The sequence below is a fragment of the Ammodytes marinus genome, assembly GCF_949987685.1.
Source record: "Ammodytes marinus genome assembly, chromosome: 2".
NCBI classification, from domain to species: domain Eukaryota; kingdom Metazoa; phylum Chordata; class Actinopteri; order Uranoscopiformes; family Ammodytidae; genus Ammodytes; species Ammodytes marinus.
Window position 1 is genome coordinate 21602364 of NC_137231.1, and position 284115 is coordinate 21886478.

Here is a 284115-nt window from a genome sequence, read left to right on the forward strand (position 1 = left end):
ATAGATAGATAGATAGATAGATAGATAGATAGATAGATAGATAGATAGATAGATAGATAGATAGATAGATAGATAGATAGATAGATAGATAGATAGATAGATAGATAGATAGAATCCCCCCCAAAAGGAGGGCTGATGTGATTTGCAAAGATATGCTAATTTTTTCGATGCATTTCTCCTCCTGCACTTGCTTTCATTCAAATGGCCTTCATAATAACGATATTCATCAACAACACTCAGGCCTTTCTTTGCTCAGCTTGCTTGTTCTCTGAAGCAGAGCTGGCTGCATAGGCGGGGGGCGGCAGCAGGACCGACCGAGTGACGCAAAACGAGAGGCCATTACATTTGCTTCCTGGGGGGGAAATTATACCCTGCTGGGAGTTTATTATAGCAGCTGGGGGTGGGTTTTAAAACAGACATATACACATCTAAGAATGGACTTGTATGGGAAGGTAAGATGCAATTGTTTTTTATTAAGGCTATGGAGAGAGAGAGAGAGAGAGAGAGAGAGAGAGAGAGAGAGAGAGAGAGAGAGAGAGAGAGAGCATCTAAGGTTGAGACAGTCATTCAGCACGAGCAATGAGCAACTGAACAAAGGTCCACTTTTATTGCAATTGTTGTCTTGCTCGCGCGTGACGAAGATCGTCCGTAGACTATCCGAAAAATGTCGGACGCTCATTTAAAAAAAGAAAAACGAATAGTTTTTCCTGTGCTTTCACCATCAGACAGCCACACAGATGTTGGCAGCGGTGGCGCGAAGCATCCTGAGTAATGTAGTCGAATATCATACTTTAAAAGCCCTCTCCCGGACACTCGTCGATAACGTGAAAGAACTACAAAGCCCATCTTAACCACCACACCACCATCGGTGACGTCAAAGACACGCACAAAACGCACTTTCGTTTGCTCGTGCTCGTCATCTATCACGCGAGCCAGCCTCGTCAGCACAGGGCGCGTGCCACATCCGAAGCGGAGGGGACAGCTCCCAGGTGCTGAAACTGGTCGGCGGCGCTCCACAGAGAAAGAGAGACAGACTCAGAGGGGGAAGGAAAATCAACGCCTGCGTTACACACACATCGAGCAAACAAAAAAAACGTATTCTGCAACACACGGGCAGATAGAGATAGAGCCGAGGCCTTCGAAACAGGTTTGTTAACACAATGTCATTAACGCGTAGGCTATAGTCGGTAGTTTCATTTATCGATACGAAGCATTTCATTTACGGTTAAAAAATGACCTCCTGCCCAGAATAGCTCGTCTTACATTAGCTGACATGCGGCTCCCTGCTCAACCCCATCGTGTACTTTTGTTTCAAAAAATGGTTTTATCGTGTTTCCCGCAATGATATTTTAAACGCGATGTGCTTGCAAATGATGCCTCAGTGGTGGTGTTTATTTTCATTTTAATATTACAGTAACCCGCTGCAGGATATGCTGACTCGAGGTCCTGCATATATTGTATAACCCGATAGGCTACACGGAGAGCTACTGTATAGCCTATAACTGTAGAGCTTTGTCAAAACATTCACCTTGGAGCAAAGATGACTGTGCTCTTCATCTCTTCATCGTGCTCGTAGTATCTAGTCGTGTCCTTTTTAGATCGTCGACTGCTGACCATTTGTAGAGAAATGCTCGGTGTAGCTGCTCGTTCCTATTACAGGCGATATCGTTTACAGTAGGCCGGAGTAGCTCAAATATGGAAGATTTAATGTCAGTAGAAATTTGATGCTATTTTGGTTTGGAATGTTTTTTCAAATATAAAGGCAAAACATCGCACACTAAAATTTAAACTTGGATGTAGTATCATGAAACGGCAGATATCTTTATATTTTGTTCCACCAGGTTTACAACATTGGTCAATTGTGGACATTTAAACAGTATTGTGCCCAGTAGGCTTAGGCCTATAGATACATAACAAGTACTTAATCTGAATAGTGTTTATGAGCTGCTCCTAAATATGATATGAACTAATGATAACAAATGATTTAGTTTGATTTAAAAGAATGATTTTGAAATAAAACATCGCTTGAGAGCGGACACATTCAGCTTTTTTCCTTCAAATCCTGCTAATGTAACGCTCATCAATACAACAGCTTGCTGTGTTGCTCATGCTGGTTTGCCTGACACAGCCTTCTGTCACCTCTGATTGGTGGTCTGTACAACAAGCTTGTGCTGCTCTCTGTGGGCAAAATCCATCTCTTCCCCCCCTCTTGTTGGCTCCCTGCTGGCCTGTGCACATGAACTAGAAGTTGCTTTTGTATAATAATTGTGCGTCAACTCAAGAGTAAATAAATTGTTCCTTATTGGTCGGTGTGAGTCACAGCTGTGAAATTCTGATCTTTACATTAACTCAAGGTAAAGAAGCTTTTGAAGGCAAATCTTTTCTTTTGTCTTCACAGATGGCTGCCACTCAGGATGCGAAAGGGAAGGGAGAGGGAGGGGACCAAAACTTTGACTACATGTTCAAGCTGCTGATCATCGGCAACAGCAGCGTGGGCAAAACCTCTTTCCTGTTCCGCTACGCTGATGACGCCTTCACCTCGGCCTTCGTCAGCACAGTGGGCATCGACTTTAAAGTGAAGACCGTGTACAAGAATGACAAGAGGATAAAACTGCAGATCTGGGTATGAAATATTAACGTCCCAAGCATTAAACATTTAAGAAGTGAGGCGCAAAATGTGATCTCCCACCAAACCAAATGAAGCTAGAAGTATAGAGCTATCAAACCTTTGCTCGTCCTGCACTGATAACGTACTTGTTTGCTGTCAAATTTTCAGGAGACGTTTTTTTTTTCACCGATAAATCCTCCCATTTAGAAAGACGAACCCTTTGTGGCATATGTATATGAGCTAAGAATGTTTATTTATAGAAGAAAGGAAATGCATCTCAGGACTACAAAGCAACAATGTGCAGCACGTGACAGCAACATGGCATGTCTTTCATGTCATAGTTTCCTCTCTCAATGAACCACACTTTTGCCTACATTTCCATCTAATTCAGTTAAATGTAAAGCTTTTGTAAGTTCAAACACGGTTAATGTCCGAGAGAAATCTATTTTCTGTTGTCCTCCAAGGTCTCCTGGAGGACTACGTAAGCCCCAAGGGGGAAGGGGCTATTTAGTGATGCCCAGCCCCCCTGCTTTCTCTCTCTCTGTGTCTCTGTGTTCCTGCAGAGTGACTGCTGTCTGTAAAAAGGCTGTCAATCTATGCCCAGAGCCTGCTTCTTTCTGACCTCTGCCTGTATCTCTCTCTCTCTGTTGATCAATACATTCCATGGAATCTGGCAGGTTGTGACTGTATACTGGGCCGTAAAAAAACAATTAAAAAAACCTAAATACACAGGATCACCTATGCATTCATTTAATTTAAGTCAGGGTTTTGGGTATTTAGGGAAGATGGCGCTTGCTTGGTAAGCTTGGACACACTTCCCTTTTCATGTTTTGTAACAGAAAGGTTTTGCCTTATGTTATAGAATACTTCAGTCAAAGTATAGAATGTATATTTGCAGCTAATCCTACTTTTTCTTTTTGTAGGTATTGGGTATATAAGCGATAATGGTGGACTTTGATGTCATCACAAGTCATACTGACATTACAAAGCTAAACATGGAGGGCCATTTTATGTACCCACAAGTGGTATTTTCACCAACCTGACTAATCCATTTTGTAATTATAAGTGATTGAAGTTCAGTGTTTCAATTCACAAAAAAAAATAAAAATATGTTCTTTGCTCTTTCGTCTCAAAAACACACGGCGCATCAGCTGTGTGCTTAATTAACTGAAGAAAGCTTTATGAAAGGCTGTATTGTGTTGTCTTTGTTTAACAGTAGCATGTAAGTACGGAGACAGATGGAGGTCTCAACATTACTGACAGGAGACTAGTAAGTGTTAGTTTGGCACACAGTGGGGTAGAACACAGAAGCAACACCTTCTTCAGAATGTGTTGGAAATTGAAGAATGTCTGCTGTTTAATTAATAGTTCATCTGAGCTGTCGAAGCAGATTGTCACACATTATTATCTCAGAGATACTGGGAGGAAAGATATGTAAGAGTGTGTCTCTTTCTCCATATTTCCTTTGCCTGCTTTCCTGGCAGTCTCCCTTTCCTTCTGTACTACATCAAATGTCGGCTTTCCTTCAGGGGTTTTGCTGTCTCTCTTGCCATAATAAGGGCCTTTTGCAGCAATTAGCCACCCCCGGCCCAGACATTGGTGGTTGCCAATCACTTACAAAGACAAATAAAGGGCGTTCCAGCACAATGTTGAAACTCGATTTGAACAGTCAAATTATGTGATCATTTTCTTTTTTAATCATTAGCGAAGACAAGCATATTCAGAGGGATAAAGGATTGTACTTATGCATCCACATAATTTGCCTGCCTTTTTAAACTTGACTCAGACAGAGCTGGGAAGAACAGTAAGGTGATCACTATTGGCTAATGTCATTGTGGTAGTCGTACCATTAATCTGAGATAAAGGAGCAACATGCATGTAGGAGTCATCCATGTTTTTGTAACACATTCCTGAGCTTTGGCCAGATGAACCTTGTTAAAAACTGATTTATTTGAACGACCGCGGGCTGGAATCGAACCCGGGTCCGCTGCTGGCCGAGGCCCATGGGGGGGACGCCCTACCAACTGAGCTAAGGGCGCCCCCTGAAATTATTTTATTGAATGAAGAATAGTTCAGTCGAATGTCCGCCTTCGCTCTCTACCTCTCAACCTGAGGCAGACGGCTTGTTGGATTGATTTTTTAGACTACAGGCAAAGCTTTTCATGGTGCTCAAATTCACTGGACTCAGCATTTTTTTCCCCCGCTGCCTTTTTAACTAAGAACAAGCGAACTGGCTCACTAAAATAGGATTAAATTCAGAGGTCATTTTCAAGCACTCAGACAAGAGATAGGCTACTCAAATGTCTTCGACTTGCACATACTGTTTCATGACTAAATAAATTATATTATATTATTATATGATAACATTTTCATCATCCTCTTTAATGTTGATACAGAGGATGCTATTCATGCAACACATTCTAGCCGATGAGATTAAAAAAGGAAAACATTCGCATGCATTTCTGGAGTTATCGTGAACTGATAAAAGGTCCTAGACTCCTAGCTGTGTTGTGTATGGAAGCTTGGCAAGCTGCGAGCTTCATCTCTGGAGTGAAGGTCATAGCTGTCCTCTGGCTATAACAGGCACACTGTTGCAGCCATGTGCAGACTGACAGCGAGCACTGTGGCAAATACAAACCAGTGCTGCCTGTCAGGCTTCTGTTTAACAAGAGCCAAACGCAGCAGCCAGAAGATTCTTGAATCATGATTCACAGGGACCTGTAAACACACTTGTTGTGGATGGAACAACAGTGCAGTAACCATACAGTATAAACAAGAGAGATGCCTGCCGGATTTATTATCATCGTAAAAAAAAACTGGAAATCCACACACCTGGGAACAATTTCTGGCAAGTGATTTGAGGATAGAGATCAAACAAACAAAGATATGCCACTTTTCTCTTCCTCCTCGGTTGTGGACACAGTCACTAGAGAGAGGCTTCATCTGCCTGTGTTTGGATTAATTAGCATTTTCATTGACATCTCGTAGCAAAAGGCTGCAGTGGGCGCTTCTTTCCAGGGCAATCTGTGCACAATGTACAAGTCCCCGAAGGCTGTGTAATCGCTTGCTCACTTTGCCTTTCAGCAATGGGTTCATTTCCTTATACTTTTTCAATGTGTATATCATTAAACCTATATTTCTCGCCTTTATTTCTAATAAATACGTGCCTTTGTATTAGCGATGTGACAATAACCGCAATACCGCCATCCTGCGGGTATGGTGTCATAACCGCGATCACCGTGTTTTTTGGTTTCTTTACTAATGCATGTAGCTGTAGTGCATCGGCCTATGGTTTGTATGAAATGTATACATAGAAAAAAAACGTATTTGTCATTTACTGCTTTCCATTATATGTTCATTGCTTTCATTAGCCTATATTTTCAGTAATTGTTAGGCTCACCATTTCAACTGCGCCCTCTCATGCATGTTGAAACACAGTTTCAAATGAGGTGGAGGAGGGGGTTCTTTTATAATAATAATTAGCTTATTCCTAGGCTTCGCACTTGTCATATTTAAAGATGACGTATATAACATTTTTAGAACGTTCCAGTTAAAAACTTCCGATTGATTTAGTATGGAGCAAGCAACGTTGAGTCATATTAGTGAAAATAATGAACATTTTAAGGATAACCGCAATACCACAATGATATGCTGAGTGATAACCACCGGAAGAAAAAGTATATCCCGTCACAGACCTATTTATGACATATTTTTAGTAAATAGAAGGAAAGGGACTCCATGTCATCACTTCAAAGCATTTGTATGTACTAAGCCCCCCCGCCCCCCCCATATCACTGCAATACAGTGGTGATTTGAGTGATTACCACAGGGATTCAAAGTATATCCTGTCACAGCCCTACTTTGAATACTGCCCCAAGCGCAGAGAATGTTTAACACAGCTGAGCGATTGTTTTATTGAGAGAAAAGAATCAATCACATCAGCCAAAACGAAATTTCCTGTTTTTGGCATCTTATCAATGGGAAGCCAGTGAAGCAATTAGCTTAACGATTACTTCCATATCAGGAAGCAACAAACGTAGCCATGTATGAATAAATGCAGAAATGTGAATTTCATCCTTAATTGTGCTTCTATGTTTATTTGGTTGAAATAATCTTTTCATATGTATAGATAGCTGTAGATTAATTATGATAATAATAATTATGCTTATTTACCAATGCTTATTTGCCATTATGGAGTTGCATATATGTGTTGTACAGGCTGACACAGTGTCTGGTAACAGCCATGCTATATCACGTTGTCTCTGTGTAGGACACAGCGGGCCAGGAGCGCTACAGGACCATCACCACCGCCTACTACCGCGGGGCCATGGGCTTCATCCTCATGTATGACATCACTAACGAAGAGTCCTTTGGTTGCGTGCAGGACTGGTGAGTCAATTGAAGGCTTTTTCAAGTTAGCGTCGGCCTGTTTGTGACAGTGTTTGTATGCAGACAACGTCATTGTTTATCCCATTTTCTTTCTGTGGACTGTGTTGTTACGAGCATCAGATCATATCATTAGGGATTTCTGTTTGTCGCTGCAATACAATCCTGCATGCTTGATATATTGCCAATGTTTTTTTTGATTATTATGTGGCCAATCTGCAATCTTGACCAGTTCACCACCCTTATTGCCTAAAAGTGACAGTACATTTTTCTCTCTCTCTCTCTCTCTCTCTCTCTCTCTCTCTCTCTCTCTCTCTCTCTCTCTCTCTCTCTCTCTCTCTCTCTCTCTCTCTATCACTCTCTCTCTCTCTATCTTTCTCTCATAGTGGAAAGTCTAGTTATGTAGTCTGTATGCATGCATCTTTGTCCGGCTGGCAGATCAAGAGGGAAACTTGTCAAGGTCATGGCCGTAGCCCACTCCATGAGTCACACACAAGCGTCTGCATGCTGAACAGAAACTCGAAGCCAAGCCCCCAAATGTCAGGGATTTATGATGATGGCGCATTTGTGGTCTAAAACGGGACTTGGAAGAAGACGTTCATTCGTCTGTAGAAACCAGGTTTCTGGGTTAGAAACAAGCAGGGAAACGCAAACAGCCTGGGAAGCTTTAGGTGAAACATGGGAGAATTCAGAATTCAGCAGTCAAAGATAATGTGTGTGGTTGATTGGCATTTTGCTGATCTTTCGTACACGCTGACTCTCCCCAGGTGTTGCGGTGAGAATACTGTCATCTTCCATTTTGTGTGCACCCTGCTGTCCCACAGTTATATTGCTCCGTCAGCCCAGAGAGATTAAGGGAGCACAGTTATCACGTTTGAGAGGAAAGATGTTTGAATGTGGATAATTCTCTAATGATGTTACTGTTGCGCCAGCTGAAAGAATATGGTACTAAGACACACACGGACTTGATGTAGAGTGTGGTATTCTTGCTGACACCTGCATGCCGCGTGGCTTCAACCCTTTGTAGGACTATGACAATTGCTATTAAGGTCATTGTCTACATGGCCCTCATTGGCGTGCCAGCAGCCATGACATAGGATGCAGCTGTCATGACTAAAGCATCAGAGTTGTCACACAGGTATTATTTGAAAAAATAACATGCATTGTGTTAATATGCTCCACATTATCAGCCATATTTGTTTTGAAATAAATGTCCCTGTAATTTAAAACTATAAAAACAAGGCTTTCCTGCAAATAGAGGTAAGAGCCGGACACACCTATTATTCTTTAAAGGCCTGTCTGACACGTTGATGAAATGCTGCAGTCTGAGCGCTGTCTGTGATGGGTATCTTAATTACCGGAGCCAAGTGTGTCACCGGCTTACCTACCAGTGCACAAATCAGTCCACTGTACACAAGAGAAGAGCCCTTCACATAACCAGAATTCTTCCGCTCTGACTTTGCCACAGGCTTATATTTCACTCTCTCTTTCCCTTGTTCCTTGTGACAAGGTTGTGGAGAAAAAAAGAGGTTGCCATGGCAACGGCTCCTTTCCCCCGACTGTGGCTGCATTAGGCTTGTGACGTGTTCATTTCCTGTCTGTGACAGAGACTAAACTGGGAAACGTTGTCATGCTGATATGAAAATGTAGGACTTTGAAGAAATCGTGCAAATTAATTAGATTCTCCAAAGCGAATTTTACTTTCCATTTTTTCATCTTTCCTCTCCTCTCCTGAGGCCACATTGTTCAAAATGACTGTGGATTTACAGATCCCCTTCATGGCCTGCATATGTGGCTCTGTTACAATAATTTTGATTGGTCAGTGAACATCGTCAGCAGTTCAAAATGACCCACATCTGAACCTCTACAACAAGTCAGAAGTGGACAGAGGGAGGGAGGAGTGCCAACATCATGTTGCTGCTCTCTCTCTTTCTTTCTCTCTCTCTCTCTCTCTCTCTCTCTCTCTCTCTATCTCGTCGTTTCTTCATGGCTTGTAGGCTGCCCTACTTTTAGTCAAACTGCAACACGGCGGGAGGTATTTGTTCCCTAAAATTATTCTCAAAACATGAACATTACAAACATCGCCTTCTGCGACTGACGGTACATTTCCTGAAAATGTGAATGGTGAAATTGTATTGTATTTCTTTTTAGCACATTTGTCACACAGGATTTGTATTATCGGTGGTGTAACAAATGATTAACCCATCAGGATTTTTCTTTCCTTCTAGCCCCTAAATAAAGGTTATAAGTAATTATTAAATAAATAATAAATAAATAATAAGTTTGTAACAAAGGGGTTGTAATAGTCATCTCTGTGTTCTCCAGCCTTATATTTTAATATATTGATATTAAAAATGCACTTTATGGGGACTGTGGGTTCCCTCCTCACTTCTTCTGTTGATACAGTATGGCACGTTCAAGGAACAAAGAACCCTGGGAACATAGGGACACTCTCGTTAAATGCTAGTTAGCCTAATTAATAGTTTAAAGACTAAGAGCTCAAATAAAGATCTACTGGTCACTATGCACGTTGTGAGCATTGGCTAACCCACCAGTGCTTCCAATACGTCTTGTCAGCGAGCATAATAAATAGCTTGTGTAAGCTGCAGTATCTAGCAGGCTGTTTGCCGCCTGTACAATGAACAGCTTACCAATCAGAAGTAAGCAGGTGCAAAACACTAATTTAAAGGAAAGGATTGAAAGGGACAAACTTCACATATTAATATCAAGTAGCTAGAAAACAGCAAATAATAACCTACATCTGATCAGATTGATAGTGCTTCCATATTTTCAGTATAGAGCGTCAGTTAACCCACTTTTCCACTGCTCCAATCAGTGACTCAAATATTACATGATGCCAAACGCAAGATGATGTAATGACTCTTGACCGTTCCAAATGGTGTTCAATCTTCACATCATGTTTTTTTCGCTCTGCCATCTTTCCATGTCCATTTCTTTCGGATCCTGTCCAATGAAAAGTGGCACAAAAACAATTCTAACGATAGCAAATCAATTAATGTGTGTTTTTTTTTAATTTGTTTACGTTCAGGTCAACCCAGATCAAAACCTACTCGTGGGATAATGCACAGGTGGTGCTTGCTGGAAATAAGTGTGATATGGACGAGGAGAGAGTGGTCTCTGTGGATAGTGGCAGACTGCTGGCAGAACAGTTGGGTAAGTCTTAGAGCAACATTCAACCCCATTATGCCACTGAAATTGGGTTGCGTCATCGTAACATTGTTGTCATGACATTTTTGGTCTTTTGTTGCCTTTTTTTTTTGGATATCGCCAAAAGCAGCTTTGCTTTCAACCGTCAGGAACGACGATTAACGTCAAAGCTTTCCCTAAAACTCAATCCATGAATATTTATGAAATGAGCGTCGTCTTACTCAGCTCTGTCTCTACATCTTCTCCTGTTACTCCTAGGGATGGGGCCAATCCGATCCAATATCGGTATCAGGTCCTATAATGGCTGCAATCTATGTATCGGATATCGGACTGACAACTCCGATTTAAAAATAAATATATAGGGGAAGGTGGGGTGATTTGTGCAACTTTTTACTCAAAGTGATTTTAAAGTGAGGCCTTGACAGTTATGTCTCCAACTCAAATATGTACATATATTTCAGGATGTTGTGCATCCCTGGCAATAAAAACTTTGGATCTGGAATAAACTGTTTAAGAAATATAGCTTTCGGAAAAAAAGTTGTCTTGTCGCACAAATCACCCCACGTAGTGGGGTGATTTGTTCGTCATTGTGTCACAATGACAAAGTCACCATCATCATCTTTCTGGCCATCTGAACTCTCATCAGTGGTGTCGTTAAGTGGAATTGAGATGTCACTCTCTCCTGAGCTACTGTAGACTATCACTTTCTTTTGGTGACCAGCGTATACAGCCATGCCACTGGCACAACTCTCAGAAATGTACTTTGCACTAGTTGCTCCGTGCTTGTGGAACCAACTGCCACCTGACAAATGTGATTCCCCCTACATTTCTGCCTTTAAATCAAGGCTCAAAACCCGTATGTACACCCTGGTGTTTCCTCCCCATTAACCTCTGCACTACTTACTTACCTCTGCACTACTATCTGTGTTTATGTGGATGTATGGGCTTTACGTCTTTTATTTTGGTTATTGTTATTTTACCTTCATTGTTTACCTACTGAATGCACTATGTACAGCACTTTGGACAGTGCAAACTGTCATAAATGTGCTTTTATAAATACATTTTACTTACTTACTTACTTATAACTCACCCAGGCCCTTGCGCACAAATCACCCCATCCCCAGAATTTTGGATAATAGGCATGATGCAGCAATTTAGGGTTGACATTGTGCTAACTATATAGACTCAAAGTGTAGCATACCAAAGCACTAAAACATGTGTCAAATGTTTTCAAACGTGTCTATAATTGTTCAGACACAATAATCAAAAAACCTTGATCATGGAAATTTTACTTTGAAAGGCAAAACACAGTTTTTTGAGCTTAAATGTGCTTATATCTTATTCCTTGTGTCTCCCTTCTTTACAGGATGAGTCAAATAGATGGCTCTTCTTAAATATGTGGTCACATTTCCAATTTCTTCCACGGTTTTCTAGAAACAAGGGGTTTTGCAACTTCCAAAATGCACAAATCACCCCACCTTCCCCTACAGTATATTATGTATATATATTTTTAAAAAATCTAAATTATTTTAACTATGAAATAAATTTTAATTTTAAGACCATAGCTATGTGGTATGGCACACATTAATTTTAGGATAAGCATATCAAAAGTTGAGTTCTGATGTTCTTCTGCATTCAAACAGTTCAAAGCAGTTAAGAAAACCCTTTATGCATTTGTGTATATTCGTTTCCCTTTTAAATTAGAATCTCTGTGTTGCTTAAGATTTCCTAACCTTGCACAGAACATCACCTACAAAAATAGAAATGTACAATAATAAGTATGATATCGGACGGTATCGTGTCGGCCGATATCCAAAACCCAGATATCTGAATCGGGTCGTGACCGAAAAAAAAAGAATGGAATCGGTGCATCTCTAGTTATTCCCTCTCTCCCTCTTTCCAAAGGTTTTGAATTCTTTGAGACCAGCGCCAAGGACAACATCAACGTCAAGCAGACCTTCGAACGTCTCGTCGACCTCATATGCGACAAGATGTCCGAGAGCTTGGACACTGATCCGGCCGTCACCACGGGAGCGCCCACTGCCAAACTCACAGACAGCGCTCCGCCCCTCCAGCAGCCCGGATGCAACTGTTAGTGAGCGAGTGAGAGGGAGAGCAGAGGAGACGGGCAGCGGCAAAGGTGGTGGTAGAGTTTTGCAAGAGTTTTAGTTCTCCCTCAGCGTTATCACTCCTTCTCGTGCTGCTTTCTCTGGACTATACAGCTCAAAACCCTGTTTAGTGGTAGAAGTACAAAAACAAGCTGTTATATTATCTCTCAACTTTATCACCTTATATCAAGAGCAAAATAACCAGACAACAAGACATGGCTATTGTAAAAAAAAATAAAAAGAAATCGTTTAACATTACAGGATATCTAAAAATATAGACACACACCATATTCTCATTCTTCAGCTAGTTAGTAGGATTGATAAGGCTGAAAATAGTCCACAGTCATGATGTACAGTTAATCCTTTAAGATCGTTTAATTATTTAAGACCTAGAATAAATATAAAGCAGTCGTTGAGTGCTTTGATGATTATTTGACTTTTATTTTTTGTACAGTACGTATTTTCCTTTTATAGAATTATTTTGTCTCCTTAAGCTGCCAATGATCTATGATTTAGTGCACTATAGGATGTAGCGGCTTTCTTCTGTGTAATGAGTGCGTGGCTGTTGTGTGACTGTACAGTTAGTGAGTGTGGGTTTGCATGAGTCTGGAGAGTTTTACGTGTGAGTCACAAATGAGTGCAACCTTGTCACCTAAAAGAATCATCTACCTTGGATATAAAAAGTGGCCTTTTTAGCATCTCCAACTCGGCCTCTGTAAGTTTCTCTGTCATGCCTACTTTGGGAATGAATCTAGTACGTATAATGTCGATGTGAGTACTATTCCACGTTTTGCTGTCCGTAGATGTGTGATTTCTCTGATAAGTATATCTGTAAGTCTTAAAAGCAACTATTTCTGTATGCTTAGTCTCTACAATGACCCTTTATAGTTTGATGCGATGAGCATGCAGCCAAAAAGTCAATCATATGTACTGTTTTATTGAAAGACAGAACTTGGTATGATGGCGAGGATCCAGCATTTTATTGAATAATTTAAAAAAACACACTGACTAGGCACAGCACAGTGTATAATAGAACCAATCAGCTTTGGCATGGAATAAACAGCCATATATTAAGTAAAATAATTGTAATGTTTGAGTTAGCATGATAAAATTCCTTGTTTGTGCTATAAAATTAAATCCCTCCTGAAAGACAAAATCTCAGTAAGCTGCTTGGAAAGCCTCTTAGAAATACAGTAGTTTAAAATGACAGGCACCTACAGTACTGTAGTGGTCTTAATGATCACGAAAGTCCATATAGTAAAAAAGATGTGGCTTATTTTAAAATCCAGAAAGCCTTTCTGTTCTGCAATTAATAGATAGAGAAAAAAAGAAAAACATTTGTGCCAAAACATTACAATTCCTTTAGCATCGTCAGTTGTTTGTTGCATAGTTGAATAAAAGATCCAAAAAATTGCATGAAGTCAGTCCTGACTTATCTATGTAGATTTATATATTAAGATAGTGTATATATATATCACTCTGTGTTACAGATTTAGGAGCATTGTCATAGCACTTGCTGTGAGATGCGATGGGCCAATAAGTGCAATATTTTATGAATGAAACCCTGTACATAGTTTCTCCTGTCCTCGAGTATGACAACTCTATCTGCAGTATGTGAGTGACAGTTTGGGCGGAATGGCTCCGAAACTGATGTACTATCTTAAAAATAAAGGAGTGTGTGTGCTTCGTTCAGTAGCTGCAGCCACAGAATGTGTGACTTGGTGTGAGTGCATGTGTGTGTGTGTGTGTGTGTGTGTAAGTGGGTGTGTACCTGCCATATTGAACAGACAATTTACGTAATCTAGTGTATTGTTTGTGTATACCTTTTGTACAAATGTATTCACGTACTATATGCCGTTCCTGCTAACTGTTGGATGTTGATTGAACTTGTGTTATCATGTCGAAAAATGCAGTGTTATTGTGAAAGGTAGTCAGGGAGATAACTTAGTCCAAACCATATGCCATATTGAGAAGGGATACTCATAAATTTGTTTAAAAGATCCTGTGCATATGTGTGTACACGTCCTTCGTGCGTGTGCATTTGTGTATGTGTGTGATATTATAGCCATGAAATAAATTATTGTATAGATCTCCTGTCAAGATTAATTTAATAGAGGAATAGTTATGTGGCAATTGGGGTGCCCCGAACAGTTGCTCTTGTCAAATCTCATTTTAGAACAGTATGACTTACATGTAACTGAATCTATTTGTTTCTCGGAGTGCAAGCAAAGTAAGAAATATGTTTTTGAGATTATAGGAAATAAATCAAATTCTATCAGTGGGTCTCTGTGTTCTCTCTCTTTCTCGGCTGACTACATGGAGTTGTAATGGAGGGGCTGGGCGGCTGCTGCCCTCTAACCCGGACCTGCTGTCTCAATAGCTTTTGGTCTGTTCAGTTAATGCAGCAGACTGCCTGGTTTCATTTCTAGGCCCTGTGCACCACCTAGTGTTGGAGCGTTGAGCCTGCACCACGATGTAGCCAATGAGGAATGTGTTACATTTGATATGACATTTTATGTGCCTACATTTTCGTCTGTCCAAATGCAGCAGTGAAAAGTAGCCTACAGTCACTTGAATAAAATTGGTGGGATCTTATTTACTTCATTTTATACACATATTTTGTCGAATATTGGCCCCTGCATTTCAGGGGCCAATATTCAACCTATTACTGCACTTGTTTGTATTTATTTTGTGTACAGCTACTGTCTTCTACTTTTAACTAATCCGTATTCATTAAACTACCAATCAATACCTGAATAATAATTGCAATTCGCCTGAACCCAACAGCCACACCATTAATATTACAATAATAGATTTATAAAGCGCCATTCATGAAACCGACAGTTTACAGTAATATTAGGGAAGTAAAGGAAGAGGACAGAGTTAAAGGTGCTTTAAGCGGAATGGTTATTTTAGATAACTTCCTGTCAGTTACACAAAGCCGATCTCTAAGTCACTCACTCTGCATGTAATCGTCAAATAAACTTTTCGGGGATCCAGAAACTGGTATCCAATCACAAAAGAGAACGCTACAAACCAGCACCCATCTCAATGACGGTGCACGTGCAGAGCAACAGATGGGTTAATGTGTATGCGCCTACAATGGCTGAGCAGGTAAAAAATCCTTCCCAATGTCTGTTTTAATGGTTTTTATCATGTTTTATCACACTGAAGGATCTGAGATGATGCTAGATAACTCGCTGCTTGAAGACCGCATTGCATTAATGTGGTGACGTAGGGACGAGGGAGGGGACTGCTAACTGCAGTAACTGACAGGAAGTTAGCGAAACTGACCATTCCGCTTACTGAACCTTTAACATAAATAAACCGCTTACTTCACTTTTAACTGAAATGTCTTGTAATACTGCTTGAAGTAACAGTATAGTCTTCATTGTAGAAAATGTCTTATATTGTCGTTTTTATTTTCATTGAAGCAAATGCACGGTGCATCCATCCCTCACAACAATAAAAAATTATAAGAGAAACCAGTGAATAGGCAGAATCAACCCATGCTTTTATTTAATCCATTGCATATAAAAACTTTTTTTCATCATTTTTATTTGTTTTTTTACATAAAGTTGTATGATCTACAGTGCTATCCAATAGACTGCAATTAACAAGGAATCCATTAAAATAACATTTGAATTGTCTTGTGAAACTTCCAGACAAGTTGGCATTCTAAAGACATAACCCAAAAAATAATTGTCCTGAAGACCTTTTTTTAAGTTACAGTTTGTGTTTTCCTTTCATACCATAAAAAATAGAACACATAATGAGAAAAGAACCCACTGTTTCCATTGGTCCAGGGCTGTTTAGAATCTACAGTATGTGTGTCAAAATAAGAGTCCCTTTTTCGGGACAATGATGCACTTACCCTCAACCCCTATCCCCCCCAACCCCTCCCCTTCACTACAGAAATATACTACACCCTTCTCCCGTCCAGGCAGAAAAATGTCAGTGGTTTTGGATATTGCAAGTCATGTGAGTGGAAGTGTGGGCCGAGCATAGATAAGCAACACACTGTCAGTGTTTCAGCCATAATTAATGCAGCAGTGGCTGAACATGCAGATGTGTCTCAAAGCCTCTGGGCTTAGCAGGCCACGATCGAGCAGAACCTACACACTCCTGTAGCACCCATTCAGTGTTTGTAGCTGTGACACAGCCACGTGGATGTAAACAACACAGCAGTAAGTCTGAACCGACACGGCAAAGTTACTGCCATATTGTTCACATCCGACCGTCAGCATCACATCTGAGTTTAGCGGCAGGGCGTAAGGAAGGTGCGAGTTGGTCAGACCAGGTCTACAGCAAATACAACTCTTGGACATCCGGCTATAGGCCACAGATCACTCACGTAGTAAATCTATGACTTGTGGTTGACCTGAATCTCTGCAAGCTTCTGCACTGATGACATATTCTTCCAGTGCCACATTTTTTTTATAAAGCAATTTGTGTTTGGCTGTGATAGTAAAAAGGCAACATTTTCAAATTCACAATAAGAAGATCAGGCCAACCCAAGTCAAAATATTCACTAGCCTACTGCAGCAAAAAGAGAACTAGAAAAATAATAGGAAAAATAGGAAAAAAAGGCTAAGGTAAATGACATGCGTTGAATTTAAGGCACAGCCCATGGGCCAAGGAACAGTTTCTTTTTAAAAAACAATTTGGCTTTCCCCCTCTCTTCACTGAGCTAGTTCTCAGATAAGCGACATGTCGATGGATCATTTATACACTGAAGCTCATGTGCAATTAACATTCTCTCAACAAGAGGTACGTAATACAGCCACACCATCACCAAAAGGGATGATAAGAATCAACCATTTTACGACAAACGGCATTATGATAGTAATAACATTAATAATTATATATTATATACAGCACAATAAATATGTTTGTAAACAGCGATAAAACCAGAAAATCTTATTACAGGTAAGGGCGTCGGGTGAGGATGAAAAAAAGAGAGAGAGAAAAAAATCTTGGCACAAAATGAAAGACCGAATAAAAACTTTTTGGAAATTACACGATTAAAACGAGCACTCTTAAAAAAACAGTGTGCAATATTTCAAGTTTTTTTTCTCCTTTTTTTAAATTATGAATTTTTTACATTTGTTAATTTTTCATATTTTATGTACACAGAGAAGTGGGGCAAAAAGTATATATGGGTATTGTAACTGGCAAACCTGCACTGTGGTGTATGCTACAGTGAAATATTTACTGTACCACCTTTATATTGCAAAAAAAAAGACTATAAATAATATAGTAAGAAAAATAGACAATAAATAATAGCATCAGGTGTTGAGTGAAAAATGATAGAAAACATGGAGAAAGGAAGAGACCCTTTGCTGACATGTAGGTCAGCACTTGAAGCCTAAGTATTAATGGGTGAGTGTTTTGGCGAGTTATACATATTCAAAATAGTAGGTGGTGATATATGAATATATCAGTGCATTAGTATCTATGTAGAGGATAGTCTCATCTGATGACTACGCAACAGAGCTGATTGTCGAAAAACAAAGACAGCAACTGGGTTTGATGTTGCAATGGCAGAATTAAATGGTATTTCGACTAATAAATAGATTGATACACCTTCACAGAAAAGTGTCTGAAAAAGCGCAGGTGTGCAGTTGTTGGTGACGTGTACATAAAACAGAATGTTAAAGAAATAGAACATCAAAATCACCCCCAGTAGTTTTTAACACCGTTACTATTTCTGTATACTCCCTAATCAAGCTTCTACAAAAAGGTGCTGTTTGTATCAACTACAAAGCATTGCATTGTCTCAGGATGTGTTCAAAAGAACTGCAGGCAACAATAATAAAATTCAAAGGCTTCATCACACATCACAAACAATTTCAGTGAAATGAAAGCATAAGACTTCAGGCTCCTGCTTCCTTTATCAGTGGAAACTCTCACCAAAATAAAATATATTATGGATACATTTCCGAATTTCAAACTCAAAAGGTCTGATCAAATATGAATAAAGTGGCATGGGAGTAGTAGTATAAATGCTATTGGAGCAAGTGCAAACACCTCAGAACACTCCTAAAGTAATCCAGCCGTGAAGATACCCCAATCAAAAACACTGAATATCTGTGACACATTTTCACCCCATTGGTTTTTCCAAAAAGCTCTCCAATCTTCTTTGCTAACAAAAGAAAGCCTAGGATTGCAAAAGTAAATTCTAGAAAATATCTGAATCTTACATACAGTACAATACAAAAATTAAAGAGGTCTAAGACAGCATCGTGGCTGTTTAGATTTGAGCTTTGTATCAGTCAGGTATTTATTTATTTTTTCAAGGAAGACTTCCACATGAGAAATGTGTCTCGGAAAGCTCCCCAGTGCGCTGCAGCTTTCATCTCTGCGGCGTCCCCTTCAGGTTTGTCAGTAGAACGGCAGCATAAGACCCACCCCTTTTATTTTCGTAGTTGAGAGGAAATGACCTTACCGAGAGACAGAGATTCTCCATGAATACACAAAGATTAACGTCTCTGTAGAGTATGGGCACTTGATAAAAACACAGAAAAAAACACTGTAAAACGTTCAGGCAAGGCTGAGATGAAGGGGGGAAGGGAAGAGTAGTGGGACATTATGTGTTGTTGTGACCAGCGCTGAGCGGACTGTGCTCGTGTCCTAAACGTAAGCTCGTAAAGGAGGGAGTGGAGTAAAAAAAGGGAAATGAAGACGCACCATTTCATTACAAACGGGAACGGAAAAAGGAGTTTTTCCTGAGTGCAAATAAACTTGAAGAAGTACCGGGTGGCGTGTGTGTCTGAAAAACAGAGCTGACAGGGTGGGGTGGAGAGAGAGAGAGAGAGAGAGAGAGAGAGAGAGGGAGAGAGAGAGAGAGAGAGAACAGTGCACGCTTTGGAACCATACACATAGATGTATAAAAAAACACAAACGGACTCCACAAAAAAAAAATCAGGAAAAAATATTCTATAAATAATCATCTGTCATTACTAAGAAGAACAGTTAATCAGGTCCATGAACTGCTGCTATGTGATGGGGCTTTTCTCTTTCTCCTCCTCTTGCTCTGCTACCTCCTCGTCCTCCACTACACAGGGTTGTGAGGAGGGCGTGTCCCCTTCCTCTTCCGTCACCTCCTCCTCCCCGTCATCCCCCACCTGTTCGTCTAAAGGAATCTCTGTTGATTCTGAGTCCTGTGTGCAGAGCGTTTTAGAGTCCGTACAGCTGTTTTCCTCTTCCTCTTCCTCTTCCTCGTCCTCCTCTTCCTCCGGCTGGCTGCCGCTGTCTTTCTCAGTGTCCGACTCCCCGTCCTCCTCCAGCGTGAGCTCAAACTGGAACTTGTCCCCTCCTGGGGGGCGCGTGCCGTCCTCGGGCTCGTCCAGGGCAGGAGAGGGGCTCTGGGGGATGGTGCTCTGGTACCACTCCCTGTTGTCTTCCAACGTGTCCAGGATGTCCTGGGCGTCAGGGTGCACCAGGTCGGCCCACGTCTCCCACAGAGGGTGAACGATATAGTCTATGAAACCAACCTGCAGCCGGATGAATGGAGGGGTGAAAACATGGGTCAGACAAACAGGTTGTTCAATGTGTGTGTGTGTGCAGTGTTTTTACGCTATATCTGTTTACATCAAGGTAAAGCCGAGCTGCTGAATTAACAAATTACGAATAAACACACCTACAACTCGAAAAGGGAGATGAGAGGACTAGTCTTGAGAAAATAACCTTTATCAAGGTTTTTTACCCGCTGTCACACACGTGTCAATACGCCATTTTAATCTAGAGGCTGACGCTACAATGCACACAGAGTAGGTGAGATTGGAGGGGACTATTTTGGCAGACCTTTAGGAGTATTTAATATTGTAAATGTAATTTATTCAATTTGTCAAAGGCTATATTTACAGCTATGTATTTATGGTCAATAAAACAAGCCCCATATGTAAACTAGACAGGCATTTTCCCCTGTTCATCGCTGTGTGCAACTGTGAATTTTCATTAAGTCTTTGTGCCTCCGAAAGCCCCGTGTCCATCCCAGCAGGCCACAGTTGCAAATGCAAAAAACATCCCTGGGAACCCAAGTGCCCCCGCTGATACGTTTCAATCCTAGGGTGGACACTGATGTGAACAGACAGTACATATATGTGCGTGTATGACTGTACCTGGGTCTTTTCTACCGAGGCGTTGTGTTTGTCACACATGGGGCTGATCTCCATGCCCCTCTCTCTCTCTCTGTCACCCTGGCTGAAGAACTCTTCCATGATGCGGTCCGTCCACTGGCGGTACAGCTGGAGAGGTTTGGTGGGGTTGCTCAGGTCTGCACAGTGCACCATGTTCTGGAGAACCTGAATATAATAAATAAGAACAATGTCTAAAACATGGTGCCAACCTTTGCCACATGTTTAACATATGGGTAATGTAAAGTAGGCTGAAGCATAACGGTCGGGGAGACAGTGAGGCTTTATTCCAACCTGTATCCTGTCAGAGTAGTTGTCCAGCAGCAAGACACCAGAGCTGGTCACCTTCTTGGTTTCCACCATAGTTTTCAGATCTGCCAGTAGATTCATGTGCTTGGACATGTCTGTTGCTAACACCTGGGGGAACCCGAAAAAAGCTCTTAGTGTTGAATACAGGAAACAGTTATAAAATTAATGTATAATGCAGTGCACATAATGATTTCTGACTTTTTCGAGCTAGCCCAGTTGGAATGGACTTTAATCGAAGAGATGGAAATCTTTTCACTTACTATGTCAATGACCATCTTTCGCAGTGATTGTCTTTGTTTTTTGGTCAAGTTTTGGAAGATGTCACAGTTCTCCTCTTGTAGAAGCTTGAAACCAACTGCTAGATGGTGGTTCTCCAACACCGACGAGTCATTGTACATCAACGCAAGCTCCGAATCTGCACCGAGGAAACGGTTGATTTTAGTTTGTGGAATTGTGCTTTTTCCAAGTTTCAAAACAGTTCACCGGGAGCCAAAGGTATAACATTACAAATACCAAGAAAAAATACTTGAGAAAAGATAAAACAATACAGTATGCCACCAGAAATGTGGCTATTTTGTAATATGATTCATGCGCATTAAAGTATATGAAACAGTTTGAGGTGCTAATTAAAGCTACATTATAGCTGCTAACAGGTATGTCCAACTTGTATAAGTGCTGAGGTAAGCAGTAGAAAGCACCAGCATGTTTTCTTCTCGGAGGTTTCCCCGTGTCATCTGAAGGTCCTCTATCTGTATTTAGATTTTCCATTAAGATGCATTAGTCTTGGCCACAACCGAGCAGAGCAGCAGAAAAGGAGAAAGGGGATCCTGCTCTGTTGCTCTGTGGCTGACAGACGTATCATTCTGGTGACTCCTGACTAGGATGACTCACACAGCCTTTACTGCAGGGATTCCCCAATTTTGGCTTATGGCAAGCACAAGACAGTTTGTGTGTAAAGTGTGTGGGACCGGGCAATGTCTTTTTTCTTTTGACAAGGCCTTATTAATATTTAAATGCAATACACATATCTGTAATGGTCTGGAAACAATCCACATGCACTTATTTATCAAGTCATTTATGAAAATAAAGAAAATTGTTGAGTGTGGTCTGTGGCTAATTCAGGGATTCAGGCAGGAACACTGAGTCTGGAAAGAGATATTGGAGTGGATTTTCTTTTTTTTTTTATGTCTCGCTCCTGATTTGTCGGGCAAAAATAACACATAATCCAAAGATAATTGTATTGAGGTGGAGGCAGAAATGGCTACAGTGGATACTTCACAACCAAAACAATCAACTGCTATCTGCATGCTTACATACCAAAAGTGGTAAATTAGTTATTTATTATTTAATTCATTCATTTATTTAGAATTGTAGTTGTTTGTGTTTAATTGTTTGCTTGTTACTCCAACAACAAGGATGTCCTGTTAACCACAGTGTGCACTGTGAACAATGATGTATTACAAGGAAAGGTTATTCTTGAGGACAATATTGATCTCCTCTTTGAACTCCTCTGCCTTTGAATCACACATGAAAGTCCTTACACGTGACTAAAAAAAAACACATGCTGGTGAAGCGGTACACGTGTGCTAACCTGGCGTTAACAACCTGTTCTCGCGCAAGCTTCACTTTAGTTCATTGAGAAAAGGAAGCTCTGATTGGTTCTTGTAGTCAACATCGCGCAACCAAAAAGCTTGTGAGATATGGCTGGTCACACAAGACTAGATTGGCGATTTCATGAACCAATCAGAAGCTGCCTTCCACTATAAGGGATGAACGTTTGGTCAGAACGTGGGTACTAATTGGCCCGGTCATTTTTTTTGACCGGTTCCTCCCCACTGATATTGTAGGAAGGACAGACTGATCTGAGGGAGAGAAGTGAATGTGAAGCTCGCACGAGATCAGGCTGGTCTAGCCAGGCTACACGTGTGCCTCTACAAAATGCCTGTGTACGTGCATGTGGGTTCTGTTTAGAATTATTTTAGGCACCAATGTACACTAAATGTAGTCAAAAGTTGTATTTATATGTAATATTTGATTGATTGATTGAGGCTCATTGTCTGCAATATGCTAGTATGTGTATATATGTGTGTGTGTGTGTGTGTGTGTGTGTGTGTGTGTGTGTGTGTGTGTGTGTGTGTGTGTGTGTGTGTGTGTGTGTGTGAGCTAGCAAGGCACAGTCCAGAGTATGCACGTTCCAACCATGGTAATAGACTGCAAGTGAGTGTGTGCTTGTACTGTATGCGAAAGCACACAAATGACACTGATGAGCAAGTGACGTAGCTGCTAACACAATGATATATTTAGACTCACTGGTGTTGATGAGGAACTGGTTGGAGACTCCAGGATGGTCCACGTCGTGAATTGCACTGGCAAAGATGGCAGCTAGGATCTCAAGGTCGGTGAAGACGGCCTGGAAGAAAGAAAACCAAGCACAGAGAGGGGAGGGAGGCGGAGAGGGCAGGGCATTGATTAGGGAATCAAATCGTTGGACAAAAATATCCTTGCAAATAAGAGCCATTGATTGGACTTTGAGCTGCAGTTTGATTGAAGCTGATTGTGAAAACGTGGGTTAGTGCACATGTGTTTATGTCCATGCACGGGTGTGTGTGTGTGTGTGTGTGTGTGCGCGCACATGCACCTCACCTCCAGGGCGGGGGTGGATAGCAGCACGTGAGTTGACTGGGTGACGTCAGCAGCATGGATGTTGTTATGGTAGGCCACATCGCCATGGTAATGGTCTTCTAAGGTCATCAGGTATGTAATAAAGGTGTCAAGTGGAATTTTAAAAGTTTTTAACAAGTCTCTCTCCTACAAACCAGAAAGAAAGGAAGGGGAGAAAGAGAGAGTTAATGGTGACATTTCTTTTAAGATTCAACAATCATTCCTTTTTTCAATGTAATATGAAGACAAAAAGAAGTAGTAATAGATGTAACCTGGAATATCGTGTGCATCATGACTGTCAGTGGCCGATTCCCAGAGAACTCTGAGATTTTAAAAACATTAAGGCCCCATTTATTCACATGCTCAATCTCCTGAAAAAGGAAAGAGAAGCACAATTATTACCTTAGCCTCAGCCTCAAAGTACGCTTCAGAAAAGTGTACACTTTATTTGATTTTTAAATTGCAACACGGTCTTTGTGTGTTTGTGTACACAATTTGTCAGGACACACAAAAAACGCACCTTAGCGAGTTCATCCTCGGTCTCCGTCTTGACTCCGAAGCGAGGGATATTAGAGTTTGTGAGGCTGGAGGAGTGTTGCAGTTTTTTCACCCCGCTGATCTGAGACATGGGTTTGTTCTTCTTCTCCTTCTCCTTCTGAGTCTGAGGGGTGGGCATCTCTACTTCATGTTGCTTGTCTGGAGAGACGCAATGGAAGACAATTGGAAGGTTGAACAACATAAGGATGATCAAGTGGTTTCAAACAGCAAAATGATCTGAGTTTCCTTCCCCAAAAAAATAGTGGATGGATTTCATCTGATGTCATATCCTGGTGTAATTAAAACACGTTTAGGAGATGTATAGTTCCGGGAGTGTATACAGGGTTTTAGAAAAATAAAATTGTATGCATTTGTTTGGCCATAAACAAAATACAACATCACACTTTGTTCTGCTACTTTGCAGGCAAGATGGATATATTCTATTTTATGTATTTATTCCAAACCAGTGAGTCCATCTACATGTGTCATCACTCACCAAGGAAGGTGCTGGAGATGAACTCAGACACCTGGTTTCCAGAGCGGCTCATCTCTGATAGGTGAGTGAGCTCCCTGTTCAACATCCTCTTGAACTGAAAGAGGGACACACACACAAACATACAGATCAGTGGTTAGGCAAAATGACAATTTTTCTTCTTTTTTTTCATACATTCGTTTTGAACTTTATGTCACCAAAATAATGCACAGAGATAATTTATATACTGTATATCCACAGCCGTTGATGAGGCAACAAAAAAAAAATTAGGCCCCCAATAGAAAACTTCCTATTGTACTAAAAATACATTTTCAGGTACCACCATATATTGTCTGACAATTGCATACGATTCTGGATCTTAATACAGGGGAGATGTCTAAAGAGAGAGTAAATAGGGAGGGAGGGGGGATTGTGTTAACATCTGTCAGGGATAATAGTACACTAAAATGCTGAAGTTTGTAAGGACAACTCAATAAAGATAGTGTTATTAATAACAAACATGTCAGTTAGGAAATGTAAGGATTTTTTCAACACAGACTGTTCTGTTGTCTGAGAACCTTTTTACTAACAGATGATTTCACCATCAAGTGTAGAACACAAACAGATACAAAGACAAATCGTGGGTAACAGGGCTGGTGGCAAGGATGAACGTTATTGGTTACCCATATTTCCACGTTCCTTTCTTTCCATTTCATTTTGTTTCTGTAACACCCCTTCCTCCTCACTGCCTCCCCTTCCCCCGTTCTCTATTTCTATGTCTCTGGGGACTAATTGGAGTGGCAGATCCAAATTGTGTCCCTGCCTTTGATTTGAAGACCACAACTGATTGATGTGAATGAAAAAAACACTTGAAATCAGGTATTTTTCCAGAGTGGTTGCAGAACAACAGAGTTAGGAAACGCATTGCAAAAAAAACAACCTCAGGGACACTGCATTGTCTAAATCATTCTGGCCTAAGTCCAAATGCATAATGTATTACTATTGATTAAATACATAAATCTATATTGATTACTTAATAGACCATTACAGCACTGCAGAGTGCTTACTGCGCAATTGTGTACCGACATCCCTTTGAATAACACCTATTGGCATTTATGGGGCTGGCTTTTTAAAATGGACACGCAGGAGGCAAAGAACCATCTGTAGTGTGCTTGAGTCAGGTAATAAGAGTCATTAGAGCAAAACAAATGGCAAATACACGCCAGGTAGAGCTGTATTTGCATGCCACATAACAAATAGATAGTAAGATGGGGTCACTGCAAAAAAAATTTAAGATTTTTGTTTTTTAAATTAAAAACCCCTTCTTCATTACATCAGAAATAAAGAGCAAACTATATTTCCATGAGATGTTAATGACAAAAGTCATCACATAGGTTTGACCATAAAAAATGGCCTTTGAAGCATTCAATAAAACAAATGTAACAATTTACAACGTAGGGAAACTGTCTATGCTTATACATCCAAACTCACTTATAAATGTTGAATTTTCTTCTCTTGATTTTATTAGCTGTTTTCTTTTTGTATTTTTCTGCAATATAAATAAAAATTGATTGATTGATTGAACTGCGTATGTTCTTCTTTTGGGCTACATTCAGAGTACAGTGCCACCACCATAAGCTCTCCCAATTACACACATATCACAAATAAATTATGAACTTATGAAGCCTTGTTCCATGGGCAACATGTTGGTGAGGAGCTATATACACTATATGATTTATATCTGTGGCAATATAACCCAACATCCAAATCAGGGGAACGGTCAAACTTCAGTTACAAAAAACACTTCCATTGGAAATCAATTTAAACAATAACATTGAAAAAGGGGTTGAGAAAAACAAGACTAATTGATTATAGGTGACTTCACTAAGCCGAGACCACATCTTACCTTTATATATCCCCAGGACACAGAGAGTAGATAATTTGCTTCAGGCATTTTGATAAATCAACACAGTAGATCCAGACACAGAGAGGTGTGGGTTTCTAGCCCCAAAATACAGTTCGGATGATGAAATCTCTAGACAGCTAGCGAAACAAAAACAGTCCGCAGCTTAGGCCAGTCAAAGACCACAACCTGAACAGGTTCAATGTAAAACTGCCGTACAGAGTCCAGAAATGGGGCGGAATGTTCCTGCCCTGCGAATGTCCATAAAAAATAGCCCATCTTCTGGGAAGCGGAGAGGAAAAGAAAGATTCTGAGAGAGGTGTGGTGGGACCGTGGCTCCCCAAAGATCCAATGAGAACATATCGTGACCATACACACTGTGATACACACTGACATATGCACATGCACGCACACACACATGGAGACAGGGACACACTGCTGAGGTTTGTGAATAATTGATGATGGTGCGGATGCTTGGTAGATGCCAAAGCACCGGGACATCAAAAATGTTTTCTGTCAACAGCTTGCAATCAGGGCCCGCTGCCTGACTGCCCTGCTTCTGTGTGAATGACACAAGCTCCCATGTGAAGAGCACAGGCTGCTTCTCTCACTGTGTCACACCACAGCAGCGAATCAGGGCCCAGATATGTGAGAAGTGTGAGCTCGTCATCACCTCTGATTGGCTCGGATTGGAACAGAGTTGAGGTCACCCGCTGTGTGATTGGCTGGGACTGAAATCAGTGGACCATCTACCCCTTCCCCTTTCCTTTCATTCCTGCAGTGCAGTGGGATGTGATTTTGAGTGTGCACTTATGTGCGTACAATAATACATACAGTATATGTCCATTTGTGACATATAGGTGTATGTGTGTGTGTGTGTGTGTGTGTGTGTGTGTGTGTGTGTGTGTGTGTGTGTGTGTGTGTGTGTGTGTGTACTGTATGTGTTTGTGTTTTGAGTGACCTAACCTTCTGTACAAGCCCAGGTTACCTCATCCAACGTGACACAACATTGAATAGCGGAGGTCAGTTCTTTTGCCAGTATTCATGGAAGCTGAGTCACAGTAACATCACTGTTCGGATGATGTAAATACACGGAAAAACAATTAATATTACGAAAAGAATCAGCGTCACCGTTATCCGAAGTGAGCTCAGTCGGACAGAAAGTGAAAGTAATGTGTTCACACGACAGTCTATGGTTTACACAGGCTGCTGTGGGTGTCGCTGAGCTCAAGAGGTTGTCACTTTAGTACAAAACGAGGATCAAGCATTATTGATGGACTCCATCATGGAAGACTTTGATTATGATTATTATTATAATAATGTTATGAGATAACTTGTGTAAATAAAAAATAACACTTCATAAACATATTTCATGTAGCCATTTCTATTTTTATGTAATTCCATAGCACTAAATAATCTGCTGTTCGAATGGTATTTAATGTGTAGTCTCATAGAGATATTTTTATCAAGGGAGAAATTATTTTGTTCTATTGAAAAAATTGATCTCTATGAGATTTAAAGTCAGACCTTACATACACCCATGAAAACAGACAAGAAACCGTGACTAAAATATCAAGTAAGATGACTAAAAATCTCAACCAACTCCTGAGGGAATATGGGCTCTTTAACTTCTATGCTCCAGTCTCCGTTTGCTGTTAGTAGCAGGTAGTGGGAGTAGGAGCCTATAACTGCTGCCTGCTGTGGCTGAAAATGACACTATCAGAACAGTGAGAGTGAAGCCAAAACAGTAAAGTTGTGGGCCACACAGCAACAACTCACTATAAACATCCGTAAGGCCAAAGGCAAATGCAGATCCAGGTGATACTTATCTGTAGGTTCATTATTACTGGCAACCCCTTTTACATTGTCACACTGTTTTCATATTGTGCTTAGATACATTGCTACTACTGTATAACACATGTACAAACATGGCAGCATGACAATGCATTACCGGTATACAGAATCGAGTGCAGGCATAGAAGTTGACCAATACAATAGATTTATGATTTGGGATTTTTTATTTTTTTTCTAAAGAGAGCATAGTTTAATCTTGTTTTCTGAGATTTGTTTATCACAGACAACTTATACAGTGTGTAAACCTGGGATTCTGAGAAGGGGAGCTCTCCTCTGAGTTTCTCTCTGTGTTTGTGTGTGAGCACAAATTTGCATATACATGTGTTGTGTGTCTTATGGACCAGTGGCTACACGGATTGAGAAGGGACCTAGCGTGTCTCTGCTTACTTTACACCCCACCTCTACAGCCAGCCTGGCACTGGGAGTAATTTACAGCTACGCTGGAGCAGATGAGACAACTGGCTAGCAGAGATCCAGCAGCTTGATTGACTCTGAGCCACACACACATATTAATAGCATAGCCAAGAGGTGTGAACACAACTATTGGGTAAAAATTGGAAAGTGTCACACCAAGCTTAGCTGTGACTTGTGTGTAATTAGTTCTTCGGCTGAGTGACCATAAAAATATCCACTCCTTGCTGTATATAGCCTACGACACCCACAGATCTCTGTTGAATTTGTCATTTTGTCACATTCCATGTTTACACATTCCCCCACAATACAGAGAGAACAGAAACACTGTCATTGCAGCTACTTTTTTCAATAAATGTACCACTGACTGTGAGGATTTAAGTCTGCTGTCCATTCATGTTCTTAACAAAAAGCATGAAGAGCTGAACAGTAATGGAAGGGGGTTAGACATTATATTCTTATAAACTCAGAGAGACGGCACTTGTTGATCAGCACTTGTAAGACTAACTAGTGTGACGGACACAGGGTGGCCTGAATGTGTGTGTGTTGCCCCTAGTGTGTGGCTGTGCTGCAGGGAGCTTGTGGGCGGAGCCCAACAATCAGGGAGAGGCAGATGCCCTGGAAAGCAGCAGTGGCAGTTTGGCTCCCTCTCTTCCCCGGCCTGCAGCCTGACCTTTTGCTTCATTTGTGTTTGGTTGTTCACCTTATTCTTTATTAAATTATGTATGTTGCTCAAGACCATGCGTGGCCTCCCCTTATTGTTGCACACCATTGAGCCAGGTTGTAACACTAGTTACAAACGCAAACATGACACAACTTTTAATGATGTATAAGCATTATCCATACTGATCAGGAGTTGTTCATATGTCTTCTCAACATAAAGATTGTCAAAATTGGAATGTCCACTGCCAGTAAAGGCTTGGTTCATGAGTAGCCTGGCACTGCCTGCCTACATAATTCCGCTTAATTTTCATTTCCCTTCAGTGGTCAGTCTGGGCCTGCAGTATATTCTTACGCCCTCCACACACATCCTGCGTCTACCTCTGGAGCGCGTCGCGTCGCGTTCCATTACTGCTGCCTCTTTTCTAAAAGCCCTATCTTTCTACATATAGTTTTCATAGATAATTCCCATTAAAAATTAAGTTCTTTCGTGCCATTTATGATCCATATGATTTATATTGAGTCTAATATTGAGTTTCAACAGTAATCCGTGTGCCCCATTGCCTTTTTTTTTGCCACATTTTCGCTTGTTGGAAGTTTTATTTTGAAAGGGACACACCAGGAAATGGTGAAACTACAGCGAAAGCTGCCGGTATGAAGTCAATATGACTCCCAGCAGAGTATTTCTCTATCAGTTAAAGCAGAGAGACCCGAGAGAGACGCGCGGCTCTCAGAAAAAAATGGGCGAGCCTCCTGAGGTAAAGGGGAGCGTCGCTGCGGACGTGCCTCCGACGGGCATCGGCAGTGCGTCTGAGGTTGGATGTGTGGCCGCTCTAGGTTGATTACACGGTCGGTGAAAAAAAGTCAGACGCGCAGTAGAGGTAGGATGTGTGTGGAGGCCGGTTTTCTCCGGCCAGATTTTTGATGGTCCAATCAGCGAACAGAGGGAGTGGCTCAGAAGCCGGCGCATGACATACGTCACAACCAAACGTATGCGATTGGTTGGCAGATCCAGAGTGGCATCGGGCAAATCCAATAGTTTTAAACTTCAACAGACACCCGCCTTGAAGTGAGTTAACGTTTGTCAATTGAGCAATTCCAGACCTTCTGTACAAATGAAATGAAGTACGATGGTCTGGTAGGACCAGGCTAGGTCATGAGTACAACATTGTGTATAGCCAGGCAAACAACTTCCAGACACTGGACTGCAAAATACATGTTGGTATGAGCATGTCCTTAAGGGTTAGGGAAATCAAACTGAATACAAATTCAATCTTCACCATCAATGAAAGAGGGAATTTATTGAGAGAGAATATGTTGCGACACACAGGCATCTCCAGCATTAAGGTTGTATGCAGGCTGTACAGGTATGTTTTATGGTAAAGAAAACACTGCAAGTGTTCACCAAGAAAATACCCCAAGGATCCACCACTGACTCACAGGCCTTTAACATATGTCACTCTAAATGGCTTGACATTTACCTTACCAAGGCTGCAACACGTGATACCACTATTGAGAAACTACTTCGATCTTTCAGTGGTTTTGCTTTGTTTTGTATGGTCCATGTTTCATAAGCACAACATTTAAGCCAATTATAAGTAATTATATTCCCTGTGTGAGAGCTGCGTCACTTCACATAGTGAATAAGAAGTGACACTTTCCAGGGAAAACAATAGGCCTACAGATTCCTGCTCAGCTATCGCATCAGGGCCCGTGTCCACCTAACGCCTTTTTCCAGCGTTAAACGCTGGCTGTGCGCTCGGGAGTGTGTCTACTGAGCGTTTTTTTCGACCGCACTTTTCAAGCGTTTTATGAGCTGGGAGAGAGAGCGCTGTGATTGGGGGACCTATGATCAACACTGGTTTAAGGCTGTTTAGGCTTGCTGTTTTCTATTTAAATCGTTACATTTTAATATGAGTAGTCTTATGAAACAGAGAATACTTTCCACCATCCTCTGTTTGGATGAGGAGTTATCGCGGCTCCTGCAAACACACACGGAGCAAGTTGTAGGCTGACGTGTGCGCATGAAACGATCCGTAGGAGATAAAAAATACAGCGAATCAAGTGTTCGCCTAATCTGATAATAGAAAAGTAGGCTATCGATAAAGATTTGGATTGCGGAGTCTTTATAATGGTATCAATATGAATAGAAATTAATGATCCCCTCCCTACTTACAGTGTAACTGGGCAATAGCTTTAACATGGTGGACTTTAATCATTGTATGGCCCACGATCACTTTTTGGCACAATGTGACTTTTTTAAATAAGTAAAAATGTTCTGAACATTTGTGTGGAAGCTAACATTCAGCTTGACTCTGAGCTAGACTGAGTTTTCTGAGCCCCCCAAAACCAGGCCAGGTGCATGGCAAAAAGAAGCCCTTTCACGATGCTGCAGCAGGACCAAGCATGAATTGTTGTTGGTTGTTTGTGTTCAGGATGAGACAAGTAAGCAGTGTTTGCATTTAAGAGATACGGTTAGCTAAAATGTATAATTTAATTAGCCTTGGGCAAGTGAGCACGACATTCGGGCAAGTAAAACATTACCTGTACTTGCCCTATGGGCAAGTGCTTTGGAAACCTTAGTGTCAACCCCTGGACCGGGATCTACATTTTGACGTATCGCTGCATAATGCCGGAGCTAAAGTTCACCAGTGGCTGCAAAGAATCTGGATCGTGAAACAACCAAAAATGCAAAGAGTTTTTGCTCCGAAACTCTTTATCTTCACTAGAAACTACTTTTTTGACCCGGAAGGCCAGAGGCATGCTGATCCAACTAGACCAACAGTACATACTGAGCCAGAGGAAAACACCAGAAACACCTACACCCACACAAAGGCTGAAGAGAATGTAACCACAGGAGCCTTCTAAACTACGTAGACAACAGACCAGTAGAATTAATCCTATTACTTTTGAACCAGGATACATACAGATACATACAACCATACATACAAATGTATGGTAATGTAGTGAATTGCATACATTAATTTCCCAGGTTGTGTCCTGATTAGGGTCACTGTATTGCTTTCCCAAAAAGCTAACTGAAAACATCAGCAGCTTTTCAATGTGACACAAAGGACACAACTAAAGCACTGGTATGGGGTGGTGATTCTCACAGGAATGTCACTGTGAATGACATCACACATTTCCTGCTGCAATTTAACTCAATTTCACGGCAGGGGAATTCCATTGTATTGTTTCTTCTTATTCTCATAATTTCCATCATTGATAATTCACGGCTTATGTTGATAAATGAGAGTCTACAGGATACAGAAAGAAGTGGAGGCTATGTGTGAGAGATGTAGCGGTGACTTTGTTACCAATGATGCGTGTGTGCATCGCTGGAGTGAGGCTGGCCAGGGCCTGTGGCTGTTGCCATGACAACCAGAGATAGCTGTGCTGGTGAGCAATGGTGAGGTAGTGTATGTTTTTTTTTCTTTAAAGGGCCGTAGATATTTCCTGGTCATGTATGTGATCATGATAACACACCAGCAGTGAGCCCGTGCCTTTGTGTAATTTCTTTGTCTGTCAGTCCGTCCCCCCTGCCTCTCCTCTTGCCCCCCCCCCTCATTCCCCCTCGTGTGACATCACAGTGTATGACATCACCAGAGCCAGGAGCTGATCAGCATTCAGAGCGGCACAGCAGCCTCGCTCCTCACTAACACACACCGGCGGCAACTGAGCATGCTCGCAGCACAACTCCCTGCTTGCATGACGCTATCACTAACACACCTATAGACAATACAGCACAAACAGTCCACGGTGTGCACTTTTATTGCAGAGTACCGAAAAAAGGTATCGTAATATATAAACAGTTCAAATGAATACCAAACCATTCTTGTAGAAGTAGTGAGCTCCTCTAGCACGGAAAGAAACTACTCTGGGTTGACAAATGAACAGAGGTTTGATGGCACAGGAGCAGGTTACAAATGGATGAGGTAATATTAATTTAATGTTATACTGCCTACATTAAAACAACTGAAATCAACAACCTATAATGTATTGAATCTATTTGCCCTTGTGCTGCATGTCAGCTTGGCCTGCCATTTATCGATACACACAAATTCACAGCTCTGATCAATAGACAACAATAATATCGATAATGATGAGTTCCAAAATTGATTATGTGACAATTTCATAGTCAGATGTTCAAATAACCACAGATGAATGATATAACATTCAACTAACATTGGATATGTGATTTTCAGTATATAAGTGTGTCATCTTGGATGAATATCAGCGTACGTAGCATTCTTAACAAAAAACACACCACTGTGAATCGTGGGTGGCAGCTTCAGAACATGTTCCATTGATCACATTGTGCATTCATACAAAAGGGGCACGTGAAGTCTGAGATAAAACAAAGAGGCAATATCAATAGTTGAAACAGTTGGATGTTTGCCTTCAGGATCAAACTATTGTAAGACGAAAAAAGCTTTCCCTCTACAAGTTTGTGTTAAACTTTTTGTTATTTAATTCTTACCTTGTTGGAGGCCATCTCGCTGACTGAGTGTCTTGTCTGCAACGTCTCCAGCTGGTCCATACACCAGTCCAACTCCTCCAGGGTCTCGGTGGCCAGTTTCTGGTAGGCCTCCTCTGCAGGGGCAAGACAGGAGGAGGGCAAGGGGTCAGTAAGGGCCCGCTTCAGAGGGCTAATGGACGGTCCAGATGCGGGGTCTCCCACCCCACACACAGTTAAGCAGGGATACCCCGAGAAGACACATGGGTGACTCTTCATTCTGGACAGGTGCAGCCAGATGTGCAGGGCCTGACAGTGGGGCCCTGTTGTTCTCCTGTATCCTAACCCCGCAGAGTGAGCAGTCACAAGTCAGCTGTGGCAAAAAGCTAGAGATTCCCTTTGGAGAAAGACAAACCCCACAGTGCAATCCTATAGTATAAAATCCTGGGTTCTTCCTTTTAAGAGTTAGTCAGATACAATCCCGGGGAGTACAGATGCAGATCGCGGATGGCAAACAAGTCACCCAAGACAGTTCTGGGTGTCCAAATGAATGTCAACAGTAAGAAATACAGAGGTTACTCACTGAGCAAAAGCAAAAAAACAAAAAAACAACAACAGTCCAACACAGACAGACACACTCACTCACTCAGTATCTCCCATTTACAGCACCCACATCACAGTTAGCGATCTAGGTGTGTAAGGTTTACACTATCAGTCATGAGAGGGATGTAATTCCAGTCATGTAGCAGGATGAACAGCAGTCTGCTTAGCAGGCCCATGTTTGCCAGAGGAGGGATGGAGGGAAGACAGAGTCAGGGGGGAAAGAGGATCCAGCCAGAGGCTCAGAACCAGTCAAGATCCATGTTAATGCCGTCCAGCACGAAACAAACACCAGATGGTTCACAGCATCCTGACATGGTTAACAAATGCAAAGAAATCACACACGCACACACACGCAAACAGAGACACACATGCACACACACACTCAAACCAGACAAAATGCTAACCATAACACATCATGATTTTCTCTCCTAAGTCTCTATGCCAATAAAAACATCCATGGTATCCGAGAGGAAAAGGTATATTCCGGCGGTGTGTGTGTGCGTGTGTCGGATAGTGTTTCCAATAGATGCTGTGGTGTATTAGGGGGGTGGGCTGCTGTTGCTCCGGCGTCCCTGGTAGCCAAACGTGCTGCTCTCCCCAAGCTGTACCTAAAGCCTGAGAGGACTGCACTGTGGATGGGGAAGGGAGAGTGGCAAAACATGGACCGGAGTATGAAAGAGGAGAGGAGCCAGAGCCGGCAGCTCCCTATACCGTGTGTGCATGCATGCTAATATGTGATCAGCATACAAATGCACCGACACACAGAAGAGGTAAACAAATAGATGGGATGACGATATAGAAAAAAGAGATGGAGGTGCATTGGGCGTCACTAGCCACACATAAGAGTACCCTTCAGTTCCCTTTCATTTGAGATTGAAGACCCTGCCCCACATAAAGTCAGCCCTGTATGTTCACAGCAAATGTCACCTTGTCAGAAGCCAATTAATATTGATGCCTCCTTTGACTAATCTGGGTGAGGAACAGGCTTTTATGTGAGCTGTGATCTGGTAGAAAACAGTGGCAGCTTAAATACGCAAGGAACAAATTAAATAGCATCATGCCACATATTCAGTCAGCATTTAGATTGTATAAAGACCCCAGGGAAAATAAAGTGCTGTCTTATTTAAGCTTGGAAGCTTAACTTTTATTTGTATTCATTTTAAAGCAAAGGATGCAACGTTAACGGCACGTGGGGTTGCACTGTAGTTCTGTAGCTAATAAATATTTCACAGGGCTATCACAGATGAATAATAAGAACATTATAGTCTATGCTATTATTGGAAACATGTATGGCACGTTTGTTTCCATGCTGAACTCTTTAGTGTATAAGCATGACCACTGACCCATCTCATGCACTGCTCAACCTTTTGTCACCTCCTATTCTGAACATTACCCCCCCCCCATTCTCCTGCTTCATTGTCTTTGACAAATCTCTCCCTCCCTCCTTACGTTAGTCCCCTTCCTCTCCCACACTCTTGGTTTCCTCTGCTGATCTCTGAACATCCTTCCTCCTCCCTCTTTTGTCTCTCCCCTCTTCTCTTTCTCTATTCTTCTTTTCTCTCTCTCTCTTCCTCTCTCTCTCTCTCTCTCTCTCTGGTGTGGTATCAGTGGGGTGCTACTCTTTCTGACAGAGACTGCACTGACGTCAATGACATTCTTCTCATGCTTAGTGCGACATCAGACACCGGTGCTCGGAGAGGCCACTCTTGCTGCACAGACGCAGGGCTGCAGCCAAACTATGTACCGGAACAGCTCGCCCAGTGAAGTTGGACTACGAGAGGGAGAAGCTGAAGGGAGGAGGAGGAGGAGAAGCAGGAGAGAGGTGGCGACAAAGGGAAAGAAAGAGAAGAAAAATGTACAGCAAAATGACACAATGAAAGAGCAAAGGCTGAACCACTAAGGGAATTGCAAAGAGGTGATATCCAATCATTTAGATAGTTCATGTGTTGTACTTTTATCATGCATCATTCATTAGCCCAAATGTTTGGATGGTCAGAGGCTTAAGCGGCATTAGTTTCATCAAATACTATGTGCTAATAACTAGCACTTTAACAAAATGATCCGATATAATTCGATGTACTGCATGTATAATTTGATTGATATGTTTCTTTTTAAATGTTTCATATTTAATGGCAAACAGTTTAATTTTAATTCCTTTTCTAGGAAAATATATTTTCTGTCCTGCCACACAGAGCTTGGCCTCAGCCATTTAAATAAAATATAAATTTTATTTAAAAAATATAAATTGAAGGAAAAAAATCTATTTTATTTGGGACATGATATTCTCCACATGTGCCTTAAAATGTGTTGTTTCCATATACAGTAATGTACAAGAAGCAATATGAAGAAGTTGGAAAGGTAAGAGTCATTTAAACCGAATGTTTGAAACACTCCTAACATTTTTAATTAAGTTTATGATTTTTTTTAAATGTCAAAAAATATTGTCTGCACACATTGATGGAGTTTTTGGAGCATTACCTAGCATCTATTCCCATCAACAACAAGTAAAAGGTTCAATAATTATGATTAAACATTGATTTAAAAAATAAATCTTGAAAGAAAGAAAAATGCATTGACAAGCAGAATTGGGACGAGGACAGATGGGAAAGTACAGAAAGAGCAAAGAAGCCTTCACATAATCCTTCTTTTACTGACCAGCATCATATCCCAGACCGATTTACTGAGTTACTATAAATGACAATACCTTTATTGTCGTAGTCGCCTCAGCAGGCCTTTGCATTACACGTAATCAATATTCAACAATCATGCTCATGACTAACAGCTGTTACCCAGATTATAGCAGGGCCCATAATGGCTGTGGACCAGTATAGTGTTACAAATATAGCACAATGTCACAAGGTCCTCATATATGAGCCCCCTCTAAAAGACAGACAGTGAAAGTCTTTATTAATGGTGGAGGTTATATGGGGTCTTCTGCAAACAGCAGCTAGGCCACAGCCATTTATACTGATAAAAAGCCATCTATCACTGTCTGTGCCATGTCCTCCTTACAACAAAAAAAAAAAAAATCTCGGTAGACACTGTCTGTCTGGTGGTGACATCACATCAGCTTATTCAAGTCAGGTAGGACTATGAATAGGACCCACCAATCCATTATGGAGGCATTGATAAGTCTATGGTTATGGATGAAATGCAAAACCCATGGCAGCAAATCGCACTGAACTGGCACCCTATTGTATAAACCAAAACTAAACAGTTGTTTTCTATCCTAAAACACATACAGAGGTATGAATAATAATTCAAGAAAAAAAGAACTTGCCAAATCAAGTTGATGAAAAAGGTAAATTTTTGAAGACTCATTAAGACAAAGTTAACATCAACTGCAAACCTGTTCCACTAACTGTCTGTAATGGTCCATTTGCATAGGATGGATGTGACATGCCACCTTGCAAAATCATTAGCTTGCAGTCATTAGCTTTTCCAGCATTGACTGAAGATCCATTCATCGTGCGTTCTTTTGCTCCAGTGAACCAATTATCTGTAAAATATGTTGTCCATATTTGTATTATGACTGTGTTGGATAATATGTTCATGTTGTTTGGCTCCCTACACAGCATGTCTGTGTTTGCCAGCCCCTCAACACCACCATGCTGAGAACTTACAACAGACAAAAACATCAATAGAACAACATCAATCTCCTTTATTTCAGTTTCAATTTAGACTCAAGTTTTAGGTAAAAGAGCACATACAGCTGTGTATTAATAATCCCCACAGGAGCAGTTATGTAGTAGTTGTTGAGTATTACACAATTAAGCACATACATCTAGATGATAGTGTGTTATGAACACTTCTACTGCTTATAATTATACACTTGGGGAGCTTAAGTAGAATATTACTACTACTTATTATACTATACTACTCTCTACTGCAAAAAGAAATATTCTTGATTCCCAGACAACACTACTAAATTACAAACATGCACACACACACACACACACACACACACACACACACACACGCTCCATCATGCTGCTTTTTCTGTCCACATACCTGTGAAGGTGGTCTTGGTGATAGGTGGTGGTGGTGGACACATGGGTGATCTCCTGTCATGGGGGGAAAATAAACACACACTGAGACATTTTCTTTCAAAAACAATGTGATCAGTAACTTAGCCCAAATGTTTTATTCAAAACTCTCTACATGACTAGATAGTAGTAATGGAGCCCCCACAAAAAGGTAGATAACCTATAAGAATTGGGTACCCTTACACACTATTGCTACTATTGTTGTAGTACTCAATATGAACAGCAGACGGCAATAAAGACCTGACTGTGAGTGAGCACTGGACACAGAATGGGCAGGTGCAGCATGTAGTGACTTCAAATCACTGCCCATCTTTTAGAAGAACATCTTATTCATTAAGTGATCAAGTATTGTGATATGCTGGCATGATAACCATTGCTGTCAGTAACAGAGTAACTCCTCCCACTGGGACAGATTTAACTTCCGTGTGAGAAAAACAAGCAAACAAACATAAAAGAAAACAGTAAAGCTCTGCAACTTTGACAACTTACTTATTTGATGCTCTCTCTTGCTGTAGATTAGTTAATGCACCAAAGTTGGTTCGTACAGTTCGCAAGCTGGCAAGAACCTACAAGGGAACATCATGGATTAGGACTGAATCAAACAGGATTAATCAATTTTATGATTTATGTTGGAGACATTTGAAAACAATTAGGCGCTCACCTGTGCAAACGGCGTTACAATCATATCATCGCCATGACTGAAAGACACAAAGAATGGGGCTTTAATGTTCGATGCTGGTAAACAGAATATTGACAATGACATATTGAGATTGTGTACTCGTGTACTGAAAAGGTCAAGGGGGTGAAGGAAAGAGGGATTGTCATCACATTGGATTACTTTCAGCGCCTCTGATGATAATGTGAGATAGTTTCAGAACAGCTTAACCCTTTAACTGGCACCATAACTGTGCGGTTTCCCTTTTTTCTGCGCCATATTGCTATATTTTACACTCTGAAAACCTATCTTTGGCTGTTTATCCTGATTCACCTCATATAATAGAGTATGTAACACCGATTATATCCACCGAAAATCATAAAATCATAAAAAATCATAACATTTGATGCAGAAATGAAAGAAATCCATTCATGCCTAGAATAACCCTAAATGGGCAAGTCAACCAGCTGGTTGTCCTTTATATCTGCTTCCTGATTGGATAATATGAAAAATAAAACCTTAAATGTTGCTTAATGAAGAGGCAGGAAACCCAATTTTCCCAACAAATATTTCTGTATGCCATCTCTTAGTGTGGAAGTTAAAGGGTTGCTCTCAGTAGAATAATTGAAGGGATTTCTCTCTGTACACATAAGGTAGTTAAAGGTTCAGTAAGCGGAATGGTCAGTTTATCTAACTTCCTGTCACTGACTGCAGTTAGCAGTCACCTCCTTCGTCCCCACATTAATGCACTGCTGTCTTCAAACAGCGAGTTATCTAGCATCATCTCAGATAAGTAAGTGTGATAAAACATGATAAAAACCATCAAAACAGACATTGGGAAGGATTTTTACCTGCTCCGCCATTGTAGGCACATAAACATTCACCCATTGGTCGCTCTGCGCGTGCACCGGCAGTGAGACGGGTGCCGGTTTGAAGCGTTCTCTCTTGTGATTGGATATCAGTTTCGGGATCCCCGAAAAGTTTATTTGCCGATTATATGCAGAGCGGGTGACTGAGAGATCGGCTTTATGAAACGTGCACACTATGTAAGTGATCACTGTATGAATAAAGAGCGATTTAACACTTATATTAACATAAATAAATCGCTTGCTTCACCTTTAAGTGAGTGCCATTTCTAGCATTTACCAAGATATTCTCACAGCAAGGACCATGTAAAACCTGCAAGCTGTCTTGGCACTTGCTATAAATACATGACCCTCACACCCTCTCTCCACGTCTTTTCAATTCCTCCCCTTCTCTGCCCTGAACTGTTTCACAGGCAATCACTATTTTCATAGTTATCCAAGGGAAAAACTCAGCTGAGAATTTTTTCCAACTTAGCTCTATTGATTGATTTCAAGCAGTTACAAAGCTCAAGGGCACCTCCGTGGGAATTTTCAAGGGAGCGGAGAGAGAGCATTACTCATTCGATTCCAAGCTAAAGGAAACTTATCCAATCAACTTTGAGTCAGAATCCTGATGACCTCCAGGCTACGCTACTATTGTGATCACTGTCAACATTTGTTCAGGTGACAGGAGTAAGTGTGTGTGTGAGTGTCACGGAGCTTTCACGGCTCAGTTCGTCAAGACAACGTCATACACCCACCCACCCACAGGCACGTGAGCTGACATGTCTGACATGAGAGTCAAAAGAGACGCAGGCTAGTCATGTGCTATTCAAGTGTTATATAGTAACAACGTCTGTCCAGCGTCTGGAAAATTGGTTTTACTCATCTTTGACAGCATTCCTTGGGAACAAAACAGGCTGTCAATGCTCTGTTTGAGGAATTCCCTTGACAATTTTTCTGAAGATGTCTCTTTGTTAAGTGCAAGAAATCCACTAAGAGAACTATAAAGACATGTTTCCTTGGATACGTAAAAAAACCTCTAAAAAGGGATGAGGAATTAAGCATTTTTGACATGGTAACCAGATAGCTGGCATGGGTCAAGGTGGGGTCACTGGTTTAATACTACAGAGCAAAAAGCAGCAGTAAGGACTGGAGGAGGAAGTCTAAGGTTACCGCAGGACGTTATTTTTCATCTAATCTATTTGTCTTTCCTTCACGCTGGATCGAACATGCCGTGTTTTCAGTCAATATTTTTATTTCCTGTAGCACTATTAAGTGTACTGTACATGTAATTGAATAACCTCCGTTGAAAGGAAGGAATGTGCTATCAACATATACAATGACCCAGAAGACGCAAGCTAGTTTTGTGTAGGGAGTGCTCTACTACAGATTATACGAAATGAGGGGGAATTAGTATGATAAAACACAGGTGATCTCAAAAATGTGGAACATTAGTGAAAAAAGAATCCCATTGTCCTTATGAGTTAAACAGACAAAATTGAATATTTGGCAAAACATCAGTCTCATATAGTGTGCGCTTGTGGATATTTTTTGCGATCGACCCCCTTGTTTCTGCTACTGGATAATATGGCTAAGAATAGATGTGACAACACACAATCAGCTGCTGGTCATGCTCACTTCCCACCAGTGGCCAAACGCTAGCAGCAGCATGGCAGGATTTAGGATCTGGTCTAATAATAAGGATCCAATCGTGACACAGATTCACAGAGGCTGAAAAAAAAATTGGACACATCCTCCACAATCCGTAGGGTGTCCTTTATGAAGGTTCAGGTGGAAGCAAAAGAAAGACTCACATGTCACTGGCAATGGAGGAGTTTCGGGACATGGACTTGGGCGAGAGGTCATAGTCACTGTCGGACCGGTAGAGGAAAGACTCTCTCCGTTGGCTGTGGACAAAATTGGCCTGCAGGATGAGGCCTGAGCCCGGGCTGGCCATGGGGTCCAGGGGGCTGCGGCCTGATGACGTGCCATTGTCCACGTCGAAACTGCAATAGGGATAGGAAGAGAGAGAGGGAGACAAGGAAACAAGGATCAGAATCGGATTATATTGTATACACGATAAATGGAAATAATTGCAGAATTTAAAAATTATTTTGACAGGCAACATTTGTTATCACGTTGATTATGACAAAAACATAGTAATAAGCTATATCCAGCCAAGAATCACAGTCCAGCATATCGGATGTTCTTTCACCAGTCAAAAGGATGAGGTGAGGGGTGCAGAGATAAAGAGTTTCCTCAAAAGCATAATTTTTAGACAATCAGACTGCCATCTGAAATGATGCAACTTCTCCAGTCTTTTTAAACACCAATTCTCATCAAAGAAGAGCACTCCATGCATGACTTAATTATTTCTAATGCAGCACTCTGTCACAGATGGCACTCATGGCTGCATTTCACTCAACTATCCATGTAAATCACCAGCTTTATGCAAACACAACTTGCATGTTAGTGTTGATGACTTCTGAGCTTACTCATACATTGACGAAATGCAGATGAATATTTATTTCCGTTGCAGCAGCATAGGCTCTGCTATGCTTTTCCATATGTTGCTCTTAATTGGCTCCATTCTCATGAGTTGTGAAATTCAAAGTATAACACATGTAGATGACGTGCAGTGTAGGCATGTTAGCCCTATTCTAGGGCTAGCATCACTGCTGGCTGACAAAAAAAAAATTGCTCAAGAGTTTTTAAATTACAACCAGTCAGCCCCCAATTATCTGTCTGACGATTTAATGATTATTATTGGTGGCAAGTCACTAATAGTTAGAACTAATTTGGCAATATGCAAAGCCATCTACATACAACCAGAATGTGCATTTTCTTTAAACTTGGCACAGATAAATAAGATAGATACGTAAAGGCATAAATGCCTTTGATAAATAATCAGCTCAGAACAGAATAGTCAGGCCCTGTTTTCCAACAAGCCATCACACCTGAAAATGCTCAATAAGGCGAGAGACAATACATTTAAAAAAACTTGCCATCGAAGCAACCTATGTTTCTCCAGAAGAGTTTTGTTCTGAAAAGTTTTCTTTTTCCACTAAAAGTAGGTCACAAACCTGGAAATAATTATAAAAAAAATTCAGTGTCTTTCTCACGTTAAAGTATGGAGGAGTGTTGATCAGAACAGAGCTGTGTGTGGAAGACGACACTAGCGCTTTGAGGACAAATAGCGGAGCAGGCAGTGGAGAAAGGACAAGGTGAGAAATGTACAGATCCATAGGGACATCCTCTCCTCTAACAACAACACCACTGACTCAGAGTTGAAAAGGCCCAGCTCTCCTAACAAGTGACACCGTCTCTCACTGGGATGTCATGCCATGAGCTCCTTATGTCTCCTAGGCGATTGTTGGCCCAGGTGATGACTTATGCCTGTCACCTGGGATATCTGCCTCATCATTAAGGCCATCTAGCAATCCCATAATCCCATGTGGTGTGGATGCTGAGGTCAAGAGGGGGGCATCCCCGTAGCGCGACATAGTACGCACGGTAGATTAAATCCCTAGTTGCCATCATCAAGAGTCTCACTACGGAAACAACCACCAATGTAATCCACTATCGTCTACCAACTAAGCCAGTACAGTACAGAACACCCTGCTGTTTGGTGTGTTAACGCAGCATGCATATGCCTGTGGAAGAGTAGAGGATGTCCCAAGAACAGAGTGAACCTGTTTGTTTGCAATATGTAGAGAAAACTTTCCAAAATTGCACTATAAACACCCCAACTAATAACTAAAATATTCCTTGTCGTCACACAATGAGAAAATTACTAACATTGCCATCAGTGCCCTTCCTGTTTTCCATCCTCAGCTTAAACCTTTTTTCTTCAGGGTATATCACCTCCTGAACGAACGGAGGATGATTCACTGACCTGACGGGGCCAAGTTATTGCGACTTTGAATTGCGTTTAGTGAGTTTGAGTTTTCGTAGGTTGTGAAAATAGGGGATTGTATTTGTGGGGCTGTGAAGGTTTTGTGAGAGATAAAAAAATAAAAATAAAATAGGAATAGGTCGGATCAGGAAAAATCGGTCATCTTTGTGTATCGGAACACGCTCGACATAGCCACAGCAACGCAGGACATGCCAGGCATATTTTCCCTCCACTAAAGGAATATACACTGTGCTATCTCTCTGTGATCTCTTTCAGTGGCAGCAGCTAAGTGAGCGCGAGCTTTGGTTGTGGAATGTGATAGTTTTGGACATCTGCCTGATGAGGTAAAAAGGGCAACCATATTGTCTTTCTCCCAGTTTCCAACTAGCTCTTAGACACATACGTAGACACACACACACACACACACACACACACACACACACACACACACACACACACACACACACACACACACACACACACACACACACACACACACACACATACACACACACACACACTAGGGGTGGGAATATCTTGGCACCTCTTCAGCTCTCACACAAAAACATAAAAAAAAAAAAGGCCGGTGCAGGTCGTATGGGTTTGCTGCTCTCAGCCATTTTGTCGCCATTTTTGTAAACAACGCATGTGTGTTTGCCGCAGGAAGTACTAGTGGTAATTTCTAAGTTCCAATTACCCTAGCAACATTTCTCCGACGTTGTGTTTGTCTTATCGTACAAACATCCTCCTATTCTCCGCCCATTAGTCCTCCCACTCTGTCTATATGTATTATTAGATCAAAAGCATGTCCCTTTAAACCAGTTTTATCCTCACACACACACAAACACAACCTACAATCCACACCCTCTTATCACACCAAGTGAGCCGTACGTTTTCTGAAACTGCAGGTGTGAAACAACAGACTCCGACAAGTGACTTATAAAATGGACATTCCTGGCGCAGGGTCAGTTCAGACTCCAGCTGTTTTATCACGTTTGCGAACAAGGGCTGAGACAAAAAAGAACTGATAATAGAGAGATAGCGACAGTGTCGAAACATACCACCCGGCATATGTTTAACAACTGATTCATTATTACTCTTGACGTCACTCACAGCCGACACAGATCCTCAGCCAAACCCCACGTACACACGTAGCTCTACTCACAGAGTGTGTGTGTGTGTGTGTGTGTGTGTGTGTGTGTGTGTGTGTGTGTGTGTGTGTGTGTGTGTGTGTGTGTGTGTGTGTGTGTGTGTGTGTGTGTGTGTGTGTGTGTGTGTGTATGTATGTGTGTGTACAGAGTGACTCCACAGACACATCTTAGGTGTCTGGCCTTTCAACCTGTTTTCTGACACAAGGAAGCAGCCTTTGATGAGTAAGCGTGAGTTGGAGAGAAAAAGGATATGTCAGTGCCCCTATGACTGTGTTGTGAGAATCAACACAAAAGCACGAGGAAAACTCACAGGGGTATCACTGCGGCGAAAAGTAAAGTAAACGCAGCATTACTAAGATGGCTGAGACAATAGGAAACCACTGTTCACCCCAAAATGAGAGCGATCCACAACTAAGATATGAAGGCCAGGAAGGAAATAGGAAGGGAGGGGGATAGGGAGATAGAGAGAGAATGAAAGACAGGAAAAAAGACTTATGACCAGAGGTTAAATTAACACACTTTTAATTTACAAGTCACTTCCACTAACATTTTACCCAGGTTTAGTTAAATACACCACATTAGTCTCTATAGCGTGTTAGAAATAAAAAAAGGATATAATGAATATTTTATATTTATAATATATTTCATTTTAGTGGTGTGTATACACTCACTCTGGCATCAAAACCACAAACGTACACATACAGTAAGATTCGAGTTATTATGGTTATAATGTTCTAGCAATCTCTAACATCAAAACATAACCATGCCCAACACAGTGCAAACAATATAGGTGTGTCTAGCTCCCACCAAGCTGGCTCTTAACTTGATAATGCTACCCATAACAATTCATTATTTGAGCCCATTGAAATGTCATAGTGGTTTAAAGTTGAAGGACAGAGGGTGTTGTTATCTGTATAGACTGTTAAACCCCCTAGCAAAAAAGCTTTTGGGGATATGAACTTTGGGGGTATGAAATAATAAATTATATCACATGCCTATAATAATTCCTGAAAACTAAACAAGGTCGTGTTAAAGAATAATTTTTCCTGAATAATATGTGCAACAAAGTTACTTTTCTGTTTAATCCAGTTGTGCAATACAACAACATGTTGGGTTGATACTGAGCTCATGTTTGTTGTAATTCTGAGCCTGACATCTGTGTGGTGTCTACAGATGGTTTACTGGTAAACGAAGAACGAAACCGTTACAAAGAGATAAAAGTATTACAGCACCATGAATGGCCTACTGTGATAAGTCATTTGGCTACAATATAGTCCACAGCTACATGAGTAGACAAAGCAGCATGTAGGGACAACATTTCACACAAGAGTAGAGTTTCATGCTCCAATTCAGGTTGCAGGAATGAAAGGAGAAAAAAAAGCAATTGTTCTGTCGCTCGGAAACCTTTCATACGCACTGTAACAGCATTGTTTGGTTAAAAAAAAACAAGAATTGTTTGTGGTTGTGACGGAACTGGTGGAAAGATGAGTAGAGTTTAAAGTTTAAAAAAAGGTTCAAAGCAATGATTTCAAAAGGTACAGGGATGAGGGAGAGAAGTAAGAAGGAAATTATAAATAAATAAATAATAATAATAATATAAATATATAATATATATATATATATATATATATATATATATATATGTATATATATATATGGGTTGTATTGATATATATGGATATATATACTGATTGTATAGATAGGTATGTAGATATGGATATATTGATTGTATATAAATATAGATATATGCATTGTATAAATATATAAATATATAAAATATAAAAAATCATAGTAGGGGAGAGTGGCCTAAGTTGTGCATTTTGGAAGTTGTTCCACCCCTTGTTTCTAGAAAACCGTGGAAGAAATTGGAAATGTGACCACATATTTAAGAAGAGCCATCCATTTGACTCATCCTGTAAAGAAGGGAGACACAAGGAATAAGATATAAGCACATTTAAGCTCAAAAAACTGTGTTTTGCCTTTCAAAGTAAAATTTCCATGATCAAGGTTGTTTGATTATTGTGTCTGAACAATTATAGACAAGTTTGAAAACATTTGACACATGTTTTAGTGCTTTGGTATGCTACATTTTGAGTCTATACAGTTAGCACGATGTCAGCCCTAAATTGCTGCATCATGCTTATTATCCAAAATTCTGGGGATGGGGTGGTTTGTGCCAAAGGGCCTGGGTGAGTTATAAGTAAGTAAGTAAGTAAGTAAGTAAAATGTATTTATAAAAGCACATTTATGACAGTTTGCACTGTCCAAAGTGCTGTACATAGTGCATTCAGTAGGTAAACAATGAAGGTAAAATAACAATAACCAAAATAAAAGACGTAAAGCCCATACATCCACATAAACACAGATAGTAGTGCAGAGGTAAGATAGTTAATGGGGAGGAAACACCAGGGTGTACATGTGGGTTTTGAGCCTTGATTTAAAGGCAAAAATGTAGGGGAATCACATTTGTCAGGTGGCAGTTGGTTCCACAAGCACGGAGCAACTAGTGCAAAGTACATTTCTGAGAGTTGTGCCAGTGGCATGGCTGTATACGCTGGTCACCAAAAGAAAGTGATTGTCTACAGTAGCTCAGAAGAGAGTGACATCTCAATTCCACTTAACGACACCACTGATGAGAGTTCAGATGGCCAGAAAGATGATGATGGTGACTTTGTCATTGTGAGCTTTGCAGGTAAAACCATTAGATCTGCTAGGCCTTGTTTAAGAAAATTGTCCTTCAATCTTTGTCAACTATTTACTTTATTTACTTTAAATACACCTTAAATAAGTAATTGTCTAATGGATTTGTCTTGCATTACAGTTTATGAGATATATATCAATGGCACAATTCACCCCATGGTATTCTCTCCAACCGCACAACTTACACCACACCGGGGGCAAGTTGTGCATCAAGACAACTTTTTTTCCGAAAGCTATATTTCTTCAACAGTTTATTCCAGATCCAAAGTTTTTATTGCCAGGGATGCACAACACCCTGAAATATATGTACATATTTGAGTTGGAGACTTTACTGTCAAGGCCTTACTTTAAAGTCACTTTGAGTGAAAAGTTGCACAACTTAGGCCACTCTCCCCTATATTAAGTTGTATGTATGTATAGATCGTAAATGTCAAATATAGTATCGCCAATTGTATAGATAGATTGTATAGAGATTATATGGAATACAAGAAGCGAATATAATAAAGATTTTTATTTTTATTTTACTATGGAAAAGGGGTAGGATTAAATAAGTGTATACCTTCCTGCTCCTTTTCAGGCATATCACATCAATACAGATAATTTGTTTTCTTTTTTTTCTTTTTGTGAAGTCATTTAAACATACATTTTGTTTATTGTATTTTTATGCTTTTGATTTGTTTTGTATTGTTTTTGATATGTCTGAAATAAAATAAAAAATTCAAAATTCAAATTCAAAATTCAGAGGCTCTTGTGACTTTACACTCTTGGTGACTACTGAGTCACCTATAAACTTAACAACTCTTTTGTCCTGTCTCTCCATCTTGGCTCCCCATCCCTTTTCCCTCCCTATCTCTTTTACACACACACACACACACACACACACACACACACACACACACACACACACACACACACACACACACACACACACACACACACACACACACACACACACACACACACACACACACACACACACACACACACACACACACACACACACACACACACACACACACACACACACACACACACACTTAATGGCACAGATCAATGATTCGTTTTTCAGCCCTGGGTCACTTGGGCAATTATAAACACCACAGGAGTTGACGATGTGAACTGGAACGAGAGGTCGGGGCATAAATGCTTTTGATAAATAATCACCTCAGAACAGAATAGTCAGGCCCTGTTTTCCAACAAGCCATCACAAGTGAAAATGCTCAATAAGGCGAGAGACAATACATTTAAAAAAACTTGCTATCGAAGCACACGCAAGCACACGCAGCAAACCTATCTTTCTCCAGAAGAGTTATGTTCTGAAAAGTTTTCTTTTTCCACTAAAAGTAGGTCACACACCTGGAAAGAATTATAAAAAAAAATCAGTATCTGTCTGACATGTTTGGAAAGTATGGAGAAGTGTTGATCAGAACAGAGCTGTGTGTGGAAGACGACACTAACGCTTTGAGGACAAATAGAGGAACAGGCAGTGGAGAAAGGACAAGGTGAGAAATGTCAGAGCTGTGATCGTGTGTTTGTGTGTGACACGTGTGTGTATCTGACTGATTTTATGCATATTGAAAGGAGTTCGTTCCCCTGCTGCATGTGGGAGTGCCGATACGTGATCCTGAACTGGTGTGTGTATATGTGTGTGTGGTAACCTTGACCATGTTATTGGTGCAAAACAGCGACCCATGACACAGGGAGACCAAAAGGTGACACACACAGAGGACCGAGTTGAGAGTGTTGGTTTGTTGACAAGCAACAGCACCTCTTAAAAGTGTTTACCTTTGATAACTATCGTATAACATTACACCACTCAGAAAAAAACAATTAAAGACATTATTAAATTATTAATTAAAGAGTATCAATATTTATATTTAGGGAACTAGACCGACTGTGACTTGTTATTTCTCTAGGATATACAATTCTCAAAATCAGAAATTGTATTGAGAAGTCTCAGATATTTTACTTAGTAAAAAAAAGGGGTTTCTACAAAAACAGGATGACTTCCTTGATCTCAGGTATTGAAAAAAGAATAATTGGGTATCAGTGTTTGAATTCAGGGGCCATATATCGAAATATTTCAAATTATATCTAGCTCCAGAGAAAAAAATAGCACTGCGCCACTTAAGAGAAAACCAACCTTCAAGCTCATGTGACCATTTGTGTGATCTTAACGTAGGCAAAGCAGCTCATTCAGTACATCTGTTTAACAGTTTCAGGAAGGTCTTTACCGTCCTTAAGAAACATTTAATCCACACGCGGCAGGAGACAGAGGCAACAGAAATTTGAAGAGGCCTAGCACCCACAGGGCAGTAAAGCCAAGCAGATGGCCTTTCACTGATAACAGAGAAAAGTTTTCTCTATCCGGCCCACACTTACACACACACACCCTTCTTTCTTATTTGCTTTTATAGACAGTTTGGAGGAGAAGAAATGGGGCCGAGAGGGGAATGACATGCAGAGAACGATGCGGGCCGGATTCTAACCGGGTCTGCTGCGACGAGGACCCAGCTTCAGACTCCCTTCTCAATCACATGTTCAGACATGAGCATAGGCACCCATGCACAAAGTGATTTTACCACCCACAAGCTTGCAAATTAATTATTTAATGTGCCGCCTAACTAAAATGCAGTCCTGGGACTAGACTCTGGAATGTTCTTTTTTGCATGAAAGTTAGAGAATAGTAAAATGTGTTTTTTTTTCTCTATCAAAAATGATCTTTAAAAAGGGCATGTACTCTCTGTTCCTTCATCTTTCTCTCTCCCTCCTTCCGTTTTTTCTTTCCCAGTCAGATATAAGTAAAGTCCATCGCTTTTGTCGTCACACTTTGCTGTAGTGCTTGCCGTCACTGCGCCATTCAGAAAACTCAGTCAATCATGAGGGACATACAAAGAGGTCTCCATGGCGATGCAGCGTCATCTCAGGTCAGATGGTTCAAAGTGAAGCAAAGCAAAAGCAGTTCCGCTACTATAGCCATAGAGAGGACCACTTAACTAAGGACCTATTCTCAGTACTATTCATCATCTCGGGACTGGATTACTAAAGGTCACATGTGGAAAATATGTTACATAAGGTCAGATAACCTTTAGAGTTTTACAGCCCTGCCTGAGACTGACAAAGACCAGATCCAAACACTTAAGTTTAAAGTCACACATGCCCCTAATTTGATCGCTCCCAAATCCTCAACTTTAACCTTTTACTAAACAAACTCATGGATACTGGATGGATACTCCATACATTCTCAATAAACAAACATGCTGTTTTCATGACTGGGTGGAGTCAATGGGGTCCGTTTGAGTGTGCTCAAGGCCAGGGGGCACGTCACTCACCAGGACCACGTCACTGTCTTAAATACTCACTCACTCACACACGTAGACACACGCACGTAAATACTTGAGCACACAAGCGCTCTGGTGAGCACACAAAGACACCCACAGTGTCACAAATACACAGTTAGGAACAAACACAAGCACAGAAATGTGAGAATTAGCAGACTTAGGGTGATAACCTTCCCCCTTTTCCTGGATAACACATGCTCGGATTGCGCAAGCACACACACCTAACACAAAAATTTGAATAATCCCCTCCAATTCACGTCGTTTAAGTGATAGTTATAGACACACATATACTGTGTACATCTTCATAGCATAGTGATAACAATTAAAAAAGCGAAGCCTTCATAGGTATCCTTGCCTTTGTCCAACAAAGTACTGCTTCGGTAGTCATTCAAGAAGATGGCTCATATAAAAAAAAAACAATTACGTCACGTATACTGTCTGCTCTACTACCCTCAAAGACCTAATTAACATGTGCATTTCACACAAGTGCCGTCTCCTGCTGGGGAGGTTGTAGAGCAGATGAATAAACTGACAATGTGGCAACACTGTGGAGCCTGCAGGGAGGTACGATTGGGTTCTCAAACACATGCTGCTGCTGCTGCCGTGCACCCAAACACCACCCCGCCATGCCATCACCACACAAACCGACACTGTTATTGTCCAGTGTCCTTCTCATCCATCTAGAGGTCCGCCTCAATCTATCACAATAGGAAAACTGTGAATAGCTTCCACTGTTAAAGCTACAGGGCAGTTTTTTCTTGGCTGGAAAATGAGTGCTGAGTCTGACAGGCAAGGACAAGTTGAGACAGGAGGGGGGAGGAGAGATTTGTGCGTCTGGCATTGCAGCTCTCCGTCCTGCATTTATCTGGAGCCCATGCGCCGACAGGAGAACGTATTGTGTGACGCCACACGTTCCACGATGTGAGATGTTTTAGCTGTTTTGAAAAACCTTGTGTTTCTAGACAATTTCACAGGCCGAAGAGACAGTGAGTTCTAAAAAAGCATGTTAAGGCTGAGACACCAGGGTCATCATGGCAACCGCAGCAACTGTCATACTGTTTGTAGTCAGATAAAGTCCACCGGGAGCTAAAGGGACGGTTCTAATCTAATCTGACCTATGACACAGAACATGTCATACGAGTGAGAAGAGTTATGGCATGCAGAAGGCTGTCAAAAAGAACCAACGAACCCCAACAACAAAGCAAACAAACCAGGACAACAAATGAAAAGGAAAGGACTTAAAGGGTAAGAGCAGGTGAGGCAGGTGAAAATGTTTTCTTAGAGATATAAACAAGCAGATGGAGAACAATGGCATGACACAAACACAAACACATGCACGCACACACACACACAGACACACACACACACACACACACACACACACACACAAATGTTGCCTGCAGAGACAAAGTCGACCCCAGTCTATTTACCATATTCCCTCTGCGTTCTTCAATGAGCTGGTGGAGCGTGAACGCGGCTTCAGAATGATACTCATGGTCTTCCACATCCACACACATTACATCTACAAACACACACACATTTAGCAACATGCACACACACACACACAGACACCTGGTCTGACAAAAGTCCTCACTGGCCTACAGTGGAAGCTTCCTTTCCGTTCGGTGGAGTTCTAAGAGTTTCTTGAGACCGAACCTGGGTTCAGTCACATCAAATTCCTTCCGTCCAAGATTATTCCACACTGCTGCTGCTGCTCCTTCAGCGCCGATCGTTTGCCAGTAGGTGTTACTTCAGCCCGCTGTTCCTACCTCTCTCTCTCTCACTCTAACTTGCACTTATGTTCCTTGCCAGATCAGCGTGTGATCATCCCCTTTCCTAATCCTGCTATGCACTCACTCTTTTATTCCTTCACAATTTGCCTCTCTCTTTCAAGTCCCCTCTGTTCTTTTTTTCCGCCCGACTAGCGGAAATAAGATCTCCTCTTTCCTCCCACGTTCTCTCTTTCTTTCTCTCCCTCCTTACCTCCGACTGACTCTCTCGCTGCCTATTTCAGACTGTGTCCCAGTCTTTGAGTTGAGTTGACATTCTCTCTCTCTCTCTCTCTCTCTCTCTCTCTCTCTCTGAGCTGCAGCCTGGCTATGTCTTGAGTGGGAGGGGTTGTTATGATAGTAGTAATTCCTTGAAGGCGGGACTTGTATCCCTCAGCAATCGTAACAAGCGTCTTAAGTGTCAATCACTTGGCTGCCACAGTAACCTTAAACCAACAGCTCAAGTATGCCAGTGAGCCGGAAAGAGATTGTACAGAGACATTTAGGCACATGGTAGAAATATGAAAACTGAGAACAAAATGTAAATAGAAATTAAGGTAAATAAGGAAAATAGATATTTTCGTCTAACACATACTTCTTACTGCATGCAGTTATGAGTGTTGTGAACCGTCTGAACCTATTTTAGCACCACCATTCAACCCTAACACAAAAGTTTCGCCTTATGGCTGTCAACGTAAGTGTGTTCCTGTGTATGAAGTAAGTTTGCGTGTGGAGCAGGAGTCAGATATCATCATCTTTTGTCAGAGTTGGGGCTAACTTTAGCACTCCAACAGGCAGACAAGTGTGTCAAGTGTCTGGCATATCAATCACATGTGAACTAAGTCAAGCACGCTACACTGCCTTTGTATGCGTTCCACCATTCAATGGAGCAAGTCAAACATGAAAAAAAGGAAAAAGTACTATGGGATGTGTTTCTAGACAATTTCACCATAGTGTGCATGTGCCATTTCAGCCTGACATACAGTATAAACATTCACATGCATGCATAGGTAGATATAAGGATTATTTGTTAAAGGGGGGTCACCATGGCTAGAAACATGGTTGTTTAAACAGCCCAGGCTGTGTATTAACACTGGTTTGCACACACAGTACACACAGTACAGACAGAAAGTGGAACATGAGTAGACATTCACTAATTTGGACGAAAAGTGATTTTGACTCCAACTTTTAACCGAGATCTCTCTGACAGTGCAGCTGATTTCATGTCGGCAGGGTTGACGGTTGGTGTTTTTAACATTATTATACAGTTACAGCTCAAAAATGTGACCACATGTGTTAAGCACTTGAAGTGAGTTACAGTAAGTGGAATGGGCACATCTAATGCTTTCAGTGTAGCGTGGCAGAACGGTGTAGTTTATGGCTTGGTCAAAGTGGTGAAACTAATCCCATTACTGCGGTCCGCACATTCCGTGCGGTCCAGGAAAGAACAACAAAGCAGAACAGTTTCCTTGAGAAAAGTGGGGAATCTGGCAGTTTTTCCTCTGCCTTGAAACCACATGAATCCCAGATGAAAACAAAACAGGCAACACAATGACAAAAGCTGCGCAAAGCATACATGACCCCTCTGAGTGCAATATTTAGGCACACAATTAGATCACATCATTTTGCTCTAAATAGACAAATATGTTTCCACAGAAGTAGTCAGCACTCCACACACTATTTCAGTAACCGAGCGTTCAGACTTAATTAGTAAGAAACTGTCTCTTCTGAGCATAACCAATTTCTAACTTAGTATGGTAGTCAGTCACAGTATAGGTTATACATTCTCTTGTGAAAAGTATAATCATTCACAGAAATACTCACTCACACATAATGAGTTTTATTTTTAGGCTGTCCTGTTGCTGACCCATAGCAAACAGATGTGTGACACACCAACAGGGGTTATATTTGCTCGCTCAACAGGGTTTATAAGAAGCAAGAATGCTGATATGCCCCAAAGTCAGAATCAAACGATATCCTCAGTGTCAAATCGATCGCATTCAAGCAGCTCTAAAATATGGAACTCCCTGTATGCCATACATCAAGATCAACACCTCAGCCCAAAGGAAAATATATTTGATTTTCTCATCAAAACAAACATGATACGGTGTCTTGAAATGAAAAAACTTGCAATGATCTCGTTGATACATTTTTTCCACTATTATAGAAAAAAGTGTGTGGCCACTGTAATCTTATTTATTCTCCCAATAAAATGTTTTCAGCCGTTGTTTTTATATACAGTATTTACATATAAATTGCATGTATGGTAATAGCAATCTAAATGCAAGTGGTACAGTTACTGTACATTACCATATCCAATGGTCTTCAAATGACTTCTAATTAATTTTCTCTTTTGGTCTTATCGGTTCAATTCTTTATTTTGAATGAAATAAGGGCTCAATAAAACTGAGTTGATTAACAATTGAATGAATGAACAGACATTTGGTCTGTATTTAGGCAAACTAGAGGCTTTAATACAATCTAACTGCTATTCAATAAATAGTATGCAAACTGAATTTTGTCAATAATGACTTAAAACCACTTCTGTGTCAATCATAGACTGTATATCAAAGACAATCTAATAATGAGCACTTATTGAGGGTGTAAAACACATTAGTAAACTGTTTGGCTTTGCAATAACATGAAACTCAGGGAGACACCCCTGCCACCTAGTGGTAAAAATAAGTATAGTTTCTATGCCACTGGTCATAAAAACCAGTGGCATAGATTGTGACCTGATAATTGACCAAATTATTGATTTAAAAAAAAAAAGACCTCTTCCATGAACTAGGTTCAGTATATGGTGCAAATAAACACCCTCAGTAAATGCTGATATAAATAGTACTTAACTAAGGAGCAGGCAGTGAGCACAGATGGCTGGTCCACAGTATTGACAGGTCTCCATCCATATCCATAAGTCTACAAATAAGGCAAAAATACACGTACACAGTTGTACTCCATGTTTATGCTTACACGCTTCCAGACAAAGCAGACACAAGGCGCAGTGCATCACATAATTGTGCATCTTATTTACGGCTGGGGTCGCTGATTACATATTAGTCAGAGAAAATGCAACATGAAAATTGGCCTAACAAGGCCTTACAATTTTCTGTGTGAGCTTTAATAGACAGAGAGTGCTCTGATGATGAGCTGACGCTGTGCTATGGTTAGTGAACGGACCCTGTCCTCCTGAATACATTAATGCTTTAGATGATGACTGTTCTTTCATCGTTCAACCTCGCTCTTAACCATGTTTAGTAAAAGCAGAATAGCTACATCTCATGGAACACAGAGAGACACAAACACACACACACACACACACACACACACTATAGGTTTAGCAGAGCAAACAGCAGAACTACGGCTTCAACAGAGCTCCAAAAACACAACCAGCCGCCAAGCAACGGCCATTTACACAACGCTCGGTTGTGAAAACAGTTCCAGTTCTGTGTTGTCCAGGTGGAGCTATTTATCAGCTAATGTTCTGATAAGAGAAAATGCACGCGCACTCACACACACACACACACACAGTGTACATTCATACAAGTACAAACAAATACATCCATACACATTACATAATTATTGCTCCGTCCACACAAAGAGCAATAACAAAGGCAGATTTTAAGCTCAGCTGACTTTCAGTTTCAGCAATCAAGCGTTGTCATAATACCTTTACCCCTTTATTTTTCTCCATCTCAATTTCCCGCATGCAAGTAAAGTTTAGATGCTAACTATAAAGAAAGAGCAACGCAAGCAAGAGCTGACTTCAAGTACCAATATTGTAGTTTCTAACCATTTCTTGAATGAAGATGAAATTGAAAAGTCCCACATAACAAAATACAACAAATCTTCAGAACCAGACAGAAGATTTAGGCTAAGGTCCCATCATGGACACACTGTCACTCTTCCCCTACCACAAACAGTTTGAGTCCCAGTGAGCAATCCTACCCTCTCCTGCCACGAGGTTTGATGTCGATGGGATTGTTGGTGGCGTAGGGTGAGCCGTTGGAGCAGGCGTGGCGGTAGCGGGCTATCTTCTCCAAAGAAAGAAAATCTGAATTTACAGGTAAACTCATTTTGGCAAGGCTCTTAACCACGGCCACACTCGTGTCGAGACGGATGAAAAGAGAGAAAGAGGGAAAATAGATGGAGTGACCAGCCTGATAAAGCTACTTCGCTAGGAGGGATGGAGGGAGGGGTTTGCGAGAAGAGGTGGGTGCAGAGAGGAGAGGGTTCAGCATGGGTGTGGACTTGAACAGGGAGAAAGATGGATAGAGGGATGGAGAGAGTTAGGTGCAGGAGAGGGAGGAGCAAAGTGCAGAGGTAGAGCAAACTAATATGTCTTTTCTCTCATCAGGAGTCAGTATTGACATTCGCAAGAATCACAATGTGGACTTGCTGCAAGTTACATAAGAGTAGTGTGATCATTTCAATAACATGATGACCAACAGAAGACCAGATCTAAACTGAAACACATCAGTTCTGGACAATCAAGTTGCTCCCACTACAGGTAATGCTGCAGTTTTACCACACTGCCTCCCATCTCCATGCACTCTGACAGAAGGTAAAATTGTCCTAAGAGCCACAACTCAATCACATTACACTGGAAAGCACAAATCCATCTATCTTTGGACTCCATACCATGTAAGACCTTCTTATTTTTAAGTTGAAGAGATATGAGAGTCCAGTAAGGAAGAGCATGTTCACAGCAGGTAATAATATTCCAATTTTAAGTTTGACAGAGATATGGTGAAGAAAAAATAGGCAAGCCTCCTGAGGTAAAGGGGAGCGTTGCTGCAGACGTGCCTCCGACGGGCATTGGCAGTGCGTCTGAGGTTGGATGTGTGGCCGCTCTAGGTTGATTACACGGTCGGTGAAAAAAAGTCAGATGCAGACGCGCAGTAGACGCGCAGCAGAGGTTAGGATGTGTGTGGAGGCCGTAAGGCATGTCAAACATACTGAATTCTTAAGTGTATTCTCCCAATACAAAACAAGCATAATAACAACAATAAGAAAAAAACAGAACCTATGGAACTTTGCTTCGTGTAGCTAAAATATAATATAATTGTCATGTCAAACTAACAGTGGGATTAAGAAATACACACACAAATATAACTTTGCAAATTTGGACAAAGAATACTAAACCAACCTGAGTGCACCAGCCTCACGCCCGGTCTCACTGCCCCAACCGTGGTTATAGTTTATTATCACCACGAGGGGGCATCAGAGTACTAATAATCTAAATCCGAGAGTGCAAAACCTTTAAGTGCAAACAAAAATAAAAGATAAATTAACAGAAGCAGCTGCCATATTCAGAACCGTTTCCAAGAATTAATAGAGCAGATATACATTTTGTATTCATTTTTGAAAACATAAAGCATACAGCTGCGTTGTTAGATATGGTGTCTAAGAGCTGTAAGTGGAACAGGATCAACTGAGCATAAAGCTTCACGGTCTTTGAAATTAGATCACTATCAATTGTTATCTTGAAGCATCATTTTCAGACACTTCCCCCACTATCCAGATACAATCTTAAATCACTCTAACTGATAAATCTCTCAGCAGCCAGCAGGGGGCAGTCTGCTCTGCAGGGAAAAATCAAGGTACATGAGCGGAACCATCAGCAGCACAATCACACAACAGAGGGATGAATACCCTGTGGAGTTACAGCCTCGGTACTGACAGAGGCAGCCAGCATGTAACAACAGTTCCTGGGTGGACAGGTACGCTGTCAAAGCCGACACTCAAACGCAACATCTGAACAGCACCACATCAGGACACCCCACTCCTATGCACACGCACGCACGCATGCACGCGCACGCACACAAACAAACACACACACACACACACACACACACGCCTCCTATAACTATATACAGATACATTTCAAATTCACACAAATCGATACAACAACGTAACACAGATCTCTACCTCTCACATAAAAAAACAACCTGTAACAGGAGCATATGTTTGCTTGTGCGCTGAGTCGGCCACACACTGTCAGTGGCGGCGACGTGCTGTGACCGAGCGCCAGGTGACAGTGCCACTGTCGTCACTCTGTGTCCCTACGGGGCCAACAGACCAGAACAACTGTATCACATAACACGTACATGAAAGCTGTGTTACCTTCTCAAAGAGTTGGTGGGTTATACAGTTCAATTAAATGAAACCATGTTTTTGAAGCTATTCTGCATGACTTTTTCATATAAATGAATGTTGGTTACATTCAAGCAATCACCAAACGAGTTGACACAAAGTTGACTAAGCTCACATCAACTCTACAGTACAAAACTCTCCCTGCATTTCTCAGTATGGCAGCATTACGAATGCTCCCCGACACTGCCGCAGGACCTCAGAAAAAAATCCCAAGAAGCACCCACGTAATGTTGATTGTACTGCTAAGAAACAACCTGGATGTGCAGCAGAAGGAATACAATTCATGAGCGCTCACCGAAGGCTTACCTCATGTAGACAGTGTTGTTGTAACTCCTCATGTGGGCAACAGACGTAACGCTCTATAGCTTTAAGGGATTTAGGTCCTGAAATATTTCATGTTTCAAACCGAGGGAGAAAAAAGCCCCCCCCACCCCCCCAAAAAAAAAGTACTTCCTAATAACCGACAGATTGATTAGACAAAGAACCACAGAGAAGCAACTAAGAGAGACTGTGTTTGGCATCAGCGATAGAGCTGAGCAGGCAGATAAGCACACTCTACAGGTTAAGTACAAAAGTGCATAAATAGATAATTGACTGGTTGTGAGCCAGAAAGACAGGGCAAGCTTTGTGAAGCGCTCTCCTCTCATGACTGGCAGGGTCAGTGGCCGCGTTAGGGGCTTAGGGATGATGTAGCCTGGCAGACTGTACCTGTGACAGAGGGAGGATGAAACCATGAGTGTTATGTCATTCACAGTAAAGAAATATGAGAGACCAGTTGAACGGCAAGCTGAATGTTCCAATACTAGCGGGCTATAGAATTCCTATCCATTAAAGAGGACCTATGATACTTTTCGACTTCTATGACCTATAAACGTTGTTATAATGATTTATAGTCATGTTTAACCATACTAGCGTATCAAATAATTACGTACATGCATTTAGACGTATTCCCTGCTTACCGTCTGGGGTGGCTATGCAGAGCACTAAACACTAGGGCAGCCGGTCGAGAATTCACTTGTTCAAATTTCCGGGTATCGTGTTGTCACGTTCCCGGATGTTTCCATGTATGGCAATGCTGCTCAGGCAAGCTTCGGCCATGCCCCCACCTTCCTCTCTCAGAAATCTCCCCGCGCGCTGCTGGAAATGTTCCGGAAGGAAGGTAACCAATCACAACGGAGTGGGGTTTGCAGGAGAGGGGGGGAGGGGCGGAGAAGATCAAAGCAGTGTGTGGAGCAGACTGCTGTGCTCGCTAGGGTGAGAGGAAGTGAGAGGAGTGTCCCGAAAATCTACATGGTTTTTTTGTGATTCGTGTCAGGTTGCTCTATAGCAGTTTTTAACAAGAAATTAAGACCAGAAAAGTAGTACAGGTATAATAGGAGATCTTTAACCAAACAAGAACAGAGATTTCTGGAACACTTTACAATAAGGGTACATTAATTAAAGGCCTACTTCACCGGTTTGAATATGAAGGTGTATTGAATTCTGAGATCCTATGTAGTATAAATTTGCAAAAAAATAAATAAATCGGTTCATCTCAGGCTAGGATGAACCGATTTAATTTTTTTTTGCACATTTATACTACATAGGATCTCAGAATTCAATACACCTTCATATTCAAACCGGTGAAGTAGGCCTTTAACTGTTAGTTAATGCAGCTGACCTGTCCATCAAGAAAGCAGCTCTATGTGAGCTAATTAAATTGTGTATGAAAGCAATGGAGTGATACAGCATGATGTAAATGAAGACTGACTTTGCCTTTGCAGGTGAGTGCCATGGCAACCGCACCTCCACTGCTGTTCCAAGAAAAATATAATAATTTCAATGATTTAATTTTTGTTTTAAAGCAAATCAGCATAGGGTAAAGTGATTTAGAGCCAATAGAATGGAGATAGTGATGTGTACACCCTCAACTGTGTCAACTCTGTGCCCTGTCACACTGCTTGGAAAGAGCCGTCATTATGTGTGTCCAGGAGCAATTCCTTCGCCTCAGCTAGACGTGCACTTCCTGCCTGCCTTTATAGTCCCGGATTCATGTTTATAAAGTGGTTGCCATGGGGAACTGACGGAACTGACAGGTAGGTCCCAACCACCAATCAGCCTTCAGTTGCTAAGGACACAACAGCAGACTGTGTAAAGAGGTAATGAGAATGACAGTGGGCTTCCCAGAGGGTCAAGGATAGAAAGATTGAGCGGAAGCGAAATTAATACATTGATTGTTTTATTTAAGGTTGAAGGACTTGCGGGACAGCACACTCTTGAAATGACACACCCAAACACATCTAGGATTTGACCTCAATTTATGCTAAGAAATTACCTCAGCCATTTAATATGTAACCGCAGCCATGCATGTCTTACTTGTGCTCAATTTGGGGGCGGATTAAATTGGAAAAAATTTAAATTCTTACGGACTTATCAGAGCACCATGGAGAATAGAAAAGTCAAAATGAAGAAAAATGAAAGTCAGGAGAAGCTTGAGAATATAAGACCAAGCAAAAGCTCTAAAGCTCTTGTGCTGTGCATGTGTGTGTGTGTGTGTGAGTGTGTGTGTGTGTGCGTGTGTGTGTGTGTGTGTGTGTGTGTGCCTGCGAATGTGTGTGCTTTTTGCAGCATACAATGACAGCACTGTGTGTCGTGATGGGGTCAGGATGAAGTGATGCTGGACTGAATGAAAGTGAAAACCGTGTGAGTGAGACCAGCATGAGCAAATGTGGCTCAGAGGCAAATAAACACTTGTGTCAGCCAAACCAGCCTTGCAGTATTCAAAAGGGCTGACAATATTTATTTCACTGCTGATTGATCTATCGTTTCTTTCATTTGACTAATCTATTATTCTTGCATTTTAGTTCAATCATTTGTGGAAAATGGCCATCAAATGATCCTGAGTGTTATCGCTAAAAAAAAAGGATTCTTAAGGTTTGAAATAAGGAGAAAGCCCCCTGCTTCGATATGTGGCTCATGGAGTTCTCCAGCACTCCATATATGCAGACAATCCGTTATGAAATCTCATGAAAAGTAGAAAAATGTAAACAGATATGGCAGCCTTTCCTTAACCATATAGCAGCACTGAAATGACACCTTTTTGACTGTTTATTATTGCTTACCATTTACCTTTCATTTAAACAATGTCTTAGAACCTTCTTTTAAGTAGAGTACGCCATGTTAGTTGTTTATTTTGTTTTGTCTTGTGTTTGTGTGTTCACCTTTTCGGTTGTGTGTTTGTGTTCTGTAAAAAAAAATCAAAAATCATGTTTTTAAAAGAAAATGTTCCCCAGGGTTATGTTTTTTTTCTGACCAATTATTCCAGTATTATCAATGTTATTTGACAAGCACTACAAAAGCAAACGTAAAAGTTAGGGGGAGAAAAATTCTGTTCATTCAATGAAAAGCAATACTGTTTAAGTGCTGCTTCCAGTCCTTGAGCTGTCATTGATGTGTGAACAGGGGTTTTGATATCCCACATATTGTCACAAGCAGGCAACCGCAGTACACATTCAAAGTCAGCAGACCCCTGGCTCAAACGCCGACAAAAGCAATTGTTTTCACAGCCTCAGCCATTAATCTCAAAAGCAATTTTCTAAATGGAATCCGTTGTGCCAAGTTGGACAGAGAACAGCACAACAAACACTCACATGAAAAGCCATTATTTGGTATCCCTCCATGTGCCTGTGTGATGTGCCTAGGAAGATTACACAGCTTGGTGTGTGTACTTGCAGCACATGTGGAGTATTGATATAATTATATGGGAGTTTGTAACTGCTCCTCGGTATCTGGGCTGCAATCCAGTCCTGCTAAGGTCTTTGAAGTTCTAGTGTTAACTCATGACGACACACTATGCCCTCAGTTGTGGACATCATAGACACCGTCTTGGCCGGCAAACTGAGATAGAATTATTTCTTCTGATGGACACATTAATGGAGAGATGAATGAACGGGTGATAACTGGATGCAGACACCCATAAACTGCACACTTTCCTCAATAGGCTCTTGCACATCACACATGGGCACACACACACACACACACACACACAGTTCGAGCTGTGGTGCACCGCGAGCACACGGTGAAGCTAATAGGTTTAACTTGGCAGCAGTCCCGATGATGTCAGAGTAATCCCTCATTAAAACCCTGATGACATCACTGCACTGGGGAGTGTGTGAGAGCACAGTGTGCATCTACGTCCGTACAATGTGCACATGCTTGTGTGTGCATGCGCAGGAGGGAAACCCTGCCAGTGAGAGCCAAGGTTCGCCTCGTCGCAGTCCAGGTAATCCAGGATAAGATGTTCCTCAAAACACAAACAGGTAACACCACCGTCACCGTGGCTCTTAATCACAGTTTGTCTTCGTATGCAGTTTATTAAGACCACAACAACAACTTGAACCTCTAGACGGAAGGTTAAGAAGATTGCTGAAAGGCTTCATAGAAACCTGTTAACCCTACTTGTAGAGATTTGAAGGCTGCAAACTACAACTGCAAACTACAATTCCCAGCTATTATGAACCATCAGCCAAAACTATATTTTTATATAGTTGTTATTAATGCCTCTGCACAGGTCCGATTTCAAAAAAAAAAAAAGATTTACAGCAGACAGACAAGAACACCCAGTGTTCTTTGCTTCACCATCATCATATAACCAATATTAATCATATGTGGTCACATATAAATACATTATCTCATTGCGACCCTCATCTGTGGTTCTCTCTTAATTAATGGACATATTCACCCATTCCAGAAACATTTGCAGCCTTGAGATTTTGCTGGACTACGGTGTCTAGTAGATACACCAAAGAGAAAACAACGCAAACTTAAATGGTGGTGCTGATGTAGTATATAGTCTTAAAGTTTATATTAGAAAATTGAGGTTGACTGTAGCTTTTCTCAGTCCCATCAAGTCCCTTAATAACCCAATAAAGGCACATGATGGAAGACATGAAATGTGCTGCTGGTAAAAAAAACAAGATTGCCTTTGGGACAGTCAGCAAAAGGTGGTTAGTGCTGGTGTACCAAATGAAGTGAATGCTAGGTGCAGATATTCAGTGTTGTCACAAATGGTCTGTCATTGTACATGTTCATTCCTGTCCTGCTGAGAGAGTGCTATTCTACACCCTGCAATGTGAGAGTCCATCTTACCGGATGGATGAGATGCGTAACAGTCAGGGTTATGCAAGTGGGAGTGTATTTCCTCGAAAGGAAGCACACTGTACAATGGCATTCATATAATGCCAGTGCATGTAAAAATACAGAGGAAGGCAAAATATGTAGACTAAACATTGGTTTAAAAAAGAGCTTGGATTTGTAGAGTTTGGAAAAGGAAGTCTGACACAAAGCAAAAATAAATCCAGGCAAAAGAGAGCAGAAAGAGAACAATCAAAGAAAATGTTCAAGTCATACACGCAGGGGTTTTGGGAGAATTTGAACTATTCAGCACAACTTTGTAATGCAGAATAGTTTTTGCTAAAATAAAACAATAATTAAACACAACTCAGGAACTTTACCCCCGTAAAAGTTTTGTAGTAAGCATTAGGTGGATTTATTATACTGTAATAAGTCTTCAATATATTTCTTAATCCAGCCAGGTATGTGCGTACATATGTGCCTGTGAGTGAGAGGGGAGTCCCTCGCTCAGCCTAAGCCTCCCTAATCTGTTTGTATGGTTTCTTATAATCATTGTCGTCATCATGGCAATCCTAAGAACCATTCTCGTCACCAGCAATTCCCTCCTGAGATGAACATTGTCATCATCACATATTTCTGCTAATAATGATAATCCCATAGGGTTTGTGAGGTTCCACATCGTCTCGTGTCTGAAACACAGGCCACATGGGAGGTGGATCAAGTGCAAACAGCTGAAGGAATCCGAGATCTCCTGAGAATGAGTGTTATTTTTTGGGGATTTATCTTGGAAGTCAACCCACGTTTGGAAATTAAACCTAAAAAAGGTTTACCGATTAAGTTGCGACATCTCACAAAAGCAGCAGCCGAGACATCAATGCCAGATGACCCCCCCCCCCCCCTCCACACACACACACACACACACACACACACACACACACACACACACACACACACAGGCCTCCATATTGTTTCCCTTGACATACTATTCAATACATGTTTTTGTTTCATTAAACCTGTTTGTTTTTAGCCGTGGTTGTAGAGTATATAACAAGCTGCTCTCAGAGGGCTGCTTTGTTCATACAGGAAAGGGCCTGGGCATGATAACATCTGTTGGCTTACCGCACGTTTTGTTTGGGTCAAATAGTGACGTACACAGCTGCTCTCCAACTCACCACAGACTGAGATGAGGTTTCCTAAGTTCTTTGTATTTTGCCACTGAATCAGCAGTGATTTTTGTGCTCACGGAAAATACGAAAGACGATCCGGGTTTGTATCAACAATTCTATACGCTATATAGGTGAAAGGGCCTTTCATTGTAGTATGGTGGACCGCTCACTGAGGATGAACCTTTAATTCATCAAAGATCAAAGATAACTCAATATACAAAAATACAAAAAAATATCACAATGCACTCTTGTAAGTAAATATATCAAAGTAGGACCACAGTCCTTCAGAACAGCGAGACAGCTGACGACACTGACCTTCTATTCATTTCACAATTAAGTATCACAAAAAAAGGCAATCACCATCTGCCACTGCACTGGCAGACCCAGCTCCCTAAGCCCCCAGCTTCAGCTTGTAACATTTCTATTTTTTATTTCGGCTGAGCTCATGGAAGCAACTCAACAGTTATCCCCCGCCTCCAATGGGTCTGGCTGGCATGCTGTATTCTTATTGATCGGTCCATCTTCTTGCCTCTGTCCGGGGGAGATGAGCGCAAGATTGAATGCCCTTTCTAGCAGCTGCTGTGTTGACAGCATAGAGACACAGAGCAGGCAGAGAGGAATAAAATTGAAATGAAATGGATCTTCAAAATGAATGTGATGTCGAAGGTGCCTGCAGGCTTTTTCAGCACTGTGGCACTTGTATGTCTTCGTCTTCTTTCATATGTGCTCCAGTGAACAAGTTATGTAACTGTGGTGTCATGTGGCAACACCATAATATAGTAGGTGGCAAGACAGCAAAGAGCATTCCTCTGTATTATTGCTCTGTATTTATCTATCAGTACAATGCATAAAGGTTAAGGGGGGATTGTAAATACATCAGTCATTAGCTGTGTTTAAAATTTGCTCCTAGTTGGCTGAAAGCACAATCTAGAAGACCTTAAATAAAGACAGTAGGTGATTTTAGACATGGTGATATGCAGCCAGTCCGACTCATTTGCCTGGATGAGGAAAAGAAAGTGATTGTTTTAAGGTGCCACTAGATAAATGTGATTCTAATTGGTGTTAGCCCATTAGTGTCAGCCAATGTGAAAGTGTGCTTTTGGCTTTGAGAAGCTGTAAAAACGAATGGTGTGAGTGCCTGTGTGTGTGGCTGTGTGTGTGTGTGTGGCTGTGTGTGTGTGTGTGTGTGTGTTCTCGTGCGTGGGTGTCTTCGAAAACACATTAGGTGTTATGGCAGAATAACTGGATAGGATATCCAAAAGCTGCAATGTGTGAAAGAGAAATTGGATGATGAAGCAAGCGGAGGGCTGGGGAAAAAAAGAGAACAGCCCAACTTGGGCACAAATTGTCTAAGGAATAAGGATTGCCAATAGTTACTGACTCAGCGTGTGTCAGACAAACAAACCCTAAACAGAAAGATGTCCTGCAAAATATGCTGTAATAGAATGAACTGATAGTGCAGCATTTCACAAGAGCTGCTAAATGACTTCCACTAACACAGAGGAGGTGAAACAGCAGAGTATTTGTGAGCAAAAGCAGTGTGCCCTGCTACACTCTATGCAGATTAAACTGACAGCCGAACACACATCAGTAAGAAAGTGTCTGCCATGCTTCAACTAAATTCGGAATCAATTTTACACTGCAGTGCCTCGTGGGGAGTGATGGAGTAACCAGAGATTCCAATTCCCGATATGAATCACTCACACACTGCAGACCTGACTGACATTATCTGAAACTGAAACTAGTGTGGAAACAGTAATAAGTCAAGCCTCTCAAGAGGTGTGTGTCACAGGATCTGCTATTCCACTGCACAAGATTAGTCACAGATCCTGTGGACAGACTGTCACAGCATGATTTTTTCGACAGGTTTTATGACTAATGGTGGTGTAGAAATCCAAACAGATTTAACTAAAATCATCAACTAACAATCATTTTGAATTATCAAACTGTGGAAATGGCACCTTTTTATTGTATTAACGTTGCACAAATCAATAGTGTATTACAATGACGGGTCAAATAATTCGTAATGTAGTGAAATACTCAACGTCTTTATGTCTTCAACTTTACTTTTTTTAGCTCACTCTCACCGCTTCCTACGACTTCATTTTCAAGCAGGCATAGCAATCTGGGTATTTTTTAAGTTTCTTTTTTTAAGGTCTGAGAAAGTTGGCAAACAGCTGGATAAGCTGAAACGCAAAGTATTTTCATGAAATGTTTTTGGAGCCTGAAACAAAGAGTATGAGTGGACTGGAGATACCCTTTATTAGGAGCACATCAACATAAACCTGCACACTAGACTGACATAAATTGATGCAGTAGGTGAGACGTGGCTGTGCATTACACATGCACACATGCACACACACATGCACACGAAGTACTGGTAGTCTTGTGGGACTACAGTGAATGATGACTTTGTCTCCTCAAAACTGACAGCAGGGCTCGGCTGTCTATACAAAAAAAGCCCATTTAGAAAGCTTTGCCTCAGTCCCAACAAATTGGGAGTGATTGTAATCTAAAGCTTGGCAGAGATTGTCCCAGCCAATGGAATCAATGACAATGTGCAGAGGAAGAAAGCCTCAAAGAAATGAGATAACAATACCTTGTGTCTTGTTATCTCAAAAGACAAAATGTGCTATGTCTGAGGTAGCCACCCTAGGGGCCACTGAGGAAGAGAAAGGGGGGGTTCCACATTGCATACTCTTTTTTTTACTGTACTAGATCCTGCAGCTGACCATAAAAAAATTGCATGCAATAGGCATACAATTGGGACATACTTGTACTTATTTTGTCAAAACGAACTTGTGTCTCGAACTTGCCTCTCTAATATATCCTAATACTAATATATCCCTCTTATCCTAGTTGTTTGGATAGGATATTGGCTCAGACAATGTGACGTAACTTCTGCTGCTGAGGATTGTGGGTCAAAATCGCCAAAAAGCATACAGTTTCCACAATAAAAATTACGACCGGATGTAGTAGGACCTTCAGGTATTTTTCATCATGCTGCATTTGACCACATGTAATGGGACGTACTAAATGTTTAACTGTCATACAAAATAGCAGGGAGGTATGGGTAATGGAACACAGCCTTGATGTCCTTTAACACAGAGCAAAAGTAAATTAAAAATCAAAAGGAAAATCACAAAAATTAAATGTTGAAACAATTTATCATATTCTGGCTATAAACACAGGGAGAAAGAAGTGATGCATTTTCAGTCCTTGTTTCTCTAAATATAGCCTCGCCTACCATCTCTTCCTTGTCTCTGAGGTGCTGGATTCACGTAATTGGATTACTACACACACATTTCATCCCCTTTCTGGTTAGTTTTCGATGAACTTTAGATGATCATACATTCTCGGTTTATTCGTCGCCCTGGCCTGCACATTTAAAAAATATGGGATGTAAACAATGTGTCGATGATTACATCATTGTGGAGGGACCATATATTAACCGTTGTGTAGGAGAAGCATAGTGTTCCATAAAGATGCTGACTGCTACAATAATAAGCCTATATTGAACCAAAGGCCTCAGAGAGAGAGAAATAGAATTTGTCAATATTGTTCCTCAATGGCCTTGGTGCACCCTGGCCTGGAGTGAGATGCATGTGGAATGTTCAACAGATTGTTGTTGTTTTCTTGTTCATGTGTGATTCAGTACCCAGATCCATGCCTTTGTGTCATTACTTGAAGCTCTGTTCTCTCAGTAGGCCTACTACGGTTACTGTACACCACAGGTCAGACACCGCAGGAAGGGGGTCAGGTCCATTATCACGCTACAATGAATAATACAGATCCTCCTGAAAGCTCCTCTGGACTTGTACACACACACACACACACACACACACACACACACACACACACACACACACACACACACACACACACACACACACACACACACACACACACACACACACACACACACACACACACACACACACACACACACACACACACACACACACACACACACACACACACACACACACACACTCACATATACACTATGACGGTTACGGTTCATGGCTTTACTGCCAAGATAAGGGGGGAAAAAATCTCTGCTGGAGGTTTAAATGGAGTCTGACAGGCTCATCCCCCATTTTCAGAGACTAATGCTTGACTCTGACAACCATGTCAGCCCAACATTTTCTGAATTGTTTCGACACAATTGCTACATCCATCCAATTCAGTGACACAATACATTCCAGCAGACTGTGAATCACATCTGTTAAATTAATAAAAATAATTACAGCAACAAGGGGGAGCTGCATCGTGTTAAAAGAAACATGATTTTCTCTTAACTGGTCTGAAATTTTTGATAGCATCAACTATTATTTACCTTTCATTATTCATGGGTTAGGAATTTCAATTACAGCAACAAGGGGAGGAAATTAAGTGAGTGTGAGTTAGACAAAGATATTTCACTGTAAACACTCACTTATCTAAACTCACTCCACTCCGGTCACCCCAGCAGCCTGCATCTGACTTTCTGCTTATGCAGTCTGACTGTGTGCATGTGGGATAATCCTTACCAGTGTGTGTAAGCAGAAAGGAAAAAGAACAAGGATGTTTTGCTGTGTTTCTGTTTACGGTGTGTGCATGGATTATTGAGGAATATGTGACGTTGCTTCCTTCCCTCTTTTGTGTAAGTGTGTGTGTGTGTACACAAGTGCGTGTGAGTAGCTGGGTGGACACGCATATTATGTTTTTTTGCAATGTGTGCACAGAGTTCATCTGTTTCTTCGCATTCATTCTTCTGTGTTCCATAAGCTCCTCTGCAGGTCTCTTTCACCTTCTCTGCTTCAAAAGGTCAGTGAGTGGCCTTAAATTTATTCAAAACAAAAACTCTACCCAATTCATTACGGGATGTTGAATTGAACTCAAAAACCCTTAAATGGTGTCACCGGGAACATCTCATTCTCTGCAACGTGCACATAGGTGTCAGTTGGATGAAAAGCCGTGAGGACAGTTTGTGCCACATACAGTTGACTGCATTGACATCCGATCTATGGCTCATCGTTTGACATCCTACATGCCTACATGCATTATCCAGCAATGTAACAAGAGCGAAAGAAAGAAAAGAGTAACTTGTTTTTTTTGTCTTCTCTATTCTACATCTGTATTAGTTTTCATTTGTCTTGCTTAAATATATTTGTTTTACTTGCATACTTTTCATTGCAGTGTAATAGGTTTCTGTTTGTTTTTGCAATTACCTCTTTTTGTTTTTACTCTGTAAAGCACTTTGAATGCATCCGTGTATGAATTGTGCTAAACAAATACATTGTCTTGCCTTGGTTTTAAAACACAGCATAGAAAGGAAACCAATGGCACAGGGCTATTTTTTTTTACCAAAAAGTGTACAGACAAGACGATGATGAGGTGTAGCAAGTGTAGCATGTGTATGCAAGTGTTATTGTCACAACACAAAGACAGCATTATACCACAGAAAAGCAGTTGACAGGTTTGTGATGGCAATAAAACTGGCCCTACTCGACTGTCTTACAATCACTTTCCTGTTTAGCATGAAAAACACAAACATTGGAAATATGAGCATTGTTTATATTCCAACAGCCCACAACATCCCAACAGTGTCCCTCCCGGCGTATAACGTAGCTGTGACAACAATTCCCACTGGATACCCAGCCTAAGTGTGACTAATCAAAGCAATACAGTGAAGTAACTCAACAACTCAGCACTTTAACATCAAGATGTCTTTTTCAGATATTAAAGCATTCTCTATCTCAACATTACAATACCTACGTATGTGACATGCTATATCTGACTTGCCCTTCCATTTATGGATTGGATCAGCTTGAGCATTTAGTGTAGGAGAAAATAACAGGAAACGTCTGACCCATTTAACAATAAATTCCCTTGAACCCATCTGAGCTGGAAAGAATAACAACTACACTGGGCTAGGCTAACCTTTAGGGAGCTGTAACCATACCACAAGAACAACACATACGTCAATGAATGATTTTGCAGTGCACACCAATTCACATTTTGAATACACCAAAGCACATATGCCTTTAAAGGCACAGTGGTAAACCCATAAATTGTGTAGCCTATAAAACACATTTAAATATCCACCACTACCAATACTCACCATATCCAAGAGTGTCTTCTAAAAGGAAAATGGCTGAGGTGCATCATGGCTCTGTCACTGGAGACACCTGGACATTGTCCAGGCTTCATATTGAGGTTATGTCAGGGCTGATTCTCATTTCACCCTTGGAGCCCCTCTATCTATCTTCCTATCTATCTACAGACACTGCCCAACAGTATCCACAGGCCCAGGCAGCACAACATGTAGTGTCCCATTCTGCAGTCCACTGCTGGGATGCACCCATTCAGACCAGTGTTCAAGTAAAGAGCCTTCCAACCTGACTGCTTTGGTCCTAGTGCATCACTGCAAAAATGTCTGGATAACATCTGAAGGCAATCTTAAGTTAACAATCAAACTACATATCGTCGTAAAATCCACTGGGTTCCAGAAGAGAAATAAAAGTCGACAATAAATGTGGTAATGAAAAAAGAAAAAAGAAAACATGGAGTTGGGAGGAAGACTTAAGCCCAGTGTGAACTCAGCAGTGAAAGCATACAGGCGGCCATCCGGCAGGACCCGCTAAGCTCCCTGGCCGCTGCTCTTTTTTTCGTGGGATTCTTCCGGCAAAGGTTTGGAAATTACTGTCCCACATCCACATGGTGAACCGGTTCATGGACTCATTCCTCCGGAAAACATTCCATTTCATGACAGCCAACGACTCCGGTTGAAAGAGGCAGCTGTAGTCACACCAGCATGACAGTGCATGTTACACAGAGTCAGTCACACACTCGCGTCCGTTTCTCATCCTCATAGCGATGCCCCCCTTTTGTCTCTCCTTTCTTTGTGCTACCCCTCTGTTCTGCCCTTTTCACAACATCCCAGGGAGGGGATGTGAGCAAATGGGGGGGAGAGAGAGAGAAAAAGAGAGAAAAAAAGCCCAGCAAAGTCTATTCAGGATCTCCCCTTCTCTCTGTGTCTCTGTCTCGCTCTCTCTCGCTGGTCTCTTTCCCCCCTCTGCCTCCTCCTCCCACTCTGTCAGTGGGATGTCCTGACCCTGTGCAAGAGGTGTGCCTGCTCTTCCAGTATGCAGTCAGCTAAAGCTATTGATCCTCTTACAACACGCTGCTGCACTTCATTCAGTGAGGAACACGTCTGCACATGCTCACTTTGCATGCTGCACAGAAGGGCACATATTCACACATAAAGCCTTGTTACTGTAAAAAGTAATATGGGCATAGTGTTGATAGAAGTATTTTTCCTCATTTCATCCCTTCAATCCACTTTTTCCGCTCTACTTTTTCCTTTTAACGTAATGTGTGTTCCTCTATCATAGCCCCTCCTTGGTCATAACAATACGAACGCTGCTGTTGCCCTGTCAGTTTTTTTTGTTTTGTTGTTTTGCTACGCTAAGCACACCCTCATGTCTTTTTCTATGGTGTCTGCATGTATGACAGCGATGCATGAAATTCCGCACAACAAATGCATTTTCTTTTTCACTGCACGCCTGTGTGTGTATGTGTGACATATAGTTTGTGCGTGGGTTACCGTTAAAGCATGCAGGGGGCCCTCTGAAGGCATGTTTGTTTCAAGAAACTTTTTCTACAGGATGTCAATCCCTTTACTTATAGTATAATACATTCCTCTGTTCTTACAACAGCGGCTTTGGGCTCCAGATGGAGTCTGTAATCTCACCTATAGGCCAACCAGAAATCAAAAAAGGTAAATGTCATATTTTATTTTATATCTACTCAATTGTGAGGATAAATCAGAGCAAATCTACGATTCATAATATTCATTGTTATTTAGAGTGCATGTGTGTCTGTCTGTGTCTGTGTAACAGTCTGTGTATGAGGTGACGGTGTGAGCATATCAATTCACACACATGTGTTCAAGTGGTGTTGACAAGAAAGTTACGAGTCGAGGTTGGGGTTAGCACACTAAGGTTGTGTGTGTGTGTGTGTGTGTGTGTGTGTGTGTGTGTGTGTGTGTGTGTGTGTGCGTGCGTGCGTGTGCTTATGCGTATGTGTATGCGTGTGTGTGTTTGTGTGTGTGTGTGTGTATGTGTTTTGCATTACAAGCAATAGCTGTGGCTAAGCTCCAGTTGCCGCGGTCTTAAAAACAGGATCCAGCACTACTTGTTACACACATCCTGCCCAACACACACGTCAGCAGCCTCTCAACTCTTGCCAAAAGTCAAACCACCTCGCCGCCTCTGTAAGCCTGCACCTCCAGCCACAACAGCCACTCATGAACAGGGCGGAGGAGCGCTGAATGTTGAGGAATCTGAAAATGAAGACAGAAATGCAGTTCTAAAATGGGGTGGGGGGGGGGATAATTTGTGTGCGCAGCAGAGGGGCAGGGTTGTCAGTTTAGGCAGCAACAGGGAGCGACATTTCAATTTAAGAGGCTTTAAAAATGTTAAACCAGAAAGCAGCTAGAAATGACTGAAGCACCTGTTATTCATTATATCCAGAATACAGAAACAAATTCACTCTACATCTGTCTTTATTCTTAGAAACGACTCCTCTATTACACAGATGGAAACTGTAGGCAGCACTTGAATAATATACACTGTACGTCTCTGTGTCTCTGTGTGTGTGCAGTATTGCATAATCTCAGTCCCTGCTCTACTAAAAACTGGGGAGCTGTCACGACTCCTCCTGCAGCCTGAAAGAGAGAGAGACCAGAGCAGAGAGGGAAAGAGTATAAAGGCAGAGACAAATAAATAAAGTAAGCTAGAGGAGCAAAGGTAGGATACAGGGTCCAGTGTTGGACGTACTCATGAGGTTTTTCTCATCATTTTCTCTACCATGAGACAATGAAAGGTAAAAGTGCAGCAGCAACCGAACGCGTTAAATTAAGACTGATGGCGATTTAACTAAAGAGCAAAGGCAGCCATGATGCAGGGATATAGAAACCTTGAAACAATGTTATGTGCCTCAAATAAAGCTAACACAATCAAATTACAGCCATAAAGTACTGGCACATTATTAACCCGTCATCATCTCTGACCTCTGCTTCTGAGAAAAACAATGAATTTTCAATCTACAAAATATATCAGATCATATTTGAATCAACAGGCCTTTTTCCATTACATTAGTGGTCTGACATGGCTCGCTGTAACCGGGCACCAGGGGGGGAAAGAGGCCGGATTTCATAGCAGAACATGTACATATCGATTTCACTTGTACTGACATTTAGCAAAGTACTTTTCTTCATTTATCTGCAGCTCCATGTTTAGTTAGCGCAGGCCGAACAACCTCTAAAGTAAATGACAGAGCTGCTCCAACAGCATGGCCTGCCTGCTTGACTGCTTTGGCTTCAGGTGTTTTGCGAAACAAAAACAGACATGATGTAACTCCTCAGGTGATACAACCTGAAATGCAATGTAAGGTAAGCTTTGTAACAACAAAGCTAATACGTTTATCGTCTGTGCTGTGAATATACTCAGTCATCATATCATCTTCAAATACATGTCCTGAGAGATTGAGAGAAAACTGGGCCCTCGTGCACACTTTGTTTTCCTTTGAGGTGGGCCAGCTGTCCATCACTCTGTGTGTCGCTTTGCCGTGAAAATGCTTGGGGCCCGGTCCGCCTCCTTGCCACTCAGATGGTTATGCAGTGGCATTTGAGCAAAGGTTAACTCATTCCTCCTTCGAATCAGATATTTGTAATTAGATTCCCACATCTAATGGGTACATGGCGGCTTCAAGGGCCATTTGCAGAAATGTGAAGAATGTTTAAGTGACCAAAAAATTGCTCACTTGTGGAGTGGAGAGGTTGTTTTTTCTTTCAACTCTTTGATTTTAGAGCAGACCAAAAGATGAAAGAGAGAGACTGTGTACATCTGCTGTGCACTGTAAATTACACATATTACTATTGATATTAGTTTGGAGGATGCACATATGTGGTATTCAGTTTAACATAAGTGAAAATAAACAAAAAAGCAGAAATAATTCTGAAAACAAACAAACTAAACGATCTTGAGTTTAAATGATGACGGAGATGTCATCACAGTAAATATTGTCCTTGAATGTGGTAGATTTATAGGTGGAGTCAGCAATTCTGGAGAAAGCTTCTTGTCAAAATCACTTTTTGTATAAATCAGTGAATATCTCTTCACGATCTGCTACCCATCTGTACTTAGTGTGTGCGCTGAAAAAAACAACAGCGTTACACAGCCTAGGCTCTGTAAACGGGTATGTAAACAATCTGTATGTAAACAAAGGGGGCCCACCGTAGATAACAACATGCCAGTTAACAGAGCGTAGGCTGTGTATCAACCAACACCAGTATTTTCCAGTACCAACACAGTATGTACAGTTAGCAGATCGTGAGGAGATATTAACTGATTTTGAGACACAAAGCCATTTTGACAACAACCATTCACTAGTATCACTGACTCCACCTGTTTATCGTCAAATGTTCGTCAGTACATAAAACACTTTGAGGAGAAGTACAATAAATCTGTAATCGTTTATAAATCTGCTCAATCAGATGGTGGGCCAGGATACATGGTTAAAAGCATCATGAATATGTGGTTAAATATCTACTTTGACGGCTTCAAGAGGTTATTTTCCGAGAGCAGGTGGGAGTGTACTGACATATCAATGGTCCATAACCTGGGGCCACCTCCACTACAACACCATCTGGTGAGGATTGGTCTCACTAACAGTTGGTGCAATCAACTGCGCTCTTCCCTCCGTTACCTTCATTATCCCATTACATTGACAGAGAAAAAAATCACTTTTGCTAGGCTATAGGGGAGAACGGGGTAATCTGAGCCACTTTTTACATTTGCTTCCCTCTAAGCAAGCTAAAACGATTTATCACTCAAATTTACACATTTCCCATTAATTCAGGATGTTTCCTACAAATGGGCATTAGCAGAATTATTTCAAGACAAAGGGCAGTGAAAATATGATTGTTTAAAAAAAAGTTGTCATGTGGCTCACTTTACAGGGAAAGATGAGATGTATTATTTTTCAGGTAAATAACACTATGAAAGTTGGCTCATGGCATAGCGATAGATTTAATTTCACGTGTGCTTTTCCTGTTTAAACAAGTCAAAATGCCAGATTTGGAAAAACAATTAAAAAGCAACATAAGTACCAGGTTTTTCTTCTCTGGTGATCACTCAATAGATATATTTTTTTTTTAATCAAAAAAATTTAAAAAAAATGAGACAGAGCATTAAATCCTCTAATAAATTTAAAGTTGTCTTATTTGTCAGTGGCCAATGACATCCTGAACCCAAAACTATCCTATTAAAGTCACATTGATCTCTTGAGCTGAGACGAAATGTGTGGGCATGCGTGAATCATCAAGAAACTAAAGTGTACATTAACAAAATACAAAATTGTAAAGTTCACCTTAGATTATTTTCAAAGTCAAACATCATTTTATTTGGGAAAATTGCGGTGCCATTGAGGTAACGTGTTGGCATTTCAATTTCATTGCATCTACTAGGCTATTCATTGCTCGGACTCATTGTAATCCATGCCATGTTGTTTTCTACTGGAGAACACCAGTGTAATCACTTTCATGTTGTATCTGTTCTGGTTGTCACCTGTGAGCTGTTTCTCTAATCTAAACTTGTTTAAGTGGCAAGATGCATACTGTTCCCAGATGTGTTGGGAAAAGATGCATGCTTGTCAATAGCATGTAATGCTGTATTTATCGCCATTGCAGCAACCAGTATCTCAAACTATGCAGACCTACAGTTTCTACAGCATCTCCCACTTTTGATCCCCCCCGCCCCCCTACATTTCCGTATCCATCCCACCCTATACTCTCCACACCTCCATTCCCAGCCATGGTGTCAGCTCTGTTGCTCAACCCCTCCAAAAATAGACTTTTCCTGCATTGCACCAACATTGTGTCACTGGTGCAGCCAAGGCGCTCGACTGGCTTTCCCCCCTGCACTTGCTGGCTGGTGTGTGAGCTGTAATCACGCCACTGGATGGACTGAGTGTCTATCTGTGAGTGATTAGTGATTCCTCTGAGGGATGAAATGGACCCAAAGATGACCGGTGATAGGCTAATTACGAGGCTCAGGGGGAAACACATGTCTGTTGTTAGACTGAATGAATGGACTGGATCCTGTCATTGAAATGCTAATCATCACGTCAAGTTTTGTCCAGCTATTTCTCACATGTTTTTAGCATTTTGGTATAGGAAAAATGAAGCTTAGGCTACAGGAAATTCCCATCTTCAACATCTGTTCTGTTTTATTCATCTACCATGGTCACCATGTAAATATATTCCCTTTCCCATAACAATGGGAGCTTTTTCGGAATCGTTTTTTCAACTACTTTCAACTGACAAAAGAAGCATTCAGATATTGATTTTGAGAGACATCTGCCTTAAGCATATATCACATTCTCGAGTGTGAAGCAAAGTGGTGGACGGAGCGACATACACTGCCATCCCGAGCCTTTGTGCTAGCATGGATAAAACAAGAAAGATAAAAAGACAGAAACATTATTCACACATGCTTCTGAGATAAACCTTTGAGATGAAGATACATTCTTCGAATGAACAAGAGCCGTGAATGATATTGGAGATTTGAATGGCTACTTTGAAGGAAATCTGTATGATGGAAATTCATCGCAAGGCTTCTCTTTTCTCTCCTGCTTTTCTCCGACTGCCCTAAATTCCATTAAAGGGCATGAATTATGAAGAAAGGATCAGCATGTAGGAAAGAGCATTGTGGGGAGACTCGTGTGACATTAAACTGTTAAAGTAATTGCAGGTTAGGAGGAGGCTTGCAGGCTTTAAAATTATCTTACTCTGAAAAAGTCTCAGTATGTGACATTCTGTCTGCAAACCATGGAAGAAACCACCGAAACGCCCTCACACAGAACAGCACACGCCCTTCCAAATACTTGCATAACGGGCTCCTTTGGTTCACATGCACAGCCCAGGCAAATGGGCGGTGTGGATATAAAAAGCTGAACAACTAGTAAAAACCTGCAATTAAAAAGATGTCACACTTATTAGGCGTCAACTGCTGGATTATAACGCCCCACATAGCATTAATGGGGAAGAACAGGTGAAATGTTATTCAAAGTGGCAGCAACGTGACCAATGTGGCAACAGATACATGTGCAATAAAACCACTAGGGTGCACTGTCATCAAATTGTAAAGTAAAACACTTTTCTAACTGGAGTTAACAGAGGATAACATTAGCGGAACAAAGGTGCTGCATCCCCATTACCTGAATAACAAACTCCTACAACACAATGTGTTATGAGATATTTTACGTTTTTCCTAAAATATATACCTCCTCCCACATTACAGAAACATGAACATTAGTAGCCCACTTAAATAGATGTGACACTTAAAAGCCAGAAAACAATGCAGTGTAGAGTGCCAGAGTGTTTTAAGAGGCTGCCAAAATGATGAATAATCGTGCCATCGAACTGTGAAAATGACTTCCCTAATCAGAAGTGAGCTTGTGATTGCATAAAGTGGGTGCGGATCTAATATTCAAGTGTCAAATGTTGGAGCTTGGACCGTTACAAATATATTCTCAACCCTGGATAGGCTGACCTTATGTACCAGTGTTATCTTTTATCCTATATATTGAGTGTTTGGAATACATATATATAAATTCCTGCTCAACAATATGATCATTATTCATAAGTCTCAGTTACCTCGAACAAATTGAACAATTGTTTGTTTTTAACTGTATACATAAAAGGGAAACTGTATATCCAGAAATCCACTAATTTAATTGTATTTTTTGGATTAAATATGCAGTCATTTCCTTACGCATAATTTTATTTTTTTCCAAAGTAAATCCAATTCAATTCCAAAAGTAACATCCAAAGTAAATGTGCCTACTCAAGATGGAAATGTTCAAACTAAAACAGGTTGTTGTTATGTTGTCAGTTGAGGGGACAACAAGTCATTTAAAAGAAAGTGAAAATGCTTAACTAATGAAATTGAAGATGCTTAAGATAATGAAAGGTTTTACTTAAGTCCAAGCATGAGACATGGTTAATCAACTGAAGTTTCTGGCCACAAAGCTTAGGGTTCAAATGCTGACTGAAAATATGACAATGTTGAGTTATTCATTGTTCCAGCAACAAAAAAACAAAAAACTTAATTGAAATGCTAATCATCACGTCAGGTTTTGTCCAGCTATTTCTCATATGTTTTTAGCATTTTGGTATCGGAAAAATGAAGCTTAGGCTACAGGAAATTCTCATCTTCAACATATGTTCTGTTTTATTCATCTACCATGGTCACCATGTAAATATATTCCCTTTCCCATAACAATGGGAGCTTTTCCGGGAATAGTTTTTTCAACTACTTTCAACTGACAAAAGAAGCATTCAGATATTGATTTTGAGAGACATCTGCCTTAAAGGTGAAGTAACCGGTTTATTTATATTAATATAAGTGTTAAATCGCTCTTTATTCATACAGTAATCACTTACACGATGTGCGCGTTTCATAAAGCCAATCTCTTAGTCAGCTGCTCTGCATGTAATAAGCATTTAAACTTTATGTAGTATCCCGAAATGTTATCCAATCACAAGAGAGAACGCTACAAACCGACACCCGTCCGCACCCGTCTCACTCATGGTCTCACTGCCGGTGCACGCCAGAGCGACACATGGGTGAATGTTTATGCGCCTACAATGGCGGAGCAGGTAAAAATACTTCCCAATGTCTGATTTGATGGTTTTTATCATGTTTTATCACACTTATGGATCTGAGATGATGCTAGATAACTTGCTGCTCGAAGACCGAAGTGCATTAATGTGGTGACGTAGGGACGAGCGAGGGGACTGCTAACTGCAGTAACTGACAGGAAGTTAGCTAAAAGAACCATTCCGCTTACAGCATCTTCAAGCATGTATCACATTCTCGAGTGTGAAGCAAAGTGGTGGACAGAGCGACATACACTGCCATCCCCTGAGCCTTTTGAGCTAGCATGGATAAAACAAGAAAGATAAAAAGACAAAAACATTATTCACACATGCGTTGCAGCGCTACACTGAAATCTGCGACCAATACGAATATGTGACCATAGAGCATGCATGCGCCAACCGAAAATCAGACTGGTTGTGCGACCAGACCAAATGCAGTAATAAAAACTATATAAAAACGTCTTTCTTTGCACTGATGGTGTCGTTTGCTGTTAAAGGTAATTTATGACTATCAGAGGAAACATGGGGCTGTTTAAAAGATATTTAAATGTTACTCGTAGCTGCTTTAATATGCATTTTTTTTACATGTGTTGACAGTAAGGTACCTCCTTAGATATCATGTTTATAATAGCATTCTGTTTGTTGAATTGATTCCATAAGACAGGCTGAGGAGCAGACAGTCATGGCCTTTCCACCTTTGTCTGCTGGAATGGCTTTCATGACATTTAAAAGTCAAAACTTTCACCCCATTGTATACACACCTCACATTAACCAAATGAAACCTGTCAGCCCACTAGAAACCCCAGCAGGAGGAAGTTAGTTTCAAGTTGGACAGCTGGGATGGACAAATGAAGCAGTACACTTTTTTTTCCTAACTGCAGCACAAGTCCTACTCAGGGAGAAAGGGGTTCTTTAAGGAATTGATCTGATAATTGAGGTCTATTGCATAGGAGGCAAGGAGAGGATTTTATAAATATTTTATTTATTTTATTGTTTTTCTTTATTGCTCAATTGCTTAGACAAATATAACTCTTGTTTTCCATACCAATAAAGGTGCCTTGAATTTAATGGAGAATAGAAAAGGAGAATGGGGGCGACATAATGTGAAGACAGTTCCAGTAAATGTTTTATAAGATGCAGTGTTGTACAAGTGCAGAAGAGCGGGGAGGAGAGATGGAGTTCTAAGATGTGTAAAGCCTCAGTGTGGGGGTTGACGCGAGAAGCAATCAGTGTAAGACTCGTTACATTTTTGTGAAATCTGTGTGAGGCTGGTGCAGATTAAGGTTAGCGGGAAGAACAATAACAACATTCTCTGCAGAACTTAAAGCAAATCATTCTCAACTATAGAGAAATAAGCACAGATAGTTAAGTAAACTGTGTTAATGGTTGCACTCAAACAGAAACAGATGCTAAGAGATAGCTTTCATTAGAGCTGACTTGCCTGTGGGCCTTTCATTTTTGCATATGTACGGCTATGACCGTCTGTGTTTGATGAAGTTGCCAGCTCCAAAGGGCAGATGAGGACAGGAACAAAAAAATACAAATCCAATTTTTTTTTATAACACAAGATCAAAGGAAGACCTTACTGCTCTACTGGAAACTAGAAATCCTCTGGTCGGTTATATGTGTTGCAAAGAGTCTGAGAGATAGGACTTCTGTGGAAAATGTTACAGTGGGGAGGAGCAAGGAGCAAAAATGTCCTCCATTCAACTGGTATGTATTCACTCCTTTTATATACTATCTATGATTCACTCCACCGTAGAGACTGCAAGGAAAATTCCACCCTTGCATATCATATATAAAATGTTTTTGTTTTGTTTTACCGGTAGCAATGGGGTCTTAAAATAGATATTTACTCATTAAATGTTATAGATATGTACTTGAAATCTGGAACCACAGTATACATCTCAAACAGTCAGGCTAGAATGATATTTCCTTGCTAGCTGCAGGTTTGCTGGACATGAGTGACCCTAGAGTGCCTTCTACTGTGAAGGGTGCAAACATGCAGTGTGCTTACTTACTTAGATCAACAAAGTATTATGTTACTGCCAGAATTAAAATTGTCCACAAAGGTTAAGGGTACGCCATGCTGACAAACACCTGCTCCCACTGACAGCTGCTTCTCATGGCATAGTCATCTATTGTCCAGTGGCCCGCTGCAGATATCAGCCTGTCATCCACTGTGTAAAAGACCAATTTAAAATCTGACAGATGCAATTCAACCATTGTTGTATTATAACCTGAATCCAAATGTATTCATAGGGAAGAGTTGGCTTCAAGTAGATGTAGAGCAGATTAGACGTAGTCTAAATTAAGTTATACAATATTGCAAATTCATGCCCTCCCCTGTACCTTCCCTCCAAAATACTGTTTTTCTGCATAGGAAAGGTAATAACTGGAGTGCCTTCTAAGTGACTGGTATGAGGGGAGTAAAGGAAAACCAACTGTTACACCAGCAGGTATGCTGCAGAGAATGAGTGGGCAGGAATGCATGCACGAATACACAGGCGGAGGAAAATACAGTTAGGTCTACACTACAAAGAAGGCACATGAAGAAAGAGGCAAAGAGAGTAAAATAAGAGATAATAATGAAAACGAGGGAACCAACAGAATACTGATTGGACACCTCAACAAACTGGTGTCTGTTGCATTTTGTGGCATACACTTTTAAACCTTTGCCATCAGCACAAAATATCCCTTAAATGCCACCCAAACACAACTCAAAGGCTCCAAAAACTGCTACAATGTGCAAACACACATACACAAAAATTAAAATATAGCAAGGGATGAGGAGAGGAAGAAAGAGAAATAGAGAACGGGGGGGAGTGGGTAACAGTGTGATAACGGCATAGTTACATAATGGTTAGAAGCAGCATGGGAGCTACCAAAGGGGAGCTCCTGGGCTTCTGCAAATCGCAGAATGACGCATTGCCCTCACACCTCTCTCTCTCTCTCTCTCTCTCTCTCTCTCTGCAAATGGCACATATTCTCATTTATTTGCTTAATGCTAGAGAAGCCACACATCTATCATTGTCAAGACAGCAGAAGCAACTTTGCATTCATTAAAAAAACACTCCCTATCTGCAGAAGAGCAGTAATGCAACCAATTTGGGAAAATAGTGGTCACAGGTCTGGTTTTATCCCAGAATCAGAGGAAATTATGAGATTTGTCATGCCTCTGCATGCAGTTTCAGTGAAGCTGATTGATGACATTAAGCAAGTTAAGTTCCTGTGCTGGATGTACTGGATTGTAAACTGCTGCAGTGATGGATAGCTGCTGGTACCAACTTGAACACACTTGTATTTGTTGCACAAATGCTAGGAAAAGTTTGAGAAAAAAATCACCAGAAGAAACATTGATGTTTGTGTCCAACCACTGCTATTGTGAAAATACAATATAGTTGGTTCATCAAGGATGAAAAGCTTTTTGGTGTTTGTTTTCCAGTTGGGCACAATTAAACCATTGCAGAAGATGTCGCAGAAAGATGACAGAATGAATCAATTAACAAGGAAAAACTGTACGATGATAACATATAATATAGTTTAATATGGCATTTATGTTTTGTTTTTGTGCCATTAATGATCATTAATCAGATTTATTCACAAGGTTCACAAATTTTCCAATTCAACCAAACATAAAAATGTTCATGTGATATTTTGAGATTCCTTCCGAATTTCCAGCATTCTCAATCATGTTTGTGAATGTTTGAATTGAAATTGCACGCAAAAAAGGTTGTTAACAAATGCATCTTTTGATGTATTTGTAATGAATTGTATGCAAGGCTCTTCTTTACTACAATGTATGGAGGGCTATTGAATCCAACAGTAACACAAGGCTTCAGAGCCTCAACAGTGTACATACTCTTTTTTTTCTAAATATTTTTTTTGAGCATTTTTATGCTTTATTTGATAGTGCAGAGAGACAGAGGTGAAATGGGGCAGAGAGGGGAGTGACATGCAGAAAACGACCGCGGGCGGGAATCGAACCAGGGTCTGCTGCTGGGCCCAGCCCGGGGGGGACGCCCTACCAACTAAGCTAAGGCCCCCAGCAGTGTACATACTCTTAATACTTTACTCCTGCACAACTGAGCAGCTCCTTCATTTTAAAACAGATATTTGTTCATATATGTTATACTTCAAATGTTTCTTGAAATCTTTGCAATACTGCTTTTTATGCAAAGCACATTTTTTGTATATGAAAACGTATTGAAATAAACCAAGTAGATTCAGTTTCTAATTTTCATCAATAAGAAATTCATCAGAGCATAGATAACGTTGTTTTTATAACTTGTCTAGGTGAAGAGTATCAAAGCGATGCTAATAGCCAAATCCTTCTCAACACCATCCATATCCCCGCCTTAATCTTCATACGTCTCTAAATATAAAACACATCTCTGTAGAAAGCAGCTTTGGTAGCTATTTTTAAATTGTCGCATGACTGCAGGCAGGCAGGCACACGCACACACGCACACACACACACACACACACACACACACACACACGGCTAAACGCACAGTCCAACAACCATGTACTGAGATGTGATTGATTGATTGATGAGCTAAGAGGAAAGCAACCTGCATTCCTCCCATCTGGGAATGCAAGAGTGGGCTGCTGCAGAGCGCTTTTGCTCTAAACACAGAAAATCAATATCCTGCGAGTTAATGAGATGGACCTCCTAACTTCAGCATATCATCAGATCAACAGATTAGCAGCAAAACACAATACCACCATTAGGTGAAAGCAGTGCAGAAGCACACTGCTCATGTCAGTACCATTCCACTGACTGCCTACTGATAAACCGCAGATGATATTTTAATACTACTACTTTTCGGAAAGATAATTCATTTAGCATTGTAATATCATTAATCATTATTTTCATGTCTAATCAATGCTTAAAAATCTGACAACTGTTTAGTTAAGATAGATGGACTTCAACAATGATTACGTTACCTTTGGAGGAATCTCATGTTCAGATAAAATCTCTGCTGTTTTGTAACTTACCTAGAAAGATAAAAGAGAAGGAAGAGGGGGTGGGAGGGAGAGAAAGAGAGAGAGAGACAGAGGTTATCAGGACAATCTATTGACTGCAGATTCAACATGTTATTTTCGGCTTAAACAAGCATAGGGGCACATTTTGTATTACTCATGAACCCCCAGCCCCCCCCTCCCCTCCCCACACACACACCCACCACACACGGAACAATGACAAAGAAGCTGGGAGTATCAATACACTGCATCTGTGAGAAAACGGCTCTCCGTCTCTCTCACTCTCTCGCTACATCCAAACGCAAGCCTATATCGATCCGAGTCCAGCTTCCCATATTCAGCGCCCATCTCATCTTCTCTACACCCGCCTTCACCCTTTGTTATCTAACTGCAGAGTCCATCTACTTGACTATAAATACTGGCAAAATGATAGAACACTTTCACAGATGAGTTCAAAAGAACTGATAATAGGAGGATAATAACAGGAAAGAATATGACAAACATGGACATATACCATCATAGAGGGTTTTATCCTTATGGCACACATCTTATGGTTTAATATAGAGTTTAGAATATAGACTTGGTGTCAAAGACTGTAGCTATGTCCCAATTAAGGGGCCGCAGCCTCCGAAGGCTGCATTTGAAGACCGATTATGTCATAGCGGCGCATCTAGGCTGTCCCATTTAGAAGGTTCCTTCATATGCGGCTGAGAAATGCAGCCTTCGTTTCACGGTTTTGAAGGGTCCAACAGATGTATCCTTCGCGGCCCAACATATCCCAAGATTCATTGCGGTTTTTTCAGAGATGGCATAAAATAAAATAAAAAATAACAAAACAATAGGGCTGGCCCGAATTATTCGAATATCCGAGTATTCGTTTGTTAAATTAGTATTCGGAGCTCAATTCAGTATTCGGGATATTCGTTTTTTTTTTTTTTTTTTTTTCAAAAAACATTTTTTTACATTTTTTTGCAAAGGTAGCTCAAACTGCTGTATATTTTGTCAGCAAACAATATTTGGATACACAAGTTATAAAACAATTGTAAAATACAAATTAGACGTTCATTTAAAATATATTATTATTATGTGATGTTACAAGAGTGAGTCAAACTAAAAGTGGCACCAAGCGCAGGAGGGAGAGAGAGATGGAGGAAGAATAGATTGTGTTCCTAATAACTCTATAGGCTACCACAACATTAGCGCGATTTCGGAAGGAAGTGTAATGCTTATGCTTGGCGTAATGCTAACGTTAGCTTAGCTCAGCTGTTTGTTTACATCAGCCATCATCAACCGTGACTTGCTTGCATCATGGGAATAGGCAGTCAATAATGGATATAATATGGACAAAAAAGACTATCAATATTGGATCTTTGTATGGATTTATAAATCGCCGAAAAGATGCACGTTCCTGGATGAATTGATAAGCTCCTGTATGGGTTACGATGGCGCAGAGGACAGCTGATTTGGAACGAAAAACAGCTGTTGCCTCCACAGGGAAAAAGTAAGGAACTCCAACTTTACTACAGTTCGAAAGTTATTAAAGCATCAACAAACTACGCAGCTTGCTGTCTCGGCCCACACACTCGGTTTCAGTGAGTACATTGGCATTATTAATGTTGGTTTGATGGTGTTTTTTTCTGGAATGAATATCCGAATATTCGCTCGGAAAAACCAACGAATACTCGAAGCCTGAAAAATGGCATTCGGGCCAGCCCTACAAAACAACAACGTGTTGCTCCATCATCTTAACTTTTCTTTTTTTCTTGTCTTTTCTTTTGTTTTTCTTGTCCTTCTTTCTTCTTGTACTTTTTTTTCTTTTCATCTGCCAGGCAACTTATTTTTCTTTTTTCCTCCGTTGACAAGGCTGTCTCCGTTGGCAGCAATCAGGGTTGCTAGGCAGCACAAGAGCGGTGAGTCGTCACGCAAGGTAACGGCTTGTTACGCAAACCAGAAATGCTCGTATATGGAGACCTGCGGAGACCGTCTCATTATAGACCGTGTCGACGGCGCCCTTAGAAGGATGTGGCCCCTTAATTGGGACACAGCTTATATCTTCGGTCCCTGTGACATCACCAAAGCACAACAATTTGCCTCTAATGTCTCATGTCTCCATCCGCCACCTCCCAATCCATCCCCACCACCCACCTGTCTGCCTCTTTTTCCTCACATTCAGACTACATGTCAAGCAGGCACACCAACTAAAGTGAATGGACGGAGTGCGGAGAAAAACTATAATAAATGCTATAATAACAGTTATCTACTTTTATGACCCTTAAAAACATATCATTTTGACTGTTCATATGATTAACAGCCTCAGTGAACTTTTACTTGACTTTCAGGGTAAAACCACATATTAAATGATATTGTTTTGTCATAAAATTGGACTTTATATTTAATCCCGGTCTAGAGAGTGAATTGTCTTGTAAAAATAAATGAATGGTGACAAAAGACTTAAAAAAAAGAAAATCATATATGGAACACTTTCATAACCGTCTGAGCCCATGGACTGTCAGTCATTATTCATGAAAATTGTCTTTGTTGTTGAGGGGAGAAAAGCCTTCTAAATGGAAGAGCTTCTGTAGATGTCATATCATCCATCTGCAAATCTTCAATGTTGACATTTATAGAGAGGTAACAGTGGGTTTTATGAGCAGCAGAGAGACCAGGTTTAAAGGCATTAGGGATGAAGAGGCTCTCAGAACGCTTTCTCAATGTGGCACAACAGACCCGTATATGACTTCAAGTACTAAATCAAAAATAGCACCTTCACAGTTTTATTGCAAACTGAACTCTTCCTGTGAATGCGATATGAAATCATGTGCTTGCTTGACTTCACTGAGACAATAGGAAGATTATTATGTTCTCTTATGTCAGCCATGCTTAAGCCCACATGAGACCAAAAGCTCCATTACTCACCAATTTGGGCATAACTGGGGCCTTTGATTGCACATGTTATGAGCTCACGTTTAACTTCCCCTGCATGCATAGAGTGCCAAAGGCTAAAAAAACAAAAGTGACTAAGGCCCATTCTCCAGGCTCCAGGACTATCAGCACTAGCGCAAGGGTAATAGGACAAGTCACTTTGGTTAGCTGTATGCAATAAGGCCTGTTTCCATGGTGACTAGATCCTCGTCTGGGGATTTATGGCATCACGTAGTCATCAACTCCAGATCGTCTGGTCCTGGAGTAAAGGACGCCAGCTTGTGATCAGGAACAGCTGTGGAAAACAGGTGTGTGCTTCTCATTACAGCCATAGCAAGATAATGATGGCTTTTAATCACTTGTCCTGGATAGGAGAGTGTGCGCGTGAGTATGAGTGTGTAAGATTCTGGGTTGTGTCCAATGTGTGTATTTTGCATGTGCATGGACACGTTCATAGTTGTGTTGCATCTGTAATCATAATGGATTGGTATGCAGGGGCGATGCATCTTTGCATGTTCTTATCACTTCCTCAATTGCAGTGTGGTACTGTCACCAAGGCCTCCAGGATCATTAACTCCCCCTCCCCTCAACATCCAATCCATTTACCTACAACACACTTGAAAATGGTCAGTCAAAATCAGCTCAGACCCCTCCCAACCAGCAAACCACCTCTTCCAGTCCCTCCCATCAGGGCATGTGTGTGTGTGTGTGTGTGTGTGTGTGTGTGTGTGTGTGTGTGTGTGTGTGTGTGTGTGTGTGTGTGTGTGTGTGTGTGTGTGTGTGTGTGTGTGTGTGTGTCTGTCTGGCTGTCTGTCTGTGCTTGTCTGTGAGTGCATGCATGACAGAGACTGAAATCAACAAGGAAATAGGGTGTGTGTACAAGCACCCTCCACCCAGTTAACACACTTGGTTTTATGGTCCATTCCACAATGAATGTACTTAACAAAAACCCAATGACGCAGAGCGGTGACTTCTTGTGCCTCATCCCACTTTGCCACAAACTAAAAAAAAACATCTTCGTTTTCTGGCTTGGATTAAAACCCGCTTACCGTGTCTTTTCACTCTCTATAAAGGAATCGGAAGGAAATAAAGAGAAAATATCATGCAATGGGGAGGATGTCGTAAAGGAAAAAAAGGCAGAGGAAAGAATGCAAGTCTGAGGCCTCACCTCTGAGCATTACTCGCTAAAGAACTTAAGCTCCACAACAAACAAAGATAGCAGACCGGCGCTCCACCTAATCGTAGCAGCTTATTCTCCCTGACTCTGTGCACAATTGGGAACCCAACAATAGCTGCTTTCCCACCATTGGTAGACATTGCTGATGCCTTAGCCCTCTCCCAAATTACTGCAGCCTTTTACACATACGTACATCAAACGCAAACATTCATGTATATGCCCACAGACACTGCAAGATGTGCAGGCCGTATGTGCAAGAACAAATGCAGGTATGTCAGCCACATGTGCACTCATGCACACGTAGAAAAAACATGTATGCAAAATCTCATATACTGGCACACAAGTAAGTCTTCACAATCTACGTCAACAAAAACCTGTCAGCAACTTGTCAGCACACCCAAGCCTGGCATCTTTCCACCCTCTATGACCACATACTGAATGTACAAGTGCTGCATGTGACAAATCGACAAACACACATTTGACTCAACAATCTGGAAAGTGGCTGCTTCGAATAGAATAGGAAGAGCTGCAATACTGATAAGGAAACAACTGAATATCTTGCAAAGGTAAAGGCTTTCAGAAGCAATGATGATATGACTGACTGACCAGTGGAAGTTAAAATGTAAAATGTTTACAGACACACACATTACGGAATGTAATTCCACAACAGGGTTTTTCGGTAGACTAAACAAATCTTCAACGTCAAGTGATATGCTGTATTTCTGTAGAGAGACTTTTAAAGAGTTTTCTTTTTGTTTGTATCATTCTAATTTCAGAAAATGCAGTATCCTTGTTCACTCTCACACAGCTCCATAATAATAATGATGATGTTTTGAAGCAGTGTTGAAGTCTTATGTTTCAATGAGTCCTATCACGTCATAGCTTGAGCTACAACTAACATCTATTTGCATTATTAATGATATGTCACCCTGTATGTATCGGTTTGTGAGTGAACTGTCAGAAATAAGCAGCTGGAGACCTGAAACCAGGAGCTTTAGAAATGACTGGAACAAAGATTCATTCATCAACATTGCTAGTAATTAATTTTCTGTCTATGAAATAATTGAATAATGCACAATTGTTTCAGCTCTCTAATCTGAGTTTTCTGAATGACATGTGATGAATTGACTAAGCCCTTTGTTTAAAGGCGTGGCGAATGAAATCTTAAATGGTATTATATGAATGAATACTAAACATCATGGTTTCTGGCTGGGAAGGTGTACTAAAGACACCTTAATGCATAGGATACTGTTTGTTGAACAATATGTATCACGCTGATCCCCCAAAACATATATTTGGGCACTGTTTTTCTCCTTAATTGAAGGAAGGGCAAAATATGCTTGAATGATTGCAACAATATCCATCTATTTCCCCTGACATTTCCAAATGTATTCACTCCTTAGAAAGAGTGAGGGAGAAAGTCTGTAGGGGTAAGCTAACACTGAGGGAGCACATCCTTGAAACAAGCGTCAGGAATCCTGTTGGGGATATTGTGTCTACAGTGTACATTTAAAAATGTACTGTGTGTGTGTGTGTGTGTGTGTGTGTGTGTGTGTGTGTGTGTGTGTGTGTGTGGTCAACTGACAACCTGTCACAGGCAATACATTTTCCCAGGGGACAATAAAGGTATCATCAGCATCATCATCATCATCATCATGAATTTACTCTCACAGCTTGTTATAGCACTTTCCATCCCGTATGAATAATTTAAGGCCAGTTCTCCTCATGCAGCATCAGTAATCCCAACATTATAAATCGAGTCCCTAGAACATGCATTTGAGCCATCTGTAACGATTAGGAAATAGATTTTTAACAAGCTCTGAATCACTCTCAGATTTCATGGATTACATTTCATGGTTTGAAGAAAGTTATTTGGACTGAGATATATATATATATATATATATATATATATATATATATATATATATATATATATATATATAGGGGAGAACGGGGTAATCTGAGCCACTTTTTACATTTGCTCCCCTCTAAGCGAGCTAAAATGATTTATCACTCAAATTTACACATTTCCCATTAATTCAGGATGTTTCCTAGAAATGGGCATTAGCAGAATTTTTTCAAGACAAAGGGCAGTGAAAATATGATTGTTTTAAAAAAAGTTGTGGCTCACTTTACCCCAGCTGTGGGGTAAACTGATCCACTTATTTTTACACTCTGAAACTACCATAACAACACATATTGTAACAGTAAGAATCCTGAAAGCTAGCCACACATTCCAGAACTAATGTCGGACTAGTAAAAGAATGATGGGGTTCGGTCAATTAAGCAAAGCAAATTTTCTAAACACTTGAAAGTAACTCTGAACAAAATACAAAATCAAATACAACATATTATAATTCAAAAGGTTTTAATACGATTCAAATGAAAGATAGAACCAGTTAGATTAGAATACAGTCTGGGGGTCAGAACACAGGACCCTTAGAGCCAGCTAGTGTCTGGGGGTCAAAGCATAGGAAAATCAGAACCATCGAGAACAGCCTGGGACTCAGAACACAGGAGAAGACCCAACTGGATTATAAGATCAGCCTGTCATACTCTACAACTAGGCCTACTCTACATTCCAGCCCTGAAGGTTACAGGGAAAGATGAGAAGGTGCTCTTTCTGTGTGGTTGCCCCAAGTCGTCTTCCTGGTGTATTTCCTTGGCATGATGGCTTTTCTACAATGTGTATGACATTAAAATAAAACATATGTCATGTAATATTACATTAAAATATGTTTAAGACTAAACTTAACTTGTGCCTTATGGTGGGGGAAAGTGAGACAGTGGCTCACTTTCCCCCACAGCATTTGGCTCACTTTCCCCCACCACCACAATTTGAGAAAAAAACTACCTCTCTTAGCATTTCAGGCTAATCTTCAGTTATCAGCATCACATGGTTTCATATGTTGGTAGTTCATCAACACGTATGATAGAAGTTTTTCTACGTGAATACATTTGCTTTGGCACAACGGTTGATTAACTTGACAGCAAGAAAATTTACTTTTACATGTAAAATACCTATTTTGGTGAAAGAAACATGCTTACCACAGCACCATGAGGTCCTCTTTTGCAGGGCCAAGGGGAAATGAGAGGGGCTTGAAAACATATATCTCACATGACCACAAATGTTTTCCGTTGCCTAGATACAGGGGGTGGCTCACATTACCCGATGCCTCAGATTCCCCCGTTCTCCCCTATATATATATATATATATATATATATATATACATATATATATATATATAGTTTACAGTCTAGAACTACATTTCTAAACAAGGACTTTTTTTTAAATCACCATGGAATTAAACAATTCAGAAATGTTGCACCTGTTACACCGTTTAACTCGGAGGGAAAAAAAGGTAACATTTGGTGCCGCGTCATAACTATGCACTGGTCAGCAACATAAAATGGTCTATCCCAATCAACTTGCATTTGCATGCTAAAATAGATATTCTGATTTATGGCAAATCCTCCCTATCTTGTTTCAATTCTATAGGCTCCATATATATATATATATATGGCACTTTGGATAATATCAGTATTTCTTTGAGACTCGGGAAAAGGCCACATCGTTACTCCAGTGGGCTCTAACAGCGTTTTTTAATAAACCTGAAATCCCTAGTTGCATCATACAGCAGCAGATGAAAACAGACCCTCAAAGAAAGATAGGACACACTGCATATAACCGTCTGGTCCACAAAGCAACCTGGGAAATAGAGACACAGCCATTTCCATTTCAGTTTAGAAATATATCTCAGCAATTCTATAAATGACAATGGTCCAGAGAAGGGTTCTTCTTGAGAAGAAACATATGCCACACAAGTAGATCCTTTTATTTTATTAGTTTATCTGGGTTCAGATGGATGAGCACGCCACCATCCTAACCACCGAATATGTATTAATAGAGTTGAAGATACTGATAATAGGAATTAACAGAATGGCGTACACTATTTTATTTAATTTTTTAAAGGATACGGCTCTCCCTTTTATTGTTATCCATAAAATATAAAATGAATCTTTCTCTTTCATGCCAAGAGATGGCCCTGTAGCTGTGTAGTTTGGTTTTGCCAAACGTCTGTCAAATGATCTTTGTTTCATGTCATGAAGGTCAGTCTGCACATATTAGTTTTAAGATCAACAGCAAGAATATACCTATGATAACTATTGCTATTTCTCCTCCAGCACAGTTTTATTCAAGACACTTTGTTTCAACATATACAATAGATCCGTCAGTAAGAGTGGAAGAAAAATAATCTCAGCCCTCTTACTGTAAGTACAGTGTTGTGAAAAATGGCTACTCTGTTGGCTTTTCTCCAAAAACGCAGCTTACCATTCCCGGGATTCAGGTCCAATGCTTCATGCAGCGAAAAAAAACAGTCAAGCCCAAACAAAGAAGTCAATGTAGAGTCAAGGCTCTGACGCAAAAGACACTGATCCCACTTTCATTTCTTTCCTCCTCCATCTCCTCCTCTCTGGCTTTTGAGATAAGCTTTCAGGCGAATAGCAATTTTAGAAGAAGATTAAGCAGTTCTGGCTCTCAAATCAATTTTACCCCCCACTGCTACATGAACATGTGTGCATACGCATATACACACATCAATGCGCAAGTGGCACACATCCCATACCACAAGGAAGACGTGGCATTGCGGTGCCTTAATCAAACACACCAGAAGTAATTAAGAGAAGCTGCGGCATGATAGCCATTATTTCCTTAGACAAATATCAAGGTAGATTAGAGTCTGAAATGAGCTCTTCATTTCCAGCTCTTTATCAATATACCAATATGGAGAGGTTGGAGCCTAGCACAGTGTCTTGCTGAGCTGAGCTACATTGGAAATTATCCAAATCAAATTATAATATTATTATTAGACCCAATTATCAGGGAAACCTACCAACCGCTCAGAAAACAAACTAATCCTTTCCGTAAAATAACTAAAACTAATCTAGGATGCACCGAGGGTCCACAAAGAGTCCGGTCGAGCACAGACATTGAGGTGCAAGCACCCTGGATTAGCTGTGGTTGAAAAGACACCCAATCAAACCACATGCCCAAGAAGAGTGAAGGCACACTGTGATCCAGAAAGGTCATCTCTGCACAAGTAGTGATTAAAAAAAAAAAAGCCTTCCAACATGCTTGGACACACAGCATGCCTCTAATGCTGCGTGCCTGAAGAGTTCATATCCAGGTGGGCTACATGTTGTCAAGGAAACTAAGAATACACTTTTTAAGAGGCCAGAGGAAGGGAGCACAGTTTCTTTGAAATCAATGAGCCATTCAGATGTTCAATGTCCTCCGAAAGCTTCTTGAAAAGTACATCTTTGCTCATTTTGCTGCATCTCAATGTACTTGTACATCATGAACCCTGAATGACACAATTGATGTTGTGAAAGTGGATGTTAAATGTATGCAATGTAAGCCTTTGAATGCAGGCTGCTGGAAGTGCAGGTCTTTCAGAGGTCATGGTAGCTATGTGAATGAATCTTTCTCACCTCTGTCTAAAACCTGTTGCAATGTTATCATGCTGTATAGTCTGTTCAGGATGGAAAGGCGCTGCATTAATTGCTTTGCGAAATAAGTATCCATGGTATTTGTTAGGAGGATTGACACAATATTGTTTGTTTAGGATATGAGGGCTATTTTACAGCATTCTAAAGGACTTTCATTTCATAATTCAATGCCACTTAGGGCTGATTTGACAATTTTCACCGTAATCTATCATTCCTCACTGTAAACTGGAGATAGCTCTGGAGACGACAGTGAGATCAGTCCTTGTGAACAAAGTGGATTATTTATAGACTACACATTTTAACAGTTACACTTGAAAAACTGAAACAAGTTTGAACTATTTATTTGGTGGCCCAGCAACTGCATTATATTGTTAAAAATACAGTACTATTGATTTCTTGGACCATGCATACAATGCTGCCTAAAGTGAAAGTGTATTCAAACAAGGAGCAAAAACAGCAAAAAAAAAACAGGCTCAGTCTGGTTATCACGTCTTGACCTTTTGAGTGTAACAGTTTGATGAAGGAGACAAAACCCAAATGCCAATCACTTACAGCATTAAAGCTCTGCCAATGAGAGAATCTGGAGGGCGTTTTATTCCGGCCTAACAGCCTTCTCCAACTCCCTCTTGGGTGTCTGCACAGAGGCAACACAGAGGTGATGGACGTTCAGAAACTAAACACTTACTGCAGCCTGGGAGAAACCTTCATTTCATGCATGCAGCAAAGAAGGGATGACAATACCTCCGAAGCTTTTCAAAAAGGACCACACCATTCTCTGCTCATGCCGGAGGCGGATGTTTTGAACAGTTTCCTGTTCCCAAGACGCAGCTGCTGCTTGTATTAATGAACAATATGAATCTATAGCACAGCACAGATAAAGCCAAGGGCACTTTTTGTCTAGAATTTGTTTCTCAGACATGATGATTTAATCTGTGTTGATCACATTATGCAAATAGTCAAAGCATCCGAGTCAGGGAAAAACAAATGGTGTACACATTATGGGACAGCAAAAAAAACATTTTAACAACTTTAATCTGTAATTCATCTAACAAAATGGCTGCAACCCCACCATTGTCCACCTGCATACACACCTGCATTAATGAAATCCTACAGGGCAAGCTGCCATCAAGCTAAAAGCTAGACAATATTTATTAGTTTCAGACAGTGTATATACAAACATAAACATGCATATTTTAATAGTGGACATTTTGCATATATTTTCTTAAACTAGTTTTTACACTTATTTAATTTAAAGGGAAGACAACGCTTGTGTCGAACTAGTAGTGGTAAAAAGTGTACTTGACTATATATATGCATATGTTTGGAGTTTGTGTGTGTGTGTACGTGTTGTGGGGGAGTGAGTGCGATGTTACTGTTTTCCTGTGTTTCCTGATTCCTTGTTTACTCTATGCGCGGTCATTACTGCACCACGTTGCCAAGCTACTGAGCCTTTGGGTTTGAAGAGCATACGTTGTTGAGTTTGCTGCAAAAAGAATTAATCGAGTAAAGCAACATGGCAAAAAAAATGGACGGCAGCATGTGAACTTGCTCATTATCTATTGCACAGTTGAGAAAAATACCATAGCATGGAAGTGAATTTATAAATATTAAACCAATTCCAATGGGTGTTTTCAGAGGGGACAACACAGAATATCAAAGGTAAAACTCTGTGTGTGGCGATTGTCTTGAAAAAGACACATATTTTGGAAAATATCTATTATTGGTGTTGTGTAAACCACCCAGCAGATGATGGCTCACACATAGGCCCAATCCATAGATAGTAAATAATATGGATGTAGCATCCGGGCTGACCTCAGTTATTCACACGGCATCCAATAATCCTGGTTTGTGCGCGTCGCCATCTTGTGAGATATTTACTCCGCCTCACTCCTCTTGCCGAAAAGGGGAATCGACGTCACGTCGGGGGGAGGGAGATAGCTGACGTATACCTCCGAGGCAAAGTTAGGGACAACGGGCGGAGAGCTGTCACTCAAGAGATTGCGCCAATACATTTTAACCTCCAAAAGAATAAAAACTAGCATGGGCCAAAAAAATTCACCCCCCTCAGTGTTGTCATGGAGATATGACCTAAACATACAGACTAAAATGGTTTTGTGGCCCAGGCTGTAAATAGGTTTAATAAGACTTTGAAAACGGCCTATCTAACAAGTGAGTCGAAGAAAAACTGCTCGTCTTGGCGCCACCCCCAGTGGCACTTTCTGGTTACTACAGTTGTAGGTCACTTCCTTATTGGATGCCGGTAAAAATCGCTGAGGTTGGGGCTTGGCCCAATCCCAAATGACTCCCTAGGCACTCCAACTCCGTGAGCGAGTGTCACTCGCTGTGGAGTCACACTCGCGGCTGTGAAGTGCCACTCGATCATTAAGGGCGAGGGTATAACAACGGTGCGGCTTTGGAAAGCCCTCGCCTTTGTCAGACGGAAACAGGAAGAAACCTAGAGACACTAGTTTGTTAAGTCTTTATTACTCACCCTAAAATAGAATTCCACCACATTTATATTTGACCTGACACACTCTTTACATTCATATAGGCTACGCATGTGAGAGTAAAATGTAGTATTGAATAAAAACAAACTCACTCCCATGCTTTCTTGGCTGCATAATTTATTTGTTGTTAAAGCGGACCTATGATGCTTTTTGACTTTTATGACCTATAAACGTTGTTATGATGATTCATAGTCATGCTTAACCATACTAAATTATCAAATAATGACTTACATGCATTTCGACGTATTCCCTGCTGACCGTCTGGGGTGTCTGTGCAGAGCACTAAACACTATTCTAGCCAGTCGAGAAGTCACGTGTTCAAATCGGTCTACCCTTCCGTAACTTTGTGACGTCGCATGTAACTTTGTGACGTCACCACGCGGATGTTTCCATGTATGGTAATGCTGTCACTTCCCTGTTCGCGTCTGCCTCGCGCCCTTATAGGTCCATGCTCGCGCTTCCCGCCACTGAAAGTGTTCCGGAAGGAAGGTAACCAATCACAACGGAGTGGGGTTTGCAGGAGGGGGGGGGGGGGGGGGGAGGGGAGCGGAGATGGCCGATCACAGGCGGAGGGAGCGGAGATTGCCGAAGCACACACACTCAAGTGTTGACAGGACGTGCTGGATCGCCAAAATAAGAGAAAGAGCTTCCCGAAAATCTACATAGTTTTTTGTGATGTGATTCGTGTCAGGTTGCTCTATAGCAGTGTAAAACAAGAAATTAAGACCAGAAAAGTAGTATAATAGGTCCTCTTTAAACATTTTCTAACTGCATATTCTTAATTTTACCAGCTCAGTCTGTAGTGGAGAAAACGGGTGGGTGTTTGATCCGCTGTTTAATTATCCTTTTAGTTTACATGCACAGCAGCATACAAAACCAGGGAAAAGAACAATAGTCTGCTAAAGCATGTATTCCATTTGTCATGATACGTTAATCTGCCATTACGACCGGCAAATCGCGGCAGTTAATTAGCGTGCATAAATTATAATGCACTGCAAGGGCGGTCATAAATAAGAAAAGTCATGTGCTCCATCTGACTGACGTCATGGGAAACAAACTCCATTTGTAAATTGGCTCCTCCATTCCGGACATAATTGATTAGCGGACACAGGTGTCAAACGTAGGGCTGAGCCAACATTGATGCAGACTCGGTGATCGAGGGCTTTATAACCCACTCACAATCGAGGCTCGATGGTTTGGGACGACACTCAATATGGCGGGCCCTCCCCGCGAACGTGCAAACGGAGGGATAGTGGATAGGGATAGGGTGTAGGGGGTGGATCTAGATTGGGCCATACTCATCTCCTCAACCCCTTACCCTATATTTTCACTCTCTTGCTCTTTGACGGTTGCTGCGGCCAGGAGAACCCATTTAAAGCCACAAGGTGGTCTGAAGCAGTGCATTTTAAGTACCTGCACTAATCCTTTAACACAAGGTCAATATCCAAACACTCTCTGAGTACTAGCAAAAGTACCCTCTTAATGCAGTCACACACGACACACCTGGTACTGCAGCAACACACTCACATTTATTTCTATAAATAGAAATCTTTAGAGGTGCTGGGAGTGCCATTTACATGTAGCAATACTGAGCACACAATACTAAATATTTTATGATTTCATGACACATTCTAATGTTGTCTCTGTATACCTTTGTTGGGCAGTTGCTTTGTCTGGCCAGTTCTCTGTTTTTGAGAATGAGACTACATGTCTCAATAAAGTTAACCTGTTAAATTAATAAAATGAAGAAAAAAAAAACTGTATAATGACCATTCTCATAATTAATTATCAATTTTCAATATATTTTTTTTCTTATTGCATGTGGAAATCAAAATATTTATTCTTTTTGGGGCATCATATCATATACAACAGCAGTGTAACTTATGTGCACCATACTAATATTACGTTGTATTAATCTTCATCTTCATAGGATACAATTTAAATAAAATGCTAGTCAGATCAGACCACCATCAAACTCTTCATAATAATATTCAAATTTTCTTCCGTTAACATTATTGTGTTTGTTTCATTTTGTCACATTCCATTTGATTGCATTGAAAAATGTATTTAAAAACTAGTCCTAAAATGACATGAACATTTATCATTAACAATCTTAATTTGTCAGGCATTTAAGTAATTAAGTCATTATCTGGGTCTAGCTTCTAAAGTGCTGGGATTTTCTGTTTTTTTTCCATTGTTTATTGAATATGATATAAGATAATGAGAATAGTCATTAGTAGCAGCCCCTACTCAAAGCATGTGCAGACTTGTTACGATGAGTGGTACTATGGAATGAGGATGATAGTGAGATAACTGCCGAGTACTCCCCATAGCTGCTCCGTCACAGCTGATCCTCTGACACAAATACACTCTGCCACTCCTAATTTTTCTTGGTGCTAGGCAGCCTGACAGAAAGCAACACCATCCATCCCAACTCTCCCTCATCCACTCAACTTTTCCTCCTCCATGACACCCTACTGACTTTTGAATTATTTCTCCCAAACCATTAGCTCTCACACAAATGAACTTGACACTCAAACGTCTGGTGTGAACAGTAATGTGGCTGTGCAAAATATAAGATTCATTATGATCTATATATACGGAGAATTGATTCAGAAATTCACACGATGGGTTACGATAACAATTTCGCCTGAATGTGTTACGAGAATGTTTTAATTTTAAGACAATAAAAATATCACAATGCAGTTCCAATGAACGATGTGTAGCCTGGGGCCTGTTCCATCATTATGCATGTTTGTTCTTTTTTTTTTTTAACTCTGAACATCAATTTCAATGTTTTTAATATTTTGTTCTGTGTTTAGGGTGTTGCCATGTGATGCAACAAAATCATGACATATCAATGATCAGCAATGAGAATGGAAACAGACTTGTACATAAAAATTGGATAAGATGATTGTGGCTCCGAAATCACAGACATTACACTGAAGCTCTGAATGCTGAGCAGTTTATGATCCAAAATAACTACAGCAACAATGCACTTATACACATCCGTACATGTGTTCCGATTCTCCCTCTCCCTCTGTCTCCGTCACCCTCTGCCTCTAGAGAAACAGGAGAAACTGGGTGCAGACCCAATTGCCTCATACTTGGAGCACACTGCAAATTTTTCCTCTTTTAATATTGCATGCAGCGGCACTGCATCAATGCAATCAGAGGAGACAGACAGCCCCAGTGGTCAAAGAGAGAGACATCAGAAGAATGGTTATCCAGACCGTTACTGACGCGAACAAAAAAGGAGGCACATATACACACACACACACACACACACACACACACACATACACAATGTGCAGATGTATTTGCAGAGTCTATATTTGCACACACATATGCACACAAATGCGAGGCACATAAAAGATGAAAACACACCCTCATAAAGAACAGGATATTGGAAGCAGCTGTGAGAAATGATCAAGGGATGACATCAATAACAGGACAGCTCTCACAACACAGGAGGCAGCTGCATCTTAATTGGACACGCAACTCATTAGAACTGCTAGAGGTGGACCCTCTGTCTCTCTGCAACGAGGCCCCATTCAGGCAGAGAAATGTGAGGTGTGTTGAAGAAGCAGGGCGGGTCACAAAAAACGGAAGCGAAACAGATGAAACGGCCCCTCGTCGTCACTGTGTGTTCCTCCGTTGCCGTTTCACAGTTGTTAAAAGGAAATGCATCTCCACAAAAGTCGAGCTATTTCACTATCGTTTTTTTAAAGGTTCTCTTTCATTCTCTTCACCCCAATTGAGGACAAGATTTGGCATGGGTCTGAGTCCTCTGTACTTTGTCTGCCTCTACTCTACTAGAAGTATTACCAATTGCTGCATGGATGACAATAATGAATTCAAAGGGCCAATGATATTGTTAAGTTTATGAAAGAAGACCAAACTTTGCAATGCCCTTGTATGCAGCTCCATGGTATCAGACCAACCCTTCCGATATAAAATGCGGACACACTATCTGTATTTTGTGAAGTCACCACCAGAAGGATGAGAAGAATGTAGAGATGTGGCAGAGTATCCTCACGATTTTGTGAGCAAGGACAGATTCTTTTATTTTATTTTTGAAATGAGGAAGACAACAGTTTCTTCAGGACATCATTTCTTGTCAAGAAATCTACAGATATATCTCGCTGTCACATTTCTCATATCTGTGATAGAGAGAGAGAGAGGGAACTAGAGAGAGAGAGAGAGAGAGAGAGAAAGTAAATAAATATTCAGCACATAATACACAGTTTGTAGTAAATTCCAACTGCAACAGTTCTGTTTACTCCTAAAAACAAACAAACAGATGGTCTCTAAAGTCTTCCATCTGCCAACTTTTCTGTTGATAAGAAGCCAATAATAAAGCAGTGGTTCATGTTTCATGTGCATTTCAATGTGAGCGTTTGAAAGTGTGTAGGAGTACAGGAACATACAGTGGAGGAAATAAGTATTTGATCCCTCACCGATTTTGTAAGTTTGCCTACTTACAAAGAAATGAGCGGTATATAATTCTAATGCTAGGTTTATTTTAACAGTGATAGACAGAATATCAAAAAGAAAATCCAGAAAATCACAATAAAAAAAATATATAAATTATTTTGCATTTCATTGAGTGAAATAAGTATTTGATCCCCTACCAACCATAAAGAATCCTGGCTCCCACAGATTAGTCTTTAAAAAAGTATTCCTAATCTCAACTAGTTTCCTGTATAAAACACACCTGTCTCAACTTGTTACCTGTATAAAAGACACCTGTCCACAGAGTCAATAAATCAAACTCCAACATCTCCATCATGGGCAAGACCAAAGAGCTGTCTAAGGACATCAGGGCAAGATTGTAAACCTGCACAGGGCCGGAATGGGCTACAAGACAATTGGCAAGGAGCTGGGTGAGAAGGACACAACTGTTAGTGCGATTATTCGAAAATGAAAGAAACACAAAATGACCATCAATCTCCCTCGGTCTCGGGCTCCATGCAAGATCTCACCTTGTGGGGTATCAATGATCATGAGAAAGGTGAGGGATCAGCCCATATCTACACAGGAGGAGCTTGTTTATGATCCCAAGGCAGCTGGGACCACAGTCACCAAGAAAACCATTGGTAACACACTATGCCATAATGGATTGAAATCCTGTAGTGCCCGAAAGGTCCCCTTGCTCAAGAAGGGACATGTACAGAACCGTCTGAAGTTTGCCAATGAACACCTGAACGACTCAGAGAAAGGTGGTGTGGTCAGATTAGAACAAAATCAAGTTCTTTGGTATCATAGTCACTCGCCATGCTCGGAGGAAGAGGAATTCTGACCCCAAGAACACCATCCCCAGGGGGCACCCTTAGCTCAGTTGGTAGGGCTTTCCCCCCATGGGCCTCGGCCAGCAGCAGACTCGGGTTCGGTCCAGCCCGCGGTCGTTCTCTGCATGTCACTCGTTCTCTGCATGTCACTCCCCTCTCTGCCCCATTTCAACTCTGTCTCTACACTATCAATAAAGCATAACAATGCCAAAAAAATATCTTAAAAAAAAATAACACCATCTCCACAGTCAAGCATGGAGATTGAAGCATTATGCTTTGGGGTGTTTCTCTTCTACGGGGAAATGTGGATTTCACTGCATCGAGGGAACTATGGATGGGGCCATGTACCATAAAATACTGGGTGACAACCTCTTTCTCTCAGCCAGGTCCATAACATGGGTCGTGGATGGGTCTTCCAGCACATCAGTGACCCTAAAAATACAGCAAAGGCAACAAAGGAGTGGCTCAAGAAGAAGCACGTTAAGGTCATGGAGTGGCCTAGCCAGTCTACGACCTTAATCCAATAGATCTGTGGAGGGAACTGAAGCTCAAGCAACAGCCTCGAAACCTTAAAGATTAGGAGAGGATCTGCAAAGAGGAGTGGTCCAAATATACTCCTGAGGTGTGTGCAAACCTGGTCATCAACTACCAGCCACGTCTGACCTCTGTACTTGCCAACCAGGGTTTCTCCACCAAGTACTAAGCAATGTTTTGATAGGGGATCAAATACTTATTTCACTCAATGAAATGCAAAATAATTTATATATTTTTTTTATGTGATTTTCTGGATTTTCTTTTTGATATTCTGTCTATCACTGTTAAAATAAACCTAGCATTAAAATTATAGACCGTTCATTTCATTGTAAGTGGGCAAATTTACAAAATCAGTGAGGGATCAAATACTTATTTCCTCCACTGTAGGCATTATGACATTATGAGAGGGTTGTACTCAATAATGCTTTAACAAGTTGAGCTTGCCAACTATATCAGACATGATGACCAATGGATTTACCTCAGCCATGCATCATTAATGGCTCTCAACTTCTCACCTTAGGCTTATAAAGCACTCACAGAGAAAATGATAATGAAAGCTTCTTCTGGCCACATCCAACCGAGTCGTGAAAGTTTTATTTTTTCTCTCTGTGTGATTAGGAGAATCTTCAACATGATGAGAAAGGAGCTTTAAAAAAGGACGGAAATATAGCCAGTACCTAGTCTCAACCTTCATAGTGGCAGTATCCGATATGTACAAAAGAGGTCATGGCCATCTGCAGACCATTAAAGAGATACTCAAAGCTTTAAGAAAAAAAAAGAAAAAGAAGTCGAAAAAACTTCCCGTCATATTGGCAGTCATCTCCTCAACTCTCCGCACTGAGGCTATTCTGCCGAGGCCCTGGTGCAGCTGCGTTTATCAAAGCGCCCCTCTAATCAGTAACTGAATTCTCCCTTAGCAATCTAGTCAATGTTCTGGTGGGGAAATCAGCAGAAATAAAACACAGCTGAAGATAATGAAGTGATGGCTAACAAAGAAGAGAGTGTGAAGGAAAAAGCAAAAGGGAGAAGGGAGGTAGAGCAGGAACAGTCCAGTAAGTAGAAAGACCTAAGAAACCCTGTGGTATAAGGTCACGTTCTCCTGATGAAATCACACTCTTTTTACTCACATCATTTGATCAATTGTAATCAACTGAAATATGTTGTAAAAAAAATAGTAAAAAGATAAAATATCCCATAAGTGTTGTATTTTACTCCATTAATATCCATTTGACTGTCTGTGTTTCCAGAACAAAGAACACAGTTTACACAGAGGCTTAGCAGCATTCATAATCTCATTTATGTTCTGCAGCAATACTTAAAGTGGCTACGAGGAACTTTGGCGGCTGGCGGCTCCTTTGGACAAAAGCGGTAGTATTTTTACGACACCAGCTGTCGTAAAGCTGTTATCTAGCGCGTGCAGGCAGGTGCGAGTGTCAAATGATTAGGACGCAATATAGTGCATGTCCGTGTTGAAAGTGTGAACACAGAATCTTTTGGGCTCTTTGAGAGTGGTTAGTGAAACTGCATCAACTAATGCCAGTCAGTGCCACACACACCTGATTGCAATTACCCTCACAGAAAGCGAATGAACGAGAGACGGCAGTATGGATCACGATGAGGTAATGTGTTTATGTTGTTGTAAATAATGACTATTTCAGATGAATAATGGTAATCTGATGATGATGATGATGATGATGATGATGATGATGATGAAGCAAAGTAAACTTTGTTTTAGTACCAGTCATTCACTTAGGAGTAAACACAGCAGGACTAGTTCGCTCCTGCTAAATTGTTTACACGTTGCTTGGCAACGCCCTCCTTCCGCCCATCTATCACTCTCCCTTATAGCTTTTTATTGTTCTTCGTTGAATTTTCTTTTTTTCTTTGATGGTTCTGCCTCGTTATCAGCCATTATGACGACAAATAACTGTCTCAAACAAGGCACCCCTTCCCTTACCTGGAGGCTACTCAAATCGTGTTGCTGCGCTACACTGAAATCTGCGACCAATACGAATATGTGACCATAGAGCCTGCATGTGCAAGCCGAAAATCGGACTGGGTGTGCGACCAGACCAAATGCATTAATAAAAACTATATGAAAACTGCTTTCTTTGCACTGATGGTCTCGTTTTCTGTTAAAGGTAATTTATTATTATCAGAGGAAAAATGTGGCTGTTTTAAAGGTATTCAAAAGTTCCTCGTTTAAGCCATTAAATAAATATATCCTGAAATAGACGTGAATTACAAGACCAACATGAAAACGTAAGAACATGAATGGCTGACATATTAGAGCAAGCACTGACAGAATCTTTCAGTCATTTTGTTGAATCAAAAAGATATCAACATATGAAAAGGCCTTTGATGGAGGCTTGCAGCTGTGGCCACTTCAACCCAGATCCATTCTGGTCATAATTTTAATTAAATATGGGAGTGCAGTTAGCAGTGATAAAACACCATGTGTCTCAACCGGTTGCTTGCAAATGATTATCAATATGCACATAAGCCCTTTATTGTAGCTCCCTGAAGACCTGCTGAACCAAACTGAATGTCTCAACGATTCAGGGAAATGACAATCTTATTTAGACCGGGTGATATCATAAGCATTTGCCAGTAGAACCGGAGCAGTGTGAGGGTCCTCACTGGGTTTCAGAAGAGTTATAGAATGTGGCATTTAATGGATGTGAGCCTGACTACTTCTGGCATTGCGCTGGGCTTGATAATCATGATGTGAAGAAAAAAGTGGAGGAAGAAGACGGACGTGAAAGGCCATAGAAATTCACAGGAACTTGGACAGACTCCGATGCACAATTCTGGAAACAGCCACTCAAAAACACTTTTCTGAATCATTCATTGCAGGAGGATACTTTATGACTATTTCATCTTCTGCCTGACAGTCATATTTATATACATTTTCAGTCTATGACTTACTGCTTTCACAAATCCTCTCAGTCATGCACATGTAATGACAATAAAAAAATAAAATGCGTTGCTTAATAAATGTGTATCGCATCCTAACCAGAAGACCATGCAGTGTTGGTATTAGCACAGTGATGATAGTGTATCAAAACCTGGTATATGGCTACAGTGTGTTAGCCTGGCTCCGCCCGCCCGCCTACTTCCGGCCAAATTTTATTTTCCCTTCAGTAGTCAGTCTGGGTGTACAGCCCATTTCCCAGTTTTGCCGAAGATTCGACAGCCGGTCCAATCAGCGAACAGAGCGAGTGGCTGAGAACGATGACGTCGAAGTCGCGCTCCAGTTTCAGTTGCCAGAAGCCGGCTCATGACACACGTGACGACCAAACGTTATGCGATTGGTTGGCTAATCCAGAGTGGCACTGGGCAGATCCAATAGTTTTAAACTTTAACAGACACCCGCCTCCATGAGTGAACGTTTGCCAATTACAGCACTGCCAGACCTTCTGTACAAATGAAATGAAGTACGATGGTCTGGTAGCACCAGGCTAACAGTGTGTTTGGTGAATGTGCTAAATTGTGGCCAAATTGTTACACAAATAGTCAGTGATAACTACCTGTATATTCACCATTCACGAAGCATACTGAATACAGAATTGAAGATTGTATGCTCTTGTGTATTTTGAACAGGCCAAAGCGGAAACTCCGTCACAAGAACGACCAATGGTGTGACCAAGTCAGAGATGAACATTTCTAAAGTCCAACCAAAAATATGCATGATAAACCCTTACAGACGTAGTGTCACTGCAGTAGTGGTGTAACTGTTTTTTCCGTTTTGTAATCCAAGTTGACCTACTGTAGAACATTGAAGCTTAAAAATTACCACAGTCTTGTTATTATACTTCCAAAATGTGTGCTTTTATTTTGGTTTGATAAGTGATAAGTGTGAATTCAATATTCTATGACCTCCTAGACGTTTAAGAAACCAAACTACTTTTATACGTACCGTCGGAGTTTGTTTTATGACATTTAATTTTTTTTTTTCATGAAAGGGATTGTAGAAGCTTTTCAGCAGTAAAATATTTTCATTTAGGTAAGTGGTTCTGCTGTCTCTGGGTATTACTCTGTCTCTTTGTGGAGAAGCATTTCTGTTTACTATGGAAGTCTCTTTTTTTCTCATAATGTTCTCGTTAGTCGAACATTCGAAGGTCAGTCAATGACCAGCACACCCAAATACAAGGTACAACATGGAGTCCAGCATCGGCTTTATTTATAATGGGGCAGCACGACACTGATGTATTCATAATTTCCAAATTAATCCAGTTCTGTTCTATAACTCAATATTAAATGGAATGATTGGATTACAGCAGCAATTCCTGGGGCCTTCTTCCTTTTTATATGTGATTTATTACAGTTGGTGGAATATGAAACACACTCCCAGCATATAAATCATTAAATTCATCTTTCCCTCTCTTCTGCACTCTTTCACAGTCTCTTCAAGTCACACAGCTGTATAATCTTAGTTTTCTTATTCATCTCAGCCCAGGGCTGGACTGGCCATCGGGCGTACCGGGCAATGCCCGGTGGGCCGGCAGGCATTTTGGGCCGGGCCGGGTCCATCAAAAAATTAAAAATTAAAAAAAAATGTATTTATTTTTAATAGACCCTCGGCCGAGGTCCCTTCCCTCTCGGGAGTGCCGTGGACATATAAATGTGCGTGCAGGCTGTCAACTTCACCTGAAAGTTAAATAAAATTTTGTCCCAGGCCATTACTCATTATGATTGGCTCTAGGCTGGGCCTGGCCCAATCACACACACAGCAGAGGGCCACCCATTCAGAGGCTGGATTGAATTGTATTATCACGCATTCAACTTCTACTCGGTAATTAAGAGCATCTGACGATGGTCAGTTACGTTCAGGGCCGTCGGACTGCGGACAGGCTTGGGGGGGCCCAAGGCAGAGGGGGGCTGCACCCAAAAAAATAAAAACGTATTTTTTTTACTGGCTCAATATATGCCCCTGATCTTTGAATGCCCAGAAAAAAATTATTTAGGAAAAAAAAAATATCAGGGGCCTTTCATTCGTCAGTACATTTTTGTTTTTTTTAAATAACATTGTTCGGGGCTACAAAGATCACGGCCTATATTGGGCCAATAAAAAATACAAACAAAGGGAAAAAATTCCCGAAAGCTGACTGGATTTTTTAAACATTTACATTTCTTCTTTCTGCTTTTTGGTCATTCTGTGTCTATAAATTATTCCAGAAAATAGTACTAAATAGCTTACATAGGAAACAGTTGATTTAGCCTTACTTTTCTCCTCAAAGTGCACCAGATTGATGAATTTTACTTTAACATTTGAAAATAAATCTTCCGGGGGACCATTCCCCCGGATCCCCCTAGAAGGTCCAGGGTCCACGACACAGTCTCCCAAATTCCTGTGAGAAACACTGTGTGTGTGCATGGTTATTAAGAGTCATTAGACCAGGGGTTGTGTTCAAGTACGTGTAATGATTTGGTCATTCATCAATAGAAACGTTGTGTTGTTATCTGGCTCAGAGAGTGACCAGTCACTCATACGTTTTGGACTCTAGACAAACATAGCTTTTACATGTTTGTATTGTAAGACCGCCTCTCAGAGGGCCCATCAGGACTTCCTGTATAGGGGCCCAGAATTTGGTGCAACGCCCCTGCCTCCGCATATCGTATAAATAATCATGGTGGGCTGCCATGGCCAAAAATGCCAGGGCCGATTTTTTGTCCCAGTCCAGCCCTGTCTCAGCCAACACTGACTGTGCAACTAGCTCTGAATACAAAGTCAAAGCTGAGTCATATATCCAGGATCCTGACAGATCTCTAATAAGATCGGACCTTGGTTGTATCAATTAATGAAAATGTTTGAATGCACTACTGTAAGCTTTGTGTGCCTGTCTGCACAATCGTGTCCATGTGATTGATTCGTCCAAATCGGTCTGTCTTCACAAATGAAGAGCCTGTTTTGTGGGGATGTGTCGTGCAGCCAGCACTGTTAACACAGCAGCGGCATCACAGCTCAAATGCTCATATATATGCAAATCACAGGCTCTGTATTCTCCCGGGTGGAGAGCACTGTTTGGACTGATAAACACTTGGAGAATCCTGGTGGTTACTGCACAACAACATGACAGCTGCAATCCAGAGCCACTTCAAAGGAATGGAAGGTTATTACTTAAAGCAAAGCTTCAACCTTAAACCTATGTTAGGAAGGTATGGACCATGGACTGGAAGGCTGGGAACACAACAGGCAAAATGGTGGCGACTATAAATAGAAATTTCATCCTAGAGAGAGTCCTATTTCACCTGTAATACCCACTTACCAATTGCATAAAACTCATTGGGGACACAAAAGGGAGAATGAAGGCTACAGTTGTAAGGGATAAACACATAAATGGAAAATTCAGCTCAGCCTCATGGGACTGAGAAACAGAATTATGTATCCGACAGTCAGAGCTAAATTTAGCCATCGGAAACTCATCAGATATAGCTTTTTATTTACCAGGGAAGTTGACAGACCAAGTACATCTTGTACGTGGGCCACTTGGTTTTGCTGGATTGCATTTCATTGCATAACTGTGTACATTTTTAATCTAACCTGATCACAACTGCTCTTGCAAACTTAATAGTTTTAAACTAATGTAAATATCCACAAGTTCTGTCTATTCGGAGTTACATACTGAACTATTTCTCCAACCATGTGTCATGAACTGTAAACAATTGTGATACCTTGAAGCTAAAACTGTTGGAACTCCATCATAAACAAAGACATGGCAAAAAGAGAGAGAAAGTGGGAAAGATGAAGAGGGAGAGGTGGTATAACCGAGTGAGAAGTAGAAGAGAGTCATGCTCTGCCTAAATCAACACCACTGTGTTTGTGTTTAGCATGAGGTCTTCACACTCCCACACTCTCTCCCTCTCCTCTGCTCTCTTAACGCCTTCCATCCATCCCACCCTTGCTGCACTCATCCAGCCATCAATCATTCATCCAGCTATCCATCAATCCATCATTCATCTGTCCGCATCTGTCGGACCTTCCAGCCATCCCTGACACAAACTTCCCACACTCGGACCACTCGGCCTGAGAAACACAAGCACCGGAATCAACCGCCACCAGTCAGAGCCACCTGTTCTCCCCTTTGCTGAAACCTCCCTCTTCTGTTATATAAAATAGACTGTTGCAATGCAGCATTGGGCCCTGTTGTGCAACAGCATTAAACATACCTCAGGGTCAGTGAGAAGTTGAAAACAGGATATCAACATCAGTTATTCTGATGGAATGACACTCACAACTTGTTTTTTTATTAGATTATATTCCATGACTTCAAGATGAGAGTACACCATTCAACCCATTTATGAAGTAGACATAGCTCTTGAAAACCCTTAACCTCCTTACTGTATCACCAGACCAAACATGTAAGCATGTTTCAGATGATGCTGTGTATTAATAATGAACATGTCAGTATGTATTAAAAACAAACGGTCTAATTAAAATTAAAAGTCAAAAACAATTAATATGAGGGAATTATTAACAAATGTTGTGTCACCGTCTGAAAACCAATTTGCACATGACGCTCGCTAGCATCAACTTCCATCCCGCTCACATCGATGACTGCAGTGCCTACGAGCCTTAGCTCGTTAAAAACAACTCAAATCCTAAATGTATCCCCTCATAGCAAGGCACAATGGAATACTCAGTCTTAAGTCTTATGTCAACACAGTCGGTTCTGCCGATACTGCCTTTAATTCCATACAGAAAGCCAGACTAATGCTTAAGCTGTTGTTGGTGGTTCAGTACATAGTGCTGCAGCTTAGGTTCTGGAAACAATTGACTCAGAGCTACCACCACACTATACTGAAAACACTCTCAGCCCAATGACGCCATGCTCAAATACATACAAGAAAGAGCTTTCAAAATTCTCTCATATCCCCATTACATTTTGTCTACAATAACGACCGTGTGGAGTTAAAATGTGGCTGTAAAATGAGACCAATTTTGCGTTTCATTAAATCCCCAAAAGCATCGACTTTATGTCTGTACGAATAATAAAGTCCAATCAAGCCAACCAGCAGATAGGATTTATTCTCCAAAGTATTTATTAAGTGATTGTAAAACAATTTGTGTATGATTTCCATGGTGTTGTTGTGCCCGTAGGAACAACGAGGCAGTGCATCAGGCCAATCGGTCGATGGAGAAGGCTTGTCTTGTTAATGAAGTGCGGATTGGAGCCACTGAGGGTTGTGTATGTCACTAGATTTACAGCGCAGTGGCGCTGTGATTCCCTGCAGCTGTAAAACAATGAGGAGATGATTGGAGTAAATAACACTGCAGTTGTCAACCTCCCGACTGTGTACAGCCATTTGATGGTATCTCTCTCTCTCGCTCTCTCTCTTTCTTTCTCTCTCTTACGAATTGTCTCTCACCCGTGCCCTTGCTAACAGCAAATTTTCTCCTAACCTCCCACGCTCTCTTCATCTCTGTCTGGTAATGTGTCTGCCGGTTGTTGTTTTCAGATGTCAAGACAACACAGGTAAATCACGAACATGTTTTTTTACACAGAGATTAAGTGGATGTTGTTCTTTCTCATCAGCTGCTCTTGCTCTCCCGTCCTTAACAGTCACGATGCAAACACATTCCTCCTGGCTCTCTCATACAGTATGCAGCGATTCCAGCAGAAGGCCAAACAGCATCAAACACTAACTGCTGTGAAGAATGAGTGAGCGGAAACCATAAAAAAGTGTTTAATTCAAATTATGCAGCCAAGGATATACTGCAGCCAAGGATATATTGTAGTCAGCAGCAGAATGAGTGTTAGCTACAAGATTTCAAAAACCTTGTACCTGACATTCTAAATAGACATTAAACCTCTTATTTGTTTCTTTAAGCTCTAGATTCTCATGTAGAAATCCATGAGGGAATGGGAAAATGTCCTATAAGTAATGTCTGTGGAGCCACATCGCCAAGTAACATTCGCTTAAGTAGTATTGTAAATTGTAGTACTTTCAAGTACAATTTTGAGGTATTTTACTTGAGTAATTCCATTTGCTGTGACTTTGTACTAATACATGACAATCAACTGGTGTACTTCACTAAGCATAATAAAAAGTTCTTACATATTTCCCTATGTTTACACATTAATGCATCCTAAATTATAACCCAGAGATAATTTGTAGGTTTCTAAAAAAATCCATCAAACAACTACTTTTACTTTAGGTCCTTTGAGTTAATTTGGACACCAATACGTATCTACTTTTATTTATGTCAAATTGTCAATGCATGACTTTTACTTGGAAAATAGTATTTCTACATCATGGGATTTCTACTTTTACTTCAGTAAATCTCTGAGTACTTATTTCTATTGGAGCGATTTATGTATTGGCTACTTATTCCAAATCTAATCTGGCAACATTGTTTAGAGCAATGGTGTGCAGGGAAACCCACTCAGAAACACTTGGAAGGTGCTTAGAAATCCTTGAGAACATATAACAAGATTGTGCTAAATATGTTGAGCAGCATTTAAAATATATATATCTCAGGTAAAATTCTGTTATTTCTTTCAAAACCTGGCTATTATAAATTTGTTATCCATTATAAATAAGTCAACATTCCAACAGGGCCACTTGCTTTTTTAACCCCTTCTGTTTTCATCAGTTGCACGTACAAACCGTCGCATTAGCACACACAGAGCCACGGTCTAATTTTGCACACAGATAATTAATTCATACAATTTAAATTATACAGACACATAGGAAGTAGTGTGTCCTTAAAATAGACAAAAGCTATAGGAGCCATTATATACTGTTTGACCCCCCGAGCTATCAGTGGGAGGGAAGGGAAAGCAAAATAACAGAGGATGGATGATAAATGCAGGAGTGTGTAAGAGAGATGGATGGGAAAAAAATTAAAATGGGGCCGTTAAAAATGGAAAAAGGGGGCCAAAGAGTAGGAGAAGAACATCAAAGGAAAAGCAAATGCCTGCGATCACACACTGAGATACAACACACCTTGAGGTAGAAGCAAAAAGGCAAAAGAGAACTGCAAAGTAGCAGAGTAAAGGGATTCTGATATGGGAATTTATGTGTGAGGAGGACATGAATTTTTCAATGACGTCATGAGCCCAATCCACATGCCAAAAAGGAGGCGTATAATGGAAGAGACTGGGGAGGTAGAGGAAGTGGAACAGTTGATGAACGGAGGAAGAGAGGGATGGAAGGGGAAAAACGGAGAGTGGGAAGAGAATGAGAGATGAGAATGCTCTGCAGTAGGAGAATGGGGAGGGGTTGGAGGGGATATATTAAACCTGTTAAAGGAGAGAGAAAAAAATTAGTGGGTAAGAGGCGAGAGATGGAGGTAGGAGTAGATCGAATGGGGAATAGATATAAGACGATGGGAGGGGGATGAGGCGTGGGCGGGTGCAACAGAGGATGATAGACAGTCAGAAATAGAAGACTAATTAATAGTCTAAAAACTGCAGCCAGGCAGGTGTGGAGAGACAACCACAGCAGGAGGAGGGATTTAATATTGTGATGGGTGCTCTACTCTACCTGCCTAACAAGACAGTCAGCTTTGGAGTTTATCCTCAGATATTGCACTATTGCATACCGCACAGACGTAAAAAGCAGAGACAGCACTGGAAGGAGTGGGATGGGGTTAGAAATGGAGATTTAGCTGGATATTGAGGAAGAGTGAGAGAGGAACTCATTATATAAGGTGAGAAGAGGGTTTTTTCTAGTAGATTTGAAATGAATAACCAAGAGAGAGAAAGAGAGATTTGCTCACGACAATCGCACTGGCGTCTCTGCGCGAGGAAAGCATTCGAGTCTAACTGCAAACAAAGTTTAATTACTCAGATGGCTTATCACAGCTCCACCGCCGTCGCAAATAGTGTTCGGCAAACACAGTCCCCGACCTTGAAAGTTTGCCACGAGTGCGGTTTAGACCACATGCTGTCTGACAAAAGGCAAACACACATGCACTTTGTAAGCCTAGTGTGCAGCTCCCCGTCCACAGCAACACACACACAACAGTGACACCACCTAGCCGCCTCCTAGTAGTCATCACCATGCGGTCGGTACTTGAAGGTCTCACCATGTGTGTGCGACGGTGAAGCGCCTCTGTTTGTGGGTGTTGTTGTTGAGCAGCATGCGGCGTAGCAGTCGAGGCGAGTTGCGGGGAGACAGGCGAGGGGAGATGGTGGAGGGCGAGCGCCGGTGGCCCCTCTGTCTCTCCGGCTGGAGCAGGTTCTCCCGCAGGATCTTGACCAGGTCTTCATTCAGGCCAGAGTGTTTGGGCATGGGGGGCACTGCCAGGGTGTCCTGGAGGGACACCCCCAAGCCTGCCTGCTGGGCCATGCCTGCCCACCGGCTTCACTGTCACCACCACCAGCACCGGCCCAAATGAATGAACAGTTAAGCCGAGAAAGATATCAGAGATATATAGACAATAGACAAAAACCAAATGTACACGTCTTCTCCTCTGTCAGAGTCCAAGGATCCTTTCAAAATGATGGAATTTTATGGAGAAAAAAGGAAAGAAAAAAAGGCACACATCCAAAAAGATCTTCTGGTTGGTAAACTGAAATGCTCTGCTAGTAAATCCTTACACTGGCAGCTTTCTCTGTACAAAAAGCAGGGGATATAATAGAAAAATCCCTGTTTTCTTTCTCCCTTTTTTCCGTCTTTCAAGGAGCCAGCAGATGAACAGCAGCACAGAGGGCTGCTGCCTTTGTCTGCTCTGCCACACTGAATGTCTGCTGTGGAACTGCAAGGGAGAAGATGAGGAGAGGATATAGGAGAGAGAGAGAGAGAGAGAGAGAGAGAGAGAGAGAGGGAGAGAGAGAGGGGGGGGAGGGGGAGGGAGGGAGTGATGCAGAGAAAAAGAAGAAAAAAAGGGAATTCCGCCTATTCTATCCCTTTCTCCCCCAGCCCTGCAAGCAAACTCAACACAGTCCAGGGAAATAGAGTCCAGCAAGAGTTTAGCTGAACTAATTCAGTCTATTAGAGCGCAGAACAGCCCATCTCTGTCTGGTCAAAACCCAAAAGGGAACCTGTGTTGGTTCATCAGTAAAAATCCCCAGCCCAGTGTAACCCAGCCCGGCAAGGCTTGGTCGAGTTCGGTCCCATTCAGTAGAAGCAATTCATCCCTCCTTCCTCACCCTACACAGAGAGACTGACTGCTGACTGCAGCCAGTTTATAAGCTACTGATCCTTTTGAGCTGAGCAGAGCGGGAGCATTTGTGTGAGGAGTGTTTGAGTGTGTGTGCGTGTGTGCGTGCCCACTTGCGTGCAAGTGTGTGTGTACACAACAGAGAGGAGAAAAAAAGGGAGGTAAGAAGAAGAGAGATGGTGAGCTTGTGTAACACAGTGTGCAATAATTGTGTATACATGCATGCGCCTGAAAGGCACATGAATCTGAGGGTGCATCTCTCGATGCTAAAAGCGCCCATTAGTTATTGAATAACTCTCAGTCCAGACTCGGCATAAGAGCCCAACCTTGAAGACAGCAAATATGTGCGCATGTGAATAAATTAGCATTTTACTAATACAGTATATGCATAATGCACATGTGCAAGAAAACTGAAAAAGACTCTAATGCAACCAACATCATCTTGCCTCCAGCAGCTTATGCCACTCCCACTCCTGTTTAAGGTTTTATTTTCTTTTATTAAATGGATGGTAGACGTGCTGGTAAATATGAAAACATTGTGTGCTGATTCTAATATGCTAACCTAAAGCATTTTCGCTCCTCAGCCTAGACAGCTTATCCAAATAAGAGCATAACTGCCTCTAACCAGCTTTTTGTTGTTCTACTTTCATCTATTACACCATTAGAGACGTACCTCGTATTTTATGGTACTTTTCTAATACATCCTGTTTCTTCAAGTTCCCTGTGGCACACACAAACATTTAGCTAAATTATTCTACAGACGTAGATTTAACCTGGACCAGCAGCAACACCTGGTTGCTGCTGGTCCAGGTTAAATCTACGTCCTTCAAGCATTTCTTATAAAATAAACAATAAAGATCCAAACGTAGTCAGGGGATATCCCTGGCTACAGTTCACATTCCTGAGATTCAGGGAAACCAGACTTAAAGTCATGAAAACTGTACAGCGGTGGCACAGTGGTGTTTGTACCTAAATGCTGACATCAACTTTACAAGATACTCACTTGACAATGATTGGTTGTTTTTTTGCAGGTATAATTTTATGGTCCACCTCTAAGTTAAGCACGTTAGAATGCAACCATTTGTACAACATTCAGCTGAGGCTTGTGGGAATGTCATTAGTTTTGCAGGTGTCAACCTATTGGTGGCATGACATTAAAAGTCAGATAAGATAAGTCATCTGGGAAGCATTAATGAATGTGCCAATTTTTCACACCAAGACGAGAACATTTTAATGGATCATTCTGAAGTGGTGGCGCTGGAAAGGTAAGCCGATCAGTCATTAGGATTCTTCCTCCAGAGCCAGTGTATTTTTTTTTTTTTTTTTTTTTTTAATACTGTGTAGGAGAATGGTTTTTCGTATTCACATTTTGTCTGGCTTGAGTTAGGAATTATAAGTTATCATTATTAGTTGTCATAATATAAAAAAAATTGCAAGTTGGCCATGCAAACTTGATACACATTCAAAATGTTCAGGAGAGCAGATACAAATAATCATTAAAAAAATATACAACTCAAGCAACCACAAAATTACAACCTAGAGGTGACTGTGGACTGGAGACACTAACAACCACATGTAGTATTTTGGTACCATCACCAGTGAGAATACTGCATATACCAGCTCCCAGTTACACACGAGCAACCACTTAGAATCTAATTTTAAAAAATGTAGGTCACATCCCCCAAAGTAGCAACCGCATGGAAGAAAGAAAAATCACCAAATTGCAATACACTACCAGCCGCCTACAGCATAATACCAATTGCTTTATTCTAGCATCAACAATACAATATTCTTGTAACACAAGATTAACCATCCCACATCTCAACAAACCAAACTAGCTAAAACAACTGAGAAACAAGCTAGCAACACCGTGGATCCATTCTGAATAACCATGCAGCCATCTAACAAAACCTTAGTGGCCACTAAGAAGCAACATAGGGCTTTGATCCCTCACCCCCCTACCTCCGGCTTGGTTTCAAAGTCAAACAACAATTTTTGGGGTGCTTCTTGCCACACTAGCAAATCCTACTTATGGGTCGGTTGAGGCTCCTATAAAGAATGGTGGATTTAGGGGTGTTGACAGGGTATAAGAAACTCACCACATATAACAGAAGCAAATGTCCGCTACTTATGCTCGGGTCTTGTGATTTCAGGACTTTATTTCCATCAAATGATCATACTTTACAGTGTGGAAAATTGTAGTTTTCTGAGGAACTTTCAGTTTGTGTTCATTCTTGCACCCACTTTGGACAAAAGCGGTACTGTTACACCAGCTGTGCGTACCCATGACAAAAGCATTAAGAAAAACTATATAAAAATAGCATTCTTTGCACTGATGGTCTCGTTTGTTACATGTCACTTCATCAGGGGGAAAATGAGACCGTTTCAGAAATATCAAAAAGTTCCTCGTAGCACCTTTAAACTTGGAAGTATAAAATCCTTTTTTATGAAATAGAAAACTCTTAATTGGATAGTTTTGAAGATGTAAAGGCTGGAGCGTTTTGGAAAATTGTCCAAATGCAAGCCCCAGTCAAAGGCAGGCTGTGGCAGACAGACAATTTCAACCATGACGGCAATGGAGAGCTGTTGGCCTTCATTTGACAGCTTGCAAATAACCATAACCTTACAATAGTCAAAGGAGACGAATGCCATTCTTTGAGCAAATATTGGTTATGTTTCTCTCTCATATGATGAACATACATCATTACTGTCATTGTATTCCACACATTGTCATCTCTTCTACTCCTCCCTTGCTCTCTTGTGCTACCTGTGTTGTTTGTTAGGTCTCTTTCCCGTTTTTTCTGTAGAATTTTTTTTTTCTAACCCCACCCCCGGTGCCCATGACGTCTATGTGCATTTCCCCCTTGTTACCAGGGGCAACATGGATGGAAAAAGACATGTGGATTTGTCAAGAACTGAATGCTAGAGGAACAAAGGCAAGAAAAGGGGAACCAATCTGCAGGGCAATAACTGTAGTATATGCAGACCCTCAGACTGACCCACACCACACACAAACACTACAAGAGCCGCACAACACAGAGAAACTGTGCACTGAAATGCATGAGATCACATTGAAAGCACCATGTGCAACTGGCATGGCCAAACATATCTATTCTCTGAAAACTTGTTTTGTCTGCAAATAATCAGATAGTTCCCCTACCATCATATTGGGGCGTGGCCCTGCCCATTACAACAGTAACCCCCATCCAGCCAGAACAACAGTAATTTTCGATTTGACCAGTTTGTTGTCTTTAATAAACAAACACACCCTGTAGATAATAATAAATAAAAAACATCACATTTATGGTGGAAATTATGTCCCTTAATTATGTACAATTCAAGTATTGAGTTTCTGAATGATTTTGTGTTATTTCCGTGTAAAAATCAAGAAATTATCATTTAGTTTATCTTGCAAAGCATTATCTTATAGCATGTGGAAACGTAAGGCATGAACTCGCTAGCTAACTTATGTAACTAGTAAGAAATGCAGACTGCGCAGAAGTATCGCTATGTTCTCACATTAAATGATACCCTCAATTCAAAGCTCATGTTATTGGCTGAAACTGAATCTTACAGACATCTTATAGGCTACAGATAATAGATAAAAGTGAATGAATTATATCCATCCTTCCTACTCAAGGCAGCAGCAGCACCAAGTGGTCCAAATAGTATTAATATTTACTGACATGACACCAATTGAACTGAGATAGTTATTCATTATAAGCATAGGACATATGGAAAATATCAATTGATTTATTGTTTGTAGGGAAATTATGTAATTACATACATAGCATAGCACAGGTAGAGCCAATTGTCATTATGTTGTTAATGTTTCTTATTCATAAGCATTCATTCGAACCATGTACCCTATCCAAACACCAAACCAACACCTCTTAGTTGGCATTTGATTTATTAGAGGAAACACTGCTGATACTTTATCACTGGAATCAAAAACTGTGAATGAACCACATACTTTCCCCACTCTCTGTCACTGTCAGCGAGTTGACACAGAAAATGCAGTCCAATCTGAGAACAAATACACAACAAGACCTAACAAATGAACATAGAGATACCTCTCTGGGAGTCTCAATAACATTATAGGCTTCACACATGTATTCTCTCACTCTATTCACACTTAAGCCTTGTTCTTATGTACTAGCATGTATGACACACACACACACACCAACACACACCAGATGTATTATTTAGTTTTGTTTGTATTTACCTCCTTTGTCAAGAAAACTCTGTTTGAAAAATGAGGGGCACAATGTCCACTCAAAAAAATGCATCTAAAATGGGTTTAAATTGGAGCTCAAGCCAAATATTGTTTGAAAGACTGGATGCCTTTCTTTTGGCATCATGCCCAAAGCACAGTCGGGAGTCTGGGTTGTTAGTAGAGTTATCTGAGTGACACTTCACTATTAAACCAGTGCACTTAATTTAAAAATATGTCCAATGATATCTAAAAGTTTACTAAGAGTTATTACCCATTCCTGTTGCTATAGTTACCGATTACAGAAATGCAGTCATCTACTCTACATCACATATGAATAGGAATTAGGGAGGGGTCATATTTGAAACAGTGAGCCCTTAAATAGCTTACAAGAGGAGGACCTGAAAGAGCGACTTCAATAAGGTTTTGTTTCTGTACAGTTCAATGTAGACCCAAGTCTTTCCAAAGCATTATATTCCAACAGACACGGCACATCCACAACCTTAATGCAGCTCTGCCTCCCTCAAGTGGACATCTTCTGCCACTGTGAGATCCAGTGACCTCAATTCTGGTTCAGGAAACAGGCACAGTGTGGTTAGAAATGGTGACAATTGTTGATTATTTTTTTATTTTTTTTAACATTTATACAGAAGGAGCATTATGCAGATTAGGTCGACACTATCGGATCAAATAAGCTTCAATATTTGGGCATTACCCCAGTGATTAGCAGATCATTTATTTGAAAAAGTTACTGCAGGTAGTAAGAAGACCAATCATCTGTGTTTACTGCAATTGTTTCTTTTACAAATGTATTTAAATGTGATATTATAGCTATCACACACTCCAATTCCCACTGACAATGTGATAACTTACAGATAGTCTTTATCATACTCAAATAAGATGAGCATTAAACTGCCTCCAGTATTCATTTGTACATTTTACAGAGTGAGATATGATAGCAATGCACAATTCATTTTCATGAACAACACATATAAACATACAGTACAAATGATGTAATATTAGGACGAGTTAACTGTATATGTTTGACCAATAGATGGCAGCATTTGTTTAGAATTTTTTCGGGGAAAAGTGACTTGTCAGAAAGATTAACAGCAACAGAGATGTGAGTGTTGATGCAGTTTCACCTCTGTTAGTCTTTGATATAATGGCCACTTTGTAGAAGGCTCATTTCCATCTAAGGCCATGTGCGGTCACAGTTGTATAAACTGCCATATTAACACAATCACACACTGCTGGTAAAGAAGCCAACCGTTTTCCTCCGTTTGAGCAGTGACATTTTTCTTTATAATTTGAACATTTAAGGAACCGTCTGTTTCAGATGACTCACAGCCTGCGGTGAAAATAGACGGCCTTGTGTATGCAAAAATGGAGCCAGTCCACTCTTCTACAAAAAATATTATAAAGAAGAAATTCTGAAAAACAAACTGGACATTGAGTGTTAATTATCAACGCCTTTCTCATGTGTTTCAGAAAGGACAGTGGTAAAACAAAATTATACAAGATGTGGCATCAAGTGAACCATGGTATTACATCACTGCTCAACACCAGAGTACACAAATAGCACAGCCTAACAAGATCAAAATCAAATGCTGGAGGGAGCTAAAGAAAACCTTCCTGTAAGGACATCATCAAAATAAAACCAATTCAAACCACACGCAGTACTGCATTAAGAGATACAGTATTCTTTCAACATTAAACGGTTCTATTTTTATTGATGAATTTGAGGTTTCTGGTTTTCCACAGCTTATTTAACCATCTTTGCTATTTGTTTCAATCTACCTCTCCCCCATATCCAAGTACATCTTCCTGCCAACCTGTATAGCTGGTCTCTGTGAGGTGATCTCACGGACAGTTAGGCGGCTAGCCCAGCTGTCATGTTCAAACTCGACGGGGACTGTGCTCGAATTTCCTTCCACCCGCTGATGGTCAAAAGTCACTGTCCCCCCTCCTGGCCTAAAAACAGGCACATACGCAGAGATGAATTTCAATGGACTGGCTGTGGTAGATAATAGGCTGCCAATGTTTCCGTTTGAGAATTGCTGATCTAAAAATCAGACAAGGTAATTAGGTTTCTTCTGCCTGTGGGCGGCTACAGGCTATGGTTTCACAAACATCAACTGCCCTGATGCCTTTTAAAGCCAGCAACAACATCTTAACTAAAGTCCAACGCTCACACCAATGGCTCAGTTTACTGAAGGAAAAATATAACAGAGCAAAGGGAAATATTCCAAAAAACAGATTTTTCTGTTACAATTAATTTAACACTGTTCTGATCAGTATTCAGCACTGCAATTCTCCAAGCAGTATGAGAGAAAGCCGATGTGCCAAGACCGAATGACCCAGTTAAGCTAAAAACTTCAGGGAGTTTTCAGTTATTATTGGGTTCATTGGCAAGAAAAGAAGTAATGTAGACTCTGGCCATGATCCACTAGAATACTAATACAGGAACTTTTCATTAAAAGGTGTGCATGCGAACGTGCGTGCGCTTGAATGGCAGCCTTTGTGTGTCCCTTCTGATGTTCAGTTGCAATTATTTTGTGATATGAATTTGTAAAATACATGTTTATTTATTGAACTGCATTCTGGGATACACTCAGACGAGAGGCAGAACAGAGGGGACAGAGGAGAGCGAGGGAGGAAACCGAGAGGAGCAGCTTGCCAAGCCAGATAGGGGCTTATGGGTAGGATGAAACTGATCAAGTGTACACACAGTAAATGAAAGTGGGTGAATACAAATGACCTCAGGGATAAGTAAGAAGAGGGGTTGTGAGGGGACGAGGGGGAGAGAGGAGGATAGGATGACCGGGATAGCTCCAGGAATAGCCCATGGACACAAACATGGTGGTCCCTGAAAGGCTGAACCTGCCTGTGGACATGTCTATTTGTACGTGCTTTTTCCCTGTTGGTACACATTTATATATGCAATGCTGTGTATTATGACTGTTTACGTGTGCATGTGTGTGTGTGTGTGTGTGTGTGTGTGTGTGTGTGTGTGTGTGTGTGTGTGTGTGTGTGTGTGTGTGTGTGTGTGTGTGTGTGTGTGTGTGTGTGTGTGTGTCGGTGGGTGTGTGTGTTTGTGTCGGTGGGTGTCAGTGTGTGGGGAGAGATGAAGATGGGGGTCAAGGTACCCTAGAGGTTAGGGTCATATCTGGTGCATGAATTCAGCCCACTGGTTGTGTGATGCTGGAATCCACTTAATGTCAGTGATGGGAAGTTTTACACCTCACTGGTGTTCTAAATTACAAGCAACTGCTCGTGGCACACACCCAGTCCACTCCACACACATCAACACAAGAGAAAGCATTTGAGGTCAACGCAAACAAAGGAATGACTTTTCTCATTACAAATACTCAGTTCAATTAAATCAGAGTGTATAAAAATATGGCTCATTTAGGAGGGGAATGATATGGGGGGTGGTGTTGTGATTTTCAGACATGGCTGTGGAGTGGGCACTGATGCATGATGAAAGGAAAATGACAAAACTGCAACTAAATTATTTATGAGATAATAAATGCTCTCATCTCCACTTCTCATCATAACACCTGGGGGAGTCTCAGGAGATTTTTGAGAAATGGTCGGACTTTTATCAGTGGAACTTTTTAAGTGATATGAATGCATTAGGCAACAAGCTCTGTTATTTCTAAAGAAGAAACCAAATCACAAAGGGCTAAAAAAGGTGTAAGCAGATATGAGGAGTTGCCTAAGCAACCAGATCTGGTAAGCTAACCTCTCTCCAACGCCACAACCGCTGTCATGTTTCCACTGTCAAACTGGTAGTCCTCAGCCCCGATCAATATCACCTCAAGTGACTGAGGTAACTAATAAGACTTCACACCCCTCCCTCTCCGGCCACAAAAGGCTTATCACCTTTTCAAATATGCAGTAGTGGCCTTCTCCCAAGGACCTGTAAACACACATTGATGTGTAGAATTGGTGTAGTTCCCCTTTAAGAAAATTGTTAGTCAATCTGATCACATTTTCTAACGTGACCTTTCTCATAGTAGGCATTTTGACATGTCAAAGTAGGAACGGCACAGGTGTAAATAACAGAATAATGGTGGCTGAATCCCCTGTTGTTGCTTTGGTGTCAGGCCCCTGTTCATTTGCATGCTGGCTCACTGTCACACTGATGTCATGCTGGGACACTTGAATAGAACAAATCGTTAATGTTATGATCATAATTTATGACAAGTTGAAGTATCAGCGTAGAAATGGCCAATAAATTGGCCATTTTGGAGTGGCTTGTTTAAGACATGATGGATCATCTTGATGTGTTGAGTTTGCAGTCATCTTCATTTCTCCTTCAATTTATCTTAAAATGAAATTGTTATAAATTATATTAGTCAATTCTCGTGTTTTTGTTGTTTTTTTAACCTCAGTTGTTCAGCCAGGCAGAAAACCAAATTCAGAGGGCTGTTTCCAAACTCAGAGCCAATCCATGTCGAGTTTGGTCTCATTATCCCAAAATTTAAATGAGAATTTCCACAGTACTGTGTGTGCAGTTTGACCTGGGGCATAGAACAGCGCTGAAACTCAGCTGACATTTCACCAATACACAGCCACAGTATGTTACAAAAGAAGCATAAATGTTTAATGTAAAACTGATCACAAGAGAAAACAGTGAAATGAATACCAACTTGAAAAAAGGGACAATAAAAAGATAATTAACACTTTTAATTCATTATCGTATTTTATAAGGAGGGGGGTTGCAGAGGGCAATAAGGGAAATTGGAGAAGGTGGGGTTATTAAAAAAGGGGGACCTGGTCTAAAAACAAATCAATGCAAAATGTGTACACCTGTGCATGCTTCCTAGTATCACTAAACTAAAACATTTACATTTTAAAATCAGTGTCAAATCTAAACAGTCAAGCATTTTCTCTTAAGTATCTCTTTATTTTAACAAAATGCGTAATTTGAAGATAACAAACCTTATTTGTGTGTACTTAAATATATAAGATAGGTGACTTTTTCGTGTCTTGTATGATATTTTTCATTACATTTTTTAATATGCTAAACTAATCCATAGAGAATCATATCTGATCTTTTTCTTTCGTGGACTAGGGGTATGTAAGGAAATAGAGCAAACTGACTCTCAAACAGTTTTCTATTACTTTGCTGTTTTCCATGTTTTCAGTGAGGCTAAGCTGAGGATTTACAAGACCGGTTTGGTACAGAGTCAAACCTCACACAGTTTAGCTGCCCAGTTCAGACTCCTGCTTATTAGTGCCTCTTTCTACTCCAGTACACTGACAGAGAGATACAGAGAGGAAAACCTTGAATCTCAAGCAAGCATATAAATCTTTCACACACCCATGCCAAAGGTATGACACTAGCCAAAGAAAAGCAGTTCAATCCACAGTTTCCAAGCCACACTCTGGCACAACAAAGAGCACAACAGTGGAAGACTGTGAGAACTGCTAAGTGATGGGAATAAAAGTGAGGCGAATGGGAAAATAAAAGTTCAAAGCTATTTTCTTTCTGCTGATCTCATCACAGCTTAGAGAAGCTACGGCAGTTAAAGAGACCGAAGCCAATTTACTGTTATTGCCTTGGAGACTTTCTTATTTCTCATTTTTGTCACGTAAATTCACTTATAATACTTCCATACAATTTGCCTAGAGTAAATTGAAATTCAGTTCATTTGGTAAAGACACTGTTATGATTTTGTGTTTTTATTGAAAACATAATTATCTAATGATTGAAATTCCAGAAAAAGCCACAATGCAAATTGTATCACTTCTTACTTTCCCCTCAGATTGCAACAATAAAATATAGATGAGGTTAGTATTGCCTCAATACAAGAAGAAAAGGGGTTGCGAGGTATGAGGTGAGAGACAAACCATATAAAGGAATAACTGTGATCAGGCCTGAAGGACATGGCGGAGGAGGCGGCTGTTTTTCGGACCGAGAAATCAAATTAAGAGTGCGGTCAAAATCTGAATGTTTGAAAATCTACTCTTCGAAAAATTGAATCTTCGAAAAACAGTATCCTGGCAATTCTTAAAAGCATTATTCATTCACATTTGGCATTAAACTGAACCCAAGAGCAACATATGACCCAGCCTAATAATACAAATAAAAAAGGAAAAACATAAAATCACCAAAATATCTAAACACTTGGAAAAATTATAGTAACAGGCAGACTTTCTGGACCAATTTATGTAAATTAAACGGCACAAGATCCGATTTAGCAATTTAAGTGTAGATAAGTAAGTTGTCGCAATTTATAGCATTGTTTCTTGAGGGACAGGAGTTGTACTATTAGTTTTAAGAGATACGAGGGACAGTGGCAGGTGCTGATACTGTACACAGTGTTTTAGATCATTAATGTTCCATGTTGTTTTCTTGAGAAGAGATCTTTGTGAGGTTATGGGGTGCTGGTTTGCCATAAAAGAAACACCATGCTGAAATATTAGAAGTGGTTTAATTGTGCATTTCATTGTTGAATAAACTGTCAAATTAAAGTGTCTGTTTATAATGCACTCGGGTGTAAACAAAATGGCAATGAGCAATATACTAGAAAGCAATTTGTGCTCCATTTTAAAGTTCATAGCTATCATCTCAGCCGTAATGCATTCCCTATTACTCTTGTGCCAGTGACTTTTTTTAATGTCCTACCCGCATGGTAATTTGTTCATTTATAGAATCTGTGCACAAACCAAAGCCACCTATTACTATCATTAATTCAGCTGTTACGAGTCTCCATGCTCTGGAGGGCAAGAGATCATCATATTTCACCTGGGACAGAGAGATGATAAAGTATCGTAATGTTTATCTACTGCAAGATAGCGCATCCTCACCTCTTCTGGGACACTGTTGATACCATATATGATAGCATATTATATAGAGTCAGCATAGAGGTTTTGATCTTATTAAAAGCACACACAACAAGCACACTGCGGTGATAGCTTTGTATCAGTTATCCTCACGTCACCATTCTTATTTTCTCGAAAGCAGCTGTTCTGCTCTTGGCCTTTCCACTCAGAAATAATATCTGTGCTGTAGCCTTCTCCCAGCCTCAGAGTGCAGCATCATCCACTCGGCCTCACACCCCACCCCCCACCCCTGAATGAATGTGGGAAGAGTTCTTTGTTCTCTCCACTGTGCTCCCTTTAGGTGAAAAAAAATATTCCCAGTGCCATTTCTGCCCTGTTCAGCATCATTTAGTTGCCTTTACCTCTGCTCCAAGCAGATCGGATAGCTTTTGTAACATTATTGGCGAGCCCTCTGATATTAATGAGATGGAAGTGCGCAAATACCGCATTCTCACAACCCGTGGATGAAAGGAATGTGCAATGATTTACAGCTTGAGAAATTACGGTACACATGAAAAGGATATCTTTCAAAAGAAAAAGACGTGAAGACTTTTCTTTGCCAAATGACGTTCCAACCCTGAAAAGGTTCCCGCACAACCATTTCATGGCAAGGCCTGGAGCATGCATGGGTCTTTACTAAACATATTCAGCCTGTTGCTCTGAGACTCCCTTGTCAAACTAAGGGACCACTCAAACTCTCCAAGGTAATACACTAATAAGAGCCGCCTCACTTGACCTCCTTGTCCATATTGTACTACTTAATATGCAAAGTTCTCTATTCTTTCTCTAGAGACGTTTGAGTGCTCACTTGGAGATGCAAAAGAAGTAAAGAGAAAAAAAGTTTAGTGTTACTGTATGCTCTGTAAAACTGAATATTTTAGTTGATATTCGGATTTCTAAACGAGAATGCACTTCTACAAACTCTTTTAAAGTTACCCATACAAATTAAAGATAAGGTAGTGGGGGTAAAGATATGGAAAGATGAAAAGATGACATTTGAGTACAAAAGAGAAAAGAAGAAAGTCAGGCTGTCAGTTTGCAGTCAAGGGAAGTCGAGTGCTCACACTCGCCAATTTTCTGCCTGCACAAATTCACCCTGCTTCTTTTCTGTGCCTGTTACCGAAGAATCACTCAGGGCTCTGAGCTGCGCATTCATCTCTTCTAGAGTAACGTTATCAGGCATTTAGGTGTCTCTCACCACTTCAAATAACAACCAGATCTCTCGGTGGGCCTTCTCCCTGCCTCTCTGATGTAAAGCGTATTAGTAGTCATGTACAGTATGTGGGGTAATGACTTATTAATGTGATTTTGCTTGTGTGAGTATTCTAAGCTAGCACACATATACTAATGTTGTTTCTGACCGATTATTTCATAACTGCATTCGCTCTAGCCTTTGGTAGATTCTATTAAAACACAGAAAATCAAATTGATATGGTTCAAGTGAAAGTACAAAATGCTTCTTGACTTCCAGACAAGGAGAAAGCTCCAGTGAGGAAATTTCCATATTCCAGCAAGTGCATCTGCAATAATGATTTGTCTAATTTGCTTCCCACCAGATACACTTAGAACAGTCTTAGCCTTCCTCTATCGGCCACTTAGCAGAGTTCCTGGGTACATCTGGCTGCTGAGTGCCTTGCTCAAAAGCACACCAGCAATATATTACTTGAGAAAAGACATTGTATTTACCGTTTAGGGGAGAACGGGGTAAGTAGGCACACTTTTTACTCTAGTGAGAATTGCTTATCACCTAAACATCTTTCAATAGTCATTCCTACATTAAATTGAAGCTTAAGGTGTTGGCTTGAAATATGTACCTCTCACTTTTTCTATCTTATTGTAATAAAGAAGAAATTAATCATCAAAGACACCCTTACACATTGTGACAACCAAACCCATCAAGGAGTCGGTTGTCAAACACTATGGGGTTGTTTGTCACAATGTTATCTTAATGGGAATAATCTTAAAAAGAAGGCAAGAAAGTAGAACTAAATTTGAAAGTTTAATTGCATTGTCAAGTTGACAAATAGGCCTACATAACTTACTGTAGCCTTGGCAGCTGGTCTAGTTTGGGATGCACTGGGTTGTTTTGATTTTGTTGCCCTTTTTTCTTTTGCATGCTAGCTGCCTTTTCCTGCTCTATTCTTTCCTTCTCTGGGGTGTCAGTGAGGATACAGCTTGACAATTTCTTTCGTTATTGGGTTCCTTTTCTGGCTGCAACCTTGAGATAACATGTGACAAACAACCCCCTAAAAAATCTGACGACCAACCCCAACTTGAATTTCTTGCTAGCATCAAGGCCAACAACCATCTGACAACTAATTAAAATATAGTTTACCCTTCACACTTCGTATGGGTAACAAGTGTTTGTTATAAACCCATTGTGTAAAAGCCTAGAAGAAAAATACTGAGGAGCTAAATATTTTCAATTTGACATGAAAAACACAAACAGTCGTCTCACCTCAAATTCAGCAGTCTAACTCCAAGGAAGACTATGTAGGTGACCTCTGATTCCAATTCTGGATATTTACATACCAAAATTTCATAGACAGCGCCTTCTGGTTCCGAGATATAACGATTGTGACAACCAACCCGTGTGACAAATTACCCCGTTCTCCCCTACTGGTCTCCATTAAGATTGTGCCAACGTGTCTGGAATCCAAAGCAGTCACACACATATTTGTTCAAACTCTCAGCTGACTCCGAGGCTGTGCCTCCGGCCATGCTCACACATGGAAAGAAACACAAACAAGAGGAGAAATGGCAACATAAAAGATGCAGTGCCTATGTGTGTGGCACCTCCAAGAGAATATAAGCAAGTGTTTTTTAGAATGCACAGACACGGACAGTGCTGCCGAGCTGAGCAAAACAGCACAAAAGTGTTTAATGTATATTTCCAAAAAGCTGACATAAATAAATGGTTGTTCCATTATCCACTAAAAGAGTGAGGGAGAAAAGCAATTGGCTGGCTGACTGACTGACTAAATGCCAAGGTGCTTGGCAGATGGTGAATCACCTGACTGGCAGCTTGCTCACTGGATGGATCTTTGGTTTGGAAGCTGTCTGTTGTTTCTGCTCTTTCCTCGGCGGGGGAATTGCTTATATGGCTGCCTTTCTGATAGGCTGACTGGTTGGCTTGGCCCACCTTCTGTTCTCTAAGAGGCCACAAAACACACACACACACACACACACACACACACACACACACACACACAGAGAGACTTAGTCACGCCCTCATTTAACCTTCTTTCTCATTTTCAAGGCCCTTGCAGTTACATCCATTCTCCATGGTGTTGTTGTCATTAATGAGCACCCTTGAGATTTTGCTGTATACTCACTTACAGTACCTTACACTCCTAGACCCCAATGCTAGTGCATACTCTGTTGATGTTTGCTATAGCTGAAACCATGCCATCTCTATACAACAACCTCCATTGTACATTTTCACCTCCCAGCCAAACCTCTACAAAGGCATTCTCTTTCCCACATGTCTCTACATCGCTCTATTCATCTTTTACCATTTAACATTTGAGAATGTCACCTTGTCCCCGAGATAAGAGCTAGTACAAAGTTAAGCCACACTGGAGCTACACCAGCACAATTACATTTCCATCAGTGTTAATGAATGGGTCTGACTATAAGCAGGATATCGCAAAAAAATATATGATGTACATGTAATAAACGGTGACATAAGGAACAGCTCAACACATTTGGCCGCTGTTCCAGACCACAGATTGCTCCTGTTAAAGAAAAGTAACTGTAAAGACTTATTTATATTAAATGAACCAAAGTAGCCTGAGACTTCATTGATTAACTTTGGTTATGGTCTGCAGAGGTTTTTATTCTTCAAATGCCTCGTCATCCAAATACACAACCAACTTTTCAGATGAAAGTTTGATGCAGTTGCGTAATTTATTTTGCTTGGAAACATACGAGACGGTGACTGATTGAAATGCGTTTATTTCGTCAATAATGGCTGGAGGAAATAGTAAAGAGTAATTGCACTGCTCTGTTTTGTAAGTAAAGCTTTAAAAAAAACAGGCTTCCAGTTCCACAGCTGCTTCTGATGACAACATTTAACGACTATATCCCATCGAAGATTCAATCTACATGTTTAACCGCAGCCCCCGCAGAATGTCCTCGGTGCTTTCATTTTCCAGGATTGAAAGGATCTAGAGAGGCTGCTCATTTGGGTAGACAACTCATTAGTGCAGCACACATCAGGTAAAACATCTGCAGAAGCGTAGTGAACCGTGTAACAACATTGTCAACTACTCAAGCCAGGTGCTTAGACAGGATAAACCCCAGAGGGATCACTTGAAAACAGCAAAATAGCTCACACATGACGAGACATAACTGTCAGGGATTCACTCGGGAACCTTGAAAAGTGTTTAGCAGTGCAATTTTAAAACCGCAGATGCATTTTTTAATAATATTTTTTTTTAATAACTCCTGTAAAACAATTTTGAATGTAACTTGTGTAAATTGACAAATAAAGAAACTTGACTTCAAAAGAAACTTAACTAAATAGATCAGCATTAGGGTAATAATTCCATCCTGCTCTCTGCCCTGTACTCTGCTGTCAATTATAAAGCCAATGTAACATTTCTGAATAATTTGCAAGATGCGTTTTGTGACAATTTAAATTTCAAACAGCCATAAGACAAGATCTAATTTTCACCTGATGTGGGGGGGAAACATTTCAATGCTTTATATGATTTTATGTAAACTTAGCAGTGGTTTTATAGTTGTATAGCTTTTGACATCCCTTGCTGTATCTTTCCACCATGGGAACCAAAGAAGAAATACAGTGATTGTGGAAAATGCTTGAAGAGTATTTATCTTGATTATACTGAATGTTTATCTAGCCAGAGTATATATGTGGACATTTTTTAATTGGGGCTGTATATTGACTTAAGAATAACTTTGTTCATTTATTACTCTATATAGAATCATACATTAGATAACAAGTACACTTATTGACTGATGTGCGTATAGTAGTCAATAAATACCCTAAATAAACAATTGAATGTCTTGTCTCTGACGATTCTGACCCGACATATGTGGCTGGTCAACATATCTAACCAGAAAATGTAAAGGTTATAGTGATACAGATTTCCCAAGGCTGTCTTTCAGTACCGTTATCTGCTGAATGCCACACGTGGAGAAAGACATCGGCCTGTTGTGTGAGGTGAACAAAGCACCAGGCTCAGCCATCAATGGAACTCAGTCCATTCTGCCTGACACATATTGGAAAAAAAATTCAATGGCTTTTTTTTTTTAAAGATCTTTTTTTGTGGCATTTTTGCTTAATTAGACCGTTTGGAGAGATAGGACCGAACCTCATGGGGGGGAGGGGACTGTAACCACTACACGACTACACCACGAGCACCCCTGACTAGCACAACTAGCACTAGGGCTTTTGGTAGAAGGAATAAATAATCATCTATTCAGCAACAGTCAAATAAAAAAAAAATATATCTGTTCAAATAACATAATTATGAATACCTGAGGTACTGTAAAAAAAAAAAAAAAAAGTAATATCAATGTAGTACATTTACTTCCTCCAAGCAGAGGATAAACACGCTGTTTATTCCACTTCTCATGGACCAGTAGCACATCTGTTCTTTTTTCTTCATCTCAGATGTACAATTTAGCAAGTGGCAATAAGAAGGGTGAAATTCAAAAAGCTCTATAGAGCAAAAATGTAAGCAACAATTCACCAATAGAAACTGTATCCATTGCCAGGGCTGTCTGCATTCCTCTGACAGGGCAGTTTACAAATGTAGACCATGACACTTATCAAGCCAGCATGGCAACCACATCTTCTGAATATCCAGAATGGTTTCGGCTCTATGAGCTTGGGAGCATTTGCTGTTGCTCAGACATGTGATATTTTTCTAACAGAATCGAACAGTGCAGCCTTTGTGGCCTCAATATTCTAAATAAGCCCTGGATTTTCTCGTTTGATGGGAGGTTTGATTGTGGTGGTATGTCACCCACTTTGGTCTCTAAACTGAATATATCTCCACAATTGGATGGGGTGACATGAAATTTTGTGAACAAATTCATGGTCGACAGAGGACAAATCCTACTGACGTTTGCTCTAGCCATAGAATACTTTGGTATATGACAACATACCTACAAAATGAATGACATTCCTATCAGCCTCAATCTTACTTTATGGTCTACAGAGCAGGCTAAACTAAGATAAAATCCTGAAGTCGTTGATGTAAGCATTAAGCTGCAGCATTACAAAGCCACTAGCATTGCGGACTCTAGGCATTTGTATGCATTATTTCTGAAAAAATTCAGAAAATATATAATAAATCTTTAAGAACAAGATAAGAAAAATTAATGCACACTGTTGACTCATGCAAAACTACTCACACGTCTTTATAGTTTGCCAAGTAAACATTTCCCATTCAGTCAGGCACACATTCCTATTCAGTACAGCAGTAGAAGACAAATTCTCAGTTTGGCTTCAATAGATCTCAGTTATGTGGCAGCAGTGGGACAGTGGTTTATAGACACTGTCTATTTGGAGCAGTTTAAATCTTGACTTTGTTCCGATCGAGGGAGCTCTATTCAACACCAGAAAATATTCAGCGAAAAAAAGTGGTTTTGGGGTTAAGTTACTCTTTAAATACATTTTTAAAGAAAAGGTAAAAAAAAATAGTTTTTTCTTTAACAGACTAAGTTGCCTTGCAAGAACTTCTGGAATGCTAATTGCGATCCTCAAACCGCAAGGCATTCAGCAAACCGCACTTTCTGAACCCTCCATTAAAGGAAAGATAGTAAAAATAAATCTAAACTTGAATAGTAATCCCACAACAGATTTCTCCACTTCAAAGCATGATTTTAATCCTGGTAAACCACAAAGTATTTACATGTGCGACAATCAAAGTTCACCTAGAAAAATGGAATGAACAATTGGTATGTGGCTAGTCTACATTAAACACATGTTTTACGGTATGAATATATTCTGGCTCATTTACTTTCAATTAGTAGCTACCACTTTAAATCATTTGGATAAACATGGAGTCTAAAGACACCATATTTCTTCACAATATTTAGGGGTAATATACAATTGTTTGCAATAAAATAATTATTTGCATTGCTGTCTGTCTCATACAGTATATGTCATATGGTCATTGCTACTCTCTGAAAAAGGTTGTAAAAGCTTGATGTTTTTAAACTGAGATGTATAAGTCTGATGTCTCACATGTCTCACAATCAGCCCAGCTGACTGATAAGGTGTTTGTGGATGCTTAAAATGTGCGTGGTTAAATGGCATGCACATTTTCAGAGTACACACAAAGAAAAGAAAGTCCAGCTTGATTTTGTTCTGCACAATACGAGTGTATAGCTTAATGAAAAAGAGAGCCGCATCATGTGTTAAGGACACCAACCTTGAAGCAACACTATGTAAGTCTTCCACTTAAAGCGGCTACGAGTAACATTTAAATATCTTTTAAACAGCCTCATGTTTCCTCTGATAATCATAAATTACCTTTAACAGCAAACGAGACCATCAGTGCAAAGAAAGACGTTTTTAAATAGTTTTTATTACTCCTTTTGGTCTGGTCGCACACCCAGTCCGGTTCGCTCGTGCAAGCTCTATGGTCACATATCCGTATTGGTCGCAGATTTCAGTGTGGCGCTGCAACGTGAATTGAGAAGCCTATCCCTCCAGGTGAGGGAAGGGGAGCGGGAGCCTTGTTTGATACAGTTATTTGTCGTCATAATGACTGATAACGGGGCTGAACCATCAAAGAAAAAAAAGAGAATGCAATGAAGAAAAGCTAAAAGGGAGAGTGATATAGGCTACGGGGGACGAGGGCGTTGCCAAGCAACGTGTATACAATTTCACGAGAGCGAAACTAGACTGCAGTGTTTACTCCTAAATGAATGAGGGCGACTGTGGCTCAGGTGGCAGAGCGGGTCGGCCGATGATCAAAGGGTTGGAGGTTCGATCCCCGCCCTGCCACTTGTGTCATAGTTGTTGTGTCCTTGGGCAAGACACTTCACCCACCTTGCCTCGTGTGAATGTCGATAGTTAGCCTGCTATCGGTGTATGAATGAGTGTGTGAATGGTAACGTGTAAATGGGAACAGGTCTCCCTTGCAAAAGAGTCTTCGGACTCAATGGGATATACATGTATAAATAAAAAAAAAAATGAGCTATCTGAAATAGTAATTATTTACAACAACATAAACACATGACCTCATCGTGATCCATACTAACTGCCGTCTATCGTTCATTCGCTTTCTGTGAGGAGTCGGACACGTAATCTTTCAGCTCCGTGAGAGAGAGTAGTTAGGTGACACTGCTCAACTCATTGCAATCAGGTGTGTGTGGCAGTGACTGGCATTAGTTGATGCAGTGTCAAAACCACTCTCACGGAGCCGAAATGAGTCCTCACACTTTCAACACACGGACATGCACTATATTGCTCCCTTCTCAGTTCACACTCACGCGCCTGGCACGCGCTTTGCGACAGCGGGCGTCGTAAAAATACTACCGCTTTTGTCCAAAGGGGATGCCAACGTGCCATGTTACTCGTAGTGGCTTTAAATAAACCAGTTTCAAAGTGTGTCTAAAATTCCAATACATTTAAACATGGAGAATGGCGTCTGTCCCATTCTCACACAACACCCCGGTTGCCTGCTTTCTGCACTATGTGATTCGTACTAGTGTGTGCTGCTCTACGGCATTATATTAGCAGTGTTAGCTCACACAACAGCCTTTAGTGAAATAGCAGCCAGATAGAGCATGTCTCTGTACAATTTCAACCAATGGTTTATGCTAAGATGCTGAGAGACACAAGAGGACGGTAACAGATGACCCGAGAAAGAAAAACAGAGAAAATTACAGAGCAACTATAATATTTTATATACAGTCTAAGGACAAATACGTCACGTTTACTGGTTACCGAAAGTCATGTAATCCAAGTTATGTCTAAGGCTTTCATACAAATAAATCAATCAATCAATCAATCAATCCATTGTATGCCAAGAAGTGTCTCTTTCTGGTTGATTTTCCTCTTATCTTTATAAGTTTGGAGTCTTACAAACCAATATTTACTGATGTTAGATACATTAGATATCCCGATAAATTAGTAAGGAAACATTGATCAGACAGATCCTTGAATGGAGTTGCGTACCCAGTGTGTTTTAGAAGGTTTTTCTTTATATGGTAGGTACAATGTAGAAAGTCTTTTGGAACAGGAAAATGACCAACTTCAGAGTGTATATAGTGTAAGAGATGGGAGTGGCTAAGGACAAGAAGAAATACAGTGATTCAATATGATATATGACCTGCAGTTTCATTAAATAGTGACTCAGGGGAAATATGCTAGAGAGCATACCTCACTCATAATGACACACAAGCTGTATTTCACCTGTCTACTGTACAGCTCAAAACTTTAAAGTTAGTCTTTCTAATTACAGTGCACGGTGGGTAAGTGCTCCAATAAAGCAGATGTGTGTAGTAAATGCACCACATTAGATATCAATTATTATTCTCTCTCTCTCTCTCTCACACACACACACACACACACACACACACACACACACACACACACACACACACACACACACACACACACACACACACACACACACACACACACACACACACACACACACACACACACACACACACACACAGCCCATTTGCAGCTAATGCAAGTCCTGACAGTGATAAATGGAGCAGGAGAAGAGAAGCCAAATGGGTTATGATAATGCTGAGATGTCAGTCCAGTGCACTGTATGGGGCTGGCGTGGTTTCAGAGTGTCAGGGGAGCCTGAAATTACCTGGCTGGGAAGTTTGCCTCTGAGAAAACACAATGAAGAATGACAATGCGATCAACCTCCTTTCACAACCTTAAGTAAAAGCATGAGTGTGGCAAACTCAAAAGGGGTGACTCATTGTGATGACCTTTCAAGTTATATTACCCTGCACGTTTAGGAATATATCTAAGTAATAGCATTGTGATTTTGTGCTTTCAACCAGCCATGATCATAGCAAAAAACTACTGATTTCTGGATTAATGTTCTAATCATCTTGAATTTACTCTTTGACTTTACAGACTATTAACTACGTAAGCAGCCGGGAAAGTAAATGACAGAATGTAAACAAACACTGCAAAAAGTATATGAACCCCACACACACACACACACACACACACACACACACACACACACACACACACACACACACACACACACACACACACACACACACACACACACACACACACACACACACACACACACACACACACACACACACACACACACACACACACACCACACCACAACACAACACACACAATCAGCACACATTTCCAAACCCTGCAGCATTTGGAATGTGAATTGCACACAGGCAGATAGGGCATTCCAGTGGGAATAGATGGATGTGTGGCACAGCCGTTCAGGGCTCAAAATGTGCTCTGCAGACACATAATGTTTTCTTTGTTTTTTGTAATCGCTGCTGGATCTAGAAAAATACATCAGGTGAAACAGGCTACATCAATTTTCCTATCCATGAAACTTGAATTTCCAGACAAACAAGAAACTTGTGCAAAACACCAGACCAGCATCAGACACATTTGTATTTTAGAGTGTATAAAAAGAATAAAATAGGCCTACTTCAATTTTCCAGCAAGATTTTTTCATCTTTCGTTTCAAAAAGCTGTCAAAATAAACCAGTGTGATTACCAATGTCTGGTAATCTTTCAACTCTAGCTTCAATACAAATAATAAATGTTTTAAAGTTAACAGGTGCATAACTCGCATCATATGCATCTTTTCCCTTTCATAGTAGTTTACTGCTTTGTGTGCTTCATATTTAAGAGGTAGAAGAGATTAGGCTACTCGTTTTTTCTCCATGGTATAAACGGTATGGCCAAATCGCTATCTGTAGATATATTTCTACCTTCGCTTAGGTACACTTTTATATCGTGCTATACTCACATCATGGGGCTGTGAGACTTTTCCTTCATTCCTTCTTGCTCAAAACCCACTGCCAGGCAAACTTTTTTTGACATGAATCTTGACACATGTCAATGTGACTGAATGCTAATCAAGTCTATAATCTGTAATCCTAATGCCGAGGAAGAAAGCTATCCCACAAATTAAAAGGGACTGTATAGTTTATTGTAAAGAGTCAAAGTCAGGTTAACATGTAGTGTTGGTCACCAAAACACAATGGCCCTCATTTATCAATCTTGCGTAGACCAGAAAAATGGGTGTACGTACATTTCCACGCAAATCTCGGCATTTATCAATATGGACGTGAGCGTAGGATACGCTCAAATCCCACGCCAGCTCTCAGCTCGTGTACGCAATTTTGTAAACAGCATGGACTCGCAGTGCAGGCTGTGCCGGGTAGCCGATGACTTTGTTGGACAATTATAAGAAGATAATACAAATGCAGTGTTTGCTCAGACCGAAATAAAGATATTAATCACTTAAAATTGTGCAGCTTATGGTGCGCAACTGAGTAGGAGCACTGATTCAATAGTGCACACACCGGCCACTTAGGAGCGCTGCATGGGACTGCGTAAGGGCAGTTATCTCCGTCTGGAGCTGCTGGGGGGACACTGAGGCACGGTGGCTGCATTCATTCAAAATGTTAGCCACAGTATTAAATATGTAGTAGGCCTACACTGCTCTTTATGATAAAAAATACACGGCACAACATTCAGCTTAACATTTTATTTATTTGACGCACTTTTTAGATGTTAGTTCCTCTTTTAATATGTTATTGATCGCTTAAGCGAGCGATTTATTTCCACCGTTAACCGGCACGTTTTTCCGACCTGCTGGTGGAGCAGGACTGTGGGCGCTCTCACAGCTGATCGTTGCCGGGTCGGCTTGTGCAGCTGACCGCCGGGCTGACCACTCCTGCTGTCATACAGTAAAACGCAAAATGTGTTATTTTTAGTTTTTACAACCCTTTTGAGTAGTGCTATCTAAAAGGGCCAATACATTCTAATCATTCAAATCTCTTCAGACCTGTATTTATTTCATGGGGACCATTACCGGACAGATGGTGCGTCTGTTTCTCCTCTACCACTTAGGCTATATTATGCCCGCACCCTCAGTTGGTTGCATTTCAGAACAGCAACACGCTTTTTTTAGTGGCGATGTTTGAGTCAGACCACTTTTTCTTCATCTATGTAAAGAAATGGCGACATATAATTGTATATGCTGTTTTATAGCATTTGAGCGATAGTAGCCTACTGATGTAAACCTAAAATGCAAAATCCTCAGCTGGAGATCGTTTTGTCAACACCAACGCTGTTGACTGCAGCAGTTATTTCCTTCCTAACTGCTGCCTTCTGTTGTTCTTTGATGCCGCTTGTAATGCTCCGAAATGAAACTCTTTTTTTTCTACTTTCGCTGTTATTCTGTCAATTTCTACCTCAGATAAATTCCTCTTCTGTGCCGTAATTCGCATATCCATGTCGTAAAACCTCTGGGCGAGGCCTCTAAACTGAGAAAATATAGGGGTGGTGGTACGATCGTTTTCAGCCGCCGCATTTATCAATAACGGCCTGGCGTACGCTGAGATTGGCGAGATACGACTGTTTGATAAATACCACGCGACACCTGGCGTAGGGAGGTATTTGCGCCAGAATCTGCACCAGTTTCCACGCAAAATTGATAAATGAGGGCCATTGTGTGTATCCTTGAATCTGAGTATTTATACAGATGGTGAATGACACGCTGAACAAATACTGTAAACATTGCAGGGGGAAACTGTTTGTGTAGAAGCTTTCCAGAACTAGGCCATAAGAAGCATTTTGAGAAAGATGCACGGCTAAATGTATGAGTAAAAACAGATCTACAGCATCAGGGAAAAATAAAGACTTTTTAATTTTGCTTTTACAAAAACATATATCAGACAACATTTACAAAATAATAATGCTGTGAAAATGTCCTTGATATGGTACCAAAGTTTAGGAAAAATCAGGTAGCTCACAATCATTATAAATTGTAAAATCCAGCAAAGCCAGGAAGCCATATCCAACTTGTGATAATGATGTCACCGAAGGATTGCTACACAATCTGAAGATTTGTACTTAGTGTAGTGGGAGCCCACAAGACCGGGCTCTCTATTCCTCCCTATGGGTCTTCTTCAAAATCCATCCCCTGTTAATAAGAAAAAGGGACTGGGCCCATTTAATAGAAAGTATAATCCCCCATACTGACATGAATATGAGTCAGGATACATTGTCTTAAAACTGGTACTCCACCAAAAATCTTTTCAATATCAAATAAACGCATACCCATACTGGGTATGCTACCCAGTAGGTGTGTTAGTAAGCAGTAAATAATAACTGCATTCTCCATACGGAGCTTGACATGCTGAACTTGAATTCATGTCAGTTGCAGTGGGTCAGGGAAAAAATAGAAACTGTTCAAACAACTCCTGCAGCAGCACATTCAACATGCATCCAGTCCATCACTATACTAAGAATATTAATATAATAATTTTGATATATTATATATAAAATAAAAAGCAAAAATATATGTCAATACACTGCTTCCATTTGCATCCTGCAGAATAGGTTGTGAACAGTTGTTTTTCACATCTATGTTTGCTTGCATTTTTTGCTGGCAATAGCATTTCCCCACGCAAGCTGACAGTAAACGCAGTATTAAGCCATATTTGGCAAAACAATTACTATTTGTTAATGACTGTAGTGATGAACTGGTAATGTCTGAACCTTTCAAGCTTTATTGAAAATCTGAAAATGGCATTAATTTTTTTTAAAGAGGACCTATGATACTTTTTGACTTTTATGACCTATAAACGTTGTTATAATGATTTATAGTCATGTTTAACCATACTAGCGTATCAAATAATGACGTACATGCATTAAGACGTATTCCCTGCTGACCGTCTGGGGTGCCTGTGCAGAGCACTAAACACTAGGGCAGCCGGTCGAGAAGTCACGTGTTCAAAGCGGTTCAGAATTTCCGGACATTCTTTTCGTCACACAAGCGGATGTTTCCATCAGGTTTCCATGTATGGTAATGCAGCAACATGCCCCCACCTTCCTGCTCAAGTCTGCCTCGCGCCCATGCTCGCGCCACTGAAAGTGTTCCGGAAGGAAGGTAACCAATCACAACGGAGTGGGGTTTGCAGGAGGGGCGGAGAAGCACAAAGCTGAGTGTTGAGAGAGACTGCAGTGCGCGCTCAGATGAGAGGAAGAGTTTCCCGAAAATCTACATGTTTTTTTGTGATGTGATTCGTGTCAAGTTGCTCTATAGCAGTTTTTAACAAGAAATTAAGACCAGAGAAGTAGTATAATAGGAGATCTTTAAATAAACATCACTGATGAACCATGAATTATTCAGGCAATCCTTCAGATGGGCTGCTTCCCATTTTAATAAATATCAAGGAAAGAAAATGCAAATTACAGATGACCTTCTGTCTCTTCAATATAGTTATACTGTGCACCACAAAAGCGGCAGCATAACTGCTGGTAAGCCTTAGCATTTGACAGTTTGTGTGTCACCATAAACACTTTCAAGTTAAATAGTTTTCTGACTATCAAAACATTCAAGCTGTATTCTACTGTATACCACAAACAAAAGGAAGGGAAAGAAACATTTATTATCTGGCCTTCTAATTTTGGCTTGGTCTACCAACTCCAAAGAGAAATATCTAGACCTTGTCACCTTTGCCAAATGTTTGCTTCTGCTTTCCACCATTGATGCAATGAAGGATATATACTATGAACTTGCCAGGCTTAAGGCCTGATGGGAGTGGCAACCAATAAGAACAAACATTATTTTGAGCTGGAAGTAGCAACCTAGCGCAAAAAAAAAAAAAAATTGCAGATAGCACTTGTAATAATGATAGTAGGGGAATGTATTCAAGGCATTTGCTAAAAAAAGGGTCCATTTAATTTACACTTTTACTCTTTTATTTTGCTTAAAGCTGGGGTATATGATTTCTGATTGGTCAGAATTAACATGAGCTGTACACTTTGACCAATCAGAGCGAGGCTCAGATTCTTTGTTCTTATTGGCTGTTGGGACTGTCCATTCACTTTGGCATGACTTTGTTGGTGTAGAGCGTGTCAGGGAGGGACCATAGGGGAGGGAGCAAAGAGAACAAGTGGAGCGGTTGAGGTATTTGGATTTGAATCTCTATCCCAACTGCCATTTTCTCCCGAAATCCTCCACCCCAGCTTTAATTATCATTTCTACAGGTAAATCCCATTGAGACCGGAGACTCTTTTTCAAGAGAGACCTGTTCCCATTCCCACGTTACCATTCACACACACATTCATACACCAATAGCAGGCTTACTATCGACATTCACACGAGGCAAGGTGGGTGAAGTGTCTTGCCCAAGGACACAACAACCATGACACAAGTGGCAGGGCGGGAATCAAACCTCCAACCCTTTGATCATCAGCCGACCCGCTCTACCACCTGAGCCACTGTCGCCCCATTTTATATTAGGGCACGGGCAATCTCCTCTCAATCAAGTGGATTATCTCTATTGTACCTTTCCTGTACTGAAGAACATAGTTGTCTTGTTATGTACTTCTATGTATTGTACTGTTACGAATGTAATGATTGATTGATATTTAATGTATGGGTTTTTGTTGCAGATGTTGTCAGCACTTTTCTACCCAAGACAAATTTCCTCTGGGACAATGAGGTATATCTTATCTTATCCTAACACTGATGTAAAGCTAGAAGAAGGCTGCAATTCAAGCTCTGGGGATGCAACCCTGTTTCTTTCATGTTTCTTGACCAGAGAAGGCTGGATGTGATGTGAAGTGTATGTGGCAGGCAGGTCTTTAAATGAGAGCTGACAGACGCGGCAGAAGACATCTGGTCCCAAGAGGCCAAGCATTCAGGCCGTATATGCTAAAAGAGGAAGGGGAATCAATTGACATAAACAGCATGTATGAGAGCAAAAGAGACAAAGAGAAAAATACCATAGGAAAGCTGGAAGGATAAGATGAAAACAGCGCAGTAACTGTATGTCAGTATGTGCACACACCCGTGTTGTTATTTTTGAGCGTGACTGTGTTTGCGTCAGTAAATCAGGAGGTGAAGAAAAAATGCCTCAAGAGAACATAGTGATTGAAAGAGAAAAAAGGGGAATTGGCAGTCGGAAAAAAAGAATAGAATAATCAAAAGCTGAGGGAAGTAATCAGAGAAATCAAGCACCATGCATGGCGCATTTAGAGCCCTGCATGACTGACAGCTCCCACGACAGCTCCCTTCAATACAGTTTGAACACTGATCATTTTCATGGAACTGACTGTCAGGATGGTTATCTCCTGTGAATATCTCCAAGTAGATGTTATCCAATAATGTTGCCACCCTTCTATCTGTTGCAACCTAACTGCTATATTACAGTCATTGGGTGAGATCCTGTCATATCATTGTGATATCACTGGATGTGCGGAAAGGTGTTGCTCCCCAATGTTGTCTACTTGATCAGCATGCCATTGAGTATAAAGTATGATTTCTGATTGGTCAAAGTTAACATGAGCTGTACACTTTGACCTATCAGACCGAGGCTCCGATTGTCTGTTCTTATTGGCTGTTGGCACTGTCCATTTACTTTGGCACGACTTTGTTGGTGTAGAGCGTGTCAGGGAGGGACCATAGGACAGGGACCAAAGAGAACAAGTGGAGCAGTTGATGTATTTGAATTCGAATCTCTATCCCAACTGTCATTTTCTCCCCAAATCCTCCACCCCAGCTTTAAGCATATTAATCTGCAACAGACAATTTTCTTTTAAGTCTCACTCCTGGCCAATCCCAATGATAAGCAATCCCACTACCACCCGCTTTAAGGGAGAGCCTGATCACCACCACTTAAACTTCCTAGGAGGAACTTGTAAATGTTAATTAAATGGTCTAATATTTTCTCTGATGATCATAAACGAGGCCGTCGGCTAAAACAAGGATATTTTTATAAAGTTTTTATTTATGCATTTGCCTAACACCGTTTGCATTGTACATGCTTCCACTCATGCAAATATTAAATCATTTTAGCAAGATATCTCTTTCATTATCAAGTAGACGATAATCAGTCCTTTTCATTTGAAACTTAAAATGTCTCAAACTACGGAATTCTCTTAGCTCCAAAAAAGATTGAATGGTAAAAAAAAAAAATTCTACTAATAAAACACAAGTTCTCATTTATGCCACTGATGATGTTGTCCCCAAGGAAATGGATATTCTTGGCTCTTATTAACGTATTCTGGTAAACCTATAGTCCTTATCTGGGCATATCTAATGGCAGGGCTTTGAGTCTGGACCGACATGTAAATAGCTTGGTTTGCTCCTGTTTTCACCAGTTGAGAAACATTGTCAAACACCAGGATGGAGATGATTATACTACATGCCTTTATTTCATCCAAGCTTGATTATAGTCATTCTCTTTCCTCTCTTTATAGCAAAAAAACAATTGGTCCAAAATGCTGCTGCTGTCAAGTTCCTGACAAAGTGTTTCAAAAGGTCCCACGCTACTCCAATCGTAAAGTCTTTACACTAGTTTCTCTGTGTTTCTTGTGTGTTTTTGGCATTTATTGTCTTAAGCTCTTTCACTTATTATTTTTTTTTAAAGATTATCTTTTGCATTCTCAAGCTTTATTTGATAATAGGGAGAGAAACAGAGTTGAAATGGGGAGACAGAGAGGGGGGATGACATGCAGTAAAGGTCCACGGGTCGGATTTGAACCTGCGGCCACTGCGAAAAAGACTCAGTCCACATGGTATGCTCTCTACCCACTACACCAACGCAGAGGCCTGCTTGTTTGTTTTTTGATGTACTTTGTGACGCCTGCTCTTGAAAAATTAAATATATAAGTAACAATTATTATTAATCATTTTACAGTCAGCTTTCAAGTTGCATATTGATAAGTTCTTCGGAAGGTAGTCAAACAAAGCAACTTTGATGAATATTAAAGATGATGCGATTAGTGGAGTTCTGCAATACCCTTTTCCTTATAAAGTGTTATTGATGCTGACAAGTAATTACTGTTTGCGTAGTTGTCTCCGCAGCTTTAATAAAGATATCTTGAGAGAAATACACAATAATTTAAACGTCCTTATTTTTTTTTTTCTCATAGCAGAGCCTAGACCAGAGCAGTCACTAGACCAGCCAGAGTCTTTATCATCCAGCTGAGTGTAATTTGATTAGTACAGCACAGCAGCTAAGAGCTCAGGGAATCACCCAGCATCAAGCAGGCAGTCTAGAGAGGATTTGGCTTGTAGCCCTTTACAAGGCTGTCCTTCGAAAATGAATTCATGAATTTTATTAGCCTAGCAGATGATCAGTGAGGAAAACGGACCCAGGGGGGAGCTATGGAAAACAAATATATGTTCTGGGTGGTTAAATTAAATGACCAATCTTCGCTTCAAACAAGCTGTGTTTCTATTCGAAATATGACCGTAATAATACAACAATTTCATGGAGCAGCAACACTTTCCTAGAGCCAGTAACAGACATTGGCCTATGACTCCTGCTGGACATTGTTATGTTTTCACATTGGACAAACATGTTCCTTAAGAATGTTGTCTTAAAGCAGTGCTCAACAACAACAGATGTGTGCATTAAGTGTTCATTCTTCCAGTGGAGTAATCAGTATTTATTTTACCCACAACTTACTCTAACAAAATGTCCCTTTTTCCTTTGTATGCAGATATGAAAATAGCTGTATTATGGATTAATCTCAAAGAATTGCCTGTGTCTACCTCAAATCGAATATCTGCTGCAACCTTTTTTGTTCCGACACTGAAATAATAAGAAATCGATTAGAAAATGATATGTTATCACTGCCTGTTCCTCAAAAGAGCATCAAGGTCAGCTATGATGGCTAACCAATTCCACATGAAGAACTCTTTTATAGATTGCTGTCTGTGCATTAAGCTTGGCTAGGAAGTCAGCTTATCCATTCTCTACTCTTTAGAAATGGTGCTTTTAGCTGAAATAACGTTTGAGTTACAAAGAAGAAAAGTATTTATCCCCTCATTTGATATAATTGTAAATATATATGTATACTTTCAGAATATATCTGTTGGCTTGCACTACTTTACCTGCGAATCAACTCAAGCAGATCAGGGGCTGGTTTCCCAAAGCCTTCTTGGAGCCTTCTTAACGCTACGTCATTCGTAACCCCTACGTAGAGTTCCTACTTAACGTTTCGCCTGTTTCCCGAAACGTTCTTTGCTACGAATCTCTTTCGTATGGCATACGTTGGTAAGGTTGGTCTGGAGCGCCCTCAGAGCCTTCTTAGCTCTACCGTAGGGATGTTTCAGCTCTCACTTGTGTCATTTAACTAATAAATCTGACTGTATTTCATATCAAACGGACACAGCGATGACTGTATTTAATAACAAACTGTTCAAAACGATCCAATTGTATAGTGTATATCACGTATATTTAAAGTAGGCTTAGGCTATTATATATTTTAGCAGAATACCATTAACTCTGATTCACAAAGGCCCTCATTTATCAACCGTGCGTAGACCAGAAAAATGGGTGTACGTACATTTCCACGCAAATCTCGGCATTTATCAATATGGACGTGAGCGTAGGATACGCTCAAATCCCACGCCAGCTCTCAGCTCGTGTACGCAAGTTTGTAAACAGCATGGACTCGCAGTGCAGGCTGTGCCGGGTAGCCGATGACTTTGTTGGACAATTATTAGAAGATAATACAAATGCAGTGTTTGCTCAAATTGTGCAGCTTATGTAGTAGGAGAGCTGATTCAATAGTGTGCACACCGGCCACTTAGGAGCGCTGCATGGGACTGCGTAAGGGCAGTTGTCTCCGACTTGGAGCAGCTGAGGGGACACTGAGGCACGAGGGCTGCATTCATTCAAAATGTTAGCCTAAGCAGCCTATTAAATATGTAGTAGGCCTACACTGCTCTTTATGTTAAAAAATACACGGCACAACATTCAGCTTAACATTTTAAGCGAGCGATTTATTTCCACCGTTAACCGGCACGTTTTTCCGATCTGCTGGTGGAGCAGGACAGTGGGCGCTCTCACAGCTGATCGTTGCCGGGTCGGCTTGTGCAGCTGACAGCCGGGCTGACCACTCGTGCTGTCATACAGTAAAACGCAAAATGTGTTATTTTTAGTTTTTAAACCCCTTTTGAGTAGTGCTATCTAAAAGGGCCAATACATTTTAATCATTCACATCTCTGCAGACGTGTATTTCTTTTATGGGGACCATTATCGGACAGTTGGTGCGTCTTTTTCTCCTCTACCACTTATATTATGCCCGCACCCCCAGCCCAGTTGGTTGCATTTCAGAACAGCAACACGCTTTTTTTAGTGGCGATTTTTGAGTCAGACCACTTTTTCTTCGACGTCTATGTAAAGAAATGGCGACATATAATTGTATATGCTGTTTTATAGAATTTGAGCGATAGCCTTCTGATGTAAACCTCAAATGCAAAATCCTCAGCTGGAGATCGTTTGTTGTCAACACCAACGCTGTTGACCGCAGCAGTTATTTCCTTCCTAACTGCTGCCTTCTGTCGTTCTTTGATGTCGCTTGTAATGCTCTGAAATGAAACTCTTTTTTTTCTACTTTCGCTGTTATTCTTTCAATTTGTACTTCAGAGAAGTTCCTCTTCTGTGCCGTAATGTGCATATCCATGTCGTAAAACCTCTGGGCGAGGCCTGTAAACTGAGAAAATATAGGGGCGTGATACGATTGTTTTCAGCCGCCGCATTTATCAATAATGGCCTGGCGTACGCTGAGATTGGCGAGATACGAATGTTTGATAAATACCACGCGATACCTGGCGTAGGGAGGTATTTGCGCCAGAATCTGCACCAGTTTCCACGCAAGTTTGATAAATGAGGGCCATTGTGTTCAAACTATATGAACAAGTAGCCTACTTTTTAGTCATCTAACTGACTTGACAATCAGCATTAACTGAATGGATGCGATGTCCCTCAATATGAAAATAATTTATACGTGATACACTATAGCCTACAGTCGGATCGTTTTTATCAGTTTGTTATTAAATACAGTCATCGCTGTGTCCCTGTGATATGAAATACAGTCAGATGTATAAGTTTAATGACACAAGTGAAAGTCCCTGCGATCGCTGTGGCATCGCCAGAGATACAAACCCCCACATTTCCTTCCGTAAAGCACCATGCGTAAAACGGACACGAGTGACATCCCTGTTGCGCATGGAACTGCCACAAGTCATTCATGGTGAAAATAATTGCTGTAAACAATCTTCATCTCGTCCGCTGTTTCTATATTTTCTATATCTTTTTTTAAATTAGTATAGGCTATGGTAGTATGTTCGACATGGTTAACACTAGAACCTCCGCACTGTGTTCCACACCGGCTCAGCTGACAGCTGAGAGCTGTCAGCTGAGCCCGGGCAGAGTGCGTCGGATTCTCCGCCTCAAAACATGTAAACGTGCGAAAAAATTAATGAATAATCAATTAAAGCTTACCTTAAAATAAGTGTGCCACTGTTTATTGTATTTAGGATTTTAGCTCATTTGGACGCTGTTTGGGCCGTCTGTTTATTTATATAGGCTATTGGCGATATTATGTCTACTTTCAGTTTCATTACTGACCCACCAAGTAACATGATTAGTGTTCTTAAAGATACTTTGATTATAAAACAAGAGTTCCAAAACACAGATGATGATTCAACAAACTAATTTATGACTTTATATTACACTAGAAATGCACGGGTAGATTTGATTAGACAGCATACAGATGCAGCTGCGCATGAAATGAGCAGGAAATGGATAATCGAACTCGGAGCAACTGATTTCAGCAGTGTACGAACGAAGTAAGGAGTGTTTCTCCTAAGACACCGTTCGGGAACCACGACTACAGAGGTAAACAACTTTGGTAAGTCATAACGTAGGAGTCTTCGTAGCTCGCTAAGAGAGGACGTTATCGGGAAACCGTGCCCTGATCATTTGGCTTTCTCCTAAGGGACTGTGGCTTTATCCCATGTTTGACAGACTCGGTTTTCCACTTCAATATGTCTCTCTATCAGCTACTTCCCATTGCACATGCTCATATTTCAAAGCCCATTTAAGTCAACGAACCGGTCTCACGAACATACTCAATACGCTTTCCTTTTCCCCCTGAATGAACAGGTCAATAAAACCCAGATAAAAGGGCTGACATTCACATAATTATCAGCTCTGGCTGCATTACACGCTGTGCGATTCTAAAATACAGAAGAAAATCTCACAAGATGTTTGATGCTGGTCTCTGCTTATGGGAAGTTTAGTAGCATGTCCGCTATTTGTTCGTTAGCATGCTATTTGTTCGTTAGCATGTTCCAGAAATCTTTCATAATGCCTTGGAGTAAAGCCATACAGTACATATATACTATTAGTGGCGGTGGTTCTGTAGCAGCCTAGATGCTGTAGGACTGTGTTTATAGCCGTGATTTGGGTTAAATATAGACACATATAGCAGTTCTTGCCTTTCTCACTTACACCCCTTATACTGGCTAAAATACTCACTATGGCAGTGACAGCCACAGAAGGAGGAGAACTGTCTGGAGAAAAAATCAACGACTGCTAAATACAGCGTGAAGTGACAGGGCAGGGTTAGGTTTTCCAATCTGCCAAGGGGAAAAAATGTCCAGATGGAGAACCTTCCATTCCTTTCCCTCCCTACTTAGGAGGTTTCATTTTTTCTTGTTGTTTCCTTTTTTTCACCGGCAAGACAGAGGAGAGAAATCATCAACCTCCTTCCTGACTGACAGTCCCCTGCAGTGCTCCCATGGCAGGGTCAGGCAGGGCCGTATGGAAGGGGGAATAGGAGAAATGCCAGCTCCTCATCAAAAGATGCTCCAGATTCTTGTAGAGGTCTTGAAGAGGGCCTTGAGCAGCGTCACTGGCCAAGCGTAGATTGTGACACATTTGGGTGATGTGTTTAACCTTGGGGCTGCTGGACCTTGCGCCAAAACCAGCCACTCAGCCACAAACAGCAACATCAACAATCCTCTGGGAGGAGGATTTGCTGTCTCTCTCTATACGCACGATTGATATCAAGTGCATGTGTTGAGCAACTACCCGCCTCTTCATATTAGTTGTCTACAGGGACACAGCCTCGGAAGTTTTTTATTTCTGTCTGCTATAATCAAGAAAGTCGTCTTGTCTTTCTGACTTGCAGCAACAAACTTGGATGCTCAGTTTTTTCATGTGACCTGCTGCTGCCTCTTTAATTGGAAAAGTCGATGAAGTGCAGTTCAATGTAATACACACATGCATTGCACACCACCTCTGTGTCAGCTTATCTGTAAAGTGTGACTATACTGAGTAACGTTATTATTATTATAAAGGTCGCCATCTTCCTTTAGATTAGCTGCATGTTTACAAAGGCTGTTAAAAGGCTTTTAAAATCAATGCAAGATATGCAATAAAAGCCAAGAGGACAAACTCACTGGTGTTTAGACAATAGTCAAAAAGGCAATATACTAAGCTTGTTGTTGCCATGAACCAAATGAAATAACTTGTTTGTCTGTGCCAGTGTGCTATTAGAAGGTTTAAGTGTCATGTAATTTACACATTTGAACCTCCGCTGTCTTTCTTTGACACAACAGCTGCTGTTCTGCTTGTCTTGCAATATGCTGTGCGTCACATAATCACCTCCGTTGTTACTGCAAACAATGCGCCATGAAAAGGACTGTATATTGTGATTGCCACCCCTAATAAAAAGGTGTGTTCCTCTAATGACGTCCAGAACAGATGGAAGCCCTTAAGAGGCACACTGGCATGCAACCCAATGGACGAACAGAAACAAAAAACAATCTACAAATAGTTGTGTGCTGAGCTGTTGTGGTCAAGGGCATAATTTGATTTGGCCTGTTGTTAGTGTGTATGTGCTGGAGTGCAATGTGCCTCTTAAACAACGAACCTCCTGTCTAAAATTCAATTTGTTTCGGCTCATTTGTGAATAATTACCCTCCTGAAGCAGATGTCAAAAGATTGAGTGATCTTCGATGCAGTTGAATTGCATGAACATTTCCTATTAAATATAATAATGATAATAATTACAATGCAGCATTCTAACATCACATGGGTGTTTTAGCCCAGCACAACACTTTACAATGTCACTTCCATCTGTGCTGTCATCACTCCCTTCCCTCTCTCCTCCGTGTGACTGTTTTGCCACTGTGCAACAGGGACCACTCTGTCTGTCGGCTATAGACAAGCCAGTACGCTTTTCTATAGTGGACAAATAACTGGACCTGCAGGCAAGTATCACTCATATCTGAAGCAATGTATTTATTTATTTTTACAAAATGAAGAAAGAAAGGAAACAGTGAACTTGCTTGGCAGAAACATACATCCTTAACAGTCACTTAAGCCAGGCAGCTGAGGTGACCTTCTCAGATTTCATTTCAGTTGGTCTTTTTTTTCTTTTTTCCTCCCTCCTTCCCAGAACAAGTGAGTAATTAGAGCAGAAACATTTCCCCAACACACCCGGGCTGTCTGAGTGCAGAGCTGCTTTTTGTATCTATCTTTACATAGCCAAGACTTCACTTAAACTGCAAACATTACATTACATCCTCAAACACAAGCTACTCTGGTATAATAATGTGCAAGCAAAAAGACCCAGCACTTTCTCAGAAACGAGCGATTCAGATTCATGTGCATGTTATTTCAGAGAATGTGGTCGCTGTGAATTAGAGGTGAGGTAAATCCACTCTCTCTACCAGAGAGTAGTTTCAGTTACACACATGAAAAAGGATGATACTCTGTGATCCTCAAGCTAATGGGGGAGTAATCCCTTAAGATCAATAAACACATATCGTAAAGGACACAATGTGGCTTCTGCCTGCATGTGTTGTATTCAGGGAAAAGGGCATATGAATGTTGCCAGTGAGCTGCCTTTAGTCAACGCCTACCTTTCATTTCCATCAGTATCTTATGTGATTCTACACCGAATCCACCATCACTGCCTGCCAAGTGTGCCATATATAGCCCGACTAACAGATATGAGCAGACTCGTAAAATCCTGTGATACCTAAACCACTCACTTAAGTTAACCCTTCTGACTTTAACCTTTGTTTGGACAGATTTACGCATCCTTGAGGATACATCTTTCTGAGCTATTTCACACAAAAGCGCCTGTGACCTCCCTTAAAAATATTGGGAAAAAAATGATAAGTTGTGGAAAAGGTATGAAGAGAAACATAAAGCTCTACATTCTAATGGTGATATATATTTTTTCAATCTCTTTTCTTGTTTCCCTATTTCGCTACCGACCGACTTTATCCATCCTTCCTTTGCCATTAACAATTGGCGGGGATAAGAACTACTTTCGACAGTTTAAAACAAAAAGTGATGTTAAGCAAATATCGAGTATATAGGCTGAGCAAAAATGTCATCTAACGCCCTCAAAGTTAAGTACTAAATACGAGCCAAAATACTTATCCGCTCTCTCGCATCAGGCAGGCAGGCACACGCACATAGGCTACACACACACACAACGCCCATCTTCACCGAGGGATATTAGAAAGACAACACAACGATGAAAGGTTTTGTCCCCGTGGACCCTACCGTCGAAGACCTTGAAACGATGACGGCCACGACATCCTAGATTTCTTCAGCCCGGGTCGGTGCCCCGTGTCCACCGCGTAAGTCCGGTCCATGTTCCTCGGCTTGAGGTATCTCTCGGTGTCAGAAAAGCCCCTTTGTCTCACTCGTTCGTTCTTGCGCACAACCAGCGCGTGGTGGTGGTGGAGGAGCGGAGAGAGCGCTGGCTGATGAGACTGCTGCCTCCACAGATGTTTGGGCGCCTTCGCACTCACGCCGGTTCCGCCGCCGCCGGCGACTAGAGACGCCGACCCCACTGTCCCGCAGACAGGGTCCATCCTCCTCGCCACGTTTTGGATGTCAATTATAGATAGGCTATGTATATTTTCGGGAAATTAAAAACACTTCGGGAGCATTCGATTTGAATGACCCGAGTAAAGGGATTTTTCCCCCCAGGATAAAAAATAAAATTAGTTAAATTAAGAAAAAGCCCCGAAGGCTAAATTATAACCCTCGAAGTAGCTTTATTGAAAACAACTTGTTATTTTTTTCGCGCTTCACGTCCAATTTTGATCTCGCGTAGGCTGCAAGTTTAAATCCACAAACTTTATCCTCACTGCCCTGCGGAAACACACTGGATATTGCAAAAAATAAATAACCCATTTAGGCATCACGACGTAAACCTCAATAACAGCAGGGTTTGGAAGAGGGGGGGAAGTGTTCACGAATGAGGCTACGATGAGAAACTCTCAATTGAGTCCGCTTTCCAAGTGCACCCCGTTTCCTTCGTGCACTCCCATTTCAGCAAGGTGCCTTTGTTGCTGCGACTGTGCGAGATGTTCAGTGCAGGACACTCCACACACGGGCGCGATAGGTTTCTCCTCGATATCAAGCAAACTTCTGCAAACCCCCGCAGCTGTAGTCCAATTGACGGACGGTCCACGCGTAAGTCCATCCAGACATGACAACAACACAACACTGTCGTCCCCCTTCTTCTCTAGTGCCCTGCAGGAACAAGCGCCGACGGATAGGTAACGTGATAATACATTAAACATGAGGGACCCACCCAGAGCACCTCCCATGAAAGTCTCCGTGAGTGAAACGCAGGAGGCGGGAGTGATAGTCAGGCCAAATCAATAAAGCGACACACGAGCAGCTCATTGATCCAGTAGGTATAGTCCAGATGAGATTTGGGTATTTGGTAGTGCTGTTGAAGTGGACATACACTGGGGAATAATGTACTGAATAGATTAGGCCTACTTTGCGTAACAGAAGTCGTAAAACACCCTGTGAGTAAAATAAGCTCACCTTCACACAGTAATTCATTTAACTGTGGGTCATTGTGATGTCAGTGCAGTGGCAGAAGTGCAAACATCCAGCCACCTTGTAAAATATCTCCCTCCTCTGCTCTGTTTGTTTGTCCTCATTCCCCAGGGAAGGGGATTTCAGGGAAGGCTGCTTTCATTCCTTCCTCTCCCTATACCACCATTTCAGCTCAAGCCCATACTCTAGAAAGTCACTGAGTGGGGAATGCAATCTCCCCTGCTTTAATAGTAGAAACCGTATCGAGAAAGAAATAAGGTGACTAAAAACAGAATTGGCAGGTAAGTGTAATAGTGGTGGGAGGTCACAGAGCAAAGAGAATAGGTGCACATGTGTGCCACACATGCAAAAATTAGCAGCTTGTGCATTGACTCTGGGTTGGTTCACCCTTACCAGCTGGAGATAACCCAACTCCCTGCAGGGACACACCGATACAGCACATGCAGCAAAACTGAAAAGTGCTCATACTGAGAGCCGATCTGAAACTTAATTTATATATTGATATAATGTATTTTACATTGTTTTGATCATATGTCACGGGAAAGGTGACTCCCAGCGTGCAGTGGAAGTCACCCTCTTCAAACAATATACCGGATAAGCAACTTTGAATGTTAGCACACCTTGCATAAATGTTTGTGGCTGCACTTAATAACTTTGTAAACGTCTGTTGAAATGTTAACCTGTCAGCAGTAGTTAATATTGTTTATATATGCCGTAATGTGCTGTCAGTCAGCATGTTGAAAATACTTAATATATCTGTTTTGATATGTTATCTTCGATTTAATTTAGTCACTATCAGTGCAGTTGATAATTATCGATTCAAGATGATTAGTATCCTTGGGAATACTGACCTTATTAAACAGAACATGTTATCAACAAATACTGATCGATTCACAGTATGTGGTGTCCTAGTTAACACACAATATTTTAAAACCATCCAGGATTTAATTCAAATTTGTACTCATTTAAGAAACCTAATGTCTAGTGTCAGTCTAATGTTACCTTACACATAGAATAATGATTCCAATCAGTTCCACACAACAAGCTAAAACAGCACTGGTATCCATGCACAAATAGTTGGGTTTTGGAAATTGCTATCATGAAAATGGGGTCCTTTCATCAGTATCTATCTGTATGTATATTTTGTAGAAGTGAAAAAGGAGGGAGAACAACTGTTCATTTCCAATTGAACTGGAAAATCAATGTACTGATGGATGCTTGTTTTGATCCAGCACTAAGCCAATATCCAATACTATTATTGATTATGATACAGACTCTGTCAGTATAAATGTACATCTAAACACACCTGTGCTTCAGTCCATTACGTTGGTAATTTAATTTTCCTTTATCTAACCTCAAAAGATCAATTGAGGGGTGACCCTCTTTTACAATGACGTTGAAGTTAATTACATATACAATATACAATGAAAATACACAACAAGCTTACAAAGAGACAACAACAATCAAAACATTCAGATCAATTAAATGAAGCAGAATAGCCTAAAAAGCTCAAAGCAGTTTTACCAAGCTCAGACCGGGTGTATGGAACATATAACATGAGCATGTCAGTTGAGCGGGTTTGATAAAGCTGAAAATAAGCAGCATTTCTGTCAAATAGAGTGGTAACTTTCCGGTAATTAATTATGCTATTGGTTGAACAAACGTCATAGATAATTATTTGTATGTCACTGATGAGAGACAAAGACAATGGCACTGGTAGTGTTAAATGGGCAGAATCATTGGCCTGTGCAGTAACACCACAACAGTCTCATTTATCCACAGACAAAGTTTATTATTCGTTAAGCCATAGTGTGGCATGTCTTTCATTCTTAATGTTTCACAACTTTATATCTTCTGTGCTCAATTTGAGATGAATGAAGCTTGAAGCAAAGTTAAGATGTATGGGCTTCTTTAAAATGCTACATATCACCCAAGTCCAACATTTATTAACCTGTCAATACCTATGTGTTGTTATGAGAGTAGTCAAATTGGACTGATGTAGTGTTAAAATGTTGGAACATGACTGATGCCTTAATACAATGGGTAGGCTTTTTTTCAGACAAAGATGAATAATGATACGTCGAAACAGTTATATAATCCAAGCCAATAATGTTGTCATGCCTGTACTACTGTATATTACGAACAAAGCACTGATCTCACATCAGATTGTGTTTCTTTTTTCGGTGCTGCAGGCAATTGGACAAAAAACCTTTCGCTTTTGAAGTACTCTTCCAAGAAGAAGACAAAAAAAAAACAATGACATAATTGAAAAAAGTCGATACCACCATCTGAAGTAGAGGAGGGAGTGACAGGCCTGTCCAGCCTTTGTCTACATTCAAGATAATCACACAAACCTCTTTTTAAACTACCCAATTTTTACCCAGTCAATCTAATATGCTTTTCAAGGAGTGCTCAGTTGTACACACTTGGGAAAAGTTTGCCCTTTTCTGAAATTCACATAAAAGTTTGCTGAGAGCACAGGTTACAAATTAATGCCTGATACTTTTGGCATAACCACACTGATTGAATGGAAAATATTCTAGTTTTTACTGTGTTTCTTCATTATGGGAGGCACAGACTGTCTACAGTAATGTTGTTAACAACGTAGATGTGTGACACACTTAGCCACTGACAAAAAATGTCAGAAACATAGACAAGAATACACTGACTGTCCTGGAAACCAACATGTCCTTGCAGCCATTTTTCAGTGGAGAGAACTATTTAAAAAATGTGGTGCATCAGAAGTGCCACAAAAATTGTTCTGCTGTCTAAGAATATGAAATAACAAAGTGACACCAACATTTCTTGTTTCCCTATGAAGAAGTCTCTAAGTCAATAACACTCTCTTTTTGTTTTAAGTGTCTCTACCAAGTCTACTAATTACATATTCTCCAATTAAAGCTATTCTAACAAGCTTAGGCCTTTACAATAAGCTGTGCCTCACTAATAATTTCCATATAGTTAATTCACAATGTGAGAGCCCTGCAGTCCCATCATCCAAATCAGAGGAGCACCACTTTGTCCTTGCCAGCCAAGTCAACGCTGTCTTCTGTTTACATGTATAGTTTTCCCCCTGACAGATAGTGGTGAGCATTTAATTAGTATGACATTTCCAACTAGCCGGATATACTTCTGCACCGTTTGCAGTTGCTGCAAAGTTAAGTTATGACTTCCACATTGAACCACTACCTTCGACACAGAATGCTGTTTTGTTATGTTGTTTTTCGGTCTTTCCCCAGACAATCAAGCTGATTGGACAATTGTCGTCTGTCTCTGCCAGACATCATTTCATCTGAACCACTGTGATACCTTCTTCAGCACTCTCAAGGCGGGCAGGGTGTGATTTTTCTCTCAATTGGTGTATGGTCTGGTTTTCCGAGCATGAGGGACTGAATGCACAATAAAAGGAGTGCTGAACATTTCCCATTTGTTTGTGCCCTTTTTGTGTTGTCCAACTGAGAAAAAAAAAATCCATATACCCTCCAAAACTTTGACTTTAGGATACGTTAGACAAAATGTCACAAATATAACATATAATAAATAATAATATATTATAGTTTAAAAAAAGAGATAACTGACACGTATAAGACCACTGTGTTGTAGATTAATCCAAGCCACATTGCCAAATGTGACAATACTTTGTGGCAAAGGTTTTTCTGAAACAAAAAGGGAACAAATCTTGATTGTGATATTCTGAGAGGTTGCTTTTATCTTCTTTATCATATTTCTGAAAGTCAATTACATTTTGTGTTTTAAGATTAGCAAGTGACAGTGGTGACAAACATAAATCTATTTGTTAAATTAATGGATGAGTCACACTCCTTACAGCTTGTAGACAGTCAGGGATGGTTTCAATACCAGTTGTTTGCATAATAACGATACACATCAAGCATATTTCGCTTTACTGTCAACGATTTTTCCAAGTAAGTGATTTCCTAGCTTTCAGACTGCCATTGGTTCCTGTTCTTTTCGCCATACGAAACTCAATTTGCAGAGACTTTAAAGTTGTGTTGGAAAGGTAATCCATCACACTGAAAATTCTGTCGCCTGTATATGTATTTTCAGTTTTCATTTGTGTTTGTTATGATCACGCGGCAGCAGAAAATAGGATGGATGTTATAGCTTTCTTTGTTTTTATTTTAACTACACTCTGCAAAATGAGAGTTGACTGTGGATTAACACATTTTCATACATAAAAATGTGTTAATTGTGATTAATATTATGACGACTTAAGGTACGGCCACACCAAACGCGTTAGGCGCGGTAGAGGCGTAGAAAATCGGCATTTTTGTATAGGGAACCATTGTTTTAGGTGCGTTGATGCGTTACTCGTGGTAAAGCCGCACCAACGCATCAACGCGCGAGTTCAAAAAATTTCACTTTTTACGCTCCAACGCATGACATTTAGCTGCGGTAGCCAATCAGCCTGGAGAATGACCCGCAGTCACGGACATCGGCACCGTGGGAGGACAGTGTACACAGAGGCTGAGAAACACTGAGGAGGAAATGTATTTGCGGGCGGCTGGTGCTGTATGCCGCTCGGGGTTAGAAGACGTGGGGAAAGTGAGCCAGGAGAATGGGCTTCCTGGTTAATTCAGTGAATATGTGCGGCTGTGCTTGAGCACCGGTCGGATAGCATTAGTTAACTCACCCGGTTGTGTGCGGCCACCACCTCCATGTAATGAACCCAAACATAACGGCTAAGTCCGGGGAACTTTCACGACAAGTACAGCGAAGCACCGGTGTTTATATCTACGCCAGCCAAAGTCCCCTGTCACAGCCAGGTAGGGTAATATATGCTAATTGCCTTTATTTTGTACTGCCGTGCACACAATGCTGCTGTACTAAATGTGTTTGGTATGGTGCTGCCTTGCTGTTTGTGTTCATTTCCGAGAGGCGTGAATCTGCAATGCTGTTTTAAGGCTATTTGTTCCATTCAGTTGCTGTTTATTTGTCTTTTGGCACAATTGTTGGTCGTGTTGTTGTTGTTTTTGTGCGGACGTGATCGCTGTTGTGTCGGGTCGGGTCTGATCGCCTCCATGGTTGATTAGGGGAATAAATATATCGGGAGGGAGACTAGCTGCGTAGGTGTGTTGGGCACGTTGAACCATTTTTTGACACAAAATGATCAAGGGCCAGATCAGGTGCGTTGGGCGCGTTGGCCACCGCACCCAGCGCGTTTGGTGTGGGCGCACCTTTACTCTGCCACTTGAGGTATAGTTGTCAGTTTATTGATTGTTTTTCCTACGCAGGCTAAGGATGCTGAACATAGACTCTAGGACACTCGGCAGCTTTGAAAGTTGCACCCAATAACTACCGCCTCAAACTGTTCTGGCAGACTGTACTGCAGCATCTGACCCCACACCAGCAGGGTCAGGGTCATCTAGCAGGACTTGAGCTCTCAAACTCACCACTTGTAACTTTACCCACACTGCTACACTTTACCTTAAACTTGTTGTACTTCAAAGTACAACCTGTTTACACAAGTCTGTCAGAGTATTGTATTACATTTTATTGTATTGTATAGTATTTTTATTTTATTTCTATCGGTTAACCTTAATTTCCATCATTTATTTCCACATTAAACACATATTTACAACCAGTTACTGTGGTATACAAATCTTTTTCTTCTCATTGCAGTCACCACACTATATATATTTAGCAAACAACAACAAATTATGCAGATTATGTTTTCCTCTTCTTGTCATTTGGTGGTGAGTATCACTGATTGTCTCCATGTAAACATGGCTCTTTATCCAGACTTAGCCTGGGGAGTGGGTCAATCTTTATTTTGATGAATCGGTGGGATTCACATTATTCTAATCAAAATGCAGAATTAAGACCAGCTCAACAATACCAGTCGAAAATATATATTTGCACAAAAATTATTTAGTTTTGACATTGCCTTTAAGCAGCTGACTGTCAAATCTTGGATGTTGTAGCAGCTTTAAACTCAAATTATACAAAGAGTTGTTCTGCTTAAAACTGCATTAATAATGCAACAATTACATAAATGAAACAACTAAAAGTAAAGGCAATGAGATGTTTACTCTGATGGAGTGATTATTACAAGAATATTGTAAGTGCTTTTAGGGAGATTTGTATACCGTACTGAAACAAATGGAGTCTCAAAAATGTGAGTATATTCTGGGAAATGATGGCAAATATCTAAAATACATTTAATTTACATTTATAGCAGATGAGTTAACCCACCAGTAACCACCATTAAAATACCTGCGAGCACAGGGCCGGGTACTTAGCAAGTGATGTGTCTTCTGTCACTTTAGTTGCTTTATTGATCCACTGCAGCCTACTCTACCCTTACTCTAATGACCCATTCCAAGAGACATTTTGTCAGTGCAAAAGACGCACATCCGTTTTCCTACCTGCTTGTGTCAGCAGAGGTGATGGCAATGAGTGGTGGAGTTCGTAGTGGTAGTGTGGTGGGCCGTGGTGGGACCGTGACTGTGTCCGTCTCAGGCCTGCGATCACAGTAGTACTGTTCCGCCTGTCTGAAAGCCAGAGGGGGCAACTGGATCATCCGGCAAGACAACCTCCGTACAAGGAAGGGCTCCAAGCAGCCGACTGGCTCCGGCTCTGGGGAGTCCGACGAATTGTCAGACACCTGGATGAGAGGGGGAAAGACGGGTAAAGAAATTAAATTATTTAAAAGGAAAAGAAAGACCAAACACGGGAAAAAAATGAGAACATACATAATGAATTTAATGACAACTAGAATTTTCCCAACAGGGATTTAACAGAACATGCTAAAGAAAAGCGTAAACAAACAGCAATGGTGAGAAGGTGGACTTCAATCACATGGTGTAATTAGTCAAATTAGTAAAAGTTTTCATTATACCGTTAGTCAATGTAGAAGGTCTTTGTGAAAAAAGCTCAATCTCAGGTTTTAGGAGATAAGGTTTTTATAACAACAACTCTCAATGTAATTTCTTGTGATCTCTAGTGAATCGCTAACTTGAATAGAAAAGACACTTCAGGGGGCGCCCTTAGCTCAGTTGGTAGGGCGTGCTCCATTTCACCTCTGTCTCTACACTATCAATAAAGCATAAAAATGCCAAAACAATATCTTTAAAAAAAAGAAAAGAAAAACACTTCAGTTTCCATATTAGTAGCTACACCCAGCTACAACCAGTGCAATTCAACACCACAGTCCTGCAATAAATCCTACCCTAGTAACATCTATAATGTCCCAAAATGATCATAAAGTGTAATCAACACCTCTTTAAATCCGATTAGAACATTCATGTATACCTCCATGAATTAAGACTTTACTGCAGCACAGAGGTGTATTTAATAAACTGTCAACTTAGTGAAAATGATAGTCTACAAAATAGGAAAGGTTTATCTTTTGAATTAGGGATGTTGTTGCTATGTCAATTAGGGAGCATAGTGCTTCCGGCTAGCTTGCTACAGTGGATCTCAGAAGCAATTCAACAAAGCATTGAAGCGAACATTTGCTTATTGTGTAGCGTTGAATATGCATAAGCAAACCAGCAGTCAATTATCCCGCACTGTGCAGTTCCTTCTCGGCTCTAAGTCTTTACGCATTTCACATCTTTTTTTCCCCTTTTTATTTAATCCCAAGATTATACAGTTTTCTTTTAATCTGACAACTCAAATCAAAGTTGTTTTCAGCTACCAACAATAACACTCTTATATAAAATACCTCCCCAGTGCCAAGGTACACACCACACAGGCAAAGTAAGCAACTCGCTGATGAACATAGAGGACTCCAACAGGTAAAGACCCTGATATACTGTCTACCTCTCAAGATGAGATACCAAAATATAACAAGAAGGAGAATGGCTATTGGCTTTACTTCAGCCAAGTGGCCAAAATGGGTCTCCAAATGAATGCTAACATTGCCAGCTGTTGATAGCCAACAGCTGGCTCGTTAGGGCCCTGCACAACCACCCATGTCCATACTTTTACTTAATTTGGCTGATTAGATTGGTAGTCAGGTTAAAGGTTGTAATATGCAGATTGCTTATTTTGCTTGCTTTGTGTCACCACAAGAGAAGCAATTTGTTCTTCTTTATCGAGCACAAATGATAACTTGGACCCTGAAGGGACAGAAGTCAATATGAGGAGCTCAATTGTGTGTCCTTTCGTTGGTAACCTTCCTAAGGGATAGCACAGACCGCACAGAGGTAATCAGTTATTTGCGTATTGAGTGGGTCCAGAACTCTTTAATTCAGGACACAGTTCAATACACACGCGCACACACACACACACACACACACACATACACACACATACAGGGCTGGACATCATTATATAGATTCATTAATCTTGACGCAGACCATGACGCATTTATATGTTCTGTGTAACTAAAATGGTTCCCCCGTTGAGTAAGGGTCACCCATAAACATTAACATTACACACAGATTTTTTTTTTTTACTATTTTATGTTTTGTGTCTTTACAAGTAGAGAGTAGATTTATCTGCTTTGCCAAAGTAGAGGTGCTTAATGGCACATTTGTGGCCAGGGGCAGCCTGCTGAATGAAACACCTACACGCCCTTCGATTGCAAAAAAAATTGTTATCTTGGCAGTTAGCACTATACGCTGCCCCTCAGAGCATTTTGTATCTATTAGAACATAAGTTCCTTGAGTCTGATCTGACTGTGTGTGTGTGTGTGTGTGTGTGTGTGTGTGTGTGTGTCTGTGCTCTCCCTCTTTGTCGTGACTCGTGACTGTTCACTCACATGGTACAGCCAAACACCTCAACCGCCCCTCCCTGCACATACACCCACTGCATCCATCAAGATGCCAATCTTCATCAAGGAAGCCATTGAGCCTTTCATTCCTACGTAATTACCTATATTAGATTCAATTCCACAGATGGTGGTTTACAGAAGGAGCAGACAAGATTACGGCTCACTTTTCAGGAGGCTAAACGTAAAGCAAAAGGGATGATGGATGTAACGAGTCAATAAAAGGAAATGAGTATTAACCATGAACCCGTTGGACAGCATGTTCAGAGACCACTAAATCATTTGTGTAATAATGGCCCTTGCACGTTTTTTATTATTACAATGATGTAGGGCGATGCTCTTCTTACATTTGGACTTGCACTTTATTTTATGCACCAGTCAGTTTTTGCTCTGTGGTGTAACTCCCTTGATCTATATTTGCTGTGTTTGGAAAGTGAATTGTAAATTTCTAAATAATAGACAGATTTCCAGAGTAACAGAAAAACTGAAAGAATGACGGATAGCAAGTGAAAATGATCAAAGGCCATAGGTGATAGGTGGGACATAACGGACTGCCAAGAGTACAAAGGTTAGGACATCCAACAAGTACGAGTGTGTGTTTTTCCCATTGTAGATTATACACACAGTCCTTCATTTTCACTCACTCGACGCGTGCTGTGTCTTTAATACCTGTAGTGGCTCTTTATGATAAGTGGGATCAGTGAAAAGGTTAATTGGTCTACTGTGACAGTGACTCAGTCCCTATGTTACTTCAGATGCCAATTCATTCGGTCCAGTCAAACTGCTTGGCCAGGGCAAGGCAGTTGTTCAGACAGTCTCGTAAACATCCAGCTCCTTGTAAGAAGACGTAAATAAATAGTAATTCTCGATCAGATTCAGGTCAACGTAAATAATGGCAAGTCATTATAAGGAATATAAATAGAGTATTTACAACAAAATATTATAAAAACCTAAATATGTACAGTTATATGTTTAAAAAAGAAGAGCTGTACAATTTTGTAGTAGCGAAAGTTGTCATAAATGACTGTTGGCGAAACCCCAACCCCACTTACGGTGTAAACGAGAACATATTTGAGACTGTAATTTTGTTATTTGGGGGATTGCAGACAAAGATTTAAAAATACTGCTTCTTGTTTGTTGCTGGCTGAAATAACAGCTTTAACTGATAAAGGTTATTTGTTGTTACTCCTAACAAGCTAATCAACATTAACTCTTTGGTTGAAAATAAAACAACAAATTGAACTTCTGATTGGTTTGTATGTTTCAAACTGAAGGTTTCGGTTGTACAGAAGTAGGAGGTGTTACTTCAACTGTAATTACTGGATTTGTTTACACTGTAGAGATAAAGCTACATTGTTGTTCCATAAATCATTTGGAGACTGCGGTGAAGAAGAATTGTATTCACTTCAGCAAGATGAGGTAGGCATATAAATGAGTATTTGTGGTTGAGTGATTTAATAAATCAATTTAATATGGGTCCTGTTTTGACTTGAGCCCTTAGCTTAACATGTATTCGCATGGCCCTGAGAGAAAATTGGAGATGAAAGAGGGTACTGTCTGTGAGGAGTGGACAGAAAGGTAGAACACAGCATAGTTAAAAAAAAAGCATTTATTTAAAGAGCCTGCGGATACAGGACATCAGCATGTATTATTACTGCCAAGTCAAATCTCTTCTTCACCTATTATAAAATATGTATTTTGCAGTCCAGAGCTCAAGTCGATAAACAAGCCTTGAAAAAACGAAAACACATGGGGGCGCCTTTAGCTCAGTTGGTAAGGCGTCCCCCTCCCGGGCCGGGCCCAGCAGCAGACCCGGGTTCAATTCCCACCCGCGGTCGTTCTCTGCAAGTCACTCCCCTCTCTGCCCCATTTCACCTGTGTCTCTCTGCACTATCAATAAAGCATAAAAATGCCAAAAAAAAAAGAAAAAGAAAAAATTAAAACACACACTTTGTTGTAATTTGTGCCTTGATTATTTAGATGGTGTCTTAAAAATGTATGTGAATTGGAATTTATTTGACAAGAAAATGAATTTACCATTTTTCGTGCAGTGACCTTTGATGAAGGCTCCTGGTGAGAGCCTTCTTAGATATTAAGGTGGTTCAATACTGGCTCCATGCAGGTATTTTTCCCACATGCAGATCTCAAATACATGTAAGGACTGACAGACGGCCTCCTCTTATTTCATGTTTTTACAATCCCTTTATCTTAAATCAGTCTTCCTCTGCTTCTCCCCTGGCTTTGTGATGAGGCCAAACGATTTGGACTCCCTTCCACTGTTTCACCTTTCTAATCGTCCTGCTGCACATCAATCATTAGGCATCTGTTTACCATCCGTTTTCAATTTGTAAGCTACAACACAGAGGATCAAACTCGTGGGGATCTGCTATTAAGGATTTTGAAATCCCTCCCTCCCTCGTGCATGATTTATTAATTAATTCATAGAAATTATTCCATTTTGTCAGCAAATATGAAGCCATGCCCTTCTCCATAAACTGCATTTTTAATTAGCAATTTTTTGCTTCTGTTGACCTTTTAAGAGATTGAGATGGCACCAAACAACCGTTGGGCGTTGCTTGGCCTTTTCAATTTTGAGTTCACAGTAGGAACAGCATCTACTTGTAGACAAGAGCTCAGCCCTGACAGCTGTTTTAGTTTGAAAATAATTATGCTGATGTAGAAATTGTGTGAAATTAACATGAATTAACACGTGGAGATATGTATCTTTTCACAGCTTAACCTAGCGATACCATCTTCTGAGTCAGGTTATTACCTGAAGCGAGATGAGAGGCATTCCTCTCTTAGAAAAAATGCAATCACCATTTCAGTATCTGATTACATTATTTAAATGAATCCTACAATATCGTTTGTTTCAAGACTGGAGAGACTGAATCAGGATCCTCTTGGATAAGATTTTCCCCAAAAAACGGTATATTGATATCGGATTATAGGACCACAACATACAGGAATCACACTCAATAGAGTGGTTTTGCTGGGTAACTAACATGCTTCAAAGTTTGGATTCAAATACAGGAACGCAGCATCAACACTTCAAGCCATGAGGTGACTGCATTTACTCAGTATGTGCAACCCTGCATTGTCAGCGCCATCATTTATCTCTGTGTTCTGAATTTAGCAATTGATTTTTATCAGAAAATGAATCTTAAATGGATTGTGGGTAAAGCCCGGGAGCAATGGGAAAAGTGTCTGGGAAATAAAGTTAACAAAGACAAAGGGACGAAGAGAGAGAGAAAGGGAAAGAGAGAGGAGATGTAAAATAAAGATTAAGATGGGAGGAGATGCAATAAATCACCCAGTTGAAAAAAAATATTCAGTTTCACCATTTATCTGCCGGTTCAAAGGCAGCTCTCCGCTTTTTTGGAAGTTGACACTATGACACACAATCAAACAACAGAGACTGAGGGTTTTATCTACATGACCACTTTTCTCCTTTCCCCCCCTCTATGTGGAAAGCTTTTGCCGTGAGGAGAAAGCATTCTGTATTGATTAACCTGATTAATTTAGGCAAACTTGATATCTGTGGCTCATGTTACTCTGCAATCAGAATGTATTCAACTGTCACGGCACATGCTGTCTCAGTAGAAGGGTTGCCTCAACAACACAGGTGAATCTGGTGAGAGTAACTGGTATTTACAACCGAAGTGTTTGTTTTTTACAGCTGTAAAACACAGTATTATGTGAGGTAATAAAAATGAACTCAGTTCATCTCCTTCAGTACACAGTACTCACAGCTTCATGGCAGATTTCACATGTATCAGGGTTAGAGGAGGAGGAAAAGTGGGGCAGTGGTGGGCTGGAATTGGGAATTTTTCACAGTTTCACCCTGCTCTTCAGCTTGACTCCACATTATGAATAATTCTACATAAACGGATTAATATTATGGGTCATGGGGTACATAAATGGGAACAGTTTTGGCATTGACAGACAGAGACATACAGTGCACTGTTTAAATAAAACAAGGGCAACTCCTAATGGACTTGGAAATGGCATAGCACTGACTTTAGCTGTCAAGTGTATATTTATATGTGTGTTATTTTCAATGCCAAGTAAACACCTTATTTTATTTTCATTTTTGAAATGTTCAATATGAAGAGGGAAGGTAACACGTGGAGTGGTTTTCTTTTATCTTTCAATATACTATGTACAGTAGAAAGGTTTTTACTGGAAGGTGCAGTAAATTGTTTCGACCTTTATTGGTTCTTAATTTTCCATCAGTCATCAGAATACCTCAGTTTCATCACACATTTATTGGGTGAAATACAGAGTGGCAGTAATGGAGAATTCAAACATTCTTCCTGTTGTTAACCATCTTTTGTCTGGGATGTATCTAACACCTCTGCTGCTACCGTTATATGCAAATTGCCTTTCTATTCTTAGACATTCATGGCATAGGCTACATGGAGACATGAGACATTTCCCCCCTTTTCTACATCAAGAAACATTTCCATGTCCATACACATTTGCATCACCACTTGGGCAGCACAATTTGAATAATATATATGTATTGTCATTTTGATCTGACATAGCATGTCATAGACCAACATTATGCCTCTAACAAGGTTGGAAAGCATCTCAAAATGTGGCAGCAGGATATAGTAGATTGTAAGGGGGAAAACACACAGAGGACACTGTAGCAGCTATCATCTTGTTTCCTATTTATCTCAGCGAGCAAAAACGAGAAAAACAAGACATGAGTAAAGATTAAGGGCGGGAAAACTAGCAGGACAATTGATAAAGGAGGAACAATGGTGTGCTGTGGTATCATATTGGAGGTGAGGGAGATGAATTAGACCTAGCATCTTCCTTGGCTTCGGGCAAGGCTCTGTGATGCATCGGTGTGTGCGCAACGCAATGCAATTAAATATCCTGGAAAAGCCCCAATCCTCCAGGGAAGGGGAAACTTTTGCAGATAGATGGAGTAATAAATCTACCGGTACGAAAGAAGCTTTCCACAATACAACACTGATAGGTGTCCGATAGGCTGAAGTGAATCAACACTCACAACACAATTTCTGTATTTTTCCTGCTCTGTGCAAAAGGTAACTGCACTCCACTACAAAGAGATAAGGCGGAACTGACTCGCAGTGTTCTTTATCTACAGGTCCTTCTCATATAATTAGCATATTGTGATAAAGTTCAATATTTTCTGTAATGTACTGATAAACATTAGACTTTCATATATTTTAGATTCATTACACACAACTGAAGTAGTTCAAGCCTTTTATTGTTTTAATATTGATGATTTTGGCAAAAAAGTAAAGAAAACCCAAAAAATCTCAAAAAATTTGCATATTTCATCCGACCAATAAAAGAAAAGTGTTTTTAATACAAAAAAGTCAACCTTCAAATAATTATGTTCAGTTATGCACTCAATACTTGGTCGGGAATCCTTTCGCAGAAATGACTGCTTCAATGCGGCGTGGCATGGAGGCAATCAGCCTGTGGCACTGCTGAGGTGTTATGGAGGCCCAGGATGCTTCGATAGCGGCCTTAAGCTCATCCACAGTGTTGGGTCTGGTGTCTCTCAACTTCCTCTTCAAAATATCCCACAGATTCTCTATGGGGTTCAGGTCAGGAGAGTTGGCAGGCCAATTGAGCACAGTAATACCATGGTCAGTAAACCATTTACCAGTGGTTTTGGCACTGTGAGCAGGTGCCAGGTCTTGTTGAAAAATTAAATCTTCATCTCCATAAAGCTTTTCAGCAGATGGAAGCATGAAGTGCTCCAAAATCTCCTGGTAGCTAGCTGCATTGACCCTGCCTTTGATAAAACACAGTGGACCAACACCAGCAGCTGACATGGCACCCCAGACCATCACTGACTGTGGGTACTTGACACTGGACTTCAGAAATTTTGGCATTTCCTTCTCCCCAGTCTTCCTCCAGACTCTGGCACCTTGATTTCCGAATGACATGCAAAATTTGCTTTCATCCGAAAAAAGTACTTTGGACCACTGAGCTGTTTCTGGTTCAAAAGTGGCTTGACCTGGGGAATGCGGCACCTGTAGCCCATTTCCTGCACACGCCTGTGCACGGTGGCTCTGAATGTTTCTACTCCAGACTCAGTCCACTGCTTCCGCAGGTCCCCCAAGGTCTGGAATCGGCCCTTCTCCACAATCCTCCTCAGGGTCCGGTCACCTCTTCTGGTTGTGCAGCGTTTTCTGCCACACTTTTTTCCTTCCCACAGACTTCCCACTGAGGTGCCTTGATACAGCACTCTGGGAACAGCCTATTCCCTCAGAAATTTCTTTCTGTGTCCCTCTTGCTTGAGGGTGTCAATGATGGCCTTCTGGACAGCAGTCAGGTCGGCAGTCTTACCCATGATTGCGGTTTTGAGTAATGAACCAGGCTGGGAGTTTTTAAAAGCCTCAGGAATCTTTTGCAGGTGTTTAGAGTTAATTAGTTGATTCAGATGATTAGGTTAAGAGCTCGTTTAGAGTACCTTTTCATGATATGCTAATTTTTTGAGATAGGAATTTGGGGTTTTCATGAGCTGTATGCCAAAATCATCAGTATTAAAACAACAAAAGACCTGAAATATTTCAGTTGGTGTGCAATGAATCTAAAATATATGAAAGTTCAATTATTATCATTACATTATGGAAAATAATCAACTTTATCACAATATGCTAATTACACTCAACAAAAATATAAACGCAACACTTTTGTTTTTGCTCCCATTTTTCATGAGATGGACTTAAAGATCTAAAATTCATTCCAGATACACAATATTACCATTTCTCTCAAACATTGTTCACAAATCTGTCTAAATGTGTGATAGTGAGCACTTCTGCTTTGCTGAGATAATCCATCCCACCTCACAGGTGTGCCACATCAAGATGCTGATCTGACATCATGATTAGTGCACAGGTGTGCCTTAGACTGTCCACAATAAAAGGCCACCCTAAAATGTGCAGTTTTGTCTCACAGCAAAATGCCACAGATGCCACAAGCATTGAGGGAGCGTGCAATTGGCATGCTGACAGCAGGAATGTCAACCAGATATGTTGCTCGTGCATTGAATGTTAATTTCTCCACCATAAGCCGTCTCCAAAGGCGTTTCAGAGAATATGGCAGTACATCCAACCGGCCTCACAACCGCAGACCACGTGTAACCACACCAGCCCAGGACCTCCACATCCAGCAGGTTCCCCTCCAAGATCGTCTGAGACCAGCCACTGAGACAGCTGCTGAAACAATTGGTTTGCATAACCAAACAATTTCTGCACAAACTGTCAGAAACCGTCTCAGGGAAGCTCAACTGCATGCTCGTCGTCCTCATCGGGGTCTTGACCTAACTCCAGCTCGTCGCCGTAACAGACTTGAGTGGGCAAATGCTCACATTCGATGGCGTCTGGCACGTTGAAGAGGTGTTCTCTTCACGGATGAATCTCGGTTTACATTGTTCAGGGCAGATGGCAGACAGCGTGTGTGGCGTCGTGTGGGTGAGCGCTTTGCTGATGTCAATGTTGTGGATCGAGTGGCCCATGGTGGTGGTGGGGTTATGGTATGGGCAGGCATCTGTTATGGACGAAGAACACAGGTGCATTTTATTGATGGCATATTGAATGCACAGAGATACCGTGATGAGATCCTGAGGCCCATTGTTGTGCCATACATCCATGAACATCACCTCACGTTTCAGCAAGATAATGCACGGCCCCATGTTGCAAGGATCTGTACACAATTCTTGGAAGCTGAAGATGTCCCAGTTCTTGCATGGCCAGCATACTCACCGGACATGTCACCCATTAAGCATGTTTGGGATGTGCTTGACCGGCGTATACGACAGCGTGCACCACTTCCCACTAATATCCAGCAACTTCGCACAGCCATTGAAGAGGAGTGGACCAACATTCCACAGGCCACAATTGACAATCTGATAAGCTCTATGCGAAGAAGATGTGTTGCACTGCATGAGGCAAATGGTGGTCACACCAGATACTGACTGGTTCTGAGTCCCCAGACCCCCAATAAAGCAAAAAAATGCACATTTCAGAGTGGCCTTTTATTGTGGACAGTCTAAGGCACACCTGTGCACTAGTCATGATGTCAGATCAGCATCTTGATGTGGCACACCTGTGAGGTGGGATGGATTATCTCAGCAAAGCAGAAGTGCTCACTATCACACATTTAGACAGATTTGTGAACAATGTTTGAGAGAAATGGTAATATTGTGTATCTGGAATGAATTTTAGATCTTTAAGTCCATCTCATGAAAAATGGGAGCAAAAACAAAAGTGTTGCGTTTATATTTTTGTTGAGTGTATATGAGAAGGACCTGTATACACAATACAGCTGCTATGAAGAAAAGGCATTAGTGTCCTGATGCTTATGTAACAGGAAAAGGAGAAGGAGAAGGAGAAATACTGCGTGTCATCCATGAATTGAATCTTGGTAAACTGTGACAATAAAAAGAGAGAGGCAGCTTCATCACGCTGTGAATCCTCCATGTCACACGCCTCTCTTCAAGCATTGATCCCACATCCGTGCTGAGCCCGCTGCCAAACACCTTATGCGAGATTAATCACACTGTAAATACAGTCAACAGGCTGTGAAATGAGAACCACTAGCTAGTGGTAATTTCTCTTTGCACAAGGTGTAGAAGAATAAATAAATCTCCAGCCTGCCTACCTCATTTTACCTATGCACGTGGATGATTGTATACGTGGCAGCCTTTAAGTGCCGGCTCCACACAGAAAACCCAACAGGCAGACAGACGCTGAGTGCCTGAATATGTCCTCATTGTATGGACATCCCCGCTAATTTAATTACATGTTTCAAATATGCAGCAGATTGCGCCACTCTGTGATAAATAAATAAGCAGGTAGATAAGCAGTGGCTCAAACAACATTTGTTTGCCCTAGGCCTTTCAAATCAACGATAAGAAGACTGCTATTATCTGTTTTCGGGAACAATGACCTTTTTTCTGTGTGTATGATGCAGTAAAATGTTCATTTGAATGAAATAGTGTAAAGGGGGGATTAAGAAAGAGAAAGATAACCTTCCTCCCTGAGCTGAGATATTTCTTGTTTTAGATAGGAGTGGTACCTATCTTTAATGGGTTTCTCAAATCCTGAAGGGGATTACAAGAAGTGTTAAGAGCTAGAGTATAGTGGCTTTTGGGGAATTGATCATGGTGCTGTCCCCTTTTTTGTAAATTGTCTGTAAGAGGGTAGGGAATTATATAAATCTTCACATGTCCTAGACCTTTATCCCATTACCCCTACATCCATTTTCCTTATTTGATCTGCTGCCGCCATCTCTTGTCCTGCTCATCGTTCAGTTACTTTTCTGCTTCTATATGATAATGTTCTCGTTCTCCGTTCCTGTTCAATCTAATTTCCCTGCTCCATTAATTTCATATCTTGACATCCACTTCCCCTCTGCTCATACTATCAGCCCTCACCTGTATATGTTTATGTTCCACAGGTGATTTATGCAATTTAAAGCCATAGTGTGTAATTGTTACCCCCATAATGAAATTCTGAGAAGAATCAACAACTGAAACATTTCCTTGGTTGCTTCTTGGGATTTTTTTTTTTGCCCCTGCGGCAGTGTCGAGGGTGGGGGTGGTGCGACACCAGTATGTGAACACTTCCATACTTAGGAATCCAAAGGGAGTTTTGTGGAGCTGATTGGCTTGATCAACTTTGTATCAACTTGTTTGCCGATGGTTTGAATGTAACCGACGTTCATTTATATGAAAAAGGTTACGCACTATAGCTTTGTTGAATAGTTGATTACAAATCCTTCCTTCTCTTCTCTCTCTCTCTCTCTTTGCACTCCTCCCTTAACCATTTAATCCCCTAACGATAATATTCACTGTATCCCCTCTGTCCCGTCAGCACACTCAAACCCCCACCTCTCTATATCCTTGAGGCCAGAGAGAAGCACCTGAGCACATGACCTGGATGCTCCCCTGCTGGGCTGTAATTGGTGATCAGGATGTGCGCTGGAAGGAGTCCTAGCGGCCGTTTAGCCTATTTTCTATTCCCTCATCGCATTTACTAGGGCCACAGTCACATTTGCGTTTCCATGGCATCAACGGCACTTCCTGATTGGACGGCCCCAGAGAGCCTAGATGAAAAAAACTGTATTCATCAAGCGAGAGCCCCTGTGTCCCTGCTCTACCTCAATATGCCCTTCAGGATGAGGAAGCGTCTCCGCTGCTCTCAGTTTGTTTTTCACATCCCATTTCTTGACTTAACCTCCACCCTCCACCTCTCCTCTCTTCTCTCTAATTACCTGTCCTCTCTTAATATCCCGCCCATTCCTCACACAACACTTGTCTCTCTTCTCTTCCACCGCTGCCCTGCTCTTTATGCTTCACTTAATTGATGAAGACGTTAATCACAGGCACATTTGACATGAACTATTGCTTGCCTCATCAAACTTTCTTACTGCTGCTCGGTTACAAAACCCGCTCATATCTTACAATTGTGTTTTCATAGCGAAATGTAATTGCAGCACTCACTTCAGAGTCCTTTTCTTACTACTAACAAAGGAAGGGGAAAAAATTCAATATTGTTTCCTCAGGACATGTTGTTTAATTTTAAAATACATTGCCTCCTCAGAGACACACAATGTGAATCACCAATTGGTTTCTGTTCCATTAGTAATGGTTTTATTCCATTGTAAAGGTCATTTGTTTCCATCGCTGTCAGTTTTTTTTAATAACCATTTTTATTTATGCCGCTGTTTTTAATATTGTGTCCCAGTGGGACTGAATGCGTTTTGTTCTAATGTAATGTTGTGCATCAGTTGGATCGATCTGCCTTGCAGGCAATCATGTCTTTGGTTGCTTTTTCATTGGTGACCTCTGGCTTTAGTGTTTCCCCACAGGAGATAAAGAAACAGTTAATTATTAGCATCAATTTAGATACAGTGAAAAGGACAGTTTACAGCACTGTTTATTACATACTCTTTAGTAAAACATGTACAGTTCACAAATATACCATGGAGTTAAACAGCAAAGTGCATTAGTCTGTAAAGCAGATATAGGATTTGGTTTCTATACACACCAAGGCAAAATGGAACTATGTGGGAAACCCAGCCCTGGGCTGTAATGGCCATTTTGACATTTCTGTCTCAACGTTCACTTTTATTCACATATGAGATGTGGGTCATGTGGTAAACCAGCAGCAAACACGGAAATAGATTTTTTCTATTCATCTGAAATCTTTCCACAAGACACCTACCTCTGCATATTCCATGTAAGTCCTCTGTGGTTTGACAGACTTGCAGTCCAATCGTATGTTGTATGTTCAATTCAAGGTCAAAAACCGTATGATTGAATTTGTAATTCATGCATGTGATGATAAGCCTGACTGTCTGCTACTCAGCCACTCCATTCTAGTTGAACACTGCAGATCTGACCTATCTATTTGTTTGTTAGGATTTCCAGGAAGCTGCCTATTAAATCCAGATGGATCATAGTGGGTGATGGATAGCTTGCAAACAACTCTGACAACATCTTGTCAGAGCCTAGATAGAGTGGGTTAGATGCTATAGTGAAGCTGTTATTGGGGATAGGTGATAAACAGTGTTCGGCAGTAAAGCGCAATATATAACTTTTTGCAATAACAAGTGTCACCAGTTACAAACCGAATCTCAGTAATCTCAGTTACTCGTTACAACAAAATAAAAAAACTCATTACAATGTTACTTTTATTGATTCTTTGGGATAGTGTTTGCAAAGTAATTGTTGCAAAACGAGTCATAACATGCTGCTAAATTACACGCACTGGCCAGACCGGACAGAGAGCAGCCGCTAGCTTGGAATATGGGAGGGAAAGATTGACAGGAGAGCTCAAATTATTAGTCGATTAATCAGCAACTATTTTGCTCATATTCCAGTATATTTTAAGCAAGAATGCCACACATTCTCTCGTTTCAGCTTCTGAATGTTAAAATTTTTATTTTTTTCTTTATCTTATGTTTTAAGATAATTTTGGGGTTTTAGATGGATGATTGAAAAAAGCAAAATTGGGAATTTTTCACTATTTTCTCCTATTGACCAGACAATCAATTGATGAAGAAAAAAACAAGGAAATATTGAAAATGAAAATAATCACTCAGCGCCACCCTAGTATTACAGATTAACAAGTATCCTGCGGGCATGGACTTGTCAACACACACATTGTTAACAGTTCGATCTATGAATGTGATGTGTCATAAACATGCGTTTTGATTGGCCAGATGCAAAACGAAGCCGAAATAAATAATCTTGGTAAAATCGGCATCGGTCCGGACTCACACACATGAAATATACAAAATAAAACTAATTGATTATTTTATTTTTATTTTTTTATTATTATTATTCCGGACAATTACACACAATACACAATTTTCTCTTTGCATATTCACACATATTACTTTGTGTTATCGTCCGAAGGGTGGCAGGAGAAGCCAAAGGCTTATCAGGTCCCGCCCCCACTGCCATAAGATTCAGATACACAGATACACAGCTACTGATACAGTTAAAACAGTTTTATTTTATTTTTTTGATGCATTCCAATACACAGACAATTTTAGGTCTCCTTATTCATTGACAGTGTACAACAGACATGCTTTCCATTTTCCTCTCTGCCTGTGACAATGCAGATTCTCTGGTAGTTTAAACACATCTGCAAAAGTATTCAAAACAGTCAGTATGTCTGCTGACCTCGGCTGCAGTCCCATAACATGCAGTGTATTTACAAATTCTTCAGTCAGTGAATGAGTTTTTTTTTTTTTAAGTAAATCAATGTTTGTATCCCCACAGATAAATATCTTCTTTTGATTTGCCTTTGAAAGTAATTCTCCCACGTATTCTATAAAGTCTTCCATTTTTGAATCGGGTGTTCTGTACACACAGCTGATAATTAACATTTATCTTTCATTTGAATTTCAAAAGTCATACATTCCATTAGGTTATCAATTGCAGAGCACATTGTATTTACGATTTCAAACCTTATATTTTGACACAAACCAGTTTAAATCCCTTTAGTTCAAAGTCCATGCTTTTGCCTTCTTTAATCCATGTTTCTGACACTGCAATGATGTTGAACTGGTTGGAGAATTTCTGTAGATATTCCTTAATTTGTGAAAAGTTAGTGTAGAGACTTCTGCTCTTAAAAATTAATGATGGACAATTTCCCATTTGTTTGAAAGCATCTGATGAATTAATCCTCAGTATGGTAATGACAGTCTCTTTTTCCGATAGTGTAGAAGTGATTGTCTCTGGGTCAATGATTTCATTTGGGTCCGATAATAATGATTAGCTAATAACTCCAGACTTTCATGATCATTTATCCAAGCGGATGTTTTGCTCATTCTCGCTGCTTGGGTTGATCAGATCCTCGTCCCTCCGGAATTGATCCAAATCCTCCTCCATTTTGATTTGCACAATTTTGGCTTCCTCGGTTGTAGCTCCATTCATTTTGATGAAGATTCTTCCATCTCTCGCCCAAGTTTGTTGGACCTGTCCACATTTTTTTAACCCTCTCGCTTGTTAGGCCAGATAAGCCTTTCTCTTTCTCTCGCTTTCTCTTTCACTTCCCAATCAGTGTGAGCCTTAGCATTACAAATACACTTCAGGTGAGCTCAGCTTCTTTGTGAGACAGTAAGAGTCAGGGGAAGAGGACAAGAGAGAGCGGAAGGAGGACGAGGACAAAGAAGGCAACAGACGGGGACAGGGTCACTATAGTGGACCATGTTATAGATCATGGCCTATCAATATAGGAGCCTGGGCAGAAAGTCCAGCCTAACTACACAATAGCTCCATAATTAGATCATTTAGACTGGATATCAGGAATATTTTCGCTGTTGGTTCTCAAAGGATGACATTACATGTGATGTCGATGAGGCGATGTGGCCAGACGCAAGCGTGAGGCGATATCCAAAGGGTTCATAATCCACCCGCCCCATTCCGTACAACACTGTTTTTTTATTTTCTCGTAATTGTTTCAGAGTTTACAGTATAGTAGTGACGCACTGAATTGCTTTTTGAACTGCATCCTACCTATTGTTTTTTTTTTGTTTGCCAAATCCATGACATTGCAAAATACACTTTTTTTTCAGAAGCTTTTTTATTTTTATTTTCATATGTCTAGATGAACTGTAGTGAATTAGTCTTTCACAAAAAAAAACAGTATGATACTTTTAAAGTCAAAAACCATCCAAAGTACTGAATACATCTGTGTTTTGCATAAAACACATATGTGTGCTGTTGCTGCTAGGAAAGAGTCATTCAAAGGTGCGTATTGTGTGTATTGTTTTGATGCTAAAAACTGTTTTGAAATGGGATTGTTAGGTTTTGTTTCAAGAGCTTCATTTTGCCGTATAAGTTAGAAGTTTATCTCCATGTGCTTTGTCCTGTGTGTTAAGTTTTGACACAGTGGGCCAAAGTCTGAAACATGTGTGTAAGCAATCGGCAAAAACTGTAAGCATTAGGCAAAAAATGTAAAGCGAAAATTAAACGCACCGCTGTTCAAAGGCTTTTTCAAAAATGAAAAAGTCTAAAATGCAGAGTTATGCAAAGATGAAAGATAAAAGGTGTACAGGGTAAAATAAAATGTGATACCAATTCAAAAACACAAAGCTGGTGTTCACTTACACTGTCCCGCTGGTTGTCGTCCCCGGACCGGTCATTCTTTTGCATGGTGCGTGCCACCTCTGAAAACGAGCGGTCTTCAGTCACACAATTAATCAGAAAGGGGCCTAGAAAAAAAATAAGAAAGAAACACAGAAAAAACATTTGTGAGGCACAGCCCTTCTAAGGTAATTCCTAAACATGTCATGTCAACTTTATAAAATAAATCAAAAGTGATTAGATTTTTTTAAAATAGCTTTTGGTGATTTTAGTTTTGACTAAATAACGTTAAAAACACACATTATTAATTGTAAAAATCTGTGAAAAATCAAAGTCATATAATTATTTATAAGTGAGGATGAGGTTAGTTTATACCACCTTGCAGGGCTTTTGTGGTTTGAGAATATGAATGCTTTGATCTCCATGACAACCAGGTACCAGGTCAAGCCATGTTGGGATCCACTGGCCAATTAGAATGCATTAGAGTGTAAAGGTAAAGGTCAGTGAATTATCAGGCAGAGTTACACAACCCTGTTCTGTTTACCTGGCCTACTAACCCGAACCTACACCTGCCTCTCGCTCCTCTCTCTCTCGATGCCCCTCTCTTTTGTGCGCACACACACACACACACACACACACACACACACACACACACACACACACACACACACACACACACACACACACACACACACACACACACACACACACACACACACACACACACACACACACACACACACACACACACACACACACACACACACACACACACACACACACAAATCGTGCTGAACTGGATGTTTACAAATCTTCACAGTCTGAAGTGTTGTGACATATGTGGAAAAATCCCGTAGGAATTCAAAGAGGTTAATAATCAAATTTTGATGTGGTATGATTGGAGCAGGCTGTGGAACTGTTTAGCATTCCAGTCAAGTTTCTCTTGTAGTTACCTACTGTATATAGAAGCTGTTCTCTGTTTATTTCTATCAGGTTTAATGTATGTTATATGCAGTCCTGGAATATTATACTTTCAGTCTAAAAAATAACGTTTATTAGCTTATCCTATGCGATGCAACAAATAGTTACCTGCCATGTAAGACACATAGTAAGCCCTCGAGTACATGGTTCGCAAGCTCATAATCAACACCAACCCCCCTCTTTCTACTAGGACTTGTCAGTTACACTGGATGTACTTTGAATGAGAGATCAGCTAAACAGGTCACACATTATCCTCTCAGGTCCTTTAGCTCAGGCCAATCTCCACTAAATAGATGTGGCCAAGTAATTACCACCACAGACAAAAACATACAGAGCTGGCTGGCAAGTCTCCATCGACTGATGAGAAGAGAAGAGAGGAGAGTTAGTTTTGTTCATATTGGCTTGTGAAAACAATGCCATGCAATCACGGCAAAATAATGTAAATAAAATATTTAGATTTGGTCCACTTCTTCTGTATGTGAACCGCAGTGGGGTTCTGTAAAGTGAGTGAGTCCTTTGAAATTAATCTAAAAGGTGTTATGGCATAAGGCACACAAGGAAGACAATCATGAACACAGATCTAAAGAGAAACCCAGGGCAAACCACAGCCTTGACTTTTGGTAATTTTTAGCTATATCTGCAACTAAGCATTCAACGCTAAGAACCATCCCTCATAATCACAGTTACAGGCTCTCGAATCAAATTATTCTCAACACAACCACCCAAAAACTCCTATTATAGCAACATTTTTAAAGAAAAATGTTAATTTTCAGTATTAAGGTTTCTTGGCATCTCCGTTTTCCAACTCGTCTGCAGTCATTAAGTGTTATAATAATGTCCTTGTGATTGTGCTGTCTGAACAAGTCTTGCTGGCATTGAATGAATTTGACACATCCTTTACAGTTGCACGTCTATGGTACCAGTGCCTGTCTGGAAATCCCAGGCAATTATTTCAAAATGTGTCCAGACTGCAGTTTTGAAAAGAGTAAAGAGCTATTTCAATCGATGCTGTTCCTATCTGATTGGAAATGGCACTCGGCACAGCCTTAAAATGCTGAGAAAACTGTAACTCTAATTAACAGAACAAATGCTACAAACGTACTGTAAATGGCAATGTAGTTGGCATTTTGCAGCTGTCGAGAACCCAGTGTCTTAGTGTGCACTATCTTGTCTTTAGTGGCCACTCAACCTTGCAAATGATTTGTGATAGCTAGAGCTTTGAATTAAAATGAAAGAGCTGTTAAAATGACTGGAATAAACTCTCGCTTTTTCCATCACTCCCTCTCTCATTAGGGTGGGTTTACAGCCAAAATAAAGATTATCCAACTTAATCTAGATCCTAAACCGTGAATGCACAGGCTTAATTTAGCAAAAAACTGAATCCGCAAGAAACATGGCGCAGATACAATGTGCACATAAATAAACATAGACGGATAAACACCTTCATACTCTTGATCTAAGCCAGCCATTATTATCAGCCTTGAAGGCAACAATACGAGAGTAAAATTCAATTCAATTCAAAGTGTGTATTGTCATATGCACAATAAGAAACATGTTCTCAGTCATACAATGAAATTCTTCCTTTGTTTTCCACAGAGTGAATGCCAAGAAAGAAACATGAAAATATGCAATATACAAGTAAAATAGAAAAGAAGCAGCAACAATACAGAATATTCAATTTACAAAGCAAATAGAAGAGCAACAACTAGGTAAAACAACACATTTAAGTTAAAATAAAATAAAACGGAATGGTGCAAATCCAAGAAAGTGTGCATATCCAAAATGTAAAAATGTAAACAGTGGTGGCAGTCCTTAGGTATAATAACAATAACAACAGTAACAGCAGACTCCTATCTGTTGTTATGGAGTCTGAGGGAAATGGGGAAGAAAGAGTTCTTTAGTCTGGTTGTACAACAATACAAAAAGTATTATGACATGCAAATTTTCAATAAAAAATGCTGCCAACGACTGCTAAAGCTAAATGGTCGCCACCACAGTGATCCGAGATGGGTTATAAAGACTGTTGCATGCATGTGTGTGTACTCTCTGTGACGCAAACACATTTTCACATTGAATAACCGGTCACATACACACTCTTCTCTTGTCTTTCTGATCCTCGCAAGAACTGCCAGTCAGGAACACCAGTGTTTATGCACTATCCCCAACAGATCTGGTCTTTTTTTTGTTGTTTGCTTTTGCAGGCAGCAGGAAGCCATTATTGTTTTCGTGTCTGTGTGTGTTTGTGTGTCTGTGTGTGTTTGTGTGTCTTTGTTTGTGTGTGTGTGTGTGTGTGTGTGTGTGTGTGTGTGTGTGTGTGTGTGTGTGTGTGTGTGTGTGTGTGTGTGTGTGTGTGTGTGTGTGTGTGTGTGTGTGTGTGTGTGTGTGTGTGTGTGTGTGTGTGTGTGTGTGTGTGTGTGTGTGTGTGTGTGTGTGTGATGGATCGGTGTGGCAGCAAAGCATGTGCCAGCAGTGCAAACCACAGGGGGTGGATTTCTGTCTCGGCACAAGCATTAGATACACCAATGGTGACTAGACCTACATTACGTATGTATGAAAATTGCCCTCTGCAGATGCCCGCGCTTCCCCTGTCCCTTTGATACATCCCCTGCTGGCGTTTTCAATTAACTTCCTGCCATCTTTGGGAGAGCAATGACAGTTTATCCTCTGTGATCAAATTAAGAAAGTGAGCCAAAAATTGAGCTGAGCTATGACTTCCACTGGCCCATGCAGCAGAAGGTCATGGCTGGCTGTCTAATGTGCTGTAATTTTCCGCTGCTGTATGAAACCGACAACTCTTTTTTTTCTTTTCTTGCTGACCTCCCACAGGTCTCTCAAAAGTATCTTATCCTTTTATTGTAGCCTTTCATTAAATGAGCTGATATGAGCAGCAGGCGCTGTGGCTTTGTTGAAATAGCCAGTCACTTTTATTCTCTTTGAAGGCAGATCTGCGTAGACCGCCTTTTGTTGCATTTGTCCAGCTAATATTTTGGAAAAGCCACTGGAACATGATTGACATTAATAGTTAAACTCAGACGGTATATGCAAAAATGAAGCAATCAAAAAACAAAATCAGTCAAAGCTGTTGCAAAGCGCCATTTTAGATACTTTAATTAAAATAAATTACAACCCATTATACAGCACATCACAGTGTTTTGAGATTAAATAGGCAGTGACACTTGTTCGATGCTCACTAAAAGCTTCCAAATTTCCATCCAATCAATCTATTTCTCTCAGTCGTTGAATGAAGTGGATTTCCCCCCCCTGTGGAGTTCCTTCGCTTATCTTAGGGTGGCAAAGAAAATTATTTTCCTATTGATTTATTCATTGTATTTTGGATACTGATTGTTGCATTAATAACAACAATGCTGAACCACTTCTGAAGTAAGATTGGTTCTTGTAGGAGTATTAATTCAATAGAAAAGAAGCCTCAGCTCTTAGTGTTGAGCAGCAGCAGTGGTCTGCCAATCAGCCGACTGAGCCAAAACATAGCAGTGGCTCCTCCAAGTGGTGCTACCCTTACTAGACATTATAGTGAAAATAATGAAGCCAACTTTCATCTCCATTTGATATCCTCAGCAGTCTTTGTAGCCTCAGTAGCCTTTGTTCGACTGACCTTGCCTGTGTCCTTCACACTGAGGAGAACTACCATTAACTGCCTGACTGCATACATCACATAAATCAGCTTCAAACCACTGAACAGCTGTCACTTCCTTTAGTACAAGCACACAGACACTCACACACTGGAACTCAATGGCATACCAACTACACGTGCACACACACACACACACACACACATCCACACCCCAACTTTCAAATGATAGATGTTTGTTTTCATTTGGCTCAGACTGGGGAATGGACAGTCCTTACTCTTTACACTTTATCATATGCAGTTCCAGGACAAGCTCACACTCACTCTCAAATATGGACAAATTGAAATATAGTACGTTCTTATCAAGGCATACCTTACAAAACATCTCAATCTACTCTCCATTCATTCCCTTATCACTTCGTCGGAGTCCTTTGTAGCAACTCAAAAAACTATTTCACAGCTAGGTGGACCAGAGAACAAAATATGTAAATCAGCTCTCACACTTCAAGCTCCCAGGATAATAATTGTCTAATATTCCACCTTGTCTTGCAGGCTCAAGTATGAGTCACACATGTTATTGTTTGCTGTTTGTGCTGGGAAATTGAAATCATCAGCTGTGAGACTGTTTGAAAACATTTTGATATTCTATTGTGCATTGACAATGAAGCTCTGTCTAATTTAAATGAATGTGTGTTGGGGATGTGTGGGGTGGGGGCGAAATAATTCAACAACGAAGCCTGTGCCATAAAATAAAGCATTTTTGCTATAAAAAAAATGGATGGTAAATTAGACTATACATAAGCTTATGGTGCATACAGTTTCCCTCTGCTGAGCACCGCAGGAAATATAGTACAGCTGAACCTGGCATATGTGTCTACGTCATTCCCTGATGGGAGCTGCGACCGAGAAAAGCTTTCTAACTCCTCTACCAGAGTTGTCATGTACCCATTTTAACGTCTGGTGGGATTACTTGAGGGAAATGTCTTACTTTGTTTTTGTTTTCTTTTTAGTTAAGTCTTTGGTAAATCATGTGCATCTAATAAAAGCTTTGTCATGTTCAACATGTGATATAAAAACATTCTCATTTTAAACAAAGCATTGATTCTGGTCATGGACTTACCAACAAAGGCTACACCTGCTGTCAAAATACTATTTTCACCAATGACCACTAAGATGATGGTTAGATAATAATAATAAACAGAGTAGCACAACAAAGACAATGGAACAAAGCATGCAAACAAATAAGGCAAATTATGAAATAAATAGAAGTAATAGTGAGAGCGGTGGAAGGTGATGAGTTATAGTCCAAAGGCCGTGGTGAACAGATGGGTTTGAAAATAATTGCACTTAGATGTTGCACTTAAATGTAGCACTTAGTAGTTTGGCTTATTTGCAGCTAATGTACTTGCATTATTCTTGCTATTGCTGGGTACATGCCCTCATGGGTAAATGCACTTATTGGAAGTCGCTATGGATAAAAGCTTCAAATAAATGAAAGATAATGAAATAAGAAAATGTATCATCAGAGTCAATCCACCTACAGTTATACACACATGAAGTTGAGTATACTTGTCATGGGGAAAATTACTCATCCAGTAAAAATGTTATACAAAATCCTCTACAATATGTTCTGTTGCTCCAGGGAGCTTTCTGAAGACTGAACATTTACCAGACAGGGAGGGTTTCATAAAAAATAAAATGGAGTAGAACTGTGGGAAGTGTATGGTGTGCTCCTAAAAGGTACTTACTGTACCGATATCTCAATGCAATTCAATCTTTAGTATTGATTTGACCAGCAACTTTACTGTTTGGTTCAATCTTACCATACTCATCAATCTGTGTTCCAGTCACAGCACTGTTTACAGGAAAAAAGCCAATAACTTCATAAAGTAATGCCAAGCTTACAGCTTGTTTGGCTTACCCCCAAGTGGCCAAAAAAAAGATCAATTGATGCTGCTTTAATATAAGGTCAATATTATCCCAATTTATTGTCACATTGATATCAGACAAAAAATACCAGACCTCATATTGTTATACCACTATGATTGAATGAGTCTTGGCCATAAACTGTAGTCTGTCAAGTTAGTTTATGGCAAGGTATTGTAAGAGCCAATTTGAAGACTTATTGAAGGAAAGAGACTGGTGTCTCTGGCCTTTAAAACTGATCCTTTAAAACGTCTTTCTTCTTAATGCTGAGGGATAATTAAGGAAACCTTTTTGAGTCAGTATTAGTTTATAGCTATTTGTGGACCAGTTAACACAAAGACAGGGTTGTGAAAAGCCTGTCACAAGTGTCACAGTCAGTGGCAGCAGAAACGCACACTCATATATGGTGCGCAAACAGTAGGAAGTAAGAAACATTAGAAAAATGTAAGTCATACTACAATTAAAATATTCCTACAGTTGAATTCAAGGCCTACAGTAGGTGTAGATGGAAGAAAGCAGTGTGCTGCTCCTCTATGAAGTGCCAGCAGAGGTCACCAGAGAGCTATAGTTGCCGGTATGTCTGTCCACTATTTCATTCCAGATACTGAGGTACCATTAGGATAAAAAGAGAACATGCTACAAAATAAGATGTTTTAGAAATAATCCACAGTAGGAATCTATATGTAGATTAAACATGATTAAAAATCACAGAGCCCTACTATACTGTACATCCACCACTTAAAAGTTTTGCTCATAAAATTGTAAAATTTTAGACATTTCTGGTGCATCTCTATTTTTTATCATGAAATGGGAGCCTCTTTACCACTTCCATTTACACACACACACACAAACACTCAAGGCATCGTCGACAATCCCATTTCTTTCACACACATGGACCACTACAGCCTGATGACACGACTGACCCAAGGCAGATATATGGCCCTGCAGCGCTATAGGGATGAGTCACTCCTATCTGTACAACATAGAATACAAGCAACGTGTGCTGAATCTCAGCCTGCATCTCTGCCATCAGATGTGATCAAATATGGACACTGCTGATGACTGACTTAGGAAAGCAAAGCAGCCTGCTCAATGGCATGCTCACAAACCCAAACCTTGTTGTTTCCTCTCCGTTTAATGACTTGGCTATTGTAGAACGGCAAGACAGCACAATTAATGCTGTGTGCCTCGCTATTCATTTTCCATACATTACCATAGGGCACGGAAAGTATTGCCAAATTATACACAGAAGAAAAGACGAATGCTTTTCTATTCTAGAAAGGCATTATTTTCCTGTTTCAAACATAACTAGAAGCAGACTTACTTATTTCATATACTACAACTCAAAATTCATTTACTTTCCAGTATATTGTTGCCCATAGTGAAGCTCACTGTACACAGCCCTTATGTCACACATTTGCTAAACACATATACACATACAGTACACAAACACACACAGTAAAATCCCTGACGATGTGTCCAAGAACATTGGAACTTTTTGGAACATCGGAACAACACGATTTTTCCCTTGGCACAATAGCTTCAGATCCTGTGAATGCAAATATTAATTGTATTTTTATCAGTTTAAAAAAATGCTAAGTGAGGGAACAAGGTTATACTGGATATGCAAGGTCTCTCCCAGACAAAGATTTCAAAGCAGGCTAGGGGTTTCAAGATGTGCTGCTCGTTTGACGAAGCACAAAGAAACGGGCAACGTTGAGGATCGTAGACGCAGTGGATGGCCGAGAAACTTAGTGCAGCAGATGAAATGTACATCGAGCTTATTTCCCATAGAAATCAGAAGATGTCCAACAGTGCCATCAGCTCAGAACTGGCAGAAACCAGTAGGGCCAAGGTACACCCAGTGGCGGACTCAGACTGTTTGAAGGGCAGGGGCGAAAAAATAAAAAGGGCACATTCTGGACACCAGCGTAGCAAGCGCTGTCGTTAATGCCCCGTTCGGGGCACTTGTTACATCTCCATGTAGTACTTACTTGTGGCACTTTGTAGTTTGGTTTATATGCAGCTATAGTAATGACAGGATTCTCGTTTGTTCTGAGTTTGTACCTTCATTGTTGAATGCACTTTCTGGAAGTCGCTTTGGATAAAAGCGTCAGCTAATTAAAATGTAATGTAACGAAACACCAAACACCGGTTGGGCTCATACAATTAAAAGGGGGGTTTGGGTCCCCCCCCCAGAAAAAATTGAGCTTCAAAGACACTGTTTCCCCTTATTCTAGCGACTTTATAAACACCAAAATGAGTTGTTCACATCATTGTGCACTTTCACATTTTAGCCAAAGAAGGGAGGATGCCTTGCTGCTTTCATCTTTACTAACATTTAAGTACAAATTAGACTGGAGAAAAATCAATGTGCCGCTACCATACAGTCTTTGACCGCTGACAGCCACATACGGAAAAATTGAAGGAAGTTTTCCTTCATGTTGAGGTGATAGTTAACTATCATCGTCTCTCTCGCATGAAATGACCTATACTTGCCGCTACCATACAGTCTTTGACCGCTGACAGCCACATACGGAAAAATTGAAGGAAGTTTTCCTTCATGTTGAGGTGATAGTTAACTATCATCGTCTCTCTCGCATGAAATGACCTATACTTGAATGAGGAACGGATCTTGAACGCTCAAATAATTTATATACATTTTAAACGGATTACATTTTTCTAACTTGGCACTAATTGCGCTATTCCACTATGGGTACGGACATACTCTTAATCCGCTTTTTGCTTCGTTATCCAGTGGTGATTTAAGCACCACTCGATGTAGCTGTTTGTCATAGCGACGCCACATGAAAGCAACGCCTCTTTCGAGTTCCCCGTTCATCAACTACCAAAGAGAGGAACGGCTGCACCTCATAAGCTAACCACAATATGTTTTTTCGGTTTGCCATATTCTTGCTCCAGAGGGCACATCACATGGGCGTAAAATTGCGTATGGACGGTGTGGACGTGTCCATACCAATATTCAAATGTGCTGAAATTGTCCACACCAATATGAGAAGGATATGACAACGACGAGAAAGGGTTAATGCGTTGCCTCTTTATAGTCCCGCCTTATGTATTTTGTGATTGGCTTTGCCTCCTGTTGGTTGTCGTGGGTTGTGTTTCGGTTAGCGGTGATTGGTTGCGTAATTACGATTGATAATGCGTAATTACGAGATACTTATCTCGTAATTACGAGATCTTTTTTCATAATTACGAGAGTGTGCTAACGGCTACATTAGCTGTGAAACTTTTTTTTTTTTTTGGTGAATGCTCAGCGTTTGCGCTGTGCAAATTGCGCACTATATGCCTATTGATTCTGCTCTGCTATGTGCTGTAGTAAAGATAGGTCGCCTTGGAAACAATTAAGCCCCTGTAGACCACGAACATCTTGTCTTTTTTACTGGCGCGAATCACCATTCTCTGCAGCCGTCACCGGCTCGCCGAGGCTCGGGCACGCTCGCGCTTCAGCTGCGCTCCAACTCCCCGGTTCACTCGTAAACTGAAATTCCGAGTCGGGGACAGCCCTACTGTGAAACATAAGCAGCCAAGGATGTATGAATATAATAAGTTTTTTAGTGCAAAACGGTTGATAGCTGCTCAACTCTTGACTAAACTGTAGGCTACATAGATAGCCTACATGATAAAAATGGTTTGGTTAATAAACTAGTGAGCGGTTGGATGCTGGGTCTGGGGCGAGGGCGTTTCGCCAAATTGTGTGACGTTTCGCCAAAATGTGTCCCCACCAATATGAACATCAAAGTTACGCCACTGGCACATCATCATCATTTAGGCCTATTTTATGGAGGGGCAACCTAGGGCACTCAATAATTTTTGTTCATGTGTAAAGGGCAGCCAATAAGGCACTTTCTCTCGTTTTCACCACCATAGAGGGCACTTTAGCAACACTTTTTCAACAGTCTGTATGCTGTGTTCATAGATTCGGAATCTCCGTTATGAGAGGAAGCTGCCTTCAAGAGGTTGTCAATTAAGGGTTCCCCCTAGGATTGAGACATAGCTGCGTCCTAGCAGCATAGATTTATTTGGAAAATGTGCAATTCCGTAACATAAAACCACTTGGCTATATGATCATATAAAAACTCTAGAAAATATATTGTCCTTATTTGCCCTCCTTCCAAAACATTGATGTTAAGACAGAGGTTCAACCCCTAGTTCCCTTTCTAGCGTTACCTAGTTACCTTACCTCCTCCTCATCAATCAGCCTAACAGTGGGACACAAAATTAATGTAGGGAAACCACTGCATACAGTATGGCTGGTTTCCACAGCTTCAGGCCCACACTCCCTCTCCTTTGCAGCAGCATCCACAACTTTTTGTAGAACTGTTTCAGAACATAACCTATTGAAAAATAAAAATCATAAGAACCGATTTTATATTTGTCATATTCTACAGCAACGGTCTGCACAACGATATAAGTCCTCAAAGCTCATAACATATTATTTGTTGATATTTGGTTATTTGTGTGTTTTTTAAACATTATTTTCAACATATTGGGTTGCGGTTTGTACGCGGTCTTACCGAGTGTTTTGATAAGAAAAGTTTAATTCATGTCATCATAATCTGGTTGTGCATCGGGGAGGCAGACTGGTCCGAGATGTGCTAGCTAGTAGCTAGCCCTTCACTGCAAGCCGGGTGTAATGGCTGGATGTAGGCCTATTGTATGGACAGGCAGGTAGCCCTGATGAAAATATGGGGAATAAACATGCCGCTTTACACTATGGTTTGTTTAATAAGCTGCATTCCTAGCTGGCTTGCTAACTTTGGCCACTGGTAAGCCGAAACTCAAGAATATGTTTGCCTTTGTTCGGAGTTGCGGCTTCACTGTGCGCACGGCACTTGTCTGTCGGAACGTCGAGTGCAGTTCAGAGACTACAGGTGGGGGCTAACGCGGGGCTTTGGGCTTTAGAAGAGTTTAGTAGCCTATGAGTGATGCTAGCTGATGGTGAATATTTCCTCCAAGCTGAAAGCTGGCTGTTTGTCAAGAAAAAGAAATTCTAGTAGTTTTCTAATTCCGCATACGTATGTGTTGTTGTTTTTTGTTGCTTTTTTAGAAGATATTTTGGGGAGCATTTTCACCTTTATTATTGGAAAGTTAGAAAGCTGAAAGGCGGACAGAATAGACATAATTGTACTCATAGTTTGTTTATTTCATGGCATGAGGGACATAATTCACCTGGCTGCCAGCTAGTGATACGCTAGGCCTATACTTATTGAATCCAGTTTTCTAGTTATAGTAGCCTATAGTTCTAGCTAAATTCATTTTGATCTTTCCTCTACTACACTCAACAAAAATATAAACGCAACACTTTTGTTTTTGCTCCCATTTTTCATGAGATGGACTTAAAGATCTAAAATTCATTCCAGACAGATACACAATTGTACTATTTCTCTCAAACATTGTTCACAAATCTGTCTAAATGTGTGATAGTGAGCACTTCTGCTTTGCTGAGATAATCCATCCCACCTCACAGGTGTGCCACATCAAGATGCTGATCTGACATCATGATTAGTGCACAGGTGTGCCTTAGACTGTCCACAATAAAAGGCCACCTTGTAATGTGCAGTTTTGTCTCACAGCAAAATGCCACAGATGCCACAAGCATTGAGGGAGCGTGCAATTGGCATGCTGACAGCAGGAATGTCAACCAGATCTGTTGCTCGTGCATTGAATGTTCATTTCTCCACCATAAGCCATCTCCAGCAACTTCGCAAAGCCATTGAAGAGGAGTGGACCAACATTCCACAGGCCACAATTGACAATCTGATAAACTCTATTCGAAGAAGATGTGTTGCACTGCATGAGGCAAATGGTGGTCACACCAGATACTGACTGGTTCTGAGTCCCCAGACCCCCAATAAAGCAAAAAAAATGCACATTTCAGAGTGGCCTTTTATTGTGAACAGTCTAAGGAACACCTGTGCACTAATCATGATGTCAGATCAGCATCTTGATGTGGCACACCTGTGAGGTGGGATGGATTATCTCAGCAAAGCAGAAGTGCTCACTATCACACATTTAGACAGATTTGTGAACAATGTTTGAGAGAAATGGTACAATTGTGTATCTGAAATGAATTTTAGATCTTTAAGTCCATCTCATGAAAAATGGGAGCAAAAACAAAAGTGTTGCGTTTATATTTTTGTTGAGTATACTTTTTCTATAGGCCTATGTCATATTTTTTTATGATCACTGTCAGTGATTTTTTGTTAAAATACTGTTTTCACAGTTGCACAATTGCTTGCAGTAAATACTTCAAAGAACAACTGCTGTCTTAACTTTGTTGGAGGATGGTAGATTAGTTGTTTCTGTGCACTAATGGGAAAAGTGAGGGCAGCAGAGTAGCCTATTATGCTGCATTCCAATACACAATAGGCCTACATCCTTGCTATTTAGAATGGTAGAAAATGTATGTTCCAGTACATGATTTCAAATGCAGCATGCTGCAAATACCCAGATTCCCTATTACATCCTGTCATAACTAAGTATGTAACAAATTCTGACCTACCACTGTGCAGCAAAAGGTATGTCACATGGACTGAGCCTCTTAGTGAAAATAACTAGCAATGCAGGCTATAAGCAAGAGGCAAGTTCAAGGCGGGTAATGTTATGAAGAAATAAATAAGTTAAAGTTTGTCCCAATTGTATGTCTCCTGCATACAAACTGCGTACATATGGTCAGCTGTATAGGCCTACTGTATGTAGAATAGTTAAGAGAAAGAATAGCCTCAGTGCTTTGGAACCAGGTTTTTTTTTTGTTGCTAAGTCTAAGCTAGGTTCAAACTCTGCTCTACAGCCTCGACTTTTTTTCAACATCCACTTTCCTGTAACGGAAAACAAAAACCACAGCTGCATAGCTTTTTGCATTAGATCATGGGAGATCATCTGTATTCAAGCACAAATGAGCAGTTAAAATGAGCTGAGTTGTCCTGAATGCAGTGGTTCACCAAAATGAAATGTGTGAATGTTTTTGGAGGAGCTCCTTCCCCTGGGCTGGCTGTGTGACACTGGTTAAGGTAAGCAAAGCAGACAAATAATCAGCTGAGGAAGGGACTGCCAAAACTCTGAGTTGATGTTTCCTTTCTGATTTCCCCTTATATGTTATGTAAAGAAGGCCCACTATCTGAGACTTATAGTTTGCCCTGGGGAGTATATGGGGAGAGCCAGAAAATCTGGTTTATTATCTGTAATCCTATTTTCATCAAAACATTTACAGTGGCATAAATAGAGGGCAGGGCCGCTGCAATGACCAGATAGGCCCGTTTGAATCGGCAAACGCAAAGAAAAGCTGACATCTTGTCTACTTAATAACAGACAACCGTATAACCAAATCTTTTCCAGCAGATATGCTTACCCAACTTGTTCATCCAGAGAAAACATTTTCCCATGTATTAGGGCTGAGCAAATTCTCCATTTCTCTCAGTGATTTAACTACTGGAATCAGTCCGTAATAATGTAAGGAAAACCCTTATTTCACCCTGGGTGTTGTCATTTCAATAGAACGTCAGATGATTTTAGTATGCAGCAAAGCACACAGTTCATACATACATTCAGTATAATAATGAGTCTAATGTATCCATTCAATTATATTCACTACAACTCTTTGTTCAAATCTCTAGAACTGTGTAACTTGATCATTTGTTTGACCGGTTTCTGAGACACAGCCATGTGCAAGCCCATCTCTTTGCTACTGATCCAACATGTTATGAGATAGAAGATTAATTTAGATCGGCCTAAGGACTGTGAGCCAACATCCTTAGATGGTCATATGGAATTAGACCCTGGAACTTTACTCAATGTCCCCCTAACCACTGTGGTGAGAGAAACAGAGTGAGTGAGCAAGAAAAATAGACAGTGACTTTATACTACTAGGGGAATTTTATTCTCGTTTGAACCAAAAACCAATTAAACCACAGATAGGGAAAACAGCCACAAGGGGCTTATGGTGTTTTTTGTTTCAAGGGAATAAAATATAGTGAATAATAAAAAGCAAGTATGTATACAGACTATTTAAAACTATCTATTTTACGGATATTTCTATAGACAGTTATTTACAAGGCAAACTTTGACTTTGATGTTATGGAAAGTTGATGAGTTGTAGAAAAAGCTTTTCTACCATTGACTTGTGTTTTTTTCTATCTCATCCTGAAATCTTGGTCATGGCTACGATGCGTCCAAAGATTTCCGAAACGATAAAAATTGGGAATTGATGCAGCAATAGGCCCGGTGTTTGAAGGTGAGCATGCGCTTGGACTTCTTTTTCAAGCTATCCTTTTTTAATTCCTTACGGAACAATTCTGTTACGTTTCATGTGAACCAAGTGCAATGCACTGTGGATGCCATCCAGGACAGACTGTCCGCAAGTGTGTGATGTTATCCAATATTTAAACGATGATCAAATCTTGTCCATTTGAACGATAGCAGACTATTTACCCCGCCCTTCAAGCGTGGCAGTTAGTAACGGATACAAACTCTCTTGCCTATTGATGTAGGAGGACAACACGTCATACGAGCCGGTTCTATTGAAACATACCCCACCCTTTATTCTGGAGAAACACAGTTTGAGACCGCAGCATTGGAAAGCACAGTGAATAATCCATCATTCTTCCAAACACTGTCCTGATGCAACATGGCTGGACTGGGGCCACTTCAGTTTGTCAAAATAAAGAAGTGGGGAGAATATAGTTTAAATTGACCAGCATTGTGTTTAAGTCGATAGAGTGTTTTATCTAGGCTACTGTTAGTAAGCTGGCTTCAGTCCAGTCACAATGTCCCAGACTAAGCAGGGTTCTTATCATAACCATGACCTGATAAATAATATAGGACACCTGACCAAATGCCCTTGTTTTGATATAACTCACAAACTGGAAAGCCATCCCTACTGGTAAGAAAGCATATACCGTACGTACGTAGTAGATATCATTCAGACAAGGGTTGAGGCTCAACGCAAATATCAAGACTAAGCTCAAGCTAATCCTTTTTGGCCTTGTTGCAGGTGGAAAAATAAAATAAAATAATCCATGTGCCACCCCTTCTGTTTATTCTTCCCTTCCTTGCGCAAACACTGCAAAACGCTGTCAAAGGTACTCAACTCCAATTACTCTGCGGTGTGTGCTCACTCCAAGCAATGTAATCAGTTCTCTGGGATAGACAAGTTGATATGTTACAAGCCAATTCTATCCAGTTGTTTGACTTTCTTTGGAGCCGCTGCACTGAGACTGGAATAGTCACTAAATGCTGAATGCACTTATTTCACTGCCCTGCTCAACACTCACAGTTAAAAGCGGCATTTTCTTTGCCACTGTTGCGTGTTACACAGTGTTGTAGAGCTTGTGTGAGACCTTTGCTTCCAGAGCATACAGTATGTGAAAAAATATATATATATATTTGGCTATACCATTATAAATACTGTATTGCTGCAGTCGGCAGAAGCACAAGGCTTTTCTGGTCTTTTGTCTTCATCTCGTGTTTTTAAGAGAAACACTGCCCTGACCCAGTGTAAACAGTGAATGTCAACAGTTGTTTATGGAAAGTTTTCCGTGGCACAGAAAAACAAAATATTTTCTATTTGTTAAACAAAGCACCAGGATGTGCCGTGTGAGAGATGACGAGAAAAAAATGACCAGCGAATACCATCACTCCCTCGAGACATTATACAGTCCCCCCATCCCCGCCCCACATCCATTCCCTCATTACTCCAAGCTATAGGACATATCCCACATAGCTGGCTGTGCTTCTGTAAAAGTAATGTAACCTGCTATTAAAACCATGCTCAAAAACACAATGACCGGACTTCCAGTGTAACAAACGCAAAAGGAAGTTCAATTGAACTTGTGGGCCCAGCTGTTTCTCTCTTCTTTTTCTCCCCCTCTCTCATGTCCCATGGAGGTCATTCTTCCTGCTTAACGTTACAGAGTCATCAACACACACAGATGCTGCTGCAGTGGCAGAGATCCTCTTGAGTATCGTCATCTGTGTGTCAGTTCCTGAATGTGTTGTCGTACACGATGACATCATTAACAGGCTAAATATGCTCCACTGCTGACCATCACAGTGTGTCTTAATAGAAAGACGTAGTGCTGTGCTTGTCTTGATACCAACCAGCTGTGCTGAAGGTCAGTGTTTACTCTAATCTACTTCAGAGAGAGAAACAACAGGGAGAAAGGGAGACACAGATGTATCGCCTTGTAATTTTTCTTCAACGCTGTTTTGGACCTGCCGTGTAGCTCAATAATGAGTCACGGTATGGTCTTAAGGCATGCTTATGGTTCTGCCTTTTAAGGGCTCACAATGGGAATAAGACTCTGTTAATGCTTGAAAGGTCACACTTTTCCTAGGATTTAATATCAAACGGCACATTCGTCACTGGATTCATGACCATGTTGCCAAACATCTGGAGTCAGGGAACATCGTTTACCTAAGCAACAAACCATTTCCCATTCCATAAACCTGTTTCTTGTCACTTAAAAGTTAAAAACAGCTTAAGGATTAATTTATGAAGTTGTCTTTCATGCATCTATTTAAAAGGACTGGACATTTACAATCAATCAACCAGCCCAGTAAATGTAACTGAAGCCCAATAGACCAACACAGGCCCAAAATGACCTTTAAGAGCCCTGAGTACACAGAGACTTTCCTGTTCATTGTTATTGGAAGAACTTGTCCAATAAAATCAAACTAATGCCTTTGGCATTGCTTTCATACACATGTTTGTGTATGCATGTCTGTGTGTATATGTATGCGTATTGCAGTCCTTCTGCACAAGAGCTTTAGAGGACTTTTGCATACTCTCCCTTGCCAGGAAAACCCAGCAAAAACAAACACTGCCTTATTACAGTAATGAATATGCTTTGGGAAGCAGATTATATAATTTTCCATTAACTCCCTCATAAAATGCCAAGAATACATTTTAATATGTTGGCACAAAACACTGCAGTCCCCCAATGTTGCTTGACCCCTGACACTTCACCTCTGGAATCTCAGAATAACCACACCACTCACTATATCAATCAGATCTACCCCTGCTTACAGAGAACTCTGAATACAACAAAGAGTGAAACACCCTTGGGTCCACATTGTTTTCATAAAGTTAAAAGTTTCAGTGAGGCCAATCTGGAGGATTTTCGCACAGCACATGACACAAACGCACACCGCTGCAGAAATCCTTCTTCAGAAGACTTATGCTAAGACATCAGCAGCAGCAGTGCAGATGCGTTTTCTCCCTGTAAGATACACACAGAGTACGTGGAGCCGAGTTCATTACTCTGTGCTCCCATTCACTCACACTGGCAAGCAGCAACTATCATTCAGAAAAACAACGCTAGAGCAAAAATAAACAGTGATACTTTAGATATTTTTTCTGCCGCTGTTTTGTTTTAAAGCAGGCATTGATGAGTCAGCTCAGCCATCCATTATTCAGCCTAATCTGACTTGGTCTGATCGGCGCAGAGTAGATGCTTTATCTTGGAACCAGAAACGGAGGAGGAAAGCGCGGACCCTCCTGTCATATAGGTCAGAGCTTCAGCTTGTTGTGACTACAGCCTCTTTCTCAGCACTCAGTTGATGCACAGGTGAAACAATGGGCTTATTGTGCCGCTCTCATCTCACAGAGTCATCCACGTGGAGGTGGAGTGCAGCGGCTGGCTAGCAGGCTGTATATATTTGCATAGTAGAGGTCAGGCACAACACAAGGCTCCCTGTGTTTTACACTGTAATAAAGGAGCAAAGGAGAAAAGCATGCTGACGGACAGGTATACATTAGTTCCCCTGCTTCGAGGCAAGAAAGGGAAGGAGAAGGGAGCATTTTTTGGACATATTTCATACGCACAACTTTTTACTTTTTATTGAGCTACAAACTGAGTACAACAAAATGAAAATGTTGCTTAAAAAGCTGTCATGTTATGCTGCTTCTTTTGTTGAACACAATACATAACATTAGAATTAGTCATTAGAATCTTCACCTATGAGGGGGGTTGGCTTATGAAATAAACATGTCTATGTGTTTGTTAGCTGGTCAACTGGCAGCCCAATAAATCCTCCTGGCTATGATTTCTGTGTAATGATATGATGTAACTTTTTTTTTAAATATGTATGAAGTGTTATCTTTTTTTTTAATAACACTTCATACGCATGAGTGCACGTCATAACAAGAAAAAGCTCCTTTTTATGCACCACAACATTTGCAAATTGGTCCGCTTCATGCTACAGCAAGGTGCTTTGACTAGCAATGTGATGAGCATATCTATGAAAATCAAGGGAGTAGTTCAGAGGTGATAACCCCGCTTAAAGGGAACTGTGGAGAGTTGCTGAGTGCTCACATGCACATGTTGCAGTTAAACCAGGGAACCCCTGCCTTTTTCTTAAAACATTTTCACACCCTTACATCCACACATTCAGTACATTCTGACAGAAACACACACTTAACTGACATACTTTCAATTTCTGTCTACTTCTATTGTCCATCTCTTTTTTAACGTTCTCTCACTTCCCTTCCCGTTAAGGCTGCTGCTGTGATGATATTAGTGTTGAAAAAGGGGTCGCATTAGGTACAGTATATGTGTTTACACTGAAATCTAATTATATATATATTTTTTTTTAAACTTGCAACTGCTCCATGTAATTTCTTGTTCCCTCTGGTTGTATGTGTAACTGCAGTACAATTTGGAGCAGGCCTATTTATAGACTACCGCCACTGCCTCCACCACCCTGCAGCCTGAAAGTCACACCAGGAGATTTTGGGAGGATAGTCCTTGAGCTCCTCTGTCAATGCTAAGCATTGCAGTGACAAGTTTGCTGATGAGTCGCACTGCACCGTTCCCTCCCCTTATACACAAGACTGCATCCTTTACAGACACAACATCTAAGGACAGATACGCTCAGTGTTCCAGTGCATGTACACATCAAAATGGATGCACCTCCATGCATGCATATATAAACATAAACACTCAGGCACACACCATGTTCACACACTTGAACAAGCACACACACGCAAACAACTTCTAATTTCAGAATATAAACTGTGGTAAAGTGTGTGTATTTCTTATCAATGATATTAGCAAGTTTGCTATTTTTGTTAGAAGCACTGATGTGTTGCTTTTGATGGGATGTTACTTTACATTAGCAAGCCCATACCAAGAATAGCTACTGTATTACTTTAACAGTTATCACTATAGAGGAATGACAGGGAGGAGAATATAATAGAAAGAAACTTACTTTGTCTTTGTGAAAAAGTTCCCACTCCTGCCTCCAGTACAGTCGCCTGTCTGCGCTCTGTCAGAGTCCCAATCAGATCAACCAAAACAAACAAAAGTATGTGGCGTGCATCTCTGACACAGCAAGTCCCACTCCGCTGCTCACTGATGTGCTCTGGAATAAGGAGGGAACCCTGCTCGCAGCTCCCATGCTCGCAGCCAATCATGTCAGAGTGGTTCCTGCCTCTTGGCCAATCCTATGCCTCTCATGCTCGGGCCTCCCAGCCCCCCCTCCTCCTGCTGAAAGTTCCCATGCTTGTGGACAAACTCTAGAGGAGAGGAGAAGTGAGGAAAGGGATTATAAATGGGCTATGAGTATGACAAACGGGGTATGTACAGTATGAGGGAATTTGAATAAACCATTGTCTGTAGTGCACACACTGAACATACAGACAATAAACAGAAACACGGAAAACATAATAAATGCAAGTCAAAGAATAGGAATAGAAAAGTTCAGGTAAAGAATATAGATTGAGACCGGGGCATAAAGAGAAATAAAGATTTAATTAATGTTTTGACATATATATTTTACTGTACTAGGGACTACAGGCGAAAATTAGCCTGCATGGCTAACTCTGGCACATTTACATGTTGAACTTTGGTGCTCATGTTTATCAGTGTGCGCTGTCCCTTCTAAATAAAGAAATCTAAATCTATGTACAGTACCAGCATAGCACCAGGTGCACATGCAATTCCCAGAGATGTTGTGTCTCTCTTGCCTCAGCGACCACAGGGAATACAGAGTACCCTTGAGAGAGATGAATTGGATATGTTCTTTGTATGTAACAACACATTGACAAGATGGATAAGGCTTATGTTGCAGAGCCACAAACTCCTGCTCTACTCTGAGTACCGCCGAAGCAGGCTCTGTCATATCTATTTAGACTATGAAGCCATCAGCGATACATTCATGCGTACACGCAAACAGTCAGACACCTTACTCTTTGCCCTGGAGGGACTGGAGCTTTGGTTTTTGGTCAAGAGAGATTCTCACATCAGTCGAGAGAGGTTAATTTTGTCTGGCAGGAATTTGAGCTGCCTCATGGTTGTCTAGAACCTTTAGATAGGATCTGAGATTTAAAAAACAATTGAGATCAGAGCTTTCTGTGCAACGCAACAATAATGACCATGTCACATGACTTTCAAGTTACTCTCCATGAACAATAAAAGGATCATGGAGGATACACCTTTAATTGTCCCTGAAAAATGATAGATTTTAAACATGTACGCTGTCCTTCAGAAATTAAAAGGGGAATAAAACCTAACTCACTCACAGTTTCTTGGCAGTTTTTGTGAAACTACGTTTTGCACTGTGGACAAACGTAGCTATTACACATTTCCCTGTGAGGCTGGGTTGCAATGCCATGATGATGTGTATAAGAGTGCGGGTAGCCAGATCTTATTTATACACAGACACAAATCAATTGCATTTTATTTAGTGTAGGCCTACCTTTTGGCAGAGCCAGGTTTTAACTGTTTCAGCCCCTTCTCCAATCTTTTTGTTAAAAGTTCAGTAAGCGGAATGGTCAGTTTAGCTAACTTCCTGTCAGTGAATGCAGTTAGCATTCCCCTCCCTCGTCCCCACATTAATGCAATGCGGTCTTCAATCAGCGAGTTATCTAGCATCATCTCAGATCCATAAGTGTGATTAAACATGATAAAAACCATCAAAACAGACAGTGGGAAGGATTTTTACCTGCTCCGCCATTGTAGGCGCATACACATTCACCCATATGTTGCTCTGCATGTGCACAGGCAGTGAGACAGGTGCCGATTTGTAGCGTTCTCTCTTCTGATTGGTTAGCAGTAGGGATCCCCGAAAAGTGTATTTGCCGATAACATGTAGAGGGAGTGACTGAGAGATCGGCTTTATGAAACGTGCACACTATATAAGTGATCACTGTATGAATAAAGAGCGATTTAACACTTTTATTAACATAAATAAATTGCTTACTTCACCTTTAAGCTAAGACAACTGACTGCTGGCAGTAACTTCATATTGAACAGACATGATACAAGATTGGTTTCAATCTTCTCAACTAACTTTGTGTCATAAAGCAATGTAGTGTTTTTTTTCCAAAATGTAGAACTTTTGATTGATGTCCAGTGATCCACTAAGCTGTTCCGCATAGGATGCAGAAAGAGATATGCAGTTCAATACTCTGAAAGTAACTGTTAAGATGACCTTGGGTGAAGGTGTTTCACTAACACACTAATCATTTATACACAATTAACAGTTGTGTATAAATGATTTGGGTCTGAAGGAACTAGTCTTGACCCTGGTGATGTCACCATGAAGTAATCAGAGTAATGCCTTTACGTCATTACATTTCAAACACAAAGCCTCCTGTGTCACAAACTGGAGGCATGAAGGTTGAAAGACAGGAAGGGTACAAATAAAAGACAATAGGCCCTCATTGTGTTATGGGAAATGCACACGCTCACAAGGGCCCAATGGTCAGGATACGTATGCTGCATTGCTTTTTACAATTTTTTTTTAAATATATAATAATAATGATTAACTATTCGTATAGCACCTTTCATACAAGAAATGCAGCTCAAAGTGCTTTACAATTTAAAAATAAAATTCATCCATTACAAGTGTGCTTAACGTTTTAAATTTAAATGGAATAAACATAATAACTGGGACGGAATGCCATAAAAAGAAAATTAGATGAAACATAAAACTCACTTGATAAAAGAAGCACATAAAACAAAGTTAAAAGAATCATTTGTAATAACAGTCAAAATAGGATAAAATAAAGCAAGAAAGTGTCCACCAATTTCTTATTTGTTTTACTTAAGTGCTGGCGATTTAAACTTGATTAGCGGAAACTCAGGAACGTATTTGCCTTGCATAAGCAATATACAATCTATAAATATGTCCCTCACGAGTCACCAAACATTTTAGGAGTACAGTATTTAATTGTTTTGAGAACCCCTTTAAATTGAATGAGACTGTCTAGGTCAACGTAAGTTCAATTCAGTCCGTGCACACGTGGATCTCCTCAGGAAAAAAGTTATAGGACCTGTGGATTCAATCTGATTGCACATGTCACATCAAGAACATCCAACCTCTTGGAGGGAATGTAACAACCCCTCTGTAACATCAGCAATAATCTAATCAAATTGTATACCTTCTGAGAGGCCCCTCTGGACAACTGCTGCCAGATCTGCCTCCCATTCCCTTTCTAACATGTCTGGAACATCATGTTCAGCTCACGGCCTTTGTCCAGACAATACAGCTGAAAACGTCATATTACTCACATGGTGTCGGCAGTGCTAATTTGAGGTTGTACTGTACGTTCTCCAAAACTCTGTCCATGTTCCAACTGTTATACTAGAAATTATGTTTGGAGGAAAAAAATGCTATAATAACAAGGATGAACAAAGCCAAAGTAGTCCATAAAACCTTCACAAAAGCACAGATGAGATCATTGGAAATGTAACTGTACTGTTATAACTTATCAAGACTCACTTAAATAAATACACACCGAAGGTAATTTACATCTGGCTTTCCTCCATTTAAAAATGTAATATGTTAAAAAGTGAGGGTAAAATAGGCTGGTAGTTTTTTGTTTTAGCTATATGGATACAAGCAGGCTAGATATTTCCCGTTTCCCATATTTTAATCTAAGCTAAAATGACCGTCTATTTAACAGTGCAATATAAATCTCCCCTCATGATTCGACGCTCGGCAACAAAACGGTAAAATAGCATTTTTCCAAAGATGACCATATTTTCCTTTGAAGGTGTGACTTTGCGATAAATATCTTAATTCAGTGACAGGAAAGTAGGAGGAATGACAGGGATACAGGCAGGCCTTTTGGGAAGCAACCAGGCAAACAGGCATGCAGGCTGGGGTTCAGCAAAGCAAGCAAGCAAGAGTACTGTACGAGGCTGCCTGGCCCCAAGCTCATCAAACTCACAGGAGTGGAAGGGGTTATGCTAATACTATGCAAAGGGTGTACACTTTGTTCTGCTTTCGTACTGTTGCATCAAAACATCATACAGTGGTTGAACAGCAGCGAGAAATAAATGCAAATTGACATCTGTAATTTGTCAGAGCAAAATTACAATTATTTCGTCTTTAATCTGCAAACTTGGGAGGATGGAAGGCTGAAAATGACATGAACACATGATAAAAAAAATATGAACGCAGGATCCATAAATAGCCTTGCTTTGCGGAATGTCCTTAAACAGATATGACAGCTTACAGCCACAGATGCAGCAGCCAACACACACACAGCAGACTAAGGCCTTAACTGAAGAAAATACTGTGATCAATAAGTCAGCTTTGGGACAAATGATTTTCTGCAGCGGGGTAGAAAAGTAGCTGGAAAACACCCCTCAAGACCAAAATGTGGCATATTTGTTCCACTACTGTGCACCCAGAGTTGCAGCAAAAGCGGTTGACAGCTCCCATCACTGAGGGGGTAAAGAGATGTTCTTCATCATGTGAGGTGTGGGGACTCTGTGTCCTACAAAAGCAAGCATTGCCCGAAGGGAAAGAACACACAGTTGAAAATGTATGTATTAGGGGAGATGTAAAGGTGCAGGTGCAAGAGAAAGACCACATTGCCTAAAGAGTTAAATGCAGGCAAAATACAATTGTTTTGTTTAATGTTTCTTTAAAACATTCTACAGAATCAAAAGACAAATCAAATAAAAGAGTGAATCAATCATTTTAAAAGCAAAAAGTCCAGCCTTTAACATAACAAGCATGTGATCCTGACACTGAAATCTACATGTAGATCTGTTCTGTCTCAACATATGGTGTCAAAACTACCAAGTTATAAAACAACGTTACAACATATACATGAAGACTGTTTTTTTTTCATGACTGACCTACTTTACTTAATTTAAGACTTTATTGTCCTCAAGGGGAAAATGTTTGCCACAGCGCTGTACATCATAAACAACATTACACTTAACAATTATCCATACAGTAACAGATGACAAAGAACAACAGTATTGGCACATAGAGTGAAACGCATCAAACCTCCCTTGTATTTCCCTTTATGAGGTTGTCTTGTCTTAGCTGCAGGTACCAAGCCCTTCTGCAGCTAAGGGACCCGTACATGAGTCACAACATGAAACACCATCACAAGGTACAGACTCGGAAAAACCTGTCTTCCTGCAGTAACAAAAAAAATGTAGCCCGCCCAAGCTTTGGTTTATATAAGATCGAAACGCACAGACATCTTCAATTATCTACTGGCATTACCACTGAAGGCACACTGTATTTGGATGGTACAATGAGAGCGGCACACTGGCAGCCCATCACTTTTTCCGTGACTGTTATTTAAATTGTATACATATTGTTGCTTTCTCACACTATGTTGATTAGATTTTTAAAAGGCAGGAGAACGGGAGACGTAGAAGGGAACAGAGGAAGGTTAGGTTATTATTGGGTCAAGTAAACTACCACAATTATCCAAAAATACCAGTAATTATTGTCAGAGAGCCATCTGCTCTTTGCTGAAGGACTCAGCAGTGGACACACACACACACACAGCCTGTTTTGACCACCTGGGCAACATTTTTTCTCACTGAAAGACGTGTCTAAAAATCCACTGTGCATAATCACCATGTAAGAGGTTCAAGCAGTGTGTGACCAAGCACAATTAGATTCACCCTCCTTCATCTAGATGCTGCAGATGTACAGTAGCCTACATGAAGTATCCTAGGCATTTATAAAATCTTAAGAGTGGATACAAGCTACTGTAAAGTCTCCTTTCTCTTCTCTTTGTCATGTACTTTTTGTATTCTCTTTTACACTCCTTGAACAATCCCATGGAGTCAGCAGTACTTCTCTTTGTTTATTAAATTTCAGTGGAGTGTTCCAAAGGTGCTTGGCCCCCTCTGCAGGATATAGAAGCAGGACACATTTGTTGGAATTTTGAGTTGTTAAGAATACAGACATCTTCCAACAACTGTTGCACACGATTGTGTCAGACACTGCCTGGAACTGGAAGCGTCATGATCTGCCGAATAACAATACATGTAACAAAAAGCTGCTCTCATCTGCAATTCTTTCAGCTCCTCCCATGTGACTCAAGCCTTAAGTCACCACGGAGCGGGGAGACAACAGCACTTTTTTTTGTTGCAATCTTTCAGATTAATTTACCTTCGATTGTGGCATTGTGTGACAACTTGAAACTACTTGGTTTCAAGTATTTTCTCTTCCAGCACCAAGTTGCAGATAGGCAAAGGTAGCAACAAACTGGTAAATATTTAGTGGAGCATTGAGCAGCAGAAGAGCCAGATATGTCTGATGGTCTCAGTGAAGACTAAAAAACATTGCTAAAGAGAAAGTGACAATTGGACTGACATTTACCAAGTTGCTAAAAACACAACTTCAAGTGAATGATTAATACACTTTATATCAGCTGGATTGGAAAATATGCAACGTTTGGCATAACAATTTAAAAGGGTCGGTGTCTTGTTTACAGCTGGTTTATGCTTCCCCAAGTGGCTCAAAACATATGTATGTCTGGATTAAATGAATAATTTAACAATCAAAGTTAAAGTTGAACAACAAATATTAGTCATCAAGACGTTATGGGATACGGTTTAACAGATTTGATTGACAGGTGCCTGGTAACAGCAGCAAAATTGCCTAGCTATCGTCATCACATTTTGATTAAAATGCTGGTTAAATTTAATCCTGATTGTTTTTTAGAAGAAGGTCATATCAACTTTTTTTCAAAACAGAGCCCTGAACACTTAGTACCAGTGAGACAAGTAAAAATAAAAACACCAATACAAAAAAACTCTTGTGAACGTTCAAAACTCCCATATCTTTGGCAGAAAAAAAGGTTGTCATTCATTAATTTGGACTTTTGATAACATTCAAAATCCTCTTTATGTAACTTTTTACATTTTTCCCATCCGGACACTTTCACAAATGCTTCCTGTGTGACTGACTAATGCAGGGGTGTCCAAACTACGGCCCGCGGGCCAACTGCGGCCCGCGGCCCGCTTTTTATTGGCCCGCGGCCGATTTTAAAAATATAATGCATTATGGCCCTTAAAAAAAAAAAATAAAAAAAAAATTTTTTTTTTTTTTTTTTTTTTTGCATTTCTTAGTTAACCCACTAGTGCAGGGGTGTCAAAACTGATTGATTGGCCCTTGGCACATTTTAAAAATATAATGTAATATGGCCCTTTTCATTTTTAAATAATCTAAATGCACTCTGCAATTATATTGCAGAGAAATATGTCCCATAAAAGAAAAAGAGCATCAAGGCCATCCCAGAGGACCCTGCATAATATTCAAATTTAAATTAATATTATTATGGAAAATCTATGTGTCCTTCTCCAATAGCTTCTAAATCATCTGACACAGTGTTTACATTTTTTTTCATACAAAATTCTTCAGCTTTAGCCTCTTAATTTCCCTCTCAAAGTGCACCAGATTCATGCATTTCACTTTAAAAACTTAAAAAAATCTCCCGGGGGGGCATACCCCCGGACCCCCCTTGGAGGGGCGGGATCTCAGCTGGCTACTATTTTCACCAAGCTGGACATTAGACGTAAAAGCAGAAAACACTGGGTGTATCAATGGCATTTAACAAGAGGGGGATGTATATTTTTAATGTGCAAGTAAAGTGTTGCCGTGAAGAAGGATTACAATTTACGAAGACACTATGAAACTAAACATCAGAGCAGCTACATGTCCTGATTATTTTTGCAAAGTGGCCCGGCCCTTCGTAGATTTTTCTGTATGTGGCCCTCAGTGAAAAAAGTTTGGACACCCCTGGACTAATGTGTATGAAATGTTGTGATTCTAATGACAATATAACAGTTACCACGACTCTGTCTCTCCAAACTGTTTAATCAAAGCAATGGCAACAACAACAAAACAGTATCTTTAAATACATTGGAATGCATTGAAAATGTCACTGCACAGTGCACAAATAAATTTTCAGCAGTTCGAACTTATTTACGGACTCTCTCTATTTTCAGTAATGTTTGAATTACCACTGTCAGACCTAACATAGGCTGAAGTTAGTTAGGAGGCAGGGAAAGAGTTTGTTTACAGGAAATGATGTCTGTTGGACATAGGCTACCCAAGGTCATTTTGTCTTACAAACGCATGTCTATAAAACATGGACATTGCAGATGTTAACAATTGTTCAAATGTTCTGTTCAATGGCAAATGTGAAAATGATCAAAAATAACATAATGGTGGAGACGAGACGGTGTGGATCCTCTGGCAGCATCTGAAGTCTTCCTGCATCCACACTATTCGCACTTTACTTTGTATTACCATGTAATCACCTGGTCAATGATCAAATTCCTTCGTGACTTTCTCTACTTATGACATCTATTGCAGCATGTCCGTCCTGGGAGAGGGATCCCTTACTCTGTCGACTCTCCCTGAGATTTCTTCAATTTTTTTTTATTCCCGGTAAAGGGTTTTTACTGGGAGTTTTTTCTCAGCCGAGCTAAGGGTGTAAGGGCAGGGTGTCATATTGTATCATATTGTATCGTATATTATATTGTATGAAATGTAAAGCCCACTGAGACAAATGTGTTTGTGATTTTGGGCTATACAAATAAAACTGATTTGATTTGATAATCATGTTATAATCATGAAAAATTCGTATTAAAATAATTGCCTGTCTTGAGATGAGAGGTGGGAAAGAATCCTGCTCACTGACTTTTATTTGTGTAACGCGTGTATTCGGTGATGTGCCGTCTCACACATTGTGCCTGAAAATGACCCAGTTATCGCTGCCTCTCCTACAGTCAGACCAGGGAACGGACCTGTGAGGGTGGCTTGGAGACAGAGAGGGGCTGTTGGAACACATCATGGCAGCGAGGGATCATCCTTGGCCCTCCAGGGGGTTGGGTTGTCTTGCTTCTTGCTCTCATCTCGCTATTCAGTCTATCTATTAGTTAATTAGTTTCGGCACTCATTTACCACGGTGCGTTTCTTTTAAATGATTTCCGACACTTTTAAGTTGCATCTTGCACCACTGATGCAAGCTTCCCTTCATGAATGAATAGCTCTTATATTTGCCATCTGTAACACCTTCTTGGTTTAGCAGATTTAAATTTCAATGTAAGACAATATTCTGGACCAGATTGTTAGGTTCGACTACTAGAGCAGGATGGATGATTAATGAGACAACACAGTAAGTTTAGTTTTATGATGTATTATTGAAAGATTTATCTATAACAGTAGAGATCTTCACTTTTAACATATATCTTTCGACACAATAGAAAAAACACATAAAAACAAATAAATCACATAACCTTGGGCCCAAGTAAAAATAAGGAATAAAGAAAATGTACCCCGGGGTATTTTAACTCAGACCGTATGGTGTTTATCACACCAATAAGTTATGTAAGTTCCGTATAGAATTCTCGTTGCACGGTATGCAGAAGAGTAGTGGCGTACGAATCCTACCACTAGTGCAGTGCATCACAGTCCAAAGAATTTCATCACAGTGGATCCTGGTTCAGTGGTAGCTCGCCATCTTTGGACTGGATGTGGAATTCGAACCTTAAAAGAAAACCTGACCTGTATAAAACAGCCAGAATAATATTCAAAAACCTGCATTCAAATTGCTTATTTAACAGTCAGAATAATTCAAATCTACATTCAATTGTCCTCATAACTCATGTTGCATGTATCACTTTACCAGTGCAAACATTCATTAGTTCACAAAAAGAAAATATTGACGAGGCATTTCCCTTACCAAAGGGAAAAAGAACACACTGGGGCTCTCCCGCAGCATCAAAATGGTGTCCGCGTGGCGGCGCGAAACTAGCCTGGCTCCGCCCGCCCGCCTACTTCCGGCCAAATTTCATTTTCCCTTCAGTAGTCAGTCTGGGTGTACAGTGCATTTCCCAGCTTTCGCCGGAGAATCTACAGTCGTCCAATCAGCGAACAGAGCGAGTGGCTGAGAACGATGACGTCGAAGTCGCGCTCCAGTTTCAGTTGAATGCTGCGTTCCTTTATACTCGGAAGAAGGAGATTTCCGACTTGGTAGTTCCGACCTGTCTGTGTTCCAGTGCATCTGCTCGCGAAAGTATGGACGCCTAAAACCTTTCTCGTCCAAATAACTAAACGTTAGGCTCTAACAAGTTACTGTTGCCAGGTACCGGTAGATTCATAGACTACAATATGTAGTGAAGTCGGAAATTTCCGAGTTCCCTGTCCAACTGGAACACACCGTCAAAAGCCGGCTCATGACACAAGTGACGACCAAACGTGATGCGATTGGTTGGCTAATCCAGAGTGGCACTGGGCAGATCCAATAGTTTTAAACTTCGACAGACACCCGCCTCCAAGTGAGTGAACGTTTGCCAATTACAGCACTTCCAGACCTTCTGTACAAATGAAATGAAGTACGATGGTCTGGTTGGACCAGGCTAGCGCGAAACAACTAAAGAAGGCAAAAGCCTCTATTAATTACATTTATCACACAGTTCAAAAAATACATCTCAATGCACTTCAAAATGCACACAACCTCTTCAACATTAATCTAACTGGTATTGCTCTCATAAAATGTGAAAAACTAATTAACTATGTCGTGTAGAAAACACAATTTTTTACAGACTCTCATATAGACAGGCTTAAACAGCGGCCGTTTCCGTTAGCATATGTTTAGCTTCACACGTGTATGACTCAGACACAGTTAAACTCACCAAAAGAAATTAGGTAACTTCACTCTATCCCAAAAGAACAGCGTCGCTCTGACAGTTTGTTAGTTTGAGGGTATTCTGATAAAATTCAGTAAACAAAACAGTTGCTTGTTCGTTTGTAGCTCGGAGCATAAACGACAACGGCTGTATCCCATTACAGAGACCGGGTCCTTGGAAGGACGTGGTCTCGCGGTCTATGAAGGCTATAGCCTATGAAGGCCGATTCGAAGGCCGAACCAGGGCCGAACGAGCGTTGTTAAACGGGACGGTCTCCGCAGGTCTCCGTTTACGAGCATTTCCGGTTTGCGTAACAAGCCGTTACCTTGCGTGACGACTCGCCGCTCCTGTGCTGCCTAGCAACCCTGATTGCTGCCAACGGAGACAGCCTTGTCAACAGAGAAAAAAAGAAAAAGAAGTTGCCTACCAGACGAAAAGAAAAAAAAGTACAAGAAAAAAAGAAAGGAAGATAAAAGTTAAGAAGATGGAGCAACACGTTGCTGTTTTGTTATTTTTTATTTTACTGTATGCCATCTCTGAAAAAAACGCAATGAATCATGGGATATGTTGGGCTGCGAAGGATACATCTGATGCAGCCTTCAAAACCGTGAAACGAAGGCTGCATTTCACGGCTGCATATGAGGAGCCTTGCAAGGAGCCTTGCAAATGGAACAATCTTTGCGCGCCGCTATGACGCAATCGGTCTTCAAATGCAGCCTTCGTAGACCGCAACCCCTGAATCGAGATACAGCCAACGGCCAATAAAATAAAAAATAACAAAACAGCAACGTGTTGCTCCATCTTCTTAACTTTTACCTTCCTTTCTTTTTTTCTTGTACTTTTTTTTCTTTTCGTCTGGTAGGCAACTTCTTTTTCTTTTTTCCGCCGTTGACATGGCTGTTTCCGTTGGCAGCTATCAGGGTTGCTAGGCAGCACAGGAGCGGCGTGTCGTCACGCAAGGTAACGGCTTGTTACGCAAACCGGAAATGTTCGTAAACGGAGACCTGCGGAGACCATCCCGTTTAACAACGCTCGTTCGGCCCTGGTTCGGCCTTCGAATCGGCCTTCATAGGCTATAGCCTTCATAGACCGCGTCCTACCAAGGAGGCGGTCTCTGTAATGGGATACAGCCACAGTGTGTGTTTCTCTCCGGCTGTATCCCATTACAGAGACCGCCTCCTTGGTAGGACGCGGTCTCGCGGTCTCGCGGTCTATGAAGGCTATAGCCTATGAAGGCCGATTTGAAGGCCGAACCAGGGCCGAACGAGCGTTGTTAAACGGCACGGTCTCCGCAGGTCTCCGTTTACGAGCATTTCCGGTTTGCGTAACAAGCCGTTACCTTGCGTGACGACTCGCCGCTCCTGTGCTGCCTAGCAACCCTGATAGCTGCCAACGGAAACAGCCTTGTCAACAGAGGAAAAAAGAAAAAGAAGTTGCCTACCAGACGAAAAGAAAAAAAAGTACAAGAAAAAAAGAAAGGAAGATAAAAGTTAAGAAGATGGAGCAACACGTTGCTGTTTTGTTATTTTTTATTTTATTGTATGCCATCTCTGAAAAAAACGCAATGAATCATGGGATATGTTGGGCTGCGAAGGATACATCTGATGCAGCCTTCAAAACCGTGAAACGAAGGCTGCATTTCACGGCTGCATATGCGGAGCCTTGCAAGGAGCCTTGCAAATGGAACAACCTTTGCGCGCCGCTATGACGCAATCGGTCTTCAAATGCAGCCTTCGTAGACCGCAACCCCTGTATTGAGATACAGCCTCCGTCTCATCTCTCTCTGTGCGCAACTCACGGAACTCATGCAAACAACTACTCGCGCTTTACAGAGTTCAGAGTTCATACTTAAGAGTTTCAAAATAAAAAGGCACTTATATTAAAATCAAGTTAACCTTTTCATACACTTAAAACAAAAAGAGTTCTCTTAGTACAGCATTTTAAATAAGTATAGCTTTCAATAGCCCTACAGTAAATGCTTTAGTAGCCCTTATATAGACAGGGTTACACATCACACAGCCGAGTGTCATTCAGCAACTCACGGGCTGTTAGTTGGTGGCGGCGTCATTATGTACTTCGATAGAGAAGGACATACTGATATGTGGAAAGAGTACAAAAATATTCTACTCAAGTAAAAGTATGATTACTTGGATGAAATTTTACTTAAGTAAAAGTAAAAGTACTGGTCTAAAAATCTACTTAAGTAAAAGTGAAAAAGTAGCTGATTTAAAATGTACTTAAAGTACAAGTTACTAGTTACTTTTTAACAGCGGGAGGGGGCAGGGGTCTCTTCAGTGTAGGGCTTTATATATATAGACAAGGGGATATAAATCTCAAAGTAGTTTTGTTTAATTAATGCAACACTTTTACAAATGAAAGTGCACAAATTAAACAAATCATGTCACCACACATGTATGGATGTATACTGTGTCATTATACTTTAGATAAGCAAATATGGAGCAAATTGTCTGTTAATGGGGGAATGGGAATGTAACCGGTCTACAGACCTAAACAGACTGCAGCTGCAGTTCTAATAATGTGTTCAATTGATCTAAACCATGGAAATTGCAAGGTTAGGCTGCTCGATTTTGACAAAAATCATAATTATGATTATTTTGATTGACATTGTGTAACCACAATTATTATAGACAATTATTAATTGTTTTAAGAACCGCAACATGCACTTATTTAACATTTGAAACCATGACTTTTGACTTTAAACATATCCTAATTGAACTGAAAACAAGGAAAATGCAAATAGCCTAAGTAAAACATATTTTTAATAATTAAATAAAATAAGTGTCAAAATCAAAATAAACCGTTGCAAATGTTGTTGATGGGGCACGTCTTTTGCTAGCAGGAATGTGAGGGCATATTTAATTTATATCTCATGGAGCTGGCTGGATAAGCAAGTTGCATTGTAGGCTACAGTGTTCTTAATTGATGAATGTTGTGGTGGCAAGAGTCAAGGAGCTTTATTAGTTTTAGAGTCAAGGAGTTTTTTATTCCTTTATTGCTTGGTCATAGACCACTTGGATTCGACTTAAAGTGAGTAAACTAATTGATCGTGATGTTTTGAGGTGCAGCTGGGTCGCATATGCCTTTTTTTCTCTCTCTCTCTCACGGTCGCGCATGTCATCTGACTCGCGTGTCCGCGCGTAACATATCTTGCACATTGTTTTAGTTTATTACTTTTACCTTTCTTCTCGACCAAAGGCTGACTTTCTGCCGTCTTCTTGAAGTTTTTCAAAGCTCCCGGCAACACGCACCGTCTCCATCCTACTCGGCACTGTTAAACTGAAAGCTAAACTATCAGGTGAGGGAGGGGCCGATCGCACGGCTGAATGAAAGATTTGCTTCATTTAAAAGCCTTCACGTCTTCACGTGCAGTACAAGTTTAACTGGGATCATTTCGTTTTAATGATTATCATGTAGTCGCAATGTGTTCTCTCCTCCTGTCGATCATTCACTGTGTTAGTTTCCGGTATTGTGCCGTAAAAATAAAAGCCCCCCGGGATATTTCTTTTCTTTTCTCTCCTTTCCCTATCTATTTTTTTTACTCAGTAACGCAGGTGATATAAAATGTAGCGAAGTACAATACTTCAAAATAAACATACTCAAAGTAAAAGTAAAAGTATAGGGTTTAAAAATCACTTAAAAAATTACAAGTAGGCCTAGGCCTACACGAAAAAACTACTCAATTACAGGAACGCAAGTGAATGTAATTCGCTACTTTACACCCCTGTATGTATAGGTCAGTGTGCTCTCCTGCTTCGTGGGTGTGACAGTGTGTAGAGTGGGAGTTTTGGGTTGACAGAGGGTTAGACCATGGGTTAGACAGAGAAAGAGATGCATGTGTTGATGCGTGTTAAATATAGAATTTGAGAATACCCATGAAACACCCACCTTGGATGTTTTTTTAAACAAATTTCCAAATTGACATTTAGTTTCCATATTTCAGCATTGGATGGGGAAACAATTTAATATCCTCCTCCACTGGTTGAGAAAATGCATTTGATACAATAACTACGGTGGCCCTGAGAGGTCACAGCACGCAACATCAGAAAACACATGCAAGAACACAAAACACCAGCAAATTCGGCCACAACACAACGGAAATAGGCCACAACACGACGGAAGTGTTTCCAGAGGACACTTAAAAGTGATGCACACGTCCTGGCAGGTTTGTTGTTTACGCATATTTTGACTATGATTTTGACTCACAGTGCTATTAAGGTTATCTTTCCGTCTACACTAGCCTACTCTGTGTAGACGGAAAGATAACCGGCAATCTAAAAGTGTGATTAAAGCCGTTTACTGGACTGTGGAGGAGAAGACTGAGACACCATCTGTCCGAAATGTAAGTAGCCATATTTTTTAAATAATCATGGCCCATTGTTAGTTGAATGTCTGTGATGTCCTTTATCATATCCCTCCTATAATAACCAACACTGACTGAAAATAGATAATGCTGTGGGGTTTAGTAGTTAGCGTTAGCGTCCGCTAGCTTAACCGTTAGCTTTAGGCTAACCGTTTGAGCTGTGGAGTCTTTGGCAATGACTGTTGTCGCCTGCGGCTCGTTTTTGTGAACTCACATTAGACCTGCAATGAAGGTCCCTGTGTTAAAAACAAATAGTGAAACTGACTGGTGTGTTGGAAACTGTAAAGAGTATTTTTTTTTTAATAGCTTCAGGCTGCTACCTGCTAGCTGTCTGACTAAGCAGTCTGACTGTATCTCCAGTGTAATGTGTATACAGACAAGAATACTCTAAGTTGCCTCTGCTGGTGTTTGTTTCCTGTCCAAACATCACATTATCACTCAGAACTAGTTTCTTATTGAGCCAGGGCTATACTGAATTTATTAGTAGCCTATCTTATTTTATAATGGAAGAAAAAACTAATCTCTGTCTGTAGCTTTGCCATAACTATAGATGTATGATGTACACGATGTTACATTGGATGTGCCATGTTTTACAGATGTGAGTGACCTGAGGGAGCCTGTGTTTGATGAAGTGTCCGTTGACCCACCCGGACCTTCACACAGCTATCTGTTCCATCAGAGGACGTGTTCACTGGGTGGGACAGTGGTCTTCTTCAGGGATACCAGCAACAACAGCAGCAACATCTATGACATGAGCTTTATTACCAGCTGACAAAACAGCATACAAGAAGTCCTTCACCTACATGATCTGGACAGTTACATAAAAGTTATGGCTTTGCTTCCGTTTGAATTATGTAGACTTATTATTTCCACTTCACTGGCTATGAATAAACTGCTTTATTTTTAAGGATGGTGTTGGTCATTTTAAAATGTAATAATACTGTCTTATCAGAGAAATCTACAGAGAAATAAAGGGTTGAAATGAGAAACGTATAATTCTATGCATGTAGATCGGTCAGAAATCTAGTCCAACATCCTGACTATGAAAATGTGAGTTTCAAGTAATCCTTTACTACAGGTAGCAAACGGTGACAGTAGGGAACACAATCCATTTTTTTAACAGTAAAACTTTATTATGAATGAGATCACAACACAAATGATACATTATCTACTAGATATTGAAATGGTGTCAAATCATTTGCAGCTCTGACAAGCCATTTAAAGCATTATTTCAAAAATACATTTTACAAAAGATAATGCCTTTCCAGCGAATCTTGACATGATTCATGATATATTCTTTTCCAGCCTCATTATGGTTACTGTTAACTATTACATTACGTAACATGCTATGTAAGAGCCAATTAGAACTCTTGTATAAAGTAGGAACCAATCTTTGGTTCCACAGTTGCTACCCAGACATTGAAACAGTTTTTGAACACACACAACCCACGTTACGTCAGGGTCTACGTTGGGTTTAGAGTTTGTAGCAAAATAAAGTGAAAATTAATGAAACAAATGTTTTAAACTGCAAAAAAGACGGGCCTTTACATGTAACATCAGCATTGCTTCACAACCAAAGCTTTTTCACTCCACTGGGCTGTAGGTCATTCCTCCGTTGAACATGTAAAGACAAACGTAAAACAGGGTGTATTTTACCAGTTTAGAGAGTTTATGCATAAGTAACTCCAAAAAAATCTTTAAAAAAAATAAGTTAGGCTAATAGCAGATTATAGGCATATTGTATCATGTATCTCTGACTAAACTAAAACTGTAGGCTACTGCACTCTTGTAATGAAGTGGAATATATAAGGTTTCATCAATTTTCTGTCTTCATTTTCAGTTACTACTACCTTTGTCTAAGTGAGTTGCTCATCTCTACAAGGTAAAAACAAAAAACTCACAATTCAAAACAATTAAGCAGAGAACTTTGTCAATGTACATTTATTTTCTTATAAATACATATAAAATACAATATAATCATGTCATGTAACTTTCATTTCATACAGAATTATGGTATAAAAAAAGGGATTGGACAAAGAACTGAAAACAGTTCACCGCCACAACTGTAAATGTTAACACGGACTCACACCCATATAAAATAAAAAGTGAGGTGGAACTCTTTCCACCCCAATGCAAAGCTCTATACTGTGTCCTCAGTCCCCAGGGGAGCAGAGTGTTACATTCACTTCTCACTTTAAGATCATAGTAAGATCATAGTAACCAGATATAAAACTACTCCAGACCTCAGTCCAAAAAGGCAACTGCCTGACTCACAGCCGCAGAGCTTCTAACAAACAAAGCCAAATACTTTTAAAAAGTAGGCAAGCTGCTCATTTTCGTTTTCTGACTGGCTTAACAGTGAGTTCATGCAATTGTGCATACCGTGTTCCCCGTTATACAGTATTATTTCACAATTTGCCTCTGTAAAGAAGTAGTATATCTCTAGCTCTGTTCTGGATCCTACAAAAACCAGAGTTGTCCATCAGGCTTGCAGTTCGGCATCTCAGTCACACCCTTGCATCATAGGATACTAAATGACTCCAATGTATAAAGATCGCCCTTGTCACGGAATCTCTGTACCATCAGCAGCGGTTGAGATCCAAGCCATATAGGGTGTGTCATAAAAATATACACATTTTGAATGTATGTAACCATTTAACAGTGACCTGAGCAGCAGGACATGTGTAAATTAAACAACATGTGGACTCAACAGTCAATGTCATTGTGTGTCAAAATAACCACCCCTAAGTGTTTGGTGCACAGCTTTAAAAAAAAGATAAGTGAATATCCTAAAAAAGTCCATTTCTGACACGTGCATTTCTTCTTTTTTGAACTCTACTGTGGCAGAGAAATTCAGACTTTTAACTTTCAAAGGAGAACTTGGGCTTAACCTTCAATGTAAACAAAATTAAGAAAACAAATATATATATAAATAAGAGAGAGAGATAGATATACGTCATCTATAGATATATATAAAACAAAACAAACCCGTCAGCTTTGGTCAGTTGCTCTTAAATATGGATTTGGTCATAATTTAAAGATTGTCTTTTGCAGTTGCAAGTAGAAAAGCAATCATCTTCGGACTGCAGTGGTTTGCTTACATACATGGAGGTTGACCCCCCCACAAGCCCCTGATGAGCCGATTCCTGCTTTACTCTTCTTTTTCATGATTGGCGTTTCCATTCATAACTCCGTTGCTGTGGTGGGACCATGACTGATTCTGCAACACTTTAGGCAGCCTCTTGCCCTTGGTGTAGGCATGGTACCAGAAGTTGAGAAAGAGGAACAGGAAAATCAGACCATACGAGCTGATGATGTAGATAAAGATGGGGAACTGGTAGGGACAGTCTTTCATGAAGAAATACTGGGAGATGTGGATGGTCACCATGGCAAACTGAATCTGTGGGGCAACAAGATAAGAAAGGGTTGATTGCATTACACTTCATTGAGATTCCCCACAGGTGAAATATATATACATTGTATATATATAAAATGGTGCACTTTAGGAACATATGTATATAAATAACCGTTGTAAATAACAAGACATACCAGCTGAATGGAAGTGAGGTATTTCTTCCACCACAGGTACTTCTGGTATTTGGGGCCCAATGCAGTCAGGCCATAGTAAGTGTACATAAAAACATGGACGATACAGTTGAGCAGGGCATGGAACGTCCCCTGACCACCTGAAAAATAGGGGATGCGTCAAGAATAGCGTCACAATATCAAAGGAAAGTCATGTTATGTCATTGAGAATATAACATGGGAGAGAAAAATAACAGGAAGAAATTCTACCTGCTGCAAAGCGTACTCCAAACCACCAGGTGAAGGGCATGATTGAGTGATGGTAGACATGAAGGAATGTCACCTGGCTATTCCTCTTCCTCAGCACAAAGAAGATCTGTAAAAAAATAAATGGACAAAAGCAGTTCTAAAAAGGAGGGCTGGGGGACATTGAAAGTCGCAATCAAGGCATAGAAAAAGGCAATTATTTGACCCAAAAATATTTACTGCGTGATGAAATGTGACATGAATAATATGCATGCATTCATGTCTCAAGGATTATTTAAAAGGGGACCTACCGTGTCCAACATTTCAATGAACTTTGAAAAGTAGTAAAGCCAGCATGTTGCCGCCATCTACAGGAGAAAACGAGAATTTCAGTAATGTTAAAAAAAAAAAAAGTCTTGATCTTATAATTCTATGATCAGTGTAAACTTCTCGCCTATGCGACAACACATGCAACATCTGTAAATGAGCGGCTCACCCTAACAGCTTTTGGTGAATCCGAATAGTCAACAAGGTCGCAGCGAAATGAGTATCCCGTTCCCCATCCCGACATCACAAACTGAAAAGTGCAAAGTGCTGTTAATGGCAAGAAGAGGAGGCTTTGGAAAAGGCTGAGGAATATTGCCGTTTACTGAAGCACACTCTAAAAAGCTATTCAGTGTGTCAAGGTAACATTCCACAATACAATAAAAGATAAAATCATTGAGTACAGTTGGTATATTAGAGGTTGAACAAAGTTTTCATATTTACAATCAAGATCCAATGTCACTCCAATTGATTACACTGGAACTACAGTACATTGATATAAAAACATAAAAGAAAAGATGCAAAAAGACAAAAGGCATGTTAAAGTTATGCAGTTATGAGGCAACATTTGCAGAATACTGTGCAGGGAAAAAACATCACTTGCCAAACTGGTTCAAAAACTTTTATCAAGGTGAGAGAAAAAAAACAAGATTATTTCACAAGAGTATGGTATGTGTCATGGTGGCTCCTTTCTTAACAATGAGTTTAACAAAGCAAGGAATACTATGAACTTGTGATATGCTTTGCTGCGAATTCTAACGTTAACGAAGATGGACCTCTAAAGCACAAACTTAAGGAGGTCTCAAATGTGTTATTTTGAAATGTATGGGTAAAAAAATATATATATTATTAACAGCATAAATAATATGAACATTAATAAACTTGTATGATAACATAATACAATAAATAATTTCATTATTCTGAATAAAATTTTAATAAAAGCAGTCCTTTAAGTGAGCAGCTCAACAAGGTTTGTAGAGACATGCTCACACTCTACACAGTTCTCTTTCTGCAAAAGTTATGATACAGGACTATTCTGAACAGTTATAAACCTGTATGTTCTAGTACCCAAGAACGGTATGACAGAGAAAATGGTGGTATCGATACCCGTTTTTTTTTTTTTTTTCCTCAAACCGCAGTATACCTTGAAACCGGTTATCGTCCCATGCCTAGTGTCAACTAACCGAATCAAAGAGATGCTTTGACCACTCACCTCATAGCACATGTAGAGCGAGAGGGCCACCACTCCGAAGTTGTAGACTATGAGGACTCCTTTGAGGTCAAAGCCTTTGCGGTTCTCCATTATCTTAGGCCCCAGCGACGTGACAAAGTAAATGTACGCCGCAATCACGATTGTTTGGGGCAGAGGAGACGACATGAGGAACCAGTTCTCTGTCCGCAAGTCTGAAACAAGAGGCATGGTGTGGGTCAGATACAAAAAAAGAAGTGTGGGTTCAATACAGAAACACACATAAAATAACCAGCATGTCATCAAGTCATCTTGAATGATTAAAGTTTGGGGGAAAAAAAACACTCACCTGCATTTTGGATGAACTCATCGTAAATGAGTGCTGCCGAGGACTTTATATTATCAAATTCCATTTTCGGACAAGATCTTTGCAATTCACCTAAAGGGGGCAAAGAGAATTACGAATCAGTTCACTGGGATTCAGCTGAAGAGAAAAGGAGCTTGGCAAAGAATCCGAGTCAGAAATATGTCGAAAAACATCAACAAAAAGTAATGTGTAGAAAACGCTACATTGAAGTGATCCTCATTAGAAAATGAGCATGCAAGTTATCACATTCAGGGACCATCAAAGCTACTGATGAATGCCATCTCCTCCGCTTTCATAATGTACAGCCAATAGCAACACTCCGAAACCTAACCTAAAACATAAATAATAATAATAATAATAATAATAATAATAATAATAATAATAATAATAATAATAATAATAATAATAATAATAATAATAGGGAAATCTTTTAAATAAGTTACGGGACACACTCTACGTGCTACTGGTACATATTTTCAGGAATTAATTTTAAGCATCTGATAAGAGCTGAACAGTGTTCCAACTTGCATTACCCAAATGTGGTCATACTTAAAACAGCAAAGACTGGACTCTAGGAGAGTACTCACTCGGCCATTCTTTGAGCCTATGACTTGGACAAAGCCAAGAGTGTACAGGGAGTACAATGAGTAGCAGTCAGTGTCTGTCAGTTTTCAAAGAATGAACAACAGTGCGATTTATTCTAAGCAAAACTGTATGCTTGCCTTGCCAATGTAAAAGAAAATATTTGTTGTCCGGTTTCAATATAGTCAATGTTTTTTTTAAGGACTTGTTGACAATGTGGGTTAAAAAGGGCAAAATGGCCGTTTAATAATTATTTTTTTAAACGCTCCAATGCAGTTATTTACAATTAATGAAAACTTTAACGTTAGTTAAGAGTGGCCTTATTTCAAAATCAAAAATAGAATTATGTTTTCCCAGCAACCCTGGCATCAATGCTGCAGCAATAAATCCTATCCCAACAGTCTAATGGTTTAAGACACGTTGTTAACATGGGGGCGATTGCTTACACAGTGTCAGGTTTGAGTACCAGGTAAACGGTTGACAATGACTTGCTAGACTGGTTTATGAAACGTTCCAGTGACTGTTGGGAATATGTCCCAAAGAGGGAAACTATTCGTTTAACCAAAAAATAAGTCAAACAGATTTGGCATAAATAAACCCGTTAGGATTATTGTTGTTACTGAAGTTGAGCTATGAGTAGGCTAAATATGAATAAAACAAAAACAAACACCAACTCCAAGTCTGCCAAGTGCATGGGACATAACCTTACTTGACAGGTTTTTAAGGTGTGTCCACCTGAATGCTAGGAGGAACTAGAACAGGGCATTGGGAAAAGTGTATAAGAAAAAAAGGCATGGCTGTCTGGAGTAAAGTAAAGGCACATGGCAAGTCCCGACACGCCAATTAACGTTATAGTCGACATCTTGACGTAAAGGCTGTGGCTCCCACAGCACACCCCCCCCCCCCCCTCTCCATCAATCAATACCAACCATAGGCTTCACACACAGTAAGGTGGTCCTACAGCATCTCCCTTTCAGAGTCTTACAATCACTCTGGCAGACTTATTAATGTGTTGCATGTAGGCTTCAGAAATGTTATTTTTAAAACACTGAACACATTGTTACATTACAACACAAATTAAAGTGATTTACGTCAAGACCAAATAAACGCACGGATGACGTCCTTTTATCTCCTCAAACTTGTCCATAATTAGTTAACGTCTTAATTTTCTAAATTGTATTTAATGGTTCCACCGGGGGAAAAGTTATTTAGAGCTAACGACCAGGTTAAGACACTTAAGAGCCCCTTTTTAAACCTAGACCTAGGCTATATTATAAAATGTCCAATTAATTTAAGTCTACTCCAAAAGGGAACCGAAGTTAAGAGGGAATAGTCGATTTTAGCCATCGTCCAATAGTTTTCCCTCCCCAGTTTCGCTGTAGGCCTAATCCCCATCAAGGTGTTCTGGTGACAGTTGGTGTCAAGTTACTAACCTTTGCTGATGTTTCCGCTGACACACACGATTAAAATCCGCCAAACAGCCTTTGTCGAATCTCCCGGCTCCCTACAGGTGTGCCTCCAGTCCTTAAAGTGAGCGAGCTGATCTCCACTTAAAGGGTCATAGGAGGGCGGGGTCTATCGCTTTCTTCAGCCACGCCTCCTCACACGCTTATTGGCCGAATTATACCCTATACTAACACTACGAGATTGTTCTTCACTGATGCATCATTGAAAACTATTCTAAGTATGTTGTTGCTATCAAAAGACTATACCTGATTGGACGTGGTTAATTATTGGTTTCAATAGTAAAAGAAAAAGCAGTTTCAGCTTTAAAATGAGCCTGTCTTTTTCCATAACTCCCTAAACATTTTTTACACAAGTAGGAAGGAGGTAAGAGTTAATGTTTTAATGTAAGACAAGAGAGAACATTTAAAAACTGTGCAATTCAAAACACTTGTGGAAATGTGGGTAAAAGAGCTGACTGGTTAACAAAAATGATTAAACAGTTTCCTAAGTATAATGTTTTAGTAATCAGAATAGGCAAGAATTAATTATGTATTTCAAGAGAATAACATTGTTATGTGGTGTCATTTGTGGGAGGTTTTGGTCAGAGGGGGAGGGTAGTTTGGAGTGTAGCTGTTTACATAGTAACAGAGCCAACTCGTAAAGCTGTAGGGAAGGTGGGGCACAGAGAAAGTTATCAGTATCACTTCTTCTCGCTGTCAGTTTCAGCAAGAGCCGATAGATAACACTTGTAAACAAAAGCAAATTATGCCAGGTGGGACCACGAGACAGTGTTGACCTGGTTTCTCCCGTGCAGGGATCATGCACAGTCTCAGTTGCAGAAAAACACCTAAAGACTAAGACCACACCCGTTTTAAAAGCTTGCAAAACTTTCTCTTTCTCTGAGTCCTATAATTCCCCTTTGACAAAACGATTACATAAAATATAACAAATTGTCTCAACCTCATAGTGTCAGCATCATGACATAACAGCTGTGTGAGTGCAGTATTATATTTGTCTCACAGCCTCCACATTTTCATACAGTAAACAATGGCAGATGATAAACAGGACTACAATGAGTTACTGAAAATCCAAATAGGTAACAATATGAAAAAGAAATAGCAAATGTACAAAAACAAACATTATTCATAACATTTTGCATAAAGATGAACCATCATTTACACATTTCAGTGTCATTTAAGGCCATGGTCTAAACCCATATTTATCTTCACAGGTGTCCCCGCACCTTTTTTTTTCTCGATAGGTGTATCGCGAAAAGGGATGGCGGCCTCATTTGCATGGTCAGGCACCTGTACGTCCACAGATGCAAAACACCAGTGTTAATCTTCATCACTGCTCCATGCATCCTGAAAGGCAGGGTTCACTGAAGACTGGCCAGCAGCTCCCTGTAACCAATCAAGACAATCAAGCTTAATATCAAGTCTGATTAAGATTCTGGTCTTTAAATGAATCCATTGAAAAAAGCAGACACATATCACAAACATAATGTGTTTATACACTTTGGTGAACCAACTTGACATGCCTGTCAAAATGTGCCTAACAGCAAGTCGTACGAGACAAAACTCTGTTGCAGAGTAAATCTGAGGAATGTACCGACGGGTCAAACTGGAAAAAGATGAGGTGGAGCCATTTGTAAAACAACAAGCAGTATTAGATTGCAGACATAACACGACATATCAAACTATTTGTTTACGAGTATTGCTGAGTATGGATCGCTGTATGACAGCACTGACGGGAAACACCGAGGTGTCGTAATTTAAATTCCTAAGAAGCCACACCGCTCATCTATTACTCGTCTGCTGTGAAGACAATAAAGAAAAGAAAAGCTTAGAAGAACTGTGAAGGAAGTTCTTTAGATATCAGAGGTCAACTCAGGTGGAAGGAGAAGGGAGATGAGACTTGATCTATGCAGCTGTCAACTACTGTCTGAGAGATAGACAGACATCATAAACAGGAATACGTGAAATACTAATCTTTAAATTTAACATTAACTATACTAAAGGCCAAACATTCTCTCCCAATAACCTGTTACAGTTTTAATCTGTTAGATTTTAGAGTGATGTTTGATTTCACACGTGTTCCTTAGACGTCTTTTCTGATATGATGTGTACCTTATTTGCACTGTTTGACTCTTCTTCCAAATCTGGGGTACGAAGGACAGGAACCCACGTCAGGATGTTACAGTCTTTACCTCCACTATACAGCTCCTATACATGCAGCAAATAAAAACAAACAAGAGGCTTCAAAAATAAATAAAACACATTTTCAGGAACTGTGATGTAGTTAGTAATACTACACAGAAAAAAACAGTAAAAGGGGATAAATATTAATTATTTTGTATGGGACTTCAAGTGATGAATATTTTTATTACGGATTAATCTGCTGATTATTTTATCCATTTAAATCGATTACATTTTTTTTTTTTTTTTAATGTATGAAAATTATGAGAAATGTTGTCATTTATTACCCAGAGCCCAAAGTGACACTATCACACTGCTTAGTTTCTTTTTCTAAATTTCAAATGTTGAAAAAAATATACTAATAATGAAAAGGAAAAGCAAATCCTCACATTTGTAGAGCTGGAGTCATAAAATGTTTTTGCATGAAAATTGGCTGTCAATCGACCACTTTATTAATCGACAAATCCTATCAGTTGTACTTGTATTGTCTTCATTTGTAAAGTAACTTGTGACTTAAGCTGCAAGATAAACGTAGTGGAGTAAAAAGTAAATTTACAATAATATCTAGTGGAGTATAAGTAGAAAGTAGCACAAGAAGAAAATATACAAGTAAGGTATAAGAACTTCAAAATTGTTTAGTACTTCAATGTACACAGTTAAAACTTTCCATCACTGTTTAGGCCTAGGTCTGCTTTGTCAAAAGCTGCCAAACTGCATTCCTATGTAACACAAGCCTCTGTATACCACCAGATGTTGACATTTCCTGATAACACAAGCATACAATCCATACTGAACGATCAATAAGCAAAGTTTGAAAGCATTATAATGTGGGAGTTGCTTAAAGCAGCTCTGAAGATTTTGTGATGCAGGATTGTTTGTGGTTGGGTGTGGGGGTGGGATATGGGCGGGGAGTGTTCGGGGGAAGAAAAAAGGGGAAAAAACTTAATTATTGTACTGTAATTGCTTTGCAAATCTTTTATTGAATAAAAAAACCTTTGAAAGAAAGCAGCTCTGAGTAACATTTAAATATATTTTAAACATGTTTCCTCTCATAATCATAAATGACCTTTAACAGCAAACGAGACCATCAATGCAAAGAAAGACGTTTTTATTACTGCGTTTGGTCTGGTCGCACACCCAGTCCGATTTTCGGTTCACGCGTGCATGCTCTATGGTCACATATCCGTATTGGTCGCAGATTTCAGTGTGGCTCAGCAACGCGATTTGAGAAGCCTATCCCTCCAGGTGAGGGAAGGGGAGCGGGAGCCTTGTTTGAGACAGTTGTTTGTCGTCATAATGACTGATAACGGGGCTGAACCATCAAAGAAAAAAAAGAGAATGCAATGAAGAAAAGCTAAAAGGGAGTGATATAGGCTACGGGCGGGACGAGGGCGTTGCCAAGCAACGTGTATACAATTTCACAAGAGCAAACTAGACTGCAGTGTTTACTCCTAAATGAATGAGCGGTTGGTACTAACACAAAGTTTGCTTTGCTTCACCATCATCAGATAACCATTATCTGAAATAGTCATTATTTACATCAACAACACAAACACATTACCTCATCGTGATCCAAACTAACTGCCGTCTCTCGTTCATTCGCTTTCTATGAGGACACGTAACCTTTCAGCTTCGTGAGAGAGAGTAGTTAGGTGACACTGCTGCATCAACTCATTGCAATCAGGTGTGTGTAGCACTGACTGGCATTAGTTGATGCAGTGTCAAAACCACTCTCACAGAGCCGAAAAGAGTCCTCACACTTTCAACACACGGACATGCACTATATTGCGCCCTTCTCAGTTCACACTTGCACGCCTGGCACAAGCTAGAAAACAGCTTTGCGACAGCGGGCGTCGTAAAAATACTACCGCTTTTGTCCAAAGGGGCTGCCAATGTGCAATGTTACTCGTAGTGGCTTTAAAACAGTTTGGAACTGGGGGTGCTGCAGATACAGTCATATGAAAAAGTTTGGGACCCCCTTCTAATTTTGGGGATTTTTGTTCATCATTAGCTGGGATTTCAAAGAAGCAAATTCCTTTTCATATATGACATACCTTAGGGAAACAGAAGCAATTCAGCAGTGTCATTTTGTTTATTGGAATAATAGAAAATATGCAATAGGCATCATAACAAAATTTGACTGGTGCATACATTTGGGCACCCCAAAAGAAAAATGACATCAGTACTTAGTTGAGCCTCCTTTTGCAAAAATAACAGCCTCTAGACGCAACCCCTGCGCAACTTCAACTTTGTGACTGATGCTTGAACATTATCCTGAATAATCTGTTGAAACTGGGTTGAATTCATCCGACTATCGACTTTAACCAGGGCCCCAGTCCCTGAAGTGGCCACAGCATGACCAAATTTGACAGTAAAGTAAAGTTTCACAGTAAGTTACAGTAAGTTTCTTGGAATGCAGTTTTCTTCTATTGCCATGCAAAGCGCTTTTTATAAAGACCAAATAACTTAATCTTTGTCTCATCAGTCCAAAGCATTTTCTTCCAATATGAATCTGGCTTGTCTAAATTAGCTTTTGCATACTCCATGCAACTGTATCTGTGGCGTGGGCGCAGAAAGGGCTTCCTTCTTGTCACCCGGCCATACAGATGTTTTGGTGCAAATTGCGCTGAATTGTTGAAAACGATGTACAGATACACAATCTGCAGCCAGATGTTCTTGTAGGTCTTTGGAGGTGATCTGTGTGCAACCATTCTCACAATCCTCCACCTATGCCGCTCCTGTTTTTTTCTTGGTCTGCCATGCCTGGGTTTAACTGCCACTGTGCCTATGTCCTTCCATTTCCTGACAACGTTCCCTACAGTCGAAATTGACCATTGAAACCTTTGGGAAAGCTTCTTGTAGCCTTCCCCTAAACCATGACAATGAATAATCTTTGTTTTTCAGATCTTTTTGGAGCTGCTTTGACTTCAGCAGAGAGTCAAAGAGAAGTGCAACTTGCATTTAGGCACCTAAAATACCTTTTCTCATGATTAAACAGACATTGCTATGAGGTTCAAGGCTTAACAACATAATACAACCAACTTTGCGTTTAAAGTCATCAGTTTTACATGCTGTTACAGGCATTAAAATCAACAAAACCACAAGGGTTCCTATATTTTCGCACAGCCAGTTTTTCACATTTTATTTTATTTCATACAACCAAATACTGCTTTTCAAAAAATCTTTGTTTGGAAAACATCCCAGTAGTTAGCTGTTCCTGGTAAATTAAAAAGATACCACTTTTATATATTTTTTTTCAGCCAACAGCTTGAATGAAAGCAAATATTAGTATCAGTCAAATATTACTGTTATGTCAATAATTGTCCCTTGGTGGAATTGGAATGTTTTTGTGTCGACGGTAAAATTAGCAACAGAATCAAATGAATGGTCCAACAAATGTTCTTTGTTTTCCACTAAAGGTTAGAAATGACTTCTTTATTGATATTTTAAGCTCAGTCTCTTGCTACATTGTAACATCTAGCTCCCTGAAAAGAAAACGATATCAACAGCTCTCGTACGTGTTGTTGTAATACTGAAAAAAAGCAATATTCATCTGTTCTTTCTGTGAGGGAGAATGGACATATGTAGGCCGTTTATATTTGAATGTTTATCTTTTTGTTTATGCGTCTAATTTGTTAGGTCATCACAATTTGCCTGTCACAATGCTGATTTAAAAAAAATAATAATATGTATATATATAACAACCTAAATACGGTATAAGGTTGTTTAGCAATAAAAACAGTTAGTATACATAACATAAATTAATGAAATAGTTTACTTTCTGCAAAATGATATCTCTGGCTTTCTGACAACCCCATTATTCAACACAAGCAAAGTACGTTAAAGATAATGGTGAAACTAAAGTATCTTCTATAATTGACTCTGATAAAGCAGAGATAAAGGACACACACCTTTACCTTCACAATGTGATACAGAGTCACTGTCAATATTTAGGCTAGGAGCCCTTACCGCAGGGCACATTTGCATTTATAGTGAGTCAGTGTAGCTCATGGAATGTTGACTTAACCATGTTCTCTGTCGGGGGGTGAAGCAACTCATATGAGACTGCCATGGTGACTGCACATTTCTAATGGCTCTTACTGCAGTGACAACATGGCAGCGGCTGAAACAAACACATTGAATGGTAGGGAATAGAGGGAAACTGACCTAAATCCTCTAAAGCTGACTGGCAGAACAAACAGAGACAGTTGGGTGGGAACACAAACAAAAGACAGCACTGCAGATAGATGGGTATATGGGCCAGATGCAGGTAATAGTCAGTGCCCAGGGCCTCACCTGGTGGTCTGGGTGAAACTCACAGCAGTCCACGTTGTTGTAGTGTCCCCTTAGCATAGTAACCAGCTCTCCTGTGTGCAGGGCATACACCGCTACCGAGCTGCCACACGGCACAAATACAAACTCTGGGCTGCAGCCGCGTGACACTGTGAACTGGAGCCTTTTACGACTCACGTTGGAGACCTTCCCGTAATTTACCTGAGAGACAAACAGTGAAGGCAGACAGGGTTCAGACCATGTGTGTCAATGTCCAAATATACACTTCCCTATTAGGCTGAACAATGATAGATCATTTTAGATAGTGTAGTGTATTATGTCACTGGTTGTCTTTTACACCAGCCTGAAAATGGAAAAATGCCCACCATGGCAACTGCAGCATGAGGCAGCAGAGCAGGGAATTAGAACAGCACCTGAGTGGGAGAGCTCAGGGCCAATATCAAAAGCTTCCCTTGGAATTAGGGTGAGGTTATGTTTCTATGGTGTGGTGTTGTCTGCAGGGCTGGGGATACAACTGTTCAATTATTTCTCTACTTTCCTTAACAGACTGGCTGATTCAGCATGACCAAAACCAGTCAGAGGGATCTGATTAAGCAGATCACCTCTTTTTTTGTTATCATGACCAAAACTAAGGATGTCAACATCTGTCCTGTAGAGACTGTTTGTTTCACTGTTGGTTAGCAGTTGGTGATTGTTAACGCAACATTTAAGGTGGAATCAGAGATTCAGGAAAACACATTTTATTGTCAAAATCAGCAAATATTTCCGCACGATAAGCTACCTGTCAGTACAGTGTGTGCGCGGAAAAAAACATATGGTTATACTACACAGCCTAGGCTCTGTAAACTGGTATGTAAACAAAGAGTATGTAAACACCATAGCTAGCGAAAGACTGGAAGGTGTCAAAGTGGGTTTTGGGGATTTATTCAAATTGTTCTTCACACTTCTTTAATGCCACTACGAGTAGTGTCCGTTGGCGGCTCCTTTGGTCAAAAGCGGTAGTATTTTTACGACACCCACTGTCGTAAAGCTGTTTTCTAGCTCGTGCCACGCGTGCAAGTGTCAAATGGTTAGGGCGCCGCGCAATATAGTGCATGTCCGTGTGTTGAAAGTGTGAGAGCACAGACTCTTTTCGGCTCCGTGAGAGTGGTTAGTGACACCGCATCAACTAATGCCAGTCAGTGCCACACACACCTGATTGCAATGAGTTGATGCAGCAGTGTCACCTAACTAGTCTCACGGAGCTGAAAGACTCTGTGTCCTCACAGAAAGCGAATGAACGAGAGACGGGAGTTAGTATGGATCACGATGAGGTAATGTGTTTATGTTGTTGTAAATAATGACTATTTCAGATGAATAATGGTCATCTGATGATGGTGAAGCAAAGCAAACTTTGTGTTAGTACCGCTCATTCATTTAGAAATAAACACTGCAGTCTAGTTCGCTACCGTGACATTGTGTATACGCTGCTTGGCAACGTCCTCCTCCCTCCCGCCCGTAGCCTATATCACTCTCCCTTTTAGCTTTTCTTCATTGCATTCTCTTTTTTTTTGATGGTTCAGCCTTTCTTTATATGTCCATGGTTCAGCCCCGTTATCAGTCATTATGACGTCAAATAACTGTCTCAAACAAGGCTCCCGCTCCCCTTCCCTCACCTGGAGGGATAGGCTTCTCAAATCGCGTTGCAGCGCCACACTGAAATCTGCTACCAATACGAATATGTGACCATAGAGCCTGCAAGAGTAAACCAAAAATCGGACTGGGTGTGCGACAAGACCAAACGCAGTAATAAAAACTATATAAAAACGTCTTTCTTTGCACTGATGGTCTCGTTTGCTGTTAAAGGTAATTTATTACTATCAGAGGAAACATGGCTGTTTTAAAGATATTTAAATGTTACTCGTAGCTGCTTTAATGGAACTAGTTTGGGGAAAGGCACATAAAATGGTTATGTAACTGCTGCATCTGCATAATCATAATAATGTCATGTGTGTTAATGCAGGTATGGGATGAGGACAAATTTTAAATGTCTGCTGAAGACACATTTCTTTGCACTGGCCTTCGGAACCAGCTGAGCTGAATATTTTCTTATGTGTTTTCTTTTGGTTTCTTATTTGTAATAAATGTGGATTATTGTATTATTATTTAACCTGTACAGCACTTTGGGGCAGTACCCGCTGTTTGTAAATGTGCTTTATAAATAAATTTGACTTGACTTGACTTGACTTGACAATCAATTAACTTTCACTCTCGCAAACAAACACAGGGATCTCACCAGTGTGTTCTCCCCGGAGGCACTATTCCATAGTCGCATACGATCATCGGTTCCCGTAGTGAGGAGGTGGAGTCCATCGCCAGTGAAGCACAGGCCATTCACTCTGCCATTATGAGCCGTGTTAACTGGTTAAAAAACAGGTAGGACATGGTAGCATGCATCTGTCAAGTACTTCCTTCTCCATCTTTGTCAAAAGGTTGTCTTACTACATATTCTCTATGGGTACTTATCAATCAATCAATGACATGCTGTTGTTGAAACACCTTGTCTTCCAATATTTCATAGCTTCCTTTACACAAAATGCGCCTCAGGCAAGAAAAACAAGAAACTGTTTGTACAGTATGCTCTGGGAAAAAAACTACTCAATTGGGGGTTATATGCTCCTCAGCTCCAACTGAGTGTATTTTGTGAACTATGCTGTACCACTATAAGTTATACTCCATATCAAAAAGACATCTTGGACAGTGGTTGGTTGATCGATTTGGTCGAGAATGGGGAAATGTATGACAGAAATATGTACTGCTTCACCATACATGCATAAATCAACATTTTGCACCCTGACATTAAGACCCCTAGGACTGCCAATAATGTGTGTCCTGATGCCTGTATTTTTCTCTTTAAATTGGGGCTAAAACCTCTGCCAAGAGCCATGCCCACTGGGTTAATTAGGAAAAAGACACTGAAAGAAAAGCATAGAGGTCAAACAGTACCTGCCTCAGAGGAGGCTTTTGACTTGTCTCCATTGTGCTGGTCCAGAGTGAATAGACAACCAGAAGCCCGGCGCACATCCCATACCTTCACTTTGCTGTCTGCACTTAGAAGGAAAATGAGGGGAATTATTTTTGGTGATGTCAACATCATGTTTGATTGAAATGAAAATATAGTCCTAAAAAATAACTCAAAATAAGCCATAGTTAGATCATCCCATTGTGTAAGTACTGCAGTGATTTATGGGTAACAAAGCCACTGTTTGTTTTGAAAGGTCAGTTTCCTGTTCGGTATTAACATGCTGCTCCATTATAGAATATCACAAACACTTCTCTGAGCGCCTCTCCGTGCCAGTTTGTTTTCAAAAATCCCGTACAGTCCACGGGGACAGTGGCACGTCGATCCCAATAGGTTAATTAGCCGATGTAATGTACCATAAAACAGGTGGGGACTGTATCTACCATATGCTGCACTGATGGGACCCCTAGAGTGCTACAGTAGCTATCTGTTAGCGATGCAGTGGAATTGTCCTTGACTCTGGGTTTGCAATGTGTCCAGATGGACATAAACTGGAACTGCTGGGACACAACTTTATTCTGTGTTGGTGGGGATAGTACCTGGCTTTATTCTGGAAGGTAGCCCTAAGTGAACAAATAGGTGATTTTTATTTTTTACAGATGGTGAATGGCTCAACAGAGGAATTTGCAGTTAACAGTGTCTACCTGGCAGAGGCTAAGATGTGCTCGTATCTGGGCGACCAGCGCACAGACAGGACCTCTGCTCTGTGACCTGAGTAGAGAGAGAGAAGTTAGTGTTAGAGAGTGTGTGTGTGTGTGTGTTTGTGTGTGTGTGTGTGTGTGTGTGTGTGTAATCAACCCTAAATGCATGTATTTTCTGGCATTGTGCACTAACCCTGAAGAACATGAATCCGTGAGCCGGACTTCAGGTCACACAGCTGGATTTTAGGGTTTTTGGTGCCAACTGAAATTCAAAGACAAAGACGGTTGAGGGAGGAGGCTGCCATTATTTCCTTGTACTAACACTAAGAAAAACATAACATTTGAAAATTCCATCCAAACAGTCAAGAAAAACACATTCTTACTCATCAATATTACTCATCAATATTGTCACATTTTACATGGCTGTGACAAATGTGTAAGTATAATCTTCTAAAATGTGTGTCAAAAGGAGAGGTGATTCAGAAAAGGGTAAAACCGGGAGTTACTTGTTCTCACAAAAAGGTGTGGTTACCGTGAAAAGTTACTGATACGAACTATTGATAAACAAGCAGTAACACACCCAGCATGTCAACATGGAAGCAGGGCAAGGTTACTACTGAGATTGAACAGAACAAAGAAGATGTTTGAACTGTTATTACATTTTAACAGCTCAAATTATGCAGAATTAATGAGCTGGTAGCGCTCTTTAGGAAGGATTCCCTTAAAATAATCTTCCTAAGGGGGTCAAAAACAAGGCAGTAATGTTGGCAACTTGTTTGACAAGCATCTGTAACACCTCTGAGAGGGAGGGGCAAGAAGACCAAAAAAAAAACAGACACTGTGATTGTCTCCGGCTTAGAAAACAGGCGTGTCAGAGAGAGTGCATGTTTTTGACAGGAAGCACATATATGACACCAGACACGAGAAACCTGTTTGTCCTGCCTGGTGAAGTTGTGATGTATTTTTCCACACAGAAATCTGTGAACATGATGAGCCCCAGCTACATGCCAATTTATAACACGGGTTTAAAACTTGGGTAAAAGGAAGGGCTATCGTCTTCAGTGTGCTGTAAGGTAAACACATAGCAGACTGTTTGGAGAAACAAAAACTGATGGCAGGCAGGGTTACCTTATACATTTTTTGTCTCAGGTTCTATGCTTTTTACCATGCAATGATAGGTGAACAATCGGTCGACAGGTACCCCAGCTGCTTTGTTTTTGCGTCACTGAGATCAGCAAAAACTGCAGCCGCATTCACATACACACAAACACACACACACACCTGCAATGAGACTGTGCTTCCTGGCAATAGGGGACAGGTGGTGGCTGTAGACATTTTCCTCAAACTGAAAGACCTCCGCAGGCTGAAGAATCACAAAGCGAGAGAAAAAAAGAGAAGGAGATGGACGGACACAGGGTCAGTGTGCATGCTTAATAGACATTTAACATTGAAGATAATATAAACAGCCATGACCCTTTAATTGAAATCCTTGACCTTACATTTTAAGTGTAGGGCAGAGAGGGAGGGCACAGCAGCTCAGAGCAAAGAAGGCAGCTCAGAGCTCAGAAGGCAGCTCCCCTGAGCAGCAGTGGAGTTACAATGCAAATTCTTTAGCAAATATAAAAAGCCTCTCTGTGCTCCATTTGTCGGTGCATGTCACTATGTGTGTGTACACACACACACATACACACACACACACACACACAGCTCTGTTTGCATAGATATACCACACATACAAATACACTAGGAGCAACACCACTGCAGAGCATGAGACAATGCCCAAATGCACCAAACCCCAATAAATAATTATTTTAATAGATTATGCTTGTGTGTTCAGCTGTGACACAGAGACGGAGTTAAACAAATGATGCTTGGTAGGTTGTTTTGTCCCTTCCCTGACCTTACGAGGAAACAGCGATGCCAGTGTTACTGTAGCTCTGCTCAGGGCCTGCCATATGGGGCTGTGTGGCCTACAAAGGTAGAAAGCATAGAGCAGAAAATAAAAAAGATTGGAGAAGATAGTGAAAGGAGCAAAATGAGAGAAAGGGCAGTGGAGCTGCAATTTACATACTGCATGGAATGGGGGGGTGTGTACCTAATCAACTGGGAGTTACCTTGTCCTTAGGTGACATTAGGTGACATTCCTTACCTTCAGTGTCTCGGTGTCCCAGACTTTCATGGTCTTGTCAAAGGAACTTGAGACAAACATGCCTGTGTCATAAGGATACCACTGGACTGTCTCCACACTGAATTTGTGGACGTATCGACTCGACCTAACATTAAAAAACAACAACAAAGATTATTGCTTACTTTATCTCCTAAGTGATCTGCATGCCCCAGTTCAAGATCAAAACACAAAAATACAACAGCACATACAATGGCCCTCATTTATCAAACTGGCGCAAATACCTCCCTACGCCAGGTATCGCATGGGATTTATCAAACAGTCGTATCTTGCCAATCTCAGCATACGCCAGGCCATTATTGATAAATGCGGCAGCTGAAAACAATCGTATCACACCCCTATATTTTCTCAGTTTAGAGGCCTCGCCCAGAGGTTTTACGACATGGATATGCGCATTAGGGCACAGAAGAGGAACTTCTCTGAAGTAGAAATTGACTATAACAGCGAAAGTAGAAAAAAAAATTGTTTCATTTCGGAGCATTACAAGCGGCATCAAAGAACGACAGAAGGCAGCAGTTAGGAAGGAAATAACTGCTGCGGTCAACAGCGTTGGTGTTGACAACAAACGATCTCCAGCTGAGGATTTTGCATTTGAGGTTTACATCAGTACTATCGCTCAAATGCTATAAAACAGCATATACAATTATATGTCGCCATTTCTTTACATAGATGAAGAAAAGGTGGTCTGCCTCAAAAATCGCCACTAAAAAAAGCGTGTTGCTGTTCTGAAATGCAACCAACTGGGGGTGCGGGCATAATATTTATAGTGGTTCTGGAGAAAAAGACGCACCAACTGTCCGATAATGGTCCCCATAAAAGAAATACACGTCTGCAGAGATTTTAATGATTAGAATGTATTGGCCCTTTTAGATAGCACTACTCAAAAGGGTTTTAAAAACTAAAAATAACACATTTTGCGTTTTACTGTATGACAGCATGCGCTTGGCACGAGTGGTCAGCCCGGCCGTCAGCTGCACAAGCCGACCCGGCAACGATCAGCTGTGAGAGCGCTACACCAGCAGATCGGAAAAATTTGCCGGTTAACGGTGGAAATAAATCGCTCGCTTAAGCGATCAATGACACATTAAAAGAGGAATTAACATCTAAAAAGTGCGTCAATTAAATAAAATGTTAAGCTGAATGTTGTGCCTTGTATTTTTTATCATAAAGAGCAGTGTAGGCCTACTACATATTTAGTACTTAGGCTAACATTTTGAATGAATGCAGCCCCGTGCCTCAGTGTCCCCCCAGCTGCTCCAAGACGGAGACAACTGCCCTTACGCAGTCCCATGCAGCGCTCCTAAGTGGCCGGTGTGCGCACTATTGAATCAGCTCTCCTACTCAGTTGCACACCATAAGCTGCACATTTTTAAGTGATTAATATCTTTATTTCGGTCTGAGCAAACACTGTATTATCTTCTAATAATTGTCCAGCAAAGTCATCGGCTACCCGGCACAGCCTGCACTGCGAGTCCATGCTGTTCACAAACTTGCGTACACGAGCTGAGAGCTGGCGTGGAATTTGAGCGTACCCTACGCTCACGTCCATATTGATAAATGCCGAGGTTTGCGTGGAAATGTGCGTACACCCACTTTTCTGGTCTACGCACGGTTGATAAATGAGGGCCAATGTATTCTAAATGGATCCGCCATTGCAGACATTTCACACTGCAAACCTTAGAGCTACATTATTCTGTAGCTCAGTTGAGCAAGCCATATAGGTGCATTCTTTTTATAACATGATTAAAAGAGTTTTGGTATATAGATTGTTATATGACTGTTCAGACTGATGTAACAAAATAGATCTGCACCAGAATCAGAGCCATAACTGTGTTTTCATATCATATGAAACAGAAAGAGGCGAAAAAATATTTAGTAACAAATAATAGACATCCTATCATAACATTCTAATTCAGGCCAATTCAACCATGTGTAAAGCATGTGACATGAGTGACAAGGCTGTGTGAACGGGCACAGAGGCATGGCTCTGGGAGAATTAGATGCAGTGCTACACTCTAGTGGACGGAGTCAGTAAAACACTCGCCTGCCTACTGTGCAGACCGCCTTGCAGGTGAACTGTGGTTTTCCGCTGTAGTTCTCCAGGTCGTAGATGACGATCACTCCATCTGCCCCGCCAGACAGCATGCTAAACAAGAGACAGGCTTGACTTCACAGAAAGTATTACTTCCACCAACAAACAACTATATTATTAATTTTCACAAAAGTTTGTATACTGGTTTTCAATCCTTTGTGTAGCCAAGCAATAATAGTACCAACTGCCTTTATTGCACTGGGGTTTAATTACAATGTTTTGTCCAGGAAGGTTCTACAGATACTGGGTTGTAAATGAAGAAATGTATCATTCAGAAATAGCTAATTAAGACTAAGTAGACTTACTATCTGCCCTCTACTGCTTCAATGTCAATGGCGTTGACACCGTTTCCATGGATTCTGTCCACATCTCTGTCAGGGTTCAACGTCAGACTGAGGACCCTTTTGAGATACAGAAGGAGGAAGAGCATACAAGACATTTAAAGCCCAAGTACATTTGTTTTGCTGTAATAAGGACCGGTACACAGGGTAATTTTACATTTAATATATAATAATAACAATATATTATATAATTTAGTTTTTAATAAATAATCATAATTTCTGCAACCTGCAATAGCCATAATATATAATCCCTACCACTGACTTCTTCAACCAGTGTAAATGGACTGTGCACATTTTAATCTTTGATTTAACAAAATGTATTGAAATTTGGTTTGACTTTTTCACAATTTCCCTTTGGGGGGGAATCAATTATCCATCTATAATCATAATGGAAAGACACAGCAAATGCAAAAAAGGACAAACAATCGCTCTGTTGCAAAAGAGGCACACTAATTAAACCATTCCGACCATAAACAGACTTTTGTTTGCCAATGAATAGAACATTGACAAATGACAATGCTTTGTAAATACGCAAATCTTCAGACATGCTTAATTTATTTGTTTTCAGAAGACTGTTAATGGATCAGCTTCATACTTTCTTAAATTAGACTCTAGTAGTAGTTCACCTTATGTGATAATGAAGGTAAACTGTGTGATGCCTCGTAAGCACCCCTTAGACAATTGTTTTCTTTCTCACCTTCTCGTCGACTCTGCTCGCCTCAGTTGCAGAGGGTCATCCAGACCAGCCTGCCTCGCTGTCAAAAACCCCAGCATTGCTTAAACTTTAAGATAAACTATTTTTTTTTAATTGAGAGAAGTAGGCTACTAGCCTTTGCTATCGTTACCCTTAGCTAACCTAATGTTAGCTAAAAGGCTAACATGTTAGCTACACTAACATATGTTTATAATCGGAAACTGAAATGATTGCACGTCCAACAAGGCATGGTATGGTCCCCGGAGTTCATTAATAGCGAAATTTGCATTTCAAATCGTGTAAAAGTACTATGCTTCGATAATATATTGTTTTTGTTTACATTCATTTCAGCTAGCTTCGCAGCAGCCCTTAACATTGGGCCGCCATATTGGAACGTCACGTCCTTCCTACGACAAACGCGGCGATTGGCTGCTCAAGTGTAGCCGTCCAATCACAGACCGGTTTATTGATTCTCGTTCCAACCCCAGAGCGGTTGCATAAACAACACACTGAAAGGGCAAACAACAGCTTTTGCTAGGGGACAACCCTAAATTCCTCCAAAAAACCTTCGGGTTTATCCTCTAAAGATGAGCAGTATTGCTCGCGCTCTGCGGCGAACTTTCGGAATAGTGCGCGATCACGTCGGGACGGATCAACTGGGGAATAAATATTACTTTGTCCCAGAGCAGAAAACATGGACAGGTAGGCTAAGCTTTATTTTTGCTAAAATAAGCTGCTTGCGAATTCGTTTACATTTTTTGCAAATCCCGATCCCTGCATATAAAATAAAGTAAGTCGAAACGCATCCGCATCAGTTATTTGTATTGTGCATGTGCGTGTTACAGCTCTCCTAGGCCTACTAAAATGTGTCGCTGTTGATATGACTTTATCATTACCCTTGTAGTGTAAAACGTTCGCCACTAGATGGAGCAACCACCTCGATGAGAGCATTCCCATTTCAGTGTTCAGTGTAACATTTCTTTTAGTGTGTGTATCATCCAGCACATTGCAGTTTAAGAGTGTAGGCCTACTCGTGGGGGGCTTAAATGATGGTCCCGCTGTCACTGGCCTTCAAGGAGGATGGGAAGGAGTAAAGAGTCCTCTACTGTTGCAGACGAAATGCTCACTCAGTGATTAGGATTTAGAAGGAGGTCATATGTCCCTACTGAGATATGCACGCCAGTGAGTGCTACAGGACGTTCCGCTCGAGCCAAGCAGTAGAAGTGTGTCATCATGCTAATCCATAGTGGGATGCCTGTGGTGTCCTTCCTTCCCATCTCGTGACTGTTAGAAGGCCAAGGACATGTTGGTTGACCTTAAAGACTCAACAACCGGGCTTAGCGTGTGTCCCTCCCTCTACTAGTTGTCTTGTGTTTTTCATAGAATAAGTATGAAGAGGAAGTCTTCCAGAAGTATGTGGTGCATGCTATTAACACTTTTTTTTATAGTGAGGAGGTTTTGTACAATTCTTAATTTGAAACATGAAACACACTTGCTCTTTTGTAAGGTGTGGGACATGACTGGCTGGTGTGTCTTCCAAGTGACAACAACAAAACACACACACACACACATTATGGACATTTCCAGTAACTATGTGTTATATAACCATACCTGCATTTGAACTTGTTTTGGGGGAAATATACCAATGCACTAATAAGTGTGTGAAAGGCCTGTTAGCTAAGTGGAACCCATTAGCAAAATTTATGCTAGAAATCCCACTTTACCCTCCCTTTACCACCATAAATCATCATCAGGGGTCTCACCCAGACTATAGGCTAGGTGTCAGGGGTCACAGGTCCAAGAGCACAACCTTTGCCTGCTCCAGACATGATACTGCTGGTTAACCAGCGGTGGACATTTGGCTTATAAGTAACAAAGGGTTTTGCTTCATGATATTTGCCAGAATTATTTATGCCTGGACTTAGTTCACTCCCATTCCAGTTTCTGTATTGTCTAATCTGGGAAATGCACAACACAGCCATAATCTTTGAATAATTGAGATAAAGTCTTTTTTCGAATAGCATGGGCTGATAGACGTCATACAGTGCGTACATTCCGTATTCCAAACCGAGCTGCGGTTTTGTTTTGTTTGTTCTGCCGGAGAGGGACCGACCTCTGGCATGTTTCAAAGGCCGGATTTTCTTTGTGACTGAACTTGACTTTGTCTTCACCTTTTTCTCAGCAATTTACGGTGGAAATGTGCGCCCACCTCGTATTTATAATTCATTACAAGGCTGCTCCTCCACCCGTGGCTGTCAGACTATTCAAATGAGACATCACAGAAGACCATTTTCCTAGCACGCTACAGGCTACCCGTATTCACTGTCCAGTCACAATGACTGACACTGTGGGCGAGGCCAGTTGGCCCTTTTAGCAAAACATCTTCCGAAAAACAACACTCATAAATGCTAGACAGGCACATACACTTCCCCCGGACTTGTATATAAATTCATCATAAAATAATTAGAAATATATGGCGCACACATTTGCCTCTCCCCCCTGCCACTCGTCCACCCGTCCAGCCTTCTGGAAATAAAGCAGATGCATTATTCAGTCCATATGTCTTGCTTAAGCGGGCTCTTTTTGATCTTAAACTGATAGGCCAAGCGTGGGCTCAGGGCCTTAAGGCATGGACCGCAGGGCTTTCAACTGCAGCACATGAGTACTGGTAGAAGTAGGTGAGGCATCCTCCCTCTCTCTTGGTTTCTCTCTCTCTATCTCTTTCAACTCTGCCTACTTCTCATATTCATTTGTCCATCCCTAGTGCTTAGTCAATCCCTCTCTGCCTTTATCCATGCTTTGCTGCTCCCATTTTCTACCTCTCTCAAATCTGTTAACTTTTGGAAAACTGGGGCGTAAGCAATTCCATGTGTGGACGTTAATGGTTGCAAAGACGGAAGAATAAAAGGAAGCAAGGCTGTGTGTGTGTGTGTGTGTGTGTGTGTGTGTGTGTGTGTGTGTGTGTGTGTGTGTGTGTGTGTGTGTGTGTGTGTGTGTGTGTGTGTGTGTGTGTGTGTGTGTGTGTGTGTGTGTGTGTGTGTGTGTGTGTGTGTGTGTGTGTGTGTGTGTGTGTGTGTGTGTGTGTGTGTGTGTGTGTGTGTGTGTGTGTGTGTGTGTGTGTGTGTGTGTGTGTGTTAGATCTGTCCTATCTGGTCTCAGCCACTGGCCAGATTTCTCCTCAGGGTTGACCTGTTTATATGCCTCCAGTTAGTCCTTCCTTCCCCCGCCCCTCCCCTTCATATCGCTGCCTCTCTTGGTTTCCCTCCTTTGAAGCCCGGGCCAGTGAAGATTCCTATGCTCAACTTAAGAGTAGTTCAGCAGCAGTGTGTGGAGGGCTGGACCCGGCAGAGAGCATTTCTATCCCCCCCCTCTCTCTCTCCTCAGATGCTGCTGCACATCAAAAATGAAAAGGCCAAGAGTCTGAAGCACATGCTCCAGAGAGGGAGAAACTCTCTGTCTCATGAAAAGGTCCAACTCAAAGAGGCCCCTACTGTGTGCTGCGTCCCCCATAGACAGGACTCTGCTACGGGCTGTGCAGCACCAGCGATTGTTGTATGCGAACGGGCCTATAAAGCCACTGGCGATCGGGCCACTGGTCTTAAGAAGGTGTTTGCCTTGGTGTTGGCTCCGCAACGCTGATTCTGAATAGACAATCTATATTCTTCTTCTTTCTTTTCCGTATATATAAATGCATCCGGCCCCCCCAGGCCCCGGCTCTGCCTCACACTGCACGGGGCGCCATGTCATGCTGCCCAGATGAAAGCAAAGCCTTTCCGCGGACGGGCCTCATTCGTCTTCGGCAGTGGGCCCGAGAGCCCCGGCGCCAGCCTCGGCGTCCCTTTTATTTAGGGAGAGAGGCACGCTGACATTATCGGCCGCTGCAGGCACATTTGAAAATAATTGCCTGTATGATTGCTATTTTTCTTACCTCTTTGAGGAGGTGTTGCCTTTGTCTTGGAATCAATGGCTGCTCAATACTGGACAGGGGAAAGGCAGTTTCCTTTCATGTCTCGGTGAAAAGGAAGTATTTTTAGCGCTATTCATTTTAGCAGTGTGTGTACCATGCAGTTTTAATCTATTGGTCCTCTCTCCACTGTGTGCGGAGAATGGAAGGGATTCAGAGGTGCGCCACACTGGTGCAGAGAAAAGATGCATTGACTTGCTGTCCTATCACTATCCCTCTCTCTCTCTCTTTGTCCATTATTTATTTGATTCCCCATCTCTGTTCTATGAAGTGAAAAACCGAAAAGGCCTCAGTTCTGCTATTTCAGGATGGGTGACTCTGGGGACAGAGGGAGGAGATGTGTTAGTGTGTGCGCTACACACTGTATGTGTATGTGTGTGTGTTTGTGCAAGCATTTGTATCTTCTCTGTTATACAGAAAAAAAGAAAATTCTGCAATTGTGTGTGTGTTTTTTTTTCTCTCTCTCCACTTCATGCCCAAACACACTTAACACAACAACAGATGGCTGTGTGTCATCAGAGCGTTGATTCAAGCCGCACATTTCCATAGAAAGAGTCACGGCGGAGAGAGACGGGGGTCCAAATGGCTGTTTATTCTGCCACAAGTTATCCCCAGGGTGTGATGAAGGAAGGGCTATCCTACAGTAGGACACGGATTCGGTGTTTACCGCCGAATGGCTTTGTCCAGAGCCATACAGTAAATCATGTTAATTGATCAGCGACTTTGCAATTGCATGGGGTTTAAATGAAGGTTGTTTAATCATTATAGGGAAACCAAGTGGGTTTAACTCATCTCGCTGTACACTACTTGCCAAGTGTGTGTTTGTGTGTGCATGTGGTGGTGGAGCATCATCGTGGAGTGGCTTTAACTACTTCATTAAAAAGGCATTTGAAAAGATGGATGCTGAAAATGAGAAACGGGCCCATTTATGTCTTACGGTAGAACATTTACAAATGGGCCTAGTTCCAATATCCAGTAGTTTGAGCATTTTGCAGGTCTATTGAACACTGCCTATCTACATTAGACCAGTGTCTGACCCCACTTCTCTCACAACAACCCGCACATATGAATGCAGTTGCAGACACTGTTTACCGAGTGCTCAGTCAATAATGCCAACGGGAGGAAGACAAAAAAGATATAAAGAAATTATAGTTTAAAAAATAAATTGAATGAGTCTCTCCATTTTACCCGGATATGATTCACTAGTGTCTGGTGCATTCATGTATTTCTGGTCAGATGGCCAGTGAGATGTTTTGACACCTCTGGGCTCCTTGTCTGTCAGAGACTGACGGACAGACAGACACACGAGCAGGCATCTCCTGAAGCCTGCCGCTGCTTATTCATTTCTGAATATTTTAATAAAGCAGACAGAGAGAGAGAGAGAGAGAGAGAGAGAGAGAGAGAGAGAGAGAGAGAGAGAGAGAGAGAGAGAGAGAGAGAGAGAGAGAGAGAGAGAGAGAGAGAGAGAGAGAGAGAGAGAGAGAGAGAGAGAGAGAGAGAGAGAGAGAGAGAGAGAGAGAGAGAGAGAGAAAAAAAGTATTGGAGTGTGTAAGGGAGGAAAGATAAGGCTGAGGGAGACTCACGAAAAAAGGGTGGGAAAAATAAAGAAGGCGGGGTGTAGAAAGTGAGTGACAAAGAACAAGGGGGATGCTGACATATGGGGTGAAATTGTAGAGTGTGGGAAGAATGGAGAGGGTGAGAGTGAAAGAGGAGTTTGTGACAGAAAGAGGTGAAATGAGTGGGTGGAACAGGCAGACCAAAAGAGGGGGAGAGGAGAGAGAGAGAGAAGGTGGTGCTGGTGGTAGGTTAATGGAGAGAGAGAGAGTGGGGGGCGACCAAGGTGTAATGAAGGAAAAGGAAAGGGGTTGGATGAGAGCAACGGAGGTGAATAGAAAGGGGTGGACAGCTCGGTGTATGGACATCACACACGTCGGGCCTCCAAGGAAAGAGGGGGGGTGTCCACAGTCCGCACCATTCCACACTCCATACAAAGGACGCCAACTTCCTGGCTCGCCAAGGCCCCTTCTTTTTTTCCCAGAAGCCATCGGGGCAGGGGAAGAGACATGACATGAGGACGGGGTGTTCTTAAGTGGATTGGGGGCTACAGCAAGCACCCCCTTCCGTCCTCCAGTAACCCTGCGTTTAGTTAAAAGGAACACACTGGGGAAATCAAAGGGTATTCTTTTCAGCATGTTCATACATTTTATATGAATTATTCTCCTCTGCTCTGCCGTGAGTCGCTCAAGCCTCAGCGGGATGGAACGACAGCAACAGGGACGACAGCAACAGGACAAACGGAATGAGGGCTGAATAAAGAAGCCCAACAGAGGATGCAGCAGCAGCAGCAGGGCCTACTTTACCCCTGTAAGCTCCTCCTCTCAACAGAACTGATGCGAAACAACGGCTGGCCTTCTCCCTCTAAACCTCATCCCTCGTCACTAGGCTTGGGGGCTGATGGGTAACCATGGTTACATGCCTCACACATCCCCACATTTTTTTTTTGTTCCAAGGAAAGGGGATGAGAGAGAGAGAGAGAGAGAGAATGGTAGAAGGACCTTTGTACCTGGTTGCCCTTGTATCGCTGATGCTTATCGGATCAATCCGTCTTCTGTCCATTACCATGTGCGTCTTGGTCACCCAAAGACTAACCAACATGCAACTCAGCTGGAGAGGAATAAACCCGGGCTCAGTCCAAGGTATTGGGCTGGCTGCTTCACGATGGCTTTTTGTTCCACCCTAGTGGGGGGAGGGGGGCTTTACCTCGCACAGTCATGAAGACTGAAGAGAGCTGAAGTCCATGCCGCTGCAGGTGTGTTCAGAGGGAAAGTGACGTAGATATAGATCCGTTATTTTGGTGCAAAATGCAGAGATCCCTGCTTTCCAAATCGCTTACTCTTTCCTTTTACTACATACTGCAGCTGTTTAGCATGCGGTAAACTATGTATACAATTGGTACTAGGTTGTCGTAACATTGCACCTTGAACTTGACCCTTCTGCTCATGCCAAAAGGGTTAGGCATGCTGGTTTCACACTGCATCTGGTTTTTTTTTTTGCATACTGCATTTCACATCATGTATAGGAAGAAACGTATCAATCAATCTATTTTCTGCCATACTAAAAGCTTCTAAAGTATCGGTATTGGAACTGTTATGTCTGTTATGTTTTATCCCAGTCTTTTATGGCTCTCTGTACCCGGACGCTCCCATTCCAAGTTTGTTCATCTGACATCCGTGGCTGTAAACAAAGCATGTGTGGTGCAGGAGAGAAGAAGAAAAAAAACGTCAAGAGAGACAGCCCAAGACACCTGGAATGACTTTGTGAAGGTGATAGAACCTCTCAGGTTGCCCCCCCAGCAGCAGTCACCTGGGAGCTGATGTGTGAAGTTGTTCTTGTCTGTGTGTGTGTGTGTGTTTGTGTGTGTGTCTGCGCATGTGTGTGTGTGTGTCTGCACATGTGTGTGTGTGTGTGTGTGTGTGTGTGTGTGTGTGTGTGTGTGTGTGTGTGTGTGTGTGTTGGAGCAGCTGATGGAGTTTAGCGGGGTGTGTTCGAGGGGGTTCAAAGAGCGGCCCTCGTAGCGCATCATGTCTTATTCTAACGAACAGGAAGGATAGGGCGTAACTGCCGTCTGATTGGCTCTCTCCCTCGATCTGGCTGCCACGGCAACCCCTCACCCATCCTGCTGTATCTATCCCCTCCCTACTCCCCACACCCCACCCTGCTCGGTTCCACAGCTAGGCTCACAGATGAGTTGCGCTCAGACAGGTGAGATGGGCTCATGAATATTTATGCGCTGGATTTCATTCCTCCTGCCTCTGGCCCCTCCCCCCTCTCCGAATGCAGTGCTGTGTTTGTCCTTCACGGTGAGAGGCAGCGTCCTCGCGCCTGTCCCTCAGGTTAATCTGCCTGCTCTCTAGCCTGTGTGTGTGTGTGCGTGTGTGTGTGCGTGTGCGTGTGCGTGTGTGTGTGTGTGTGTGGTGAGTGATGAGAAGGCACACCCCTCACAAGGGGGGGCCCCTGAAATTGTGAGCTCCTACCTTTTCACATCTCCCTTTGCGAAATTAAATTTGGAATTCAAAAAAGCTTTATTCGCAACACAAGATTGTCAAAGCAGAATGGGACATTATCATTGTAAAAAGAGAGATGATTAGCAATACAGTATACAAATATCAACAATATTATACACACACAGACAGACAGACAGAAACAAAGCCATGCTTGTGTCCACTCAGTCTGCACAATGTCAACATTTTACGTACACCCTCTGGAATCTGTGATAACTCTAATCCTGCTATAAAGTATAGTGTAGACTATATGAAGGTGTCATGAACACTGTATAATTCCATGCAGTCGATCTTCAATCAAGAGGTGAATTTATTGATAATAAGCTTATCTTGCAGATTCCTATTTTTCAAATGAAACTACAACTTCTTCCGATGCAAAAAAAACTAAAATCTTAATCAATTAATTAGAACGAAGAAACAACTTTAAAAAGTGTCTATAGATTAATTGGTAATGACATTGTTTCAGCTCCTGTGAGTTAATGATATTTTATATCTATATCTTTATTGTAGAATAGTATAGTACAACCTTGGCCCGATTGTATGTGTTTTTCTGCATTTGTCCTAGATCAGAGTTAACCAAGAGAATGCGAGTCACCCCAATCACCCTGACAAGCCTCCTCCCCATGTGTATGTGGTGGGAGGATCAGCCGTGTTTCATACATATATACGTACATACTGTATTTGTTATTCAAATCCAAGGATAAAAAGCCGCGGTGGAAGGGGTTTAGTCATGCTGCAAAAGCAACAAGACGAGAGGGGAGCCATGTTGGAGGGGGACAGAGAGTGGAGATGCGTCCCAGCGCACAGAGATAGAAGGCAGAGACAGAAGTGGGTGCCTCTCTTTATGCTTATTAGTTAGGCATTAGCTGTAGCTAAGCACATTGCTTGTGGGGACTGTATCATAATTGTACCATTCCAGTCTGCTGCCACCCACACCCAATGCAAATGCGGATATGATCTGTTTATAATTAGCATTATACCTTTAAATGTATTTGTTAGCATTTCCTAAAGAACACCGCCTTTTCTTTGCTGGCAGTTGTTTTTGTTCTGCTATCATGTTTTTTGCAGGAGGAAACAGTTTCTCTGAAGGCATATTGAAGCTTACATGTAAACAAATGTGAGGATCATCGAATGTGTTTTGGTTTTGTTTTTATACATTGCTGGGCCTGCTTTGCGGATAAGGCCAGAGAATGCAGCGGAAAACACTGAAGCTCGAGAGGCTGGCGAGGCCCTGTAATGTCAATCTAGTGGGAACCAAAGCAGAACCAAAGCAATACTAGCCTAATTAGCTGACCTGATTACTATATAGGCTGGATACAGTATGGAAAGAAATGATCCTTTGATAAGGTGTAGTTACAGGAGAGCACATGCGTATTTGTCATCATTGGAATTAGTTTATAACCAAACCAGATGAACTTTCTTTTTATCAAGAAGGCCCAAGCAACACAGCCTTACTGTACACACTAGCAAGCCGCTTTAGAACGCCATCAGTCATCCGTCCCTGTGCCATAGCTATCTGTTATGGCTGAAGTAAACATTAAGGCCATCAGTCTGTGGCGTGCACAAAGATGGTTGCCTCCATTTGTCCATGTCCAGTCAGCTGTGGAGAAACGGTGATGGAATCCTGACAGATTGTCTGTGTTTTGGAGCGTGTTGTTTTCCTTGCCCATCCATTTCTCTCCTCCTAGTCATGTTTGCCATGCATCATCACTCTCCCTCTCTCGCTCTTTCTCTTTCTCTCTCTCTCTCTCTCTCTCTCCCTACTTCAACCTCCTCCTTCCTTTATTCACCATCCGGGGCATCCGGCTACCTGCGAGGAGAAACTATTGAAACGCAGCACTTGTTATTAGTGAAACACCGCGAGAGACTCCATAGCCAACACACACACACACACACAAAGACGCAACACAACTGTCTCTTTTTTAATTCCCTCTTACCCCCCCCCCCCCCCCCCCATCCCTCTACCTCCATCTCCATGTCATTGTGTGCCAGCCAAAACTTGTCTAATCAGCAGATTCGACCAAAAATAATTGGCGGTGGCCTTGCTGCTAGCGAGCGTCGTGCTGTATACAGATAGGGAAAAGGAGCACTTAATATTCCACGCAGCCCGCGCCGCTCCTGTTCTCTGTGATATCTGACCTCTTTTGTCTCCTGCTCGGCTTGATGTTGATTTTGGAGGGCATTGTTAGCCAGAGCGCCGTGATTGGAGGAGGCTGCTCGGCGAGGGGGGCTGTGGTTGGTCGGTTGGGTTAAAGGGAAGGTTGATTTGCATAAAGGCTTAGCCCAGATTTGGAGCCACTCAGCGAGATCTGAGGGAGAAGGGCCCCAGGGCCACGAGGTAATCATCCATGGCCTGTCACAGTGCTGTCATTCCTCTGTGTATGTGTGTGTCTGTCTGTGCATGTGAGCCGGTGAAAAACAGGGAGCATTGTGTCTGCTTCGCCTCTTTGTGTTTTGTTTGTATCCTCTTTGCGTTTCTGGATGCATCATTGTTGAGCATCTCCATCTCACTCGTGCTCCCTCTCGCTGTCTTTTTCACTTCCTCTTTTTTTTGTGTGGCTTCGCAGGAAGGCTGGTCCGTGCCAAGCGGATGGTAGTGGCTGCCAATCCGACAGAGTTTGAATACATAGAAGGCAGCATACCAATGGAGTGGGACGGTGAGTCTGGACTGCAGCATCACTGTTACTTCAACTTTTGCCATCACAGATAAATGACAACATTTACAAAAAGAGCTCCCCCCAGAGTACACAAAGTGCTTTTTTACACAAATAAAAATGGAATAACGAATTCATGGCTCCATCACTCGGGGCCTGGGCTAATCGATAGATTTTTTAATATATATATTTTATTTTATTTCATACAGCGTGATGGGGGTTGGCAAAGGCTTATTCATGGGTTTATCAAAGACGCCTTCTGCCTGTGTTCTACAACCTTACCATAAAATAGTGTTTGGAATGTCTTACAACTGGATACAAACTGTTCCCTCTGTCTCAGACTGGCTTTATCCACCTTAAACCCCTCATCCTGCTTCGCCCCATCCCTCATGCATTTTCATCAGGATGCAAATAAGAAAGGGATAAAAGGGGCCCAGAATCCCTGCGCAAGCTCTCTCTCTCTCTCTCTCCCTCTCTCTTTCTGGTTCCCTTTTAACCTGCTCTGCTGTTCAGCCAGCTCAACCAAATAGAGCTCCTTACAAAGGAAAAAAAGGAGATGACAGACAGACACAGTTCTCCTCAGGAGGAGAAGGAAGGACAGAGTTACTGATGGAGAATGACAGAGTGTGTACTTTCAAATTCAGAGATCAGAGCATATCCGTACTTTCTCTTCTGAGACACAGCACTCAGTGGGCCCTATACTCTGCCTAGACTAAAGCAGTATCGGCGTTCTGGGTGTACAGTGTGTGTGTGTGTGTGTGTGTGTGTGTGTGTGTGTGTGTGTGTAACTTTGGGTGTGTTACCGGTGTGCTTCTCCTGGGTTGTGAAATGGAACAAAACAAAGTGATAGCCCCCCCCCCCCCCCCCCCCCATTCCGGATACATTGTCCCAAACTAGCTTTGCTTACTCAGTGGTTGCACCCCGAAACTCTGAAGTGATGCTATATAGCTGCAGCCTTTTAAATATGACTGCCGGTTTTGTTTGTGCAAAGCGTATGTTTGTGTGGGTGTTCTCACTCTATTTTTTTTTCTTCCTTCTCTCTCCTCCAGCTTGGATCCGAGGCAGACGGAAGGAGCCCCCCTCTATCGAGGTATGTTCTACCCACACCTCCCTCCCCGCTGAGCTGATGGTTGGACTCTGGGGAACTGGTTACATGGGAGGGAAAGAAGCAAAGATGGAAAAGAAAGAAAAAAAGGCCTTTGATTTGTTTTTATCTTACGCTTTTCGTAGTGAATCCAGGAACTTTGGGGGACAGGTGTTAAAATAAACAGCAGCTCAAGTGCGTTGATGGCGAGACGAGAGAGAGCAAAGACAGCCTCCGAACAAGGGAGGCTCACTGACACCATGTCCTAGTTTACTTTCTCTTTGTCGTTTTTTCCCCAACATCTCTGCTTTTCGTGTGTGTGTGTGTGTGTGTGTGTGTTTTATTTCTGGCAGTCTCCGAGATGGGAATGTTGAAGGAGTGCAGGTTTTTTGTTCTTTCCCCCGTGTACTTCTCACAGGGTTTATTGCTCTTTAAAATGTGAGAATGCTGGAAATGATTTGGCCGTCAAAAAATGTGGGTCTATAGGAAATCCCTTGGAAGGCCAATACCCGGGCACTCTTTCTATCTCTCTCCGTCCTCTCCTCCATGCCAGTGGCCAGTGCCATCCCCCCCGTCCTCCATTGCCAGAACATTCTCTTCCAATTTACTGCCTTGTGTCTGCCCAATAGCTGCCATCGACAGCTGGACAGTGTTGATGTGGCCAAGGCTTCACTCCCAGCACATTACCCTACCCCTTGTCACGCTCCCTCTCTTCCCGGTCCAAGCCGACATAAATTGATTGGATTAAATCCTGTCATTAACAGGCTGGAAAAGCAGCTCAGTATGTTTGTCTCCCTCCCCAAAGCGGGGCTTTTTTGGCATTGGCTCTCCTTTTCTCTTTTCCAGTGCTTCGGCCCTGCCAACACACAACAGCATTATGTTCCTTTTTTCCTCTTTTTGGTTTCCCATGCTAGGGAGAGGCTAACGTCACCGGACAATAGCTAAGGCTCAAGTGGGTAACTAGTCCATGAGTGGACTACATTCAGCTTTCTAATTGTTTCCATGAGCTGGAACTGATGGCCTGTTTATGTTGCGAATGCCTCCTGTCATGTTAGTTTACCCATTGGTTCCAAGCACTACATTTGTAACCAAGAGTTTATTGGACCAGTACCGGTTAGCTTAACAAGCTTGTTCTTTTTGGAGTAAATGCTCTACTACCTCATACTGGACAGATGCACCCATTTGTTCCTGGAAGCTGCCCACTGTAACTTTATGACTCTTCTACTTTTGACTTTGACTAGCGAGGAAACGACTTTCTGTGCCTCGCTCCAAGACAAAACAAAGACAGTTTGGTTCATTATTGCAGGACAATGGGACGAATTCCAATATGTAATCTTGTAGTCGCACTCCATTTTCTCAGATCCTTAGAAAAATGCTACCTCATCATTTCCAACACCACCAGTTGAGGTGGATGATGACAATAGCTGTGTCGATCATTGTGTAGCAATTTTTACCATACCCTTAGTATTTTTGGCTATCTCCTTACTACATCTGGGTAGCAATTGTGGGTGATGTTGCGATCAAATGAGCATGCCTGCTTTTTATTATACCATTAGGCTATGATGAAGCATTTTGTTTTGTCAGGTATTTAATATACTCTAATTAGCCGAAAAATAGACATACCTGTTTGAGTAACAGTTGTCAGTGAGAATGTTTGAACCCCTCCCCCCAAAAAAAATAATTTAATGGGCTAAATCTGTATTATGACATAAAATTACATAAATCATGATAAAGATTTGCTTCTACATCATCCGACATCAGATAATTTTTCATATTGTTTCAGTCTACAAGTTCAACATGTAAAATCTTCTTAAAAAGCATTAAAGTCTTGTCCTTTTTGTGTGCTTGTCTGCCAGTGACTCTAGCATGTAGCAAATGATGCTGGCCGCATTAAGTAGAAAGCTCATTTACTTATAATGGGTAAATCTTGGTTAAGATTAGCAAAAACTCAAATTATCTTTTGTTACATCTAGCCTCTAGGTTATAAGATTACATATATAATGTGAATAAGCACATGGAAATAATTATAGGCCATATCGTTCTCACTGGTTTTCCCATCTTGACCGGTATGACCATGAAAAGGCTATTACATTGTGTATTCTATAATTGCATTCAATGTTATTAAAAAAAGTCTTAAATTGAGTTTTGTGTGTGTGTGTCTTTGTGTTGTTATGTTAGGAGCTGGTGAAGAATGACTTGTACAGGGTCGGGATCAAACTGAAGGCCAAGGATCTGGAGGAGAAAGACCTGGCCCTACAGTCCAAAGAGTACGAGGAGGGTCTGGTGGCCACTCCCGCAAAGACTTTGGCCACGGGCCATGCTGCCTCCACCAGTTTCGGCAAGCAGGAGATCAGCGCAGACCCCACCAGCACTGCCAACACCTTCCAGCCTGGCTCCTGGATGCCCCAAGCCAAGAAATAGACAGAGACATTCCCCCCCATACACACAGTCTGTAGTGCAATGTGATACAATCCAATAGAAAAGGAATGCAATAAATATACTGCTATAATGTGAAAGTGATACTCAACTTTTAGCCGTGGACTTTGAAAATCTCATGTTTCAAAAGCGACTTTCAGTATAATGCAATACAAGTCAACAACATCACAAGCTAAAATGTCAGAAATGACATATTGCCAAGTCCTCTCTGACTCAGCAATATACTGTGTATGTTTCACAGTGGAAGTATTTATTTCAAAAAGGCTTTCAAAGTTTTATTGGGACTGTATTACATTATACGAGGCTTTCTATTTTTCCAGTCTGTCAGTGTATGTTGTATATACACAAGACAATAACAAGCACTCATCTTGAAGCTGACTATGAGAGACACACAGGGATACGATGAAGCTGAAAGGTCTGTTATTAAAGCAAAGGAAAAACTATAATAGTTTTACTTTCAGTAGTCAGTGATAGCCTGGTGCTACCAGACCATCGTACTTCATTTCATTTGTACAGAAGGGAAAATGAAATTTGGGGCGGAGCCAGGCTAAGTCAGTGATAACACAAACTAGAAATACTGCATTATTTTGAAAGGCTATTGTAAGAAATAATTTATAATAAATTGTGCGATTATGATTGAATTGCATGGATATCGACTCCTTACCAGTAAAAGCAAATGTAAAGAGATTACATGTTTCAAGCTGAACAGAGTAACAGATGCAAAGTATTTGAGCTATTACCAAAGATAATCATATTGACTTATACCTGTGAGAATTTGTAAATAAGGTCACTGGCAACTCAAAATTTAACTCTGAAGGATAGTGCCATGATACAGGCATTACGTCAAATACTTTGTTCATGTTTTCTGTTTATCTTGGAGGGGGTGTCTGTCTGCTGCCTGTACAGCATACAGGCATAAGAATGATTAATGTTAAACAGCATATTGTTCTCCAGTGTGATGTGCTTTCACTTGAGGTCAAAGTGCACGCTGGCCTCATAGTTGCTGAAGAAAGCTCACCAGGGTCAGATACTTGCTGAAAGAAGCAGGAACCTGGGATCTTGCACGACCTGGAAAACCTGGCTCACTATTATACTAACTCCAGTATGATTTTCCAAATGTGATAACAGCTCACTGATGCTCAGGGATGAATAAAATCACAAGAGAAAGAAAAGGGGGGAAATGCACTCATCAACCCGTCTATTTAGACTTATCTGTACTCATCTTCACAGGCACTTAGAATAACACCAAAAAATATCCATCCCACTGGACTTTTGAAGGATTTATCCTTTTATACTGAGTCACAGTGAATGTAATTTGCTTTGATACTTTAATACATAAAAGACGACAAGTCTTTGCAAATAGATCTCAATTAAAAAAAAACACTTTGTAAACCTCAAAATAATTGTCAGTTTAACAATAAAAAAAAACTTGGCTTAAACAATCCCGGTTCACACCCTTCAAGTTGGAAGTCGATTTGAATACAAATGTCAGCTTAATAAAATGTAATTGAATATTTAATTAAGGCTACTTTGGCAGAAAGTTGGTCCCTTACATCCGTTACATATATATTTTTCGTATTGTTTTAATGTTTGACCTTCCAATACTGCAAGGGATATTGACCCCCTTTGAAATTAGATTTTATCTTTCTTCTGACATGTTCCTTTGTTAATTTACATGCTGACTGACTACACTTGCAGATGCAGCAGTGTATGAATCTGAAGTCACGTGCTTTGTTGCAAACAGGTATGTTCATGCAGAGGACAGATGTCTGCTACAGATTTGTTTTTTCTCTTTGACATTAAACTTTTCCGTTCGATCGGTACATACAAGCCTAATTCTACACACTCTGGTTAAGTCTGGTTCAAAACAAAGAAACAGAGGGGGATGAATACATTTTACGTGCACTGAATTAAAAAGCCCTTATGATCCAATATCTCCAGTCCAATATTAAATCCACAAAGAGGACATAGAAAAAATAAATCTTACCAACCATGAAAACATTTATTTATTAGAAAGTAGTATTTGGGATATTTTGCAAGTGACTCTGAAAAAAGTTTCAGTACGCTCATAATTACATCGTCAATTCAGCAGAACATGGACGCTACCAATGGAATGCAAGGTGTTGCAACAGCTGCACATTATTATCAGCAGATTTCTGTAGAATAAACAACATCATACAGATGACCACTGTGCTCTTGCTGACCAAAGTCCCACTGGGACCAGCCTCCTTCAGGCAGTACTGTCTGTCTCAGCACTGTTTAGGCCTGCTGGGGCCAGTGTCCCTCCTCCTACGCCGGACACCATGGCGTAGTAGTGGCCCTGCGCTGACAGTAGGGCTGGGACAAGGACGGGCACTGTGTCATTTATTTGGAATAAGGAGGGCTGCGAGCGTGGTGGTTTGCTCCTCTTTTCTTTTTCTTTTTTTTGGAAATGCCCTCTCTCTATCCCTTTAGAGTCTCAGTCTTTCTTGGTCCTCTTGGCCTTGGCTATGTTTTCCTGACGTTTCTGCTTTTTCTTCTGTTCCTTGTCGCGTGCCTCGATCATCTTGGCCAGCTTCCAGGACAGCAGTGCACTGGCAATGAAGAGAGGTGTGAGAGCCAGTATGACCGTGGTGAGGAAACCGTAGGGGTCTTTGGCTGCCCACTCCACAACGTACTCTGCCCATGCCCGAACGTCAATCATCCTGCTCACAGATGATGATGCTTAAGTCAGACCTGAGAGAGGGGGGGCGGGGGGGAACCAGCAGAGACAGTGGTGAATAGCCAGAAAACTGCAATAACTAAAAAGAAAATCATTATGGCATAACTAAAAGGAGCTTGCCTTCTACCAATGATCATAGTATGAGTGAGGTAGTAGGTGACAGCCAGGGATACAATCTACTTTCAAAATGCATTATAAACATTAATATATGCTATGTATGTAGTGGAGTATAGATCAAACACAACCACTATTGAGTAAACTAACTGATAATGAAGTAATTGAGTTGTTTATTAAGGAAATAATGTAATTAAAAAACAGCTGGTTAATGCTTCTAAAATGTGATTTGCGAATGCTCTTTTTACGTCATTTTAAATTGAACATGTTTTGGTATTGGACAGCTGGTTGCAAAAATGACATTGACCTAAACCCTTTCTGACTGAATAGAAAATGTATCAAACATGTCAACGTACTTTCTCAAATTAATGCAAGAAAAAACAAAACAAATACAATTTAAATCTTGCAATGTAAACCTATTTTGGTCTAGTGGTATAGTCGCACACACAATTTACAACTGACCATGTAAACTGATTTACCTGGTTTAATGTGAGCCAGCTGGTTATTGAAAATGAAATGAACCCAGCTCAACACAGAAAGCTCACATGACATGATTTTGCAACATGTTTACACGCCATAATACGTCGGTATCGCCACTGGCATCACGCTTTGAAAACATTTGACACATGTTTTAGTGCTTTGGTATGCTACATTTTGAGTCTATACAGCTAGCACGATGTCAGCCCTAAACTGCTGCATCATGCTTATTATCCAAAATTATGGGGATGGGGTGATTTGTGCCAAAGGGCCTGGGTGAGTTATAAGTAAGTAAGTAAGTAAAATGTATTTATAAAAGCACATTTATGACAGTTTGCACTGTCCAAAGTGCTGTACATAGTGCATTCAGTAGGTAAACAATGAAGGTAAAATAACAATAACCAAAATAAAAGACGTAAAGCCCATACATCCACATAAACACAGATAGTAGTGCAGAGGTAAGATAGTTAATGGGGAGGAAACACCAGGGTGTACATATGGGTTTTGAGCCTTGATTTAAAAGGCAGAAATGTAGGGGAATCACATTTGTCAGGTGGCAGTTGGTTCCACAAGCACGGAGCAACTAGTGCAAAGTACATTTCTGAGAGTTGTGCCAGTGGCATGGCTGTATACGCTGGTCACCAAAAGAAAGTGATTGTCTACAGTAGCTCAGAAGAGAGTGACATCTCAATTCCACTTAACGACACCACTGATGAGAGTTCAGATGGCCAGAAAGATGATGATGGTGACTTTGTCTTCCTGGCCTGATGGCCTGGTTAGGACAGATACCACATGACCTCAACGTCCATGGTTAAATTCTGGTTAATGCCTCTATGACTTACCCCTCGCTCCTTTGTTTCCTGTCTTCCTCATACTGTCCTATTTAAGAGAGACAGCATAGAGCAACCTGCTCATTGATTAGCTAAATTACCCGCACATACAACAGGAATATAATATTATAAATAGGATTATCTCTTCTTATAGCAATATTGTATTAGCAATCTGGCTGGCAAAAGGATATATCATTGTGTAATCTATGTCTATGTCTCTAGACGTGTCAGTAGACTATATCGCCACATGTACTATTAAACAGGGTTGCAGAAAGAGAGTTGCAGCAAATGTGTCATTTTCGGCAAATCTTTAAATCAGTAACCACTTCTGTAACTTTATCTATCTATCACACAAACCAACATTAAACGATAGACGAAACGCAATGTAAACCTATTTTGGTCTAGTGGTATAGTCGCACACACAATTTACAACTGACCATGTAAACTGATTTACCTGGTTTAATGTGAGCCAGCTGGTTATTGAAAATGAAATGAACCCAACTCAACACAGAAAGCTCACATGACATGATTTTGCAACATGTTTACACGCCATAATACGTCGGTATCGCCACTGGCATCACGCATGGTCATGTCAAATCAATCCATTAATAAAGTTTTAGCCACGTATTAAATCAAAGGAATGACTACTTGTTTATCGATCCTGCAAACAATCCCGTATAAAAACTGCTAATGACCATCCGCTTACTAGCATCAACCCGAGTCGCAGCTAACTAGCATGAATTAGCTAGCTGTACCCGGACACAACTCAATTTGCTGTGGCTACAGCCATACACAGACAAGTTAAAACAAAACAAAATACACTGCGTGGCGCTAAGATTATAAATGGATAGCTGAGATTTGGATGAAAGATTTAGATTTCCAGTAGCGTAGCTACGCTAGCTAAGCCGCCCATCCATAACGGCCTAACTTTACGAACCGGAGGCACTGACTCCCTGCTGAACAGCGCAACAAAAATACATAAAAGAAACAACCATTTATGTTAATATTAGTTATGGTGGTCACAACTATTTATATCAAAATAAACATACCAAAGTGCAGAGATTTTGTTAATATCCACGATAGTGAGTGCCAACTCCTCCCTATTCCAGGAAGTGTAAATGGTGTGGTCCCGACTTCAGAGCTCGCTGGTGATTGGATATGACGTTTTCACTAAACACATGGGAAATGTAGTCATTTAGTCTGATGCAATTCTTTTTTTTATTGACTGATTTAAATGTATTTCGAACATGTAAAAGCGAACATAAATGGTCATACAGAAAATAATGATATTACACAAAATAGAAAGCACGAGATCCTACATGAATAACAAATATCCCTAAGTGATTGCAATGGCATGTCCAAAAGGATTGGGAAGAAGTTCACACACCTACAGTATTTAATCCCACCCCTTGTCCGTAAATCATTGCTAAACTTCCTCGGTCATAATTACAGTTTATGTAAAGTCCTCTTCTCTGGTGACTTTATTGTATGACTATGGTTTTGTAATTGATTGAAAATAACACAAGAAAGATATTTGGAAGCTGTATAGTTAATGCAGTGATTTTGCTATAGCAATTTTTGTAACTATACAGTGGCAATATACTGTAGATTACTGGATATTACTTAGGAAGCATGATGCGCATTAATATCCTATTAAAATGAAATTAAACTGGAACAGAGCCAAAGCTGAAGAACATCAGGCAAATGAAGTAAACAATGCAACAAATGTAGGCCTACTATACATGCAGAAGAGTGCTGCATGCAGTGATAATACAGAATGAATAGCCTACATTCACAAAGGCAACAACGCAATTTTATTGTTATTGTGCTTCTTATTTTTTTCTTAAACATATTTTAGGAACAACATGAACACTTGGCATTACATGAAGAACTCAGCCGTAGTCTGAACTACTATTAAGTTTTATTTTATGCAGAATTAGAAAAGTGAATTCAGTTCAATTAAATCTAATATTTTCTCTTTGTGAGCAACTAAAATGTTTGACATAAAAGCCAAAGATTATCTGTAAATGTATGGACAGTTCTCTCATGTCAGGGTTCCGTACACTAGTACTAGGAATAGGAGTGCTAAAGGCTGTAAAATGATTTATAATGATCAAAGTAAAATATTTGGTACAGATTTACAAAACAAAACTCCAAAATACACCACTTTGTTACTGTATAATTAGATAATATCCAGCTGTTGCGGAAACTTCTGAGCACTTGTGGAACCGTTTTTCCTGAAGACTGAAGAAAAAGATAAGGCAAAAGAAAAGCGAAAGGCAAAAAGCTCCACTGGCCCTCTGAGAAAGATGACTAACATAACAAAGGAGGACCTGCTGGCTTTGTGAACTTCCTGTGGGGAAGTATTGAAACCAAATCAGGTTAGGCCACATCTGCTCTGTCCATACGGCATGGATCACTTTCAGAGCAGTTCAAAGGCCAGCCTTTTAGACCTACTCACAGAGGAAGGAGAGGGGCAGCTGGGAACACATGCACACACATTGCAAACACACATTCTGGTTTACCAGCAAAGTCTAGGCCAAGTTGTTATAGACAATTTCGAAAAATATATCCAATCTGGTGGCATTTTTGTGTACTCATAATTATTAGCTTCTGCTTTATGTCTCCACAGGCAGGAGGAGAACCTGGGGGGTGCAATGCAGCCACACCCTAAACCCCTGATGACTATTTTACTGCTACAGAAGTAGGCCCCCTTTTCAAGAAAGCCGTGGAACTAACATTATCAACAGACAGGGAGGAGGACCGTAAAATGACTGCACCGCAATTTATAGTTAACCAGCTCTAGTGCTGTGTGTGTCATAATGGCTACAAGAAAAACCACTAGTCTGGCCAGACCTGGAGGAATTTCCACCATTCTTTGATTTAGCTTTTTCTATTGAAAGGCGATAGACTCAACTACTGGAGTGAGCAAAGAGTGGAGAATTTGACTAGACCACAGCTTCTAAACAGAGCAGCTACCCTGGCAGTTCAATGTTGAACTTTCATAATGTCTAGATACTTTTGAGGGACAATACAATGTAGCCTATATAAAATAAAAAATATAGAGCTTTAAAGAGATCACACATAGGGGAGAGTGGGTGAGTTGTGCCAGCGGGGAAGTAGTGCCACCCCTTGTTAGAAAACCATAGAAAAAATTGGAAATGTGACCACATATTTGTGAAGAGCCATCAATTTGACTCATCCTGCAAATAAAGGAGACACATGGAATGAGATGTAAGCACATTAAAGCTCAAAAAAGGTTTTAAGCCTTGCATTAAAGGCAGAAATGGAGGGGGCATCACATATGTCAGGTGGCAGTTGATTCCATAAGCATGGAACAGCTACTGCGAAGTAAATTTCTGAGAGTTGTGCCAGTGGCATGGCTGGTCACCAAAAAGAAAGTGATTGTCTACAGTAGCTCAGAAGAGACTGACATCTCCATTCCACTTAAAGACACCACTGATGAGAGTTCAGATGGCCAGAATGATGATGATGATGAGGATGGTGACTTTGTCATTGTGAGCTTTGCAGGTGCACCTATAGATCTATATTAGCCTGGCTCCGCCCGCCCACCTACTTCCGCCCAAATTTCATTTTCCCTTCAGCAGTCAGTCTGGGGCTGGGGTGTATTAGTGGGATCTAGCTGAGGAAAATTTCCGGCCGTCCAATCAGCGAACAGAGCAAGTGGCTGAGAACAATGACGTCGAAGTCTCGCTCCAGTTTCAGTTGAATGCGGAGATTTCCGATTTGGTAGTTCCGAGTTCCGACCTCTCTGTGTTCCAGTGCATCTGCTCGCGAAAGTATGGACGACTACAACCTTTCTCATCCAATAACTAAACGTTAGGCTCTAGCAAGTTATCGTTGCCAGCTAACGGTAGATCCATAGACTACAATATAGTGAAGTCGGAAATTTCCGAGTTCCCAGTACGACTGGAACGCACCGTCAGAAGCCGGCTCATGACATACATCACGACCAAACGTATGCGATTGGTTGGCTAATCCTGAGTGGCACTGGGCAGATCCAATAGTTTTAAACTTCAACAGACACCCGCCTCCAAGTGAGTGAACGTTTGCCAAATAGAGCAGTTCTAGACCTTCTGTACAAATTAAATGAAGTACGATGGTTTGGTTGGACCAGCCAGGCTAGATCTATATGCCTTGTTTAGGAAAATTGACCTTCAATCTTTGTAAAATATTTACTTTATAGGGGAGAGTGGCCTAAGTTGTGCATTTTGGAAGTTGTTCCACCCCTTGTTTCTAGAAAACCGTGGAAGAAATTGGAAATGTGACCACATATTTAAGAAGAGCCATCCATTTGACTCATCCTGTAAAGAAGGGAGACACAAGGAATAAGATATAAGCACATTTAAGCTAAAAAAAAACTGTGTTTTGCCTTTCAAAGTAAAATTTCCATGATCAAGGTTTTTTGATTATTGTGTCTGAACAATTATAGACAAGTTTGAAAACATTTGACACATGTTTTAGTGCTTTGGTATGCTACATTTTGAGTCTATACAGCTAGCACGATGTCAGCCCTAAACTGCTGCATCATGCTTATTATCCAAAATTCTGGGGATGGGGTGATTTGTGCCAAAGGGCCTGGGTGAGTTATAAGTAAGTAAGTAAGTAAAATGTATTTATAAAAGCACATTTATGACAGTTTGCACTGTCCAAAGTGCTGTACATAGTGCATTCAGTAGGTAAACAATGAAGGTAAAATAACAATAACCAAAATAAAAGACGTAAAGCCCATACATCCACATAAACACAGATAGTAGTGCAGAGGTAAGATAGTTAATGGGGAGGAAACACCAGGGTGTACATAAGGGTTTTGAGCCTTGATTTAAAGGCAGAAATGTAGGGGAATCACATTTGTCAGGTGACAGTTGGTTCCACAAGCACGGAGCAACTAGTGCAAAGTACATTTCTGAGAGTTGTGCCAGTGGCATAGCTGTATACGCTGGTCACCAAAAGAAAGTGATTGTCTACAGTAGCTCAGAAGAGAGTGACATCTCAATTCCACTTAACGACACCACTGATGAGAGTTCAGATGGCCAGAAAGATGATGATGGTGACTTTGTCATTGTGAGCTTTGCAGGTAAAACCATTAGATCTGCTAGGCCTTGTTTAAGAAAATTGTCCTTCAATCTTTGTCAACTATTTACTTTAAATAAACCTTAAATAAGTAATTGTCTGATGGATTTGTCTTGCATTACAGTTTATGAGATATATAGCAATGGCACAATTCACCCCATGGTATTCTCTCCAACCGCACAACTTACATCACACCGGGGGCAAGTTGTGCATCAAGACAACTTTTTTCCGAAAGCTATATTTCTTCAACAGTTTATTCCAGATCCAAAGTTTTTATTGCCAGGGATGCACAACACCCTGAAATATATGTACATATTTGAGTTGGAGACTTTACTGTCAAGGCCTTACTCTAAAGTCACTTTGAGTGAAAAGTTGCACAACTTAGGCCACTCTCCCCTATAAACCTTAAAGCGGCTACGAGTAACATTTAAATATCTATCTAACAGCCTCATGTTTCCTCTGACAATCATAAATTACCTTTAACAGCAAACGAGACCATCAGTGCAAAGAAATACGTTTTTATATAGTTTTTATTGCTGCATTTGATCTGGTCGTACACCCAGTCCGATTTTCGGTTCACGCGTGCATGCTCTATGGTCACATATCCGTATTGGTCACAGATTTCAGTGTGGCGCAGGAACGTGAATTGAGAAGCCTATCCCTCCTGGTGAGGGAAGGGGAGCGGGAGCCATTGTTTGAGACAGTTGTTTGTCGTCATAATGACTGATAACGGGGCTGAACCATAAAAGAAAAAAAAGAAAATGCAATGAAGAAAAGCTAAAAGGGAGAGTGATAGTCGGGCGGGAGGGCGTTGCCAAGCAACGTATACACAATTTCACGCAGCGAAACTAGACTGCAGTGTTTACTCCTAAATGAATGAGCGGTAGCCTACTAAAACAAAGTTTACTTTGCCTCACCAGCATCATCAGATGACCATTATTCATCGGAAATAGTCATTATTTACAACATAAACACATTACCTCATCGTGATCCATACTAACTGCCATCTCTCGTTCATTCGCTTTGTGTGAGGACACAGGGACTCGTTCAGCTCCGTGAGAGGTGACAATGCATCAACTCATTGCAATCAGGTGTGTTTAGCACTTACTGGCATTAGTTGATGCTGTGTCACCCATAGACTCACGGAGCCGAAAAGAGTCCGGTGCCCTCACACTTTCAACACACGGACACGCACCATATTGCTTCCTGATTATTTGAATCCTGCACTCCCTGCACGAGCTACAAAACAACTTCACGACAGCTGGCGTCGTAATAATACTACCGCTTTTGTTCAAAGGTGTCGCCAACGTGCCGACTTACTCGTAGTAGCTTTAAATGAGTAATTGTCTAATGGATTTGTTTTGCATATAGCATTACAGTTTATGAGATATATATCAATGGCACACTTTACCCAAAGGTATTCTCTCCAAAGGTACAACTTACCCTGCACCAGGGTCAAGTTGTGCCACAAGATCACTTTTTTTTCAAAGTTATTGTTGCCAGGGATTCACCACATCTTGAAATATACATACATATTTTAGTAGGAGATATTACTGTCAAGGCCTCACTTTAAAGTCATTTTGAGTAAAAAGTGGCACAACTCACCCCACTTTCCCCTATAGGCCTAATACTGCTTGATCACAATGCAGAGCCTTTATGACATGGTATGCCCACCTCTTTCAAACACAAGATTTGTCATAGGCTGTGCTTTTATGTTTACATTTTTAATGTCCCAATCCATAACCATGATGACATCATCAGAGTTATTTTCTTGGATTTACAGGGAGCTCCCTCCTTAGCCAACGAAAATGGCAAGTAGGCCTATTTTCAAGAATAAGTAGTTTTTCACAGGATGATAGGCTACTCCCAAGCGACAATTAGTCTACTGATCTTCATGTTTAAAATCGGTGGTGCAACCCTTTAAAACTAAGATATCCATAGGCTAAATATTTGTGTGTACGAGTGAAGAGATTTTATAATTTGTTTGATATAGCCTAGGGCCTATACATTTATACATTTATTAATTAGTAAATTAAAGTTTCAGAGAGATAGGCTAAGCTTGTGTTTTTAATCAAGTATGATGCAGGCTGAGTAGCCTATAAGCCAAGCCAACAAGAAGCTGACCAAGATGACTGATTAGTGACTATAGTAGCCTATAAGCATGTCCAACCCTAGCATAGGCCTATAGACCTATCTTTATGTTCTTCCTCCCACGCCCTTTCTGGCTTTGACAGCACACAGTCCTTTGGACTAAAGAATGGGAAAAACAACCATCACGTTGTTATTGAAGAAGCCAGAGCCCGGGGTGTAGCGCAGGCTCTAAAGGAAAAAAGTCAGTTTTCTTGCCCCTTTTTACCCCTGTGGGAAACTGCAAGACCGCCCCTGGATTAAGTCCCCGCCTTTAAACTCAAATAAGAAGGAAACTTCAAAGGCCGTGGGCCGCCGGGGCTCCGCCCTCGCGCTCCCGAACGGCTTCACAAAGGATTTGCCGACGTTCGGGAATTCCGCCTCCAGTTCCTTTTATAGCGCCACTCGTGCGCTGGCAGCGCTCCAGGAACCCGCCCATCCCGGTTACTTTGACAACACAAAGGACTTCACGGAACTCGCAGGCGCCGCCTACCTTTTCCAAATAAGGGCAGCATCTCCATGTACGGCAAACAATCGGTGCGAGATTGCCCTTTTCTCTTCCTTATCCCGTTTATATGATCGGAGAGGAACTGCGCTTCAGGTTGGAAGCGGTGCGATCATGGCCGAGCGAGTCCAGCAGCCCCCAGCCAAGCGGCTCTGCTGCAGGCCCGGCTACAACCCGGCGTGCAGGCAGGGCCAGCGGGCTGGAGGAGTCCTGTGTGGCGGCGCGGGGTCCGCTCCGGGAGGGTCGGGGAACGGGAAAACGCACAACCCCGAGACGCTGCTCGACATCGCGGCGCGCAGGGTCGCGGAGAAGTGGCCGTTCCAGCGGGTGGAGGAGCGCTTCGAGAGGATCCCGGAGCCCGTCCAGCGGAGGATCGTATACTGGTCGTTCCCGAGAAGCGAGAAGGAGATCTGTATGTACTCCTCTTTCAACGCCGGGGGAGAGGAAAGTGGAACTAGCGGGGACAATAATGACGAGACCCAGCTGCCTTTCCTACGGGGTGTCACTCTGCTGGAGGGTGGCTGGGTGGACAACGTATTGCAAGTCGGTGAGTGGACTACGGCGTTACTGAATCGCAGGAAAACAACCTATAATAGCCTAAACAAAAACATCTAACTCGCACGGTTTGTCTTTTTTCCCGTGGAACCGTGCAAGACTTTAAAGGGCTTGTGTGTTTGCCTTCGTTCCATTGGCCTTGTGTATTATAAACAATGCGGGGTATTTCCACACCAGTCTACCCTATAGGCTAGCTGTGTGAGAATAGCCTATTTTCAGATAAGCCCGTAATAGTAGCCCACTTCTCCTTGTTTTTGCCCACTGAGCTGCGCGCATTGAATTGCCCACAGCCATCCCAATTGGAAGCTTAGCACTTTGTTCCTATTTTTATGTCTTTCCAGCTCTCCATGCCCCCACCAATGGGTACGCAGACAAAAGCCCCCTATATCTTTTCACCGCTGGCTAAATAGACGATATTTAGAAAGGGTGGGAGGGGAGGGACGGCAATTTAAAGCCACAGTGCCTCTATTTTGTTTGCCAAACATCTTTGTGAGGCAGAATGAAGCTTTCCTGCTGCTGCCTTGCCCGATACTCAGTTAAAAGCCGCGGCTATATGATGCTGGCAAAGGCGAAGATGCATTTAGGCCTATTTCTTCTCTGGTGCACTATTTGTGGTAAAGCTCAGGGTAAACAGAGGAGCTGTAGGCTCAGCAACCCCCTGCCTGCCTGCCTGGCTGGCTGGCTGGCTGGCTGCCTGGCTGCCTTTGCCAGAGCCACAATATTTCACTGCAATCGTCAGTGCAATAGACTCAGCTGTCAATCCCGACTCCCCACCCTTGGAAACAGTTCAGGATTCTAATCCCATTAACCCCCCCAGTTCATCTGAATCTTAATGCATTCTGCAAACAAGATTTTATGCATGATCTTCTTCCTCCTCCTCCCTCCCTCCCTCCCTCCTTCCCTGCCTGCTCCCTCACCCTCTCTATCTCCCTCCCTCCCTCACTTCTTGGCTTACTATCCCTCCAAAGAATCCGTGTGGAGATGGCTTCAGCTCTTGTGGGCTCAGAGAATGTGCAGTGCACAATAGTAGCCATGGAGCAGTCAGACAGGCAGGCAGCTCTCTCCCTCCCTTCCTCCCTCTCTGGCCTGTTTACCAGATTCCCCAGCATTAGACTCATTTATTCGCTCATTCTTTTGGGGCTTGAGGGAACCAAGCACTCGATACGGGGGTAAAATAGTCCAAGGCGTCACTCAGTTCGGGGCTGTGTGTGTGTGTGTGAGTGTGTGTGCTTTGGAAAATAGTGAGAAATAGTAACAAAGGGGTTAACAGGGTCATTTTCTTTGGCCGGGGTATGTGTGTGGGGCTTGATAAACATAGAGGGGGGATTGTCTGTGTGTGTGTGTGTGTGTGTGTGTGTGTGTGTGTCTGTGTGTGTTTGTCTTCCTCTGCACGGGCTGTCAGTCTCATCCTGCATGCTCGCAGAGAGTGGAGGATGACAGGCGAGTACACAGCAGGAGGAGGGCATGTTATGCTGATTGCAATTTTCGCCCCAGAATTTTCTTCTTTTTTTCTCGTCTCTCTCTTTTTAGCTTGGGTAGATGAAGCCATGGAAGGGAAAATAATAAATAAAAGATGCAATCGACTCCAGGGGACAGGCAGCCACTGGAGGATGAGGGCTTAAAAGCAGGGCAGCATGGGAGGAGTGGGGGGTGGCTGTCAGCCACATCACACACCACATGTATTGCCCATCAAACACATACAGTGGGTCTGGCATGGAAAGAAAAAAGAAAAGAAGTGCACAGTGGCTGTTAAGGGTGTGTTTGTGTGTGCACACAAGCGTGCCTGTCTTTGTGTGGCTTCTTGTGTGTTTGTGTGTGTGTGTGTGTCGGTGGGATGGGATTCAGTGTTGATGATGAAAGACAGTATAGAGCAATAGAAAAGATGTGGAGGTTATTGTGTATGGGGGGGGGGGGGGGTGGTGGGAGCTAATATACTTGAATGGATCTGCTGTCGCCGTATTCCTCTCCTCTCCTCTCCTCCCCCTCCCATCTCCCTCTCCCACCTCCCTCTCTCTCTCTCCCAAGTGAGCAGCTATAAAACTCTCCATATTTACTCCCCTAAGGCCAACTACCAGCCCCCAGTCTCCTGTGATTATTTATCTTTTTCTCAAAGACATTAATCACACGCTCTTTCCTTTTTTCTGCCCTCCATCTCTTTTACACACACCAGCGCGGCACAGAGAGAATGGATAGGGGGGGTGGTGTTTTGAGGGCAAAGAAGAGGCAATAGATCGGAGTGATATCAAGAAAAAGAGGGGAAGCCTAGAGGGAAAAGTGGGTTGAGAAAATGCAAAAGAGGAAAAGGAGGCATTGAAATGGTGATTGCAAGAGAAGGGGACACGTTGGAAGTGAAGAATGAAGCGCAGAGAATGGGAGAGAGTGAGATGGATGGGTTGTTCTTTCTCCCAACACAAGCTCATCTGTTCCAATGCCAGCCTTCCAGATAAATATTCATATGAATGCAAGTGCTATCTAACAGTCCACTGCTCCTCCTACTATACAGCAGAGTTCCAACAACCCAGCTTCAGCCCCCTTTTCGCTGTCGAATCGGTGATGAATTTGTCAGCCGCTGACCAGGTAGTGGAACACATGCGTAACGTCCCCTAACCTGTATGAAAAGGTTCTGTGTGCGGTGGTGGTACATAAAAGGCGGCGTCAGCGATTCTAGGGAAGGCTTGTTGTGAAAATCACTTTTGTCAAAATCAGCGAATATCTCCTCATGATAGGCTACGTTAAGTCTTTGTAATGGGTGTGCTGCAAAAGAAATCCAGGCATGCTGCTAGCTACAGTGGTCCCCTTTGTTTACATACCCTTTGTTTACATTCCAGTTTACAGAGCCTAGGCTGTGTATTAACACCAGATTACCTTTCAGCGTGCACACAGTACGTACAGGTAGTGGATTGCGAGAAGATATTGAGTGATTTCAACAACAAGCATCCTCCAGAATCGCTGCAAAAACAAAACAAAAAGACAAATGAACACGATGAAATATGCATGTTGCTTTCGGAGAAGGGTCCCACAACAACCTGCCATCTGTCATTCAAATCCCGCTGTCGTGGGATGATCACAGCTGATATCAGTGAATCTCACCCACGTGCCAGGTTTCAATTTCCCGTGGATTGTAAATCAGACCGGGCCGTAGCTGAGCGTCGTTGACTGGCAAAAAAAAAAAAACGTCCTTCCCCCGAGCCGCCTGCTCTGATCACAGCATCTGTTCTCCGGCCCCCTCGTCTAATTTGGACTCGGTAGCTCATCACGCTGAAAGGAGGGCTAGTATTATGGTGCCCCGTCCTCTAATTATAGAATTCTAATCCTATGGCTCTAACATGGCATGACAAAGCATGTTTGCACTTCATTACCCTCCTTCCTGTTTTCAGTCCTCCAGTCTGGGTCAAGTTCACCCCCCTCCCCCTCTCCCCCTCTTCTCTCATTCATTTATGTCATGGCACTGTTCCCGCTCCGCCTCCCTCTGACCCCTCATCCACAGTATTACTAACTTCCACGTACCCCCCCCCCCCCCACCCCTCTGCCTTCACGGCTTTGTGCCACAAGGTAAAAAAAACACACAACCCCCCTCCACCACACACACACACACACACCACCCCCACCCCCTCAATCTTACTATCCTGTTACCGTAAGCCCCATGTCCCTATGGAGTGACATACTGATGCCTGGCATATGTCGCTCCCCGCAATGTCATTAGCGCTGGCTAGGCTACATGCTACAGCCTATTTATCCGGGCTCTCCTTGTTAGGCTAATTTGTTCACATGAAGCTACATGTCATTATATCAAGCCGCTGCCCCAAATCTGAGTGATGAGGTGGACACTTTGCGGAGAGGGCCTGATTTAAATTAAACTAGAACGAAAGTGGATATGCACATCCTGTAGCCTATTTCTGGTGTATTTTCTGCGGTGCTGTTGTTGGACTAGATATCCTGTAATATTTTGCCTTTCCCCCGGCCTAAAATATCACTGAATGTCCATGGCAGTCATGCCTGTTTGAGTGTGAATGTCATCCTCCTCTGCTCCGCCTATTTCAGAGACGAATTGGTGTGTGTGTGTGTGTGTGTGTGTGTGTGTTTGTGTGTGTGTGTGTGTGTGTGTGTGTGTGTGTGTGTGTGTGTGTGTGTGTGTGTGTGTGTGTGTGTGTGTGTGTGTGTGTGTGTGTGTGTGTGTGTGTGTGTGTGTGTGTGTGTGTGTGTGTGTGTGTGTGTGTGTGTGTGTGTGTGTGTGTGTGTGTGTGTGTGTGTGTGTGTGTGTGTGTGTGTGTGTGTGTGTGTGTGTGTGTGTGTGTTGTGCTTCTGCATGCTCATAACTCAGGTTAATTTGTTCACGCTCTGGAGAATCTTAATTGGGTTTCTGCGTCATCTACTCTCTCTCACCCTCTTTTTCTTACCATGGTGTCAATGAAACGGCCAAATATCAACCAGGCTTGTGGTTCCCTCTTTTTAAATCTCTTCCTTTTTTTGTAATGCACATGGTGAAAATAATAACACAGCCTTGCCATAGGTGTGTGTATAATGGAGCAACATAGCCATATGTCATCTCCCGTTGACTTCAAATCGCGTGTGTGCTCAGCATTTGTCCAGAACAGTGGCAAGATCCGACATAATTTACAACAATGCAACACGCAGACACAGGCAACACCCACAGAAACAAAAGTGGGCAGATAAAGCAACAACGACTATTTGCACACACTGGTAAGGTTATTGTTTGCGTGACAAAGCAGTCCGCAAAATGCCAGGGAGAAATCTGTGCCACTTACAAAAGGTGGAGTAACACTGAGCATGTTTGTGCAAGAAGGACTCACTCGTGCACGCACAAGCATTTTTGTACCCTGCACTATTTTTTTGGAACCAAGAATTCACAAGGGCCTTTGAGGGGCTTCTCGAGGACCCACGTACGTCGAACATTGCAAGCATTTTGTCCACGAAGGTGCAGAATTTAAGATGCCCAACGTAAATCTTGCATGAGCATGTTGTCTGTGAGGCGCTATCAGGCTAAGCTGGGTTTTTTGGTGGATGAGGGCTCGTTCTTTTTGTTTGTGTGTGGGTCGTTTCTTTTTCATGTGGGTGGATCTGGTTTTATTTTCCTGTTAGGGTAGAGAGTTCCTTTTATCGGTTTCTTTTCTTTTCTTTTTTACAATGCCCGTCGAGTGTGAACCCACATGCCTTCCACCAAAGGCCTATAGAGACAGAGTGCTTCCCAATATGCCGTTGTTGTTGCCCGTGTGAAACCATTATGTTGTGAAGAGGCTCAACTTGTGACTCGGGACTTAAAAGAGATGCTGACACAATCTGACTCAGAACATTTGGAAACTATTCCAAAAGAAACATTTGATGTTATAAACAATAAGTGAGTAGAGGTCTCTTTTTGAGGAATCTGGGAAAGTAAACCCCAAAAGTCAGCTCATCAGATGTTGTTTCTGGGCCGAGCTCTAAGGTGTGTGTGTGTGTTGGTTGGGAGGGGGGGGGGGGTGGGCTTGGGCGGCGTTTGTGGAGCGAGGGATCCTGAGTCTGGTGCCTCAGGTCTACTCCGGGCCATGTGACTGTCCCTGGGCCTGTATCGTCATGGAAACATGGCGGAGCCTAGAGCTAGTGTAAACAAATGGCTGTCCAACGAGGGAGAGGAAGAGAGAGAGAGACAGCAACCGCATCCATGTGAAGACACATTGGGTCTTCAGGGAAAGTGCTCTCTCTTTTTGACCGTGCTTCTGAGACACTGTGAGAAGCAGATTCCAGGTCTTTGTCCCATTATGTTGGCTGAATGGAAAGAAGATAGGATACATTTCAGCTGTCGGTAATGGAGACACGTTAGCTTAGTCTCTCTTTTTTGTGAGTGTGTGTATGCATACAATTGTGGCTGTGCAGACATTTTTTTATGGACAAAATATTGTGCATTACCTACACACACACACACACATGCACACACTTATGTTTTCAGTTAACATAACCATTGTTTGTTATGTAATATTGCTGGGTGAGATAGATTATGTCCGATTTACAAATCGTCCAGGTCAAGAGGTTTTTGTCTCTCTCCGGTTTACGTCGGGTACCTCCCATGTAAACCGAGGTGAGAGAGAGCGCCGCCGTAAATCTGAAATGTGTCTGCGTGATAATTACTTTCATTCTGCTCATAATGGCTTTCAGCGCATGCTCAATTTCCTCCTTCGATTGCTTACAGACAGGCAGCCCTATAGTCGGTTCTCTCAGCCTGGGTGGCCCCCTCCAAGGATTGAACTCATAAACGTCGCTTTGCCGTACCCATGGAGTGATAGATGGCCACTGGTTCTTTTTGCTGGCCCCGTCATGTTCCCAGCAGCGTCAGACATTTCCAGAAGGTCCCAACGGTTGTCACATCCTCAACTCCAAACTTGAAGCAACCCCCCGATTCCCAAAAATACCCAGATGTGCCTCTAGATAGACTATTCCCACCACCACAGACCATAACTTCCTCTAGGCTCCAGCCATGTTCCTATACACCCAGCCATAATGGTCTCCTGCTCTTCCCATTTTACAGGATTGGACCCAAGATGTACCATTATACAGTCATGCCACCTCAAAGCAAGCTGGCCTTGTGTGTGTCTGTCTTTGATATATTTCCAGGCTCTCTCCACCTGAATGGAGCCAGCCTTCCTCCCCACTACCATTCCTGGACCCAGACTGCTTGGGGCGAATGCTGGCTCATTTTTTCAGAGACGCTCGATGTACGAGACCAGTGTGTATTGCCCCTGTTAAAATAAACCAGCTAAAGTAATAAAGTTCCACCATGAGCTCTCTAACGTCTGCCCCCAGTCCGCCGTTCCAGCTTGACTTGTCTCCTGTCCCAGACTGTGGCTGCTGGGAGTGCGTCAGCAGCGCAGCTCCTCGGCTGGCTGACTCTGTCTAGGAATCCAGGGCTCCTTCCACAGAGCTGCTGCCCCTCTTATGCTTCTCTCTCTCTCTCTCTCTCTGTGAGCACAGGGAGCAGGCCATAGGAAAGCTACTAAATCCACAACGACAAGGCCCTATTAAAAGCTGTTTTTTTCTATTTCATCTAATGACTTTTATTACCAGCCACCCCTTCTCTCTTCGATTTGGCAATAATAACAACAGGGGAATGCAGCACTCAGCATTCTCCTATCTGATGCTCCCTTTCACTTTTTTCTTTTTAATGAATTCCTCTTTGCACCAATGGGCTGCTGAAATAAGCACAAAGCAGTCCAAGACTCTGCTTACTGCAGTGGAAGGTTGTGTGTGTGTGTGTGTGCGTGTGCGTGTGTGTGTGTGTGCGTGTGTGCGTGTGTGTGTGTGTGTGTGTCTGTGTGTGCATTGACTGACTATGCATACGTGTTGAAGACTACACATGCTTTCACTGTTGCCACAGTACAGGGCCTCTCTGTGCAGTTTGGTCAACAGCTGTTTCTCCCCAGAAGCCAAACAGCTTTGGATCAGCCCAAAGGCTACACATTATGTTGTGTGTGCGCGCGCACATCATCACTGTATACTTTGTTAGAGAATAGAAAGGTACCTGCTGTTGTGCCAGATAAAAAAAAAAAATCGTTCCCACACAAAAATTACGGGTATGGCAAATATGATATCGACTTCAACTTGTAGTGCTTGGCTACCTTTAACTTTTACCTCTGTTTACCAAAAAGAGGCCACCAAGGTCACAAGGAGGTTTCTGTTTTGTAACAAACTTGACTTTCTCTTACATTCTTGTTTCTATGTTTGGGTTGAGAGTGTGGATTAACCCCTTCAAGCCGTTTTCATGGACAGAATATTTTTGTTAAGAAGGCGGATTCTTTCAGCCCGTGTGTGAATACGAGCATGTGTGCACACAACTTTGTGTGTTAATGGCTCAGCGAGCTTGTTTATGGCCCTGTGTGTGTCAGGCTGAATAAAGTTGAGGCATGTTAATGATAAGAGGGTGGATGACATTCCCGCCTGTCATCATTTCCACCCCATCCCGTTTTCAACTGTTAAGCAAACACACACACACACACACACACACACACACACACACACCTGCTTTCAGACACACACTTGGCCTCGCCATGCCAGCAAGTAGGCGCCTTCAGAATAAACAACAGCAGAGGATGAGGGTTTTACCTGCCGCTGACCCCTATCTCTCTCTTACACACACACACACACACACACACGCACACACACACACAGCGACAGAGGTGTCACTCATCGAGCGATACCTCCCCCTGCATTGAGCTGGCCCAATGTTGACCTCTTCACTTGACCCCCAGGGATTTACTAAAGTCAAAGGTCGATGTGGCCGGATTGTCCCTCCAGTGGCCGATTGCTCAGCTTGAAAGACGGGCCCATGCTCGCATTATTGTTTTCAAATAAACAGAAGCTGACAAAAGGAAAAGATTGGCTGCTTGATTGAACGGGTGGATGTGTCTTTTTGCACGTACCAATAAGCAATCTCTCACTCACCTCAGAGATCAATCTGAGTGTTTTTTTGTTTGTTTGTCCTTTTGTGGATGAGGAATGGGAGCCGTATTGAGAGGGGGGAGTTTAGCCCCTCCTTCTTCTCCTCTCCTTGCTCGACGGGCCCAATGTGTGAGCTATGCAGAGGAGGAGGAGGTCCTGAGAGTGTGTGAGGTGCCACTGGCTGTGCCTCTTCCAACGATGTCGTGGCTGTGTGGCATGCGAGACATGCATTCACTGCTCCGTGGCAGAGCTGAATAGGGGCTAGAAAGGCTCTCCAGGCATGAGAGACAGAGAGGTGGACAAAGAAAAGTGAACGAGGGAGAGAAATTCAAAGGGGAGGAGGAGGAGAAGAAGGCTTTCAACTGACTATGGAATTCAGTTTGCCCTGCAAAATAGTTTGGTCTCGAATGCTTCCCTTTTCTTTCCTTGCTTTTTTCCTTAGTTTGCAATTGTTTTGTTCTTACCTCATAGCTTCATCTTCCTGCAGTGTTATTTTCTTTCTCTTCTATTCAGAATCTCTCCATACCCCGTGCCTATCCTCCTTCTGTTTTGTGCATTCCTTCCTTCCTCGCGTTTATAAGCTCTCATGATGATCTTCTTTTTTTTCTCGCCGCCTTCTCAATTTTCTAGTTTCATTTCCCAGGCCAGGCAATAGAAACTCATATCTTATTTACACTGCCCCTATCAAGATACAGCGTGTTTCCATAGTGTTTCCTGTGTCCAAACTCCCAAAGGAAGGCTATAGCCAGCAAGCTAGCTCCAGCTCTCTCTTACAGTGCATCCAGACCTCATGGGCCCATCACTGCTGCTGCTGCTGCTGCTACTACATTTTGAAGCTCTCTGTTTACCACTATCTGGTTTTATGGGAGGAACATAATGCTAGGCCTTTTTTGTACTGTTGTGTCTTTCTCTGAAGTTTGAAACGATCCTCACTCTAATTTTTTCCAGGCATTGAGGTCCATCGTGGATATATAAATTCCCTTCAGAAATCCATCTGTTATGTTTTTACATGCTAGTCATTAGGCTGCACGAGCAGTTCAGTGCCATAGTGTTGAACGTATATCAGACAAGTCAAGTCGTAGGATAATGTGTCACCCATGGCTGCTTATTGAAACTCAATACAGTTTGTGGTTGGGTGCTGAAATGCATTTGTAGCACAGGGTATTAACTGTCGAAGCCTGTGCCAAAAGTTAGCATTAAACGTCTGGTCCAATTCATAATCTTGTTTGCTTACTCTTTGATCAGATAGTCCCTGATTTAAATCTACATTTAGCCTATTAAACTAACTATTGAATGTTTTACAGAGACAAACTCCTTGTGCGTCTGCTTGTGATATTGAGGTTCTGAGAACTTTGGCTTGTTTTCTTTGAACAAATTTAGATTTTGTGGAAAATCGTCCTTTTATATTCTTTAGATAAACAAGTGGAAATATATATATATATATATCTGCACTACAACTGGGATATTGTCATTAATAGCCAAAAATCTGGACCAGAGAGCCCACAGAATGCTGTTTTCGGGGGGTATATCTTTTGAGAGAGAGAATAAGAAAAAAAAGCTGTTATCCCTTTTTTTATCATAAGAGACTAGGGGAAAATTTGATTTATAGGTCGCACCTATGCCATGCTTTGCACTGAGAATCACACAGGACTCAATTGTATGTGAAGTATAGAGATCTACCACCATGGATGTTATTTGCCATTGTTGAGGAAGACTGTCTGTCTGCCACTACGTGTTATTGTCTGTCTGCATTTCTTGCCCAAAAACCTACTATCTGTCTGCCTCCCTGTCCGTCTCTCTGTCTACCCCGCTGTCTTGCTAGCTAGCTGTTAGCTGGGCTAGCTGTCCCTCCTGGGTGGCTACATCGCCTCAGCTCCTACCCCCCTCACAGCCTGTGACAGCCCAGCCCAGGGAGACGTGGGTAATGGTCCTCTCTGATGTACAGCCCCACTCAATTGGACTGGATGGCAGACACACGCCTAAAATAACAAAAGGAGGGGAGAGAAAGAGGGGTAGGAGAGGGAGGAGGGGACAGAGGGAGGGAGGGAGAGTGGCGATCGATAGTGCAGGGACACATCGCCTAATAAAGATTTATTCCTTTTTTTCCCCCTTGCCATCCGCCTTGGCAGGGGCAGAGAGGGGCGGGGGAGAGAATGTGATTAGTGGACTTCTTCTCCCAGGGTGCCTCTGATAGCATGTGCGTACGCGTGCATGGCACTATGTATACCCCAACGCGGTTGTGTGTACTTTATTGTGTATCCCCCCCCCCCCCCCCGTGTGTTTATTTTATGTCTTCCCCGTCTCTCGAGAGCAAAAGAGGGTTAAAACCAATCTCTGTCGTTTGTTCTGTGGCGCTATCAGCTGCAGCTGTCTCTCTCTCTCTTTCTTTTTCTCTCTCTCTGTCTCTCTCTCTCTCTCTTCCTGTCAGCTAATATTTAGTTAATCTTTGGTCTGGGACCTACGGGACTGGCCGGAGCTCCTGGTGCCCCATCCATCTCGCACTGATCTATATTCCATGCTGGATCCCTGTGCCATTAACCACCGCCGAGGGGAGGGAGGGAGAGAGAGAGGGGACGGAGAGGCGTAGAGGTAGAACAGGGAGGAAGGGGCAGATGGGTGGAGAGACAAGAGAGTGATGGAGGGAAGGTAATAGAGGGAATAGGAGGGGGCTGTCTGCTGTCTCAACACTAAATGAGAGGGGAAGGAAGGAGAAAAGATGGGTCCGCTTGTTCTAGCCATGCCCCCCAAGTTTTGATGCAACAAAAAAAAAATAGCAGAAGAAGGGATGCTTTTGTCAGGCTTTTTAGCGCATCCGTTCCCATTTATTCTCTCCCACCTCCTCTGCCCTTTTTGGATACCACCCTGATCAAGTCCTTTCATATGTAAGAGCAGGTGGAACTACTTCAGTCCATTTGGTAAAAAAAGAAGGAGAATAAACAATCTAGACTGTGTCCAAGAGGAGGTGTGAAATGTTAAGGCGTAAAAAGGTTACTTAGATGGAGGAAGAGGAGAAGAGGATGGCGATTCACACGCATAGGATATGATAGGCCGGCTTCATTGATATGCATTGTGTAGTTATAAGGGAGGTGGGTCCACCTGTGAAGGCTCCAAGTGCTGAGTCACTCGCTAACGCACAGACTAAATGCTTTTATCCCAGACGCCTGGTCCATCTGAATGGAATATAATAGGCCATAAAGTGCTTTTGCTAGCAGTGGCTGCTTGCCCCATGGCAAACCCTCGCCCCGCGTTCCAAATCTCATTTCGCCACTTTGATGGATACAAAGTGTGTGTGTGTACGCGCTTTGCTTTAAATACATTGTTTCTTTTTTTTTCTCTTCACCTCCTTTTCAATGTATTTATTTCTTCTATCTTTTCATCCTTTATTTCCTTGTTTTTCCTCCTGCGGTGCTTCTCAGGCAGCCACATAGAGCTCTCTCTTCTCCCTACAGCGTTGTCTCCATATCCCCCCTCCCACTTTCAGTCATATGTGATCCCTTTTGCTGGTGTGTGTGTGTGTGTGTGTGTGTGTGTGTGTGTGTGTGTGTGTGTGTGTGTGTGTGTGTGTGTGTGTGTGTGTGTGTGTGTGTGTGTGTGTGTGTGTGTGTGTGTGTGTGTGTGTGTGTGTGTGTGTGTGTGTGTGTGTGTGTGTGTGTGTGTGTGTGTGTGTGTGTGTGTGTGTGTGTGTGTGTGTGTGTGTGTGTGTGTGTGTGTGTGTGTGTGTGTGTGTGTGTGTGTGTGTGTGTGTGTGTGTGTGTGTGTGTGTGTGTGTGTGTGTGGCACCTGTTTGGGATCTCAGTGTGCGTTCAGGGTCATGCCTGCAGGTCGTGTGTAATGAATAGCAGGGCTGTTGTGCAGAAGCACAACTGGCTGAGGAAACGGGTGAGCCAGAGAATAGTGCACCAGTTATGGAAGGAGAAGAATTATGAATAGAGGGATGGAGGGAGAGAAGAGAAGAATGAGGGTGCAGGAGGACCAGAAAAAGGGAAGAAGAGCGGTTGCGAAAAAGCCAGTGAGCCTTAACCACCTTCTGTCACTCTTGTGTGCTCTCGCCGGCGCTGCTTTCTCTGTCCTAGGAATCCAATGCCTTTTCCACTGTCCTCCTTCCAAACCTCCACCACCACCCTCTCCCCCTCTCTTTCTAGCAGGGCTATTTTTTCCTTTTCTTACCCCCTCTCTCCATCTCTTCTCCACTTTCCATTTCTCCGTTAAAATTCCACCTCGACTTCTCCTCTGCACAGTCTCTCTCTCTCTCTCTCTCTCTCTCTCTCTCTCTCTCTCTCTCCCTCCCTCCCTTCCAGCTGCTGGCCAGGGGAACAGCTGACTAAATCCAAAAGCTGGGGCCCCTGGCTCTGGCTCCGGCCCCAGCACTGCACTGCCACAGCCTCCTCCTATTCTCGGCCCCAAACGATCGCTCCCTCCCTCCCTCCTCTGGCCTGTAGCCCTGGCTCCTCTCTCAGCAGCCCCAGCCTGGCCCTGGCCCTGGCCCTGCCTCTGAGCCTGCATGGGGCTCCAGCTCTGCCTGACTCTCAGCAGTTCCGTCCAACCATCCCCCCTCCAACCCACTTCGGAGCTTAAAAGCCTCAGAACCCCACTTCTCTTTCTTTCGCTCTCTGTTGCCTATAAGCCTGCTCTCCCTCTTTCTTTTTTTGGTTTTGCACATTTCTGTATAGCTGTAGCTGGGCCCCTGGTACTGTCCCAACTTATCTCTGGACTGAGGCGTCATCCAGGTTGGCTACAGTTCAGTTCTCTGGGTCCAATACCCCAGCCTCTGTATAGCCAGGCATCTTTCTCTCACTGGCTAGCAACATTAGGCACACACATGTAAGTCGCTGCTGTTCACTTCCCTCCAAGCCACATTTAGCTTGTACATTATTTTGGCTGTTTCCGGCCTCGACAGTCGACAATTGACGCCATGCTCGCGTATTCTCTTGCGTCTCCTTTGTCTCGTCGACTCGCGCTCCTCTCTACATCTGTTTTAATTTGCGTAGACAGGCTCGTCCCAAGCACAAACGCACCAAAGCAGAAACGCTTGGTGTCGTGCGAGAGTGTGAATCATATGACACATGATTGGCAGCCGGGGGAGGACGCGAAAGGGAAAGTGGGGCCTTGTCACATCTGGCAAGGCATGCCGGGGGCTCGAGTTTGATCGCTGCCCAGGGAAAGGGAGCCTTTGTCCCCCCCCAACCCCCTCCATAGCCACACCCTCATCCTCCCCAACCTCTGTGGCTGTCAGAGCGAGGCTGCAGGCTTGTGTGATTAGGTGCAGGCCCAGGTTTCTCCCATCACTCCGCCAGAGCAGACGTTGCCCACAGAAGACACCTGTCAATGCTCTTCCTCCTCTCTGGCACCCAACTGCGCCGGGATGAGCGACAGAGGGCTGACAGAAGAAAGTTCAGAGAGCACCCCACAGCTACACACACACACACACACACACTCACTCCCTTTGTGTGGAAATGGGTCAAGGAAGCCCAGTAAAAGAATCAGTCTGCACTCATTGAGGCGATGGCAGAATTTTCCGAAACACCTCCTCGCACCTCCTCACGGATTATCAGCCCACTCCCTGTCTGTCTAATGCCCAATACAGCCGTTGTCATTCTTGCAGTCTTTGTTTTTGTGTGTATGTGTGGAAAAGGAAATTGGGGAGGTGACAAAAGATTCTTTTTGGAGTCACGTTCTCTCTCGATGACTGACGGATGCGGGACAATGAAAGCAAATCACAACGTGCCATCGACTTCAAAAAGTTCCTGTGTTCCGCCGTTTATTGGCAACAACGCACGACAACTCTCTCTCTCTCTCTCTCTCTCTCTCTCTCTCTCTCTCTCTCTCTCTCTCTCTCTCTCTCTCTCTCTCTCTCTCTGTCTGTCTGTGGATTCTTCAGAATGGGGAGAAGGGGATACAGAGCTTGATGAAACACAGGCAGACGACAATAGAAGCTACCATCTAAACAGCTACAGGGCGTGGAGGAGGAGGAGGGGGAGGATGACGGGTGCAAAATAATTTGGCCTAAGCAATGTAACTGAATGAGACTGCTTTTCAGTAGCATTGATACCGGGGATATTTGAGTAGGAAGTGACGATTTGAAGTTGGCTTTTTTTGGGGGGGCTGGGGTGCTTTGTTTCGTGTCTGTGTGTGTGTGTGTGTGTGTGTGTCTGCATGCCTGCCTGTGTGTATGTTTGTATGGTCCAGCGCAAGAGTAATTAACTACGTGTAGAACTTAAGATGAAGTAAGCCGCTTGGTTCTGCTCCCCTAACCCTAAAGACTACCTCTATCTCTTTCTTTTATTATTCCACTTGTCCAGAATGGAACTCATTGACTGCCACTGACCTAATTTGGGCAAATTTCACTGACCTACTTCATGGGTGAACGCTGACTTGCCCACGGGAGGGGATTCTCTCTCTCTCACACACACACACACACACACACACACACACACACACACACACACACACACACACACACACACACACACACACACACACACACGTATACACATCTTAATGCTTTAATATTCAGACCCTCAACCCTTTCTTTTACAGTCACTAAGGCGTTGGGCTGTTGTGCCCCTACACACCCCCTTAATCTCTCTCATGCCCACCCTCCCCCTGTCACTGCCTCCTTTGGCACACACTGGCATCCCAAATGAACTTAATTAGGATCTCAAAATACAGGCACGTGTTCAAATATCAACAAAGCGGTTGGGCCTTTTTGTTTGCTGCGGTCTCGGCGGTGACATAGTCCTTCACTCCGCTAGTCTCCGAAGGGACATAATCAGCAGAATTGCACACGGATATGATTACTCTTCTGTCATCTATGCAAATGCTAATTTGAGCAAATTTTGATGGAGCAATGTGCTGAATGCTTTTTTGAGTGAACAGATGATCACGGTAATTCCTTGACAAGGAGTTGGACGTATTTAACTGACTATACTTTCTATTGGGCTGCCTGAGGCGATCCCACAGGAGAATTGGCATCTTCTTTATCCCAAGACTTTTGCATTAAAATAAATTCAAGCATCATTGCGTTCCTCCAGCAGATCCATCCCCCGGTGCCCGGCCAATGCCATCCACTGGAGGGTTTTTGGTGTTGTCATAGTTAGATTAGTTTTGCCCCTTTTGTAACGCTAGAATGATTAGTAATACATTTCCCCTGCCTGCAGCCTCCCACGAGGACATGATAGTTAGAAGCAAGTCTAACCTGATTTAGTATTGTGGTCACGCTTGTGTATTATTCCTTTGCGAGCATTTGTACAACCGTGGCTTTGCGTGTGTTATCGAAAGACTGAGTGAGGTAAGGTATTTGTATTTTTTTTGTGTGTGGACCTGCCCGCTCTCCTGTACACTCGTCTTGTTTGCCCAACATGTATGCGAGCTGTGTGCCCTCCACAAAATGCAACCTGTGAATGCGAGCGCACACACGTACATACACGCTCTCGCACCAGGCAGACATGTGTTGTCATGGCAACCCATACAGATGTAAACAAAGGAGGCTCCAGGGTGAACATTGTCTCTCCCTCTTGTCCAGCGGGGTGCAATTCATCTCAATGCACCCATGAAAGGCTTGCTATTTACATGAAACGAGAGCTCTTTCTGGGAAATAGGGGGTCTCTCTGAAGGTTTTGATGTCAGCTGCCTGCTTTTAGCTTGAGAGTGGAAACCTAAACCATCTAGAGAGAGAGAGAGAGGGATAGAGAGAGAGAAAGAGAGAGGAGTGAGCTGTAAACCTACCGAGAGAGCTCAATTCCCCTCATGTGGTTGTGCAGCTCTTCACTGCTGAAAGTCTCTCTCACCGGTTTCCTCCCCTCAGTATGCTCGCTTGCAGAAGGCCAAGCGTATAGCATGTGATTTCAGATGATTACACTTTGCACAGAGTAAATCTAACCCCCTTTGCTTTAGAGTTTATCCTTAAGAGAGTGGTCCTAACATCAACGTCAATATTTATAGGAATAGCCCGCAGGCAAGAGAATCGACCACCGCACCATTCAGTGGAGACTCATCCAACCTTTCTCTCTGGCCCCCACCCTCCCGTTCTTTTTCTCCTTCCCTCACTTCTCTTCATCCCGGTTATTCCCGTTCTCTGCAGCAGCCCTGTCGATCATGGCGCCAGGTGGCTGAGATATTTGTCTTTGGGTTGCCTTTGTTTTGTGTGTGTGTGTGTGTGCGCATGTGTGCGTGTGCAAAAGGTGTGCCAAGTGTACGCTTGCGCAGCATCTTTCGAAGGGCTGCGCCGGCTCTGACACAGGCTCAGCGGCTGTTTGAGAGATGCTGGATGACGCGTGTCAAGTGATATTAAATGTGAGACAGTCTCTCTTCCACCCTCAGTCGCACCACCCCTCCCTCTGCTCTGCCCATCCCGTCGCCCTGGACTGTGTCTGCTGTGGTTAGTGTGAGCCATGAGACTTTTCATTGGGGTTTGTAAAGAGGGGGGAGGCACCACGTCCAATGTTCAAGGCCTCACATCTCTGTGTGTGACACTTTGGCCTACATAGGCTCCTGGAAGGTCAATGTGGATACAGCTGAATAGACCGGGTGTGTCTTTGTGCGTGCACATACATAACTTGCCACATGCTTTTCTCTTTGCAATTTTTTCGGAATCCAAACAAATCTCTGTGGAGGTGCTTTGTGTGTGTGAGGTGCACATGTATCTGTGGGAATAATTGCTTGGTAATTAGTAATTGGGTGATTCTCATGAAGCCTAAGTGAACATGTCCAAGTCTTATTTCACAAAAGCAGCTTTTTATTATTAATACTTAAGATATTTTCTATAAAGATATTGAATGGCACTATAGGGTGAAATGGTTTTTAAAATAATTTTACCATTATTTTCATAATTTTTTGCAAAATATCCTGGTGAATTCTCATTACCGAAATGCGTCCGGATACATTATTCTATTGTTCTTTTCAATTCCCTAAAAATTCCTCTTCATATAAATAAAACAAAAGTATGCAGTATTATGTAAAACATTTCAATATTAATGGTGAATAGGGATATTTATGATATTTAACCCCAAAAAATATTTATTTAATGGAAAATTACTGTGTCCGCACAAACATTTTCTCATCACCGCAACGCAACTTCACCTGCCTATAAAAACTACCCTGTCACTTTAAATATACAAGCACTCCCATGATGCATTACTTGAAGCAGAAGATTCAAAATGGACACAAGGTCATTTGCACTCTCTTTACTCACATTATGAAATGTTTGTAAACGTCACTCAATCTTCCTGCTGGTTCACTATCGATTATCATTACCGATATGAGGTGATAATCTATACTTCTAAAACTTATATTACATAATTTTCTGTGATGGTTAAGACAATATAAGACTTCAACATGTAGCAAAGGTGGAAGGTGTGTAGCATGCTCGAATTTCAAGTTATTTGATAATTTAGCTATTTACTTCTCATTACCGTTACTCATTTTTCTCATTACCGCGTACTTTAAAGGCTCACATCGGTAATGAGAAGCTGTAGTACGGTAATGAGATCTTAATATAACATCCTTCAAATCAAAAATAAACCGTTGTTTTATATAACATCTTATTAATTTCTATCAATTATTATTATTTAATTTACTTTGAACAGTTATTAAAAATATAATTACTCAATATTAACTATGTTAACTACTTCGGTAGTTAACAATAAGGGAGAATTATATCTGACACATTTAATCTGAGAACAAAGGTATGAGGCCATATCTAAATGATAATTTTGAATGTTTTTGTGACTGCTGCAAAGACTAACAGACAATCAGCGCAAGAAGGCGGCAGCCAAAGCAAAAACTGTGGGAGAAACTATGGGTCGGATCCACTTAGAATGGATTGTGTGCACTAATAGCTCCAGGATTTGCTGCGAATAGCGTCCACAATCAGCTCTGTTATAGCACAGTATCCACAAAGGAACTGCCGGCGCCAATCTTAGTAACACTAGGTGAATATGATTCTAATTCCACCCTAGTGGTATTCCCACATTTGCATTTCATGAATGAATCACTGGCTCACTTATCTTCATCCGCTTATGCAGGCTCCAGTCGCGGGTGCAACGGATCCCTCATGGACCACAAATTTCCCTTTCCTAGGCACCATTAACCAGCTCTGACTGGGAGATCTCGAGGCGTTCACAGTATAGTACGGATAATATCTCCACTTAGCCTTGGGTCTTGGTAGTGCCTGGAACACCTCCCTAGGAAGGCGCCCAGGAGGCATCCTCACCAGATGCCCGAACCACCTCAACTGGCTCCTTTCTACGCGAGCGGCTCTGCTCCAAGTCTCTCAGGATGACTGATCTAGTTCATTCGGTCATTAGCCAGCCTTCATGACCATAGGTGAGAGTAGGGACACAGATCGACCAGTAGATGGAGAGGTAGACCTTCCGACTCAGCTCTCTTTAACGGTTCGGTAAAGCAAGTGCAATAAGGCCCTTGCTGATCCGATTCTCTGTCCAATCTCACACTCCATTTTTCCCTCAATCGCAAACAATACCCTGACAAACTGAACTCCTTTACTTGGGGTAAGGACTCATTCCCTATCCGGAGGAGGCAGTCCATCGGTTTCCTGCTAAATACCATGGACAAATCTCTACCGTTATACTGCCCGAACATAATCAGCAATACCATATTTATTACATATTAATTAGTCTTGCAGTGCCAGACCAAACAACAGCTAGTAGTATGGTCTGAATTGAAGCTATTTAGTTTCTAGTATACGGGGTAAAACTGGGCTGGCCTGTTTTTATTTCTTTAAACCAATCACAATCGTCTTTGGTGACGCTAACCCAGGAAGCCGTAAAGCGTGTGCAAATTAATGCCGACCATGGACCTATTGTAAAAGGTGACGACCCAAAACAGTTAATCACACACACGCGTGCCGTCTGTGTGCAGCAACAATATGAGCTGGATACTTTCAAGCCGTATCAAACACACTTCGCAGTCTCTGTTGTCTACCGTTCTGAGCAAAGCATAAACGGTAGACTACAGCGGGAAAGAGGAAGGGGAGGAGTTTGACAATGCTCCCGGCTCCATTAGAGATCCGTGTAGATGCAGGAGTGGAAATAGAATCCGTATGAAGACATATTCCGCCACTGTAACTAACATGGGGGATAAAGTGTAGTACTTCCAAGACGATAAGGAAGTCATCCCAGTGCCAATCCCGGCAACTTCTTCTGGTCGACATGTTTTAGTCTTGCCTAAAATTTCGGCAAAGTACTAAACAAAAGACTGAATTAGATTCAATGGAACTTCAATCAATTGCTTGTAATTTAAATCTTGTAACTTTCAAATGTCCATCAGTTATGTCATGTCCTAAGGACCTTTTCAATTAGGTGAAATAAAATCATTCTCATTACCGCAACATAAAATCTCATCCTCCGTAATGGACTTCTCATTACCGTTATGCATGCAATGAAACAGATATTTTAATATTATTATGTTCCAGATAAATGAATGTGTTAATTTATGATTTTATGTTCCTGAAGTATGCCCCACATGAATTTTCCGTAAATAATTTCTTGTTTACAAAGAGATTATTTGAAAAATTGGGATCTAAAATTACTTCCGTGTATCGGTAATGAGAGTTTTTTCAATTTAAATATGATAAAAATATATATAAAACACTGCTTTTGATGAACTCTGCTGTTCCTTAAATGTGCTCATTTGTGTAAATGTGAAAAATTAAGCAAAATGGATTTTTTTTAAATGGTCTGCTATCTTCATTCACTATATCGGTAATGAGAGTTAATCTGGATCATGCGGTTATGAAATTGGAATAAAATTGAAATGATTTTTTCCCCTTAGTAACTTTTATCAAAAACTAAAAGTCTACATTCTATTTCAGTCACTAGAGCTAGAAAATCCTTCAAAAAGAGTGATTTTATTTTGATGTCACTTTGACACACTTCGTGAGAATCACCCAATTAATGGGTGTGTATTTATTGGTTAATGTGCTTTTGTGTTGACATGCCATCCAGGTCTCTCTCAGACAGGCTAGTACCAACCTATTTTGACTGTTACGCATTTTATTTGTATTGTAAATTCAGAAAAAAAGACAATGATTTGTTAGGTACATTTGCTCAGCCGCTACATAGAACAAAGGAGGGTGGCATATAAATGGTTAACCTATTTCCTGGTTTCGTGTGTGTGTGTGTGTGTGTGTGTGTGTGTGTGTGTGTGTGTGTGTGTGTGTGTGTGTGTGTGTGTGTGTGTGTGCGTGCGTGCTTGTCTGCTTTATCTGTGTCAGGTAATAATGTGAAAGAATGAGTAGTGCACTGGGGTGCATAGTGCTATAATGGGACAGCTAGAGGAGGTGGGGGGAGGGGGGGTTACACCAGGATGCCGAAAACAGAGAACAGCGGCTGTGTGACCTCGGTGACTCCAGGAAGGAAGGGGTTAAGCACGAGCCGGCAGCGCTGCATGGGCTGCGTTACGCAAACTGGCGGCTGGCTGGAGCTGAAAGGGGAAGTGCTGAGCTCAGAGGAACACTGGCTCAGAGCCATCACTCCCTCCTCCCTCCTCTGAACACTCCCCCCTCTCTCCCCTCCCTCCCCCCTCCATCGCCTCTTCTGGCCCACTTCCCCACCTCCCCGCTACAGCTGAGCGCTCCCCATGCTTCCCACCGCCAGGCGTGGTGATGTGTGTGTTTGTGTGTCTGTGTGTGCCTGTGCTGGAATGCAGCTTCCCCCTCGGCTGGGGCCTGTGTGTGTGAGTGTGCATGTGTGTGTGTGTCTGTCTGGAATGATGCCTCCCCTTGTCTAGTGTGTGACGTCAGTACACACAACGGGTCAGCTTAGGGCTAGGCAGCATTCATGTGTGTGTGTGTGTGTGTGTCATGGGAGGGGGAAACAGGGGAGGAGTCAGTTATTGGAGAGAGAAAAAGGAAAGGGGAGGGGCTGTTTGTGAGCAGAAGGAGGCTGACTGCAGGGAGTCACTGAAGCCAGTATGCGTGCATGCATGAAGGCATCATGAGTGTGTGTCAAAGGGTGGGGTTGCGTGTGTGTGTGTGTGTGGCGGAGTGTGACTTTCCAAACTAAATGGGAAGGGTAAAAGAGTGTAAGGTTATTTCCTGGCGTGGACAAGTGAACCTAAAAAGTAAAACATACACACATTTGAGCCCACAATATGCGTTGTGCGATAGTTTTCAGTCTAGCGATGTGAGTGCCCGGCTATTTTCTTATGCAAATGAATTCCCTTCACTTTCAGCCATGTTAGTTTCGTTGCTGTGCTAGCTTTCTATACTTTTCTTTGATATTTTGCTTTTGGTGTCAAGACAAATCTTTAAAAAGCTGTTTTATCAAAAAATTAATCATCAAAGGATTTATAGGGCAAAGTTCAAATTAAGCAAAAGAAACACATCTGTGATCAATCCTGACAGCAAATGTCATTTTGGCACACTTTCTGCGTGCAAATTATGCATGTCTAACAAACACAGCCTCCAACTCACAAACACACATTCCAAAAGCAATGAAAATCGTGTATTACCATAGCTTTTGTTCTCATTCTGACCCACACTGGCCTCCATCATATGGAGAAAACCGGAAGTCTGGACCGTGTAGGTTTGTCATTAGAAAGACACTCAAACTGTGAAGTAGCAGACAATGGCTTTTCAATGGATCCCATTACCTCCGTGCGTGGCTCTACTGGGACAGACCTCTGCTAATTACACACATTCATTCCCAGCCAGCTGTAATTTCATTCACACTAATGAACCTTGCACATGGATTGGGATAATGTATAGTTAATGTACAGCCAGGAGACGGAATTAGCAGGCTACTGCCCTCTCCAGTGACAGGGATTTTTTGAATAGCGGCTATAGCAACCGTACACCTAATAGCACACAGGTGGCAATCTGAAATTACACCTATATGTGACACTATGGCATAGCTATACGTTATAAACAAATATTGTAGTCTGCATTTAAGATAATAGTCTTACATTTTGAAAATAGTATCTACTATTATGCTAGCTCATTGATACAGGAAATAGCTAGTCTAGCTTTGTCTAAAGTTTGCAACATATAGGCCTACCTCGCAGCAGAGAGACCAAATTGGCTGTTCCTGGGAAAGAAGTATTGCACACGAGCCCTGTAAAGGTACAACTTATCATTTGTACACTTCTGGTTTTTGTACTGTTAAACAAATAAAGGTATAATGTATTAGAGGTGTTGTTAAGATGGTTTTGTTACCCTGGGACTGAGTCAGACTAGCTGTTCACCTTTTCCTAGTCCTGGTGCTAAGAGCTATGCTCATCAGCTGCTGGCTGATCTTATTTTCTCATCACTTAATCCTTTTTGTCTCATGGCAATCACGGCCCTGAACACCGGCTTCACTGTCTTTCTGCACTGATCGGCCTTCCGAATGCCAACCTTTTGCCAACAGCCAGCTCTGGCTGACAGGCCCCAATCCAGCAAAAATTTGAATCCATTTTGAAATTGATAGTTACAAAATTGCAAGTCATTCCTGATGTACCGCATGGCAACTAAGTGGCAGCAGCCCAATAGTCGACTGTCATTTCAACCGCCAGCTGATGACAAGTCCAATCACCCGCACAGCCGTCAATGCCCTCTCTTTCACACACTCACACACAGACACACACACACACACACACACATGAAGATACTCTCTCTCTCTCCCATCCCTATGATTAGCATGCAGATTTTGCTGGCAGAATCTCAAGCGAAAGTAAAAGCATAGAAATTCATACTATACCTCGAAACATTAATTTATGCTTGTTTGTGTCAGTTTGGAATGAGTTTGGTCCATGAAATTGTACGTGTGTTTTGGCGCACGTGTGGGCGTGCAGGTGATGAAAACATACTCCCAGGGTGAGAGAGGCTCTTTGGTCTACCAATGGGGGTTAAGGCATAAATATGCCCCCCTCCAGAGCTCAGCTGTGTTATTCCAGCCCGTCCCACACCTAGGACACACACACACACACACACACACACACACACACACACACACACACACACACACACACACACACACACA

General features: G+C 41.3%; 6 protein-coding genes across 10 annotated transcripts; 2 read left to right on the top strand and 4 right to left on the bottom strand.

Moving 5' to 3' along the window:
* Window positions 1-434: 434 nt before the first annotated feature.
* rab3c (RAB3C, member RAS oncogene family) lies at window positions 435-12258 on the top strand (the record flags this gene model as incomplete). The annotated part of the gene is made up of 5 exons (XM_080050637.1): window positions 435-452; window positions 2399-2623; window positions 6879-6997; window positions 10044-10168; window positions 12068-12258. 5 exons carry the CDS (start codon window positions 435-437, stop codon window positions 12256-12258), a joined length of 678 nt encoding a protein of 225 aa, XP_079906763.1.
* A 3513-nt stretch (window positions 12259-15771) lies between these two features.
* Window positions 15772-159355, bottom strand: pde4d (phosphodiesterase 4D, cAMP-specific). 3 transcript variants are annotated; one of them, XM_080047821.1, is made up of 15 exons: window positions 159174-159355; window positions 41638-41829; window positions 38982-39018; window positions 38810-38886; window positions 38286-38338; window positions 33696-33808; window positions 24412-24505; window positions 23899-24074; window positions 23651-23749; window positions 23361-23525; window positions 23028-23127; window positions 20978-21132; window positions 20703-20825; window positions 20394-20576; window positions 15772-19766 (listed from the first exon to the last, which is right to left on the bottom strand). In XM_080047821.1, exons 1-15 carry the CDS (start codon window positions 159326-159328, stop codon window positions 19269-19271), a joined length of 2220 nt encoding a protein of 739 aa, XP_079903947.1. In that variant the 5' UTR covers window positions 159329-159355; the 3' UTR covers window positions 15772-19268. The 3 variants fall into 3 exon arrangements, with proteins under 3 accessions (XP_079903947.1, XP_079903945.1, XP_079903946.1); XM_080047819.1 differs by lacking the exon at window positions 159174-159355 and adding an exon at window positions 71220-72182; XM_080047820.1 differs by lacking the exon at window positions 159174-159355 and adding an exon at window positions 52341-52494.
* A 53492-nt stretch (window positions 159356-212847) lies between these two features.
* Window positions 212848-218691, bottom strand: elovl7a (ELOVL fatty acid elongase 7a). 2 transcript variants are annotated; one of them, XM_080046178.1, is made up of 8 exons: window positions 218591-218691; window positions 216558-216647; window positions 216233-216423; window positions 215192-215272; window positions 215007-215063; window positions 214720-214825; window positions 214474-214610; window positions 212848-214324 (listed from the first exon to the last, which is right to left on the bottom strand). In XM_080046178.1, exons 2-8 carry the CDS (start codon window positions 216619-216621, stop codon window positions 214076-214078), a joined length of 885 nt encoding a protein of 294 aa, XP_079902304.1. In that variant the 5' UTR covers window positions 216622-216647; window positions 218591-218691; the 3' UTR covers window positions 212848-214075. The 2 variants fall into 2 exon arrangements, with proteins under 2 accessions (XP_079902304.1, XP_079902305.1); XM_080046179.1 differs by lacking the exons at window positions 216558-216647; window positions 218591-218691 and adding an exon at window positions 215464-215502 and having other exon boundaries at window positions 216233-216309.
* A 394-nt stretch (window positions 218692-219085) lies between these two features.
* Window positions 219086-234476, bottom strand: ercc8 (excision repair cross-complementation group 8). Its single transcript, XM_080051826.1, has 12 exons — window positions 234112-234476; window positions 233379-233474; window positions 233026-233127; window positions 230946-231069; window positions 230078-230159; window positions 228990-229058; window positions 228800-228866; window positions 228080-228183; window positions 227370-227494; window positions 225098-225295; window positions 220733-220828; window positions 219086-220006 (listed from the first exon to the last, which is right to left on the bottom strand). The coding sequence occupies exons 1-12, from the start codon at window positions 234186-234188 to the stop codon at window positions 219941-219943; spliced, it is 1206 nt and encodes a 401-aa protein (XP_079907952.1). The 5' UTR covers window positions 234189-234476; the 3' UTR covers window positions 219086-219940.
* A 148-nt stretch (window positions 234477-234624) lies between these two features.
* ndufaf2 (NADH:ubiquinone oxidoreductase complex assembly factor 2) lies at window positions 234625-249296 on the top strand. 2 transcript variants are annotated; one of them, XM_080048521.1, is made up of 4 exons: window positions 234625-234810; window positions 244701-244790; window positions 245837-245877; window positions 248050-249296. In XM_080048521.1, the coding sequence occupies exons 1-4, from the start codon at window positions 234696-234698 to the stop codon at window positions 248290-248292; spliced, it is 489 nt and encodes a 162-aa protein (XP_079904647.1). In that variant the 5' UTR covers window positions 234625-234695; the 3' UTR covers window positions 248293-249296. The 2 variants fall into 2 exon arrangements, with proteins under 2 accessions (XP_079904647.1, XP_079904648.1); XM_080048522.1 differs by lacking the exon at window positions 244701-244790.
* A 999-nt stretch (window positions 249297-250295) lies between these two features.
* smim15 (small integral membrane protein 15) lies at window positions 250296-253570 on the bottom strand. Its single transcript, XM_080041260.1, has 2 exons — window positions 253479-253570; window positions 250296-251022 (listed from the first exon to the last, which is right to left on the bottom strand). The coding sequence occupies exon 2, from the start codon at window positions 250988-250990 to the stop codon at window positions 250766-250768; it is 225 nt and encodes a 74-aa protein (XP_079897386.1). The 5' UTR covers window positions 250991-251022; window positions 253479-253570; the 3' UTR covers window positions 250296-250765.
* Between the last annotated feature and the right edge of the window lie 30545 nt (window positions 253571-284115).

Bases quoted from the DNA above. Each gene is read 5' to 3' on its own strand.
- ercc8 (XM_080051826.1), bottom strand. From the start codon at position 234,188: ATGCTGGGGTTTTTGACAGCGAGGCAGGCTGGTCTGGATGACCCTCTG. The intron at 230,160-230,945 runs GTAAGGAATGTC...GTGATTCTTCAG, and splicing joins GGGACACCGAGACACTGAAG to CCTGCGGAGGTCTTTCAGTT. The intron at 225,296-227,369 runs GTGAGATCCCTG...TTTGTCTCTCAG, and splicing joins CCTCCGGGGAGAACACACTG to GTAAATTACGGGAAGGTCTC.
- ndufaf2 (XM_080048521.1), top strand. From the start codon at position 234,696: ATGAGCAGTATTGCTCGCGCTCTGCGGCGAACTTTCGGAATAGTGCGC. The intron at 244,791-245,836 runs GTGAGTCTGGAC...TCTCTCCTCCAG, and splicing joins CATACCAATGGAGTGGGACG to CTTGGATCCGAGGCAGACGG. The intron at 245,878-248,049 runs GTATGTTCTACC...TTGTTATGTTAG, and splicing joins AGGAGCCCCCCTCTATCGAG to GAGCTGGTGAAGAATGACTT.
- pde4d (XM_080047821.1), bottom strand. From the start codon at position 159,328: ATGATCCAGTTGCCCCCTCTGGCTTTCAGACAGGCGGAACAGTACTAC. The intron at 41,830-159,173 runs GTAGGAAAACGG...TCCCTATTGCAG, and splicing joins ACCTCTGCTGACACAAGCAG to TTTCGACGTGGACAATGGCA. The intron at 21,133-23,027 runs GTGAGTCTAAAT...TCCTCGGTGCAG, and splicing joins CCAGTTCCTCATCAACACCA to ATTCGGAGCTTGCGTTGATG.
- elovl7a (XM_080046178.1), bottom strand. From the start codon at position 216,621: ATGGAATTTGATAATATAAAGTCCTCGGCAGCACTCATTTACGATGAG. The intron at 215,273-216,232 runs GTGAGTGGTCAA...TGCACTTTTCAG, and splicing joins CGCTCTACATGTGCTATGAG to TTTGTGATGTCGGGATGGGG. The intron at 214,611-214,719 runs GTAGAATTTCTT...CCTATTTTTCAG, and splicing joins TGGAGTACGCTTTGCAGCAG to GTGGTCAGGGGACGTTCCAT.
- smim15 (XM_080041260.1), bottom strand. From the start codon at position 250,990: ATGATTGACGTTCGGGCATGGGCAGAGTACGTTGTGGAGTGGGCAGCC.